Genomic DNA, 288358 nt, shown 5'->3' with positions numbered 1-288358 from the left:
TTCAATCCCAGCAACAACCACAGGAAGGGTCACCTGAACCATGTGACCAGGGAAGAAGCGCAGAATGCCCCAGACATCGTGCTCGGTATGTTCCCTGTCAACACAGTACCTGCCATGGTTTTGTTTGATTCTGGAGCTTCCCATTTGTTCGTTTCGAAGAGTTTTGTTTCGCAACACGGCTTTCCGATACTTCCCTTGGAAAAATCTATGATCATCAAGTCCCCCAGAAATAAGCAAATCGCTCTGGGTTACTGCCAAGGAGTGGTCATTGAGTTCGAAGGACTACAATTCCACGCGAATCTCATCCTGTTGGAAAGTAAAGGACTGGATGTCATTTTAGGGATGGACTGGTTGACCACCAACAAAGGATTCATCGACTGTTTCAATCGGACAGTGATTCTCACCCACCATCACGGCAAGACGATAAGAGTTTCCGCCCAAGAAAGGCCACGATCACAGCAACCAAAACTGAACAAAATGGACATTGCAGAACTGAGAAAAGTTCCAGTGGTATGCGAGTTTCCTGATGTGTTCCCTGAAGAACTACCAGGCATGCCACCAGACCGAGAGATCGAATTCAGCATCGAACTAGCACCTGGCACCGCTCCCATCTATAAGAAGCCGTATAGAATGGCACCCTCAGAATTGGTGGAGTTGAAGAAGCAGATAAAGGAGTTGTTGGACAAAGGATTTATTCGAGCCAGCTCCTCACCATGGGGTTCGCCAGTGTTGTTCGCCAAGAAGAAGGATGGGACATTGAGACTGTGTATAGACTATCGAGCCCTCAATATGGTCACCATCAAAAACAAATATCCGATGCCACGGATCAATGATTTGTTTGACCAGCTCGCACAAGCCAAGGTATTTTCAAAGATTGATTTGAGATCGGGATACCATCAACTGAAGGTACGGACAGAAGATATTCCAAGACAGCTTTCACTTCCAGATATGGGTTATACGAGTTCACAGTGATGCCTTTTGGACTAACGAACGCCCCCGCATATTTCGTCCACCTCATGAACAAAGTATTCATGAAATTCATGGACAAATTTGTGGTGGTATTCATTGACGACATTCTGGTTTACTCGAGGACACCAGAAGAGCATGCTGAACACCTCAGAATTGTTTTGGGAGAATTGAGGAAACATCAGTTGTACGCCAAGTTTAGCAAATGCGAATTTTGGCTAAGACAAGTTGGTTTCTTGGGCCATATACTGAACCAAGAAGGCGTGGCCGTAGACCCAGAAAAAGTCAAGGCCATACTAGACTGGAAACCACCCGCCAATGTTACAGATGTGCGGAGTTTCCTAGGAATGGCCGGATATTACAGGAGATTTATTGAAGGATTCTCCACTGTGGCAAAACCTATGACACAGTTACTCAAGAAGGACAAGAAATTCGTATGGACGGAAGCATGTGAGCAGAGCTTCCAAGAACTCAAGAAGAAGCTGACAACCGCACCAGTCTTAACTGTGCCAGACATACACAAGAGCTTTGAAGTGTATTGTGACGCGTCCCGAAAAGGTCTCGGATGCGTGCTAATGCAGGATGGCAAGGTTGTCGCATATGCCTCCAGGCAGCTGCGAAAACATGAGGAAAATTACCCAACACATGACTTGGAGCTAGCAGCAGTTATACATGCACTCAAGGAATGGAGGCACTTTCTGTTGGGAAATCACTGTGAAATATATACGGACCATAAGAGCCTCAAATATATTTTCACACAGCCAGAGCTGAATTTACGCCAACGACGCTGGTTGGAACTAGTCAAGGACTATGACGTCGGTATTCACTACCACCCAGGGAAAGCAAATGTAGTGTCCGATGCCCTTAGTCGAAACCCCAGCCCGGACAGTGACGGTCAGCAAAATTTGAGGCCTGAGTTTCAGCGAGAGTTCGCTAGGCTCAACATGATGTTAGTCTCTGAGGGCACCGTATCGAACCTGGAGATACAACCCACCCTGGTGGAACAAATTAAGAAGGCTCAACAGGGACATCCCAGCATCGAAGGCATAAAGAAGAAAATGGATCTCAGTAAGACTTCAGAGTTCGTCACAGACAGTGAAGGGACATTATGGTACCGAGACAGACTTTGCGTACCTAACATTGAGGAACTCAAGCAACAGATCTTGACGGAAAGCCACACCGCCCCATACTCGATCCATCCTGGAGGAACCAAAATGTACAAGGACATCCAGGAAAGATTTTGGTGGCACGGTATGAAAAGAGATATAGCCACATTCATTGCTTGTTGCGATTCATGTCAGCGCATCAAGGCCGAGCACCAAAAGCCAGCAGGGCTACTCCAGCCTAACAGGATACCGGAGTGGAAATGGGATGAAATAGGAATGGACTTCATTGTCGGATTACCCCGATCACAACGCGGAAATGACGCCATATGGGTCATCACAGACCGACTAACCAAGGTTGCTCATTTCATTCCCGTGAAGACTACCTACTCCACACAAAGACTGGCAAAACTTTATCTCTCCCGTATAGTTTGCTTGCACGGAGGCCCAAAGACTTTAATATCAGACCGAGGCACCCAATTCGTCTCCAAATTTTGGGATCACCTACAACAAGCTCTGGGCACGCAACTAGCTTTCAGTACGGCATACCACCCTCAGACTGATGGACAAACAGAACGTGTAAACCAAATCCTAGAGGATATGCTAAGAGCCTGTGTGCTCACCTATGGATCCGGTTGGGAAGAGAGTTTGTCGTATGCCGAATTTGCTTACAACAACAGTTACCAAGCCAGCTTGCAAATGGCACCCTTTCAAGCGTTGTACGGACGAAGGTGTCGTACCCCTCTGAATTGGCCAGAAACAGGTGACAGCCGTATCTTCGGCCCAGACATGCTTAAAGAGGCCGAGGAGAAAGTTAAACAAATCAGGGACAGACTCAAGACAGCACAGAGCCGACAAAAGAGCTACTATGATTAGAAGCATCGTGAGGTCAGCTTTGAACCTGGTGATTCCGTATACCTCCGGGTATCTCCTATGAGGGGTCTGCAACGGTTCAAAATTAAGGGGAAGCTAGCCCCAAGATTTATTGGACCATTTTGTGTAAAGGCACGAAGAGGCACGGTGGCCTACCAACTAGACCTCCCCAAGGAGCTGTCAGACGTCCATGACGTGTTCCACGTCTCACAGTTAAGAAAATGTGTGAGCAACCCAGAAAAACATGTACCTCATGAGGACATTGATGTGCAACCAGATCTCACCTACAGAGAGAGACCAGTAAAGATTTTAGAAGAGTCTGAACGGAGGACCTGTCAGAAAACGACAAAGTTTCTCAGGGTTCAGTGGAGCAACCACACTGAGGATGAAGCTACATGGGAAAGGGAGGAATTCCTTCGAGCAGAGTACCCATATCTATTTGAGGATCAGCAGAAATCTCGAGGACGAGATTTTTCCTAAGGGGGTAGGTGTTGTGACACCCAAGTTTTTTATTTGGATTTTTCAAAAGATTTTTATTTGACTTGAGGGGAGTGATTTAAAATTTTCCTTTAAAAAACTCTCCCTCTCATATATTTTTCTTTATGGCAAAAGTTTTGTTTGGATTCACCCAAGATCTGCCTTTGGTCTTGGAAGTTCTTGCTTTTCATTTGGACTCAAGACAAAATGTTTTTCATTTGGGAAAATAACTCTTGAAAATCTTTTTGAATTTGCACTATGGCTTTTGGAAAGTCCTTTGCCACTTTCAACAATTCCTTCTTGCCATGGCATTAGTGCAAATCCTCTCTCCTAACCCTTCCCTCACCTTTGGATCATGATCTGCATCAAATCCAGCAAGTTGGACCTCCCCATGTGATCATTTCCATTTGAATCTTATTCAAACAAATTTCTGTCTTCTATCCTACTACTTGGAGATTTACAAAGGAACTCCATTTTCTGTTTTGATCTTTGCCCCCAAACCAACTCTCCTCCCTAGTCCTTTGAACCCTCAACCAAGATCCAGGAAGATCCACTGGTCTTCAGTTCAAAATGTTCAAACTACACCTGCTGCAAGTTTGGACCAGATTTGACAAATTTGGTGAAATTCATTCAAAACCTTATCCAAAAATTCCAAGTAAAATCAGGCAGCCTCTGGGTGCAATGAGTGGTCATCTCACCAAGTTACAGCTCCAGAAAAATTCATCTCATTGCAAAATCTCTCTGTCGAACACCTGCAGTGCATGGTCATGTCAAGTTCAGAAAGTTCAGAGAACACTGCAGTGGCTGCTGTCGTTTTCTTCAGAGAAGGACGTCGATCTCGCCAGTGCCACCACGTCGCCTTGCTCCTCGTCCACGCCCTCTTGTTCCTGCACCGCACGAACGCCTGGTGCCTTGCGGGCGTCGGCGACGAGCAGAGAAGGTGCGCCGCCCCGTGACCGACGCCGGCGGTGGCTTTGCGGACGCCAGCGGGAGACACGGCGCCGACGACGCCACCCAGCGCCGCCCAAACCACCGGAGCCCGCCGCGTGGCCTTCCACTCCCCCGAATGCGCTGCCGCTCTCGTCGTGAACCGCAGGGCGCGGAGCGCGCTCTCTGCCGCCGTTGAGCCCGTGCGGTCACCTCACCGTGGACCGACGCCATTACGCCAAGACCATCTCCGTTTAGCTGTAAAACGACTCCAGTAACCTCCACTGATGCTGCCTGGCCGCTCAAACCCCCTGCCAATCCACTGCTCCGCCGTAATCACTCGCCGGAGATTCTCCTTTCACGGCCACCCCATTGATCTGCCTATAAATAGAGGCCCCGAGCTTCAACTCGAGCACCCACCAGCCCTGCACTCCCCCTAGAGCACGCCTAGCCACTGGAAGAGCCCCGAGGAGGTCTCCTTCCTCGACTCCGGCCGCCGCGACCCGCCACGGGATCCAGCCCGATTCGCCCCCGTGTGTGCTCCTCCGCCTCCGTTCTCTTACCAGTAGCTTCACCATGCATCCCTCTTTCTGACCCGCACTTCAATTTGAAGCTTGCCGCCCTCCACCGGAGTTCCCCATCCTCACCCGAGCCGCCGTCCGTCGGAGATAGTGTCGCCGTCGACGTGGTGCTCCCCATTGGACGAGTCCACCACCCACCGACGCGGAAGAAGATGCTGAAGCTCTTGGTAGCCTCCGTTTCTCCAAACTCGCCGTGGTTCGACGCCGGCGTCCACCGCAGCCTTCGGGCGCCGGCGAGCTTTTCAAACCTGACATGTGGACCCCGCGTGTCAGCCTCTGTTTTATTCCACCTCGAACCGTTTTCTGTTGACGCCTTCGGGCAAATACGCTTTCTCCTTTGCGCTTGCGCATTCCCAATCGAACTGTTTTCGGTTTTCTCAGTTAAAACCCTAGAACTTTTCTGTTTCATTACAGATAAGTCCCTGGACAGAAACCTTTATAACTTTTTAATAAAAAGGAATTTTTGAGTGATTCTTTTTCTGACAATCTTCAAATTTTGTCTAGTTTTTTATGGGATTTATTTGAAAAATATTTGGAAAAGTTTCTGTGCACCCATTGGTTTTCACGTTAGTACCCGTTTCGTGATTGTCGTAGGTTCCGAAAGAGGTGACGGAGCCGCGAACTTCGCCGAGCTAGACTCCGACTTCTCCGAACCAGGCAAGCATGTTTTGAACATTTGATATGACATGTGTTTTACATGTTCACGTGAGAGTTTGTGCGTGGCATATGAGTGTCGGTAAATACCTCGTTGCTTGTAAGGCAACGACCCGGTTGTTCCAAAGTCGCGATGATCTCTGATGAGAGATGGCCTAATCATGTGGTGACATGAAGGGAAGCAAGGTGGTACTGTTGTAGCATACCAGCCTTGCGTCATCCGACTTTCCCCGACGTTAACGTGGTTGGAGCCACGTTATCGTTCCTTTCCCGCATGTTCCAAAGTTGTGATGATCTCTGATGAGAGATGGCCTAATCATGTGGTGACATGAAGGGCAGCAAGGTGGTACTGTTGTAGCATAACAGCCTTGCGTCATCCGACTCCCCTCCGACGTTAACGTGGTTGGAGCCACGTTACCGTTCTTTCCCCTTTTCGTGCTACCACATGTCTCATTGCCAGGATGCGGTTTAGTAAGTTGGTAACCTCTTTCCGGGTACACACCAAACAGAGAGGCCGGGATGATGGTACCTTGGCCCAGGATTAAAGCCAGTCATCCGGTCAGGGGGCATCGGTGTTTCCGGTTGGGACCGAGAGGGGGGCACCCCCTTAGAGCGCGTGTATAGAAATTTGATCCCATGCTACGCGAGGTTGTAGCCTCCCCGTCTCAAGGTTTTTCTTGAACGTTGCCGAGGGTGATCCCTGGCTTCGGATGGTTGAATTGGGTGTGTACTGGTTAGACGTGTTTCTTCCAAAACACCGTAGATGGACTAGTCCCCGTGACTACTGAAATCCGTTGGCTGTGGTTAAGTACAAACTCTGCAGAGTCAATTCTTTCCAAATCATCGTATCCATGATCAATAGTGTAAACATTATATCCATATCTATCCGTGTGAAAAACTTGTCCCCGGTGAACAATCTCAAGTGGTAAATCCAGTTTTATTGTTACTCCTGTGGATGGACTAACTTTATATTCGTCGCATGCTTGTGATAATTTATGTTTCCGAACGATTGTATTATTGAGCTGTGATATAAGCCCTTTATGTGACGTCGCGCAGACGTCCGACTGTGGCGTGTACGTGTTTCTTACTTTATATATATAAGCCCTTTTTGTGATGTCGCTCAGACGTCCGACTGTGGCATGCACTGTATTTATTCTCTGTTATAAGCCCTTTATGTGGTGTCGCCCCGACGCCCGACTGTGGCATTATTATTCTGCATTTTCCTCTCGAGGAGTCTTTCAGACACTCGCTTGGCACCAGCATCATTATTCCGCATTTTCCGCTCGAGGAGTCTTTCAGACACTCGCTTGGCACCTGTATTATTATCCCGCCTTTTCCGCTCGAGGAGTCTTTCAGACACTCGTTTGGCACCAGTATTACTATTCTGCAGTTTCCGCTCGAGGCGTCATTCAGACCCTCGCTTGGCACCCCATATTTATTATCTCTATGTCTGATCGCACCGGTTAACTTGTTCATGTGCTTCATGTTTACATTTGTTATACCTTATGTCCGAACTGTCTTGCGAGTACTTTCATAGTACTCACCTGGCTTGTTGATTTGGCCAGATGTTGACGAAGGCGATCTCTTGGATGAAGAGTTTGATAGCGCGTCCGATGCCTAGAGGAGTCCCAGTCAGTCCTGCGCGATCCCGGATATTGGTCACTTGTATTGTATACGCTTCCGCCACCCGCAATAAGTCTTCTCGAGCCTCACTCCGACGCTCGATGAGTTGTAGTCTTCTGGAATCATATCACTCGCTTCGCGATGATATTTCCGCCACCGTTATTATCGTGATTTAGTAGTTTGCCACCCTATCCGCCGTCTTGTTTTAGCGGCATGCATGTAATAAATTGTTGGGCAGTCTCTGCTCAACCTTGTATTATATTTAGTACTCCTGGTATTTTTCTTCTGTGACCAAGATATTGTCTACCAGTGAGAAGGAATTCTTCCTCGCTGGTCCGTAAAAGGGATTGGTCTCTCAATAATTATTTTATTGAAAAACCGGTCGTGACAAGCTTGGTATCAGAGCCAGGCTGATTGTAGGAAGCCACTAGGTGCGAGCGCTAATCGGTTATTAGCGTTTTTGTGCTTTTTCAGCATTTTTGCAATTGTAGCTATTTTCTGTTGGTCATCATAAATTTATGACATGAGTACTCAGAATTTTGCCTACTTTTGTAGATGGCTGGCTGCAGCTGTGAGAATCGAGTGTTCACCAACGTGCCCGAGGGGTTTGTCAAGCTCCTCGTCTCCATCACCAAGCTCACGATCGGGCCAGCAGCTCGCCCGGAGTTCACACTCTACCAGCACAAGCTCAGTGACGACGTGTCTATGCACCAGGCTGTGGTGCAATTCAAGGGAGGACGATCTGCTGCTCGCCACTTCCGTTTTGTGGGAAGGGCCATGCCTACGGAGAGGCATGCCATGCAGATGGCTGCCCGTGAGGCGATAGCTCGCCTTCGGGACATCCTTCCTACGATGAAGACTCGTCGCTACCGCTACCTCCCATGCCATCCTCCGAGGACTTTGTGCGAAAATCATCAAGTGAGGAAAACCCAAACCCAAACACCTACAAACCCAAAGTGATTGAGCATCACTGAAGAGATTGATCCTGTGTGGATTCGACGATTGTTACCTTTGAAGAGTGTGCATCTTCTAGACGGTTAGGCGTCATGGTCTAGAGCATCCAAGAGGAAATTTTGTATCGCCGAGTGACCGAGTTTGTGAAGGTTTGGAAGTCACCTGAAGACTTACCATGAGTGATTGGGCGAGGTCTGTGTGACCTTAGATCAAGGAGAATATGGTGAGGACTGTGTGTCCTCAGGTTTAAATACCTAGCCGCTCCAACCAGACGTACAACTGTCACAGCAGTTGGAACTGGTCTACCAAATCATTTTCTTCACCGAGAAAACTGGTTCTATTTCCTCAACCCTTCCATTTCCTCATTACTGTGTTGTGTGCTTGTTCATATCTGTTTTGAAGACTTTGACTGAAAAATTTCTCAATTTCCTCAGTTCAATTTATTCAGTCTGTTTGTCTTCATCCTGTTTTATCATGTGCTTACGCTTTTTGTACTCTGTGTCTGTTTCCATTTCATCATGATGTCCATGTTTATGTTATGTCATGTATGCATGTGAGTACTTATTCGGCTGCAAGTAGTTCTTCGCTTAGGAATTTCCTCACCCTGAAATTCCTCAGTGAAGAATTCATAAAAATCGCCTATTCACCCCCCTCTAGTCGACTTAACGCACTTTCAATTGGTATCAGAGCAAGGTACTCCCTTGTTCTATGTGATTTTGGTTTAACCGCCTGGAGTTTTATTTATATTGACCGCAGGTATGATCAAGGTCTCTGCTGGGTGTCCTACCTTCGATGGGACGGACTACCCCTACTGGAAGAATAAGATGCGCATGCATCTTGAGGCAATTGATAACGATCTCTGGTATGTTGTGGAGAATGGTGTCCCCTCTGTCACCCCTACCATCAACGCTGCTGACGTGAAGAGATTCAAGCAACCCGACTCTCAAGCGAAGAACATCATATGTGGCCATCTGAGCAATGGGCAGTATGGTAGAGTGAGTGCTTTGGAGACAGCTAAGCTTATCTGGGATAGGCTGTTCAAGGTCAATGAAGGAGTCTCAACACAGCGTGACTCTCGAGTTGACATTCTTCGCAATCTCTTCAACCGCTTCAAAAGACTCGACAATGAAAATGTTTAGCAAACTTTCGATCGCCTCACTAACATCTCAAATGAGCTTCAAGCACTTGGTGCCACTGACATCACCGACGATGAGGTGGTGAATAAATTGTTGAGATCGCTTGGTTCCTCATTTGATACTCTGGCATTGTGATACAAGAATGTGGAGACTATAAGTCACTTGATCCCGCTGAATCCTCGAGAGGCTAAACACTCATGAGTTCCAGCTTGCTGAGAAGAGAGATCTCTATGGACCGAGCTATGGCAGATCACGTGCTCTGAAGGCCAAGGCAGTGTCTGAATCTGAAGGTGGAGATTCTGGTAGTAGTATTGGTGATCCTGAAGAACTGAGTCACGAGCTAGCAATTCTCATGAAGAAATTCCAAAAGTTCTCAAGACGTGGTCGCTTTGGAAAATCCTCAAGAAGTGATGATTCCTCATCCTGTGACTACAAGAGGAGACTGTGCACAAATGCAAGAAACATGGTCACTACATTCAAGACTGTGCTCAGTGGGAAAAGGAATCAAAGAAGAAGAAACACAAGGATTACAGTTCTGATGATTCAAAGAAGAAGAAGAAATCTTCAAAATCTTCATCATCAAAATCCTCGAAGTCTTCATCTCACAAGAAGAGCAGCTCCAAGAAGGCTCGGGCATTCATTGGCAAGGAAATGGACTCTCAGGTTGAGTCTGAGGAACATGAGGTAGAGGAGGCATCTGAGGAGTCAGAATCTGGTGTGGCGAGCCTAGCCCTCGCTACTGCGTTCGTCAGCAAGTCCATCTTCAACACTGAAGAAAATGACTTCCACAACAAGGCTGATGATGACAATGATGACTACGCTCCCACCTATTGCTTTATGGCAAAGGGTGCCAAGGTACTCAAATATCCCTCCTCTGAATCATGTGAGGATGAATCTGATGAATACCTCAAGCCTAGCTACTCTAAACTTGCTAAGATTGCTGTGAAACAACAAAAGACTTTTGAAAAGGTTCAAAATATGCTAGATAAAAGTGATGATATGTTGGGTTAAGAAATGGATCGCACTAAAACCTTGACTGAAAATCTTCAGAGACTTCAGTCTAAGTTTGACAACCTTCAAAGTCATCATAACACTCTCTTATCTAATCATGGGAAACTTTCTTATGAATTTCTTCAAATAAAGCAAGATCTTGAGAAGCTAAGGGTGAGTTATGAAGATCTTCCGAAGGAGCGTGATTCATTACTTGCTATACAAATCAGCGATGCTCAGGAAGAATTCATTCCTCCATGTTTGAAGTGCATTGAACGTGAATCTGCTAATTCTTCACCTGAAAGTTCAAATGCTTCTATTGCTGAAAATTCTTCACCTGTCTCTGCTATCACTCATTCCTCATGTGAGGATATTGCTAGTATCACTGACAATGCAGGGTTGAAGGAATTGTATATGACAGGCATGTACAAAAGCCTCAAAGGGCATCAGGCTTTTTGTGATGTGCTTAAAAAGCATATCCTCAACAGAAACCCTAGGAAAGAGGGTGTTGCCTTTGAGAGGAAACTCAATGCTGATGGAACATACTGGAAGCCTGAGCAGTATCCCAAAACCTCATGGGTTGCTGCAAAGGGACCTCCAGTAGATCCATCTACTTTATCTGGCTTTACATGTGAATCTTCTCATTCTTCTGATGAGTCATTTGACTCTAACTATAAACTGTTCAAAAATCAGAATGGTGAAGTATTTGCTAGATATGTTGGCACTAACTGCAGGAATAGTTCCCCTATGAAGAAAATCTGGGTTCCCAAAAGGTGCCTTGAAAGTCTTCAGGTGAATGTCATCATGACACCACCTGTGAAGAACAGGAACCCCAGATCCAATTCTTCATATGGACCAAATTCTTCATATGGATCAAATTCCTCAAAAGGATCAAAGTCCTCATATGAACATCATCGTGCTAACACTTCTGTTTTGCAGGAAAGAACTAGGGGTTATGAATATGTGCATTATTCTTCAAATCATTAAGTCCATAAGTCCTCGAAGAATTTCTCTGCTTATTCATATGCTTACCCTAACTCCTCTTATGTGAAACGAAGTGGACTGGCTTCTATGCCACCTTTCTCTTATGGAGCTCGCAGAATGATGAACTCTTTGCCACCCCTTCAGATGTGGGAGGTGAAGAAAAAGAACTAATCTCTTATGCAGGGTCAGGTCTCCAGACGAACTTAAACGTCTGAAGAATATACCGGAGACCTGAATATGCTTGAAAGGACGCAAGCTAATCATGAAGAAATGAATTTTCATTTCTCACGTCCTCATATTGCTATATCAGTTCTATTGCTTGATGAAATTGATCTGATGAATTTGATGTCATATTCTTCACTCATGAAGTATATGAGTTCGTAAGCTGCACTAATTGATCTGTAGGATGATCAACCCAAAGCCACTGAGTGGGTCCTTGATAGTGGATGTACAAATCACATGACTGATGACAAGAATCTACTGATGGATGCTCCCTTATCTCCATCTCATCTGAAGCATATCACCTACGCTGACAAAGGAAAAAGCAAGGTATTGGGTCTAGGTAAGGTTGCGATCTCAAAGGATCGACACATGGACAAAGTCATGCTTGTCGAGTCCTTAGGATTCAACCTCATGTCAGTCTCAATGCTTTGTGATCTTGATATGGTTTTTATCTTTGGCAAGTATCATTGTGTTGTGATCATGGAAGCTGGCCATTCCAAAGTCTTCGACGGCTTTAGGAGAGGAGACCTGTATATTGTTGATTTCTCTACAGGACCACAACCTGCTATATGCCTACTTGCAAAAGCTTCAGAAGGATGGCTATGGCATCGATGACTCGGTCATGCTGGCATGAGGAACTTGCACACGCTCGCGAAGAAGAAGCATGTCATTGGCATTGAGAATGTCAAATTCCTCAAGGATCACTTGTGCGGAGCCTGTGAAGCTGGAAAGATGACCAAGGCCAAGCATCCAGCGAAGACTATCATGACTACCACTCATCCATTTGAATTGCTTCACATGGATCTCTTTGGTCCTAACCATTATTCTGCATTCACCAATGAAGCATCTCTATATGGCTTTGTTATTGTTGATGATTACTCTCGTTACACATGGGTACATATTGTCACTTACAAACGTGAAGTGCAGGAAGTCTTCAAACAATTTTCCTTGAGGGATTCAACCAACTTTGGTGTGAAGATCAAACACATCAGAAGTGACAATGGAACTGAGTTCAAGAACACTGGTCTTGATGACTATCTTGATGAACTTGGTATTACTCATGAGTTATCTGCTCCTTATACTCCTTAGCAGAATGGCGTCTTGGAGCACAAGAGCAGGACTCTTGTTGAGATGGCTCGTACTATGCTTGATGAATACAAGACACCTCGTCATTTCTGGAATGAGGCAATTGATACTGTGTGCCACATCATCAACAGGGTATATCTTCACAAATTCTTCAAGAAGACTGCATATGAACTCCTCACTGATAAGAAACCCAATGTGAGTTATTTCAAAGTCTTCGGTGCTAAATATTGGATTATAGATCCTCATCACAATTCTAAATTTGCATCGAAAGGACATGAAGGTTTTATGCTTGGTTACGGAAAGGACTCGCACACCTACAGAGTCTTCAATTATGTTCATCACAAGGTTGTTGAAACTGTAGATGTGCGGTTCGATGAAACTAATGGCTTGCAAAGAGAGCACCTACCTCCTGTGCTAGATGAAAAGTCACCCGAGGAAACCATCAAGTTCAAGGCTACTGAGGATGTCATTCCTAATGAAGAATCTGCTGAAGAAGTCATTTCAGACCATGAAGAACATCATGATGGTGCACCTGAGGAAAATGGTTCTGAAGAAAATGCTGATCCAATTCCTCGTCACCAACCCGCTCACCCTCGCGTTGCAAATGAAGTGCAGATTGAGAAAATCATCAGCGACATCAACGCACCAGGTCCTCTCACACACTCAGAAGCTTCACATTTGTCTAACTTTTGTGGGCACTTTGCTTTCATCTCTATCACAGAGCCCACTAAGGTAGATGAAGCATTTATGGAGCGTGAGTGGATTCAAGCTATGCAAGAAGAATTACATCGGTTCGAGCTCAACAACGTCTGGGAGCTTGTCAAGCGACTAGATCCTCGCAAGCACAATATCATCAGCACAAAGTGGATCTACTGCCACAAGCAAGATGAAAATGGCCTTGTGGTGAGGAATAAGGAACGGCTTGTAGCTCAAGGCTACACACAGGTTGAAGGAATTGATTTCGATGAAACTTTTGCACCTGTTGCTAGACTTGAGGCTATACGCATGTTACTTGCTTATGCTAACCATCATAATATCATCTTATATCAAATGGATGTGAAAAGTGCATTCCTCAATGGTAAGCTTGAGGAAGAAGTATATGTTGCTCAACCCCCAGGTTTTGAAGATCCGAAGCATCCTGACAAAGTCTTCAGACTCAATAAGGCCCTCTATGGCCTCAAGCAGGCCCCTCGGGCATGGTATGATACTTTAAAGGAATTCCTCATGAAGAAAGGCTTCAAACCCAGTTCACTTGACCCAACTCTTTTCACCAAAACTTATGATGATGAGCTATTCGTGTGCCAAATATATGTTGATGATATTATCTTTGGTTGTACTGACCAACGTTACAGTGATGAATTTCCCTATATGATGAGTCAAGAATATCAAATGTCTATGATGGGAGAATTGAAATTCTTCTTAGGTCTTCAGATACGTCAACAGTGCAATGGCATATTCATATCTCAGGAGAAGTACCTCAAGGACGTATTGAGGAAATTCGGCATGCAAGATTGCAAAGGCGTCAAAATCCCTATGCCCACAAATGGCCGTCTTTGCACTGATGAAAATGGTATTGACTTCGATCAAAAGGTATACCGCAACATGATTGGCTCTTTATTGTATTTATGTGCATCTAGGCCAGATATTATGCTTAGTGTTTGCATGTGTGCCCGCTTTCAAGCTACATCGAAGGAATCACACCGTAAGGCTGTGAAGCATATTCTTCGATATCTAGCTCACACTCCAACACTTGGATTATGGTATCCCAAGGGCTCGGCTTTTGATCTCATTGGATATTCTGAATCTGACTATGCTGGTGATCGTGTGGACCGCAAGTCAACATCACACACAAGCCATTTCCTCGGACGATCCTTGGTCTGTTGGTCCTCGAAGAAACAGAACTGCGTATCACTTTCTACTGCTGAAGCTAAATACATTGCTGCTGGTTCGTGCTGTGCTCATTACTATGGATGAAGCAAACCCTCAAGGACTACGGCATCAATGTGAAGAATGTGCCACTCTATTGTGAAAATGAGAGTGCCATCAAGATTGCTCAGAACCCAGTTCAGCACTCAAAGACAAAGCACATTTAGATTCGTCATCATTTTCTTCGTGATCATGTGTTGAAGGGCGACATCTCCATCGAGCACGTGAAGACTGAAGGACAGCTAGCCGATATCTTCACAAATCCCTTGGATGAGAAGAGATATAGCAAGTTGCAGTGTGAGCTAAATATTTTAGAATCTTCGAATGTCCTTTGAAAAGGACACACATCCTAACACTTATGCAAAATTGATGACTTAGATGCGCAACACACGAAGTAACGTTTTTCTTCAACCAATGAAGACTAACACCCTAAGTGTGAAGAAATTAACGAAGAATTTGACTCTCAGAGCCCTACGACAATTGTACGCGGCGTCTGAAATCAGCATTCTTATACGGTGGGTTTCGCCACCAACAAAAGTTGAAAATCTTCAATTTGAGTTTTTCTTCAGTTTTGAAATTCCTTAGTTGTTCAATTTCTTCAACTTTACATTATCTTCATTGTTTCCATCGTTTTTCTTCATTGAATTATATATATATATATATATATATATATATATATATATATATATATATATATATATATATATATATATATTGCACTATTCTAATTCTAGAATTAGAATAACTATTTGGATCACCGGGCCCTATATAGGGCCCGAGAGAGAAAAACAAAAAAGTCCACGCCCACGCCTGCTCGTCCACCACTTCCTCGGTCCCCAACCTCCCCCCGGTCCAGCGTCGTCGAGGTCTCGACCCCCGCCACAACCGCCGCGCCGCCGGCCCAGCTTCCGACGCGCCGCCGTACCGGCTTCTCACCACCTCCCCTCGATGCGCCGCTCCGCCTCCACCAAGATCCTATCGTAGCCCCACCTCCAACAGCCCCGCCGACGACCGGATCCCTGCTTCCCGACGAGCTCCGGTGCCACCTCAACGAAGGTCACGGCCTTCAACCCGCTCCCAGCGCGCTACCGCCACCGAAACCTTCGGCCACCATGGGCACCGCCGTCGCGCCCTGCCTTCTTCCTGCCACCGCGCCTCCACATCGCCTCCACCCCGCCGCCGCCGGGGAACAGGGCGGTCGCCAACCGCACCTGGATCTGGGCGCGTGCCCCTAGCTTCTTGCCTCGCCCGTGCCATGCAGGCCTCCCCCGCCGTTGCCCGAAGTTCAAATGTCATAGCAGCGGACGGACGGATTCGACACGCCGTCGTTGGATATTCTCTGTTGTCGCTAGATCGGTCGCCGGTGCATCACCTCGGTCAAGCTCTTCTCTACCTCATGTGCGTCCATGGGGCTCGCTCCCAGAACTTGGCCATTTTTGGACGAGGAATCAAGCGCGCCCTTGCTGCTCTGTTTGGATCTACTCGGTTGCTGGTGTTTGCTTCGAGGCTACTCACACCCGAGCTCCCACTAGCCACCCAATCTCATTCCCCGCAGCGGATGTCGCCGACCTCGGCTAGTGGTTGCCGGATTTTGTGTTTCTTCTGTACAAAACTGATGCATTTCTTCTCTCGTTTCCGCAGGTTTGTTAACTGAACTTTACCATCTCGACTGATTGAACTGCACATAACTTAACTGTCTAGGCTGCAAGGGTGTCACGCGGAGGTGGCTCGAGCCGGCGGGAGATGCAGCAGTTCGACGCAGCCCCTCCACGCCGTTCAACTCCTGTAGCCAGCTGGCTCAAAGCCAACAGTGAGCTCCTACTTCGACTCACTACGCACGTAGCTTTTGGGCATGTGTCGATGTGTGGCTGAAGCTCTTTCTTTCTCTCCACAGTCTCATGTGCTGATGCTACCCTCTCAGTCTCTCTTATCTCAGTTTGGCACACCCATGTTTTTTGTCACTCTTAAAATTGGAAGTAGAGACGCTTAACCAGAAAGCCAATCTTTATGTATTCTGAATGTGAACCGGGTGCACTCTATGTGTTTGCTATTATGCGTGCTACAACTGAAGCATTTTTGTGCTTAGCTCTTTTTTTGTTCTGATGAAGCAAGTACTAGTTGCTCCTGCCATGCTACCTTTGGTCGAGAGCACATAGCTCAGTAGACAGAGCTTGACAAGATAGAAATGCAACATGTGGTGCAGAGAAGGCCACATCTCTCACGTGGCACACATTTTCTTTTTTCTTTTTGTGTGTAGAAAGGGTGTTTAGGCATACCACCACATTTAGGGATCCATTTTCAGTCTCCCCCACCATGCTCCTGCAGGTCAACTGCGCCGCCACACGAAGTTCACCGGCCATAGCTGCGGACGGACGAAATTCCAACTCTACCGCAACCCCTCAAGATCCACGGGTAAAATGATCCACAAGCTCATAATTTTCACACCGATGTATACCATGTGCTACAGTGAAGTGTCCATGCCTGATCTTTGTTGGGTTTTGTTTTTCAGTGGCCAAAGATGGCGCTCCACAGCTGTTCGGTGTAATGCCTAAGGATCAAACAATGTCTCTCTCACTTTTGTTTTTGGAAAGACCTGCCTATCATCTTGCCGCTGCTGCGTTGGAGTGGCTCCATCTGCAGATGGGGGAGGTCTCGACCTGCAGCTGGGAGAAATCTCGACCCGCACCTGGTCGCGCGCGCCACTGCCACTTAGGTCGACCACCTACAGCAGGCGCCGCAGCGCCTCAACCGTTAAACTATGGCACCTCAGCAGTTCAATGTATATTGGAGAAGAAGAAAAAACAACAGTAGGTTCAAATGTTGTGTTTTGTGATTGTTGTAGACTTGCAGCAAATTAGAGGTGGTTTCAAAGAAAAAATTGTTCCCTCTGATGGAGCACCTGGCCGTTCCCTTTGCTTTGTTTTGTTTTGCAAATTGCTAGTTGGCCGTATAGCTTCAGTAGTGGTATAATGCTTTAGGTTCCTGACTATTGGTCTTGATGTTTGTCCGTACTTGAGGTTCAGCTCGCTAATATATACGGGAGCAGTTTGGATTTGGTATTTTTCTGCAGTTTGGCACCGTGTTATATGTACTTTAAAAGTGCAGAAAAAATAGCACTTCATTCAAAAATGGTTGTGCAAAGTGCGCATGCTCCATGGGTGCTTGTTGTAATCCAAAAATTCATTGAAAACAAATAAAGATTTTTATGTTTAAAAAAGCCTTGGAAAGCAAAATGGAATTCAACAAAACAAAAAATGCTAGCGAGTTCTGTGCAAAAACCACATGAAGTTCAATAAGTATAATTTTAGAGGTTCAATTAATATGAGAATGCTGGAAGTTTGTAGAAGAAAAATGCCAGTGGTGCAGTTGTTGTCAGCTACATCGGTCGGAGCCCCTACTCCTCCACGAATCTGGCCAACCGCGCGCTGCCGACATGGATCCGCACTAAGAAGTTGAGATTAAAATAACAGAGATTATAATTTATAGTGTTTGTTTTTATTAGAAGAAAAGAAAAGAGAAGTTCAGTTTGTAACGATGACGCTGTTCAACGTGCACACCAATTGAAAAATTGTACAGGTTTGCCTACCAAAATATTCAACATTTCTTGTGGAAAAAATTTCACTCTATTTTTTGAACTCTGCATGAGAACTTTATGCTCTTTCAGATGTGTTCATTCATTTTTGTGTAAATGCATGTAGCACACGAAGTGTATGTGTATTCTTGTGTGTAAGTTTCTTAAAATTCAATAGCATGCGAAGTTCGTGTTTCAGAAATTCATAAGTTCACGTGTACCACGTACTGAAGAAAAAGATGGAGAAGTTCGATGATTATAGAAAACTCAGATTTTCCTCTTTATTAAAGAATGAAAACAAGAAGTTAAAAATTAGAAAACAAGAAGTTCAACTTTTTATAATAGGGCGCTTCAAAATTTCGTAAAAAAAGATTAGGAAATAAAACCAAGAAGTCCATATTAAAAAGATGGAGAAGTTCGATGATTATAGAAAACTCAGATTTTCATCATTATTAAAGAATGGAAACAAGAAGTTCAATAATAAAATAACAAGAAGTTCAACTATTAAAAATAGAGCGCTTCAAAATTCATAAAAAAGGATTAAGAAAAATCAGATTAAAAATTCATAGAAAAACTCAAATATTTCCACGTAACGGAGAGAGGTTCAGGTTGATAACTGCCAGAAGTTCATGTACTACACGGTGTGCATTTTGTACTAAAAAAATAAAAAAGCAAAGACTAAAAGTTTTGTTGTTATAAGTTCAAGTCCTTCGTCGGAGAAAGTTAAAAAATTATTGTGAGAGAGATTTGTACAAAAGGAGTATCATTTGTGTGACACTGACGATGGATGAGAAAATTAGAAAACGAAAATACGTCACAGAAGTTCAACTGAAAACAGCAGGAAGTTCAACTACTACAATGGATGAATTTCAGATGAAAAACTTTTAAAATCGTCGCAAGTATGAAAAAACGATCAACACGGGAAAGTTGCATGTTTACAGCAGTTTTCCACCGGTATATCACTTGCTCAATTTTGGTGAGTGTTTCGGTGACTGGATGGAGATCTACAGGCAAAAAAAGCACGTGAAAAACAGAGTGAAGTTCAGGTAGGCATGCCGAGAAGTTCAAGTTCTTCACGCGGTGCATTTTTGAAGAATCTGTTTCGCGATAAATGCAGAACAAATGATCCCGCCGTTTTCAAAATTACTTGAAAACGGCTAGGAATCAGAGAAAACCATCAACATGAAAAAGTTTCGCATTTTCCGTAGCTTTTCAGTGGTATATTATTCGCCCCATTCCGGTAAAGTTTGTAGAAATTACGGCAAAAATACATTTTTAGCCATTTTCAAAATTGACTTAAAAAATTAAGGAATTGGGAGAAACAATATATACCAAAAAGTTTCACATTGACTCAAGCTTTCCAATGCGATATCATTTGCTGCATTCGGACATACGGTTAAAAAATTAGCTCGAAAATACAAACTCGGTGAAACTTTGACCGTTTTCTAAATTACTTTTAAACTGTTCCGAATTAGAAAAAACTTTAAACATCAAAGAGTAGCGCATTTTCATAAGCTTTCCAACGCCATATTATTTGTCTCAATTGGATTAGCCGTTTATAAATGACATCGAAAATACAAACTCGGCTGTTCGGTTTGTAAAATTTTATGATTTTCCAGATTCCTCTTTAACCATAGGGAAATAGAGAAAACTTTCAACATGTGGAAGAAGCGGTTTTGCAGTAGCTTTCCAACGCCATATTATTTGCCTCATTCTGATAAATGTTTAGAAATACGATCGAAAATACGTTTCATGTTTTTTGTATGAAGAAAAAACAGTTTTCAAAACTGCTCTTAAACCGCTTACATTATGCCAAAAATTTAACTTGGGTCATGATACTGGTGTCCATTGCTTTCCAACGGTATATCGCAAGCCCCATTTGGGCAATGTTGGCTAAAGTTCAACCTAGCACAGAGGGAAGTTCAGGTCGAACAACTCAGGCAGTAAAATTGCAATAGAGGCTTGTTTCATCACGACCCGAGAGCAAATCCGCCAATGAGCGATATTCCTATTTAAAACGGGCATTTAGTTGCAAAAAACCGTGTCCACATTACACTTACATCACAAACAACATCAATGATCAGAAAAACTCGCGGTAGAAGCCACGGTTGAGAAGATAGCCTGAAGGTCGGGTTCCTACAAAGGGAAGTTCAGGCGTGTAACTCATGAAGTTCATGTTGTGATCAGAATAATATTCTGATCCCGTGATCAGAATAGTGTTTATGTATGTATGTATATATATATATATATGTGTGTGTGTGTGTGTGTCCTCTACATCATTCACTTATTGCTATTTACTCAAGTTGCTTTTTCTGCTAAGAGAATGTGAACGGACCCTTCCCCCTCTATGCTAAACTCAACCCAGTCTGTTCGCAAATTCTTCATGTGCGTTCTATTTGAAACCCGTTCAAAATCTTCACTGTGTCCTTGTCAGCAGAAGAATTTGCGAACGAAACTTTAAAATATTCTAATCTGAATTTTTGGCTTTTGCCGCTCAAACCGTTCCACATTCCACGATATGATTATATATTCACCCACGATCTCACACGATCTCCACCTCACAGTACGTGGGTGACACATGTCGCACGAATGAGAAGGGTCAGGGGCACGTTCGTCCATTTTCCTCGGGCGGGCGGTTTTTCACTTGGTATAAATATCTCTCACCCTCCTTAGACTGTTTTTACTCCGCTCGACCTCACTCCCCCGCTCGAGCTGTCAAAAAACCTAGTGCCGCCACTACTTCCATCGTCGCCGGTGAGGAAGAGCTTCGCTGCCTTGACCTCGTCGTCGTCGTACTCGCACCGGCCGTGGATTTCTTCGCACTGCCGCCGCCGTAGCTGTCTTCCTCAGCCAAGTTAGGGCGTGGAAGATCTGAACCGACGAGCTTCAAATCTACTATTCTCAGTTCGTCGTGTTCTTCGTCAAGGGTAATTAAAAGTCACTTTTACTGCCCTTGTTGATTCTTGTGATTTCTACAAAATCTGTTTATTCTTCAATCTTCGCACTCTGAACACCTCACACAAACATCTGTTCTTGATTTGTTTTCCTAAGCAACATTTTTCTTCAAGATTCCTCAATTGTGTGGATTTTCAATATATACAACTCTGGAACCTAAGACAAAGAACGCTTAGTGAAATTCCTCAAGACACATCTGGTCAAATTCCTCAAGCTTGTTCATTTTGCAAAACTTCTGAGAACGCATATGACCTCTCCAAATTCTTCGCACCTATACTCTGTTCACAGGTACACATGTTTGTGCTGAATCATTAGGTTCTCATCAACTTAACTCATTTGCAGCATTCCTCGAAGAAAAGTTGCATACCTCTTCAGAGAATTCTGTTTTCAGATTCCTCAGCTGAAGAAAATGGCTGACGGCAAGAAACCTCAGAAGGGAGGGAAGAAACCTGAAGTCAACACTGTGTTTGAGATTCCTGATGATATCTATGCAGGGTACTGCACTCCTCCTCATGAAACGAAGAATGGGCGCAAAGTGTGCATTCAGAAGATAGAGAGGAGATGGGCCACAGAATGGAGAGAATATAATTATGTCACTCCAAAGTACATGAAGAAATTCGATGTACACCCTGCATGCCCAAGACCTCCACTAGCACCTGGCCAAGAAGCTGATCCGTCAAGCATCAGACGTGGTGAGGAATTTCCCGCTGAATGGGCCAAGCGTCAAGCTAAATTGACCAAAATGGCAACAGAGGCAATGAAGAAATTCAATGAAGATTCTGCTGCTGGCACTACTGAGGCCTCTGCTAGCAATCCTAAGAAGGCTATTCCCAAGAAGCCTTCTCACAAGCCCAGTGCTTCTGCTTCAATGCCCTCACGGCCAAGCACCTCAGAAATGCCCTCATGGCCCAGTTCTGCAAAGCCCTCACAGAAAATTCCTCATGTTGCTCCTGCTCCTCCAAAGTCCTCAGCTCCTCCGGCAAAGTCCTCAGCACTTGTGCATCTTGCCTCATGTCAAAGGACCACAGGCAAATCAATTGCCTCGGAAGCCTCTGCAAGTTCTTCAGCTCCTCCGCATTCCTCAACAGGCGCCACCTTGCTGAAGACCAAGGCCACTGCTGGATGAGGCACTAGACCAAGTCCTCACAAGAAGCAGGTCGCCTTCCAAGTACCGTCCAGTGATGACAAAGCTGATGATGAGAAACTCGCCAAAATCATCAGAGACATACAACAAAGGGCCGCTAGAGCCAAAGGCAGTAATGTGCCATTGATGCTGGATCCAAAGTTGATCCTCGACTTCATCGACCTATGGCATAAGGACCCCAACACGCCTTTGCCCGAGAAGAACCTCACTCCTGGTCAAAGTCGTATGTTGACTGCCTTCATTGGTGAGGAAAAATGGAAATGAACAGGGGAGGAAGGTGAAGAAAGCACAGTACAAGAAAGAGCGCTTTCTGAAGCAAAATGTGTTGAAGCTTTCACCTGATGAACTCGTAGCTCTGCAATCTGAGATCAAGAATCTCAGTGATGAATTTGATCGCTACTATGCTGACTGGCTTGGAGCCAAAGTCAGATTTGTGAAGTTAACTAAAAAATTCACTTCAAAAGCTGAATCTCCTCAAGGTGAAGCATCTGCTCAGCCTACTGAAGAACATGCCAGTACCGCTGATGAAAATTAGGCTGCTGATGAAACTGATAGTACCAGGGCTGATGACACTATTCCAGCCGCTGATGAAATTGTCAGGGCAACCACTAGTGTTGCGCCTGAGGAACAATCCAGGCTAGCTGAGCCATCAACCGCTGAGCCTGAAGAAACTGAACCAACCAGGCCAACTGCATCAGTTGTGCCTGAGGTAAATATACCAATTTCCTCTGCTCTTCCTGCACCAACACCAAGTCCAGTTCTTCCTTCTGCATCAGAAGCGAAGAAAACCAAGGCTGCAGAGCGAGCAGCAGTGAAGAAAAGGAAAGCATCAGCTTCATCAGATTCTTCAGCCCCGAAGTAGATGAAGACATTGACCAGCTCCTTTGAGAATCCAATTGATGTTGTTCCTGTCTCCAGTATTCCATCAAAGGAACTCGTTCCTTTTGGTGAAGATTATGAGATCCCAAGCGGATCTGATGAAGACGTTCCTTCTGCTGCTTCTTCAGATCAGTTGGACGAAGAAATTGAAGCGGATAATATCCCTTCAACCCCAGTCGTCTCATCGCCTATGCCTCAGTTCACAGCTAAAGAGGCAGGCGTTGAAGAATTGAATGAAGAAGATGAAGACATGGACATTGCAAGCACCACTCTAGTGATGAATGATGACTTTTGGGAAAGTCAACACCCCAACTCTCCCATGTTCACGCCACTGCAACAAATTCCTTAGTCCCTAGTGCACACTGAAGTCCAAATGGGCTCTGAAGAACCTCAAGCCACTCCTTCCATTCCTGAAGAAATTCCAGCCACTAGTGCTGATGTTAATGTTGATGAAGAATTGAAGACCCAGGCTGCTACTGAAGCAGAAACTGAAATTCCTCAGCATGCGGTCCCTGAGAATGTGATTCCTGAGGCTGTGTTGACTTTGACTGACACTCCTCATCCCAAGCCGAAGAATCCCTTCTCCAAGAAGCAGAACTTCAAGGTTGATGATTTCTTCCATGAGCATGTATTCTTCACAGATTACAATCCTTATGAGTCTGCTCGTCTGCGAAGGAAGTGTTTCTGGACCGCAAGCCAAGCCAACTTCTATTCTTCACTGCTTTTTGATAAGGACAAAGTATTTGATCATGAGCATATTCCTCATGTGGACATGGAATCACTGCCTTGCTTCACACCAGTCCTCAATGTGCTTCATGAAGCTGGGCTCTTAAACTTCTGCACCGACATCGTAGACTAGAATGAAGAGATAATTCTTCAGTTCTACGTGACGCTGCACATCACAGGACATGCTGGAGATGTGAATTCTTGGGTGTTGGACTGGATGACAGAAAACACTCGCTTCAAAGCACCGGCCTCTGAATTGCTTCATGCCCTGCCTGTCAGCCCTCCCCTTGAAGGTGCATGTTGTATATATCATGAACCTGAGCTATCCGACCATTACATGCAAGTTCTGATGATACCGCTGAAGCCTGGTCAAGCCCCACGGACCAAATTCCTCGTGAAGGAATTGATGTATGTGCCACGTACTGTCTATCGCATTCTGACCAAGACGTTGAGTCCAATCAGAGGCCATGACTCGAATGAAGAAGAGGTCGTTGGCATCATGAAGAATTTGCTTTTCAACATCATCCATGGAGTTCCAATCAACTACCATGATTTCTTCATGAGAACTCTGGAAAATGTTGCATTGTCGCCTTTTGAGTTGAAGCCTTACGCTCCTTGGATTATGAGATTCCTCAGAACAAGGTCTTCAATCAATTTCAAGATTGACTTTCAAAATCATCTCAGCTACTTGCCCCCAATAGAAGTCCTCAAGCGGACATTTTCCTCAGCTGATGAGAAGGGCAAGGCACCTGCTGTTATTGATGAAGGCGTTCGTCCATTGGATGGTCAGTTCCGCAAAAGCTGCATCTTACTCCACCAATGATGACTCTGCCACTCATGACTCTGCCGCCAATGCCTCGAAGCTAAATCCTCAAGGCATAGCTCCAAGGGTGATGACTGATCGTGAGCTTCTCCTCAATCTTCACCAGAAGGTCGATCGCAACCATAAGTGGGTAAAAAGACAGTTTGGTTCAATTCTTCAGAACATCATCATCACTCAGAATTCAGTGAAGAAGAACCATTACTACCTCCATGAAGTATTTGATCACACCTGGGCTGTTCTATCTCATCTCTATGGTGAAGAAGATCTGAAACAGATGGGCTTCAAGAAGGACATTGACTGGTCTCAGCCACCTTCGAAGAAATTCAAGAAGGTCAAAGTTCCTCACTTGGTGGCCAGCTCATATTCTTCATCGCGCGAGACTGATGAGCATGAAGATTTGGACGACACTGCGGTAGGCCCTACTTCAACAACCAACCCCAACAACGCTGTCGCTCCTCCATCGACTTCATGATGATATTCTTCACGGGCGTTAGTCCTCACTTTTCGTCCCTTTTGGTCATTCTTTTCAAAACTTTCTTGGATCGAGTTGTAATCTTAAACCCGATGGTGGTCTGATACTTCTGTTATGTTCTTCTGCATGCTATTTCCTCATATATGTTAATGCACGCATGCTGAATTGCATCAGTCACCATATTTCATCATGCATTTCAAATTCTTCATATTATATGTTAAATGCGTGTATGAATTACAAGATATAGGGGGAGATCTCCATGATTCTACTCTTTTAGTGTGCATTGCTTCAAAAGCAAATTCCTCACTATGCACATCTTCAGGGGGAGTTTTCTATATCTTGTAATCAAATTCCTTAATATCTATATTAACAATTCATATATTTATCCCCGTTGAAAACTTAACCTATATTGTCATCAATCACCAAAAAGGGGGAGATTGTAAGTGCATCTAGTGCCCCTTAGTGATTTTGGTGTATTGAAGACTTATAGGTTAAGGGACTAATGTGTTTATGAGTGTACACAGGTCTATAAGTCTATGAGGAGTTTGATATTTATAGAGAAAGTCGACCCCTAAAAATGAATGTCTTCAACTGAACACTTTGGATTTCTGAAGACTTTGAAGATGAAGAAATTAGTGTGACCCTGAAGACTTGATATTCATGCGAGGAACATGAAGGGTGAAGACTTTTGTTTTCATAGTTTCATTTTCTCTTTCTTTAGTCATAGGAAACACCGTACTGTTAAAGGGGGTCGAGGAAAAACTAAGGAAAAGTTTCCAAGTGATGCTCATCTCAAAATCCTACACCTACCGATCCCTTCGAGTGAAGCCATTGGAAATCTCATACAGTTCAGTCAATTTCTTTAGTCACAGAGACGAAGTTCTTCTGGTCTCTGAGAATTTTTTTTTGACTGAGGAGTTAGGAATTCGCCAGTGCGGATTGCCTACAAGTGAGGAACATGATAGCCCTGAGGAATTTGAACCTCAAAATTCCAACAGTTGATGTGCTATGCGCCAGCTGTCCCAAAATATCTACCCACCTAACGGTCATATCATTGAAGGGCATTTATGTCTTATCATGTCGGGCTGCTCCCTAGGATATAAATAGCCGCCCCCCTACAACCACTAGCTGGTTGGCTGCTCCGAGAGAAACTGACACTTGTCATTGAGAGCATCCCATCCTCCGAGGACTTTGAGCGAAAATCATCAAGTGAGGAAAACCCAAACCCAAACACCTACAAACCCAAAGTGATTGAGCATCACTGAAGAGATTGATCCTGTGTGGATCCGACGATTGTTACCTTTGAAGAGTGTGCATCTTCTAGACGGTTAGGCGTCATGGTCTAGAGCATCCAAGAGGAAATTGTGTATCACCGAGTGACCGAGTTTGTGAAGGTTTGGAAGTCACCTGAAGACTTACCACGAGTGATTGGGCGAGGTCTATGTGACCTTAGATCAAGGAGAATACGGTGAGGACTGTGTGTCCGGGACTGTGTGTCTTCAGGTTTAAATACCTAGCCGCTCCAACCAGACGTACAACTGTCACAACAGTTGGAACTGGTCTACCAAATCATTGTCTTCACCGAGCAAAGTGGTTCTATTTCCTCAACCCTTCCATTTCCTCATTACTGTGTTGTGTGCCCGTTCATATCTGTTTTGAAGACTTTGACTGAAGACTTTCTCAATTACTCAGTTCAAGTTCTTCAATCTGTTTGTCTTCATCATGTTTTATCCTGTGCTTACGCTTTCTGTACTCTGTGTCTGTTTCCATTTCATCATGATGTCCATGTTTATGTTATGTCATGTATGCATCTGAGTACTTATTCCGCTGCAAGTAGTTCTTCGCTTAGGAATTTCCTCACCCTGAAATTCCTCAGTGAAGAATTCATCAAAATCGCCTATTCACCCCCCTCTAGTCGATTAACGCACTTTCAGTACGATGGAACCACAGTGAGATTGAAGAAGATAGCAATCATGGAAGCCCCGATAAGGTCGTCCGCCAAACTTACACTCTCATCGCTGTGTTCGACATCGCGATTGCTTTCGCGAACCTTGCACATGGCGGTCAAAGGTGGACCATGCTATCTGCGGCCGATTTGTTGCCGTACGAGTATGAAGATGCGGTGTTCCTTTCTAACCGCATCTTCGCGGTGACAAACCAGGGGACTTGTTTCGTGTGGGAAACATCCTACAGTATACTCCCTCTCTTCCAGTTTATTTGTTTTGAATTTTTTCATTTTATATGTTTCAAATTCAAATTTAGAGCTCCCCATCACATGTTGAGATTACAATGTCCATTAAATCGTTGCGTGCATGTACTAGTAAGAAACAAATCACGAGTTTGCCACGAGTTCGTGCAGCGGTAGTACCACAAGGCCTGGATCAGGAGTTACATTTCTCTCTCGGGGCCCTTGGGACTGAGCTTCTACGCCTTACTACACCTGCCAGTGAGTCAATAACAAGTTGGACGCGATAGGTGGCTGGTCTGCATGTAATGCTCCCGAAGGCAGAGGGGCAGTGGGGCCGAGAGAGGTGAGCCGCGGGTCAGGGGACGTGGGGTGTCATGGGTTCGAGCGGCGTCGTGGGAATCGCGTGTGGCTGTGGTAGAAACTTGATGCTCGCCGCATTTCAGGTGGCCCACATGTCATGCACACAAAGGCAGAGGGGCGGTGCGGCCGAGAGGGGTGAGGCGCACGTCGGGGGACGTGGTGCCGTGGATTGGAGCGGCGTTGTGGGAATCGTGAGTGGTAGTGGATGAAACATGATGGTCGCCATAGTTGAACTTCCATGGACAAGCTGTCATGTCTACGAACACATGCATTGCATACCGATCACTGGAAGGAGTAGTAGAGAAAGTTAGGCGGATAAATAGTTCCTTATAGTCAAGCGGACCCATGCTACTACTTGTTCCAAAGACATGCACACCATCGAAATAGTCCATCTATATCAATATACACATAGAGGAAATATTTTTTTACAAGAGAGGAAATAGTTCATCCATCCATAATGCCCTGCTGCTGGTGCAACTTCTTCTGCTTCTTCTTCTGCTTCTTCTTCTTCTTCTTCTTCTTCTTCTTCTTCTTCTTCTTCTTCTTCTTCTTCTTCTTCTTCTTCTCATTGTGTGGGAGACGGCTTCGCAACAAGCTCTCTGGACCTTGCAGCTGTTGGGGAACGTAGTAATTTCAAAAAAATTCCTATGCACACGCAGGATCATGGTGATGCATAGCAACGAGAGGGGAGAGTGTGCCCATGTACCCTCGTAGACTGAAAGCGGAAGCGTTAGCACAACGCGGTTGATGTAGTCGTACGTCTTCACGATCCGACCGATCCAAGTACCGAACGTACGGCACCTCCGAGTTCAGCACACGTTCAGCTCGATGACGTCCCGCGTACTCCGATCCAGTAGAGCTTCACGGGAGAGTTTCGTCAGCACGACGGCGTGATGACGGTGATGATGATGCTACCGACGCAGGGCTTCACCAACTAGGAAGAGGGAAGGGGGAAGGAAAGAGAGGGAGAGGGAGAGGGAAAGAGGAGCCGCGCCCCCTCCCCTAGTCCAATTCGGACTCCTCGTGGGAGGGGCGCGCCACCTCCTAGGCTGCTGCCCTCTCTCTCCCCTCAGGCCCACTAAGGCCCAATACTTCCCCGGGGGGTTCCGATAACCCCTCCGGTACTCCGGTTTTCTCCGAAATCACCCGGAACACTTCCGGTGTCCGAATATAGTCGTCCAATATATCGATCTCTACGTCTCGACCATTTCGAGACTCCTCGTCATGTCCGTGATCATATTCGGGACTCCGAACTACCTTCGGTACATCAAATCACAAAAACTCATAATACCGATCGTCACCGAACTTTAAGCGTGCGGACCCTACGGGTTCGAGAACTATGTAGACATGACCGAAACACGTCTCCGGTAAATAACCAATAGCGACACCTGGATGCTCATATTGGCTCCCATATATTCTACAAAGATCTTTATCGGTCAAACCGCATAACAACATACGTTGTTCCCTTTGTCATCGGTATGTTACTAGCCCGAGGTTCGATCATCGGTATCTCAATACCTAGTTCAATATCGTTACTGGAAAGTCTCTTTACTCGTTCCATAATACATCATCCCGCAACTAACTCATTAGTAACAATGGTTGCAAGGCTTATAGTGATGTGTATTACCGAGTGGGCCCAGAGATACCTCTCTGACAATCGGAGTGACAAATCCTAATCTCGAAATACGCCAACTCAACAAGTACCTTCGGAGACACCTGTAGAGCACCTTTATAATCACCCAGTTACATTGTGACGTTTGGTAGCACACAAAGTGTTCCTCCGGTAAACGGGAGTTGCATAATCTCATAGTCATGGGAACATGTATAAGTCATGAAGAAAGCAATAGCAACATACTAAACGATCAAGTGCTAAGCTAACGGAATGGGTCAAGTCAATCACATCATTATCCTAATGATGTGATCCCGTTAATCAAATGACAACTCATGTCTATGGCTAGGAAACATAACCATCTTTGATCAACGAGCTAGTCAAGTAGAGGCATAGTAGTGACACTCTGTTTGTCTATGTATTCACACATGTATCATGTTTCCGGTTAATACAATTCTAGCATGAATAATAAACATTTATCATGATATAAGGAAATAAATAATAACTTTATTATTGCCTCTAGGGCATATTTCCTTCAGTCTCCCACTTGCACTAGAGTCAATAATCTAGATTACACAGTAATGATTCTAACACCCATGGAGCCTTGGTGCTGATCATGTTTTGCTCGTGGAAGAGGCTTAGTCAACGGGTATGCAACATTCAGATCCGTATGTATCTTGCAAATCTCTATGTCTCCCACATGGACTTGATCCCGGATGGAGTTGAAGCATCTCTTGATGTGCTTGGTTCTCTTGTGAAATCTGGATTCCTTTGCCAAGGCAATTGCACCAGTATTGTCACAGAAGATTTTCATTGGACCCGATGCACTAGGTATGACACCTAGATCGGATATGAACTCCTTCATCCAGACTCCTTCATTCGCTGCTTCCGAAGCAGCAATGTACTCCGCTTCACACGTAGATCTCGCCACGACACTTTGTTTAGAACTGCTCCAACTGACAGCTCCACCGTTCAATATAAATACATATCCGGTTTGCGATTTAGAATTGTCCGGATCAGTGTTAAAGCTTGCATCAACGTAACCATTTACGGTGAGCTCTTTGTCACCTCCATAAACAAGAAACATATCCTTAGTCCTTTTCAGGTATTTCAAGATGTTCTTGACCGCTGTCAAGTGATCCACTCCTGGATTACTTTGGTACCTCCCTTCTAAACTAATAGCAAGGCACACATCAGGTCTGGTACACAGCATTGCATACATGATAGAGCCTATGGCTGAAGCATAGGGAACATCTTTCATTTTCTCTCTATCTTCTGCAGTGGTCGGGCATTGAGTCTTACTCAACTTCACACCTTGTAACACAGGCAAGAACCCTTTCTTTGCCTGATCCATTTTGAACTACTTCAAAACTTTGTCAAGGTATGTGCTTTGTGAAAGTCCAATTAAGCGTCTTGATCTATCTCTATAGATCTTGATGCCCAATATGTAAGCAGCTTCACCGAGGTCTTTCATTGAAAAACTCTTATTCAAGTATCCTTTTATGCTATCCAGAAATTCTATATCATTTCCAATCAACAATATGTCATCCACATATAAGATTAGAAATGCTACAGAGCTCCCACTCACTTTCTTGTAAATACGGGCTTCTCCAAAAGTCTATGTAAAACCATATGCTTTGATCACACTATCAAAACGTTTATTCCAACTCCGAGAGGCTTGCACCAGTCCATAAATGGATTGCTGGAGCTTGCACACTTTGTTAGCACCCTTTGGATCGATAAAACGTTCAGGTTGCATCATATACAACTCTTCCAGAAATCCATTCAGGAATGCAGTCTTTACATCCATTTGCCAAATTTCATAATCATAAAATGCGGCAATAGCTAACATGATTCGGACGGACTTAAGCATCGCTACGGGTGAGAAGGTCTCATCGTAGTCAACTCCTTGAACTTGTCGAAAACCTTTCGCAACAAGTCGAGCTTTGTAGACAGTAACATTACCGTCAGCGTCTGTCTTCCTCTTGAAGATCCATTTATTTTCGATGGCTTGCCGATCATCCGGCAAGTCAACCAAAGTCCGTACTTTGTTCTCATACATGGATCGCATCTCAGATTTCATGGCCTCAAGCCATTTTGCGGAATCTGGGCTCATCATCGCTTCCTCATAGTTCGTAGGTTCGTCATGGTCTAGTAACATGACCTCCAGAACAGGATTACCGTACCAGTCTGGTGCGGATCTTACTCTGATTGACCTACGAGGTTCGGTAGTAACTTGATCTGAAGTTTCATGATCATCATCATTAACTTCCTCACTAATTGGTGTAGGTGTCACAGGAACCGGTTTCTGTGATGAACTACTTTCCAATAAGGGAGCAGGTATAGTTACCTCATCAAGTTCTACTTTCCTCCCACTCACCTCTTTCGAGAGAAACTCCTTCTCTAGAAAGGATCCAAATTAAGCAACAAAAGTCTTGCCTTTGGATCTGTGATAGAAGGTGTACCCAACAGTCTCCTTTGGGTATCCTATGAAGACACATTTCTCCGATTTGGGTTCGAGCTTATCAGGTTGAAGTTTTTTCACATAAGCATCGCAGCCCCAAACTTTAAGAAACGACAGCTTTGGTTTCTTGCCAAACCATAGTTCATAAGGCGTGGTCTCAATGGATTTAGATGGTGCCCTATTTAACGTGAATGCAGCCGTCTCAAAAGCATAACCCCAAAATGATAGCGGTAAATCAGTAAGAGACATCATAGATCGCACCGTATCTAGTAAAGTACGATTACAACGTTCGGACACACCATTATGTTGTGGTGTTCCGGGTGGCGTGAGTTGCAAAACTATTCCGCATTGTTTCAAATGAAGACCAAACTCGTAACTCAAATATTCTCCTCCACGATCAGATCGTAGAAACTTTATTTTCTTGTTACGATGATTTTCTACTTCACTCTGAAATTATTTGAACTTTTTAAATGTTCCAGACTTATGTTTCATTAAGTAGATATACCCATATCTGCTCAAATCATCTATGAAGGTGAGAAAATAACGATACCCGCGGCAAGCCTCAACATTCATTGGACCACATACATTAGTATGTATGATTTCCAACAAATGTGTTGCTCGCTCCATAGTTCCGGAGAACGGCGTTTTAGTCATCTTGCCCATGAGGCATGGTTCGCAAGTACCAAGTGATTCATAATCAAGTGATTCCAAAAGTCCATCGGAATGGAGTTTCTTCATGCGCTTTACACCAATATGACCTAAAAGGCAGTGCCACAAATAAGTTGCACTATCATTATCAACTCTGCATCTTTTGGCTGCAATATTATGAATATGTGTATCACTACTATCGAGATTTAATATAAATAGACCACTCCTCAAGGGTGCATGACGATAAAAGATATTACTCATATAAATAGAACAACCATTATTCTCTGATTTAAATGAATAACCGTCTCGCATCAAACAAGATCCAGATATAATGTTCATGCTCAACGCTGGCACCAAATAACAATTATTTAGGTCTAAAACTAATCCCGAAGGTAGATGTAGAGGTAGCGTGCCGACCGCGATCACATTGAATTTGGAACCATTTCCCACACGCATCGTCACCTCGTCCTTAGCCAATCTTTGCTTAATCTGTAGCCCCTGTTTCGAGTTGCAAATATTAGCAACAGAACCAGTATCAAATACCCAGGTGCTACTGCGAGCATTAGTAAGGTACACATCAATAACATGTATATCACATATACCTTTGTTCACCTTGCCATCCTTCTTATCCGCCAAATACTTGGGGCAGTTCCGCTTCCAGTGACCAGTTTGCTTGAAGTAGAAGCACTCAGTCTCAGGCTTAGGTCCAGACTTGGGTTTCTTCTCCTGAACAACAACTTGTTTGCCGTTCTTCTTGAAGTTCCCCTTCTTCTTCCCTTTGCCCTTTTTCTTGAAACTGGTGGTCTTGTTGACCATCAACACTTGATGCTCGTTCTTGACTTCTACCTCCGTAGCCTTTAGCATCACGAAGAGCTCGGGAATTGTCTTATCCATCCCTTGCATATTATAGTTCATCACAAAGCTCTTGTAGCTTGGTGGCAGTGAATGAAGAATTCTGTCAATAACACTATCATCCGGAAGATTAACTCCCAGTTGAATCAAGTGATTATTATACCCAGACATTTTGAGTATATGTTCACTGACAGAACTATTCTCCTCCATCTTGCAGTTGTAGAACTTATTGGAGACTTCATATCTCTCAATCTGGGCATTTGCTTGAAATATTAACTTCAACTCCTGGAACATCTCATATGCTCCATGACGTTCAAAACGTTGTTGAAGTCCCGGTTCTAAGCCGTAAAGCATGACACACTGAACTATCGAGTAGTCATCAGCTTTGCTTTGCCAGACGTTCATAACATCTGGTTCAGCTCCTGCAGCAGGTTTGGCACCTAGCGGTGCTTCCATGACGTAATTCTTCTGTGCAGCAATGAGGATAATCCTCAAGTTACGGACCCAGTCCGTGTAATTGCTACCATCATCTTTCAACTTTGCTTTCTCAAGAACGCATTAAAATTCAACGGAACAACAACACGGGCCATCTATCTACAACAACATAGACATGCAAAATACTATCAGGTACTAAGTTCATGATAAATTAAAGTTCAGTTAATCAAATTATTAAAGAACTCCCACTTAGATAGACATCCCTCTAATCATCTAAGTGATCATGTGATCCATATCAACTAAACCATGTCCGATCATCACGTGAGATGGAGTAGTTTTCAATGGTGAACATCACTATGTTGACCATATCTTTTATATGATTCACGCTCGACCTTTCGGTCTCAGTGTTCCGAGGCCATATTTGCATATGCTAGGCTCGTCAAGTTTAACCTGAGTATTCCGCGTGTGCAAAACTGTCTTGCACCCGTTATATTTGAACGTAGAGCTTATCACACCCGATCATCACGTGGTGTCTCAACACGAAGAACTTTCGCAACGCTGCATACTCAGGGAGAACACTTATACCTTGAAATTTAGTGGGAGATCATCTTATAATGCTACCGTCAATCTAAGCAAAATAAGATGCATAAAAGATAAACATCACATGCAATCAATATAAGTGATATGATATGGCCATCATCATCTTGTGCTTGTGATCTCCATCTCCGAAGCACCGTCATGATCACCATCGTCATCGGTGCGACACCTTGATCTCCATCCTAGCATCGTTGTCGTCTCGCCAACTATTGCTTCTACGACTATTGCTACCGCTTAGTGATAAAGTAAAGAAATTACAGGGCGATTGCATTGCATACAATAAAGCGACAACCATATGGCTCCTGCCAGTTGCCGATAACTCGGTTGCAAAACATGATCATCTCATACAATAAAATATAGCATCATGTCTTGACCATATCACATCACAACATGCCCTGCAAAAACAAGTTAGACATCCTCTACTTTGTTGTTGCAAGTTTTACGTGGCTGCTACAGGCTGAGCAAGAACCGTTCTTACCTACGCATCAAAACCACAACAATAGTTTGTCAAGTTAGTTCTGTTTTAACCTTCTCAAGGACCGGGCGTAGCCATACTCGGTTCAACTAAAGTTGGAGAAACTGACACTCGCCAGCCACCTATGTGCAAAGCACGTCGGTAGAACCGGTCTCGCGTAAGCGTACGCGTAATGTCGGTCCGGGCCGCTTCATCCAACAATACCGCCGAACCAAAGTATGACATGCCGGTAAGAAGCATGACTTGTATCGCCCACAACTCACTTGTGTTCTACTCGTGCATATAACATCTACGCATAAAACCTGGCTCAGATGCCACTGTTGGGGAACGTAGTAATTTCAAAAAAATTCCTACGCACATGCAGGATCATGGTGATGCATAGCAACGAGAGGGGAGAGTGTGTCCACGTACCCTCTTAGATCGAAAGTGGAAGCGTTAGCACAACGCGGTTGATGTAGTCGTACGTCTTCACGATCCGACCGATCCAAGTACCGAACGTACGGCACCTCCGAGTTTAGCACACGTTCAGCTCGATGATGTCCCGCGAACTCCGATCCAGCAGAGATTCACGGGAGAGTTTCGCCAGCACGACGGCGTGATGACGGTGATGATGATGCTACCGACGCAGGGCTTCACCTAAGCACCGTTATGATATGATCGAGGTGGATTATGGTGGAGGGGGGCACCGCACACGGCTTGGAACAATCAACTTGTGTGTCTTTGGGTGCCCCCCCCCCCCCCCGCCCCCGTATATAAAGGAGCAAGGGGGGCCAGCCTTGGTGTGCCCCCAAGGAGAGGAGGAATCCTCTTCCTACTAGGAAGAGGATTCATCCTTTCCTAGTCTAGCTAGGAAGAGGGAAGGGGGAAGGAAAGAGAGAGAGAGAGGGAGAGGGAAAGAGGGGCCGCGCCCCCCTCCCCTAGTCCAATTCGGACTCCTCATGGGAGGGGGCGCGCCACCTCCTGGGCTGCTGCCCTCTCTCTCCCCTCAGGCCCACTAAGGCCCAATACTTCCCCGGGGGGTTCCGGTAACCCCTCCGGCACTCTGGTTTTCTCCGAAACCACCCGGATACTTCCGGTGTCCAAATATAGTCGTCCAATATATCGATCTTTACGTCTCGACCATTTCGAGACTCCTCGTCATGTCCATGATCATATTCGGGACTCCGAACTACCTTCGGTACATCAAAACACAAAAACTCATAATACCGATCGTCACCGAACTTTAAGCGTGCGGACCCTATGGGTTCGAGAACTATGTAGACATGACCGAGACACGTCTCCGGTCAATAACCAATAGCGGCACCTGGATGCTCATATTGGCTCCCACATATTCTATGAAGATCTTTATCAGTTAAACCGCATAACAACATACGTTGTTCCCTTTGTCATCGGTATGTTACTAGCCCGAGGTTCGATCTTCGGTATCTCAATACCTAGTTCAATCTCGTTACTGGCAAGTCTCTTTACTCATTCCGTAATACATCATCCCGCAACTAACTCATTAGTTACAATGCTTGCAAGGCTTATAGTGATGTGTATTACCGAGTGGGCCCAGAGATACCTCTCCGACAATCGGAGTGACAAATCCTAATCTCGAAATACGCCAACTCAACAAGTACCTTCGGAGACACCTGTAGAGCACCTTTATAATCACCCAGTTACGTTGTGACGTTTGGTAGCACATAAAGTGTTCCTCCGGTAAACGGGAGTTGCATAATCTCATAGTCATAGGAACATGTAGAAGTCATGAAGAAAGCAATAGCAACATACTAAACGATCAAGTGCTAAGCTAACGGAATGGGTCAAGTGATCCCGTTAATCAAATGACAACTCATGTCTATGGCTAGGAAACATAACCATCTTTGATCAACGAGCTAGTCAAGTAGAGGCATACTAGTGACACTCTGTTTGTCTATGTATTCACACATGTATCATGTTTCCGGTTAATACAATTCTAACATGAATAATAAACATTTATCATGATATAAGGAAATAAATAATAACTTTATTATTGCCTCTAGGGCATATTTCCTTCAGCAGCATATTTTATCCGCTCCTACGTCAAGGTATAATTCTCCCATCCAGACAACCTTAATGCCAGCGTTTCGTCACCCTTCTGAATATTTGTTCCGAGCACAAATTTTGCTACATTGAATAGGGAGGGTGTCAGTTTATCACAATCTTCTACAGGAATTTTTATTTTGGTTTGTACGTCAGTGATGCTTTTCAAATCAATGTTGTACGGCTCCAACTTCTGTTTGTCCCCTGCGATGGCTGCCCCACAGAAGTATATGTCCTCCCGAGACAACAAATCGTGGAGCACACCTGGTATGGAGGGCGCATGTATGATGTGGTACACCAAAACATCATCTTTGAGGCACAGTTGAAGAATGGCGGCGCGTTGGATCTTCCCAGTGGCACGCTCCGTGTACTCTGCGTCGAGACCGATGACCTTCATCTCCACCTTTTGGAGGGAGTTGGATACATTGTTGATCCACTTCCGAACAACCCTTGGGTGGTCGGTGACGGTGGCAACTATGCTCAACGAGCCTTTGACGAGGACATGTTGGACGCTAAAAACCTGCATCTCGATCTCTTTCACCATTTGGAACCGTTGGACCGGAGGGCTATGGTTTGGAGAATTAGGATTAGATGGCTAGTCTAACTGAAGAAGATGAGATGATTATTTAAAGGGGCTTCGGAATTACTCCAGGAGTATGTGAAGAGGTTAAAACAATGTGAATGCAATGTGGTTTGGATGCAAATGAAGATGAAGGAGAGGTGAAGAAGCCGAGGAAAATCGGTTCCTGATGGAGAAGTGGCCTGCAGGAAGTTGATTAGACGGCTACGTAGACTAAACGAAAAGGCTATGTGGGTAGACTGAAGAGTGGTGCATGTCTATGTACCTGCCCATCCTTCTAGCGCTACATGTGCCACTGGCTAGTTGAGGTCACTCTTTCGAATCACCGTGGCGAGACATTTTATGATTCCTTTTTATTTCTGCACCCCTCCTGACAGGTGGGACCTGTGCAAACGGATATAAAAAAATGTGTCGTGGCTGGTTCGAATGGATATTGGCGCGTGCATGGGAGACACAACATTCTCTGGTTAAGGAATATGCGGTTATCCTCAAAAAAGAAAAAAGCCTTCTTCGCGCTTCCGCATGCACGAGAATTTGGTTCTGCTCGCAATATGGATGATACCTGAAGGATGAAGTGAACTCAGAGGCATGCTAGCACGGGAGACCTACTTCCGCTATACAGTACTACTCATGTTCCTACTACTCCTACTAGTAGTAGTAGTAGTACGACTATGATACACTTGATGGTCAAAATATTATTCATCTGGTCCTCACAGTGAAGTGACAAGACCCTGCGCTCAAGGTGACACTAGTCCAAGCGGCATGTTCGGGTTACCAAAGTCAGCCTCACCTTGTGCACTGTGCAGTCACTGTCACCGCCGCTGTATAGCATGCCTCGCCTCGTCTACCTCTCCCCTAGCACCATTCCATCTCCATCTCCGTCTCGCCGGAGATCCTGAGGTCACACTTCATTAGCTCACTGTGCCCCCGCGTACCCTCGCCTCGCTCGCCTCCCCCAGTACCACTATTCCCTTGCTAGCCGCTCTAGCACCGAGAGCCTTCTCCCCCGTAAATCAAGCCCCCAAAAACTCCACTTTCCAAACTCCACCACGGCCGAACGCGAACCGCGCAACATCCATATGAGCCGTGATTGGAGCAATCTCCCCAGTGACATCCTCGACCTCTGTTGTTCATGTATGGATATGTTGAGAACCCTGCGGCTGGTTGCATGCTCGAGGGACATGCACACGGCCATCGTCGAAGCGAGGCCTAAGCTTTTCAAGACACCCTACTTGTTGTTATCTGGTCTTGCGAGATTTGCTCACCATGATACGGAGGCGTACATGATGCCCCTCGACTTCAGTCCGACCTCCATTAGCTGAAACTTCTTTGCAGGTATGTAGTGGGTCGCCATACATCATTTCCCTCGACTTTGATCCAATCACCATCGCCCGAAACTTCTTGGCAGGTATGTACTGGGTCGGCATGAGCTCCCACTGGATGGCTGCCATCAGACAAGACCGGAAAAAGTTGGTGCTCGTGAACTTCCACACCTCCCATGAGATTATCCTTCTTACGTTGGATTATATAGGGTTTTACCGTCGCGGTCCAAGTCATCCAGATTACGAAGTCAGTTGGACGCACCTTGTTTTGTAGAAGATTGTAATCTGCCAAGTGCCCACATGAGATGCAAATTACGCAGACTTCAAGCTAATTGCCTTGTTCGACCGCGGACTCGCCTATCTTTCCGCTGGTGCCTTCTTTAGCTGGAGACAGCTCACCTCGTAGTGGATCGTCAAAGCTGATACACACTTATGTGATGCTACTGAACACAATGGCATCATCTACGCGATCGACAAAGCAGATGGCACCACGTATTGCTGGGATGGCGCGCGTAACTTGTTTACATATGATGTTAATGATGACGCCATGACACTGTTTGAACTTTTTGTGATGATTGGCATATCCCTGTTTGAGTAGAATTTGAGTAGAACTATGGCAATGTATTAGAGACACCATAAATCAGCTATATTTGGAAGGAGCTAATTCATGCGATTGTGACCATGTCATTACAGCCAATTTGTACCCCTGAATAATCAAACGTACGGTTAGGAAGATATGGATATTCTCCTTATTTTATAGTAATCTACATACTACTAAATATGAGTGTGTATCAATGGCCATGTTAGTTTCCTCATATTCATGATGTAGAAACATGCATCACACTTGTGGTTTCATCTAACCATACATTAGTGATGTAAATGTGCATATGGAGAACTCTATATTTGGAAGTAGTGAAATCATGTAATGCTTACCATGTGTACATACCTATATTCGCCCTTCAGCAATCAATGGCTAGAATAATATCCTCACAAAAAATTTGCCCACGGAACATGAGTATAACAATGCATGGTCTGTTAGTTTCCTTGAAGAATTTGTTTGTGAGGACAGAACATGATTACATAACATGCATGACATGGTAGTTTCCTGTGAAGAATCGATTGCGAGATAACATGAGTATAACCATGCATGGCACTTCTATATTTTCGAACCCAGTATACATTTCCCTGTATTTTCCTCCCAGTTCCAACAGGGACATGTCAATGTTGTTTCTTGCATTATCCTACTCATACTCTGAACAATGCTGATCTTACATTAACAATGTTTGTCCTTTTTATATGATGCAGTGTCCCTACAATTACTTCCCTTTGTAATCACACCACCTTTGCCAAAAATAGGGAAGCACAACTGGTTCCTCGCTTGATCAGACGACGGCAAAAGACTGATGATCATTCGAACACATGAGCTGGAAAAGTTATATTGCAAAAAAACCCACTGTGTACAAGCACCGTGAAATACGTGAGTATCCAGACAGTGGCTGTTACGTCTATGAGCAGGATACCAGCTTGTTGGGGCCTTCAAGATTTTTGAGTTGGAGGCGGGTAAACAGCCTTGGTTCACACTCTCTATTTCTCGGACTCAATTATCCGATTAACCAGGAGATCACCGTTGGCAAGGACGTTGATGGCAGAGAGGCTGGAAAACTGTGTCTACACGGTGAGCCCTAGGACTTCGGGAGCAAACTCCCCTGATTAACTTTGATCCTTGGATGTCTCAAGTCCGACAGGAAGTGATGTGGTTCAAGCCTTCAAGTTGATAGGTAATCGGGCTGTTGCGTCGAAAGGGTGGAGTACTGTTGTCTCCGGATCACTGGTCGCTGAAGCGGGGCTGCAAATTATGATGGTGTTGGATCATCCCTCTTCGAATGACTTGTTGTCTTTGCTGCTTGTTCTGGATGGGTAGTTCTCTCTTTTGTTATGCATATTCCTTGTCATTTGGTCATCCTCGTCTATGTCACTCTTACTATGTAATAGTTGCCTCTATTTAGAATGCCATTCTCGTCTGGATCACAAGAGTCTGACCACTGCAGATGGGTGCATTTTGGTGGTGTAGCAAGACTTCTTATGAACTATCATGTCTTGCTGTTTATGTCAGTAGTAGTCACTAGTCAGTGTTTGAATGTTGTATATATCGTTGTTTCGAACTGTTTATTGTCTCGAACTGCTGGTGGGCTAAATGAGGGCATCACCATTCTCCAGTGTTCAGAGTATATCTCCCTTTTTCAAGTTATAATTTGAGCTCTGTGTCTTTTCGATGATGTACACTTGTTTGGGCCAGTGAGGTGTCGTTGAATATGGGTGCAATGCCAAACAGGTCAATTATGACTCTCAGGCTGGGCTCTCAAAAAAAGAAAGAATAAGGACTCTTAGGCCGACATGTGGGCGCCACCGGTGTTTTCGTGCGCTTGCGCGCGGGAGCATATTGGCGCGTGTTCGAAATTCATGCTACCTTTTCATCCCCAATCTCCCGCCCCTCCCCCACCTCTGGAATCTCGATTCCTACTCCAGTCCCCCCAAATCCCCCTCCTGTACTCCCTGTACTCAAGCGCACTATCATGTCGCCGGTCAACGCGGATCTCCTAGCCGGAGATCCTGAGGTCCGTCCTGCCTTCGGGCTACGTGCTGTCGCTCAACAGTGGCATGGCGGTGCTTGACGACCAGTTTGTCGGCAAAGTGCTGATGGTAACCATCAACGGCGACCGGCCTCCCGTCTCGCCAGACGACCTTGTCAAAGCTCTTACCATTGCGCACGGCATCCAAATAAGTGACTTGCTCGTCGAAGTTTGTCCACCACCAGCTGATTTCAGGTTCCGGACAACTTTCGACTACAGTCGTGTGTTCGAACCTTCTCGGCGTTTGTTCTGCGATGGCGCGCTGGTGAGCTTTGATCGGTGGCACCTAGGATGGGGCTCGGTGCCCTCTGAGCTTGAGGTTTTAACAAAGCTTACCTTCCACGGCATGCCTCGATGTGCTTGGAACAGCGAGTCCATGAATGAGCTTATCAACGACCTTGGAGGTGAGCTCGTAAGTATGTTTGTTCCTCCAGACAGCCGGGCTCTGACGGTTATGCCATGGATGAAGAAGCCGTCCACCATACCGAAGGTGATTGGTGTTGAGATACCGGTGCAGGAACCGCTGTTGTACTATTCATCTCCACCAAGGCCGCCGCGGACCATGTTAGGGATGTACCTGTATCGAGTGTTCGCGCATGTCAAAGAAGTGGTCAATCCATCAATCGAAGTCCTGCCGCCGCCGCTGGTGCCAGGGTCCGTCGACGACGTCCATTACAGGAGTCAACGTCAGACTTTCCCCGTGTTGCTCAGAACGATGGATGGCACAGGGCCTACTCCATCGTGCGGCGGAGGCCACTGCTTCTTTGGGAGAAGAGGCAGGGTTGGCTGCCTAGATGTGCTCTAATTTGAGGTAACAACTGAATCTTGTCAGATACTAGCTAAATCCGACCTATGGGTGTGAAGCACTGATGTGCCAGTACATTTGATTGTGACATGTTCTATTTTTGTACCTGAACTTTTTTTAGAAAGGGTTGTACGTCAACTTAATGTGATAGCAGAACTTATTGTGTTGTTTGTCTGTTTTCTTTGCACAGCATTCACGATATTTCCCGTCATTGATAAAGATGATGAACCGTTATGTACGAGTTCGTTGGTTTCAACATAGCCCTACCCGTAGCGATCCACTGCTTCCACCCTGATTGTGTCGCCTGCTGAAATTTTTGTATGCAAGTTCAGTGTGCTATGATGTTCTATATGATTGTGTCAACTATATAAGTTTTTACTGGGCATCAGCAATGCATATGGCTGAAAGATGTATTTACGAGCATCGACCGATGGGTCTCTCTCTCTCTCACGCACACACACACACACACACAAGTGGGACCCGTTGAATTATTTCATCGCTCGTGACAGCTTTTAATTAGGTTCCATTATACTCTAACTTTTTTCTTAAGTTATTAATTGAGCTCAGTGGCTTCAAAAAGTTGTACAGAAGTCTTGTTTGGGCATTTCTGGCGTCGCTGAATGTGGGCTGAGTAGCCATGTAAAGTTGTACTGTACTACACAGGCCTTTTTATTTGAACATCAGCAATGCAACTCAGCCGATAGTTGTACACAATATCCGGGTCAACTTGTTATTCTCCGTCCCGCTGGGCTGCAAATCTTTCCTAGAGGGATGCATTAGGCTTAACAAGAAAATGGGCTTTAAGAAATAATAAATGGGATATAATTATAAAAACTGGGCAGTAACTATAAATAAATGCACCAAACACATAATTAGTTTTTAAAAAATGTTATTTTTGGATTTTGAAAATTTTAATTTCATTACTTGTTGCTTGCGCAATATTTTGTTGGATTTTTACGTAATACAAAATTATTTTGAAATTATATTTAATGTGACTAGAAATTTCGGGATAAAAATATTTCGGATCCCATCAAAATGTGGGAAATTTTATTGGATTCTGTTTTGAGCGGTTGGTTAAAATTATTAATCGTTGTCCTAGCTAGAAAATGGGATGTACTTTTAACAAACTGTAAATGGGTTGTAGTAAATTCCTTTAGAATTTAAAAATTGGTTGTACATTCTTACAAATCGCAAATGGGCTATATGTTCTCTGCCACACACTTGTGGGCCTACTAAGTTGATGCGTCCCTAAAAAACTAAGTTGACACGTATGCAAGGCTTTGTCAACTTATAGTCAACACACGGTTCTAGCAGCAGTGGCCGTTGGATGTCCATCCAACGGATGTCGTGCTTCTTCTTCAATCTCGGATATTCTTGCTTCAACTGCCCAAAAAATGATCCCTCTCCCTGACATTTGGGACGCACCGTTTCGGAGGCTGACCTGTGGGCCTACTAAGTTGACGCGTATCAAGGGTTTTGTCAACTTAGTCAATATAAACGATTCTAACTGCAGTGACCGTATGATGTCCATCCAATGGCCGTCGTGCTTCTTCAACCTCTGGTCTTCTTGCTCCAGCCGCCCAAACCAGCGCCGGCCGTGCCGCCTGCTCCTGCCTCCCGTGTCCGGCTGTGCTGCCACCGCTGGCCATGCCATCCCTCTATACTCACCCACACCTCCTGTTATTCTCCGGCAACGGCAGCCTCACACCGCAGCCGAAGCAGTCAACCCACGTACTCCCCTCCGCGTGGGCATCCACTGTCGCGTCTTCCCCGGCTCCGCGTCATTCCCTTCCTAGGCCTCGTCGTCGTCCACCGCCTTGGTGCTCTCGGCGCGGCGTGGTCAACGTGGTCGACGAAGGACAGCCATCGGAAGAGGACTTTAGGCGGTGAGGCTGAGAGCTGGCCCCCCAGCTACATCTTCGAACACAAGGAAGTGCCTCCTTATTACTCACAAAATAAAAATGATTCCTCCCCCTGACAGCTGGGACCGACCAGCTATATCTTCCCTAACCACTGGGACCCACCCGGTCAAAGCGTACGTAGCGTTGTCTGTCTAGTTGCGAACGTGTACGTACATACTGGTCGATTGGTCTCTCTGCAAGTATGAACCGTGGCCGAGTAAGTAGCGGCACGTGTCGTTATAGAGCACCCGACATAGCAGTTCACACGGTCCCGTCTAAGTCATGTACACGTACGTACAGCCACAGGGCTAAAAATACGGCCATGTACGTACATACGGGTGGGGTCTCGAAAGCGTACTCGTGCATATATACGGACGGCCAGGGCTTGTGTATATGGAGAGGCAATGGACGGCAGCAACGGCGTCCTATTCATCACGCAGCAAACCGACTGGGTCGGAATGGGGAAACAGCGTCATGTTCATCGGGAGGCAACCGACTGGGTCGAAATGCGTCATGTTAACCGGGAGTCAACTGGCTTGGACGGAACAGCCGAAACGGAGTCTGTCGTACCGCAGAACGGAAGAAACGGCCTTCTGTTCGACCGGCCATGGTCGAAACGGGGTCCTGTTCATCGGGAGGGGTCTGGCGTACCGCAAAACGGAGGAAACAGACTTGTGTTCGAGTGCCTACGGTCGAAACGGGGTCCTGTTGATCGGGAGGGGTGTGGCGTACCGCAAAATGAAGGAAACGGACTTGTGTTGAAGCGCCTACGGTCGAAACGGGGTCCTGTTCATCCATCGTCTACGGCCTCGCTCCAGCCTCCATGGGCTATTGTTCATCCATCATCGACCTCCTCCACCCTCCACGGGCTACTATTCATCCACGGCTACTGTTCATCCAGCCTCCACCGGCTGCTGTTCATCCAGCCTCCACCGGCTGCTGTTCATGGAGCCTCCATGGGGTCATGTTCATCCACCCCCAACCGGCTGGGGTGCAGCGGCCTCCTCGGAGTCCTGTTCTTCCAGCGGCAACGAGCTACTACCACGGGGTCCTGTTCATCCAACCCCCACCGGGAACTGCTCATCCACAGCCAGCCAACTGGCTCGACTCACCACGTCTCGACTCGTTCTACGTACCGCGCGCATGGTAGCAACAGTCACTGTTCATCGAGAGACAACCCAACACCAGCTTGATCGGCTTCAGTAAGCAACAGCAGTGATCAATCGCTCGGGTTCAGTTAGCAGCAGCAGTGAAGGAATTGCTCGGGATCAGTCAGCACCGAATGAGTCGCTCGGGTTCAGTTAACAGCCAAGGGATCGATCGCTCGGGTTCAGTAATGTGCGGTCGCTCGAGGTTCAGTTAGCCAACGCCTCGCACACACGCGCTTACACAAGAGAAACGTGCAAACCATAGTGCATCGCTCGGCCCCGACCACCCACCGTAACCGGGAACTCCGTGATATTTTCCTCACCCTCGCTTCTACCATGATTTTTTCCGTCATGGACGGCGAAAGAATGTCATGCAGATGCTTCTCCGGCCCGCCCAGGACGAAAAACCCATTTTCTTTCATGATTTTTTATCATAGAAGTAGGAGCCCACCAAATCTATGATGATACCGGGTTTTGTCACAATTATCATCATAGAAGTGTCATAAGCATGACAGAAAAAAATCGTTCGGCCCAAAATGCCACGGATGTGTCTTTTTTTTGTAGTGAGGATGGAGAAGAACTCGAAAGTCATTATGTTCTAAATGTTGGGAAACATATTATAAAACAAAAAAAATTGCCCTACAAACACCCAGGAACAATTTGAAGATGCATATAGGGTTTGGATCAACGATAGTTACCGACTCCAGAGTGCAGCGGAATTAGACGAGTCGGTGTAGATTGTACTTGGAGTCCCACGAACCATTGATGACGTTCCCGCGAACCGCCCTCGAAGGGAAGACCAAAAGCATGGCCTCTATACTTGGTTGCAAGCGTATGCTCTTCACGATCCGCGAGCGCTTCATCGTCCAGAGCTAATCGTCGCCAGAGAATTAGAGGGAGGATATTAGAACCACACTATGCTTCTAATTATGAGGATTATAGGAACTAGGGCTAGCTCTGATTAGTCAACTAGGACCAACTAGAACTAGAACTAGATGAACTAGAGGAGGCTCCAAAACTTGCGTAGACAATAGGGCCAATACCTCAAGTATATATAGGTTAGCGGGGAGAGGAGGGGCATCACACAAGGAGGGAAGGACTCCCTCCTTGGTGCGCTGGCCATAAGGGAATCAGAAACCCTTCCCCGCTCCAATTCGGCCTTCCCCTATGGAAACGGGGGGCGCCACCTCCACTTGGGCCCTTGTGGCCCAAGTTGCCTTCCACCACTTGGCCTTTTAAGGCCCCTTGATATTAAATTAAATATAAAAGCCCTCTAAAAATTACTAAGGCATATTATATGTAATTTAACACCTCCTAAAACATTTTCCACATATATAGTATTTATCGTTAGTACCCGGTATTGCCCGATAAACTCTGAAACCCTTCCGATGACCCCGAAACGCTTTCGTTCTTCTCGAAACTATTCCGAATATTAATGAAACCATTCCACAAATAAATCCTTGATGCTTTTGTCCTACTAAAACTCAGCAGATCATGATTAACTTAAGCTTGTGACCCCATAGGTTTGGTAAATAATAGACATGAACGAAACACCTTCGCTCAATGACCGATAGCGGAACTGTGGACGTCCATATCGATCCCTATGATTATATGAATGACATCGAGCGAACCTTTGGTTATAATGGGATGTTCCCCTTGCTTAGCGATACTTTACAAAACCCAGGATGCGTCGGTATCCTTCGGAGTCATACACATGCTCACTATAACATTTATCTCGTTGCTGTTTTGCTCTTATTTCTCGTTGAAGTGTTACGGCATCCTCGTGATGAAGTCACCTGTGTCTGGTGAGACAATGATGGATGCCATCACATCGAGGGGCCCCTAAGAATATCTCATCATCGTCGAAGGAGCAAATCCCACTCTTGAGCTATCTAGTCCCTTATTAAACTTTGCGATGAACCTGTAAGTTGTCGTTATGATCACCGTGTTATAGATGATGTTTGAGCAACCCCAAGGTCCACGTATGGTAGGAAGTGACTATAATACTCTCATGGTTTAAGTAACTAAAACACATGCTGACACTCTGTGTTATATCAATTTATTTCTGACGAAATTATCTCAAAGTATAACAAACAAGTTTGGGTCGACTCAATATGATCGTTCTTCTAATGTCATACTCCCAATGTTGTTTTAGGACTGTCGTTGCACTTAACGATATCCTAAGATCCGAAAAACATGATCACCAACAGCACTTGAGTCAGTCTTAGAGGCGAGACTAGGAACCTATTCTTTATCGTTTATCATTCCACACGTGCATATGAGTTTTCCACTAAATCACATATTCCAGAATCATAGCAGTTATAACATGAAATATAAACTCTTAATTATGAATATGGAAATATAATAATACAATATTATTGCCTCTAGGGCATATTTCCAACACTGAATTGTTCTCTTCTTCCATGGTAGCAAAACCTCTACGTGCTAGAAATGGAGAATGATTGAATTCGAAGTAAATCTTCTGCCAGTCGAAGAATGGCTAGTCGTTGTTTCTACTTCGATCATAAGCAAAACATTGTGACTTCAACATGGATAGAGTACGATCATGACGACTCAAAATAATTAAAATTTGTCACATAACAATCTTCATATCAACATATTAGTTAAGTTCACAACCATCATAGAAGTAACAAAAGATCCAATGTGTGGACACATTAGGTCTCCGCGGACTCCATCTCCATCTCACACTTGTCAATTTCCAACTTACTCCTTTCCATGTATATGCTTGATTTCATCCATGTTTATCCCAATTTCCTATGAAACAAAATAAATAGAATATTTTGGAATCATTTGCACTCGTTAGTCATTAGTAGCAATATCAGAGCGGATATCTCGGATTTATGAAATAAACCGGTTTAAACTTCAGTGTGATGAGCGCAAAAATAACAATCATTAATATACCAGAGTGGTCAAATAGTTGATTGTTGCAACGAGACTGATAAAGAGCTTCAAAATAAATAACATAAAAGTAAACATTGGAAAGTAAACGGTTGTTATCTGCAATGAAGAGGTTAGGCTCGAAGAAACTTCAGATCATGGTGTGCATCAAGTTTGCCAGTGCGATGGTACACTAGTGCAGAAAAGCCTAGCTATAGCGTGGCAAAAAGGACCTTGCTGGCGTGAACACTCGACACCACCAATATGATGCCATTGTTAAATAGTAGTGCTGGCGTCTGAGCCTACATCCGCAATATTACACATGCTAATGGCGTGCCACGTGGCCAACGCGAGCAGTAAGTGTATGTTAGCATTGTCTTACATTGTTGGCCAACGCCAGCAAATTTATTTTTCACTAAAAAAATTATATGCATTTAAACCATCAACTAATTTAAGATGTAATGTTGCATCAACTTGTTCAACTACACAAAACTACATAGGTACTCATCAACTTAACTAGTTCAGCTCCACAAAACTACATAGGTACTCATCAACTTAACTAGTTCAACTTCACAAAAGTTACTAGTTAAAGAACTAAATAATTCAACTTCACAAACTACATCATACTTCCATAGCGAGCCTGCTGGGTGGTTGATCATATTTCTTGATCAAAAATTAATTTCAACTGATGGATCTTGTGTCTATTGTTCTCTCCATCTTTTTTGAAATGAGCTATCTCCATCTTGAGCTCATTCATGTGGGCCTTGAGGAGTTTTATCTCATTCTTCAGCTTATTCCACTCCTCGGTCAGCTGATCTCTCTCATCCCTCATCCTAAGAGTCTTGCTGGAGAGATCAGCCTTCTTGTTTAGCAGCTGGCCCATCTCTGCCTTTAGTGAGGCATTCGCCTCCTGCAGGGACTTGATGGTATATCAATGAGACCCTAAGAGCTCAGGGTTGAGCCTCTCCACATCATATACCTCCTCTTGGTTGCCTCCAGCATTGGCCATGACAAGTCAACGTCAACTAACAAGTCTCAGTGTCAACTACAAAATATATATGACAATTGAACTATTTGAAGTTTAGTACCTATTCATGTCATTATACCATCCATTTGACAATGAAACTATATATGACAACAATATGCATAGCTTTGGCAAACAAAAGAAACCATGTCAACTAGTGCAATGTTAGTCCATCATACTAAAACATACTGAACACTAAAAATATTCTACCCTAAGTACAAAATTGGTTTCTACAGAGAAACCATGTCAACAAGTATACGAGTATATTTACCATAGGTGTATATTCACTGCAGAGCAACTTGGCAAACTGAGCAACTATGCTAAGTTGCTAGCTTTAGTTTCTATTAACAGTTGTTCGTCCTGTTTCAGAAAAACTTAGTAAAAAGCAAGAAATTTGTCAGCATTACTTTCAAGTTAACAGATAAAGCTCGCAAGTCATCAGGATTTCAATCTTTCTTTGTTAATTGGCATGTCAAGTAGAAGCGACATGTCAAACTAATTGGACGATTTGTACTAAAAAAATCTACCCTAAGTAGAAAATTGGTTTCTACACTACACTATTAAATCAATTTCTATTAAGTATAATCGGATACTGCATTAGAAAATCTTATTCTACATGGCTAATTTTATACACAAATAAACCAAATCGACGGATTCCATGATTTCATGGCATATGTGGACGAGGGAGACGCTAGGGGGTGGGGGAGAAGATGCGCGGGGGAGGGGGTCTCACCTGCCGGTGGCGCTGGTCCGGCGTTGACGAGCGGCGTGGTTGGGAGGTGGTGGCGGCGTTGCTGGTCGAGAGGGGGACGAAGTGAAAAATATGGGGTGAATTAGACATAGGTTTTTTTACTGTATATGGGGTAGTTAGAAGATGGACTACTGCTGGTGTGAGCCTAATGGGCTACGCCATAACAAACTGTAGCAAAAAGAAGAAGAAAACTTAGGAAATACCTATGGCGTAACAAAAAACTACACCAGCACTAAGGTCATATCAATGTCGTACCAAATATGCCGACACCAGCACTATTTAAAAAATATAGTGCTGACGTCGATGGAAAATGGCGCGCCACCAACAAAAGTTGTGGCTAGCCATTTCTCCACTAGTGGTAATACCAGTCGCCATGTATTGTGATTCTAGCGCATAGATTGATTATTCTCTATGAGTGGTTCACCTTTGAGTTGTCGAACTCCTCCATGTCGGAATTGTTCGTCCCTATAGTATTGCTTCAACGCTGCCATAACATCATTCCGCAATTAAGGACATAAGACCAGAACAACACATTAGGTTTAATGGATCACCATTATGTTATATTGTCTTCGCTCTCATAGATATCAAAACCAATCACCTGGAGGTCATAAATTCACTAAAAAATATGTGTTACCTGTGTAGGTCTTCATATCATGTCGATTGGGTCCTTAAATTCGACAACACGCGTTACGTGCACCACAGATAAATAACTTACTAAACAATCATATAACTATTACCATAAATGACAGCATATAGAATAGGCACAAATGAATCTCACGAATCCCCTAGATCTCTCACACCTAAGGGGGATTACTTATGCATGAGAGGGGAATAACATAACAATTCGGAGATCAAATAAAGGGAAATCATCTCAATAGTATCACAAAGATCCGCAATAAGATGAATGATTAAAAAAGTCTTGATCTCGAATGACTAGAGTTACAAACCCTAACAACTTGGAATTCCTCTCCCTATGGTGGTGTTGCGATGAATGAAATGGAGATGAGTGAACAAGAAGGAATGGGTCTCTGATGGTTCTTCTTCTTCGGATCTCTTCTCCCTCTGTTCTAGATATGGTCGTGGCGGCTCTCTTTGTATTCTTGTGAAGTTTTCTTCAAAAAAATTGCTTGTGTAGACGAGGTGGTGCGGACGCCCGCATGGTATGACCACTCTTGCGCTCTGGATGCTTTGATGGACTTTCGCCCAAAATGAAAGTTGCTCCAAATGGCACTAAATACTGAGATTTTGATTGGTTTCCTTCCTAATATATTTATTCCTGCACATCAATAGTAAGAAAGTTGTCTTCTTTATCGACGGAGTAGCATTAGAAAGAGGTGAGAAATATTGAAAAACCTTTGAAAACTACATCAAAACCCTCTTATAAAAGTGACAAAATATCGAGCCATCAATGGGTCATTTTGCATACCTTGGAGCACAACATGACTCATGTTGGAAACACTCGTCAGCTAGCAGACGCATACTAGATTAGATGGTTGTCGCGTGGTGGACCTACTAGCTCTGAAGGCAGCCAATCTGATTCGTGCGTCAACCGATTGATGTGTAGTAGTCAATTTTTTTGTGAAAAGCACCCTAACCTATTATAAATGTTCATAAGATGTACAAGACACCCTAAACATAAAAAATCACATCGAGGACCCCAGCCAGAATGAGCCACTAACGCCCCGTTGTGGCTGCTCCTTTACCAGAGCCAGCTTCACGTTGTCGATGATAGACGGGAAATCTTCATGCATGTGCCCCAAGGATCAGCACCCTAGAGCTGCAGTCATCGCCATTAACCTTTGAATGATCTAAAGTGCTTGGAACAAAATCTTATCGTCGCGCACGCACGAGAAAAACTCTAACCTCATCACCTGAAGAAGACAACAAGAATCTACGTTGGAGCTCCACCGACTCCATCCTGATGGACGAACACAATGAGGATAGGAGCCCGAAAGACCATCAAGAAGATGAAGCGCTACCATCCGCCCAAACACCACCCCTGCGAGAGAAAAAACTAACCTGGACTACTAATCGGAGACGAGGCACTCAGATCCTCCCCAGCACCAGTCTCGTAGCTGGCAGGTAGGGAAGATGGATCCATGCACTTATAGATGAAATTTTGAGGGGATGACTGCCCTAGCCACCACATTCGTGAGAGGGAAAAAGAAACCCTTCAAGAGCCTGGGCTAAGGTCAATAGAATCTATGGGAGATGGGGGTCAGTCAACCTAGGGTGTGTTGGACAGACCTCCTTCCCATGACTAGAACTCAACAATAGTGTCTATAAAGAACATATATTTATGACACAGAGAAGTATCTTGCAAGGTTTATTAGGCCTGTTTTAATGCACAGGTACTTAGATGGGAGCTAAGTGCATGAAAGAGTTTAGCAACTAAAGTTATCGATGCGTAGGTGCTTAACTTGTTGTAGCTAAGCTTCCTTTATTTAAATATTTAGCAAGTAAACTCTTGCATGCATAGGATAAGCTTCCTTCATTTAAGTGTTTTACATAGGTCCATGCGCTTGACATTGTTTCTTCATGGGGTCAACAAAGTACTCTTTGTCCGTTTTAATTGCTTTGTCATGTCAATTTTTTCCCTATATGGCTGCTTAGCACATGTACACCGTGGAGCACTAGAAAGCGCCTTATGATTGAGGTCTTGGAGGAAAATTTGCATGAATGTAACAAAACAATCAAGCAATGAAGTAAAAGCTGGCCCGAGCGGGTGTACGGTGTGTGTATGTCGTCGGGGTAGGGGGAGGATGAAGGAAGCAATATACACGGAAAAAATGGTACAAATGAGAAGCCTCATCAACCCATAGTCACACTATTTCGGAGTCAGTTGAGTATCTTGCAATGGAAAAAACAAGGTTTATTATGATTGTGTTCTTGGAGGAAACTTTACATGTATATAACAAAATAAAACAATACACCCTACAGTTCTAGCCTATGTGAAGTGACCAAATTTTTTTACGAAACGTTCTGACACTTCTAGCCCCAGCCATTATAGCTCGACTCTGAAGCCTTGTTTTCTAGGAGCCAACAGGATGCATCATGCCCTTTCCAAATGAACCTGCAATTGCTCCCCACACAAAATACTTCCATAGTGCATTTTTCGGGATCTCCACCCCGCCACCGCCCGCTTGAGTAGAGGCGAGGTGGATACACAGGTTCACTGATGAAGTTTGGAGGGGTCCTACCCGCCGCATTCACGAGAGGGAAAGAGAAACCCTTCAGGAGCCTGGGCTAAGGTCACCCGACTGTTTGGATTCTGCATGGTCACGTAGGGCGTGCTAGGCAGACGTTCTATTCCATAACTATAACTCCAAAACGAGTAAAGGACATATATTTGGGAGAGAGATAAGTACCGTGTAAGGTTTATTATGGCTGAGTTCTTGGAGGAACTTTACACGGATGTAACAGAACAATCAATCAATGAAATGAAAGCCGGAGTGCGTGTTGTTTGGGGTGTGTGTATGTCGTGGGGGGGGAGGGGGGAGGATGAAGGAAGCAATCTACAAGCAAAAGTATGATCACAAATGAGAGGCCTCTTCAACCTTACACTTGCAATCTCTTTCCTCTTCCATAAGAAAAGCCCCTTCTCCTCTCGTCGGCGCCGCCGCCGGTCCGCCCCATCTCCGATGGCCTCTGGGCCATGAAGGTGCGGAGGATCTCGCCCCCCCCCCTTCCCCGGCCGGTGGGAGGGACCCCATTCTTGTTCTTGTTAGATTCAGCATCTTGGTTGAGGTTGTGTGGCGGCGGCGATGTCCCTTAGTAGGAATAATGTCTCCCACGCTCTATCCCCATCCTGATGGTGCGTCTAGCATCGTCGAAGGGCGTGTGGAAGGTGTGTCTCCGTCGGATCTCGCAGGATTCGGTCAGTGCTGGTCTTTGGTGGATCTGTTTGGATCCGGTCTTCGTTTGAGTGTTTACAGGTTTGATACTTCTGATCTACGACTTTGTTCATTGGCGATGGTTGCTGCTCTAGTGTGGTCCTATGGGGCCTTAGCACAACGACTTTCTGACTGTCTACTATAATGAGGTTTGCCCGGCTCCAGTGAGGAAGGGACGATGATGGCGGCGCGCCTTCGGCTCGCTCAAGTACTTATAGTTGTCGCTAGGTGGTCCACGAACATTTTTCGATAAAGGGTGGATTTTATTGGCTCAAAATGGAGCATCAAGAAGATACAAACACAAAGAGCACACACCCGACCTCTGCATAGTTAGGATGCACACAGCCAAACCCACACACACACACAAAATACGCTGACAAATAGCAAAGTCATGTATGACCAAAGCTATAAGTAGGCGAGAGAAAAAAAACAAAGCAATCAGATCTACGATTGGCAAAGTACAACAAAGACCATATCCGCACCAACCATGTTATGACACCACATGAACGACGAGGTTCTTCAACAACAACGCCTTCAGGAAGGGAGCAATGTACAATCGCCGCATCACCTGATTCAACCACACAAGCTGGAATCTAGGTTTTCACCCTGAAGAATCAGTCCGAGCATATCCGAGCAATGCCTTCAACAAGGTAACGATGTAGAAACATCGCCATTGCCAGGTATAACTAACATAGGCCAGACCAAGGCTTTCACCATCGAACTCGAGACCGGGTGCTCATGTAACACCCTCATACCATCGACGTCACGTATGTGTTGTCGCCGCCGCTTTTCCACGATCTCAGCAGTTGCATGCGATATGTGACTGCTGATGCTGCACCACCACTCCTCTGCGTCAAACCATCATCCATAGTTTGCATCTCCATACCGAAATCAACCACCGGATCTAGAGAGGGCAGTCCTCATGAGAACCTTTGAGTGACCATGACAAGGCACACCACTACCGCCACCAGATCAGCAGTCCAGCGCACGAGCGCCATGGGAGCTGTGTCATCAAGGAACGCGAAGCCAATCGGCCAAATCACGTACCCACCGACAGCACCACAAGCAGGCCTTCCATGATCTTCACTACGGCGCAGCCGAAGATCAGCTTGATGTGTCGCTGGATGATGATGTCCCACACTGGAGTTGAAGACGTCGTACCCACCTTGTTGTACGCCATTGGGAGACAAACGCTCCATGGCTGCTGGGACAACGGGGTAGGATGCAACTTCTTAGTGAGACACCGCGTCACGCCGCTGGAGATTAGCATGGTAATCTGACTACAATGCCCGCCTGGGAGTCATGCAATAGAAAGAAAAAAGGGCAGGGCCTGCCGCCGCCGTGGCGGCAGGGGGAGCGCTGAGGTGGTGTCGCTGTAGATTGGATGGGTAGCCGCCCGTGTCGCCCAGCCGAGGGGCGCGGGGGCGATCCGAAATTTTAGGGGGGGGGGGGGGGCGAGAGTCAATTTTAGGGCGGGGGCGTGAGAGTCAATTTTAGGTGGCCCACTTGCATGGTTGTAATTTTTATTATCCATGTTGTTCTATGTACTGCCATAATTGAAGATGAATAGAATGGAAGTTTTTCCGGAAAAAAACGTAGTCACGCTATTTGGGACCCACTGGAGCATCTCGCAATAGAAAAAACAAGGTTTATTGTGACTGAGTTCTTGGAGCAAACTTTACATGGATGTCACAAAACAAAACAATCAATCAATAAAGTGAAAACTGGGGTGCGTGTGGCGTGGGGTGTGTGAGGGATCAGAAGGGAGGAAGCAATCTAAAAGGAAAAAAGATGGTCACAAATGAGAAGCCTCATCAACCCGTTGTCATGCTAGCTGCGAACGGCGGCCCTTTCTGCCTCGGTCAGTTAATGATTGGGTACGTTGCACTTCTTCCTGATCTCGCCCTGGCTCCCAGTGAGCACGTCGGCGTTGCCCATCTTGATCATGGAGGCGGCGAAGTCGGCGAAGAACTCCTCCTTGTAGCTGCCGCCGGCATGGCGCTCGACGTAGGCGCGGGTGAAGGCGTTGGTGAGCAGCGCGCCGTCGGAGTGGAAGAGGCCCCTCCGCTTGACGACGTTCTTGAAGTAGGCGAGGTCGAAGGTCCTGAAGCTCCCGGGGTCCATCTCCACGAGGGTGGTGTTGTCGTTGAGGCTGGTGCACTTGTTCCTCAGCTTCGCCATGTACTGCGGTTCCAGTGTGGGGTCAATGTCGGTGGGGTTCACCCTGCCGGTGAAGTTGTAGAGACGGTCGGAGAAGGAGAAGCAGTGCGACGTCCCGATGGTGTGCCCGGCGGAGAGGACGACGAGGTCCTTGGAGTCGAGGTTCTTGGCGGCGAAGAGCTGGGTGAGCACGGTGAAGTTGGCGGTCGGGGGTGGCAGCTGGTTGGTCTCGTTGGAGATGGACACGCTGCCGTCACGCCGGCCCAAAGGAACTTCCCAGAATGGGCCCTTGCTCTGGAAAAAAAACCATGATCGAGCAGCATTGAGAATCCAGCTTCCACACGTACGGACGTACCTACCTCGTGGCATTTGCAAATTTGCTTAGTATTGTAGTGGTACTCACCAGCCAGACTGCATCCCTGGCCATGAGGGCGAGTATGTCGGCGCAGGAGACGGTGTCAGGGCAGGCCTTCTCCACGGCGGCCTTCACCTTCTCGACGAAGTCGAAGCCACGGAGCGTCTGGTTCGGCTTCGCGTCCTTCTCCGCCGTCTTGTTGGCCGAGTCCAGCAGAACCGAGCCGTCGCACCCCTGCATTCACGGACTCACCATGGTCAGGCCACTGCACTGCACTGCACACGACGGGGCAATGAGGGTATACTACATGCATGCAAGTGTAGCTTACCCTGACGAAGCAGTCGTGGAAGTGCATCCGGAGGAGCGGCCCGGCGAGGCTGGGCGCAAGTGACAGCGCCCTCACCATCTCCTTCCTCACGACGTCCTCCACGCTGGGGCACGTCTCGCCGTAGAACTTCTCATGCAGCTGCGCCCGCGCGCACGTCGCCGCCACCGCCGCGAGCAGCACCGCCACCATCATAGCCCTCGACGCCATCTCCACACGCCAGAAGCCAACTATCTCCGCTTCCTTCTCCGCTAGGCAATGCGAGGACGACGATCGATGGCCAGGCAACTGGAGTATTAATCAGGAAGAAGAAGCTTGCGGGCTATGCTGCTGCCTGTGCTGGTGGATGGAACCGCCGGCCAAGACTTTATAGCGGCGGGCCGTGCATGTGGTGGGCTGTCCTCCCCTGCTCCGGAAGCAGCTACCGAGCTACCCTACCCTGCCCTACCCTAGCTTAGCTTGCTTGCACCGTTGCTGCATGGCTCCATGCATGGGTGGTTCGTCGTCGTCGCTTGCACTTTTCTGGAATCTCTTTCCGTAGCAGGTACACGGGCCACCGTATACTGCAGGCAGCCAGGCAGCGGCGAGGCACACATGCACTACATCACATCAGCCTAGTTATTACTAGTCACGGAGTGAGATTTGTTATCGAGTTCCAATCAAGAGCCAAAGTCTGAGTCCGGCCTCAGGGCAAGAGTCAATGCCACCTACTGGTGGTTCGCGGAAATGGAGATGATACTCGTGCATCATCCGTAGGTTTGTGTACGTACCTACGCTTGTGCTCGCGATTTCAGGGTGGGCACGCATCTTTCAAGCTAGGTTCACATGATATGGCATTGCATTATTCGGATGATGGATCAATCGGTTCTGCATGTTCACGTGTTTACAGCATCAACCACACAGGAAAAGTCGGCATTTTCCAAAATTATAGGGGGTGCCTAAACATCAATCACACTCTTAATTATTAGAAGTGAAAAACAAGATAGTGGTGGATCGTGTGCGACTCGTGCGGCAATGACGATGGTGGCAGTAAGAGCAGGCCCGCGCCAAGCCTTCGTCGCGGACAGTGTGGCATGTCGTGTGAAGTTGGAGTTGTTATGTCGCGGTGCGACGCGACGGCAATGTTATCGTGTGACGGGTATGTCGGGCAATGTTGCTGCAAGGCGTGCTTCTTTCTCTTGTGAGGCTCATTACCGAAGTCGGAGCTGCCTAGCCCTCAATGTGTTTGGTCGATTGTTTGGCATAGCCCGGCAGGGTTATCATATTTCGATCGCTCGGAGTCGTTGGCTCGGGGAGAAGTGATGACAATGACACTTTTGTAGGCAATCTCGATAGTGTTTCCTTTTTTCGGCGGAGTGTGTGAGTCTTGTGGATAGTTAGGTCGGCCAAGGGGCATGTCTTGTGGGCATGTTGTACCAGTTTTCGTCTGATTTATCAAAAATTAACCCGACAACTAGCTTTTACCTTTTTTAATTAATCGAGACTCAAGTGGATGGTTTTTTTTTAAGGGTGAAAAATCAGTATATTTTGTAAGGAATTGCTGGTGATTTTGCATGGATAAAACAGCTTAATTAAGGACGCGGAGTTTCTCAGCCCGAGCTCAAATGAGCTTGGGTGAACAGTAAAATAAATAAATAAACTATTTTTTTACAAACATTAACAAAAAGTTCTAAGGGCTTGTAAAATTTTATCCTGAAATCGCATTTGTGGATGGCGTGGCAAAAAAAATGATACTTTGAAAATGCTACTTTCGAAAGCATTTTGGAGCACTGTCTTTTGTATTGCCACGACTTCCACAAATGTGATTTCATGATGAAATTTTACAAACTCTTAGAACTTTTGTCAATGTTTGTCACAAAAAAATTCAGATTTTTTTGAATTTTTTATAAAATAAAAATATTTTCCCAAGCTCTGAGAAGGTGACTTTCCCTTAATTAAATCTTTGAAGACGAATGGTCGCTGCCCTGCCCTCTGTGTAGCGTGAAGAAGCGTTCTTCAGAGTTATCCAGAGACGAGGTGCTGTGCAGCCACCAGCCTGCCTTCCTTTCGCTGTAGCCACCACTACTAACCAGTAGGACCTGCCATGTGGTTCCTTGAAGCAAATTCGAACAGAGAAAGGAAAAGGAAACCTTTTTTCTGCACACAAGTCAAGTATATACCCCTCTCTCTCTCAAATAAACGTGTACTCTCGTTCCGTTTGCTTGAAGCAGTATAGTATGGGTGGCGGTCTGCTCGTCGCCTGCCGTTCGTCCGTAGCCATCCCTCAGATTTTTCCGGGCAGTAGAGTCCAAGTACAGCCTCGATCGGCCCTGCTCATCACACCACCAGTTTTTCCCTGCAGTGCACCCCTCCATCGCACGCAAACTCTACGCCATCAAGGCCGCACAGCATATACGTACATACGGACGCTAGCCAGGGGGGCACGTCAGTACAGCACAGCTAGCCCCTGCATCACATTTCCTCCGATTAATTAATTATTACTCCTGTAAGAACTAGTGTTAGTCTACAGCTAGTCCTGCTTGCAATCATTGGAAGAACGTTCATTCCAGGTGAGGTTTTTCACCTGAAAGCTTGCCGAAACGAGCAAAACGTACCGGGCAGTTAACTAACTGAGCAGCAGCTAGAAACTGATTGATCGTATCATCGGCGCATGTGCGGCAGGAAGGATTCCGGCGGGGACAGGGAGCGCCCCCGCAATTATTCGGAACCGGCGTCGCCACTCGCCACGCTCGTACCAATCACCGGCCACGGCCAGGCAGGCGAGGCCAGCCGGCGCAGCTACCGACCCCCCGGACGCATGGCCCAGAACGGTGGCGATATGTGCATGTGCATGCATGCGTGCGTGGGGGGTAGCTAGAGCTAGGTAGGAGGGGGCACCAGCGCGGAAAGGCGTCGATCGAAGCGGCCACATGGGGGCAGGCAGCCTCGTGGGGATGATGAGCAACTGATCGGCCAGTGAGCTGTCGCGCGAACGGTGGCCACTGCAGATTCTGGATTCTTGCGTTCTAATCAACGTTGCGAGTTGCAGCTGATCGGCTGGCGGGCTGGGCATGTACATGTGGCCGGCCGGCCGCTCCGCCTGCTTCCCTGCCCTGCTCTGCTTGCCAGGACGCGGCAATTCCGGTGCACGATCGACAGGGAGATGCCACCTTCCGACTCCGAGTAGATATGATTAGGGGATCGTCGTGTCTGCGAACCTGCTAGTACTACTTCGCTGGTATAATCCGTTGAGCTGAGCTGCGACGACAAAGATTCGAGTGGGGGACTGCTGCTCCGCTCCAAGGGGCTGCCGGCCGGGAGGAATGGCGCTGCATGTTCCATCCGGCTGATTCGCGCAGTGCCCGTATGCTACGAGGCCACGACGCGAGTGATAATGCGAGCGTGATAGAAGTGAGTAGGAGAACTATAGATAACTACTACTCATCGGAAATGCTAAAAAACCGGTGGCCTCCACCAGCGATCGCCCAACGAACGGCCCCTCGCGCCGCGGCCGGGTTTTTCAGGGTTTTCTCAAATGAACATACTGTACAATTGAAGCGATTGTTGAGTTGTTAATCCATTGTTTTCACCATTATTCTCTTCATGCCGTGATCTTCAAAACTATGCCTTTTTCTTGATAGTTTGGCGAGATCTTCAAAAGTAATGGGTTGATTAGCTTTCTGCGCGGAATGTGTTATATGTGGTTGTATGGGGGTGCAGTGAGCCGGTAGCGGGCGTTCTACATCGAATCAAATGTTGCCTTCAGTATACATGCATTTCCACCTACGTTTATCTTTTGGTGTCTATATGAAAGCAGATGCGAGGTTGGGACTGGCACGGAGATTGCCCTCCAAGATCATCGGCGTGCTAAAAAAAATTTTACAGCGCCGGAATAGGCAGTTTTTGCGCGCCGCGGAGCACTGACTCCAGCGGCCGCTGTAAAAAGTTGCGCGTGCGCCGCTCCAGCAGACGCGCTATATTTTTTTACTACTCGTCGTCTTCTCCTTCTACTCCGACTCGATACACATTCGACTCCGACTCGATACTCATAGATAGGCATAGATAGATACATAAAAAGATACATACATAGATATAAATGATAGATAAAAATGATACATAGATGGTTCATAGCATAGATAGACTAAAAAAAAGATAGTTCAACTATTCCTCGTCGTCGTCCTCCTCCGACTCCGACTCCGCCTCGGTGATGTCCTCCTCCAATGTCTCAATGAAGGCGTCAAGATACCGATTGTCGGTTCAATATCCGGCGTATCTCGTAGTAGGGGTCCTAAGCTAGGTGTCTGGGAGCGATGGTAACATGGACACAGGGTTTTACCCAGCTTCGAGCTCTCTTGATGAGATAATACCCTACATGCTGATTTTGATTGTATTAATATGGGTGTAGTACAGAGTATATGTATCTACTACGAATTGTAGTAATGAATATGAGATTGTCTATTGACTAGCCTGGCCTCAGTTTATATATGCACCGTAGGCCTAGGGTTTAGAGGAGTCCTTGTCTTGGGCACCAAGTCTTGTAAAATCCTCCTTGTATGCGGCATGGGCTGTCCGAACTGGCCCAATAGTGAACCGCCATGGGGGTCCTCGGCACGATCCAGCTGGTCGGGAGACGATGTGGTGAGTACCCCCTAGTCCAGGACACCGTCAGTAGCCCCCTGAACCGGTCTTCAAGTTAGGGACGCTCCTCGATTCTTCCGAACTGTTCTTCATCTTCGGTCGTCGGTCTTGAAAACTGGTTCAACAAATCTTCTATCTTCGATCTTGAGGATCGCCGAAATGCATCCGAAGAGTTTACACGTCAGGTATCCGAGGAGTCCCTTTAAGTTTCCAGCCTTTATCAATGCCCTGTTATTTTTATGCCACACCACGGGTTTGAAGTTGTTCCCGGGCGGTAGTGTCCTCTTGCATCCGAGCTCCAACGCCGGACTGCATTCGAGGTATCTTTTGCAGCCGAGCACCAACGCCGTACCGCTTCCGAGCTCCAACGCCGGAATGTATCCGAGCTCCAACGCCGGACTGTATCCGAAGAGTATTGTTATAGTCGAGCTCCAACGCCGAACTGCATCCGAGCTCCAGCGCCGGACTGTATCCGAGCTCCAACGCCGGACTATGTCCGAGGTGTCATAGAGCACCTTGGTTCAAAAAAGTGTTAGCCGAGCTTAATGCCGGAAATGCCCTCTAAGGAGCCAGCCACTTGCATCCGAGCTATATGTCGAACTGCTTCCAAGGTGGCTCAGCACCTCGGTCATGGGCTGATTGTTTGCGGATTTTATTTCTGATGCGTATAAATTTATTTGCTGACGAGATGTATTGCCAGTAGCCCTCAAGGTGTCTATCGGCCTAAAATCCGAGATGCACCTGAAGGAAAACATAAAATTGCTGATCCTGGTAGCCCTTGAGACCCAGGTCGTGAAATCGGCCTGAGGATCAACTCCTAGCACAGCAGCATACATAGGAATAGAAACGCAGTGTAATATATTAGAGGTAATAGTGATCGGCGGACGGGCCCCTGAGAGAGGGTTGTGAGAAGTCGCCGTGATATATCAGCTTGATGCCGGATAAGTCCCATATGGTACTTATTGTCGTCCGAAGACGCGCTTGTCCATAGTTCGGTTATGCCGAACACTGAGCACTTTGAATTTTCTGCATTGAATAGGCAATGCAGTAGCCCCCGAGACACTGGTCGGGTGGCAACACCAGATTAGGGGATCGATGTGCCCCTTTAATATTTGTAAATAATGAGCGCAAAGCCCAGTAGCCCCCGAGCCTTAATATGGGCACGGGTGGCCGAATTAAGGATCGATATCCGTTTGACAGAAAATTTTGTTGTGTTTAACACAAACTTCTCGGAAAGAGAATAAAGATCTCTTGAAAGAGTTTAGAGCTGGTTGAAATCCGAGCTCGCCAAGGTAGGCCCTAAGGGGTTTAAAAGATGGATTGCAGTAAATGGATTTTACTCGTAATTTTTATGTGTAATGATTCTATGTATCCAAGTACTTTTCATTATTAATGCTCAAATCCGCATTGTACAAAACTTTGTTGACCGACCATCGGCTTCAACCTCCTCGGCCAGTAGTTGGGGAGTGTTTGTCCTACTTTATAAAGCCGCTATAAGGGCAAAGTTTTACGGCAAACAAGGCAATCCGGTCATACGGTTTTATAAACAAAGGTACACGGAGAGATATGTTATATTACGTTTTAACGTAAGAAACATCTTCCAAAGAAAATAGTCCCGCTATCGGTTCCTTTCTTTGGGTCGTCATGCTTATCATGATCATGAAAACTCACCTCGATCAATGTGGGAGGAAAATATTGAGGATTTAATTCGGCAAAAGTTCCCAAACTCTATGGTTTTAGTGAACCAAAAATTTTACTTCCGTCATTGCCGACCAATGTGATCCTTTAAGATTGCTAGCTTTGGGCTTCACCCAGTCTGAGGTACTAACTCGGATGACCCGGTAATAACAATCACAGAGGTGCTCCCTTTACCGCCTAGCTGAACAATTAGGAACGTAGGGGTAAGCACAGGAGTCAGGCAACCCAGCTTGGCCAAAATCTTAAGTCAAATTGATGCATATGTATGGCTTTATAACAATGATTACGGAAGGCAGCCTTTGTATATTAAATACAAACGCCGATGATATGTTTATTTTGACTCCGTTGTGACTATTTATCAGTTGAAAGTGGCCCATCGTCGGCTTCCGCCCCATTGTAGATGCTACGCAGGGTGTTTTCGCAATAACAAAACAACCCTTAGCCGACGTCTCGGTGCCCGAAGGCGGTTGTGTTAGCGGAAACGAGGCAATCAGATATGCGGGCTTTATAACTTTCACTTAGTCATAGGAGCTTTAAACTGGGGAAGCTAGCTACGAGCCCTCGGTTAGTGTTCGGCGACAGCCGAGGTCAAGCCGTAAACACTTCGGCCAATGTTATGAATAGCCCGTCATTTAACATAGTTATCGGATCGCTGACCAGTTTACGCTTATTGTGACAGTCAATTTTCGGCTTTCTCCACTGAGGTGCTTAACCATGCGAGCTGGAAGCACAATCGCAGTGGTTCTCCCTTTGCACACCTAGCCGGACAAAGCGGAACATAGGAGGCAAGCACAGGAGCCGGGCAACCCAACTATTGACCGAAGACACAATTCAAAACCGATGCATATATAGCAATATCCGAGAATGTTTTCGCCGAATCTCTAAAAGAGTCCGGCGTTGCACTGTGAGACTTATGCGGGAAACACGCAAATAGTTTAAAAGTGCCATAGGCTTGGAAAACCCAACAATTTAGTAAAAACTTGACGTCCGAATTAGATTAAGTGTTCGGTGCCAATCCGAAAATTGGTCAAAAAAGGGGTGCTTCTGTCGTGCATTAATATGACACATCCGATCTCAAGACCTCAAGCGGGTCAGCCCACGGCTGTAACCTCCTATCCCGAAGGCGGAGTACTGCTCGTTAGGCCAGTTTAGCGAACTAAACTCGAACGGCTTTGAGAGAGAGACTAGGCTCCCCGGCTATTGACTACACACTCGCGTCGAAAAAAGGAGTGATAGAAAAATATTTTGCAATGACCAAGAAGAAAACATTTATTATAAAACGGCTCATACTAATTTAAGAGCCCCCGAGTGACTTGGGCAAAAGAATTTTATGTATAATGATTGTATGTACCGAAGTACTTATATCATATATATCTGTGTTCACCCAAACTTTAAATGCATCTTAACCGACCGTCGGCTTCTCCCTCTTCGGTCAAGGACCGAAAAGTGTTATGTACTCCACCTGTCGAGAATATCGACGGTGTTTCCGGTAACCAGGCAATCAGGCCATAAGGCTGTAACAGACAAAGCGCGCTCAGGGAACTTATGTTATATTACTGACGAAGTGTAAGAAGCATCTTCAAAGAAAATAGTACCTCCACCGATACCTTTCTTCGGTTGCCATTATTACTATGAGACTTGTGCAATAGATTTTTTGTACTCATGAGTTCCGTTGTGTGCCGACCATAATTGAAAAGAATAAGAGCGCTAGCTTTCGGCTTCACCTAGTCTGAGGTCCGAGCTCGGATGACCCGATCGTGACAATCGCAGAGGTGCTCCCTTTACTCCCTAGCCGAACAATCGGGAACGTAGGGGTAGACACAGGAGCAAGGAAACCTAACTTGTGGAACACTTAAGTCAACATGGTGCATATTGTGGCGTAATACACGAACAAAGAACGAACCCATACAAGTATAATCATATGCAAGAGGAAAGGATTCATAAAGGAAGCCCCCAAGCAAACGGGGTATATGAATTTGTGTGTCACAAACAAAGTTTTGACAAGGAAGTTTTCACAAACAACTTTTTGCTAAAAAAAGTATAATGCTTGGTCGAACCGAACAAAATTTAAAATTGAAAATTCTGAGCATAAAAGCGACTTAGCTGGTTAATGTGCTCGGTGTCGATGCACGGCCCGAGCATACGGTGGGACAAGGTCCCAGCCCCAAGCCGGTCCCGAGGTGGCGGAGCGAAGAGCTCGGCACTCCGAAGTGGCGACATAGCACGGCCAATGCAGGCCCGCAGTGTGACGCCGAAGTCCCCGGCATGGGTTAATGAAGTGATGACGAAGCCCTCGGTCCAGCCGAGGTGACGTGGTACGTCGGTACGCAGAGGTGACAGCGCTGCCTAATCCGGATCCTTTATCTGTGCACAGAAAATAGTGCAAACCGGAGATAATAGGAATAATAATAAATTTAAAAAAATGTTGCATAATTAATAATTTATGCAAAGTGAGTAATAAAAGACATATGTCCTGTGTGCTGAACACTCGATGAGGTAGAGCTCTCTCAACGATGCCGAAGTCCCCGAGGCAACCGAACACGTCGGTATGGCAACACGACCAACAAGGTGATCACGCGAGCCGATTTACGCCGATTGGGATGACGTCGTCGGCTTGTCGAAGAGACCACGTGACGTAGTCGAAGTCCATTACCGAACCACCATGTGACCGTCGTTAATGCGTCCACCATTTGATAGACCTGCGTACAGATGATGGAACAAACCAGAGTAATAATTCCTTGGGAAAAATAAACCCAAACAAGCAAAAATTACTAGGATCAATAGCACCTGGTTTATTTGTTGTAGCAATCCGAAAAAAGGTGACTCCCAAAATTGGGACCCAATCCGCACACCCATTGCCTGATGGGCGATAAAGCGACGACATGGCGATGCTGGCAAAGGTTGGCTTGCCGAGGCAAAGCCCTCGGTCCAGCTAACGTGACGAAGCTGGTCGGCTGGTGACGCTGAAGTCACCAGAGTATGTTGATGAAGAAATAGCCAAGTCCCCGGTCCAGGCGAGGTGACGGAGCAGGTCGGTGAGGAGACGTTGCAGCTGCCATGCTAGCCGAGGTGTTGAAGCAGGTCGGCGTGATGGACATCGGCTTGAAGAAGCAACAGTGCGGCCATGCTGACGCAGGTCGTGACTTGTGACGCGGTCAATGCCGGCTTGATGAAGTGACCATGGGGCGATGCCAGTGTGCCCGCTCCGTGTAATCTGTGGGGCAGCAATGTTGGTGATGATTTATCCTTCGTGATGCCGAACTCTTGTTCGGCTTGCCGAGATGATGATCGAAGAAGTTGAGCTCGGCTCAACAAAGCGGCGACGTGTCTAGCGCAGGTCGGCAGCCATGGAGCAATATTGCCGGACTGGTTTGACACCAGCGTGATGGTGAAGATTACCTCGGAGGAGGCTTAAAATTTTATGGCTACGTGTTTAAAAACAACGCACAATACCCTAGAAAAAAATTCCTTCAAAAGGGTTGTCCAATATTCCGTTCATGAAGAAACATGAACTCGGGTCGGATTCGTATTCGCGCAGAAAACAGATCCCGAAATTGGTCCACTCATCGGAAGGTTCCCGGAGTTTGAACCGTCGGATCGAGCTGAAATTTGGAGGGGTGGTAGATATGGGAATTCCGCAGCAGATGAACGGTTGGATCTTCCAAAGGACTTCCGAGCTGGGCTCTAGAGACCACGCCCTAAACTCGTCCAGATTCCCGTCTAGATTTGACAGGGCTCCGGTATATCGTAGATTGCCAGAGATTCCTCCATCGGAACTCAACGAAATTTGGCATGATTGTTGTACAGTTAATTCCGCACAATTTCACCAAAGGAATCGTCAAAGTGATGATCGAGGAGGTGGTGGCAGCAGATACAAGTTTGTTGTTCAGAAAAAACAGCACGGTCGCCCGAGGACAATGTTGACGTTGAGCCTCCGAACTCCATGGATGATTCTTCCATGATCATGATAGAGATCGGAGTTGATGTTGACGAAGGCCCTCGTCCGAACATGATGATCGGAGGTAGGGCACAGTCCTTGGTTAAGCCAAGGTGGCCAGTCGAGCTGGCGACAAAAGATGCCGACATCGACCATAAAGCTCGGCTCCGATGCGTAGACCGCGCCGGAGACGATCCGAATTCCCATCGCCCCGTGGCGACTGCCAGCAGGCTCTCAATGAAAGCACCAATGTCGGTTCAATATCCGGCGTATCTCGTAGTAGGGGTCCTAAGCTAGGCGTCCAATAGCGATGGTAACATGGACACAGGGTTTTACCCAACTTCGGGCTCTCTTGATGAGATAATACCCGGCATGCTGCTTTTGATTGTATTCATATGGGTATAGTACAGAGTATATGTATCTACCACGAGATTGTAGTAATGAATATGAGATTGTCTATTGACTAGCCTGGCCTCGGTTTATATATGCACCGTGGGCCTAGGGTTTAGAGGAGTCCTTATCTTGGGCGCCGAGTCTTGTAGAATCCTCCTTGTATGCGGCATGGGCTGTCCGAACTGGCCCAATAGTGAACCGCCATGGGGGTCCTCGGCCCGATCGAGCTGGTCGGGAGACGACGCGATGAGTACCCCCTAGTCTAGGACACCGTCACCGATCGTCATCGGAGTCCCAAGACGACGTTGCTCCTAGGTCGATGTTGAATTGAGAGGCTGCCTTCCGCGTATGCCTGTCCTCGTGATAGGCAGCTCGCTCCGCCCTCCTCTCCTCCCTCTCCGCCCTCCTTTGCGCACGCTCCCGCCTCCGATTGTCGCGATGATCCTCGTCGGTGATAAGCCGCAAGGAGGCGTGAGCTCCTGCGCTAGCTCCCGCGTCGGCACGTAGGGGAAGTTCATTTCCCTACGATGCCGCCGGAGGTGCCACGCCGCCGCGTCGTACGTGCGGGCGGCCTCGTGTGTGGTGCTGAAAGTGCTGAGGCCAAGGCGCATCTCGCCGGACCGGATCTCGCTGGACAAGACCCAAATTGTTGACCCAGTCATCCTGCTTGTACCGATGGATAGCCTTGGCGATGGGTTGGGCTAGGATGACCTAGTCGTTGTAAACATTGAGCTTTCCTTGCTGACCTAGAAACCTTATTGTCCCCGGCTTCTAGTTTGACTTTCTATAATCAAATTCGAGCTTTTTTCAGTTGCTCAATTTCTCTTGAAAGTTGAAAGCGGGTTAGTTCTTTTACAAATATCTTTTTGTAGGCAGCTTGGGAAAATTGGATATTTGGTATTGAATCGGTCTTGTCGTGGTCTGACGATGCAATGCTCATGTGTGGACAATGACCTAATAGGGTTTGATAGACTACTCATATCAACAAGGCACCCCTCCTTTTCCGGAAGCTCACATAAAAAAATTCTTGGGTAATCACTAACTTAAACTAGGGGTAATTTGAGGATGGGTGACCAACCGGGAAGTTGTTTCTGGATGTGTACGTGTGACGAAAAGGTGCGCAGAAAGGCCAGTGTTGGTTTGCGGGGCTAGTCTGGGTCCCAAGAAATAGCCATGTGTAACGATTGGGAAACGATGGTTGTGGCCCGCGTGTTGCATCATGGCTGATGACTACAACCCCATCGCTGATGAAAAGGATGACAATAAAAACATCAACATTAGTAGAGGCATCATGGAAGCAGTCCATAGATTTATCTATGATCTGAGGCTTGCAGAGACGATTAAAGTTTAGATGGAGTAATGACCATGTGAACAATGTCAAAGTTGGGCTAGACAATGTCATTGTCAATGAAGGATGGAACACCTTGTTTCCAGCTCCTTCCTAGAAGTTGTTTCATTGGATGTCTCTGGCCATTGCTTAATTAAAGCTTCTTACGGGGAAAATAGAGTTCAAGCCAAGGAGAATTTGTAGTTTGACAAGTACCAAGACGAGTGCAACTACATAGACTGGATCTTAAGCTTCAAGCGACTGCCAAGGCCCTCGGCTCTTGGAGTGTTGAACGAGATTCAGATAGGAAGCTGAGATTCTTTACCATCACTAAGTTGATCATCCAACTTGATAAAGGCTAGTGGTTCGAGGGCCTCACCACAACTGAATTGACTCCAAAAGATTACTACAGGTGTAATCTATGGGTCTTACAGCGATGGAACGCACATTCTAGAGACATCAAGCTATGTTGCTCTGGCTTTTCGTGACGGTGACACAACCTCATGAAAACTCCATGTGCGAGCAACCGCCAGAAGAAGGAAATCCTTCATCGAAATTGTTGAAAGCAATGACCAAACATTCCATGGCGAAGAAGAGAAAATGTCGGTCTTCTGGAGTTACTTTCAATCTTTAATGGGCAATGCTCAAACCAGATAAATGACCATCACCCTATAGAGACTACACTTTCTTCAAACTGAAATTGTAACCATGGATGATTCTTTCACAGAGTATAGGAGGTTAAAGCTGCACTATTTCAGATACACGTGTATAAAACACCGGGCCTCGATGGATTCAGTGCTAAATTCTACCAATGTTGTCGAGGGGTTATTAAACAGGATGTTGTGGATGCACTACTACAGTTACAGCATCTTAACTCCCAAAGTCTCTTCAATTTCAATGCATCAACTCTGAATATCATCCCCAAGGTCGAAGATGTTACTCCCTTGGCAGTTATCAGTCAAGAAGATTTATCCATGGGTTTCCGAAACTAATATCCATGATTCTTACTGTAATGTTGCAACCAATAATGCACTGACCGATACTTGCAGAGTGCTTCTATTAGAGGGAGATGCATTGACGACAACTTTGTGTATGTTAAGAGCTTGGAAAAGGCACTACATCAGAAGAAAAGACCAGCTATGTTCCTCAAATTGGACATATTGAAAGCTTTTGACCCATTTACTTTGGAATTTCTCTTATAACTTCTTGCTGCTAGAGGGTTCAGTCAAAAGTGGAGAGCATGGTTATGTCTGTGACTGAGGGAGTCCTAGACTAAGGGGTCCTCGGGCGTCCGGCCTGTTGGACATGGGCCGGACTAATGTGCTGTGAAGATACAAGACTGAAGACTTTCTCCCGTGTCCGGATAGGACTCTCCTTGGCGTGGAAGGCAAGCTTGGCAACCAAATATGAAGATTCCTTTCTCTGTAACTGACTTTGTACAACCCTAGTCCCCTCCGGTGTCTATATAAACCGGAGGGCTTAGTCCGGAAACGGATACAGTCATACATGCTAGACTTTTAGGGTTTTAGCCATTACGATCTCGTGGTAGATCAACTCTTGTAATACTCATATTCATCAAGATCAATCAAGCAGGAAGTAGGGTATTACCTCCATAGCGAGGGCCCGAACCTGGGTAAACATTGTGTCCCCTGTCTCCTGTTACCATCGACCTTGGTGCTTTCATTGAGAGTTCCACTATGTCGTCCCCAAAAGGTTCGATGGCTTTCTCAAACATCAACAACGATGTTGTCCAAAGGGAAACTTTCCTCCCCGGACAGATCTTCGTGTTCGGCGGCTTCGCACTGCGGGCCAACTCGCTTGGCCATCTGGAGCAGATCGACAGCTACGTCCCTGGCCATCAGGTCAGATTTGGGAGCTTCAACTACGTCGCAGACATCCGCGGAGACTTGATCTTCGACGGATTCGAGACCACGGCAGCCACTCCCTATCCCTACGATGAACATGATTTAAATCTGTCATCGGACCATACTCAGGAAATTGCACCTGTAACCACTCCGGCCTTAGATCCAGAGCAGACCGTGCCATCCGAGGACGGGAAGCTCAACCCCTCCACGGAAGCCGCAGACTCCGCGGCGTTGGAGCCGCACGCGGACCCAACCTTGGGTGATATCTATGTCTCCGGAACCTCGGACTTGTTTTCGGTGATAAGTTCCGAAACATGTGCGTCCGCTTATGTCGAGCTGAATCGGTCATCGATCACCAAATTCAGTGCGGTGGACATCTTCTGGCACTCGCCTCTAGGCGACGTGCTGAACTCATTAAAAAATCTGTCCTTACCAGGAGACTCACAGCCGAACTATGTTCGGTTCGAACTGGAGGCTGATGATGGGGAATTTCGCTTCCCACCCGCCACCCACTACATAGCCATTGTCGAGGACTTAACCGACATGCTCGATTACGGCTCCGAAGGCATCGACGGTATGGACGATGATACAGACGAGGAGCATGGCCAAAACCCGCCGTTTACCGGACGCTGGACGGCCACTTCTTAATACGACGTATACATGGTGGATACACCCAAAGAGAATAGCGGCGAGGACAAGGAAAAGCCAGTCGAGCACGAGCCTCCCAAGACACAACCAAAGCACCGGCGTCAATGGCGCCACTCTAAATCCCGCCGCAGCAAGGACAGCAACACCGGCGCAGGAGACGATCACACTCCGGACGGTGCCGAAGACAACGAAGATCCCGGCGAGCAAACGACCGAACAGGATGAACGGGAAGATGGGCACGTTAGCCCTGACGAATAGGCCATACATGAAGACTCGGAGGACAGTAACTATCTTCCGCTCTCCAAGGATGAGGAGAGCCTCGGCAATGATGATTTCATTGTGCCTGAGGAACCCCTCGAACAGGAGCGCTTTAAACGCCGGCTAATAGCCACTGCAAGGAGCCTGAAAAAGAAGCAGTAACAGCTTCAAGCTGACCAAGATCTGCTCAATGATAGATGGACCGAAATCCTAGCCACCGAAGAATACGGCCTCAACGGCCCAGCTAAAAGTTACCCGAAGCGCAAATTGCTACCTCAGTTCAATGACGGGGCGCTGGAGCCCGTACCATCATCGCACAATGCGGCTGACCGACCACCACGTGCTCGGGATAAAGTGGTAACTCAAGCCGAACATCAGATCGCCCCACCTCGCCGTAAAGGCAGGGACAAAACAGCCCGGGGTTACACATACGACCCTCGGCAGGACATGGATAGTAGAGCAGGACACACAAGATCGATCTATGGATCACGAGGACGTGCCTTGACACGCGACGATGGCTACCTATTCGGACGTGACAAACCTAGTCACGCCGGTCTGAAAACCGCAGACGGACTCCATCGGAGCTACGTTGCAGTGTGGCCCAATATAGAGGTGCCGCACATCCTCTTTGCTTCACAGACGAAGTAATGGAGCACGAATTCCCAGACGGGTTTAAACCCATGAATATCGAATCATACGACGGAACAACTGATCCCGCGGTATGGATCGAGGATTTCCTCCTCCATATCCACATGGCCAGAGGGGATGACCTTCACGCCATCAAATACCTGCCGTGAAAACTCAAAGGACCAGCTCGGTACTGGTTAAACAGTCTGCCGGAAAACTCTATTAGCGGCTGGGAGGACTTGGAAGATGCCTTCCGCGATAACTTCTAAGGCACATATGTTCGGCCACCAGATGCCGATGACTTAAGTCACATTGTCCAGCAGCCCGGAGAGTCAGAGCTCTGGACTAGGATCTTAGTTAAAAAGAACCAAATCGTCGACTCTCCAGACGCGGAAGCCCTAGCGGCCTTCAAACACAGCGTCTGAGACGAGTGGCTTGCCCGCCACCTCGGTCAAGAAAATCCAAAATCCATGTCAGCCCTTACCGCTCTAATGACCCGCTTTTGCGCGGGAGAAGACAGCTGGCTCACTCGTAGAAGCAACAGCTCCAGCGATCCGGGCACTTCCGAAGTCCGAGACGGCAATGGCAAGCCACAGCGCAGCAAGCACAACGTCGCAATGATAACGAATGAACGCACGACACTGCGGTCAACGCCGGATTCAACGGTCCCAAACCCGGTCAACGGAAAAAACCCTTCAAGGCAAATAGAGACGGACCATCCAATTTAGACAGGATATTGGACCGGCCCTGCCAGATTCACGGCCACCCCGACAAACCAGCTAATCATACCAATAGAAGTTGTTGGGTCTTTAAGCAGGCCGGCAAGTTCAACGCTGAACACAAGGGGAGAAGGCCGCCCGGTGATAGCGACGACGAAGAGACTCACCAACCAAATACCGGTGGTCAGAAGCAATTTCCCCCCGAAGTAAAAACAGTGAATATGGTACACGCGACACACAACTCCACATGGGAGCAGGAGAAGCACTCCCTCTGGACTAAAGATTATACTGCGGCAACCTCAGCTGAAGTACAAAGCGGTCTCATTAAACCGCACACCTTGCCGGCCATTAAGCCATCGGTCTCCGTTCAACAGGATCGACCAATTCCGGAGCGGACCTAGCAGTTCGGCTTCCGCCGCCCGCCTCATATACCTGCGAAATCTATATTGCGCATACATAACTATGCACTTAAGATACCATGGGCATCGGCGGAAGCACAATACAGACGAGCCTGCAAGCACTCCCATAACCTTTTTTTTAATTACTCTTTCTCTTTCATTATCCTTTACCTCAGGTGACGCAAAGGCTAATCATCTCAATGGACTCCATCAGAGTTCTGATTCATATACTCACCTAAGGGCTAGTTCCGTCAAGGAATCCAATCACCGAGGACAGGCGACGTAGACGTGCGACAGGAGGCCCAAAATAACTTTTTGTAGACCGCACTCTTTATTTCGAGCCTGTAATGTGCCTTTTTCCCCCGCCTTCAACCCCGAGCATGTCAAATAGCCGGGGTTGCGGCTTTATTATCTATAGAATAAATATTGGCATATCACTCAGGTCCTAGTAAATATAACCCGCATACAGCTCCTCTGGTGGTTTCACACATATACCTCAGCATAACTTGCCAGGGGCTCGGTATGGGAACAAATGAGTTGCCGACAAGTCTGAACAGCTTTATAGCGTACTTCGGTGTCGCGAGTTTGGCCTTATATGCATCAGCTCCGAATCATGCCTTGGGTCAATAGTTGGGTTGCCCAGCTGATTGTTGGGGATCGTAGCAGAATTTTAAAATTTCCTACGCATCACCAAGATCCATCTATGGAGTATACTAGCAACGAGGGGAAAGGAGTGCATCTACATACCCTTGTAGATCGCGAGCGGAAGCGTTTTAATGAACGGGGTTGATGGAGTCGTACTCGCTGTGATCCAAATCACCGATGACCGAGTGCCGAACGGACGGCACCGCCGCGTTCAACACACGTACGGAGCAGCGACGTCTCCTCCTTCTTGATCCAGCAAGGGGGAAGGAGAGGTTGATGGAGATCCAGCAGCACGACGGCGTGGTGGTGGAAGTAGCGGGATCCCGGCAGGGCCCCGCCAAGCACAAGCGGGGCGGAGAGGTGTTGCAGGGGGAGAGGGAGGCGCCAGGGGCTGTGGTGCTGCTGCCCTCCCTCCCCCCCACTATATATAGGGACCCCTGGGGGGCGCCGGCCCTGGGAGATCATATCTCCAAGGGGGGACGGCGGCCAAGGGGGAAGGGGGGGTGGCTTCCCCCCAAGCCAAGTGGGGCGCCCCCCACCCCTAGGGTTTCCAACCCTAGGCGCAGGGGAGGCCCAAGGGGGGGCGCCCCAGCCCACTAAGGGCTGGTTCCCTTCCCACTTCAGCCCATGGGGCCCTCCGGGACAGGTGGCCCCACCCTGTGGACCCCCGGGACCCTTCCGGTGGTCCCGGTACAATACCGATAAACCCCGAAACTTTCCCGGTGGCCGAAACTGGACTTCCTATATATAATTCTTCACCTCCGGACCATTACGGAACTCCTCGTGATGTACGGGATCTCATCCGGGACTCCGAATAACTTTCGGGTTTCTGCATACTAATATCTCTACAACCCTAGCGTCACCGAACCTTAAGTGTGTAGACCCTACGGGTTCGGGAGACATGCAGACATGACCGAGACACCTCTCCGGTCAATAACCAACAGCGGGATCTGGATACCCATGTTGTCTCCCACATGTTCCACAATGATCTCATCGGATGAACCACGATGTCGAGGATTCAATCAATCCCGTATACAATTCCCTTTGTCAATCGGTACGTTACTTGCCCGAGATTCGATCGTCGGTATCCCAATACCTTGTTCAATCTCGTTACCGGCAAGTCACTTTACTCGTACCGTAATGCATGATCCCATGGCTAACTCCTTAGTCACATTGAGCTCATTATGATGATGCATTACCGAGTGGGCCCAGAGATACCTCTCCGTCATACGGAGTGACAAATCCCAGTCTCGATCCGTGTCAACCCAACAGACACTTTCAGAGATACCCGTAGTGTACCTTTATAGTCACCCAGTTACGTTGTGACGTTTGGTACACCCAAAGCACTCCTACGGCATCCGGGAGTTACACGATTTCATGGTCTAAGGAAAAGATACTTGACATTGGAAAAGCTCTAGCAAACGAACTACACGATCTTTTGTGCTATGCTTAGGATTGGGTCCTGTCCATCACATCATTCTCCTAATGATGTGATCCCGTTATCAATGACATCCAATGTCCATAGTCAGGAAACCATGACTATCTGTTGATCAACGAGCTGGTCAACTAGAGGCTTACTAGGGACACGTTGTGGTCTATGTATTCACACATGTATTACGATTTCCGGATAACACAATTATAGCATGAACAATAGACAATTATCATGAACAAAGAAATATAATAATAACCATTTATTATTGCCTCTAGGGCATATTTCCAACAGTCTCCCACTTGCACTAGAGTCAATAATCTAGTTACATTATGATGAATCGAACACCCATAGCGTTCTGGTGTTGATCATGTTTTGCTCTAGGGAGAGGTTTAGTCAACGGATCTGCTACATTCAGGTCCGTATGTACTTTACAAATATCTATGTCTCCATTTTGAACACTTTCACGAATGGAGTTGAAGCGACGCTTGATATGCTTGGTCTTCCTGTGAAACCTGGGCTCCTTGGCAAGGGCAATAGCTCCAGTGTTGTCACAGAAGAGAGTCATCGGGCCCGACGCATTGGGAATCACCCCTAGGTCGGTAATGAACTCCTTCATCCAGATTGCTTCTTGCGCTGCCTCTGAGGCTGCCATGTACTCCGCTTCACATGTAGATCCCGCCACGACGCTTTGCTTGCAACTGCACCAGCTTACTGCTCCTCCATTCAAAATATACACGTATCCGGTTTGTGACTTCGAGTCATCCAGATCTGTGTCGAAGCTAGCGTCGACGTAACCCTTTACGACGAGCTCTTCGTCACCTCCATAAACGAGAAACATATCCTTAGTCCTCTTCAGGTACTTCAGGATATTCTTGACCGTTGTCCAGTGTTCCATGCCGGGATTACTTTGGTACCTTCCTACCAAACTTACGGCAAGGTTTACATCAGGTCTGGTACACAGCATGGCATACATAATAGACCCTATGGCCGAGGCATAGGGGATGACACTCATCTTTTCTCTATCTTCTGCCGTGGTCGGGCATTGAGCCGTGCTCAATTGTACACCTTGCAATACAGGCAAGAACCCCTTCTTGGACTGATCCATATTGAACTTCTTCAATATCTTGTCAAGGTACGTACTCTGTGAAAGACCAATGAGGCGTCTTGATCTATCTCTATAGATCTTGATGCCTAATATATAAGCAGTTTCTCCAAGGTCCTTCATTGAAAAACACTTATTCAAATAGGCCTTTATACTTTCCAAGAATTCTATATCATTTCCCATCAATAGTATGTCATCCACATATAATAAGAGAAATGCTACAGAGCTCCCACTCACTTTCTTGTAAACACAGGCTTCTCCTTAAGTCTGTGTAAACCCAAACGCTTTGATCATCTCATCAAAACGAATGTTCCAACTCCGAGATGCTTGCACCAGTCCATAGATGGAGCGCTGGAGCTTGCATACCTTGTTAGCATTCTTAGGATCGACAAAACCTTCCGGCTGCATTATATACAATTCTTCCTTAAGAAAACCGTTAAGGAATGCCGTTTTGACGTCCATTTGCCATATCTCATAATCATAGAATGCGGCAATTAATTGCTAACATGATTCGGACGGACTTCAGCTTCGCTACGGGTGAGAAAGTCTCATCGTAGTCAACCCCTTGAACTTGTCGATAACCCTTAGCGACAAGTCGAGCCTTATAGATGGTCACATTACCATCCGCGTCTGTCTTCTTCTTAAAGATCCATTTATTTTCTATGGCTCGCCGATCATCGGGCAAGTCAGTCAAAGTCCATACTTCGTTTTCATACATGGATCCTATCTCGGATTTCATGGCTTCTAGCCATTTGTCGAAATCCGGGCCCGCCATCGCTTCTTCATAGTTCGAAGGTTCACCATTGTCTAACAACATGATTTCCAGGACAGGGTTGCCGTACCACTCTGGTGCGGAACGTGTCCTTGTGGACCTACGAAGTTCAGCAGTAACTTGATCCGAAGCTTCATGATCATCATCATTAACTTCCTCCCCAGTCGGTGTAGGCACCACAGGAACATCTTCCCGCGCTGCGCTACTTTCTGGTTCGGAAGGGGTGACTATCACCTCATCAAGTTCCACTTTCCTCCCACTTAATTCTTTCGAGAGAAACTCTTTCTCCAGAAAGGACCCATTCTTGGCAACAAATATCTTGCCTTCGGATCTGAGGTAGAAGGTATACCCAATAGTTTCCTTAGGGTATCCTATGAAGACGCATTTTTCCGACTTGGGTTCGAGCTTTTCAGGTTGGAGTTTCTTGACATAAGCATCGCATCCCCAAACTTTTAGAAATGACAGCTTAGGTTTCTTCCCAAACCATAATTCATACGGTGTCGTCTCAACGGATTTCGACGGAGCCCTATTTAAAGTGAATGCGGCAGTCTCTAAAGCATAGCCCCAAAATGAGAGCGGTAGATCGGTAAGAGACATCATAGATCGCACCATATCCAATAGAGTGCGATTACGACGTTCGGACACACCGTTTCGCTGAGGTGTTCCAGGCGGCGTGAGTTGTGAAACGATTCCACATTTCCTTAAGTGCGTACCAAATTCGTGACTTAAATATTCTCCACCACGATCTGATCGTAAGAACTTTATTTTCCTGTCACGTTGATTCTCAACCTCACTCTGAAATTCCTTGAACTTTTCAAAGGTTTCAGACTTGTGTTTCATTAGGTAGACATACCCATATCTACTTAAGTCATCAGTGAGAGTGAGAACATAACGATATCCTCCGCGAGCCTCAACACTCATTGGACCGCACACATCGGTATGTATGATTTCCAATAAGTTGGTTGCTCGCTCCATTATTTCGGAGAACGGAGTCTTGGTCATCTTACCCATGAGGCATGGTTCGCACGTGTCAAATGATTCGTAATCAAGAGACTCCAAAAGTCCATCTGCATGGAGCTTCTTCATGCGCTTGACACCAATGTGACCAAGGCGGCAGTGCCACAAGTATGTGGGACTATCATTATCAACTTTACATCTTTTGGTATTCACACTATGAATATGTGTAACATCACGTTCGAGATTCATCAAGAATAAACCATTGACCAGCGGGGCATGACCATAAAACATATCTCTCATATAAATAGAACAACCATTATTCTCGGATTTAAATGAGTAGCCATCTCGAATTAAACGAGATCCAGATACAATGTTCATGCTCAAAGCTGGCACTAAATAACAATTATTGAGGTTTAAAACTAATCCCGTAGGTAAATGTAGAGGCAGCGTGCCGACGGCGATCACATCGACCTTGGAACCATTCCCGATGCGCATCGTCACCTCATCCTTTGCCAGTCTCCGCTTATTCCGCAGTTCCTGTTTTGAGTTACAAATATGAGCAACCGCACCAGTATCAAATACCCAGGAGCTACTATGAGTACTGGTAAGGTACACATCAATTACATGTATATCATATATACCTTTGGTGTTGCGGCCTTCTTGTCCGCTAAGTATTTGGGGCAGTTCCGCTTCCAGTGACCACTTCCCTTGCAATAAAAGCACTCAGTCTCAGGCTTGGGTCCATTCTTCGACTTCTTCCCGGCAACTGGCTTACCGGGCGCGGCAACTCCCTTGCCGTCCTTCTTGAAGTTCTTCTTACCCTTGCCTTTCTTGAACTTAGTGGTTTTATTCACCATCAACACTTGATGTTCCTTTCTGATCTCCACCTCCGCTGATTTCAGCATTGAATATACCTCAGGAATGGTCTTTTCCATCCCCTGCATATTGAAGTTCATCACAAAGCTCTTGTAGCTCGGTGGAAGCGACTGAAGGATTCTGTCAATGACCGCGTCATCCGGGAGATTAACTCCCAGCTGAGACAAGCGGTTGTGTAACCCAGACATTCTGAGTATGTGCTCACTAACAGAACTATTTTCCTCCATTTTACAGCTGAAGAACTTGTCGGAGACTTCATATCTCTCGACCCGGGCATGAGCTTGGAAAACCATTTTCAGCTCTTCGAACATCTCATATGCTCCATGCTTCTCAAAACGCTTTTGGAGCCCTGGTTCTAAGCTGTAAAGCATGCCGCACTGAACGAGGGAGTAATCATCAGCACGTGATTGCCAAGCGTTCATAACGTCTTGGTTCTCTGGGATTGGTGCTTCACCTAGCGGTGCTTCTAGGACATAATCTTTCTTGGCAGCTATGAGGATGATCCTCAGGTTCCGGACCCAGTCCGTATAGTTACTGCCATCATCTTTCAGCTTGGTTTTCTCTAGGAACGCGTTGAAGTTGAGGACAACGTGGGCCATTTGATCTACAAGACACATTGTAAAGATTTTAGACTAAGTTCATGATAATTAAGTTCATCTAATCAAATTACTCAATGAACTCCCACTCAGATAGACATCCCTCCAGTCATCTAAGTGAAAAACATGATCCGAGTTAACTAGGCCGTGTCCGATCATCACGTGAGACGGACTAGTCAAGATCGGTGAACATCTCCATGTTGATCGTATCTTCTATACGACTCATGCTCGACCTTTCAGTCTTCCATGTTCCGAGGCCATGTCTATACATGCTAGGCTCGTCAAGTCAACCTAAGTGTATTGCGTGTGTTCCGAGGCCATGTCTGTACATGCTAGGCTCGTCAACACCCGTTGTATGCGAACGTTAGAATCTATCACACCCGATCATCACGTGGTGCTTCGAAACAACGAACCTTCGCAACGGTGCACAGTTAGGGGGAACACTTTCTTGAAATTATTATAAGGGATCATCTTACTTACTACCGTCGTTCTAAGCAAATAAGATGCAAAACATGATAAACATCACATGCAATCAAATAGTGACATGATATGGCCAATATCATTCTGCTCCTTTGATCTCCATCTTCGGGGCACCATGATCATCTTCGTCACCGGCATGACACCATGATCTCCATCATCATGATCTCCATCATTGTGTCTTCATGAAGTTGTCACGCCAACGATTACTTCTACTTCTATGGCTAACGCGTTTAGCAATAAAGTAAAGTAATTTATATGGCGTTATTCAATGACACGCAGGTCATACAAAAATATAAAGACAACTCCTATGGCTCCTGCCGGTTGTCATACTCATCGACATGCAAGTCATGATTCCTATTACAAGAATATGATCAATCTCATACATCACATATATCATTCATCACATCTTCTGGCCATATCACATCACAAGGCACATGCTGCAAAAACAAGTTAGACGTCCTCTAATTGTTGTTGCAAGTTTTTACGTGGCTTCTATAGGTTTCTAGCAAGAACGTTTCTTACCTACGTAAAACCACAACGTGATATGCCAATTTCTATTTACCCTTCATAAGGACCCTTTTCATCGAATCCGTTCCGACTAAAGTGGGAGAGACAGACACCCGCTAGCCACCTTATGCAACTAGTGCATGTCAGTCGGTGGAACCTGTCTCACGTAAGCGTACGTGTAAGGTCGGTCCGGGCCGCTTCATCCCACAATACCGCCGAAACAATATAAGACTAGTAGTGGCAAGAAAAATTGACAACATCTATGCCCACAACTGCTTTGTGTTCTACTCGTGCATAGTAACTACGCATAGGCCTGGCTCATGATGCCACTGTTGGGGATCGTAGCAGAATTTTAAAATTTCCTACGCATCACCAAGATCCATCTATGGAGTATACTAGCAACGAGGGGAAAGGAGTGCATCTACATACCCTTGTAGATCGCGAGCGGAAGCGTTCTAATGAACGGGGTTGATGGAGTCGTACTCGCTGTGATCCAAATCACCGATGACCGAGTGCCGAACGGACGGCACCGCCGCGTTCAACACACGTACGGAGCAGTGATGTCTCCTCCTTCTTGATCCAGCAAGGGGGAAGGAGAGGTTGATGGAGATCCAGCAGCACGACGGCGTGGTGGTGGAAGTAGCGGGATCCCGGCAGGGCTTCGCCAAGCACAAGCGGGGCGGAGAGGTGTTGCAGGGGGAGAGGGAGGCGCCAGGGGCTGTGGTGCTGCTGCCCTCCCTCCCCCCACTATATATAGGGACCCCTGGGGGGCGCCGGCCCTGTGAGATCAGATCTCCAAGGGGGGCGGCGGCCAAGGGGGAAGGGGGTGGCTTCCCCCCCAAGCCAAGTGGGGCGCCCCCCACCCCTAGGGTTTCCAACCCTAGGCGCAGGGGAGGCCCAAGGGGGGGCGCCCCAGCCCACTAAGGGCTGGTTCCCTTCCCACTTCAGCCCATGGGGCCCTCCGGGACAGGTGGCCCCACCCGGTGGACCACCGGGACCCTTCCGGTGGTCCCGGTACAATACCGATAAACCCCGAAACTTTCCCGGTGGCCGAAACTGGACTTCCTATATATAATTCTTCACCTCCGGACCATTCCGAAACTCCTCGTGACGTCCGGGATCTCATCTGGGACTCTGAACAACTTTCGGGTTTCCGCATACTAATATCTCTACAACCCTAGTGTCACCGAACCTTAAGTGTGTAGACCCTACGGGTTCGGGAGACATGCAGACATGACCGAGACGCCTCTCCGGTCAATAACCAACTGCGGGATCTGGATACCCATGTTGGCTCCCACATGTTCCACAATGATCTCATCAGATGAACCACGATGTCGAGGATTCAATCAATCCCGTATACAATTCCCTTTGTCAATCGGTACGTTACTTGCCCGAGATTTGATCGTCGGTATCCCAATACCTTGTTCAATCTCGTTACCGGCAAGTCACTTTACTCGTACCGTAATGCATGATCCCGTGACTAACTCCTTAGTCACATTGAGCTCATTATGATGATGCATTACCGAGTGGGCCCAGAGATACCTCTCCGTCATATGGAGTGACAAATCCCAGTCTTGATCCGTGTCAACCCAACAGACACTTTCAGAGATACCCGTAGTGTACCTTTATAGTCACCCAGTTACGTTGTGATGTTTGGTACACCCAAAGCACTCCTACGGCATCCGGGAGTTACACGATCTCATGGTCTAAGGAAAAGATACTTGACATTGGAAAAGCTCTAGCAAACGAACTACACGATCTTTTGTGCTATGCTTAGGATTGGGTCCTGTCCATCACATCATTCTCCTAATGATGTGATCCCGTTATCAATGACATCCAATGTCCATAGTCAGGAAACCATGACTATCTGTTGATCAACGAGCTAGTCAACTAGAGGCTTACTAGGGACACGTTGTGGTCTATGTATTCACACATGTATTACGATTTCCGGATAACACAATTATAGCATGAACAATAGACAATTATCATGAACAAAGAAATATAATAATAACCATTTATTATTGCCTCTAGGGCATATTTCCAACACTGATAACCCACAAGTATAGGGGATCAATTGTAGCCTCTTTCGATAAGTAAGAGTGTCGAACCCAACGAGGAGCTAAAGGTAGAACAAATATTCCCTCAAGTTCTATCGACCACCGATACAACTCTACGCACGCTTGATGTTTGCCTTACCTAGAACGAGTATGAAACTAGAAGTACTTTGTAGATGTTTTTGGATAGGTTTACAAGAAAATAAAGGGCGGGTAAATAAAAGCTAGGGGCTGTTTAAATGAAGACACAACTAAATTAGTTTTAGTAGAGAGCTTGTTCTCACGAGAAAGTTATTTGTCCCTCGACAATCGAGAACTAGACCGGTAATCATTATTGCATTTATTTGAGCGAGAGGCATAAGCTAACATACTTTCTCTACTTGGATCATATGCACTTATGATTGGACCTCTAGCAAGCATCCGCAACTACTAAAGATCATTAAGGTAAAACCCAACCATAGCATTAAAGCATCAAGTCCTCTTTATCCCATACGCAAACAACCTACTTACTCGGGTATGTGCTTCTGTCACTCACGCCACCCACCATAAGCAAATCATGAACATATTGCAAACCCTACAGCGGGGATCCCTCACGCTTGCGCGACACGGAGAGCACCATAGGACAGCACCAATAATAAAACATGCAACTCAAACCAATCTTGATCATCAAATAGCTCATAGGACAAAACGGATCAACTCAAACATCATAGGATAGCCATACATCATTGGGAAATAATATATAGCGTTGAGCACCATGTTTAAGTAGAGATTACAGCGGGTAAGAGAGAGGTTACACCGCTGCATAGAGGGGGGAAGAGTTGGAGATGATGGCGGTGAAGTTGTTGGTGAAGATTGCGGTGATGATGATGGCCCCCGGCAGCGTTCCGGCGCCACCGGAAGCAAGGGGGAGAGGGCCCCCCTTCTTCTTCTTCTTCTTCCTTGACCTCCTCCCTAGATGGGAGAAGGGTTTCCCCTCTGGTCCTTGGCCCCCATGGCATGGGAGGGGCGAGAGCCCCTCCGAGATTGGATCTGTCTCTCTGTCTCTCTCTGTTTCTGCGTTTTCGTCTGCTGCCCTTTCACCGTTTCTTTTATATCCGGAGATCCGTAACTCCGATTGGGTTGAATCTTTCGCCCAGATTTTTCTCGTAACATTAGCTTTCTTGCGGCAAAAGAAGAGCGTCAACTGCCTTACGGGGTGCCCACGAGGGTCCAGGGCGCGCCCCCTGCCTCGTGGCCCCCTCGGGCACCGTCTCGTGTTGATTTTACTTCCCAAAATCATAAATATTCCAAAATAATTCTCCGTCCGTTTTTATCCCGTTTGGACTCCGTTTGATATTAGGTTTCTGCGAAACATAAAACATGCAACAAACAGGAACTGGCACTGGGCACTGGATCAATATGTTAGTCCCAAAAAATAATATAAAAGGTTGCCAAAAGTATATGAAAGTTGAATAATATTGGCATGGAACAATCAAAAATTATAGATAAGACGGAGACGTATCAGCATCCCCAAGCTTAATTCCTGCTCGTCCTCGAGTAGGTAAATGATAAAAAGATAATTTTTGATGTGGAATGCTACCTAGCATAATCTTGATCATGTATCTAATCATGGCATGAATATTAAGATACGAGTGATTCAAAGCAATAGTCTATCATTTGACATAAAAGCAATAATACTTCAAGCCTACTAATAAAGCAATCATGTCTTTTCAAAATAACATGGCCAAAGAAAGTTATCCCTACAAAATCATATAGTCTGGCTATGCTCCATCTTCACCACACAATATATTCACATCATGCACAACCCCGATGACAAGCCAAGCAATTGTTTCATACTTTTGACGTTCTCAAACCTTTTCAACTTTCACGCAATACATGAGCATGAGCCATGGACATAGCACTATAGGTGGAATAGAATATGATGGTGGAGGTTGTATGGAGAAGACAAAAAGGAGAAGATAGTCTCACATCAACTAGGCATATCAACGGGCTATGGAGATGCCCATCAATAGATATCAATGTGAGTGAGTAGGGATTGCCATGCAACGGATGCACTAGAGCTATAAGTGTATGAAAGCTCAACTGAAACTAAGTGGGTGTGCATCCAACTTGCTTGCTCATGAAGACCTCGGGCATTTGAGGAAGCCCATCATCGGAATATACAAGCCAAGTTCTATAGTGAAAATTCCCACTAGTATATGAAAGTGATAACTCAAGAGACTCTCTATATGAAGAACATGGTGCTACTCTGAAGCACAAGTGTGGTAAAAGGATAGTAACATTGCCCCTTCTCTCTTTTTCTCTCATTTTTTTGGGGCCTTCTCTTTTTTTTGGCCTTTCTCTTTTTTCGTCCGGAGTCTCATCCCGACTTGTGGGGGGATCATAGTCTCCATCATCCTTTCCTCACTGGGGCAATGCTCTCATAATGATGATCATCACACTTTTATTTACTTACAACTCGATATTACAACTCGATACTAGAACAAAGATATGACTCTATATGAATGCCTCCGGCGGTGTACCGGGATGTGCAATGATCTAGCGTAGCAATGACATCAAAAAACGGACAAGCCATGAAAACATCATGCTAGCTATCTTAGGATCATGCAAAGCAATATGACAATAAATTCTCAAGTCATGTATATGATGATGATGGAAGTTGCATGGCAATATATCTCGGAATGGCTATGGAAATGCCATGATAGGTAGGTATGGTGGCTGTTTTGAGGAAGATATAAGGAGGCTTATGTGTGATAGAGCGTATCGTATCACGGGGTTTGGATGCACCGGCGAAGTTTGCACCAACTCTCGAGGTGAGAAAGGGCAATGCACGGTACCGAAGAGGCTAGCAATGATGGAAGGGTGAGAGTGCGTATAATCCATGGACTCAACATTAGTCATAAAGAACTCACATACTTATTGCTAAAATCTATTAGTCATCGAAACAAAGTACTACGCGCATGCTCCTAGGGGGATAGATTTGTAGGAAAAGACCATCGCTCGTCCCCGACCGCCACTCATAAGGAAGACAATCAATAAATACCTCATGCTCCAACTTCATTACATAACGGTTCACCATGCGTGCATGCTATGGGAATCACAAACCTCAACACAATTATTTATACTAATACACAACTACCCACTAGCATGACTCTAATATCACCATCTTTATATCGCAAAACTATTGCAAGGAATCAAACATATCATATTCAGTGATCTACAAGTTTTATGTAGGATTTTATAACTAACCATGTGAATGACCAGTTCCTGTCATCTCTCTAAATAGATATAAGTGAAGCAAGAGAGTTTAATTCTTTCTACAAAAGATATGCCCACGCTCTAACAAATATAAGTGAAGCAAAAGATCATTCTACAAATGGCGGTTTTCTATGTAAAGAGAAACACGCAATCCAAACTTCAAATGATATAAGTGAAGCACATGAAGCATTCTATAAAGCCATACTCAAAAGATATAAGTGAAGTGCAAAGCACATTCTATAAATCAACCAAGGACTATCTCATACCAGCATGGTGCATAAAAGAAAAATGAAAACTAAATGCAAAAGATGCTCCAAGATTTGCACATATCACATGAATGAAACGAATCCGAAAACATACCGATACTTGTTGAAGAAAGAGGGGATGCCTTCCAGGGCATCCCCAAGCTTAGACGCTTGAGTCTCCTTGAATATTTACTTGGGGTGCCTTGGGCATCCCCAAGCTTGAGCTCTTGCCTCTCTTCCTTCTTCTCACATCGAGACCTCCTCGATCATCGAACACTTCATCCACACAAAACTTCAACAGAAAATTCGGTAAGATCCGTTAGTATAATAAAGCAAATCACTACTCTAAGTACTGTTGAAAACCAATTCATATTTTGTTTTTGCATTGTGTCTACTGTAATATAGCTTTTCCATGGCTTAATCAACTGATATAAATTGATAGTTTCATCAAAACAAGCAAACTATGCATCAAAAATAGAATCTGTCTAAAACAGAACAGTCTGTAATAATCTAAACATTCACCATACTTCTTATACTTGAAAATTTCTGCCAAAATTAGAAAACATAAAAAACTTTTATAGAAAGACAGTGCAAAAAGAATCAGAACCATTTGATGTTCCAGTAAAAAATGAAAAATCGCGCACTACAGCCAAAGTTTCTGTCCTGCACTGTACAAACCAACAAGCATTGTAAACATCCTAAAGGCAAACCTTAGCACATTATTTTTATAATACAATGGAATTGTACAAGGGGATAATTATTTTTGTTGAAAAGTTTCTGTACTCAAGATTCACAAAGTTTCCGTGAGCATGAACAAAGTTCAAGGCTAGCTCCCACTTCAACAATGCTTGTCTCTCTCACTCTCACTTTCCTTTTTGAAAAAGTTTTGGGTTCCCCTCTTTATTTTTGTTGTTTTTAAACTATATGAAAGCACTCAACAGAAATAAATGACTCTCTAAAACTTCCGGGTTGTCTCCATGGCAGCGCTTTCTTTAAAGCCATTAACCTAGGCATATAGTGCTCAAGTAGTGAATCCACCCGGATCCCAAGGTATATCAAAGCCAATTTTAATTAGCAATGATTTGTAATTTAGTAGTGAGCAGAAAGCAACATATATCATGTAATGACGAAGTCTAACTCTCTTCCTATGCATCGGCATGTCATAAAAGAACAATTCATGCACACATAGTAAAGGCCAATGCATAGTATAAACAGTTTCTTGCAATTTTATCGTGTTGGAAACATAGAGAGGTGGAGATATAGTTCCTCTCTCATAATAATTGCAAGTAGGAGCAGCAAGCACATGCATATTATATCTATCAAAATCATCATGTGCAACGGTAAAAGGCAACCCATCAATATAATCCTTAATAAAGGCAAAATTCTCCGATATAGTCTAGTCGGGAGAATTCAAGAAGATAATAGGACTATTATGTGTGGGTGCAATAGCAACAATTTCATGTTTAACATAAGGAACTATAGCAAGTTCATCTCCATAAGCATAATTCATATTGGCATCTTGGCCACAAGCATAGCAAGCATCATCAAAAAGGGATATTTCAAGAGAATCAACGGGATCATAACAATCATCATAGCAATCATCCTTCGGTAAGCACGAAGGGAAATTAAACAATGTATGAGTTGAAGAGTTACTCTCATTAGAAGGTGGGCACGGGTAGCTAATCCGCTCTTCCTCCTTTTGTTCTTCGCTCTCCTCATCATCTTTTTCATCCAATGAGCTCACAGTTTCATCAATTTCTTCTTCCATAGACTCCTGCAAAATATTAGTCTCTTCTTGGACAGCGGAGACTTTCTCAATAAGTGCATTAATATCGTAATTGTATTCATAATTCTCATAACAATATTTGAGGATAGCTAAATTTTCAGGTCTATAAACAGCATCATCAAAATCTTCAAACTCTTTAAACATAGATTCAATTTCATAAGCACCCATAAAAGCAACAAATTCTTCTATTTGTTCCACATCATAGTAATCATATATACCATTAGCATAAGAAGCTAAGGTTTTATTATCATTAAATTTGCATAAAAAGGGAAGGTGTGGAGACTTCATCCTGGAACAACAAGTATAATCATATCTCAAGCATAGTTGCCTAGCATACCACTTCAACATATAAATTTGATCCCATAATAGTTTCCCTTTTTGAGTTAAGCGATAATCCCTAAAGTATTCATGTTGATCCAACGTTACTCCCATTACCAAATTGAATGAGGTTTTCTCAGGATTATCAAAGTGGTACATAATATTTTTCACATATTGAGCATCGAGGGTTTTAGGAGGTTCCCCATCTCCATGAGCAGCAAGTACACCTAATTTTTTTGGTATTTCGTGTTCCATATCCATAACTAAAGATAGAGAACAACTAATAACAGCAAATAAAAATTACTTAGTGATGAAGCAAACAAGCACACACGAGAATATTTACCCCACACTATTGCTCCCCGGCAACGGCGCCAGAAAAGGTCTTGATAACCCACAAGTATAGGGGATCAATTGTAGCCTCTTTCGGTAAGTAAGAGTGTCGAACCCAACGAGGAGCTAAAGGTAGAACAAATATTCCCTCAAGTTCTATCGACCACCGATACAACTCTACGCACGCTTGACGTTTGCCTTACCTAGAACGATTATGAAACTAGAAGTACTTTGTAGATGTTTTTGGATAGGTTTACAAGAAAATAAAGAGCGAGTAAATAAAAGCTAGGGGCTGTTTAAATGAAGACACAACTAAATTAGTTTTAGTAGAGAGCTTGTTGTCACGACAAAGTTATTTGTACCTAGGCAATCGATAACTAGACCGGTAATCATTATTGCAATTTTATTTGAGGGAGAGGCATAAGCTAACATACTTTCTCTACTTGGATCATATGCACTTATGATTGGACCTCTAGCAAGCATCCGCAACTACTAAAGATCATTAAGGTAAAACCCAACCATAGCATTAAAGCATCAAGTCCTCTTTATCCCATACGCAAACAACCTACTTACTCGGGTATGTGCTTCTGTCACTCACGCCACCCACCATAAGCAAATCATGAACATATTGCAAACCCTACAGCGGGGTTTCCTCACGCTTGCACGACATGGAGAGCACCATAGGATAGCACCAATAATAAAACATGCAACTCAAACCAATCTTGATCATCAAATAGCCCATAGGACAAAACGGATCTACTCAAACATCATAGGATAGCCATACATCATTGGGAAATAATATATAGCGTTGAGCACCATGTTTAAGTAGAGATTACAGCGGGTAAGAGAGAGGTTACACCGCTGCATAGAGGGGGGAAGAGTTGGTGATGATGGCGGTGAAGTTGTTGGTGAAGATTGTGGTGATGATGATGGCCCCTGGCAGCGTTCCGATGCCACCGGAAGCAAGGGGGAGAGGGGCCCCCTTCTTCTTCTTCTTCTTCCTTGACCTCCTCCCTAGATGGGAGAAGGGTTTCCCCTCTGGTCCTTGGCCCCCATGGCATGGGAGGGGCGAGAGCCCCTCCGAGATTGGATATGTCTCTCTCTGTTTCTGCGTTTTCATCTACTGCCCTTTCACCGTTTCTTTTATATCCGGAGATCCGTAACTCCGACTGGGTTGAATCTTTCGCCCAGATTTTTCTCGTAAAATTAGCTTTCTTGCGGCAAAAGAAGAGCGTCAACCGCCTTACTGGGTGCCCACGAGGGTCCAGGGCGCGCCTGCCCCCCTGCCTCGTGGCCCCCTCGGGCACCGTCTCGCGTTGATTTTACCTCCCAAAAATCATAAATATTCCAAAATAATTCTCCATCCGTTTTTATCCCGTTTGGACTCCATTTGATATTGGGTTTCTGCGAAACATAAAACATGCAACAAACAAGAACTGGCACTGGGCACTGGATCAATATGTTAGTCCCAAAAAATAATATAAAAGGTTGCCAAAAGTATATGAAAGTTGAATAATATTGGCATGGAACAATCAAAAATTATAGATACGACGGAGACGTATCACCGGCTCCTGTGCTTGCTACCTTATGTTCCGCTCTATCAACTAGGGTAGTAAAGGGAGAACTACTGCGATTGTGCTTCCGGTTCATCTGGTCAAGCACCTCAGTAGAGAAAGCCGAAAACTGACTGTCATGATGCGGCGAGAGCTGGTCAGCCACTCGATGACTTATCGGAATCTTTCGCGATTCCCTCTGTATTATACAAAGGACCTTTTTCTTCAGGTCATACATGTAACGCACCATATTGGAATAAGCCTATACATACCAAGGGCTATATCGTAGTCCCCCCATAAAACTCCTATGGCTAAGTGAAAGTGTTAACGCCCTATAGTCCGATTGCTGTTCACCGCATTGACACCTCCTTAAAGGACCAAGACGTTGGGTTAAGAGTGATCAAATGCTTTTCCGAACACCCCCGTACCTTATACGAGGGGGCTGAAGCCGACGACTGGAAAACTTTCAGATTAATACAAAAACGGCCGCACAGGAGGAACAAAAGTTTTGGACGAAACTAAAAAATGTATAGCCTTATCACAATATTGTCTTTTACAAATTCCCATACATTTCACTCGAATATCACGTTTTTTGAGCATTGACCCTCTATCAAGCGGGCACCCTCCAGGACGTCCTCGAAATAATGCTCTGGTGCGTGGTGGTCCTTGCCCTTGGGTGGACCCTTCGCTACAACATCGGTGGCCTTCATCTTCACCCAGTACGTCTTGACGCGGGCAAAAGCCATCCGTGCACCTTCAATGCACGCAGACCGCTTAATGACGTTGATACGCGGCACCGCATCAGCAAGTCACCACACCAAATGAAAATAACTATCCGGAATTGGCTCGTTTGGCCACAGTCCGACCACGGCGTCCTTCATGGCAGAACTGGATAGTCTATGGAGTTCGGCCTATTGGGTCATCTATTCGTTCAGAAATAGTGGGCGTTTTGACGCACCGACTGCGACCAGAAAAGCTTCTCCGTTGCATACCCTTCTTGCGCTTGGTAAAACCGCGCCGCATCGGAAGAACTCTTCGGCAAGTCCAACAACGCGTCTGGAGAACTCCACACTTTATTAAGTGGAGCATAATTCGGATCACCGAACTTAGTTTGCAATAAAAAGGGCTTCCCAGCCGCGATCTCCCTAGCTTGTCGGATCTCCTTCCGGGCCGCTCTAGACTCGGACCGTGCTTCTTTCGCCTCTCGCAAGGCCTTGTCAAGATCATCCGTTTTTGCTTTATTATCCTTCTCGAGGATCTCACAGCGGCTAGCAGCATCCTTTAGCTCACGCGCCATCGTGGATATTCTCTCCTCGCATTGGCGTCGAGCAGCCTGTTCGGCCTTTAGCTCGGCAGACGCCTTCTCGGCAGCCGCATTACTAACCCTGGCCTGCTCCTTGGCCCGGGCCAACTCAGCCCGAAGGATCTCGATCGCGGCGGCACCATCTGCAGTCATGCATATTTCAATATCAAATTATTAGCGTCATGATCAATTACAGGCACGTGCATGTAATGACAAACCTCGAGACATACCTTGCACCTCGTCAAGCCGCCTGTTGATAAGCGTAATGTCATCATCTGCCACATCAAGCTTCCGCCGCAGCTCTGCCACCTCCGTAGTCCGGGTAGTCGCCATAGGGGTAATAGCCTGTGTTCCAGTTCATCTGGTTATTTCCTGGGCATATCATTTTGATCCTCTGACCGCCCCCTTGGGAGGCCAATCAGAGTCTCAGGGGCTACTACCTATACACAGATGCAGTTCATGAATAAAACACACTCAATGGTTTTTTCAGTACAAACCTCGAAGCCTCTTAACAGGCTCGCGCAGGCTTCGCTTAATCCGCTTTTCGCGGACAGAACCCTTTCAACCACCATACCCATCAAGGTACGATGTTCTTCCGAGACGGACACCTGTCGCAGCATGCTCGTCAATATATCCGGCGCTTCTGGACCTCCGGAAGCTGCTGCAAAAGTACGGCCTCCCTTCGAAGGGATCCTCTCATCTGTTCCCAGAGTCGTCTCCGGCTGTAAACCGGATAGTCCGGGGGCTTTATTGTTGGCTCCTGGATCCTGGGCTACCAAAGTATCACCTTTGGGCGGTGTCTTCATAACCCCTCGCACCACTTGCTGATCAGGAGAGGTCCTTCGGGATGACACCTCAAAGTCGTCCGCCTTATTAGGCGAGGAGACCGGTGGAGGTGTCTCGCTTTCCATCATCTCTGGGAGAAGATCTCCCGAAGAAGAGGATTGGTGAAGAAGACTATTTGCCGAGCTGCGAAAACATATATTTTAGAAGTTACCCTGGTAACAGGAAAGGAATGAGATATGCTTAAAGAAAACATCCTGGTCCACTCACGATTTGGCTGGAGGCTTGCCCTCATCACGGGACTGTGCGAAGACGCCATCCTCCAAGCCCGAGCCGCACGACTGGGGCACCTTGCCTCGCTTAGGAGCCTCTTTCTCCCAATCTTCGGAGGCAGCCCTTTTCTTACCATGGGGCGAAGAGACATCAACTCCTCCTTCACTTTTGTCTTCGGACGAGGGAATTTTGATTCCCCGGGCACAATGTTCGGTATACCTTCGGGATGAAGACCGCCTTTGGTCCTCCCACTTTTCCCCTTGTCCTCCTCCACAGGCATCTGGTACGGTGTCGGGGCCAGCATCCTTGTTAGTACGGGATCTGCGGAGTCTTGGGGGAGGGGAGCCAGACACCAAATTCGCTCCGCTTTCTTTACCCAGCCCTGTAAGAAGATAGTTTGCTCAGTAACATATTACGACACGCTTAACTACAAAGTGTTCGGGGATTGAGCGCTTACCGAGGTATCCGGATGGTTGCAGTCGAGGCCGATGTCCTCGGAGGTGTCCGGCCACTGTTTCCGTTTCCCGAAAAACAACTTCCACATCCATTTGTGCATAGTGCGGAAGAAGTGTTGGAGGGTTCGTGGTCCTTCCGGATTAAACTCCCACATGCGAAGAGGCATACGCTGGCATGGCAGGACTCGGTGGACTAGCATTACTTGAATCACGTTGACAAGGTCGATGTCCTTCTCAAGGAGGGTTTGGATGCGGCTCTGTAGAATCTGCACTTTGTCAACTGATCCCCAGTCCAGCCCCTTATTGATCCATGATGCAAGCTGTAACGGAGGGCCAGAACGGAAGGCGGGTATAGCCACCCACTTGGTACCGCGGGGTTCGGTGACGTAGAACCACTCCCGCTGCCATTGGTTGGACGCTTCGGCGAAAGAGCCTTTTGGCCAGGGAATATTAGTAAGCTTGCTCACTGCAGCGTCGCCGCACTCCGCTTGTTTCCTGTCGACCACCTTTGGCCTCACGCTAAAGGTCTTGAGCCATAAGCCGAAGTGTGGGGGAATTCGGAGGAAAGGCTCACACGTGATGATGAACGCCGAGACATGGAGGAAAGAATGTGGGGCTAGATCATGGAAATCTAGTCTGTAATAAAACATGAGCCCCCCAACGAAGGGGTGCAGAGCGAACCCTAGCCCTCGGAGGAAGTGAGAGATGAATACAACCCTCTCGCCAGATCTGGGAGTCGGAACAACCTGTCCTTGAGCAGGAAGCCTGTGGGGGATCTCCGTGGTCAGATATCTGGCCGCCCGAAGCTTCACAATATCCTCCTCCATAACAAAGGAAGCCACCCATTGGCCCTGAGAACTGAGCCCAGACATGGCTGGGAAGCTTGAAGCAATGGAGTCGAACCTTGGATGCTAGAACTCGAGGGTGGGAAGGCTGAAGAGAGGTTTGGCGTAAATAAAGACGGCCCTTGGCTCCTTTATAAAGGCAACGGGTATCGAACGCCCCCTCCTAAGCCTGAAAACCTGCCTATTCCCAGGGAATCTTTCCAATGGAACGGTTCGGTTACCAACGCTCGTATTAATAAAAATCCTGCGATAAGGGAACACGATCTCTGCTTCGACAAGACGTGCCAATAAAAACCTCGCCTCGAAAAGTGGAACGACAAGACAGAAACGGTTCAAAATAATGACCGGGCGAGCGTGATGTCACGTTACGAAAAGACGTTGACAGATTGGACTCGTGAAGTATTATATTCTCTTGTGATGTTCGTGTTGCAGATCCGGACACATTTGTCCGAAGACTACCTTGGAGTATTCGGGAAGGGGAACCCGCCTTGCAATGCCGAAGACAATCTGCGCGCCAGATACCTCGTCATTGAAGCCTGGTTCAGGGGCTACTGAGGGAGTCCTAGACTAAGGGGTCCTCGGGCGTCCGCCCTGTTGGACATGGGCCGGACTAATGGGCTGTGAAAATACAAGACCGAAGACTTTCTCCCGTGTCCGGATAGGACTCTCCTTGGCGTGGAAGGCAAGCTTGGCAATCAAATATGAAGATTCCTTTCTCTGTAACCGACTTTGTACAACCCTAGTCCCCTCCGGTGTCTATAGAAACCGGACGGCTTAGTCCGGAAACGGATACAGTCATACAGGCTAGACTTTTAGGGTTTTAGCCATTACGATCTCGTGGTAGATCAACTCTTGTAATACTCATATTCATCAAGATCAATCAAGCAGGAAGTAGGGTATTACCTCCATAGAGAGGGCCCGAACCTGGGTAGACATTGTGCCACCCGTCTCCTGTTACCACCGACCTTAGACGCATAGTTCGGGACCCCCTACCCGAGATCCGCCGGTTTTGACACCGACAGTGACTATCAATGGAAAACACTAGTTCCAATCAATAGCGCATTATATGACCCCCTCAATCGTCGCCGAGGGTTGCCGTAGAGGGACCCCCTGTTTTCTGTGTTATTTGTCTGTGTCATCGATTGCATGGGTAGGCGGTTTGACCTGATATAGAGTGTTGGGATCCTTTCACCTCAATCACTAGATTATTAGGATGAAAAAATGTTGACCATGTATGAAAAAATGTTAAATTTGTATTGAAAAGATGTTAAACATGTATTGGAGAAATGTCTTGATATATACGAAAAGTGTAGAGTGAGAACTAAAAGAAACATAAGAAAAAACAAAATAAAAACAAAAAAACAGAGAAGAAATAAGAAAACCAAACATTTGAAAACCAATGAAAACAAAGAAAAAACCCCAGTGAAAATAGAGAAAGAAACGAAGAAAACTGGTGTAAAATTAAAAAAAAAAAAGGGAAGAAAACGGTGGAGAAAACTGCTCTTTTACCTCAAGTAGGTCGCGCCCTACAGTGCCATCATGAGCTCGACCCAGACCCAGTGGCTAGCATCGCTAGCAACTATCCAGGAGACCTGGTTTCGCTCCCTTTTCCTCTACTATTACTGTGCCAGCCTAGTTGCGACACGAGACAAAGAAGTCCTTCAATGAGAGATCTTTCCAACTCGCTTAATGCGAGATATAATCGCCGTGGACAAACCACACCCATTTATTATCTATGCTAAGAAGGTGGATCCTATTTGACGTGCGCAGACGATAAATATACAAGGATACACTCGCGGGTGGGCACACGTGGGTCGGCTCAGTTCTGGTTTTTGTCTGTGGGTCGTTGTTGTTTTCTGTTACTATTTTTATTTTATTTTCTTTTCTGTTTTTTCTTTGTTTGTTTTTTTTTCAGTTTTTTGGGTTTTTCATCAGGTTTGTCTTTTTTGGTTTTAAAGTTTTTGCACTATTTATTTATTTATTTATTCACTACTACGAAGATATTTGTAATATAGGTTGATCATCTTTCAAATCCAAACTAAACATTTTAAATTTCAGAGTGAACATTTTTGTAATATTTGTGAATAGTTTTCGAATACAACTGAAGATCTTTTTACCATACAATGAGCATTTTTTATAATGTTGAAACATTTTTGTAATATATGTTGAACAGTTTTGTTAATTTTCACTAAACACTTTTATAATGCACGGTTGAACTTTTTTAATACATACTAAACTTTTTTAATTAATGAAGGACCTTTTTAAGTGTTACCTTTTAATTTTAAATAGGTTCTTATATATTTAAAGTCCTAAAAAAGTTCAAATAGCCGGTTTTGTGCAAGCAAACTGAACAAAAAAAATCTAACAAAAAAATTGCTCAATACAGAGTGGCACGTATCGCCCAAGTGGCCTACCGGCCCATTACACATAAACCCTAGCTGAAGGCTCCGGGCATGGCTATGTGCCATCCGAGGGACCTCCTATATGACGCTCTTTGCGGCAAGAGTCGGCATTTCGCATAGGCAAGTCTCCGATTGGGCCGGCCCATGAAGGTACACATACTGTAGCTCAGAAAAAAAGCGGCCGTCGGGGGTTTCAAACACAGGATCTTGGGCTATTCACAGCATGGTACTACCGGTTGAGCTAGCGGTCACCACTGGTCATATTGCAACGCCAAACCTCAAGAACCAAACAACAACATATATTCGAATTATTTTGGAATTTCGAAAAGTAAATTGTTTTTGAAAAAAAATTGAGTGTTCTAGAAAGTGAAACACATTCCAAATTTATGAACAAATTTAAAAAAGAAACATTTTCAGAAAATGGACATTTGATGAACATCATGAACTATTTTTTTGAAGCGGGAACATTTTCTAAAATTCCAAACAAAATTTGGAAACGTGAACATATTTTGAAACTCCCAAACAATATTTGAAAACACGAACATTATTTGATATTCATGAACAATTTTTGAAACTGGAACATATTTTGAAACTCTCGAAAAATTGAAAAACAGAACACATTGAAATTTGTGAACAATTTCTAGAAATAGGAACATTTTTTGAAACCCGAAACATTGTATGAAAAGTTGTTAAAACTTCAACCAAAAACATTCCAAAGAATTTTTGAAAGACAAAGACATTTTTTCGAAATTCTCGAACAATTTTTTTAATGTGAACATTTTTTCAATTTATGAACATTTTATTCAAACAAAACAGTTTTAAAATTTGGGAAACAAATTAAATACACGAACAGTTTTGGAACTTTCCGGTAATTTTCGAAAATAGGAACTTTTTAAAAAGATATTAATCTTGAAAAAAATAAACAGAAAACAAAAAATAAAGAAAGAACAAAGAAAAAAAGACCAAAGAAAAAAAGAAAAAGAACAAAGAAAAAAAAGGAAAAAGACGAAAAAAACAGGAAAAAACCAGTTCAAGGAACCCCTCTAGAAGGTTCCCAAAACCAGGTGGCTAGCTGTGGTAAAATGGGCCAGCCCATTTCTAGCGCTGCGGGCGGTTCGTCTGTGCGTTGCGTCGACAGTTTGACGCAGCGAGCGGCGAACATGATTTTTCCGAAATACTAATGAAGGACTACTACTTTCAAAGATCAATCCCACCTCCTCAGGTTGCGATAGGTGGTGCACTGCGTGCGCGTCACTTGTCGCAACTTGAGAGTTTTTTCTTTTCTCATACATCTGTTTATTCAAAATGTTTTATCTCTTGACCCGTCGTCCAAATCTCGAACCGTTTTTACCATTGGATTCTTCGCACCGAGATTTTCAAAATTAGATCTCATGTTGGTAGTTTTTGACGAACTTTTTTTCCACAGAAAACCTGACAAAATAACCGGATGAAAAAACCGAACCGGGAGCACATTTTTCCTTTCCGAAAGAGGCACTGTCGTGCCTCTCACGAAAGGACAGCCGTGCCTCTCGCAGAAGCAAAACCGTCCCTCTCGCGGAAGGAAAAAAACAAAAACAAGGTTTTTTTAGTTTTCAAGAGGCACGGCACAACCGTCCCTCTTGTGGAAGGAAAAAATTAGAAAACACTTTTTTTCCGTTTCTGATCGCGAAATCACAACCGTGCCTCCCGTGGAAGGAAAAAAAACAGAAAACACGTTATTTTTTCACTTTCAAGAGGCATGGCCGTGCCTCTCGTGAAGAAAAAAAACGTGTTTTTTGCGCAAATAAAGTTATCATAATTTTTTTCTCCAAAAGCTAAGGAAGACCAATGGAACCAAAAAGTCAAAAAACCCAAAAATAAAACCATTTAAAAAGTCGAAAACACGTGCAGAAAAAATAAATAAAAAAATCCGAAGGGAGCGCCCAGTGCGCGCTCGGTCCACCCCCAAGTGATCATTGGAAGGCTCTCAAAGGAGCGCTCGCTAACTAGTTGCTCCCGGATTTTCCACCATCCGAAGCGACTCGTATGCGAGGGTCGCTTGCAGGGGGGCGTACTAGGCCGGCCCAGTAACTAGATGGTTTCGTCATGTCAACATCATGCTGATATGACACATTTATTTGTTTTTTATTTTACCAGAAAATTCAAAAAACATATATTATGAAAAAATGATTCAGTTAGTTGTTCTAAAAAATGTTTATCTCACATTAATAAATGTAAATGCCATTTTAAAAAAATGTTCGTTGAACCTTTAACTTTTTTTGTAACATTAAAGTACATGACATTACAAAAATATTCACGTGCTTAAAAAATGTACGTGACATTTTTTTTAAATGGCATACAATGTACAATGTTCGTGTAATTCAAGAAATGTTTTGTCCTATTCAAAAAAAAGTATGTTGCATTTAAAAAAATTATTCACGTGAGTCAATGAAAATGTTTGTCACATTTTGAAAAGTTGTTTATAAAATATTTAAAATTGTTCACATAGTTTAAAAAATAATTTTTTTCTTATCAAACTGAAAAAATGTCTCAACGTCTATTTGAGAAAAAAAGGGTTCAAAACAAGTATTTGGAAATAATTATTAATCATGTATTAGAAAATGTTAAACCTATATAAAAATGTTTAATATGTATATGAAAAATGAAAATCTTAGATGTGCTTCCAGAAAAGCAAAAAACAAAGCCATGCTTCCCAAAATGTTGGAAAACACAACTGTGCTTCCATGTTTCGGTTTCATTTTTTCGGTTTCTGTTTTTTTTTCTCTTTCCTTTTTTTCCGGTTTCTTGGGGAAAAAAGTTCATCCAAACCTCTTAACATGGGTTCTAGCTTTGAAGAAATCGACAGGGAAACCAACGGTGAAAACGGTTCGTGATTTGGACGCATGCTTCAACAGATTATACATTCTGAAGAAACGAAACTACAAAAGAAAGCCAATATTCCCAGGTTGTGACAGGTGTTATATATGCAGTGTGTCATTTTTTATTACTAGAAAAGATGAGAATGACCTTTGCGAAGGGTACCCCTTAACTCATGATTTTGGCGACACATGACACTGGCAAAGTTGGAGCTCTCGGTAAATGGTAGAGCTTCTTCACCGGGGCAAACCTGGTCCGTGGGCCACAACCTGAAAGGAAATTCTTTTTTTTAGAGCTGAGGAAATTCGTTCGAGCGACGCTACGCGTCAGCCGATGGTTAATGGAGAAAGATCCGTCGCCTCGCTAACCATTGGATCGACATGCAAATAACCATTCGATCTATCCACGTAAGCAACCATCCTTTGCAACAAGAATGATGTTGCAGAAGGCTTTCTGCAACAAGATACTTGTTGCAATCACCTCAAAGCATTTCTTTTTCTTCTAAAAAATCTTTACAACAAAGGTAATGTTGCTGAAAAATTTACAACAGATGATGTGTTGCAAAAAATTGCTGGTCGTTTTCAACCGTAAGTTTTGCAACAGAGCTCGTGTTACAGAAAACATTTTGCAACATCGCACATGTTAGAAAGAGCATTCTAGTGATAATTGCGTGCAACTCGTTGGAAAAGCTCGCCGGAGAAACTCGTCGGTGTGCTTGCCGGCAACAGGCGCCGGTGGTGGCGGTCGAACCAGCACGGAAAGGCGACAGCTCGACGGGGGAGCTCGATCTCTCGTACAACTCGCCGGAGCAGCTCGTCAGCGGCGAGCGCCGATGGCGGTAGTCGGAACAGCGCGGGGAGGCGGCGACTCGACGGGAGCTCAAAGCAGTCGGAGCAGCGTGGGGGAGACGGCTATTCGACGGGAGCGCAAGAGGCGACTTTTCTCAAGGATCCAGATCCTGCAGCAGAACTGTTGTTGTGATTAGAGAGATTGCAACAACGGGCTAGTTGCAAAAACTGATGGTTGTGGTCATGGAGCACGTGGGGTGCACATAGCGACGGACGCGAGTCTACGATCCGCCAGGTGATTTATATCATTTCCCAGTTCTTTTAGTATTTTTTTTAGCAGAAATTCTTTTAGTACCCGGTATTAACAAGACTTCCACTACAGCCCATAAGGCCCATTTATCATCTTCTTCTCTGCTCCGTGCCTCTGTCTGCCCGACACACAAAGACCCAACTGTTCTCAAATCAAAAAGAAAAAAGAACCCAACTCAGATTCGCGTCTTCCGCCGTCTTCCACTATTTTCAGTCTGGCGTGACCGGCGGAGCGCGGACTGGTCACTGGGGCTCGCCGGCGTGGGGGCTGCCGAGGGGCCGGAAATAGCTGAGAGGCCAGAGGCTGGTCATGGCTCCTGGGTTCGTCTCGTCACGGCTGGGCAAGCGACGCCGGCGCCGCGCGCGGAGATCCGGTGAGCTGAAGTCCAACTCTTTTGATTTTTCTTTTTAGTGTAGATTCTTTCATCTTAATTAGTTGGGGAAAGTTCTAATTACGCCATAGAATTTTTGTATTAAATTAGATTTGTTGCTTACAAAAGGAGGAATTGATGGTTAAGGGGGAAACCATTGATGCATCTTACAAAAGAAAGGGAGGTGAGTGTGAAGCCAACAAACCAACAGTAATGGAAGCAGAACAAAGCCTACTGTGTTGTTGCTCGAATTTGAGATCATTAAGACAAGGCTACATATACGATATAAGATAATTTTCTAGCCAATAGCTTGATAGTTAACATAAAGAGTAAAATCATGGAGAAGTACATCTATGAAGATGTTCTTATGCAATTTAGGAGCGCAAGGATAGGAGCCGATCATAGTTTAGATCTTTCTCTGATCATAGTTGATTCCCCTGAACCAACAGAAGCTCACGCCCAATAATCTTTCTCTGATCATAATTGACAGGCACAGTCGTGTATGATACAAACAGTGTGGTCGGCTATGGTAAAATACATAATAAACTATACCATTTTAATCTTACTATAACAGAAATAGAACAAGCCGTCCTTCCAATCAATATTACTGCACCCAAGACGCATAGTTCTCGCTGGCCATGATTTGCCGTTTTATGGCACCCAATTCTCTTACCACATCGCTCATCTTTATGCGCTGTCTTGCAGAGCCTCTGCAGCAAGCTAAACCAAGTCTTGAAACTGGAGCAGCGAACAATTCTAAAGTCGCTTGAGGCTCTTGGTTGCATCTTATATTGACGTCCATTGTTTCCAAGAGATTACCCGGACAGGCCATCTCAACATACTTTGGTAGATTTATAGTGTCATTGAAACATGGGTCAGTTGGCCTTCTCCCAGTAAGCATCTCCAACAATAGCACACCATAGCTGTACACGTCCCCTCCCACAGATATTTCAGTCCCCATGCCATACTCTAGTAAAGGAAGGAAAAGGTTTGTGTTAGCTTTCTTATAAACTACATTTTATAGATATAATCCATTCCACACAAATCCCTTAGTTGTTTACATCTAGTAGTTGACTGTATTCTCGGCACAACAAATTACTGTGAACGGACACATTCTTTTTTCAGATTCTCATTTGATACGGTGAGTCGGTGACCACATGAGGATGGCATGGAAGATACACAAGAAATCAGTTTTTTGTTTACTTATGGAACCATAAGAATTGGAGGCTTAAAGCTTCTTATAATTAGTAAAAAGAATCATGAACAATTATTGAGGGAAACTTACTGATTTTTTTAGACAATTTTACTGATTGTTAAGTCGACAATAACAATGTACGCTGGAGCCAAGTGGCTGCCGGGAGAGGAACAAACATGAGGTGATCAGTCCATTAATTGTGTTGATGCGTACCTTAATTAGTGAACAAATGTAAACTACTATATTTCGTAATTCATGTTTGGTCATGATGCAGGTTACCATTTCTTTTATGTACATATGTTTCAAGCCATTACTGAAAATGCGGTGGAGTAAGAAGGAAACAGCATACCTGGTGCAAGGTACCCAATTGTGCCTTTGATTCCAGCTGAGCAACTTTGATTGGCGAGTGATTGCCTGCTTTCTTCTACCGTAATTATCTTTGCTAGTCCGAAGTCACCAAGATGTGCAACCATGTTATCATCAAGAAGAATATTACTCGGTTTAACATCACAGTGAACAATTGGAGGGTCAATATAGTGATGAAGATATTCCAGTGCCTCCGCCACATCAAGAGCAATGTTTAGCCTCTGCATCAGGTTTGGTGTCAGGAACTCGCCTTCTGTGCTCGGGTGTAACCATTTATCCAAGCTTCCATTGGGAATGAACTCTAGCACAAGTGCTTTGAATTGACTGCCACTGTGATCCAAGCTATCACACACTGTGATAACCTTTACTAGTTTGCGATGTCGAATCCTTTTGAGAGCATTGCACTCAGAGATGAAGCTCCTTGTGGCTCCTTGTCGTTGGACATCAAGTACCTTCACTGCTGCAGTAATCAAATTTGCACCAGAACCAAAAGTCCCTTTATATACACTGCCGAAGCTTCCACGGCCAACCAAATTTTCCAGAGAAGCAACTCAGCGTATGACATCCTCTGAAACAACTCAGGGATGTTTGTCTGACCTTGGCGGGCACCACCTCTTGACTTCTTAATGTAACAGCGTGTAGCAATGCTGACACAGAGAAGGATGAATGCTCCGACCACAGTAAACACCAAGATGTGAAGCAGTTTGTGACGTGCAAGCTTATCATGGGCTGGGTATGGGCATGCAGGGAAATGAAAGAACACAGGGCCACCACATAGCATGCCATTACTTGTGAGAGACACAGCGCTTGGATTTGAAAAGATCCCCTTATATGGCACCGGACCTGATAGGTGGTTGAATGAAAGGTTTAGATTCTTCAGAAGCTGGAAGCTCTCAAGAAATTCAGGGACAGGTCCTGATAAGTTATTATTAGAGAGGTCCAGCTCTTCTAGCCCTCTTAATGCCATGAGTTCTTTTGGAATTTTTCCATGCAAGATATTCCCTTGTAAGTGTAGGAATTGCAATTCTGCACAAGTACCAAGGGTATTTGGGATTGCACCTGATAACTTGTTACATGAGAAATCAATTATTGCAAGATTGGCTAGCTGCCCAACATGTGGAGAAATAGGCCCATCTAATAAATTGTTTGAGAGATTGAGAAATACAGCCAGGGAAGAAATGCTTATAACTTCTTCTGGGATTTTCCCACTCAAGAGGTTAAAGGAAAGGTCCAGCGAGATTAACTCAGTAAGGTTGCCAAAAGTAGCTGGAATGCTACCCTCCAAATTATTGTCTGAAAGAATCAGCTTATTTAGTTGTGACATGTTGCCTAGTGACAATGGAATCTCCCCATGGTATCTATTCCGAAATAGAAACAGTTTTCTTAGGTTGGATAGCTTTCCAATATCTGAAGGTATGGTTCCTGTGAAGAGATTATCTGCAAACTCAAGCTTCGTGAGTTTGTAATATCTTCCTATTCCTGTAGGTATATGCCCAGAAATTTGGTTTCCTCCTACTTGAAGGGTTTCAAGTTTTTGCGAGAGATTACCGATGCTATTTGGCAAAATCCCTGAAAGGTTATTCAGTTGAAGATCTACAACAAATAGGTTGCTGCAGTTAGCTAAGGAGCTCAGAAAATCCCAATCCCTTGACTCTGTAGCCTGCAGCTCATTATTCCCTACTTCAAATGCAGTCAAACATCCATTTTGGCCAATATTCGATGGAATTCGGCCCCAAAATTTATTCCCATGGAGGTTGATAAATTCAAGGGAAGATGTGTTTGACAAGGAGGCAGGAATCTGGCCTTCCATTTTGTTGTAGAATAAATTGAGACGTTTCAGGTTAGGAAGTATAGAGCCAATATCTTGTGGTAGAGAGCCTGACAGTTGGTTTGATCCGAAATTGAGGAGTTCAAGTGACGACATATTAAATAATATAGGAGGGATCAAACCTTGCAGATTATTGAGTGCTAGACTCAGAAATTGCAGTTTGATAAGCTTAGACAAAGCTGGTGGAACATCGCCGCTCATCATATTCCCACCCATGTTTAAATCTTTCAGCGCTGTCAAATTGCCGAGCCATGGTGGTATTTGCCCATGCACAGAGTTTCTTCTTATATTGAACACGGTGACTGTTGCAAGATCTGCAAAAGAAGGAGGAATGGTACCCGAGATATTGTTGTTGCGAATATTCAGAACAACAAGCTTTGACAGGTTTCCCATGGCGGGAGGGATGGCACCGGACAGCGAGTTCACGCTCAGGTTGAGCCTGCGGAGTGCAACACAGTTACCAAGGCTAGTTGGGATCTGACCTTCAAGCTTGTTGTCGGACAAATCGAGTGCATGGAGACGCGTGAGGTTCCCAAGAAATGGTGAAATGGTCCCGGAGAGGCCAAGACCTTGTAAGCGCAGCGCCTTGACATGGCCCCGGTGAGCACTGCTGCATTTCACGCCGGTCCAGCTGCAGAAGCCATGAGTACTGCCATTGGAGCTGCTGTTGATGGTCCATGAGGAGAGTGCACCCGAGGGATCCTTCGTGATGAGGGATTTGAACGATAGGAGGGCGGGGAGGTCGTCGACGGTGCTGATGGAGCTGGAAGTGGAAGTGGATGTGTTCAAAAGAAGGGCAGTGGTGGTGGTGACAAGGGTAAGAAGCCGGAGGAGCCATGGTCTGGTCTCGATGGTTTCTGCAATGTCCTCGGTTGGATTATCGAATCCCCAAAAGAAAGAGGCTTGCTTTTAAGGCAGCTCACATTGGTACAGTTTTTTTGGAGGGGGAAGAGTACAAGATTGGAGAAGTACCAGCTGATATCCACTACTCCCTCTGTTTACATCATCTAAAAATAAAGAGCTGATATCCACTACATCTGTACATGAGAAATGGAACATATACTCGCTGTTCCTAAATATAAGTCTTTGCAGAGATTCCATTATGGAGTACATATGGATGTATATAGATGCATTTTAGAGTGTAGATTCACTCATTTTACTCCGTATGTGGTTTATAGTGGAATATCTACAAAGACTTATATTTAGGAACGGAGGGAGTATATTTTATAGAAAGAGAAATGGAATATATGGTACGGGTTTAGTACATGACAGTGCACGTCATTGTCTTAGCCATGCTCATGCTACGTCGCTGGTGGTGGGGCTTCCGGTGGTTCCACGGCGCTCCGCGAGTTGAGGCTGCGGCTGCACATGGCCTGATGTGCCAACGGAGGCGCGAGCCAATGCGGCGGCTTGGGCATGTTGCATCGACGACGGCGACATGCAACCATCTCCGATGCATCTTTGACTTGGCAGCAACGTTCTTCAGACGTGACTGTGGCAGTATAGGCCGACCACTCGAACTGTAGATTGTGGCGGCTACCAATGGGTCTTCATGAGAATTCCTCTCTTCAGGTCTCGTACTGGAGTGGTTGCGGCAGCCGGGGATGCAGCCGGAAGGTTCCTTTGTGGGTTCTGATGTTCTTTCATTTCGGCCAGTTTGACTTTGGCGATGAGATGGATGATGGCTTGACGCACCCGCGGCGGTGGGATTCTAGCCCAACACATGTAGTTGTTGGGATCGTGGTAATTGGTGGTGATCATAGGTCTGATCCGAGATGGTTATGCCTGGAATGGCTATGTTTTTGCATCGTTACTTTGTTGAAGCCATTGCTCGGATATGCCTGGATTTGTTCTTTGGGGTGAAAATCTAGAATCTGCCATTTGGTGGTTGGATCCCGTGACGGCGATGCTTCAACGTTGTTTTCTTTTTGAAGGTGTTGCTGTTGAAGAACCTTTCTCGTTATCTTTGTGGTGTCAAGAGATGGTGCAGATGTGTTCATTGTTTTAGTTTGTTGATCGTTGTTTTGATTGTTTCAGTTTTTTTTTTCATTCTCCTTGCTTAGACAGAGCTTTGGTCTTGTATAAATTTTCTCTTTGTGGATGTGTTTACTTGTGTGTGCGTTAGTGTGGTTTGTGTATCCTAGTTATGCAGTGCGTCATGGTGTTTATATTTCCTAGATGCTTCAGTTTCAAAGATAGAGCAAAGATTGCATGGTTTGCCGTTTCATCATTGTTAACTAAGCCAAAAATTCAGGAAACTTTGTCACCTCTTTTCTGAATCAGAACATATGTCTGAGCTATCCAATACTACTAGCATATCACAAAAAGCATGAATGAATGATGATCTGAACCTGTACTTCGTTACTGATGTACATAACACAAAAAATCCAAGGATACTTAGTCTAGCAAAATTTGGCACAATACAAGGCTGAGGCCGGTATTAACTTCAAAAGTTACATGGCAATCAAAAGTATTATGTAAGTCTATGAAGAACATCACTAAATTATTATTTTTAATTAATTTTGAAACATACCTTGCTCTTCCAGCACTCTTGCTCCTTCGGCACTTCGACATCAGTTATCCAATTAGTTCATCGGCCAGCGGTGGCAGCATCAAGCAGTCGGGGCGCGGCGACCCGGAAGGCCACTCACTGCAGAGGGCAGCGATGGTTCGCAAGGCCGGCGGCCTATGGTTGACAACAGTGAGCAGCAAGTCCTAGAAAGCACGATTTGGGACAAGTAGGGAACAAAGAAGGTCAAATGCGCGGAGATATAAGCGTGCGTAAGGATGACAATTTTATACACGAACATGGATATTCGTGGATACCTGACCCGAATGGGTAGGGTTTGGATGCTTTTTTACGTCCATGGGCAGCACCTGTGCCCAACCCGATTATTCATGAATAAAGCATGGATATAATTATGTATCCATGGATATATCCGAACCTGACCCGACAGTATGACATGTGGGACAAAATCAGTGATCCACACTATCCCACCATCCAATGTATTTTTTCTTTATAGAAAATAAATTGTGCAATCCCTCCCGCACCATAACTTGCTCCATTGCCGCTTCACATTCTTCCTTTTTTCTGAACATACTCACTCTTTTATCTCCTTGCTAATGACTCCTCAATATGCATGCAGTGACTCCGTCTCCTGACTCCTCGCACTACTGGTAATTACTACTTTACCGAGTGCTGGGAATACTCGGCGATGACTTTGCCGAGCATAGTTCTCGGCCCAGGGTACTCGGTCCTGCCGGCAAAGCTAGGTTTGCCGAGAACCAGAACATGGGGACTCGGCAAAAAAAAGCACTTGACGGGTAGGACGGAGACGACGGAGTGCCACGTGGCAGAAACTTTGTGAGTACTTACCGTAAGCACTCGGCAAAGATGAAAGCCCATGAGTGAGACACGTCGACTTTATTATTTGCTGAGTTTCCAGGCCGCAATCTCGGCAAACGACGTAATTGCCGAGGGGTCCACTCGGCGATCCGTTGCCCAGGAAAGCCCGGGTGCCTCTGTTTGCCAAGATTTTTTCTTTGCACTCGGCAAATACATGAACCACGCTTTCAGAGATGGACATGTGGCTTTTCTGCCGAGTTGTATTCTCGACAAAGTCCTTTACCGAGTTGCGTACTCGGCAAAGATGATGTCAGATTTTCAGTTTTATTTGTTTATGCATCTGCCCTGAAACAAAATACATATAAACAACAACGTTTTTTCCATAGATGGTACCACATCATAGGCAATGCACAAGAATCATAACAAGTTCAATATTCTTCATCAAATTAACTAAAGCACCATAACAAGTCTGAAGTTGTTCATCAAACTAACTAAAGCATCATTACAAGTCTCAAATAGTCAATAATACTTTAGTGTGACCCATTTGTCTTACATGGACCACACAAGCATCAAACTAATAAAGATCACAAGTAGGAGATACTTCATCCACTTCCACCCGGTCTGATTTCTCCCTACTTGGAGCAAATACATGGAGTAATGTAACATCCCAAATTTTCAATTTGGAATGTTATACATTATATCATCATTGCATAGCATATTTTATTGCATTTTGGCAAATCCTCGAAATCCTAAGCAACTCAAGGACCCTCGGAGAGAGTTGGGGATTTTCCCGGTTTTCATATTTGATTTTTATCAAATAATGAAACGAGGATTTTTGGTTTTAATTATTTTTCACTCCGAAAAATATTTCATATTAAAATATTTGAGAGGAGAAAATATAACTTCTCCAAAATAATTGAAATATTGGAGGAAAAATATTAAAATCAAATATTTGATTTTATCGGATTTTTATTTGCAATTTTATTTGCATTAGAAAAATTGCACGTTTTCAAAACTGCATTTTTAGGGCCAAGAAAATGTTCATCTCGTTCTAACTATTTTAATTGGACGGTGAAAATTTATTCTGGCAATTTTAGATTTTTATTTATTTTTCTAGGATTTTTTTAGTTTCGGCGGAATTATTAAAAAAAAGAGATCCCGCGCCTGACTGGGCCGAGGCCCAGCCGAGCCAGGCCGGCCCATGCCCGCGTCGCCGTCTCCCACCTGGAGTCCGCGAGGACGCCGCCGCCGCCGGATGCGAGTCCGACCGGGACTCCTCCCCGAGGTCGCCCCTCCCCCAAGCCACCTCCCCCCACCTATATATACCGCCGCCGCCGCCCCGTTCCCCGCCACCCCGACCGGAGCCGCCGCCGCCCGAAGCCCCGATCGAGCCGCCGGAGAAGCTCGACGCCGCCGCCGCGGGAAGCCGCCGCCCCGACGCCGAACCCCGCCGCGGGAAGCCGCCGCCCCGACGCCGAACCCCGCCGCCCGACGCCCCGTCGACCCCCCGCCGCCTCACCCGCCCCTCGCCGCCCTCTCCCGAAGCCCGCAGGAGCCCCGCCGGAATCCCGCCGGACCGAGGTAGCCACCGCGCCGGTTTTCACCGGAAAACCGATTCGGTTTATTTTGAAACCCTAGGCTTATTTTTTTTATAGATCGGTTTATTTTTTTTCGGTTTAGTTAGTTAGTGAACGTTCGCCGGTCCGTTCGTTTTAACGAACGTGTTCACCGTTTAGTTGCTGTTAACGAACGTCCGTTCGATTAACTGTTCGTCAGTTTTCTTTTTCGTCGGATTTTCCGCGATTTTTCCCGATCGCGATTTCCGATCTGTTTTTCGTTTTAGTTTAACTTTTCGCTCGTTTATCGGAATCAGGCGATTCAAGCGCCTAGAGTTTCGTCTCAAAATTCTCTTTCCGTTTAACCAACTCAAACAAGTTTTTGCTACTGTAAAATTTGACCTAGATCCAGATTAGTAAACGAAGCTTGTTTCTTTCGCCGTTTGACTTTCGTTGCTTCGTTTGATTTGATTCTTTTTGCAACCCGGAGTTCTTAAGTTGAACTTTATGGTTAGATCTTTTATATGAGTTTTACTTGTGCATTAGTTGAGTGCTTACTGTATGCTTGTTTGTTTGCGATAGAGTACCCGGAGTGCGCCGCTTGCTACTTCGAATCTCTAGGTTTCACGGATCATCAACAAGGCAAGTAACACTTTGATCATACTTCTTTTACTACCCAGTTTTATTGCATTAGATCAACCCTCAAACATTGCATGATTAGGATCTAATTAAATTGTGGGTTCTGGGAAGTAGATGAGGTAGTACCTATTGCCCTGTTTATTATCAAACCCTTGGGAGTTACTTCTACGTTTTCTTATATCGTTATGCTATGCTAGTAGACGTGGATTGGGTTTGAGTGTTACCATGACAGATGTGAGATTGTTAATTAATGATTAAACTTAAGGTGGCAACTAAATCACACATCTGGGTGGATTGAGGTACCTGGGTATTCCAGGATTGCTTGTTTTTCTTTGGACCGCCACCCAGGCTCAAAGGGATCATGAGATTATTCATGCTAGAAACTTCCGTGTGCAGCCACAAGCTATTATGGGCTCTAGCATAGTTGAGTAGGTCGTGTGAACTCTTACAGTTGTAGACTAGCAGATGTAGGGGATGTAGGTGGTACTGTCTACCCATTCGTAAGGTGCAAACATTTCTGAAAGACTGTGTCTCGGTCATCCGTTTCTCAAACACCATGTAGTGTGAGAAATCTAACGGAGGAGATCGAGTCTTGTGGGGAAAAGTGCACAAACCTTTGCAGAGTGTATAAACTAATCATGGTTAGCCGTGTCCCCGGTTATGGACACCTTGAGTATCTAGTATCTAGATTATCATGTGAATCTCATCATGTTACTTTAATTTGTTGGGTTTTGATGATGATACTTAATTGGGATTGAGAATGCTGTCAACCATTCTCAATGTTTAACAACCACCATGATAGTTAAATAAAATTTATTCCTTTGTAGTAGGGAAAAATTGGCTTTTCGCAAAACTGTAACCATAGAGCCTTCTACCAGCCATATATGCATGTAGTATAGCATTATTCTGTTCATTACTCTCTATGTGTTACATTGCCAGCATATTCCATGTGCCGACCCGTTTTCGGGCTGCAACGTTTCATGTTGCAGACTTTTCAGACGACGAGTAAGGTGCCTTAGGTCGTGGTCTTATACTCAGTGATGCCGTTGGAGTTTATGGACTCACTTATCTTCCAAGTCTTCCGCTGTTATCGTTTTAGATGGCCTTAAGCCATATTTGTCATACTTATTTCTCTCTTGAGTTACTCGATGTAATAAGTGTGTGATTGCTACTCTGTTATAAATCCTCCAAGTACTATGCGTGTCAGCATTACTGATCCAGGGATGACACTGGTGCACGGTAGATCAGACTGTTTGAGGCCTGGTCGCTACAAGGTGGTATCAGAGCACACGCTGACTGTAGGACAGGACCACTAAGCTTAAACCCTAGAACACTACTCTCTTCTCATTTCTGACTCCTCTCCATTTTCTACTCTTTTAGGAATGGCGGATGCAAGGAATAAGTTCATGCAACCGGATGAAGATACACCTTTTGGACGACACTTGAAGGAAGTCACTAAGTACCTGAACATCGGAATACCAAGCTTCACCGGGACCTACAATGCCACACTACCAAAAGAGGAGCGCTGGAAGATTCAAGTTCAAGTTCCAGGAAGGACGTTTACGCCAGTCACTGAGCCTATAGAGTTTTCCTTTGATGCACCAACCTGGAGTTTAGGGAAGAGCATGGCAGCCCACATCACTATGGGACACATTGGAGAAGTCTACCACAGGGAGCTTAAGGATACTATTTATCAGATTTGTGGACGCCGAGATGAGCAATGGGAGATGATCAGCACCAAGAAGGATGGATCAATTGCAGCTTTCATCCAGGAGCAAAACCAACACATTCGTCGCCAGGAGAACCAGATGTGCGCAGACATGATAGATCTGAAGAAGGCATTGACCAAGATCACGGAGTTGGAGGAAGAAGTCAAGGCTACACGCGAGGATTATATGGAGGAAATCGTCGCACTGGTGGAGAAGAATGACGACCTGATAAAGAAGATCGGAGTATTCATGGGAGACCCAGCACCAGGAGGAGAAGATGATGATTGCGCTTGCCCGGATAACTACATCATCATCGACGACACCAACTCGGACCCCAGTGAAGATGATTTTGTTGATGAAGCTGGAGCAGATATCATGGAGTCTTCGACCAAACAAAATTTCTAGTAGACCACCATAATCAGTAGTAGTATTCCCCCATGTATATAGTATAGTCCGAGCACTTTGTAACGATAGTTAGATCGATTATATGCCTTGTTTGAATTGATTGAGTGATATTGATTGTGTTTGTCTCATGAGCATATGGGTAGTGTTTTCTCTCTAGACCTCATTCTATTCTAAATTCTCATCTTTTCTAAACCTATCAGATGCCTCTGAGACGCGACACCGGATCTGTTTTCCCACCGGAGATCACTCAGTTGATTCAGCAGCAGAATGCTCTGATGCAAGTGTTAGTACAGAACCAAGGCAACAACAACAACAACAACCCACCACCACCCCCTGTTGATCACTTAACCCGTTTCTTGAGACTGAATCCGCCGGTGTTTTCCAGCAGCACCGAGCTGATTGTTGCGGATGATTGGCTCCGCAAAGTTGGAAGGGAGCTGACCACTGCAGGATGCACAAATGCGGAGAGAGTGCGTTTTGCCGCACATCAGCTTGATGGACCCGCAGCATCATGGTGGGAGAATTACACAGCCACACACCCTATTGACACTATCACATGGGACCAGTTTCAGCAAGCTTTTCGTACTGCCCATGTTTCAGCAGGAGCTATGGCTATGACGAAGCGTGAGTTTCGCAACCTACGCCAAGGAGGACGCACCGTAGGCCAGTATGTGGAGGACTTTAGTAAGTTAGCACGTTATGCTCCAGATGACGTTGCTACAGATGCAGCCAAGCAGGAGAAGTTTCTGGAAGGACTGAATGATGAGCTGAGTATGCAGTTGATGGTAGCAACCTTCAACAACTACCAGGAGTTGGTAGATAGAGCTCTCATGATTGAAGGGAAGCAGCAGCAGATTGAAAGCCGCAAGATGAAGTATGGACAAGAGAAGTACAATTCTGGAGCTCATCAGAGTCACGTTTTACCCCAAATTCGGGAGGATCTTTTCAGCATACCCATGGAGCAGGAGGTTCGCACAACCATAGTGGACCCAAGAATGGTAATGGGAATGGAGGAAGCAACGGACAGAACCGTAATAACCCATCTACCCCAGTTAAGAGAGATCTGAGCCAAGTCACTTGCTACAAGTGCCAGAAGACTGGGCATTATGCTAATGAATGTCCCGAAGCTAAAAATGGAAATGGCAATGGAAGCTCTGGGAAGAAGCCGAACCCTTTCAACAAAGGACATGTGAACCATGTTAGCGTGGAGGAGGTTGAAGCTCAGCCAGATGCAGTAATAGGTAAGTTTTTGGTTAAGTCATTTACTGCACTCGTTCTTTTTGATACTGGTGCATCGCATTCATACATATCAAGGGGATTTGTGGATAAGTATAAACTGCCAACCCAAGCCCTTAGGTCACCCATGTTAGTAACCTCGCCAGGAGCAGAGTATATGGCTAGTTTATGGTGTGATCGGTTACCATTAAGGATTGGTAACTACGTGTTTCCCTCGGACCTAATAGTACTGGAATCGCAAGGATTGGATGTGATATTAGGCATGGATTGGTTATCGAAGTATGGAGGGAACATTGAGTGCGCCAGTAAGTCGATTTTGCTTACCACCCCAGAAGGAAGAAGGATTAAGTATGTATCCCGGCATGTGCCGAAGAGGACTCAAGTAAATTCCTTATCAGGAGTTGTACAGGAGGAAGTACCAGTGGTGAAGGATTACCCGGATGTATTTCCAGAAGAGTTGCCAGGCATGCCACCGGATAGAGACATTGAGTTTTTGATTGAGCTTTTGCCAGGCACAGGGCCAATATCTAAGAGACCGTACAGAATGCCCGCAAAAGATTTGGAGGAGATTAAGAAGCAGATTAAGGAGTTACTGGATAAAGGCTACATTCGCCCAAGTTCTTCACCTTGGGGATCGTCAATGCTTCTAGTGGAGAAGAAGGATGGATCGTTAAGGATGGTTGTTGATTATCGAGGACTGAATGAAGTGACCATCAAGAACAAGTACCCACTGCCGATGATCAATGATTTGTTTGACCGATTGCAAGGAGCTAAGGTATTTTCCAAGATCGATCTGCGATCGGGATACCATCAGTTGAAGATTCGAGAGCAGGATATACCTAAGACGGCTTTTACCACCAGGTATGGGCTATATGAGTATACCGTTATGTCATTTGGTCTGACTAACGCCCCTGCCTATTTCATGAACCTGATGAACAAAGTGTTTATGGAGTTTTTGGATAAGTTCGTCATAGTGTTCATTGATGACATTTTGGTCTACTCAAAGAACGAACAGGAGCATAAGGAGCATTTGCGTTTGGTACTTGAGAAGCTCAGAGAACATCAGTTATACGCCAAGATCAGCAAATGTGAGTTTTGGCTGAAGGAAGTTGGATTCCTTGGACACGTTATATCCGGAGAAGGAATAGCAGTAGACCCCACCAAAGTTGACACAGTAACAAGCTGGGAATCACCCATGTCAGTTGGAGAAATCCGGAGTTTTCTTGGACTCGCAGGATACTACCGGAGATTCATTGAGAATTTCTCAAAGATTGCAAAACCCATGACGGAGCTGTTGAAGAAAGACACCAAGTTCAATTGGACGGAGGAATGTGAAGCTAGTTTTCAGGAATTGAAGAAACGTTTGGTTACATCACCAGTGTTGATTTTGCCAGATCAGCGCAAGGATTATGAAGTTTACTGCGACGCTTCACGTCGAGGACTTGGAGCAGTGCTGATGCAGGAAGGAAGAGTTGTTTCATATGCCTCACGACAGCTTAAGCCCCATGAGCTGAATTACGCTACGCATGATTTGGAGTTAGCAGCCGTAGTACATGCGCTAAATACATGGAGACATTTTCTCATCGGAAACCACTGTGAGGTGTACACGGATCACAAGAGTCTGAAATACATCTTCACGCAGAAGGAGTTGAATCTCAGGCAAAGGAGATGGTTGGAGCTCATAAAGGATTATGATATGAGATTGCATTATCACCCCGGAAAGGCTAACGTAGTAGCAGACGCGTTGAGCCGCAAGAGCCATGTCAACACACTCATGATCGGAGAGTTACCGAAAGAATTAGCCGAGGATCTTCGTGAGCTATGTTTGGAGATAGTTCCGAGAGGCTATGTAGCAGCATTAGAAATTCAGTCTACTCTGATGGATAAGATCAGGGAAGCTCAGAAGACTGACAAGGAGATTGCCAAGATCAAGGAGAACATGAGCAAAGGAAAGGCCAAGGGATTTCGTGAGGACGAGCATGATACCTTATGGTTTGAGGACCGCGTTTATGTGCCTAACGACCCCGAGATTAGGAAGTTGATTCTGCAAGAGGCCCATGATTCACCGTATTCGATTCACCCAGGAAATACCAAGATGTATTTGGATTTGAAGGATACTTTCTGGTGGACCGGAATGAAGAAAGATATTGCGGAGTATGTAGCAGTTTGTGATGTATGTCAGAGAGTGAAGGCAGAGCATCAGAAGCCAGCAGGACTGTTACAGCCATTGCCGATACCCGAATGGAAGTGGGACAAGCTAGGAATGGATTTTATCACTGGATTGCCAAGGACTCGTTCAGGCTATGACTCAATATGGGTTGTAGTCGATCGTTTAACGAAAGTAGCTCATTTCATCCCAGTGAAGACCACTTACAGCAGTGCTAAGTTGGCAAAGATATACATGACCAGGATCGTATGTCTGCATGGAGTTCCGAGGACCATTGTATCAGATAGAGGAACCCAGTTTACTTCAAAGTTTTGGAATTAGTTACATGAAACTTTGGGTACCAGGCTAGAGTTCAGTACAGCCTTTCACCCACAGACAGACGGACAGACCGAGAGAGTCAATCAGATTTTGGAAGATATGCTGAGAGCTTGTGCGCTAGATTATGGATCTAGTTGGGACGACAATTTGTCGTATGCAGAGTTTTCTTACAACAACAGTTATCAATCCAGTTTGAAGATGGCCCCTTTCGAAGCTTTGTACGGAAGGAGGTGTAGAACACCATTGTTATGGGACGAAGTTGGAGACCGCCAGTTGTTTGGACTAGATTTGATTAAAGAGTCTGAACGGAAGGTGAAGTTGATTCGCGATAGACTCAAGGTAGCCCAATCCAGGCAGAAGAGCTATGCGGATTCTAAACACAAGGAGACAGTTTACGAAGTCGGAGACAGAGTTTACCTACGAGTATCACCACTTCGAGGAGTTAAGCGCTTTGGAGTTAAGGGAAAGTTAGCGCCACGTTTTGTAGGACCATACAAAGTTTTGGAGCGTATGGGAGAAGTTGCTTACAAGCTGGAATTGCCAGAAGGATTGTCAGGAGTTCATGATGTATTTCATGTTTCCCAGTTGAAGAAGTGCCATGCAGAGATGGCTGAGATACCACTGAGAGATACGGTGCCATTGGAAGCGATTCAGCTGGATAGTGACTTGACCTATGAGGAGAAACCAGTTAAGATTCTTGAGTATGCCAGCCGAGTCATACGCAGCAAGGTTATCAAGTTTTGCAAAGTTCAGTGGAGTCACCATACCGAGGACGAAGCCACCTGGGAGCGAGAGGAAGATCTACGGAAGGACCACTCTCACCTATTTTCTAGCCAACCCGAATCTCGAGGGCGAGATTCCTCTTAAGGGGGTAGGTTTGTAACATCCCCAATTTTCAATTTGGAATGTTATACATTAGATCATCATTGCATAGCATATTTTATTGCATTTTGGCAAATCCTCGAAATCCTAAGCAACTCAAGGATCCTCGGAGAGAGTTGGGGATTTTCCCGGTTTTCATATTTGATTTTTATCAAATAATGAAACGAGGATTTTTGGTTTTAATTATTTTTCACTCGAAAAAATATTTCATATTAAAATATATGAGAGGAGAAAATATGACTTCTCCAAAATAATTGAAATATTGGAGGAAAAATATTAAAATCAAATATTTGATTTTATCGGATTTTTATATGCAATTTTATTTGCATTAGAAAATTGCACGTTTTCAAAACTGCATTTTTAGGGCCAAGAAAATGTTCATCTCGTTCTAATTATTTTAATTAGACGGTGAAAATTTATTCTGGCAATTTTAGATTTTTATTTATTTTTCTAGGATTTTTTTTAGTTTCGGCGGAATTATTAAAAAAAAGAGATCCCGCGCCCGACTGGGCCGAGGCCCAGCCGAGCCAGGCCGGCCCATGCCCGCGTCGTCGTCTCCCACCTGGAGTCCGCGAGGACGCCGCCGCCGCTGGATGCGAGTCCGACCGGGACTCCTCCCCGAGGTCGCCCCCTCCCCCAAGGCACCTCCCCCAAGCCACCTCCCCCTACCTATATAGACCGCCGCCGCCGCCCCGTTCCCCGCAACCCCGACCGGAGCCGCCGCCGCCCGAAGCCCCGATCGAGCCGCCGGAGAAGCTCGACGCCGCCGCCGCGGGAAGCCGCCGCCCCGACGCCGAACCCCGCCGCCCGACGCCCCGTCGACCCCGCCGCCTCACCCGCCCCTCGCCGCCCTCTCCCGAAGCCCGCCGGAGCCCCGCCCGACCCCGCCGGAATCCGGCCGGACCGAGGTAGCCGCCGCGCCGGTTTTCGTCGGAAAACCGATTCGGTTTATTTTGAAACCCTAGGTTTATTTTTTTATAGATCGGTTTTTTTTTTCGGTTTAGTTAGTTAGTGAACGTTCGCCGGTCCGTTCATTTTAACGAACGTGTTCGCCGTTTAGTTGCTGTTAACGAACGTCCGTTCAATTAACTGTTCGTCAGTTTTCTTTTTCGTCAGATTTTCCGCGATTTTTCCCGATCGCGATTTCCGATCTGTTTTTCGTTTTAGTTTAACTTTTCGCTCATTTATCGGAATCAGGCGATTCAAGCGCCTAGAGTTTCTTCTCGAAATTCTCTTTCTATTTAACCAACTCAAACAAGTTTTTGCTACTGTAAAATTTGACCTAGATCCAGATTAGTAAATGAAGCTTTTTTCTTTCGCCGTTTGACTTTCGTTGCTTCGTTTGATTTGATTCTTTTTGCAAACCGGAGTTCTTAAGTTGAACTTCCTGGTTAGATCTTTTATATGAGTTTTACTTGTGCATTAGTTGAGTGCTTACTGTATGCTTGTTTGTTTGCGATAGAGTACCCGGAGTGCGCCGCTTGCTACTTCAAATCTCTAGGTTTCACGGATCATCAGCAAGGCAAGTAACACTTTGATCATACTTCTTTTACTACCCAGTTTTATTGCATTAGATCAACCCTCAAACATTGCATGATTAGGATCTAATTAAATTGTGGGTTCTGGGAAGTAGATGAGGTAGTACCTATTGCCCTGTTTATTGTCAAACCCTTGGGAGTTACTTCTACGTTTGCTTATATCGTTATGCTATGCTAGTAGACGTGGATTGGGTTTGAGTGTTACCATGACAGATGTGAGATTGTTAATTAATGGTTAAACTTAAGGTGGCAACTAAATCACACATCTGGGTGGATTGAGGTACCTGGGTATTCCAGGATTGCCTGTTTTTCTTTGGACCGCCACCCAGGCTCAAAGGGATCATGAGATTATTCATGCTAGAAACTTCCGTGTGCAGCCACAAGCTATTATGGGCTCTAGCATAGTTGAGTAGGTCGTGTGAACTCTTACAGTGGTAGACTAGCAGATGTAGGGGATGTAGGTGGTAGTGTCTACCCATTCGTAAGGTGCAAACATTTCTGAAAGACTGTGTCTCGGTCATCCGTTTCTCAAACACGATGTAGTGCGAGAAATCTAACGGAGGAGATCGAGTCTTGTGGGGAAAAGTGCACAAACCTCTGCAGAGTGTATAAACTAATCATGGTTAGCCGTGTCCCCGGTTATGGACACCTTGAGTATCTAGTATCTGGATTATCATGTGAATCTCATCATGTTAGTTTAATTAATTTTGTTGGGTTTTGATGATGATACTTAATTGGGATTGAGAATGCTGTCAACCATTCTCAATGTTTAACAACCAGCATGATAGTTAAATAAAATTTATTCCTTTGCAGTAGGGAAAAATTGGCTTTTCGCAAAACTATAACCATAGAGCCTTCTACCAGCCATATATGCATGTAGTATAGCATTATTCTGTTCATTACTCTCTATGTGTTACATTGCCAGCATATTCCATGTGCTGACCCGTTTTCGGGCTGCAACGTTTCATGTTGCAGACTTTTCAGACGACGAGTAAGGTGCCTTAGGTCGTGGTCTTATACTCAGTGATGCCGTTGGAGTTGATGGACTCACTTATCTTCCAAGTCTTCCGCTGTTACCGTTTTAGATGGCCTTAAGCCATATTTGTCATACTTATTTCTCTCTTGAGATACTCGATGTAATAAGTGTGTGATTGCTACTCTGTTATAAATCCTCCAAGTACTGTGCGTGTCAGCATTACTGATCCAGGGATGACACTGGTGCACGGTAGATCAGACTGTTTGAGGTTTGGTTGCTACAAGTAAGCATGCTCTGCCTCCTCTCTAGTATCATACCCTTTGTAGCAATTTTCTTTGTAACGGTTGACTTGTTCATGGCATGCTTCCCATGAATCAAAGACTCCTGGATGTCTACTTGAGTACACCACATACCACCTCATCTATAGAAGGAAGAATAACAAAATTTCAACACATAACAAAGCGTTAGAAAAAACACATGCATGAAGACATATATAAGCAATCTAAGGCTTCATGAATCATATCCCAAAAGCATCAGAAGTTGTCATCCGAGTCCACATCATCATCTACATGAGTACACCATCCCAAAATCATCATCAAACTATCAGACACACTACTACAAGAATGGAGCTTTACTTCGAGGCATAGTCAGTGAAGCCAGTGATCGTGGAGTTGGAGGAGGTGGGTATACCTCCCACATTGGAGGAGCAAGTGTCGTCTGGAATGATGCTGAGTGCTAGGGGAAGGCTCTCCTTACGTGGCGGCCCAACGCTCTCCTTACATGGCGGGCCCCCGCTCTCCTTAGTAGGTGGATTCTTCTTCGACAGATCATGAAAATGCTTTAGTATAGGATGAGCTCGGGATGCGTCTTACGGAGCTCATCAAAGACTCCTCACTGACGTGCTCCTCCTTGACCGCGAAGTCGACCCTACCAGAAGTTGAGTCATGGTAGGAAGCCATAACCGCGAGATCGATCGGTGCTATCACCTTTTCAAGACATGATGAAAAAATAATATAAGAATCAAACATCAAAGAGTACTCCTATTCTATTCATCGTGCGTTACCAAGCTATCATGGGATGAACTCATCCAGATCGACCATCAATGTCAAAAGTCGATCTCACAACTCTCATTCCTTGGGTGAATGTATATATGGTGGACACTCTCTCACTACAATTTTGACTTTTGGTGATGGTCGAGCTGGGTGAACTCATCATGTGTTACCAAGGCGGAACAAGAAGAGCTCACCCAGATCGACCGTCAACGTCAAAAGTCAATCACAACTCTCATCTCTTACGTGGTTCTATATATAGTGGACACTCTCACTACTATTCAACTTTCGGTGATGGTCAAGTTGGGCGAGCTCATCGTGTGTTACCAAGGTATCACAGGACGAACTTGCCCAAATTGACCGTCAACGACAAAAGTCGATCTTTTTTTTCTTCGGGAACATCTCTTACAACTTTCACTGTTATTTCAACTTTCGGTGATGGTCGAGCTGGGCGAGCTCATCGTGCGTTAGAATGTATCATAAAAGAATAGAGTCATCAAGTTAGGAATTGTTATCTTCTTCCATCTCTGACATGCGAAGATTTGCACTTGCAATTCTTGTTCTTCCGAGATAGCTTGAGTGTGATACTTCTATCTTCACATGGAAAATGATTGAGAGCATAATCCTTGGGCATTTCTGATAGCTGAAGGATTATGCTCTCAAACACGTCCCATGTGAAAATACAAGTATTACACTCAAGCTGCATGGGAAGAACAAGAATTGGTAGTGTAAATTGCATATCAGGCCATCTTTGAAGTAAAACATTCTGCATATCAGGCACTTGCAATTCTTGTTCTTCCGAGATAGCTTGATTGTGATACTTATATCTTCACATGGAAAATGATTGAGAGCATAATCTGAAAGTGCGTTATATCGACTAGAGGGGGGTGAATAGGCGATTTTTACAAATTCGTCACTGAGAAAATTCAAGGTGAGGAATTTCCTAAGTCACGAACAACAGGCAGCGGAATAAGTACTCAGATGCAAGCGTAACAGAGTAGAAACAGGATCATCATGATGAAATGAAAACAAACATAGAGTACAAGTGGTGTGTAAACAGGATAAGCGGGCTGAAGACAAACTGACTGAAGAAATAAGATTGAGGAAATTGAGAAAGTCTTCAGTCAAAGTCTTCAAATAGAAATGATCAAGTTCATCAACACATGAATGAGGAAATGAAAGGGTTGAGGAAATAGAACCAGTGGCTTGGTGAAGACGATGATTTGGTAGACCAGTTCCAACTGCTGTGACAGTCGTACGTCTGGTTGGAGCGGCTAGGTATTTAAACCTGAGGACACACAGTCCCGGACACACAATCCTCACCGTATTCTCCTTGATCTAAGATCACACAAACCTCGCCCAATCACTCGTGGTAAGCCTTCAGGTGACTTCTAAACCTTCACAGACTTGGCACTCGGCGATCCACAATTTCCTCTTGGATGCTCTAGACCATGACGCCTAACCGTCTGGAGGATGCATAGTCCTCAAAGGTAACAAGCGTCGGTTCCATATAGGAACAATCTCTTCAGTGATGCTCAATCACTTTGGGTTTGTAGGTGTTTGGGTTTGGGTTTTCGTCACTTGATGATTTTCGCTCAAAGTCCTCGGAGGATGGGATGCTCTCAATGACAAGTGTCAATTTCTCTCGGAGCAGCCAACCAACTAGTGGTTGTAGGCGGCGGCTATTTATAGCCTAGGGAGAAGCCCGACATGATAAGACATAAATGCCCTTCAATGATATGACTGTTAGGTGGGTAGATATTTTGGGACAGTTGGCGCATAGCACATCAACGGTCGGAAATTTGAGTATCAAATTCCTCAGGGCTATCATGTTCCTCACTTGTAGACAATCCGCACTGACGATTTCCTAACTCCCCAGTCAGAACAAGTTCCTCAGAGACCAGAAGAACTTCGTCTCTATCACTGAAGAAATTGACTGAACTGTATGAGATTTCCAATGGCTTCACTCGAAAGGATTGGGTAGGTGTAGGATTTTGAGATGAGCATCACTTGGAAACTTCTCCTTAGTTTTACCTCGACCCCCTTTAACAGTACGGTGTTTCCTATGACTCAAGAAAGAGAAAATGAAACTACAAAAACAAAAGTCTTCACGCTTCATAATCCTCGCATGAATATCAAGTCTTCACGGTAACACCAATATCTTCACTTTCAAAGTCTTCAAGAAAACCAAAGTCTTCAGCTGAAGACATTCATTTTTAGGGGTCGACTTTCATCGTACATATCAAACTCCTCGTAGACTTTGCTACCTCTTGAGCATGCGTTGGTTTTCCCTTGAAGAGGAAAGGGTGATGCAGCAAAGTAGTGTAAGTATTTCCCTCAGTTTTTGAGAACCAAGGTATCAATCCAGTAGGAGATAACACGCAAGTCACCTAGTACCTGCACAAACAATCAAGAACCTTGCAACCAACGGAATAAAGGGGTTGTCAATCCCTTCATGATCACTCGCAAAAGTGAGATCTAATAAAGATAGTAAGATAAATATTTTTGGTATTTTTGTTGTATAGATTGGAAAGTAAAGATTGCAAAATAGTAAAACAAGATGTGATGTAAATAAAAGAGATGCAATATAATAAGAAAGAGACCCGGGGGCCATAGGTTTCACTAGTGTCTTCTCTCAAGATATCATGTATTACGGTGGGTGAACAAATTACTGCGAGCAATTGATAGAAAAGCGCATAGTTATGAGAATATCTAGGCAATGATCATGAATATAGGCATCACGTCCGTGTCAAGTAGACCAAAACGATTCTGCACCTACTACTATTACTCCACACATCGACCGCTATCCAGCATGCATCTAGAGTATTAAGTTCATAAGAACAGAGTAACGCATTAAGCAAGATGACATGATGTAGAGGGATAAACTCAAGCAATATGATATAAACCCCATCTTTTTATCCTCGATGGCAACAATACAATACGTGCCTTGCTGCCCCTACTGTCACTAGGAAAGGACACCGCAAGATTGAACCCAAAGCTAAGCACTTCTCCCATTGCAAGAAAGATCAATCTAGTAGGCCAAACTAAACCGATAATTCGAAGAGACTTGCAAAGATATCAAATCATGCATATAAGAATTCAGAGAAGAACCAAATATTATTCATAGATAAACTTGATCATAAATCCACAATTCATCGGATCTCAGCAAACACACCGCAAAAGAGTATTACATCGAATAGATCTCGAAGAACATCGAGGAGAACTTTGTATTGAGAACCAAAGAGAGAGAAGAAGCCATCTAGCTAATAACTATGGACCCGAAGGTCTGTGGTAAACTACTCACACATCATTGGAGAGGCTATGGTGTTGATGTAGAAGCCCTCCGTGATCGATTCCCCCTCCGGCAGATCGCCGAAAAAGGCCCCAAGATGGGATCTCAGGGTACAGAAGGTTGCGGCGGTGGAAAAGTGGTTTCGTGGCTCCTCCTGATGTTTTTAGGGTATAAGAGTATATATAGGCGAAAGAAGTATGTCGGTGGAGCTCCATGGGGCCCACGAGGGTGGGGGCGCGCCTACGCCCCTAGGCACGCCCTCCTGCCTCGTGGCCGCCTCGCGGAGTTCCAGACTTCAACTCCAAGTCTTCTGGATTGTGTTTGTTCCAAGAAAGATCATCGCGAAGGTTTCATTCCGTTTGGCTTCCGTTTGGTATTATTTTTCTGCAAAACACTGAAATAGGCAAAAAAACAGAAACGGGCACTAGGCCTTCGGTTAATAGGTTAGTCCCAAAAATAATATAAAAGAGCATATGAAAGCCCATTAAACATCCAAAACAGATAATATAATAGCATGGAACAATCAAAAATTATAGATAGGTTGGAGACGTATCAGACTTATAGACCTGTGTACACTCACAAACTCATTAGTCTCTTAACCTATAAGTCTTCAAGGCACCAAAATCATTAAGGGGCACTATATGCACTTACAATCTCCCATTTTTGGTGATTGAGTTGAGGAATTTGATTGCAAGATATAGAAGAACTCCCCCTGAAGATGTGCATATTTGAGGAATTTGCTTTGAATAGCAAATGCACATTGTAGAGTAGAATCATGGAGATCTCCCCCTATATCTTTTAATTCATACATGCATTTAACATATGATATGAAGAATTTGAAATGCATGATGAAATATGGTGTTTGATGAAGGAAATATGCCCTAGAGGCAATAATAAAGTTGTTATTTATATTTCCTTATATCATGATAAATGTTTATTATTCATGCTAGGGTTGTATTAACCGGAAACTTAGTACATGTGTAAATACATAGACAAATAGAGTGTCACTAGTATGCCTCTACTTGACTAGCTCGTTGAATCAAAGATGGTTATGTTTCCTAGCCATAGACATGAGTTGTCATTTTATTAACAGGATCACATCATTAGAGAATGATGTGATTGACTTGACCCATTCCGTTAGCTTAGCACTTGATCGTTTAGTATGTTGCTATTGCTTTCTTCATGACTTATACATGTTCCTATGACTATGAGATTATGCAACTCTCGAATACCGGAGGAACACTTTGTGTGCTACCAAACGTCACAACATAACTGGGTGATTATAAAGGTGCTCTACAGGTGTCTCCGATGGTGTTTGTTGAGTTGGCATAGATCGAGATTAGGATTTGTCACTCCGTGTTTCAGAGAGGTATCTCTGGGTCCTCTCAGTAATGCACATCACTATAAGCCTTGCAAGCAATGTGACTAATGAGTTAGTTGCGGGATAATGCATTACCAAATGAGTAAAGAGTCTTGCCGGTAACGAGATTGAACTAGGTATTGAGATACCGACGATCGAATCTCGGGCAAGTAACATACCGATGACAAAGGGAACAACATATGTTGTTGTGCGGTTTGACCGATAAATATCTTCGTAGAATATCTGGGAACCAATATGAGCATCCAGGTTCCGCTATTGGTTATTGACCGGAGACGTGTCTCGGTCATGTCTACATAGTTCTCAAACCCGTAGGGTCCCCACGCTTAAAGTTCTGTGATGATAAGTATTATGAGTTTATGTGTTTTGATGTACCGAAGGATGTTCAGAGTCCCGGATGTGATCACGGACATGACGAGGAGTCTCGAAATGGTCGAGACATAAAGATCGATATATTGGATGGCTATGTTTGTACATCGGAATAGTTCCGAGTGAGTTCGGGCATTTACCGGAGTACTTGGAGGTTACCGGAACCCCCCGGGGAGTCAATGGGCCTTAATGGGCCATAGTGGAAAGGAGGAGGAGGCGGCCAAGGCGGGGGCGCCCCCCCAAGCCCAATCCGAATTGGGAGGGGGGCGGCCCCCCTTTCCTTCTCTCATTCTCCCCCTTCCTTCCCTCTCCTACTCCAACTAGGGAAGGGGGACTCCTACTCCCATCGGGAGTAGGACTCCCCCTTGGGCGCGGCTAGGAGGCCGGCCCTCTCCCCCTCCTCCACTCCTTTATATACGGGGGAGGGGGGCACCCCATAGACACACAAGTTGATCATTGATCTCTTAGCCGTGTGTGGTGCCCCCCTCCACCATAATCCACCTCGGTCATATCGGTGTAGTGCTTAGGCGAAGCCCTGCGTCGGTAACTTCATCAACACCGTCATCACGCCGTCGTGCTGACGAAGCTCTCCCTCGACACTCAGCTGGATCAAGAGTTCGTGGGACGTCACCGAGCTGAACATGTGCTGGTCGTGGAGGTGCCGTGCTTTCGGTACTAGGATCGGTTGAATCGCGATGACGTTCGACTACATCAACCGCGTCACTTGACGCTTCCGCTTACGATCTACGAGGGTATGTAGACAACACTCTCCCCTCTCGTTGCTATGGATCACCATGATCTGGCGTGTGCGTAGGAAATTTTTGAAATTACTACGTTCCCCAACAGTGGCATCCGAGCCAGGTTTATGCGTTGATGTTATATGCACGAGTAGAACACAAGTGAGTTGTGGGTGATAATAGTTATACTGCTTAACAGCATGTCATACTTAGATTCGGCGGTATTATTGGATGAAGCGGCCCGGACCGACATTACGCGTACGCTTACGCGAGACTGGTTCTACCGACGTGCTTCGCACATAGGTGGCTGGCGGGTGTCAGTTTCTCCAACTTTAGTTGATTCGAGTGTGGCTATGCCCGGTCCTTGTTGAAGGTTAAAAAAGAACATACTTGACGAAAAATCGTTGTGGTTTTGATGCGTAGGTAAGAACGGTTCTTGCTCAGCCTGTAGCAGCCACGTAAAACTTGGAACACAAAGTAGAGGACGTCTAACTTGTTTTTGCAGGGCATGTTGTGATGTGATATGGTCAAGACATGATGCTAAATTTTATTGTATGAGATGATCATGTTTTGTAACAGAGTTATCGGCAACTGGCAGGAGCCATATGGTTGTTGCTTTATTGTATGAAATGCAATCGCCATGTAATTGCTTTACTTTATCACTAAGCGGTAGCGATAGTCGTAGAAGCAAAAGTTGGCGGGACGACAACGACGCTACGATGGAGATCAAGGTGTCGCACCGGTGACGATGGTGATCATGATGGTGCTTTGGAGATGGAGATCAAAGGCACAAGATGATGATCAAATCTTGACTTGACTTGGCGCAAATCTCCCCGACACCGGCGCCAGAAATCCTTCTTGCTACCTCTTGAGCATGCGTTGGTTTTCCCTTGAAGAGGAAAGGGTGATGCAAGAAAGTAGCGTAAGTATTTCCCTCAGTTTTTGAGAACCAAGGTATCAATCCAGTAGGAGATAACACGCAAGTCAACTAGTACCTGCACAAACAATCAAGAACCTTGCAACCAACGCGATAAAGGGGTCGTCAATCCCTTCACGGTCACTTGCAAAAGTGAGATCTAATAAAGATAGTAAGATAAATATTTTTGGTATTTTTGTTGTATAGATTGGAAAGTAAAGATTGCAAAATAGTAAAATGAGATGTGATGTAAATAAAAGAGATGCAATATAATAAGAAAGAGACCCGGGGGCCATAGGTTTCACTAGTGGCTTCTCTCAAGATAGCATGTATTACAGTGGGTGAACAAATTACTGCCGAGTAATTGATAGAAAAGTGCATAGTTATGAGAATACTAGGCAATGATCATGAATATAGGCATCATGTCCGTGTCAAGTAGACCGAAACGATTCTGCATCTACTACTATTACTTCACACATCGACCGCTATCCAGCATGCATCTAGAGTATTAAGTTCATAAGAACAGAGTAACACATTAAGCAAGATGACATGATGTAGAGGGATAAACTCAAGAAATATGATATAAACCCCATCTTTTTATCCTCGATGGCAACAATACAATACGTGCCTTGCTGCCCCTACTGTCACTGGGAAAGGACACCGCAAGATTGAACCCAAAGCTAAGCACTTCTCCCATTGCAAGAAAGATCAATCTAGTAGGCCAAACTAAACCGATAATTCGAAGAGACTTGCAAAGATATCAAATCATGCATATAAGAATTCAGAGAAGAACCAAATATTATTCATAGATAAACTTGATCATAAATCCACAATTCATCGGATCTCGGCAAACACACCGCAAAAGAGTATTACATCGAATAGATCTCCAAGAACATCAAGGAGAACTTTGTATTGAGAACCAAAGAGAGAGAGAAGAAGCCATCTAGCTAATAAGTATGGACCTGAAGGTCTGTGGTAAACTACTCACACGTCATCGGAGAGGCTATGGTGTTGATGTAGAAGCCCTCCGTGATCGATTCCCCCTCTGGCAGATTGCCGGAAAAGGCCCCAAGATGGGATCTCACGGGTACAGAAGGTTGCGGTGGTGGAAAAGTGGTTTCTTGGCTCCCCCTGATGTTTTTAGGGTATAAGAGTATATATAGGTGAAAGACGTACGTTGGTGGAGCTCCGTGGGGCCCACGAGGGTGGGGGCGCACCCTCCTGCCTCGTGGCCGCCTCGCGGAGTTCCAGACTTCAACTCCAAGTCTTCTGGATTGCGTTTGTTCCAAGAAAGATCATCGCGAAGGTTTCATTCCGTTTGGATTCCGTTTGGTATTCTTTTTCTGCAAAACACTGAAATAGGCAAAAAAACAGAAACTGGCACTGGGCCTTCGGTTAATAGGTTAGTCCCAAAAATAATATAAAGAGCATATTAAAGCCCATTAAACATCCAAAACAGATAATATAATATCATGGAACTATCAAAAGTTATAGATACGTTGGAGACGTATCAAGCATCCCCAAGCTTAATTCCTGCTCGTCCTCGAGTAGGTGAATGATAAAAACAGAATTTTTGATGTGGTCTACCTAACATATTTTCAATGTAATTTTCTTTATTATGGCATGAATGTTCAAATCCGAAAGATTCAAGACAAAAGTTTAATATTGACGTAAAAATAATAATACTTCAAGCATACTAACCAAGCAATCATGTCTTCTCAAAATAACATAGCCAAAGAATGCTCATCCCTACAAAATCATATAGTTTGGCCATGCTCCATCTTCGTCACACAAGAATGCTCTAATCATGCACAACCCCGATGACAAGCCAAACAATTGTTTCATACTTTAGTATTCTCAAACTTTTTCAACTTTCACGCAATACATGAGCGCGAGCCATGGACATAGCACTATAGGTGGAATAGAATGGTGGTTGTGGAGAAGACAAAAAAAGAGGAAGATGGTCTGACATCAACTAGGCGTATTAATGGGCTATGAAGATGCCCATCCATAGATATCAATGTGAGTGAGTAGGGATTGCCATGCAACGGATGCACTAGAGCTATAAATGTATGAAAGCTCAACAAAAGAAACTAAGTGGGTGTGCATCCAACTTGCTTGCTCACGAAGACCTAGGGCATTTGAGGAAACCCATTGTTGGAATATACAAGCCAAGTTCTATAACAAAAATTCCCACTAGTATATGAAAGTGACAAAATAAGAGACTCTCTATCATGAAGATCATGGTGCTACTTTGAAGCACAAGTGTGAAAAAAAGGATAGTAACATTGCCCCTTCTCTCTTTTTCTCTCAATTTTTTTGGGCCTTCTCTTTTTTTATTTGGCCTTTCTTTCTCTTTTTTTGGGCCTTCTCTTTTTTATTTGGCCTTTCTGCCCTTTTTTTATTTCCTCACACGGGACAATGCTCTAATAATGATGATCATCACACTTCTATTTATTTACAACTCAAGGATTACAACTCGATACTAGAACAAAATATGACTCTATATGAGTGCCTCCGGCGGTGTACCGGGATGGGCAATGAATCAAGAGTGACATGTATGAGAAATTATGAATGGCGGACTTGCCACAAATACGACATCAACTACATGATCATGCAAAGCAATATGACTATGATGAAGCGTGTCATAATAAACGGAACGGTGGAAAGTTGCATGGCTATATATCTCGGAATGGATATGGAAATTCCATAATAGGTAGGTATGGTGGTTGTTTTGAGGAAGGTATATGGTGGGTTTATGGTACTGGCGAAAGTTGCGCGGTACTAGAGAGGCTAGCAATGGTGGAAGGATGAGAGTGCGTACAATCCATGGACTCAACATTAGTCATAAAGAACTCACATACTTATTGCAAAAATCTACAAGTTATCAAAACCAAGCAATACGCGCATGCTCCTAGGGGGATAGATTGGTAGGAAAAGACCATCGCTCGTCCCCGACCGCCACTCATAAGGAGGACAATCAAAGAAACACCCCATGCTTCAAATTTGTTACACAACGGTTACCATACGTGCATGCTACGGGACCTGCAAACCTCAACACAAGTATTTCTCAGATTCACAATTACTCACGACTCTAATATCACCATCTTCATATCTCAAACCAATCATCAAGTATCAAACTTCTCATAGTATTCAATGCACTCTATATGAAAGTTTTTATTATACCCATCTTGAATGCCCATCATATTAGGACTAATTTTATAACCAAAGCAAATTACCCTACTGTTCTAAAAGACTCTCAAAATAATATAAGTGAAGCATGAGAGATCAATAATTTCTATAAAATAAAACCACCACTGTGCTCTAAAAAAGATATAAGTGAAGCACTAGAGCAAAATTATCTAGCTCAAAAGATATAAGTGAAGCACATAGAGTATTCTAATAAATTCCGATTCATGTGTGTCTCTCCCAAAAGGTGTGTACAGCAAGGATGATTGTGGTAAACTAAAAAGCAAAGACTCAAATCATACAAGACGCTCCAAGCAAAACACATATCATGTGGTGAATAAAAATATAGCCCCAAGTAAAGTTACCGATAGACGAAGACGAAAGAGGGGATGCCTTCCAGGGCATCCCCAAGCTTAGGCTTTTGGTTGTCCTTGAATTTTACCTTAGGGTGCCTTGGGCATCCACTAGTAGAAAAAGAGGCTTCCATACGCCCCCATTAGTCCCTAAAATAATCGAACCGCGACAAAAGGGGTCTTTAGTCGCGGTTCGGGAGGAGACCCGCGACCAACTATCTGGGCCCAGCGCGCTCGGTCGACAGCTGGCGGATGGGAGGGGCTTTAGCCCCGGTTGGCCTGGCCAACCAGGACTAAAGGTCCTCAGGCTGGCCCGAAGGCCTTTAGTCGCGGTTGGCCAGGCCAACCGGGACTAAAGGCCCATCCCTATATATAGGACTCGCCACCGGTGTTATTTTTCTCTCCAAAAGTGTTTGTTTTATTTCGGCAAAATAGGATGCCCTAATATTAATCTAAAACCTTGACTAAATTAGCGTCTAATATGCTGGTGTGGGAAAAGAAAACCTCAGCGAGATTCACGTACAAAACAATGTCTTTTTTTAACACGCTATGACCACAATGCTCACATACACACATATGAATTCACCCTTATAAATGCATGCGCACACACCTTACCATAGACGTCATCTCCTCCCAGTGAACGGACATCACTGAGAAGTCTGAAATAAATCCAAAAAATGCGAGCACTAGTGACAACTTGAACGGACATCACGGCACGAACCGGTACTAAAGGGCCCATCAAACTCTACCCCCCCCCCCCCCCCGTGGACCGCCTTTTCAGTTTTAGAAAAACCAAAAGAAAATGATGGAAATGTCAAAAAAATAAAATAAAATAAGTTTCTCATGTGATATGTGGTCTAGTTGTTGGGAAAATTAACAAATATGAATTTCGACTTTATTTGCAAAATCTCTGGAATTTCTTAAAATGGGCATAACTTTTGCATACGAACTCGGATGAAAAAGTTTTTTATATGAAAAATCATCTACTCGAAAAGTTACATCCGAATTTAACCGGGGGAACCCCGTTAAACATTTTCAAAATCCTCAAAAACCTAACAGAAAAAAGATACGGGGCTTTTAAGATTTGGAGAGGCAAAAAAATTCAAAAAATTTCAAATTGTGGTCAAACTGTGGTCAAACAATGGTCAAACTAATTATTCTAGAATATTAGTGTTACTAAATAATTATTTCAGTTTTTTTAAATTTTGGTCAAATCTGGTCAAACTGTGGTCAAACAGTGGTCAAACAATGGTCAAACTAATTATTCCAGAAATATTAGTGTTACTAAATAATTATTGTTTTTTAAAACAATAGTTTCAAACTCAAACAGTGAAATGTGTCACTTCATGCTCAAGCTAAATTCCTGAGGGTTAATAGAATTGACATCCTACTATTGTTAGGAAAACAACAAGTGCAGACTTGGAAACGAGGGAGAATAGAACCCGGAAGTTAAGCGTGCTCAGGCTGGAGTAGTGAGAGGATGGGTGACCGTCCGGGAAGTTAGATGATTTGGAATGATGAGGGGTGATTAGAGATTAGAGGATAAATTGAGCAGTGATGAGGGGTGGTGATTAGAGATTAGAGGTTAAAATAATTCAGAAATTTGAAAATAAAAAAAAATTAAAAAAATTCGCAAAAAAACCAGGTTTAGGGGGGCTAAAACCCTAAACCTGCGTAGGAGGCCTTTAGTCCCGGTTAGCCACGATAACCGGGACTAAAGGTCCTCCGCCCCGACGGACTCCTGGCGCCCACGTGGACGGGCCTTTAGTCGCGGTTCGTAAGAGGCGCGACTAAAGGGGGGGCCTTTAGTCGCGCATATTTAGTCCCGGTTGCACAGCCGGGATTAATGGCCTTTGCGAACCGGGACTAAAGGCCTATTCTCTACCAGTGTCCCCAAGCTTAGGCTCTTGCCACTCCTTATTCCAAAATCCATCAAATCTTTACCCAAAAACTTGAAAACTTCACAACACAAAACTTAACAGAAAATCTCATGAGCTCCGTTAGTATAAGAAAACAAACCACCATTTTAAGGTACTGTAATGAACTCATTATTTATTTATATTGGTGTTAAACCTACTGTATTCCAACTTCTCTATGGTTCATACCCCCCGATAGTACCCATAGATTCATTAAAATAAGCAAACAACACACGAAAAATAGAATCTGTCAAAACAGAACAGTCTGTAGCAATCTGACTAAATCGAATACTTCTGGAACTCCAAAAATTCTAAAATAAATTGGTGGACGTGAGTAATTTGTCTATTAATCATTTTCAAAAAGAATGAACCTCAAAGAACTCTCCAGTAAAAAATGGCAGCTAATATCGTGAGCGCAAAAGTTTCTGTTTTTTACAGCAAGATCGCAAAGACTTCACCCAAGTCTTCCGAAAGGTTCTACTTGGCACAAACACTAATTAAAACATAAAACCACATCTAAACAGAGGCTAGATGATTTATTTATTACTAAACAGGAACAAAAAGCAAATAACAAAAATAAAATTGGGTTGCCCCCCAACAAGCGCTATCGTTTAACGCCCCTAGCTAGGCATTGATAATTTTAATGATGCTCACATGAAAGACAAGTATTGAAGTGCAAAGAGAGCATCATAAAACACGTGACAAACACATCTATGTCTAACATACTTCCTATGCATAGGCATTTTATAGGCAAACACGTTATCATAGCAAGCAAAAACTAGCATATGCAAGGAAGCGGAAAGAAACAATAGCAATCTCAACATAACGAGAGGTAATTTATTATCATGAACATTTCTACAACCATATTTTCCTCTCTCATAATAACTACATGTGGGATCATAAGCAAATTCAAAAAAATAGCTATCACATAAAATATTTTCAACACGATCCACATGCATGCAAAGTTTACACTCTTCCAAAATAGTGGGATTAACATTAACTAAAGTCATGACCTCTCCAAACCCACTTTTTATCAAAAATTTCATAAGATTGAACATTCTCCGAATATGTGGGATCTAAAGTTGAAACTCTTCCAAACCCACTTTCAATATTATTGCAAACACTATTATCAATCTCATATTCATCATGGGGCTTAAATAAATTTTCAAGATCATAAGAAGAATCACCCCAATCACGATCATTGCAACAAGTAGTAGACATAGAAAAATTGGCATCCCCAAGCTTAGGGTTTTGCATATTATTACCACAATTGACATTAAGGGAATTTATAGAAAAATCATTGCAATCATGCTTTTTATTCAAGGAGCTATCATGAATCTCTTCATAAATTTCTTCATCACAATTTTCAGATTCACGAATTTCAAGCAAAACCTCATAAAGATAATCTAGTGCACTCAAATCACTAGAAATTGGTTCATCATAATTGGTTCTCTTAAAAAGATTAGCAAGGGGATGAGGATCCATAAACTTTTAGCAAGCGAAGATGCAAGCAAAAAGAAGGCACATGGTAACACAAGATCGAACATAAGGAGGGCGAAGAAAAGGCAAAGGTTTTCAAAAATCATTTTAGAAGTGGGGGAGAGGAAAACGAGAGGCGAATGGCAAATAATGTAATGCGAGGGAGAAGAGTTTATGATGGGTACTTGGTATGTCTTGTCTTGGTGTAGGTCTCCCCGGCAACGGCGCCAGAAATGGCTGGCAACGGCGCCAGAAATCCTTCTTGCTACCTCTTGAGCATGCGTTGGTTTTCCCTTGAAGAGGAAAGGGTGATGCAGCAAAGTAGCGTAAGTATTTCCCTCAGTTTTTGAGAACCAAGGTATCAATCCAGTAGGAGGTAACACGCAAGTCACCTAGTACCTGCACAAACAATCAAGAACCTTGCAACCAACGCAATAAAGGGGTTGTCAATCCCTTCACGGTCACTCGCAAAAGTGAGATTTAATAAAGATAGTAAGATAAATATTTTTGGTATTTTTGTTGTATAGATTGGAAAGTAAAGATTGCAAAATAGTAAAACGAGATGTGATGTAAATAAAAGAGATGCAATATAATAAGAAAGAGACCCGGGGGCCATAGGTTTCACTAGTGTCTTCTCTCAAGATATCATGTATTACGGTGGGTGAACAATTTACCGCGAGCAATTGATAGAAAAGCGCATAGTTATGAGAATATCTAGGCAATGATCATGAATATAGGCATCACGTCCGTGTCAAGTAGACCAAAACGATTCTGCACCTACTACTATTACTCCACACATCGACCGCTATCCAGCATGCATCTAGAGTATTAAGTTCATAAGAACAGAGTAACGCATTAAGCAAGATGACATGATGTAGAGGGATAAACTCAAGAAATATGATATAAACCCCATCTTTTTATCCTCGATGGCAACAATACAATACGTGCCTTGCTGCCCCTACTGTCACTAGGAAAGGACACGACAAGATTGAACCCAAATCTAAGCACTTCTCCCATTGCAAGAAAGATCAATCTAGTAGGCCAAACTAAACCGATAATTCGAAGAGACTTGCAAAGATATCAAATCATGCATATAAGAATTCAGAGAAGAACCAAATATTATTCATAGATAAACTTGATCATAAATCCACAATTCATCGGATCTCAGCAAACACACCGCAAAAGAGTATTACATCGAATAGATCTCCAAGAACATCGAGGAGAACTTTGTATTGAGAACCAAAGAGAGAGAAGAAGCCATCTAGCTAATAACTATGGACCCGAAGGTCTGTGGTAAACTACTCACACATCATCGGAGAGGCTATGGTGTTGATGTAGAAGCCCTCCGGAATCGATTCCCCCTCCGGCAGATCGCCGAAAAAGGCCCCAAGATGGGATCTCAGGGTATAGAAGGTTGCGGCGGTGGAAAAGTGGTTTCGTGGCTCCCCTGATGTTTTTAGGGTATAAGAGTATATATAGGCGAAAGAAGTACGTCGGTGGAGCTCCGTGGGGCCCACGAGGGTGGGGGCGCGCCTACGCCCCTAGGCACGCCCTCCTGCCTCGTGGCCGCCTCGCGGAGTTCCAGACTTCAACTCCAAGTCTTCTAGATTGTGTTTGTTCCAAGAAAGATCATCGCGAAGGTTTCATTCCGTTTGGATTCCGTTTGGTATTCTTTTTCTGCAAAACACTGAAATAGGCAAAAAAAACAGAAACTGGCACTAGGCCTTCGGTTAATAGGTTAGTCCCAAAAATAATATAAAAGAGCATATGAAAGCCCATTAAACATCCAAAACAGATAATATAATAGCATGGAACAATCAAAAATTATAGATAGGTTGGAGACGTATCAGACTTATAGACCTGTGTACACTCAGAAACTCATTAGTCCCTTAACCTATAAGTCTTCAAGGCACCAAAATCATTAAGGGGCACTAGATGCACTTACAATCTCCCCTTTTTGGTGATTGAGTTGAGGAATTTGATTGCAAGATATAGAAGAACTCCCCCTGAAGATGTGCATATTTGAGGAATTTGCTTTGAATAGCAAATGCACATTGTAGAGTAGAATCATGGAGATCTCCCCCTATATCTTTTAATTCATACATGCATTTAACATATGATATGAAGAATTTGAAATGCATGATGAAATATGGTGTCTAATGAAGGAAATATGCCCTAGAGGCAATAATAAAGTTGTTATTTATATTTCCTTATATCATGATAAATGTTTATTATTCATGCTAGAGTTGTATTAACCGGAAACTTAGTACATGTGTGAATACATAGACAAATAGATTGTCACTAGTATGCCTCTACTTGACTAGCTCGTTGAATCAAAGATGGTTATGTTTCCTAGACATAGACATGAGTTGTCATTTGATTAACGGGATCACATCATTAGAGAATGATGTGATTGACTTGACCCATTCCGTTAGCTTAGCACTTGATCGTTTAGTATGTTGCTATTGCTTTCTTCATGACTTATACATGTTCCTATGACTATGAGATTATGCAATTCCCGAATACCGGAGGAACACTTTGTGTGCTACCAAACGTCACAACATAACTGGGTGATTATAAAGGTGCTCTACAGGTGTCTCCGATGGTGTTTGTTGAGTTGGCATAGATCGAGATTAGGATTTGTCACTCCGTGTTTCAGAGAGGTATCTCTGGGCCCTCTCAGTAATGCACATCACTATAAGCCTTGCAAGCAATGTGACTAATGAGTTAGTTGCGGGATAATGCATTACGGAACGAGTAAAGAGTCTTGCCAGTAACGAGATTGAACTAGGTATTGAGATATCCATGATCGAATCTCGGGCAAGTAACATACCGATGACAAAGGGAACAACGTATGTTGTTGTGCGGTTTGACCGATAAATATCTTCGTAGAATATCTGGGAACCAATATGAGCATCCAGGTTCCACTATTGGTTATTGACCGGAGACGTGTCTCGGTCATGTCTACATAGTTCTCAAACCCGTAGGGTCCGCACGCTTAAAGTTCTGTGATGATAAGTATTATGAGTTTATGTGTTTTGATGTACCGAAGGATATTCAGAGTCCCGGATGTGATCACGGACATGACGAGGAGTCTCGAAATGGTCGAGACATAAAGATCGATATATTGGATGGCTATGTTTGGACATCGGAATAGTTCCGAGTGAGTTCGGGCATTTACCGGAGTACTTGGAGGTTACCGGAACCCCCGGGGAGTCAATGGGCCTTAATGGGCCATACTGGAAAGGAGGAGGAGGCGGCCAAGGCGGGGGCGCCCCCCCAAGCCCAATCCGAATTGGGAGGGGGGCGGCCCCCCTTTCCTTCTCTCCTTCTCCCCCTTCCTTCCCTCTCCTACTCCAACTAGGGAAGGGGGAATCCTACTCCCACCGGGAGTAGGACTCCCCCCTTGGGCGCGGCTAGGAGGCCGGCCCTCTCCCCCTCCTCCACTCCTTTATATACGGGGGAGGGGGGCACCCCATAGACACACAAGTTGATCATTGATCTCTTAGCCGTGTGCGGTGCCCCCCTCCACCATAATCCACCTCGGTCATACCAGTGTAGTGCTTAGGCGAAGCCCTGCGTCGGTAACTTCATCAACACTGTCATCACGCCGTCGTGCTGACGAAGCTCTCCCTCGACACTCAGCTGGATCTAGAGTTCGTGGGACATCACCGAGCTGAACGTGTGCTGATCGTGGAGGTGCCGTGCTTTCGGTACTAGGATCGGTTGAATCGCGATAACGGTTGACTACATCAACCGCGTCACTTGACGCTTCCGCTTACGATCTACGAGGGTATGTAGACAACACTCTCCCCTCTCGTTGCTATGCATCACCATGATCTTGCGTGTGCGTAGGAAATTTTTGAAATTACTACGTTCCCCAACAGTGGCATCCGAGCTAGGTTTATGCGTTGATGTTATATGCACAAGTAGAACACAAGTGAGTTGTGGGTGATAATAGTTATACTGCTTACCAGCATGTCATACTTAGATTCGGCGGTATTGTTGGATGAAGCGGCCCGGACCGACATTACGTGTACGCTTACGCGAGACTGGTTCTACCGACGTGCTTCGCACACAGGTGGCTGGCGGGTGTCAGTTTCTCCAACTTTAGTTGATTCGAGTGTGGCTACGCCCGGTCCTTGTTGAAGGTTAAAAAAGAACATACTTGATGAAAAATCGTTGTGGTTTTGATGCGTAGGTAAGAACGGTTCTTGCTCAGCCTGTAGCAGCCACGTAAAACTTGGAACACAAAGTAGAGGACGTCTAACTTGTTTTTGCAGGGCATGTTGTGATGTGATATGGTCAAGACATGATGCTAAATTTTATTGTATGAGATGATCATGTTTTGTAACAGAGTTATCGGCAACTGGCAGGAGCCATATGGTTGTTGCTTTATTGTATGAAATGCAATCGCCATGTAATTGCTTTACTTTATCACTAAGCGGTAGCGATAGTCGTAGAAGCAAAAGTTGGCGGGACGACAACGACGCTACGATGGAGATCAAGGTGTCGCGCCGGTGACGATGGTGATCATGATGGTGCTTTGGAGATGGAGATCAAAGGCACAAGATGATGATGGCCATATCATATCACTTATATTGATTGCATGTGATGTTTATCCTTTATGCATCTTATTTTGCTTAGTTCGGCGGTAGCATTATAAGATGATCTCTCACTAAATTTCAAGGTACAAGTGTTCTCCCTGAGTATGCACCGTTGCGAAAGTTCGTCGTGCCGAGACACCACGTGATGATCGGGTGTGATAAGGTCTACGTTCACATACAATGGGTGCAACCCAGTTTTGCACACGCAGAATACTCGGGTTAAACTTGACGAGCCTAGCATATGCAGATATGGCCTCGGAACACTGAGACCGAAAGGTCGAGCGTGAATCATATAGTAGATATGATCAACATAGTGATGTTCACCATTGAAAACTACTCCATCTCACGTGATGATCGGACATGGTTTAGTTGATATGGATCTCGTGATCACTTAGATGATTAGAGGGATGTCTATCTAAGTGGGAGTTCTTTAGTAATATGATCAATTGAACTTTAATTTAGCATGAACTTAGTACCTGATAGTATTTTGCATGTCTATGTTGTTGTAGATAGATGGCCCGTGCTGTCGTTCCATTGAATTTTAATGCGTTCCTAGAGAAAGCTAAGTTGAAAGATGATGGTAGCAACTACACGAACTGGGTCCGTAACTTGAGGATTATCCTCATTGCTGCACAGAAGAATTACGTGCTGGAAGCACCGCTAGGTGCCAAACCCGCTGCAGGAGCAACGCCAGATGTTATGAACGTCTGGCAGAGCAAAGTTGATGACTACTCGATAGTTCAGTGTGCCATGCTTTACGGCTTAGAACCGGGACTTCAACGACGTTTTGAACGTCATGGAGCATATGAGATGTTCCAGGGGTTGAAGTTAATATTTCAAGCAAATGCCCGGATGGAGAGATATGAAGTCTCCAATAAGTTCTACAGCTGCAAAATGGAGGAGAATAGTTCTGTCAGTGAACATATACTCAAAATGTCTGGGTATAACAATCACTTGGTTCAACTGGGAGTTAATCTTCCTGATGATAGTGTCATTGATAGAATTCTTCAATCACTGCCACCAAGCTACATGAGCTTCATGATGAACGATAATATGCAAGGGATGGATAAGACAATTCCCGAGCTCTTCACAATGCTAAAGACTGCGGAGGTAGAAATCAATAAAGAGCATCAAGTGTTGATGGTCAACAGGACCACCAGTTTCAAGAAAAAGGGTAAAGGGAAGAAGGGGAACTTCAACAAGAACGGCAAGCGAGCTACTGCTCAAGTGAAGAAGCCCAAGTCTGGACCTAAGCCTGAGACTGAGTGCTTCTACTGCAAAGGGACTGGTCACTGGAAGCGGAACTGCCACAAGTATTTGGCGGATAAGATGGATGGCAAGTTGAACACAGGTATATGTGATATACATGTTATTGATGTGTAGCTTATTAATGCTCGCAGTAGTACCTGGGTATTTGATATTGGTTATGTTGCTAATATTTGCAACTTGAAATAGGGACTACGGATTAAGCGAAGATTGGCTAAGGACGAGGTGACGATGCGCGTGGGAAATGGTATGAAAGTCGATGTGATCACCGTCGGCACGCTACCTCTACATCTACCTTCGGGATTAGTTTTAGACCTGAATAATTGTTATTTGGTGCTAGCGTTAAGCATGAACATTATATCTGGATCTTGTTTGATGCAAGACGGTTATTCATTCAAATCTGAGAATAATGGTTGTTCTATTTATATGAGTAATATCTTTTATGGTCATGCACCCTTGAAGAGTGGTCTATTTTTCTTGAATCTTGATAGTAGTGACACACATATTCATAATATTGAAGCCAAAAGATGCAGAGTTGATAATGATAGTGCAACTTATTTGTGGCACTGCCGTTTGGGTCATATTGGTGTAAAGCGCATGAAGAAACTCCATTCTAATGGACTTTTGGAATCACTTGGTACTTGCGCGCCATGCCTCATGGGCAAGATGACTAAAACTCCATTCTCCGGAACTATGGAGCGAGCAACAGATTTGTTGGAAATCATACATACTGATGTATGTGGTCCGATGAATGTTGAGGCTTGCGGCGGGTATCGTTATTTTCTCACCTTCACAGATGATTAAAGATATGGGTATATCTACTTGATGAAGCATAAGTCTGAAACATTTGAAAAGTTCAAAGAATTTCAGAGTGAAGTGGAAAATCATCGTAACAAGAAAATAAAGTTTCTACGATCTGATTATGGAGGAGAATATTTGAGTTACGAGTTTGGTCTTCATTTGAAACAATGCGGAATAGTTTCGCAACTCACGCCACCCGGAACACCACAGCGTAATGGTGTGTCTGAACGTCGTAATCGTACTTTACTAGATATGGTGCGATCTATGATGTCTCTTACTGATTTACCGCTATCGTTTTGGGGTTATGCTTTAGAGACGGCTGCATTCACGTTAAATAGGGCACCATCTAAATCCGTTGAGACGACACCTTATGAACTGTGGTTTGGCAAGAAACCCAAGTTGTCGTTTCTTAAAGTTTGGGGCTGCGATGATTATGTGAAAAAGCTTCAACCTGATAAGCTTGAACCCAAATCGGAGAAATGTGTCTTCATAGGATACCCAAAGGAGACTGTTGGGTACACCTTCTATCACAGATCCGAAGGCAAGACATTTGTTGCTAAGAATGGATCCTTTCTAGAGAAGGAGTTTCTCTCGAAAGAAGTGAGTGGGAGGAAAGTAGAACTTGATGAGGTAACTGTACCTGTTCCCTTATTGGAAAGTAGTTCATCACAGAAATCTGTTCCTGTGACTCCTACACCAATTAGTGAGGAAGCTAATGATGATGATCATGTAACTTCAGATCAAGTTACTACCAAACCTCATAGGTCAACCAGAGTAAGATCCGCACCAGAGTGGTACGGTAATCCAGTTCTGGAGGTCATGTTACTTGACCATGATGAACCTACGAACTATGAGGAAGTGATGATGAGCCCAGATTCCGCAAAATGGCTTGAGGCCATGAAATCTGAGATGGGATCCATGTATGAGAACAAAGTGTGGACTTTGGTTGACTTGCCCGTTGATCGGCAAGCCATTGAGAATAAATGGATCTTCAAGAAGAATACTGACGCTGACGATAATGTTACTGTCTACAAAGCTCGACTTGTTGCAAAAGGTTTTCGACAAGTTCAAGGAGTTGACTACGATGAGACCTTCTCACCCATAGCGATGCTTAAGTCCGTCCAAATCATGTTAGCAATTGCTGCATTTTATGATTATGAAATTTGGCAAATGGATGTAAAGACTGCATTCCTGAATGGATTTCTGGAAGAAGAGTTGTATATGATGCAACCCGAAGGTTTTATCGATCCAAAGGATGCTAACAAAGTGTGCAAGCTCCAGTGATCCATTTATGGACTGGTGCAAGCATCTCGGAGTTGGAATAAGCATATGGTTTTATACAGACTTTTGGAGAAGCCTGTATTTACAAGAAAGTGAGTGGGAGCTCTGTAGCATTTCTAATATTATATGTGGATGACATATTGTTGATTGGAAATGATATAGAATTTCCGGATAGCATAAAGGGATACTTGAACAAGATTTTTTCAATGAAAGACCTCGGTGAAGCTGCTTATATATTGGGCATCAAGACCTATAGAGATAGATCGAGACGCTTAATTAGACTTTCACAAAGCACATACCTTGATAAAGTTTTGAAGAAATTCAAAATGGATCAAGCAAAGAAAGGGTTCTTGCCTGTGTTACAAGGTGTGAAGTAGAGTCAGACTCAATGCCCGACCACTGCAGAAGATGGAGAGAAAATGAAAGTTGTTCCCTATGCTTCAGCCATAGGCTCTATCATGTATGCAATGCTGTGTACCAGACCTAATGTGTGCCTTGCTATCTGTTTAGCAGGGAGGTACCAAAGTAATCCAGTAGTGGATCACTAGACAGCGGTCAAGAACATCCTGAAATACCTGAAAAGGACTAAGGATATGTTTCTCGTTTATGGAGGTGACAAAGAGCTCGTCGGAAATGGTTACGTTGATGCAAGCTTTGACACTGATCCGGTTGGCTCTAAGTCACAAACTGGATACGTATTTATATTGAACGGTGGAGCTGTCAGTTGGTGCAGTTCTAAACAAAGCGTCGTGGCGGGATCTACGTGTGAACCGGAGTACATAGCTGCTTCGGAAGCAGCAAATGAAGGAGTCTGGATGAAGGAGTTCATATCCGATCTAGGTGTCATACCTAGTGCATCGGGTCCAATGAAAATATTTTGTGACAATACTGGTGCAATTGCCTTGGCAAAGGAATCCAGATTTCTCAAGAGAACCAAGCACATAAAGAGATGCTTCAATTCCATCCGCGATCAAGTCAAGGAGGGAGACATAGAGATTTGCAAGATACATACAGATCTGAATATTGCAGACCCGTTGACTAAGCCTCTCTCACGAGCAAAACATGATCAGCACCAAGACTCCATGGGTGTTAGAATCATTACTATGTAATCTAGATTATTGACTCTAGTGCAAGTGGGAGACTGAAGGAAATATGCCCTAGAGGCAATAATAAATTTGTTATTTATATTTCCTTATATCATGATAAATGTTTATTATTCATGCTAGAATTGTATTAACCGGAAACTTAGTACATGTGTGAATACATAGACAAATAGAGTGTCACTAGTATGCCTCTACTTGACTAGCTCGTTGAATCGAAGATCGTTATGTTTCCTAGCCATAGACATGAGTTGGCATTTGATTAACGGGATCACATCATTAGAGAATGATGTGATTGACTTGACCCATTCCGTTAGCTTAGCACTTGATCGTTTAGTATGTTTCTATTGCTTTCTTCATGACTTATACATGTTCCTATGACTATGAGATTATGCAACCCCCGAATACCGGAGGAACACTTTGTGTGCTACCAAACGTCACAATGTAACTGGGTGATTATAAAGGTGCTCTACAGGTGTCTCCGATGGTGTTTGTTGAGTTGGCATAGATCGAGATTAGGATTTGTCACTCCGTTTGTCGGAGAGGTATCTCTGGGCCCTCTCAGTATTGCACATCACTATAAGCCTTGCAAGCAATGTGACTAATGAGTTAGTTGCGGGATGATGCATTATGGAACGAGTAAAGAGACTTGCCGGAAACGAGATTGAACTAGGTATTGAGATACCGACGATCGAATCTCGGGCAAGTAACATACCGATGACAAAGGGAACAACGTATGTTGTTGTGCAGTTTGACCGATAAAGATCTTCGTAGAATATGTGGGAACCAATATGAGCATCCAGGTTCCGCTATTGGTTATTGACCGGAGACGTGTCTCGGTCATGTCTACATAGTTCTCGAACCAGTAGGGTCCGCACGCTTAAAGTTCTGTGACGATCAGTATTATGAGTTTATGTGTTTTTATGTACCGAAGGATGTTCGGAGTCCCGGATATGATCACGGACATGATGAGGAGTCTCGAAATGGTCGAGGCATAAAGATCGATATTGGATGGCTATGTTTGGACATCGGAATAGTTCCGGGTGAGTTCGGGCATTTACCGGAGTACCGGGAGGTTACCGGAACCCCCCGGGGAGTCAAATGGCCTTAATGGGCCATAGTGGAAAGGAGGAGGAGGCGGCCAAGGTGGGAGCGCCCCCCCAAGCCGAATCCAAATTGGGAGGGGGCCTCCCTTTCCTTCTCTCCTTCTCCCCCTTCCTTCCCTCTCCTACTCCAACTAGGGAAGGGGGAATCCTACTCTTGGGAGTAGGACTCCTCCCTTGGGCGCGCCTAGGAGGCCGGCCCTCTCTCCCTCCTCCACTCCTTTATATACGGGGGATGGGGGCACCCCATAGACACACAAGTTGATCATTGATCTCTTAGCCGTGTGCGGTGCCCCCTCCACCATAATCCACCTCGGTCATATCGGTGTAGTGCTTAGGTGAAGCCCTGCGTCGGTAACTTCATCAACACCGTCATCACACCGCTGTGCTGACGAAGCTCTCTCGACGCTCAGCTGGATCAAGAGTTCGTGGGACATCACCGAGCTGAACGTGTGCTGATCACGGAGGTGCCGTGCTTTCGGTACTAGGATCGATTGAATCGTGAAGACGTTCGACTACATCAACCGCGTCACTTGACGCTTCCGCTTACGATCTACGAGGGTACGTAGACAGCACTCTCCCCTCTTGTTGCTATGCATCACCATGATCTTGTGTGTGCGTAGGAAAATTTTGAAATTACTACGTTCCCCAACATCTGATGCAATTCAGCTTGCGTGCATTAACGTACTTGAGGAAATAGCATGCAGAAAACAGAGCAAAAGTATTAGACCACCATAGGACTTAAGTTTACAACTCGATCAAGAAACACTTCACAAGAGCGAGAGTTGTAACTTAACAAAAAAACGCCCATATATAGAGACCCGCTTGAAGACTAACTCAAATTTCTCCCCCTTTGTCATCGAATAACCAAAAGGGATGAAAAATGAGGACTAACGCCCCTGAAGAATATCATCAAGATGTCGATGGAGAGCGCCAGCGTTGTTGGGGTCGTTCGTTGGAGTAGGGCCGGCCGCGGCGTCGGTCAAGTCTTCGACTTCATCTGTCTCGCACAATGAGGAATATGAGCTGGCGACGAGCTGAGGAACTTTGACCTTCTTGAATTTCTTCGAAGGAGGCCGAGACCAGTCAAAGTCCTGTTTGTAGCCCATCTCCTTGAGATCTTCAGCACTGTAGAGGTTAGACATAATAGCCCAAGTGCGGTCAAAGACTTCATGCAAGTAGTAGTGATTCTTCTTCACAGAGTTTTGAGTGACTGTCATGTTCTGAAGAATTGCACCGAACTGTCTCTTGACCCACTTGTGATTTCTGCCAACTTTCTGATGTAGGCCGAGGAGAAGCTCTCGGTCATTCATCACACGCGGAGCAGTGGCTTGAGGAAATTGCTTTGAAGCATTTGCGGCAGTGTCATGTGTGGCAGAGTCATCATTGGTGGAATAAGAAACAGCTTTGCGAAACTGTCCATCCAATGGACGAGTGCCTTCATCTATAACAGCAGCCTTGCCCTTCTCATCAGCTGAGGAAATGGTCCTTTTGAGGACTTCAATCGGGGGCAAGTAGCTGAGATGATTTTGAAAGTCAGCCTTATAATGAATTGAAGACCTTGATCTGATGAATCTCATAATCCAAGGAGCATAAGGCTTCAACTCAAAAGGTGACAAAGCAGCATTGGCCAAAGTCCTCATGGAGAAATCGTGATAGTTGATAGGAATACCATGGATGATATTGAACTGCAGATTCTTCATTATGCCGACAACCTCTTCTTCATCAGAGTTGTGGCCCTTGATTGGACTGAGGGTTTTGGTCAATATGTGATAAATGGTTCTTGGCACATAGAGCAAATCCTTGACGAGGAATGTAGTTCTTGGAGCTTGGCCAGGCTTCATAAGCACTTGCATCATATGATTTGAGAGCTCAGGTTCAGCATCGATGAGCCTTGCACCTTCAGTGGGAGGACTGACTGGGACGGTGTGAAGTAATTCAGAGGCCGGAGCTTTGTAGTGAGTGCTTTCGGCCATCCAATCAAGCACCCATGAATTCACATCTTCAACACTTCCAGTGATGTGCAGCGTGGCGAAGAATTGAAGAATGAGTTCTTCATTCCAATCGCAGATGTCGGTGCAGAAGTTGAGCAGCCCAGTGTCATGAAGAACACTGAGGACTGTGGTGAAGCACGGTAGAGACTCCATATCCACATGAGGAAGTTGCTCATGGTCAAAAACCTTGTCCTTATCAAATAGCAGCGAGGAATAGAAATTCATCTGGCTGGCAGTCCAAAACCGCTTGTGATGAAGTCGAGCAGAGTCATATGGATTGTAGTTAGAGAAGAAGTGATGCTCAGCAAAGAAATCATCAGCTTTGAACTTCTGCTTCTTGGTGTGAGGATTTTGTGGCTTGGGCTAAAGATTTGCAGTGGAAGTCTTCACAACCTCTTGACGCACAACCTCTGGAGCCACAGGCTGAGGAATTTTAGTGGCAATTTCATCATCAGCAGCCTTGGTCTCCATTTCTTCAGCACTAGTGGCTGGAACTTCTTCTGGAATAGAAAAAAGTGAAGCATGATGTTCTTTAGAGCCCGTGTGAATTTCTTCAGTTTGGACCGGGGACTGAGGAAGTTGATGCAGAGGAGTAGTCAGTGGTGAATTGGGGTGATGACTTTCCCAATAGTCATCATTCTGGATAGGAGTTGTTGACCCAATATCCACATCCTCATCTTCTTCATCAATTTCTTAAACGCCTACCTCTTCAGCTGTGAACTGAGGCATGGGCGATGATACCAGAGGGGTTGAAGGGATTTCATCCACTTCAATTTCTTCATCCAACTGCTCTGACGAAGCAGCAGAAGGATTTTCCTCATCCGATTCACTGGGAATGACATATTCCTCACCAAAGGGAACAATCTCCTTTGATGGCATGCTTGATATCGGAATAGCATTAATTGGGTGTGCATAAGAGCTCGTCAAAGTCTTCACTTTCTTGGGAGCTGAAGACTCTGAGGTTGATGATGCTTTCCTTTTCTTCACTGCTGCTCGCTCCACAGCTTTGGTCTTCTTCGCTTCTGATGCAGAAGGAAGGTTGATACTTGTCATCTATGTAGGAGGAGCAGAGGAAATTGGTTCAATTTCTTCAGGCACAACTGATGCAGTTGCCCTGGCATGTTCAGATTCCTCAGACTCAGTAGCAGATGCTTCAACTGGTCTGGCTTGTTCTTCAGGCGCAACATTGAAGGTTGTCCTGGCAGTTTCTTTAGTGGCTGGAATTTCTTCAACAGCCTTGGTGCTCTCATTTTCTTCAACAACCTGATTTTCATCAGCTGTGCTCGCATTTTCTTTAGTAGGCTAAGCAGATGACTCAGCCTGAGGAAATTCTTGTTGCAATGAAGTTGCAACATTTGGAGTGAGCCCCTTGGTCAGCTTGACAAATCTGACTTTGGCTCCCAGCCAATCAGCATAGTATCTGTCAAATTCATCACCGAGTCCCTTGATTTCTGTTTGCAGAGTTACAAGTTTATTAGGAGATAGCTTCAGAACATTGTTCTTCAGAAAGTGCTCTTTCTTGTACTGAGCTTTCTTCACTTTCCTCCCCTGTTCAAATTTCCATTTTTCTTCATTTATGAAGGCCGCCAGCATATGACTTTGGCCAGGAGTGAGGTTTAGATCAGGCAGAGGAGTGTTTGGGTCCTTGTGCCATATGTCGATAAAGTCAAGGATCAACTTTGGATCCAACATGGGTGGCGCTGCACTGCCTTTGGCTCTGGCGGCCTTGGCTTGCCTATCTCTGATGATTTCAGCCAATTCTTCATCATCAGCTTCGTCTTTGCTTGACGGTACTTGAAAGGCGACCTGCTTCTTGTGAGGACTTGGACTTGTGCCTCATCCAGCATTGGCCTTTTTCTTTAGCAAGGTCGGACCAGTTGAGGACTGAGGAGGAGCTGAAGAACTTGCAGAAGCTCCTGAAGTAATAGATATTCCTGTGGTCCTTTGGCAAGAGGCAAGATGCACAGGTGCCGAGGACTTTGCAGCAGTCGCTGAGGATTTTGTAGAGGGGCTGGAGCTACTTTTGAGGAAGTAGCTTGAGGAACAGGCTATGAGGGCTTAGAAGAGCTTGGCCGTGAGGGCATAGAAGAGCTTGGTCGTGAGGGCATTGTAGCTGAGGAACTTGGCTTGACAGCTGCTTTCTTCAGCATTGTCTTCTTAGGCTTGCTAGCAGAGGCCTCAGCAGCAGTATCTTCATTGAATTTCTTCACTGCTTCTTTGGCCATTTTGGCCAACTTAGCTTGCCGCTTGGCTCATTCTTTGGTAAAATCCTCACCACGCTTGATGCTAGTGGGATCAGCAACTTGGCCAGGTGCCAATGGAGGTCTTGGGCATGGAGGGTGTACGGTGAATTTCTTCATGTACTTGGGAGTCACATATCTGTACTCCCTCCATTCTCTGGCCCATCTTCGTTCAATCCGCTGAATGCGCACCTTGCACTGATTTTTGTTCTCCTTGCCATGCTTGGCTTCGTTAGGAGTGCAATATTCATCATATATGTCATCAGGGATTTCAAAACTAGTATTCGATTCTGGTATCTTTCCTCCCTTCTGAGGTCTTTTGCCATCAGCCATATTCTTCACTTGAGGATTTTGAACAATTGAAGTTTCAGAAGAGGTATGCAGTTTGTCTTCAAGGAACACTACAAATGAGTTAAGTTGATGAGAACCTAGAGATTCAGCAGTGGACATGTGTACCTGTGAATAGAATATAGGTGCGAAGAATTTGGAGAGGTCATATGTGTTCTCAGAAGTTTTTCAATAGAATCAAGTTTGAGGAATTTGACCGGGGGTGTCTTGAGGAATTTCACTAAGCATTCTTTAACTTAGGTTCCAGAGTTGTATAGATTGAAAATCCACACAATTGAGGAATCTTGAAGAAAAAAGTTGCTTAGAGAAACAAATCAAGAACCGATGCAAGTGTGGTGTTTATGAGTGTGGAAGTTGAAGAATAAACACCTTTTGAAGATTTTGTGGAAATCATCAGAATCAACAAGGGCAGTAAAAATAGATTTTATTTACCCTTGACGAAGAACACGGCGAACTAAGAGTAGAAGTTGAGAAGCTCGTCCGTTCAGATCTTCCACACCCTAACTTGGCGGCGGAAGACAGCTACGACGGCAGCGGAGTGAAGATTTCCGCGGCCGGCGCGAGTACGACAGTGACGAGGTCAAGGCAGTGAAGCTCTTCCTCACCGGCGACGATGGAGAGTAGCAGCGACGCTAGGTCAGAGAGCTCAAGTGAGGGGAGTGAGATCGAGCGGAGTAAATGAGGTCTGAGGAGGGTGAGGGGTATTTATAGCCAAGGTGAAAAACAGCTCGTCCGAGGAAAATGGACGAACGTGCCCCTGACCCTTCTCATCCTAGCGACATGTGTCACCCACGTACTGTGAAGTGGAGATCGTGGGTGAATAGAATAATCTCATCGTGGGATGCGGAACGGTTTGAGCGGCAAAAGCCGAAAATTCAGATAAGAATATTTTAAAGTTTCGTTCGCAAATTCTTCAGCTGAAAAGGACACAGTGAAGATTTTGAACAGGTTTCAAATAGAACGCACATGAAGAATTTTGTGAACAGACTGGGTTGAGATTAGCATAGAGGGGGCGGGTCCGATCACATTCACTTAGAAGAAAAGTCAACTTTAAGAATTAGCAATAAGTGAATGATGTAGAGGACTGAAAAACTCAAATATATATAGCCAATGAAGAGCACAGTCGGAAAGACTGAAGACTTGCAAAGTTGAAGAATTTGAACAACTGAGGAATTTTAAAAACTGAGGAAAACTCAAATTGAAGATTTTCAACTTTTGTTGGAGGCGTGACCCACTGTATAAGAATGATGATTTTAGACGCCGCGTACAATTGTCGTAGGGCTCTGAGAATTAAATTCTTCACACTTAGAGGGTTAGTCTTCATTGATTGAAGAAAAGCGTTACTTCGTGTGTTGCACATCTAAGTCATCAATTTTGCATAAGTGTTAGGATGTATGTCCTTTTCAAAGAACATTCGAAGAATATGCTTCACAGCCTTATGGTGTGATTCCTTTGGTGTAGCTTGAAAACGGGCACACATGCAAACACTAAGCATAATATCTGGCCTGGATGCACATAGATACAATAAAGAGCGAATCATGGAGCGGTATACCTTTTGATCAAAGTCTATACAATTTTCATCAGTGCATAGGGATTTTGACACATTTGCAATCTTGCATGCCGAATTTCCTCAACGCATCCTTGAGGTATTTCTCTTGAGATATGAAGATGTCGTTGCGCTGTTGACGAATTTGAAGACCTAAGAAGAATTTCAATTCTCCCATCATAGACATTTGATATTCCTCACTCATCATATAGGCAAATTCGTTACTGTAACATTGGTTAGTACAGCCCAAGATAATATAATCAACGTATATTTGGCATACGAATAATTCATCATCATAGGTTTTGGTGAAAAGAGTTGGGTCAAGTGAACCGGGTTTGAAGCCTTTCTTCATGAGGAATTCCTTCAAAGTATCATACCACGCCCGAGGGGCCTGCTTGAGGCCATAGAGGGCCTTATTGAGTCTGAAGACTTTGTCAGGATGCTTAGGATCTTCAAAACCTGGGGGTTGAGCAACATATACTTCTTCCTCAAGCTTACCATTGAGCAATGCACTTTTCACATCCATTTGATATAAGATGATATTATGATGGTTAGCATAAGCAAGCAATATGCAAATAGCCTCAAGTCTAGCAACAGGTGCAAAAGTTTCTTCGAAATCAATTCCTTCAACCTATGTGTAGCCTTGAGCTACAAGACGAGCCTTATTCCTCACCACAAGGCCATTTTCATCTTGCTTGTTGCGGTAGATCCATTTGGTACCGATGATATTGTGCTTGCGTGGGTCTGGTCGCTTGACAAGTTCCCAGACATTGTTGAGCTCGAATTGATGTAATTCCTCTTTCATCGCTTGAATCCACTCAGGCTCCAGAAATGCCTCATCAACTTTGGTGGGCTTTGTGATAGAGACAAAAGCAAAGTGCCCACAAAAGTTATACAAATGAGAAGCCCTTGAGCATGTGAGAGGACCTGGTGCATTGATGTCATCGATGATTTTCTCAATTTGCACTTCATTTGCGACGCGAGGATGAGCGGGTTGACGATGTTGAGTAGGCTTAGCATTTTCTTCAAAGCCACTTTCTTCAGGTTCACCAGCATGAGGTTCTTCACGTTCTGGAATGACTTCTTCAGCAGATTCTTCGGTAGGAAAGACATCCTCAGTAGCCTTGAACTTGATGGATTCCTCAGGTGACATTTCATCTAGCACATGAGGTAGGTGCTCTCTTTGCGAGCCATTAGTTTCATCGAACCGCACATCTACAATTTCAACAACCTTTGTGGTGAACGGTGTTGAAGACTCTATAGGTATGCGAGTCCTTTCCGTAACCAAGCATAAAAACTTCATGTGCTTTCAGTGCAAATTTAGAATTGTGATGAGGATCTCTAATCCAACATTTAGCACCGAAGACTTTGAAATAACTCACATTGGGTTTCTTGTCAATGAGGAGTTCATATGAGGTCTTTTTGAAGAATTTGTGAAGATATACCCTGTTGATGATGTGGCACACAGTATCAATTGCCTCAGGCCAGAAGTGACGAGGCGTCTTGTATTCATCAAGCATAGAGCGAGCCATCTCAACGAGAGTCCTATTTTTGCGCTCCACGACACCATTCTGCTGAGGAGTATAAGGAGCAGATAACTCATGAGTAATGCCAAGTTCATCAAGATAGTCATCAAGACTAGTATTATTGAAATCGGTCCCATTGTCACTCCTAATGTGCTTGATCTTCACACCAAAGTTGCTTGAAGCCCTCGAGGAAAATCGTTTGAAGACTTCCTACACTTCAGTTTTGTAAGTGATGATATGCACCCATGTGTAACGAGAATAGTCATCAACAATAACAAAGCCATATAAAGATGCTGCATTTGTGAATGTGGCATAGTGAGTAGGGCCAAAGAGATCCATGTGAAGCAATTAAAGTGGACGAGTGGTAGTCATGATAGTCTTTGAGGGATGCTTGGAATTGGTCATCTTTCCAGCTTCACAAGCTCCACACAGATGGTCCTTGAGGAAATTGACACCCTCGATGCCAATGACGTGTCTCTTCTTTGCGAGTGTGTGCAAGTTCCTCATGCCAGCATGACCTAGTCGTCGATGCCATAACCAGCCTTCTGAAGCTTTTGCAAGTAGACATGTGGCAGGTCGTGGTCCTGTAGAGAAATCAACAATATACAAGTCTCCTCTCCTAAAGCCTTCGAAGACTTTGGAATTTTCAGCTTCCATGATCACAACACAATGATACTTGCTAAAGACAACAACCATATCAACATCACAAAGTATTGAGACAGACATGAGGTTGTATCCTAAGGATTCGACAAGCATGACTTTGTCCATGTGTCGATCCTTTGAGATCACAACCCTACATAGACACAATACCTTGCTTTTGCCTTTGTCAGCGTAGGTGATATGCTTCAGATGTGATGGAGATAAAGCAGTGTCCATCAATAAGTTCCTGTCACAGGTCATGTGATTTGTACATCCACTGTCGAGGACCCACTCAGTAGCTTTGGGTTGATCATCCTGCAGATGAATTAGTGCAACTTACGAACTCATATACTTCATTAGTGAAGAATATGACATCAAATTCATCAGATTGAATTTCATCAAGCAATACAACAGATATAGCAAAGGACGTGAGAAATGAATATTCATTTCTTCATGATTAGCTTGCGTCCTTTCAAGCCTATTAAGGTCTCCAGCAAATTCTTCAGACGTTTAAGTTCGTCTGGAGACCTGACCATGCATAAGAGATTAGTTATTTTTCTTCACCACCCACATCTAGAGGGGTGGCAAAGAGTTCATCATTCTGCGAGCTCCATAAGAGAAAGGTGGCATAGAAGCCAGTCCACTTCGTTTCACAGAAGAGGGGTTAGAGTAAGCATATGAATAAGCAGAGAAATTCTTCGAGGACTTATGAACATGATGATTTGAAGAATAATGCACATATTCATAGTCCTTATGATTTCCCTGCAAAACAGAAGTGTTAGCACGATGATGTCCATATGAGGATTTGGATCCATATTAAGAATTTGGTCCATATGAATAATTTGATCTGGGGTTCCTATTCTTCATAGGTGGTGTCATGATGACATTCACCTGAAGACTTTCAAGGCACCTTTAGGGAACCCAGATTTTCTTCATAGGGGGACCGTTCCTGCAGTTAGTGCCAACATATCTCTAGCAAATACTTCACCATTCTGATTTTTGAACAGTTTATAGTTGGAGTCAAATGACTCATCAGAAGAATATGAAGATTCACATGTAAAGCCAGATAGAGTGGATGGATCCACGGGAGGTCCCTTTGCAGCAACCCATGAGGTTTTGGGATACTGCTCAGGTTTCCAGTAGGTCCCATCAGCATTGAGTTTCCTCTCAAAGGCAATATCCTCTTTCCTAGGGTTCCTGTTGAGGATCTGCTTTTAAAGCACATCACAAGGAGCCTGATGCCCTTTGAGGCTTTTGTACATGCCTATCACATACAATTCCTTCAACCCTGCATTGTCAGTCACTACAAAAAAATACACTTCTGTGATGATACGTGTTTGTCACAGTAGGTCGCGTTTTCTGTCATGCATGTACATCCATGATGATTTTATGACAGAATCAAGATAGTCATACCTGTGCTGTTGTAGAAGTGTTCAATGAAATTACCAAAATTATCATCACGGAAGTGTCCACTTCCATGACGATAAATCGCGCGTCACAGAAGTGCTTTCATCAAGGGTGACCGACACGTGGTATCCACTGTAACGGAACGTCGTTAAGCTATCGGGTCGGGTTTTGGATCCGATAACCCGTTAACAGCCCCGACCAATGGGGATTTTCCACGTGTAAAATCATCATTGGCTGGAGGAAACACGTGTCGGCTCATCGCTAGGACAGATGTCATCCACTCATTGGACAGAAGGCGCCTATGATACGTCGACACATGGCACGGCCCAACAGAGGCCCATTCCTGTGAAAAGGCCGGCCCGTTTGACTTGGTCAAAAGGTGGCGGGCCGGCCCATGGAAAGCCTGTTAACGGCCTGTTCGCATATAGCCCATTTACAGCCCGCTAACCCAAGGCCCATTAAGCCCTATTTGAATTAGGCCCAGTAGCGTCATTTGGGCCATCCAATATGATTCCAGCCCATTTTCACTTCTGGCCCATGTATGGCCCATGACGTCTTTCGGCCCATATGTAACTCTTGGCCTATTAACGGCCCGTGGTGAAACTGGCCCGTAATGAACAGTGTATCACTTTACACCCATTAACGGCATATGGGGAAACTGGCCCGTAAAGAACAGTGTATCACTTTATACCCATTAACGGCCCGTTATTCCGTTGGGCCGTTTCCAGCCCATGTTATCTTTCGGCCTTCTCAGAGCCCATTTATTCTTGGGCTATTTTCTAGCATTCATTTACTTACGGCCCGTTACTGCCATTTTCTTCTTGTGGGCCAAATTCAGCCCGTGGTTACAGTCGGCCCGTTTGTGGTCCGTTAATACGTTGGGCTGTTTTCATAGCGTCATCAAATACGGCCTATTAACGATGGCCCGTTATGGTCGGCCCATGAACGGACGATTCCAACTCTAGCCCGTTTACGGCCAGAATGCGGTCTGTTTGGCCCATGTTTGGCCAATCGATCATACAACCCGTATAAGGCCCATTGATGATACGACCCATAGAAGGCCCATTGTTTCTACGGCCCGTAGAAGGCCCACTGTTTCTACGGCCCATAGAAGGCCCACTGTTTATACGGCCCGTAGAAGGCCCACTGTTTCTATGGCCCGTAGGAGGCCCAGTGTCACTATAGTAAATAATAGCCCATGGTTATTGTGGCCTAGTTTTAAAAAATAGGTTATTGTAGCCACTAGCAAACCGCAGAAAAAGAACTGCACTGACTACAAGCAAACAAATAAACAAGACAACAAGGAAATAAATAAGCAAGCAACTTACACTAGGCTATCATGGCTATTACACATATTACATCCACTGGGCATCAAAGTTCGCCACCAGTGAAAATATAGGGAACACAGCAGCATATAAACGCCGCAGCAAAACAAGTCCAGAACTGAAACCACTTCAGAAGAGCTCAAGAAACAATATCCTGGGTACCCATAATGCTGGCAAGATGCTTAGCAAGCTTATTAACTTTCTCTTGTTTGGCGCTTAAGTCCTCCAACGCTTGCTGTTGCACCAGAAAGTATGCATCTGAATTCTGCAGGGACTTCCTCAGTCCTTCGGCTTCCTGTCGCATAACATCTGATCGATGTCTTCAACTTGAAGTTGAGACTCAAGAAGCCGAATTGATTCAGGCAACGAGTTCGAAGAGCTGGTGCCAGCAGTGGTAGCCAGTAACTCGAACACTACATCAAGACAGGACTTTGGGGTTGTCTCAGTGTCTTCAATATAGTTTTTATCAGCTTTCTTGGAGGCCAACAGGGATGTCTCACTATCTTGAACCTTATCTGCATTACTTCCTTTACCATTGCATAACAGGGTACTCTTCTCCAATATTTTATCCGCGTTCTAAAAGAGAAACAAACAAACACATCTCATGTTTACAATGTAGTATATGAAACTCATTTTGGTAAACCAGTTCAGTAGTAAGGTGGACAGGATAACAGCATGAAACAAACATATATCTATGTAGTATGGTCACTGTATGGTCTATATCATTCTAGTTTATGTTGCCAAATCAAGATAGATACAGTTCGAATCATATCTATTTAAGACAAAGCAGCATAGACAGAATATAAGTGTGAGAAACTACACAGCAATAACAACACTTGTAATGTGCATGGAATGAGAAGATAACTGTTTATTCAATTGAAACTGAAATCAACATAGAGCAAGTTACAACAGCAAACAGCCAAACACGTTGAAGAAACAGGTTTAAAACATACCTGTTGCGCCATTGGAGTTTCAATTGCATCCTTCAAATTTGAAATTAGTTGGTATCAGTAAATACAGTGATGCAAGAGCAAAGTAGTATGAACCATAGCTACGGAACCTGACCTGAGAACAATTCTTCTTCTGCTTTAAGCATTGAATTTGGGTTCGGAGTGGTGGTCCTCATGATTTGGGCACTGCAGTTGCCTTACTAACTGCTCGTGTTTGGGTGCTCTGTGGTGGAGACGGTGCTGTGTCAACGGGAACTGGGTGTCTATCTGCTGGGGTTGGGGTTAGAAGGGGTGTAGCTGGTTCTCTGTCCAACTAGGTAGGGGTACAATCTGCATGAGTGTGGGTTATGTGTGGTGGGGCTGGTTCTTGGGCAAGTACAACCGTGGTTGTATCTGCATCGACAGGTAGCACGATCTTTTCTGAAGACCGTGTTTTTACTCCCACAGATACTGCCATCACTCCCTCCAATTGAAATGGCTGACAAACAAGAAAAGTAATTGAATGTACAGACATTATAAGATAGACAGGTGCAATGGATAGTAGGGAAGAAAACAGGGCATGAAATAATTCACATTTATGTTGTCTAAGCAAACAGAATAGCAGGACATAATTTCACATATATGATGGCTAATTAAATAGGATAGCATGACACAATTTCACATGTATGATGGCTAACTAAACAGGATAGAATGACATACTTCAAAATATGATGACTATGTAAACAGGATGACATGATATAACTATACGATGTGTCTATTAAAGTGGTTGGCATGCCATAAATCACAAACATGCCGTCGATGGAAACATGATGGCATGATATAATTCACGGATAGAATGACATAATTTAAAATATGATGACTATGTAAACAGGATGAGATGATATAACTATATTATGTCTTTAGAAAATGGGTTGGCATGCCATAATTCAGATACATGCTGTCTATGTAAACATCATGGCATGACATAATTCAAATATATGATTTATATACTAAGGAAGTGAGCAGAGGGCAATCGCATATATGATGTGTCAACTAAGGAGATGGCATTCAATATTGTGTATATGATGTAAAAACTAAGCATTGCAATACAACATATGCATTATATGAGTAATATAACCCTGCCAAGTTTGAGCATACACCTCAGGGGATAATAGGACTGGTCATCTGCCTCTGAATCCTCCTCTGAAGAGCTATCTGTAACCAGCAAGATATCTGCTTCAGCAGGTAGCATTGTCTGCTCTGAAGACCTTGTTTTCACTCCAGATTTCTCCATCACCAATTCAAATGGCTGATGCACAGGAAGAGCAGTTGAATATACAAACATTGTCGACAAAAGCAATGAGAAAAACAAAAAAAGGACGGCATGATATAATTCACATATATGACGCTTGCCTAAACAGCATGGCATTGCATACTTCACATACATAATGCCTTGCAACAAGATAACATTGCATAATTCACATATATAATGTCTTGCAACAAGATGGCATTGCATAATTCACATATATGGTAATTAGACACTAAACAGGTGGCATTCACACAAAGCATGTCTAAACTAAGCAAATGACATAGCAATGCAAGATACCATACGCACGATATGAGCAACATAACCCTACCAAGTTAGGGCATGCACCTCGGGGGGGGGGGGGAATATGACTGGTCATCTGTCTCTGAATCCTCCTCTGAGGAGCTATCGGTAACCAGCAAGACATGCGCTTCGTCAGATAGCATTGTCTGCTCTGCAGACCTTGTTTCCACTCCAGATTTTTCCATGACCATGCCGAATGGCTGATGCACAGGAAGAGTAATTGAATGTACTAAAATTGTTGACAAATTTAACACGTAATAAAAAATGATGGCATGATATAATTCACATATAAGATGACTGGCTAACCAGGGTGGCATTGCAAAATTCACATATATGATGCCTGGCTAGACAAGATGGCATTGCATGATTCACATATACGATAAAGAAACTAAACAAATGGCATTGACACAAAGCATGTCTAAACTAAGCAGATGACATCTTTAATGTATACAGTAAGCAATGCAAGGCACCATATGCATGCTATTACCAACATCAGCATGCCAAGTTAGAGCGAAGACCTCATGGGGTAAATAGGAGTGGTCTTCTCCTTCTGAATCCCCCTCAGAACAGTTATCTTCCTCTTGATTACGATCCGAAATGGGTGGAGGGGGGGCTGCCTTTGTGCCCACCATGGAAGGACGTCTGCATGAAATTTTATTGCCACGCAAGGCTCGTCTCTTTTGCTCTACATGATCAGTTCCATTGTGTACAATAACTGGCATGCATAGGAATAAACATAGTGAGATTATGTAAGGAGTGCATGCACAAATCCAGAGTGATGGTAGCAAACTGTGGATAGACCCAAAACCAATGATAGCAGGCAGATAATAGCTTTAGTTAAAAAATACAGATAATGGCTCCTTTAATGTTTGTTTGCACCCAACATGAAACTCATAGTAGACACCGGAGATTAACCAGATAGTAGACAGATAGTACTGATTGCTGCCCTAATATGTACCCCACAACCATTTAAAAACTCAAGTTTCAGCATTAGTTTGGACCTGACTCGGAGTCTAATAGGTGAACACGACAATAATGTAACATGTCATCATATTAAGCGACGCATAACGTAAGCAGACACGGAAGAGTGCGACCTCTCTTGCGGACCCGTGTAGTCCTCAAGGTCATCTGCTCAGTTGATGATGGTAATGCAGTTGCCGTGGCTGCCGGCGGCGGGGAAGAAGATCTGAGGCGGCGAAAGACAGTCTGGAGAGCGAATCCCTGCTGTGGTGAACCCTTCCATCGTTGGAGCAGCTGAGCTGGGTTGGAACACAGCGCCGCAGGAGCAGGACAAACCAAACAAGGTTTTCTTTGACACATATCTGTAACATAAGTAATTGAGTACGGGCTTGTTTGAATTTGAGGATTCTAACAATGCAGGGATAGGAAATAGACAGGAATAGGATAGGAATGCACGTGCAAAACAGAGAATTTAAAAACACAGGATTTCTGCCAATCTAGGTGTTTGATTCACAACAATTGGAAGATCACAGCATGCAAAAAAGCATGGTGAGATTAAGTCAAACCACAAGAAAATGTACGGTTATAATGCTATTATGCTACTATCTCTTAGTCTTGTGCTTGATGAATAGGAATATGAAAAGGAGGAGAAGTGTGACACCCCAAAATTTTGACCTTTGTTTTATTTATCAAAATGTTGTCAGGAAATAAAACTTTTCCGTTTGTCAAGATTTACCCTTTTGTTATCATGGATTTTTACTCCAAGTGGAAAACCTTGAAAGAGTATTGTTGGACTTGAATACTCTCTATGATAAAACAATTCTTTATCAGTGGATTTTAAATTGCAAGATTTGTTTTCTCAGAGCTTTAGTCTTTTAAAATGATTTCCTTGAATTTGGAGCCTGTTTTGCACTCCAACCATTTGATAAATGCCTTTAAAATTTCCACCAAAAATTGGGGATGTCATGTGATGTTTCCACATCACTTTTATGCAAAAATACCTTTTGGCCATTGGAGATTTTGAGCTCTACACCAACATTTCCAATCTGGTCCAGTAGGCACTTTTGCACTACAACCCATTTAAATATTGTTCTAAAAATTCTTCCAAGTGTTTGGAGATGTCAGTGGATGCATACAATTCAACTCTATGCAAAAACCCAGTGATGTTCTTTGAAAAATTTGAGTGAATCATCTTCATTTCTATTCTGGTCCAGTTTGGTATTTTGTACTGCAACCCCATTTTATTTCGCTCTAGTACCATTGAGCTTTTTCCTGCTTATAGTCCTCCCTACCAAACCCTTAAGTCCAGGAGATTGGACCCATTGGCATATTTTTGGTGCATGCAATGATAGCCTTTAGTTTCTGCCCAAAACTGGTTTTCTCAAAATCTTGCACTATCAACTTTCTGTTTTTGCCAAACCAACCTTACCACCTTCTTTAGCTCCTAAAGAGACCCTGATCTGGAGATTTTGGCCACTCCAAGAGTTGCCTAACTGCACTTGGCGTTCTGTCGAACACTTAGTGTGCACAGTCAGTTTTGGGCATGTTTCCTAGTTTGCACTGTGATCTTGTTCCAATGACCCAGCAACCCTGTCCACTGAGCTCCTAGCCACCCCTAACCCTGTCCTGTTCTCTGCCAGCTCCAACCTCGCGCTCTAGACCGCCCTGGCTTTTCGTCGAGCATGTCCCGTGCGTGCTCTGGGCGTGCCCAGAGCGCACATTTTGCACGCGCGCGCACTGAGTCGCCGCGCCGCACTGCCGCACTCGACGCGACCCGTCCCTGGCCCCTGCTCCACCGCTGAACCGCGCACTAGCTCGCCCCCTCTTCACGCCATCTCTGGCGCCCTGCAGCGCCGCTGGCAGAGCCCTTGGTGGCACGCCGGCATCGGCAGCGGCCTCTGCCATGTTCGGCACCGCCCAATCCACACCAGCGCGCCAGCTGCCCCTGAGAACAGCCCGTTCTTATCCTCATGCTCGTCGGCACGCGCTCGTCGCTGCCACGATGCCCTGCAGCTACAGCAACGGCGACCCGTCGTCGATCTTATCCACCGCCGCGGAGCCAGCCCCGTCGTGCTATAAAAGGAGGCCCCGTGCTCCTCCGAGCACTCAGGCAACCCCAGTCCACCCCCGTAGTGCTCCCGCAGCCAGCAATCGTCAGGGAAAGTCCTTTCTTCCTCGTCTCCGGCCAGCTCGGTCGCCGCCGCAATCCAGTGCCATTCGTCGCAACCGGAGCTTCCCCCGCCAATCCAACGCCACCAGTAGCTTCCCCTCGTCCTTGCGGAGCTGCCCAGCTACCCAACCCCGATCGGAGACCACCGGAGCTCAAAAACCACTTCACCACCGTAGCTCCCTCCGCCGCGGAGCTCGCCGCCGGTGACCTCCTCCGTCCCCACCTGCCTAGCACCCACCGAAAGGACCGCCTCGGTCTGGCCGACCCATCCCTGCCCTCAGATGCCCTCGAGGAGCCGCCGTTCGCCGACGACGATCGCCGGAGCCCCGCGCCGTTCGGGCAAAGAGAAGGGAGGGAGAGGGAGAACGGTCAAACCTGACCAGTGGGCCCCTTGGACCCACTATCAGTGACCCGCGCGGCCGTTCTCTCTGTTTAAGTGAAAGCGCAAAGATCCGGAGTATGTCCCCTCTGCTTTGAAAGCGTATTTTCCCCGAAGCGTTTTCTTTTTTCTGATTTTATTAAAACAGAGATTTGACCAGACTTTGACCAGCTATAACTTTTAAAATACAACTCCAAATGAGTTGATTCCTTTTTCTACCTCTCTCAAATTTCACCTAGTTTATTTTAAGATTTATTTCAAAAAATATTTGAGACAACTTTTTGTACTGTGTTTGAAATATTTGTTATTTGGATATTTTGCAAAATAGGGTTTTGGAGAAAGGGAAAGCTTCCAAAAAAATGCATCCCTTGCATACTCTTGAAGGCAAGCATTTCTGAACCCTGGCATAATATTTTTGTGTGATGTTTTGATACGGTTTCGACACCACTTTGACGTGGAGTGTATGCTATTTTATGTGACGATAAGATCATACGCATGAGTGCTTTTTTTTGGAGATATCTTGTGGTCAGCAATGGATACGCTAGTGTTTTGGATCATCCTCGTGAGCTCCTCATGCATAACGGAAGGTAGCCGGGAAGGTCGTGGTCTTGGGTAGACATGAGCTTGTCCCTAGCCCCTTGTCGAGACGAGTATGTCCGGTATGGCATGGTGAAGCTTGATGAGTGGTGATTTGCTCCACTAAGGGTAATATTGTTGGAGGATGCTTGGACCACCTGAGTCGGTCGTAGGTCGAGTCTTGACCAGTAGCTTCCTTATTTGTTGGTACCACCACTTGTCCTCGTCGTAGACGGGGTATGGTTCAGTAGGTTGTCAACCCCTTACCAAAGCACACACCGTACAGAGAGGCCATGGTGGAAGATACCGGGTGCATCCGGTAGGCAGGCCACCTGGTCCGGGGGCATGGGTGTTTCCGGTTGGGACCGAGAGGGGGGCACCCCCTTAGAGCGCGCGAATAGAAATTTGATCCCATGCTACGTCGAGGTTGTAGCCTCCCCACTTAGAGTTTTGCTTGGCAGGTGTCGTGGGTGATTCCAGACACCGGTGAGTTAAGCTGGTGTGTGCAGGTCGGGCGTGTTTTCAATTAAAAGGCCGTAGCCGGAATTAGTCCCGATGGACTAAATAAATCCGTTACTCGTGGGAAAAGAGTAAACCCTCTGCAGAGGCCATATCTGTTTGGATAGCCATGTTCTTGAGTAAGGACCACAGTCTGAGTAAATCATAGTAACGGTATTCGGATGGAGAACGATTTAACTAGAACTCAGTGACGGTTTTCGGATGGAGACACGGCTAACTGGATCATAGTAACGGTATTCGGATGGAGAACGAATTAGCTAGAACTCAGCGACGGTCTTTGGATGGAGAAACAGCTAGATTAGATTTTTGTTTATGACCTATGACATCTGAGGATCATGTTTTAATTTTTATTATTATCATGGACTAACCTTTTACATTATGTATTTTATTGAGTATCCCCTGGGATGGTTCTACCTCCTGGGTATTCACGGTTATTATTCTTTTATAAGCCCTTTATGTGGTGTCGCTCAGACACCCGACTGCGGCATGCTTGTTGTTTATTTATTCTTACATAAGCCCTTTATGTGATGTCGCTCAGACGTCCGACTGTGGCACGCACTGTCTTTCTTTTTCTGTTATAAGCCCTTTATGTGGTGTCGCTCAGACGCCCGACTGCGGCGTTATTATTCTTGCAGTTTCCTCTCGAGGAGTCATTCAGACCCTCGTTTGGCACCAGTATTATTACTACGGCATCGTTAATTTATTTGCAACCTTTCGAGGAGTCATTTTAGACACTCGCCCAGTGCATTTCTTTTGCTTCCGTATTGCACGTCCATATTGTCTCTGCACGCGTGCATCCCATGTTTCTGTTTACTTCATGGCAGACTTATCATCATAAATGCTTCAGAGTATGATTATCTCCCGTTATATTATACCCGTGTTCTCAATGTTTGCGAGTACATTCAAACGTACTCACTGGCTTGTCCCTGGCTATTGTCTTGGCCAGATTTTCGCGCATGGAGATAAGAATCGCGGTGACAGCCTCGGAACCTACGTATTGACGATAGCAGCCTCGCGAAGGTAGGAGTTATCCTGGTCAGCTGTTCTTGTGGGAAATGGAGTCCCATAGACGCAGATGTATCCAACCGCTTCCGCCCTCAACCATTAGAAACCAAATGTTGTACTCCTAGGCCACGATGGTCTTGTACTACATGTTTTTGTACCTTGCTTGGAATTCTTGTATCAAGTTGGTGCCTCATCAGCTAACAGTAATCCTGGGGCTGGTGAGCACAAAGGCCGTTTTTCTGGGGAATTAATATCCCAAAAATCCGGTCGTGACAGACTTGGTATCAGAGCTAGGCTGACCATTGGCTAATCCTATCTTAGCCAAATCAATAAACCTAGGTTAACCAGACCACCAGACCTTAACCTAACCCCGGTCAAGCTTCCCGCGTAAGATAGCCCCACAGTGACCCGACGCCTTTCGGCGGACGGTGCCCAACCTATCAGCCTAGCCCGTCGATCACGCGCCAGTGACCGACACCCAACCCGTCTCTATCGCAAGCGTGCGGAGGAAGACTCCGTCCCCTTTTCCTATAAAAAGGGCACGCTAGCCACAGCACAGCACAACCTCTTCCCCCAAAACCAAGCCACGATGCCTGGCCCCATTGTTCACAATGAGACCACAGCAACCAACCTTGGAGGTTTTGTGACCGTGCTCGCAAACCTCACCCGCCGTGCCTATGCGTTAGAAGAGCCTCCTGAGTATGTTGTGTACCAGGGACCCATGTACGGTGAGAGCCGTCAGTACTGGGCCACTGTGCACATCTACGGTAGGGGTCTGTCGCCAGAACACCCCTACAGGTTCACTGGAAGGACAACTTCCTTTGAGCCACAAGCCATCCAACTGGCAGCCTGAGAAGCTATAGTTCAACTCCGGCACTTGTCGCCCAGAGTTAACTGTCGCTCGTTCTACTACTACCCCAGTCGTGACGGGTATGGTAGACCGCCTCAGGTTGCCAACGGAGACCACGAGACAGATCCTGCGCTGTTACATCTGGTGCGCTATGTAAGCGCACTAGAGCAACTGTTCGATCAGGTCACCCTTGATCTAATCGCAGCTCGTGGGGAACTGGTTCGCCGAGCCCCGGCGAGAAGAGAAGCGGAGCCCGACGCCGACAACCCAGTCATGCTGTTCGGACACCCGATCGATCCCTTGAGGACTGCGCCAGCCATCAACCAGAGTGCTTTGGTGACCCCAGAAGCGCTTCGTCGCCTTTTGGGAACCCATTCAAACGGGATTGTGGCCAACAACCCCCGCGATGGTCATCACCATTTCCCCGACCCTGCAGCCCCTCAACCTCAGCCGGCAAATCTTGACGGTGAAAACCGTGGAGAAACCTCAGCACCCGCCAGGCCAACTCACTTAGACATTAACGAAGTAGACTAAGTCGCTCGAATTGTATCGAGCCTTAGTTTTCCCACGCTTGTAATGGTGTGATCTTGTATCGCTTTTAATGCCTGCTGTCTGCTTGAGCGCCCTTATTTTGGAGTAGCAGCTATGCATGTGTACGTCAGCGTACAGTTGCATTTTCTTTAAAATTCGGGCGCAGCTACCAAGACCAACCCCGACGGCACCCACAGTAATGCGTCCCATTTATGTGATATGTATACCTGTGGCTTTAACCCAAGTACAGGATCGACAACCAGTCACCTTTTTCCCCAGTGATTAATCCCAGCCCCGATGCTATATAAAAGCCACCTCGTGACCTTGCCGAGTACCCCTCACCTTGCGCACTACGCTCACAGCCATTCCTTTGCCATGCCGACCCCCAGTATTTATCTGAGAACCCCAGACGCAACCCCGGGCAGTTTTGTCAAATTATTGTGGGACTTTACCTGCAGTACCATGAGTGCCACCCATCCACCCCAGTACGAGTTGCTCAAATCGAGGATCACCCCTTCCACCTCGAAATATTGGGCAGTGGTGCACATCCCTCCCGCCTACCCAAACCAAGACCCAACGGAAGTTTCCTTCGTGGGGAAATCCATGCCGACTCCGCATATGGCCATAGAAGCTGCTGCGTACGAGGCGCTCACTCGCCTTCGTTTCGCGGTACCCTATGCCAGCGAGCGAGGATATTATTATTTTCCGAGTCGTGCAGCACCCGGAGAAGTTGCATCTTTTCCCGGTGGACGAATTGAGAGAGATCCAGTACTGGCCAACCTTGCCCAGTACGTTATCACCCAGGAGCGTTTGACTCAGCGGGTAATGGGTTATCTCCAGAGCCTCGCTGATTTAAATCCTCGGATCGCCATTGGCAGACCACTGAGGCCTGACCAGGAGAGGCGCATTCATTGGCTGGTCAACCCGCTTCCCCCGATAGAAGAGGAGTGTGCCCCAGTACCAGAGGCGTTTTCTCAGGACCCTGTCTTTTTACCGTTTTCCTTGTAAACGCCTCCACTTTATTTATTATCCCAGTATTTTTATTTATGTGTTGTAGCGTGTTCGTGGTTCCCAAATTTTGTGCGACGGATCCGATTTTCTTTAGTTCCTGTTATGTGAGCAGTTTTACTGCTGTTAGTTTTGTTTTAATTATTTTTTCTCTCGCAACATGTTTTTGAGGAGATTTCTTTCCCCGAGTCACTGCTGCGTATGTATTTTTTCACGACATAGATTTTTATTCGCGCAGCATCGTAACAGCAGACTCATGGCTGCAACCACTCGACCTCGAGCACACAAATCCTTGAGCACATTGTTGCGCCTAACTAACCACACTTGAGGACACCACAGTCTCAGTAAGAGAGTCCTGGGAGTGATCTTTCAGGCACGAGTTGCCCCAGCACACCGACAGCAGTCAGCCTCGAGGCCGCGCCTAATCCACGTGATCGCCACGGCCGCGAAGAGCTAGCACTCGAGCGGTAGCATCACGACGATCATCCAGGATCATCGCGCACAAGAGCACGGAGAACCCCAGCAGCACCGCCAAACCTCCACACACCAGGACCACATACCAGTCCGGCATCGCCTCCGCCATTAGAGCCTCGTCTCGAGCTCCTACTAACAGCAGCGGAGGAGAAGGAAAGAGAAGTGGAAGCGAGGCCAGGTGTGAGGAAGAAGAGAGGAGCACCGCGATCATTTTATAGCTCGAGATCGGTGTACGGTGGGCGAGGTCCACCAGCGCCACTCGTCGCTCGACCGCCGGTGTTCGGAGGCGAGTCCGTGAGCAGTGCCGACAACGCACTGGCCCGCGAGGTGAGTGCACGCTGCACCGGCAGCTAGCATGCCGCGCACTAGCACGGTACGGCCTTGATGCCCTACGAGCTAGGCATCGCCGGTGGAGGAAGCGCAGGAGAGCGCGCGAGAGAGAAGAGAGAACCAGAGGTAGAAGAAGTGGCCGACAGTGGGCCCTGGGTCCACCAGTCAGCCAGAGAGAGCACTATGCTCTCGGGTACGACCAGCGTATTTTAGTAATTTAGAATTTATTCTAAATTACTGTATCTGCGTAGAAATATCTCGTTTTCCCCGACCCTGGATTTCGCCACGCTACGCCAGTGTTCCACACTGTGGTTTTTCACCACTTATTGCACTCTCACTGTAGCCACTTTGTTTTTGCACAGTTGAATGGTTTCTTTTGATAAAAACAATATTTGTTCAAAACAGCTTTTAACAAATCTCGAGGACGAGATTTTTCCTTAAGGGGGGTAGTGTTGTGACACCCCAAAATTTTGACCTTTGTTTTATTTATCAAAATGTTGTCAGGAAATAAAACTTTTCCGTTTGTCAAGATTTACCCTTTTGTTATCATGGATTTTTACTCCAAGTGGAAAACCTTCAAAGAGTATTGTTGGACTTGAATACTCTCTATGATAAAACAATTCTTTATCAGTGGATTTTAAATTGCAAGATTTGTTTTCTCAGAGCTTTAGTCTTTTAAAATGATTTCCTTGAATTTGGAGCCTGTTTTGCACTCCAACCATTTGATAAATGCCTTTAAAATTTCCACCAAAAATTGGGGATGTCATGTGATGTTTCCACATCACTTTTATGCAAAAATACCTTTTGGCCATTGGAGATTTTGAGCTCTACACCAACATTTCCAATCTCGTCCAGTAGGCACTTTTGCACTACAACCCATTTAAATATTGTTCTAAAAATTCTTCCAAGTGTTTGGAGATGTCAGTGGATGCATACAATTCAACTCTATGCAAAAACCCAGTGATGTTCTTTGAAAAATTTGAGTGAATCATCTTCATTTCTATTCTGGTCCAGTTTGGTATTTTGTACTGCAACCCCATTTTATTTCGCTCTAGTACCATTGAGCTTTTTCCTGCTTATAGTCCTCCCTACCAAACCCTTAAGTCCAGGAGATTGGACCCATTGGCATATTTTTGGTGCATGCAATGATAGCCTTTAGTTTCTGCCCAAAACTGGTTTTCTCAAAATCTTGCACTATCAACTTTCTGTTTTTGCCAAACCAACCTTACCACCTTCTTTAGCTCCTAAAGAGACCCTGATCTGGAGATTTTGGCCACTCCAAGAGTTGCCTAAGTGCACTTGGCATTCTGTCGAACACTTAGTGTGCACAGTCAGTTTTGGGCATGTTTCCTAGTTTGCACTGTGATCTTGTTCCAATGACCCAACAACCCTGTCCACTGAGCTCCTAGCCACCCCTAACCCTGTCCTGTTCTCTGCCAGCTCCACCCTCGCGCTCTAGACCGCCCTGGCTTTTCGTCGAGCATGTCCCGTGCGTGCTCTGGGCGCGCCCAGAGCGCACATTTTGCACGCGCGCGCACTGAGTCGCCGCGCCGCACTGCCGCACTCGACGCGACCCGTCCCTGGCCCCGGCTCCACCGCTGAACCGCGCACTAGCTCGCCCCCCCTTCACGCCATCTCTTGCGCCCTGCAGCGCCGCTGGCAGAGCCCTTGGCGGCACGCCGGCGTCGGCAGCGGCCTCTGCCATGTTCGGCACCGCCCAATCCACACCAGCGCGCCAGCTGCCCCTGAGAACAGCCCGTGCTTATCCTCATGCTCGTCGGCACGCGCTCGTCGCCGCCACGATGCCCTGCAGCTACAGCCACGGCGACCCGTCGTCGATCTTATCCACCGCCGCGGAGCCAGCCCCGTCGTGCTATAAAAGGAGGCCCCGTGCTCCTCCGAGCACTCAGGCAACCCCAGTCCACCCCCGTAGTGCTCCCGCAGCCAGCAATCGTCAGGGAAAGTCCTTTCTTCCTCGTCTCCGGCCAGCTCGGTCGCCGCCGCAATCCAGTGCCATTCGTCGCAACCGGAGCTTCCCCCGCCAACCCAACGCCACCAGTAGCTTCCCCTCGTCCTTGCGGAGCTGCCCAGCTACCCAACCCCGATCGGAGACCACCGGAGCCCAAAAACCACTTCACCACCGTAGCTCCCTCCGCCGCGGAGCTCACCGCCGGTGACCTCCTCCGTCCCCACCTGCCTAGCACCCACCGAAAGGACCGCCTCGGTCTGGCCGACCCATCCCTGCCCTCAGATGCCCCGAGGAGCCGCCGTTCGCCGACGGCGATCGCCGGAGCCCCGCGCCGTTCGGGCAGAGAGAAGGGAGGGAGAACGGTCAAACCTGACCAGTGGGCCCATTGGACCCACTGTCAGTGACCCGCGCGGCCGTTCTCTCTGTTTAAGTGAAAGCGCAAAGATCCGGAGTACGTCACCTCTGCTTTGAAAGCGTATTTTCCCCGAAGCGTTTTCTTTTTTCTGATTTTATTAAAACAGAGATTTGACCAGTCTTTGACCAGCTATAACTTTTAAAATACAACTCCAAATGAGTTGATTCCTTTTTCTACCTCTCTCAAATTTCACCTAGTTTATTTTAAGATTTATTTCAAAAAATATTTGAGACAACTTTTTGTACTGTGTTTGAAATATTTGTTATTTGGATATTTTGCAAAATAGGGTTTTGGAGAAAGGGAAAGCTTCCAAAAAAATGCATCCCTTGCATACTCTTGAAGGCAAGCATTTCTGAACTCTGGCATAATATTTTTGTGTGATGTTTGGATACGGTTTCGACACCACTTTGACGTGGAGTGTATGCTATTTTATGTGACGGTAAGATCATACGCATGAGTGCTTTTTTTTGGAGATATCTTGTGGTCAGCAATGGATACGCTAGTGTTTTGGATCATCCTCGTGAGCTCCTCATGCATACCGGAAGGTAGCCGGGAAGGTCGTGGTCTTGGGTAGACACGAGCTTGTCCCTAGCCCCTTGTCGAGACGAGTATGTCCGGTATGGCATGGTGAGGCTTGATGAGTGGTGATTTGCTCCACTAAGGGTAATATTGTTGGAGGATGCTTGGACCACCTGAGTCGGTCGTAGGTCGAGTCTTGACCAGTAGCTTCCTTATTTGTTGGTACCACCACTTGTCCTCGTCGTAGACGGGGTATGGTTCAGTAGGTTGTCAACCCCTTACCAAAGCACACACCGTACAGAGAGGCCATGGTGGAAGATACCGGGTGCATCCGGTAGGCAGGCCACCTGGTCCGGGGGCATGGGTGTTTCCGGTTGGGACCGAGAGGGGGGGCACCCCCTTAGAGCGCGCGAATAGGAATTTGATTCCATGCTACGTCGAGGTTGTAGCCTCCCCACTTAGAGTTTTGCTTGGCAGGTGTCGTGGGTGATTCCAGACACCGGTGAGTTAAGCTGGTGTGTGCAGGTCGGGCGTGTTTTCAATTAAAAGGCCGTAGGCGGAATTAGTCCCGATGGACTAAATAAATCCGTTACTCGTGGGAAAAGAGTACACCCTCTGCAGAGGCCATATCTGTTTGGATAGCCATGTTCTTGAGTAAGGACCACAGTCTGAGTAAATCATAGTAACGGTATTCGGATGGAGAACGATTTAACTAGAACTCAGTGACGGTTTTAGGATGGAGACACGGCTAACTAGATCATAGTAACGGTATTTGGATGGAGAATGAATTAGCTAGAACTCAGCGACGGTCTTCGGATGGAGAAACGGCTAGATTAGATTTTTGTTTATGACCTGTGACATCTGAGGATCATGTTTTAATTTTTATTATTATCATGGACTAACCTTTTACATTATGCATTTTATTGAGTATCCCCTGGGATGGTTCTACCTCCTGGGTATTCACGGTTATTATTCTTTTATAAGCCCTTTATGTGGTGTCGCTCAGACACCCGACTGCGGCATGCTTATTGTTTATTTATTCTTACATAAGCCATTTATGTGATGTCGCTCAGACGTCCGACTATGGCACGCACTGTCTTTCTTTTTCTGTTATAAGCCCTTTATGTGGTGTCGCTCAGACGCCCGACTGCGTCGTTATTATTCTTGCAGTTTCCTCTCGAGGAGTCATTCAGACCCTCGTTTGGCACCAGTATTATTACTACGGCATCGTTAATTTATTTGCAACCTTTCGAGGAGTCATTTTAGACACTCGCCCAGTGCATTTCTTTTGCTTCCGTATTGCATGTCCATATTGTCTCTGCACGCGTGCATCCCATGTTTCTGTTTACTTCATGGCAGACTTATCATCATAAATGCTTCAGAGTATGATTATCTCCCGTTATATTATACCCGTGTTCTCAATGTTTGCGAGTACATTCAAACGTACTCACTGGCTTGTCCCTGGCTATTGTCTTGGCCAGATTTTCGCGCATGGAGATAAGCATCGCGGTGACAGCCTCGGAACCTACGTATTGACGATAGCAGCCTCGCGAAGGTAGGAGTTATCCTGGTCAGCTGTTCTTGTGGGAAATGGAGTCCCATAGACGCAGATGTATCCAACCGCTTCCGCCCTCAACCATTAGAAACCAAATGTTGTACTCCTAGGCCACGATGGTCTTGTACTACATGTTTTTGTACCTTGCTTGGAATTCTTGCATCAAGTTGGTGCCTCATCAGCTAATAGTAATCCTGGGGCTGGTGAGCACAAAGGCCGTTTTTCTGGGGAATTAATATCCCAAAAATCCGGTCGTGACAAGAAGTGGAAATTAGAATTCCTACGGTTTTTCTTTCAAGGAGACACTAAAGGAACAAATCCTACAGTTTTCCTTTGCTCCATTCCTTTGCACCAAATTCATGAAAAGTAGTACCATAGGAAACTTTCCAATTCCGATGTTTTTCATTCACTTTTCCTTTCAAGCACTGGCGATTCTAGTAGGCAGGCTTGAGCAAGGAAAATCCTACACTAAAAAAATGTTTTTGTGCTACTTCTATTATACTTTGGACCCAGGCCACTGCCATACTAGCTCAACTCCCAGGCCCATCGACAAATGCACAGCTCAAACGCGCAGAGATAAATAATGATGGCGTTCAAGAGAGTCCATCACGGATAGCTAAGTTGCCTGGTACCTCACTGCTTGTCATATAGTAGGATAAAATAATCGTATTTCCCGTTACTACGAGTGCTCAGTGGACAATATATATAACATGTAGAGTAAAAAAGAGATGCAACAAGTGTACAATCTCTTTGGCGAAGCCATGTCGATCTCAGCATGATTGGGTTGGCCGGTGAGGATGCTTCGGCTGACTTGGCTGTCGGGGCAGGGGAGGAAGATCTTAGGCGTCTGGAGATGGAGCCCGAGGTACTGCTCCGCTATGATGGAGGGTTTCGTCGTTGGAGCAGCTCCGGTGAGTTGTACGACGCCGAGGCTGAAGCAGGACAAGAGAGACAACGAACAACGTTAACCTGAGTGGAATTCTAATACCATCTCCAATACATGACATAAAATACATAACCACAAAGTGCTAGATGTAAAATACATCAGCCGCTCATCTATGAACTTAACTGTTGAAACTGAATTTAACTGTCGAAACTGAACTTAACTGTCGAAACTGAACTTAACTGTCGAAACTGAACTTAACTGTCGAAACTGAATTTTGCTGTCAAAACTGAATTTTGCTGTCGAAACTGAACGCACTAGCAAGGTGAGGCTACACGTCGGTCGACTGAATTTTGCATCTCTGGTCAGTCAATTTTGCAGCCGTTGGATACGAAATCAGTCGATTTTGCAGCCGTTCGATACGAAATCAAGGGCATGCGGTTCATCTTCAACCTCCACCCCCTGAGCCGCCAGCCACCACCGGCCAAACAACAGCCCCCCAACGCCCGCGGCCGGCGGTGCGCCGCCCCGCCCGCCCCGAAAACACTCCCCACCGCCGGTCCGCCGCCGCCCCGACCATCCCTCTAGGCCCCCCATGCCGAGCTTTTTCTCCGGCGATCCCCACGCCACCGCCCCGCCACCGCCGGCGACCACCGCCCCCATCCTGAACCCTAAGATAGATAGTGGGGTACCTCTTCGGCGAGCCCCCCTCCCCGCTGCGGCTGGTTCTTCCTTCACCCCGGCGAGCCCCCCCCCCCCCCCACCCGCTGAAAATTGACTGACCCAAAAGTCGATTCAGTCGACTGAAGTGTAGCTAAATCGGAGCAGCATCACAAGCAAGAGCAAGAGCGAGAGCAGCAGCGCGAGCAAGAGCAATAGCAAGAGCAGACCAGGCAGGGGACCGAGAGCAAGAGCAGAGCAGCAGCGCGAGCGAGAGCTAAAGCAGCAGCAGCTCCTACTGATGTGGACGTCGCCGTCGATGGAGCGACGCCATGGAGGAAGTGGCCGGCGACGCCGCCGTGGATGGAGCCGCGCCGTGTCGGCTCGGGACCGAGCGCCGGCAGCACCGTGAGATCGAATCAAGAAGAAAATGCGGCGATTAGTGTACAACCTCTTTGGTGGCGCCGATTAGGCCGCAGCTTCATCCGAGGAAATGGTGATGATGATGCTCTTTCGGTGGTGCAGGTGAAGACGGCGGTGTGGGAATGGAGGTGGCGCGAAAGACGAGGGGAACGTCGGGGCAGCTCCTTGGAGCTAGAGGATGGGGTGGCTGAACCGGCGAGACGATGAGATCAACGACGGATCCTCATCCGGTACAGTGGATGAGGGACGTCGAGGTGTTGCTATGGACGACGTCGTCGGGGAAGAGGCTCCGGCTGGGTGGCGGACGGAGCAGGGTGTGGGGTTTCGTCGCGGGTTTTCGCGGCCTCGGTGTACGAATGGGTGGGCGGATGGGATGGCAGTGGGGAACCATGGCTTAGAGACGCGCTTGTCCGAAATGTGGGGTAAGTTACGAAAGTACCCCTACCGATTTGAGGCGGTTCTTTCGGTTCAGGGGTACCATGGGCATTTCGCATGTCGGGATTTCACAGGAGGTGGGAGTTTTCGCGCGCGTTGTAATTTCGGAATAGCAAGGCGCGGGTTGAGATGGAGGGAGTTGTCGGAGCACAACGAGACAAAGATATATCTTAAATATTTCGGGCTAACAAGGTGCGGGTTGAAGAGGCGGGAGTTTCGCAGCACGATAGACAGAGACGCTAGCTTGAATTTTCGGCATAACAAGGCGCGGCTTGAAATTTCGTAAGAACAAGCTTAACGTGTACCCAAAAAAAAGACAATTTGCACCTCAACACGCACACCACACACACAAACACCATTTAGACTAGAGTAAGGTACACGTGCATTGCATGCATGAGATTTGGCAACCAAATTATGAATAAATACCACATTATAGCATGCAAGCTTTGAGTCATATATGCATGATGTAGATGTTCGTTTAATTCTTATAGTTCATTTCATTCAAAATCATCTAGTTTTTATAAGAAAGCTAATCTATTTTAAGATTCATGGAATTGTGCGTCGTAAGACATAAAGTAAAAACAAATAATGGCAAATCATGTAGAAAAACATTTGGGCAATTCTGATATGGAAGATTCTAGAACAAATAAGAAGTGCTTGTGTTTTGATGTTTGTGCATTAAGCTTAAGTTCAACCATGGAGTCTTCTAGATTATACATGTGGCAAAATCTGGTGGAATCTAGATGATATCCAACGGCCGGTAGTGCTCAAATTTGCCATCTTTGGACCATCGGATTCGCCTCATCCAACGACCATCTTTCAAAGTTAAAGTTACCCGCACACAATATAAAAAAATATAAAATATAATATATATATAGGGGTATAGATATAGATATGTGATGCGAAAGCCGCCCATCATCTCCAATTAGAATAGTGTGTCCATGCACGGATGCGACGTGGCCAAATGATGTCTGCCATCGGTATCTCAAATTCAAATCAGTCTGACCTTGTTCAATGTGTATACATTACAACATGCTCGTTTCCAAACCACACCGCGCAGATCTCCGTTATATTCATGCATGCATGGGTTTCAAACATCAGGATCTCTTATTCAAATATTTGAATTCAACTTTTCATTGATTATGACCTCACCTATTCTTTTACACCCACACAGTAGTCTTCTCTTTATAATTGTACCACTAACTTTCTCTCGTGCATGCATGCACACACACTACCAGTCGACATTATCCATCGCACGCATGCAATCTTTTTCTTCAGGTCGGTCTCCCATGAAGGCACACACCCACACACATCCCCCTCTCCATCATATCGGGCATTCTTTATCTCTCACGCATGCATGCGCAACGATCGATGTTCCTCTATGTATGTGTGTATATAGCTAGGTCTTTCATAGTTTTCCACACAAACCGATCAATCGATATATCCAGTGAGGTCTCACCCTCTTTCCCACGTCCACATCGATCAATCTATACCTCTCTATATAGGATTATCATATATAGCTACTACACCCACATTAATTATATATCCAACGTCCCCCTCTCATCATCCATGCCTTCCGCTTCATCTCCCAGACGCGTGCACAATGGCGAAGACAGGGGGCAGTAAGGGCCTGCCCCCTCCCCCCCTAAAATCACTATATATCGAGGCTAATATGAATGTGATCATTAGACAATTGCTGCTAAAAATGGTTTAATTTCATGAATTGACCCTCCTCATAAAGGATTAGCAATGCTTGGCCCCCTAGCTCATTTATTTTTCATGGCTCCGCCACTGCGCGCAACAGCGCACGTGTTCGCCCCCCTCTCTAAATATCGATCTTGCACTTGTGCATTCCTTCATAGTCTCCCTCCACTCGGCCCCTCGCACCATCTTCTAGCCCCCCACCGGATTTTGCCACATGTACAATCTAGCAGACTCCATGGTTGAACTTAAGCATAATGCACAAACCTCAAAACAACAGTGGTTCTCTTTTGTTCTAGAATCTTCCGTATCATAACTGCCCAAAAAAAATTCTAGTTGAATTGCCATTATTTGTTTTTACTTTATGCTTTACAACGCACAATTCCATGAATCATAAAATAGATTAAGGGCTTCTTTGATTCAAAGGATTCTCAAAGGAATTTTGGAGGATTCTAATCATTAGGAATTTTTCCTATCTTGGTTGTTTGATTCGTAGGATTGTAAACCATAGGAATTTTTCCATATGATTCATTTGCACTAGATTTCATAGGAAACATCCCATCCACTCAAACCTCTTTGAAAGAATTCTGCATTTTTCTATGCACAATCAAACACTCGTACAATCCTGTAGGATTCAAGACGACATTCCACTATAATCCCATGTTTTTCCTATTCCCGCGTTCTTAGCTTTTTTATGAAAACTAATTGATTTTGAATGAGATGAACTATAAGAATTAAACGAAGGGCTACATCAGGCATATATGACTCAGAGCTTACATGCTATAGTGTGGTATTTATTCATAATTTGGTTGCAAAATCTGATGCGTGCAATGCACGTGTACCTTACTAGTACTTCGAGTATTTGCAAAACACGTAAATTAGAATACCAATGGCACGCTACACAGTGTCTCTCTTACAGTTCATGAAGCCACGTGGCACATGTGGAGGCGTTGTCGCGACCTCCTTGCGTGGATTGATCACAGTGACGTGCTGCTGGTTCCAGAAGAATGTACTCGTCCTCCCTGAGCCATACTGGCGGTACATGCACGAAGCGAAGATGTGCACGCATGCCACGCACGCACTCATTCCCTCGCACGCACACGCGGGTACACGGGCGGACGCAATTTTGTACCAAGATCCACCCCATGTGATAATTTGACACGTGTAAAGTCGTTCACTTCATTGATGGTCAATTAATACAGCGCATGCAAATTGAGTGGACGTGAGGGCGGAAGAAAGACATTATTACTCCACTGCGCGCATGCGAGTAGTTAAATCGTGGGTTGCTAGTAGTACTTCCATTGGTCTCCTTCGTATTTTGTGCCAATTTTTGACAGTAACATAATATTTACGCATTTGAGCAGTGTAGTACTTGAAATTTATGTTCCGCTAAACTCATCGGGAGCCGTTTCGGGCCTCGAAACCAAAACCATCAATTAATCTTTACCTTGTTCCCATCACATTCGAAAGCCTGCTCACACTTACTAGTACGTACCAAACCTGAACGTGTTCCCACTATGCAGGTATTAGTACTAGTGCTAGTACTTAGGTTATAAAAAGGGGAACTACCTAACCGAATTACTCTACCTTTCCTCCTCATAAGTGCTTCTTCTTTGTCTGTCGTTGCCATGGCCGGTGAGCAGAGCTCTAGGTCAAGAACTACTCGTAACAAGGGAGCGGCAACTAAGGCTGCGGAAAAAAAGAGAGGGCTCGCCGCCACGCAGAGACCTCGAAAGATCTCTCACGGGCAGGCGATGGCTCCCAGGAGCGCCCTAGCCGCGGAGGCGAACATGCCGAGCCGGCGGAACTGGAGTCATTATCCCTAGACGGCATGCCCGATCAGCTCAATAAGCAGAAGGAGTTCATCCAAGGCTTGATGGGGTTGCTGAATGAGAGCCTCGACGACATGCCCGCTGAGCTCAATCAGCAGGGGGAGTTGACCGCCGGCTTGGTGATGCTGCTGAAGAAGAGCATTGCCTCGGAGAAGAAGGCGACCGGCGAAATCCTGCGACTTCAGGAGGACAAGGCGAAGCTCTGCCACGAGATCGACCTGTTGAAGGAGAAGAATGCCGGCTGGAAGAAGCTGCATGAGAATAGTAGTTCCTCGATGAAGATGCTGCAGGCCCTCGTCATGGAACAGAAGGAGGAGTTGGCGAAGCTCCGCATCGAGCACCCGGCTGCTGTCAAGGTACGTAATGCGGCCATGGAACAGATGATGAAGGCTCGCGTCGAGAAATCCCGCGCCCAGGACGAAAAGCCCATTTTCTGTCATGATTTTTTGTCATAGAAGTAGGAGCCCACCACATCTATGATGATACCGGGTTTTGTCACAATTATCGTCATAGAAGTGTCATATGTATGACAAAAAAAAATTCGTTCGGCCCAAAATGTCACGGATGTGTCTTTTTTTGTAGTGAGTGATACTTTTGGTATCCTCAGATGGGGAACTTTTGACCACAGAGACAGTTGAAGAATTTGCAGCAATAGAGGCATTTGAACTTTCGGGTGAAGAATTAGCAGATTCACATTCAATGCATTTCATACATGGTGGAATGAATTCATCCTGAGCGGAACTGATCTGTTGAGGAAGCAATGAATCACGCTCCTTCTGAAGATCTTCATAACTCACCCTTAGCTTCTCAAGATCTTGCTTTCTCTGAAGAAATTCATATGAAAGCTTCTCATGATCAGCTAAGAGAGTGTTATGATGACTCTTAAGGTTATCAAACTGAGACTAAAGTCTCTAAAGATTATCAGTCAGAGTGTGAGTTCGATCCATTTCTTCACCCAACATATCATCGCTTTTGTCTAGCATATTTTGAACCTTTTCAAAAGCCTTTTGTTGTTTCACAGCAATCTTAGCAAGTTTAGAATAACTAGGCTTGAGGTTTTCATCAGATTCATCCTTACTTAATTCAGAGGAGGGATATTTGAGTACCTTGGCACCTTTTTCCATGAAGCAATAGGTGGGAGCGTAGTCATCATCGCAGTCGTCAGCAGTGTTGGGGAAGTCATTTTCCTCGGAGTTGAAGATGGACTTGCTGACACAAGCAGTAGCAAGAGCTAGGATCGCCACACCAGAGTCTGACTCCTCAGATGCCTCGTCTTCCTCATTTTCCTCAGACTCAGCTTCAGAGTCCATTTCCTTGCCAATGAATGCCCGAGCCTTTTTGGAGTTGCTCTTCTTGTGATATGAAGACTTTGAAGATTTTGACGATGAGGACTTTGAAGATTTCTTCTTCTTCTTCTTTGAGTCATCAGAACTGTCATCCTTGCATTTCTTCTTCTTTGATTCCTTTTCCCACTGAGGACAGTTAGTAATGTAGTGTCCAGGTTTCTTGCATTTGTGGCAAGTTCTCTTCTTGTAGTCACGTGATGAAGAATCTGATCTCATCTCATCACCTCTTGAGGATTTACCAAAGCGACCACGTCTTGAGAACTTCTGGAATTTCCTCATGAGAATTGCTAGCTCCTGGCTCAGTTCTTCAGGATCACCAAGGCTGCTACCGGAATCTTCACTTTCAGATTCAGAGACTGCCTTGGCCTTCAGTGCGCGAGATCGACCATAGCTTGGTCCGTAGAGATCTCTCTTCTCAGCAAGCTGGAACTCATGAGTATTTAGCCTCTCAAGGATATTAGCAGGATCAAGTGACTTGTAGTCTCCATGCTCTTGAATCATCAGTGCAAGAGTGTCAAATGAGGAATCAAGTGATCTCAGCAATTTCTTCACCACCTCATGGTCGGTGATGTCAGTGGCACCAAGTGCTTGAAGCTCATTTGAGATGTCAGTGAGGCGATCAAAGGTTTGCTGAACATTTTCATTGTCGAGTCTTTTGAAGCGGTTGAAGAGACTGCGAACAACGTCAATTCGAGAGTTGCGTTGAGTTGAGACTCCTTCGTTGACCTTGGACAGCCTATCCCAGATAAGCTTTGCAGTCTCCAAAGCACTCACTCTGCCGTACTGTCCTTTGCTCAGATGGACACATATGATATTCTTCGCTTCAGAGTCGAGTTGCTTGAATCTCTTCACATCAGCAGCGTTCACGGATGGAGTGATGGTGGGAACACCATTTTCCACAACGTACCAGAGATCGTTGTCAATTGCCTCAAGATGCATGCGCATCTTGTTCTTCTAGTAGGGGTAGTACGTCCCATCGAAGGTAGGACACCCAGCCGAGACCTTGATCATGCCTGCAGTCGACATAACTAAAACTCCGGGCGGTTAAACCAAAATCACACAGAACAAGGGAGTACCTTGCTCTGAAACCAATTGAAAGTGCATTATATCGACTAGAGGGGGGTGAATAGGCAATTTTTACAAATTCGTCACTAAGGAAATTCAAGGTGAGGAATTTCCGAAGTCACGAACAACAAGCAGTGGAATAGGTACTCAGATGCAAGCGTAACAGAGTAGAAACAGGATCATCATGATGAAATGAAAACAAACATAGAGTACAAGTGGCATGTAAACAGGATAAGCACGCTGAAGACAAACTGACTGAAGAAATAGGATTGAGGAAATTGAGGAAGTCTTCAGTCAAAGTCTTCAAACAGTAACGATCAAGTTCATCAACACATGAATGAGGAAATGAAAGGGTTGAGAAAATAGAACCAGTGGCTTGGTGAAGACGATGATTTGGTAGACCAGTTCCAACTGCTGTGACAGTCGTACGTCTGGTTGGAGCGGCTAGGTATTTAAACCTGAGGACACACACAGTCATCACCGTATTCTCCTTGAGCTAAGATCACACAGACCTCGCCCAATCACTCGTGGCAAGTCTTCAGGTGACTTCCAAACCTTCACAGACTTGGTCCCTCGGCGATCCACAATTTCCTCTTGGATGCTCTAGACCATGACGCCTAACCGTCTGGAGGATGCACAGTCCTCAAAGGTAACAAGCATCGGTTCCACACAGGAACAATCTCTTCAGTGATGGTCAACCACTTTGGGTTTGTAGGTTTTTGGGTTTGGGTTTTCCTCACTTGATGATTTTCACTCAAGTCCTTAGAGGATGGGATGCTCTCAATGACAAGTGTCAGTTTCTCTCGGAGCAGCCAACAAACTAGTGGTTGTAGGGGGCGGCTATTTACAGCCTAGGGAGCAACCCGACATGATAAGACATAAATGCCCTTCAATGATATGACTGTTAGGTGGGTAGATATTTTGGGACAGCTGGCACATAGCACAGCAACGGTCAGAAATTTGAGTATCAAATTCCTCAGGGCTATCATGTTCCTCACTTGTAGGCAATCTGCACTGGCGAATTCCTAACTCCTCAGTCAGAACAAATTCCTCAGAGACCAGAAGAACTTCATCTCTCTCACTGAAGAAATTGACTGAACTGTATGAGATTTCCAATGGCTTCACTCGAAAGGATTGGGTAGGTGTAGGATTTTGAGATGAGCATCACTTGGAAACTTATCCTTAGTTTTACCTCGACCCCCTTTAACAGTATGGTGTTTCCTATGACTCAAGAAAGAGAAAATGAAACTACGAAAACAAAAGTCTTCACGCTTTATAATCCTCGCATGAATATCAAGTCTTCACGGTAACACCAATTTCTTCACTTTCAAAGTCTTCAAGAAAACAAAAGTCTTCAGCTGAAGACATTCATTTTTAGGGGTTGACTTTCATCGTAAATATCAAACTCCTCATAGACTTATAGACCTGTGTACACTCACAAATTCCTTAGTCCCTTAACCTATAGGTCTTCAATACACCAAAATCACTAAGGGGCACTAGATGCACTTACATAATTCTTGGGTATTCCCTAATTGGAAAAGTAGACAATGTGATGTTGATACTCTTAAGCTAATTATATCTTATGGTGATACTCTTAAGCTAATTATATCTGATAGCAGAAGCAGTAAGGAGTACTCCTTACGGCTTCAGCTATCAAATATAACTGCTTAATAGTATCACCAACACATTTTTCACTTTTCCTAATTAGGGAATACCCAAGGATTGTTCTCTCAAAAATATCCCATATGAAGATACAAATATCACACTCAAGCTGCCTAGTAAGAATAAGAATTGGAAGTGCAAATTGTAGATCAGGCCATCCTTGAAGTCAAACATAATATTAATTAGGTTCACGTTGGCTCTCCTCCGACTCCATGAAGGGGTCATCGCAGTCCCGACCACGACAAGGGTGGCCATCAAGGCATCTACGGCTACACGAGCTCTCTCAGCTGATGCAGCCGCCCTATCGGCCGTTGCACAAGCACTCTCCTCGCAGGCGGCGGCCCTCTCGGCCGCTGCATGAGCAATCTTCTCACAAGCGGGCACCCTAGGCCGCTGCCTCCGCTCTCTCGGCAGTTGCATGAGCCACCTCCTCGGAGGCTGCCGCCCTCTCTGCTACTGCTGTCGCACTGTCGGTGGTCTCGGTGTCCCTGGCAAGGCATCCCCAAGTCCCCATAATTCCGGTCCGCTACTAAACACGCAGACCTAACATAACATGAAGAAAAAATATTCAATTTGGAATCACGAAGGAGAACAAGAAAGACCGGCCGCCTATAACAACAGACCTAACATAACTAGTTTATTTGGCATGTGGGTTGACTTTCAGTCTGTCAAGGCTCCCTTCGACAACTTTAAACTCTCAAATGGTTGTATATATATGGTGGACACACTCTCTCTATCTGGTATTTCCATTGTCAGTGATGGTCGTTCCGCCCCATCTCTCCTCGTGCATTGCCAAGGTTTACCAAAGTCGTAGAGGAGCAGATGGAGCGGAATGACCCCCTACAACAATAGTTGGTATCATTCCTCACATAACATCTCTCAAGTGTTTGTATATATGGGGGCACCCCTTCACTGGTAGTTCGACTATCGGTGACGGCCGTTTCACAACATCTCCTTCTGCGTTAGCAAGGACTCGAGAAGGAGATGTTGTAAAATGACCTCCGATGACAATAGTCGGGATCCTTCCTTCAAGAAAATCTCTCATTTCTCAAGTGAAAGCCAAGTTGGACTGAATGTCAACACACAAAGCAAATAGCTTAGTCTTTAAGTACACCGACAAACATCCCAAGTCTACCACTACAACAGTCATCACATCAACACTACTACTTCATATATAGATCAACATTAAACGGCCAAATAGTCCATCACTACTACATACATCATCACTTGAACACTATACATAGATCATCACTACTACATAGTTCAACACCACAAATACATATAACAACAGGACTAATCTGAAGGAAATATGCCATAGAGGCAATAATAAAGTTGTTATTTATATTTCCTTATATCATGATAAATGTTTATTATACATGCTAGAATTGTATTAACCGAAAACTTAGTACATGTGTGAATACATAGACAAACAGAGTGTCCCTAGTATGCCTCTACTTGACTAGCTCGTTAATCAAAGATGGTTAAGTTTCCTAGCCATAGACATGTGTTGTCATTTGATGAACGGGATCACATCATTAGAGAATGATGTGATGAACAAGACCCATCCGTTAGCTTAGCATTAATGATCATTTAGTTTTATTGCAACTCCCGAATACCGGAGGAACACCTTGTGTGCTATCAAACGTCACAACATAACTGGGTGATTATAAAGATGCTCTACAGGTGTCTCCGATGGTGTTTGTTGAGTTGGCATATATCGAGATTAGGATTTGTCACTCCGTGTATCGGAGAGGTATCTCTGGGCCCTCTCGGTAATGCACATCACTATAAGCCTTGCAAGCAATGTGACTAATGAGTTAGTTGCGGGATGATGCATTATGGAACGAGTAAAGAGACTTGCCGGTAACGAGATTTAACAAGGTATGATGATACCGACGATCGAATCTCGGGCAAGTAACATACCGATGACAAAGGGAACAACGCATGTTGTTGTGCGGTTTGTCTGATAAAGATCTTCGTAGAATATGTAGGAGCCAATATGAGCATCCAGGTTCCGCTATTGGTTATTGACCGGAGATGTGTCTCGGTCATGTCTACATAGTTCTCGAACCCGTAGGGTTCGCACGCTTAACGTTCGATGACAATTTGTATTATGAGTTATGTGATTTGATGACCGAAGTTTGTTCGGAGTCCCGGATGAGATCACGGACATGACGAGGAGTCTCGAAATGGTCAAGAGGTAAATATTCATATATTGGAAGGTTACATTCAGACACTGGAATGGTTCGGGTTGTTTCGGATGAGTTTCAATTCGGAGTACCGGGGGTTACCGGAACCCCCCACCCCTTGGGAAGTTCATGGGCCTTAGTGGAAAGGAGAGGAGGGCCACAAGGGAGGCCGTGCGCACCCCCCATGGCCAGTCTGAATTGGACTAGGGAGGGGAGCGGCGCCCCCTCTTTCCTTCTCCCCTCTTCCTCCTTCCCTCTCTCCCCCTCTCTTGGAAAGGAAGGGGACTCCAACTAGGATTGGGAATCCTAGTTGGACTCCCCTATGGCGCGCGCCCCCTATGGCCGGCCTCCTCTCCTCGCCACTTTATATACGTGGGAGGGGGCACCCCAAAGACACACCAAGTCTTCTCTTAGCCGTGTGCGGTGCCCCCCTCCACAGTTACACACCTCGATCATATCATCATAGTGCTTAGGCGAAGCCCTGCGCCGGTAACATCATCATCATCGTCGCCACGCCGTCGTGCTGACGAAACTCTCCCTCGTCCTCAACTAGATCAAGACCTCGAGGGACATCATCGTGCTGAACGTGTGCTAAACACGGAGGTGCCGTACATTCGGTACTTGGATTGGTTGGATCGCGAAGACGTTCGACTACATCAACCGCGTTACTAAACGCTTCCGCTTTCGGTCTACGAGGGTACGTGGACACACTCTCCCCACTCGTTGCTATGCTTCTCCTAGATAGATCTTGCGTGATCGTAGGAAATTTTTTGAAATACTACGTTCCCCAATAGTGGCATCCGAGCCAGGTCTATGCGTAGATGTTATATGCATGAGTAGAACACAAAGAGTTGTGGGCGATAATAGTCATACTGCTTACCACCAACGTCTTACTTTGATTCGGCGGTATTGCTGGATGAAGCGGCCCGGACTGACATTACATGACCGCATTCATGAGACTGGTTCTACCGACGTGCTTCGCACACAGGTGGCTAGCGGGTGTCGGTTTCTCCAACTTTAGTTGAATCGAGTTTGACTATGACCGGTCCTTGATACGTCTCCAACGTATCTATAATTTTTGATTGTTCCATGCTATTATATTATCTGTTTTGGATGTTTATGGGCTTTATTTTACACTTTTCTATTGTTTTTGGGACTAACCTATTAACCCAGAGCCCAGTGCCAGTTCCTGTTTTTTCCCTTGTTTCAGTGTTTCGAAGAAAAGGAATATCAAACGGAGTCCAAACGGAATGAAACCTTCGGGAGAGTTATTTTTGGAACGGAAGCAATCCAGGAGACTTGGAGTGTATGTCAGGGAAGCAACGAGGAGGCCACGAGGCAGGGAGGCGCGCCTGCCCCCCGGGCGCGCCCCCAACCCAAGTGAGCCCCTCGTGGCTCCCTTGACTGACTTCTTTCGCCTATATATGTCCTTATACAGTAAAAACATCGAGAGACAGAATAGATCGGGAGTTCCGCCACCGCAAGCCTCTGTAGCCACAAAAACCAATCGGGACCCTGTTCCGGCACCCTGCCGGAGGGGGAATCCTTCACCGGTGGCCATCTTCATCATCCCGACGATCTCCATGACGAGGAGGGAGTAGTTCACCCTCAGGGCTGAGGGTATGTACCAGTGGCTATGTGTTTGATCTCTCACTCTCTTGTGTTCTTGAGGTGGTACGATCTTGATGTATCGCGAGCTTTGCTATTATAGTTGGATCTTATGATGTTTCTCCCCCTCTACTCTCTTGTAATGGATTGAGTTTTCCCTTTGAAGTGATCTTATCGGATTGAGTCTTTAAGGATTTGAGAACACTTTATGTATGTCTTGCATGTGCTTATCTATGGTGACAATGGGATATCACGTGATCTACTTGATGTATGTTTTGGTGATCAACTTGCGGGTTCCGTGACCTCGTGAACTTATGCATAGGGGTTGGCACACGTTTTCGTCTTGACTCTCCGGTAGAAACTTTGGGGCACTCTTTGAAGTACTTTGTGTTGGTTTGAATAAATGAATCTGAGATTGTGTGATGCATATCGTATAATCATACCCATGGATACTTGAGGTGACATTGGAGTATCTAGGTGACATTAGGGTTTTGGTTGATTTGTGTCTTAAGGTGTTATTCTAGTACGAACTCTTGAATAGATCGATCAGAAAGAATAACTTTTAGGTGGTTTCGTACCCTATACCATAATCTCTTCGTTTGTTCTCCGCTATGAGTGACTTTGGAGTGACTCTTTGTTGCATGTTGAGGGATAGTTATATGATCCAATTATGTTATTATTGTTGAGAGAACTTGCACTAGTGAAAGTATGAACCCTAGGCCTTGTTTCCTAGCATTGCAATACCGTTTGTGCTCACTTTTATCATTAGTTACCTTGCTGTTTTTATATTTTCAGATTACAAAAACCTATATCTACCATCCATATTGCACTTGTATCACCATCTCTTCGCCGAACTAGTGCACCTATACAATTTACCATTGTATTGGGTGTGTTGGGGACACAAGAGACTCTTTGTTATTTGGTTGCAGGGTTGTTTGAGAGAGACCATCTTCATCCTACGCCTCCCACGGATTGATAAACCTTAGGTCATCCACTTGAGGGAAATTTGCTACTGTCCTACAAACCTCTGCACTTGGAGGCCCAACAACGTCTACAAGAAGAAGGTTGTGTAGTAGACGTCAAGCTCTTTTCTGGCGCCGTTGCCGGGTAGGTGAGTGCTTGAAGGTATATCTTTAGATCTTGCAATCGAATCTTTTAGTTTCTTGTTTTATCACTAGTTTATATTATAAAAGAAAACTACAAAAAATGGAATTGAGTTTGTCTCATATGCTTCATCTTTTTAATATCTTTCGTGAGAATGATGGGAAGGAAAAATGTGCTCAAGTGCTAGAAGAAGAAGTCTATAAAATGTTTGGCACTAAATCTTTGAATGATGAGCATGATTGCAATGTTTTTAGTATGAAGTCTTTGAATATCCATAGTATTAATGATGATTGCACTAGTCATGATGAAAATATCTCTTATAAGCATGTCGATTTTTGTGGAGTGCATAGAGTTTGCAAGTACATACCAAATAGAGAAGATAGATTTTGCAAGAGGCATAAGTATTTAGAAACTAAATGGTTGCAAGAAAGGCTAAATGTGAGTGCTGAAAATTTAAAATATCTTTACCGTACTTGTGAACTTTGCAATGAACATGGTCATTTAAATATCAAATGCAAATTGTTTCATGATCGAATCGTGTCCAAAAGTTGTGATGACTTGATTTCCCTTGCACATCATAATGAACTTAGTTTGCTTTTGGGTTATGAAGAAATGAAACATCAAACTAAGCATATTCCAGAATATAACCTTGAGAAATTCCTCGATATTGATCTAGAAGAAATTTATATGTATTGTGCGCTGAATTGCATTGAAAATCCTTATATTGCCAATTACATAAAGAAGAGGAAACAAATAGAAGATGAAGAGAATACTAACGAAAGGGAAGAGACTTCCCAATATTCTCCTATTATTTCTTATGATGAATCAGGTAACGAGGAGGAGCCTTCTATTCAACCAATCTCATTAATAAGGAGCTCCAAAAAGAGGATTGAACCCACACATGATGTGAAGAAGAAAAAGAAAAGACGGAGAAGCAAAGGTAGAAAGGTATCTCTCCCAAATGATGTTGCTCCTATTACTCATTGTGATGATGATAAGTGCTATACTATTGGTGCTATCCATACTATTAATGATGAGAGTGATTATGCTTATGATATGAAAAGGCCCAAGCTTGGGGATGCTATGTTTGATGAAGATGATGTTTTTGATAATATATTTGCTGCAATTAATGTTTGCCCCAAGCTTGGGGATGCTACGTTTAAAGGAGATGATATTTTTAGTCCCCCAAGTTTTGATGAGCAAATTTATTATGATGATAGCATGCCTCCTATTTATGATGATTATTGTGATGAAACTTATGCTATAAAAAGTAGTGATGATTATATTTATAAAACTTGTCATGATTATGATTACCATTTTTATGAACATTACTCTTTTAATGTGGAAACAATTTATAGTATTCGAGTCTCTTATGATACTCCCACTATTCCGAAAGAGAAGAATTTTGCTTATGTGGAGAGTAGTAAAATTTCTACGCAAGTAGATCATGAAAAGAATGCTTTAAGTGCTAGTTATATTGTTGAATTCATTCATGATGCTACTGAAAATTATTATGAGGGAGGAATATATTCTTGTAGGAATTGCAATAATATCAAGTTTCCTCTCTATGTGCTTAAAGTTTTAAAGTTATGCTTGTTTTGCCTTCCTATGCTAGTTGATTATTGTTCCCATAAATTGCTTGCTCACAAAATACCTATGCATAGGAAGTGGGTTAGACTTAAATGTGCTAGTCATATTCTTCATGATGCTCTCTTTATGTTTCAATTCTTATCTTTTATGTGAGCATCATTGAAATCATCATGCCTAGCTAGGGGCGTTAAACGTTAGCGCTTGTTGGGAGGCAAACCAATTTTATTTTTGTTCTTTGCTTTTTGCTCCTGTTTATTAATAAATATTTGATCTAGCCTCTGGTCAGATGTGGTTTTATGTTTTAATTAGTGTTTGTGCCAAGTAAGACCTATAGGATCTTCTTGGATGATAATTATTTGATCTTGCTGAAAAAGACAGAAACTTTTTGCTCACTAAAACAATTGTTAAAAATCACCAGAACGTGATAAAATACTGATTCCAATTGAAGCAGATCAATAATCAAATTATCTAGGTCTTCCTATTTTGGTAGAATTTTTTGAGTTCCAGAAGTTTGCGTTAGTTACAGATTATTACAGACTGTTCTGTTTTTGACAGATTCTGTTTTTCGTGTGTTGTTTGCTTATTTTGATGAATCTATGGCTAGTAAAATAGTTTATAAACCATAGAGAAGTTGGAATACAGTAAATGTAAAACCAATAAAAATAAAGAATGAGTTCATTACAGTACCTTGAAGTGGTGTTTTGTTTTCTATCGCTAACGGAGCTCACGAGATCTTCTGTTAAGTTTTGTGTTGTGAAGTTTTCAAGTTTTGGGTAAAGATTCGATGGATTATGGAATAAGGAGTGGCAAGAGCCTAAACTTGGGGATGCCCAAGGCACCCCAAGGTAATATTCAAGGATAACCAAAAGCCTAAGCTTGGGGATGCCCCGGATGGCATCCCCTCTTTCATCTTCGTTCATCGGTAACTTTACTTGGAGCTATATTTTTATTCACCACATGATATGTGTTTTGCTTGGAGTGTCATTTTATTTTCTTTTGTTTTGCTTACCGTTTGAATAATATACCAAGACCTGAAATTCTTAAATGTTAGAGAGTCTTCACATAGTTGCATAATTATTCGGCTACTCATTGATCTTCACTTATATCTTTCGGAGTAGTTTGTCGGTTGCTCTAGTGCTTCACTTATATCTTTTAGAGCACGACGGTGGTTTTATTTTGAAGAAATAGATGAACTCTCATGCTTCACTTATATTATTTTGAGAGTCCTAAACAGCATGGTAATTTGCTTTGGCTATAAAATTAGTCCTAATGTGATGAGCATCCAAGATAGGTATAATAAAAACTTTCATATAAAGTGCATTGAATACTAAGAGAAGTTTGATACTTGATAATTGTTTTGAGATATGAAGATGGTGATATTAGAGTCATGCTAGTTGAGTAGTTGTGAATTTGAGAAATACTTGTTCTAAAGTTTGTGATTCCCATAGCATGCACGTATGGTGAACCGTTATGTGATGAAGTCGGAGCATGATTTATTTATTGATTGTCTTCCTTATGAGTGGCGGTCGGGGACGAGCGATGGTCTTTTCCTACCAATCTATACCCCTAGGAGCATGCGCGTAGTACTTCGTTTCGATAACTAATAGATTTTTGCAATAAGTATGTGAGTTCTTTATGAATAAGGTTGAGTCCATGGATTATACGCACTCTCACCCTTCCACCATTGCTAGACTCCCTAATACCGCGCACCTTTCGCCGGTATCATACACCCACCATATACCTTCCTCAAAACAGCCACCATGCATTCCTACCTATCATGGCATTTCCATAGCCATTCCAAGATATATTGCCATGCAACTTTCCACCGTTCCGTTTATTATGACACGCTCCATCATTGTCATATTGCTTTGCATGATCATGTAGTTGGCATTGTATTTGTGGCAAAGCCACCGTTCATAATTCTTTCATACATGTCACTCATGAGTCATTGCACATCCCGGTACACCGCCGGAGGCATTCATATAGAGTCATATTTTGTTCTAAGTATCGAGTTGTAATTCTTGAGTTGTAAGTAAATAAAAGTGTGATGATCATATTTATTAGAGCATTGTCTCAGTGAGGAAAGGATGATGGAGACTATGATTCCCCCACAAGTCGGGATGAGACTCCGGACTAAAAAAAAGAGGCCATAAGAAAAGAGAAAAGGCCCAAATAAAAAAACAAAAAATGAGAGAAAAAGAGAGAAGGGGCAATGCTACTATCCTTTTACCACACTTGTGCTTCAAAGTAGCACCATGATCTTTATGATAGAGAGTCTCCTATGTTGTCACTTTCATATACTAGTGGGAATCTTTCATTATAGAACTTGGCTTGTATATTCCAATGATGGGCTTCCTCAAAATGTCCTAGGTCTTTGTGAGCAAGCAAGTTGGATGCACATCCACTTAGTTTCTTTTGTTGAGCTTTACTACACTTATAGCTCTAGTGCATCCGTTGCATGGCAATCCCTACTCACTCACATTGATATCTATTGATGGGCATCTCCATAGCCCGTTGATACACCTAGTTGATGTGAGACTATCTTCTCCTTTTTGTCTTCTCCACAACAACCATTCTATTCCACCTATAGTGCTATTTCCATGGCTCGCGCTCATGTATTGCGTGAAGATTGAAAAAGTTTGAGAACATCAAAAGTATGAAACAATTGCTTGGCTTGTCATCGGGGTTGTGCATGATTTAAATATTTTTTGTGATGAAGATAGAGCATAGCCAGACTATATGATTTTGTAGGGATAACTTTCTTTGGCCATGTTATTTTGAGAAGACATGATTGCTTTGTTAGTATGCTTGAAGTATTATTGTTTTCATGTCAATATTAAACTTTTGTTTTGAATCTTTCGGAACTGAACATTCATGCCACAATAAAGAAAATTACATTGAGAAATATGTTGGGTAGCATTCCACATCAAAAAATCTGTTTTTATCAATTACCTACTCGAGGACGAGCAGGAATTAAGCTTGGGGATGCTGATACATCTCCAACGTATCTATAATTTTTGATTGTTCCATGCTATTATATTATCTGTTTTGGATGTTTATGGGCTTTATTTTACACTTTTATATTATTTTTGGGACTAACCTATTAACCCAGAGCCCAGTGCCAGTTCCTGTTTTTTCCCTTGTTTCAGTGTTTCGAAGAAAAGGAATATCAAACGGAGTCCAAACGGAATGAAACCTTCGGGAGAGTTATTTTTGGAACGGAAGCAATCCAAGAGACTTGGAGTGTACGTCAGGGAAGCAACGAGGAGGCCACGAGGCAGGGAGGCGCGCCTGCCCCCTGGGCGCGCCCCACCCTCGTGGGCCCCTCGTGGCTCCCCTGACCGACTTCTTTCGCCTATATATGTCCTTATACCCTAAAAACATCGAGAGACAGAATAGATCAGGAGTTCCGCAGCCGCAAGCCTCTGTAGCCACAAAAAACCAATCGGGACCCTGTTTCGGCACCGTGCCGGAGGGGGAATCCTTCACCGGTGGTCATCTTCATCATCCCGGCGATCTCCATGACGAGGAGGGAGTAGTTCACCCTCGGGGCTGAGGGTATGTACTAGTGGCTATGTGTTTGATCTCTCTCTCTCTCATGTTCTTGAGGTGGTACAATCTTGATGTATCGCGAGCTTTGCTATTATAGTTGGATCTTATGATGTTTCTCCCCCTCTACTCTCTTGTAATGGATTGAGTTTTCCCTTTGAAGTGATCTTATCGGATTGAGTCTTTAAGGATTTGAGAACACTTTATGTATGTCTTGCATGTGCTTATCTGTGGTGACAATGGGATATCACGTGATCTACTTGATGTATGTTTTGGTGATCAACTTGCGGGTTCTGTGACCTTGTGAACTTATGCGTAGGGGTTGGCACACGTTTTCGTCTTGACTCTCTGGTAGAAACTTTGGGGCACTCTTTGAAGTACTTTGTGTTGGTTTGAATAGATGAATCTGAGATTGTGTGATGCATATCGTATAATCATACCCATGGATACTTGAGGTGACATTGGAGTATCTAGGTGACATTAGGGTTTTGGTTGATTTGTGTCTTAAGGTGTTATTCTAGTACCAACTCTTGAATAGATCGATCAGAAAGAATAACTTTTAGGTGGTTTCGTAACCTACCATAATCTCTTCGTTTGTTCTCCGCTATGAGTGACTTTGGAGTGACTCTTTGTTGCATGTTGAGGGATAGTTATATGATCCAATTATGTTATTATTGTTGAGAGAACTTGCACTAGTGAAAGTATGAACCCTAGGCCTTGTTTCCTAGCATTGCAATACCGTTTGTGCTCACTTTTATCATTAGTTACCTTGCTGTTTTTATATTTTCAGATTACAAAAACCTATATCTACCATCCATATTGCACTTGTATCACCATCTCTTCGCCGAACTAGTGCACCTATACAATTTACCATTGTATTGGGTGTGTTGGGGACACAAGAGACTCTTTGTTATTTGGTTGCAGGGTTGTTTGAGAGAGACCATCTTCATCCTACGCCTCCCACGGATTGATAAACCTCAGGTCATCCACTTGAGGGAAATTTTCTACTGTCCTACAAACCTCTGCACTTGGAGGCCCAACAACGTCTACAAGAAGAAGGTTGTGTAGTAGACATCAATCCTTGTTGAAGGTTAAAACAGCACACTTGACGAAAAATCGATGTGGTTTTGATGCGTAGGTAAGAACAGTTCTTGCTAGAAGCCCGTAGCAACCACGTAAAAATTGCAACAACAAAGTAGAGGACGTCTAACTTGTTTTTGCAGGGCATGTTGTGATGTGATATGGTCAAGACGTGATGAGATATAAATTGTTTTATGAGATGATCATGTTTTGTTGCCGTTATCGGCAACTGGCAGGATCCTTATGGTTGTCTCTTTATTGTATGAAATTGAATCGCCATGTAATTGCTTTACTTTATCACTAAGCGGAAGCGATAGTCGTAGAAGCAATAGTTGGCGAGACGACAACGATGCTACGATGGAAATCAAGGTGTCAAGCCGGTGACGGTGAAGATCATGACGGTGCTTTGGAGATGGAGATCAAAGGCACAAGATGATGATGGCCATATCATGTCACATATTTTGATTGCATGTGATGTTTATCTATTATGCATCTTATTTTGCTTAGTACGGCGGTAGCATTATAAGATGATCCCTCACTAAATTTCAAGGTATAAGTGTTCTCCCTGAGTATGCACCCTTGCTACAGTTCGTCGTGCCGAGACACCACGTGATGATCGGGTGTGATAAGGTCTACGTTCACATACAATGGGTGCAAGCCAGTTTTGCACACACAGAATACTCGGGTTAAACTTGACGAGCCTAGCATATGCAGATATGGCCTCGGAACACTGAGACCAAAAGGTCGAACGTGAATCATATAGTAGATATGATCAACATAGTGATGTTCACCATTGAAAACTACTCCATCCCACGTGATGATCGGACATGGTTTAGTTGATTTGGATCACGTGATCATTTAGATGCCTAGAGGGATGTCTATCTAAGTGGGAGTTCTTAAGTAATATGATTAATTGAACTTTAATTTATCATGAACTTAGTACCTGATAGTTTTTGCATGTCTATGTTGTAGATCAATGGCCCGTGCTACCGTTCCTTTGAATTTTATTGTGTTCCTAGAGAAAGCTAAGTTGAAAGATGATGGTAGAAACTACACGGACTGGGTCTGTAACTTGAGGATTATCCTCATTGCTGCACAGAAGAATTACGTCCTGGAAGCACCGCTAGGTGCAAGACCCGCTGCAGGAGCAACTCCGGACGTTATGAACGTCTAGCAGAGCAAAGCTGATGACTACTTGATAGTTCAGTGTGCCATGCTTTATGGCTTAGAATCGGGACTTCAACAATGTTTTGAATGTCATGGATCATATGAGATGTTCCAGGAGTTGGAGTTAATATTTCAAGCAAATGCCCGAATTGAGAGATATGCAGTCTCCAATAAGTTATATAGCTGCAAGATGGAGGAGAATAGTTCTGTTAGTGAACATATACTCAGAATGTCTGGGTACCACAACCACTTGACTCAACTGGGAATTAATCTTCCTGATGATAGTGTCATTGACAGAGTTCTTCAATCACTGCCACCAAGCAACAAAAGCTTCACGATGAACTATAATATGCAAGGGATGGATAAGACAATTCCCGAGCTCTTCACGATGCTAAAGGATGCAGAGGTAGAAATCAAGAAGGAGCATCAAGTGTTGATGGTTAACAAGACCACTAGTTTCAAGAAAAAGGGCAAAGCGAAGAAGGAGAACTTCAAGAAGAACGGCAAGCAAGTTGCTGCTCAAGTGAAGAAGCCCAAGTCTGCACCTAAGCCTGATACTGAGTGCTTCTACTGCAAAGGGAGTGGTCACTAGAAGCGGAACTGCCGCAAGTATTTGGCGGATAAGAAGGATGGCAAAGTGAAAGGTATATTTGATATACATGTTATTGATGTGTACCTTACTAATGCCCGTAGTAGCGCCTGGGTATTTGATACTGGTTACGTTGCTCATATTTGCAACTTGAAACAGGGGCTACAGATTAAACAAAGATTGGCCAAGGACGAGGTGACGATGCACGTGGGAAATGGTTCCAAAGTCGATGTGATCGCCCTCGGCACGCTACCTCTATATCTACCGTCGGGATTAGTTTTAGACCTGAATAATTGTTATTTGGTGCCAGTGTTAAGAATGAACATTATATCTGGATCTTGTTTGATGCGAGACGGTTATTCATTTAAATCAGAGAATAATGGTTGTTCTATTTATATGAGTAATATCTGTTATGGTCATGCACCCTTGATGAGTGGTCTATTTTTGTTGAATCTCGATTGTAGTGATACACATATTCATAATATTGAAGCAAAAAGATGCAAGGTTAATAATGATAGTGCAACTTATTTGTGGCACTGCCGTTTAGGTCATATTGGTGTAAAGCGCATGAAGAAACTCCATGCTGATGGACTTTTGGAATCACTTGATTATGAATCACTTGATGCTTGTGAACCATGCCTCATGGGAAAGATGACTAAGACTCCGTTCTCCGGAACAATGGAGCGAGCAACACACTTGTTGGAAATAATACATACTCATGTATGCGGTCCGATGAGTGTTAAGGCTCGCGGCGGGTATCGTTATTTTCTGACCTTCACAGATGATTTGAGAAGATATGGGTATATCTACTTGATGAAACATAAGTCTGAAACATTTGAAAAGTTCAAAGAATTTCAGAGTGAAGTGGAAAATCATTATAACAAGAAAATAAAGTTTCTACAATCTGATCATGGAGGTGAACATTTGAGTTATGAGTTTGGTCTTCATTTGAAACAATGGGGAATAGTTTCGCAACTCACACCACAGCGTAATGGTGTGTCCGAACGTCGTAACCGTACTTTCTTAGATATGGTGTGATCTATGATGTCTCTTACCGATTTACCACTATCGTTTTGGGGTTATGCTTTAGACACGGCTGCATTCACGTTAAAGAGGGCACCATCTAAATCCGTTGAGACGACACCATATGAACTGTGGTTTGGCAAGAAACCCAAGTTGTCGTTTCTTAAAGTTTGGGGCCGCGATGCTTATGTTAAAAATCTTCAACCTAATAAGCTCGAACCCAAATCGGAGAAATGTGTCTTCATAAGATACCCAAAAGAGACTGTTGGGTACACCTTCTATCACAGATCCGAAGGCAAGATATTCGTTGCTAAGAATGGATCCTTTCTAGAGAAGGAGTTTCTCTCGAAAGAAGTGAGTGGGAGGAAAGTAGAACTTGATGAGGTAATTGTACCTGCTCCCGAATTGGAAAGTAGTTCTTCACATAAATCAGTTCCTGTGATTCCTACACGAATTAGTGAGGAAGCTAATGATGATGATCATGAAACTTCAGATCAAGTTACTACCGAACCTCGTAGGTCAACCAGAGTAAGGTCCACACCAGAGTGGTATGGTAATCCTGTTCTGGAGGTCATGTTACTTGACCATGACGAACCTACAAACTATGAGGAAGCGATGATGAGCCCAGATTCCGCGAAGTGGCTTGAGGCCATGAAATCTGAGATGGGATCCATGTATGAGAACAAAGTATGGAGTTTGGTTAACTTGCCCGATGATCGGAAAGCCATAGAAAATAAATGGATCTTCAAGAAGAAGACTGATGTTGATGGTAATTTTACCATCTACAAATCTCGACTTGTTGCGAAAGGTTTTCGACAAGTTCAAGGAGTTGACTATGATGAGACATTCTCACCCGTGGCGATGCTTAAGTCTGTCCGAATCATGTTAGCAATTGCCACATTTTATGATTATGAAATTTGGCAAATGGATGTCAAAAGTGCATCTTAATGGATATCTTAAAGAAGAGTTGTATATGATGCAACCAGAAGGTTTCGTCGATCCTAAAGGCACTAACAAAGTCTGCAAGCTCCAGCGATCCATTTATGGACTGGTGCAAGCCTCTCGGAGTTGGAATATACGCTTTGAGAGTGTGATCAAAGCATATGGTTTTATACAGACTTTTGGAGAAGCCTGTATTTACAAGTGAGTTATACGTCTCCAACGTATCCATAAGTTTTGATTGCTCCATGCTATATTATCTTCTGTTTTGGACATTACTGGGCTTTATTATTCACTTTTATATTATTTCTGGGACTAACCTATTAACCGGAGGCCCAGCCCAGAATTGCTGTTTTTTGCCTATTTCAGAGTTTCGCAGAAAAAGAATATCAAACGGAATCCAAATGGAATGAAACCTTCGGGGACGTGATTTTCGGAACGAACATGATCCAGGAGACTTGGACCCTACGTCAAGCAACCAACATGGAAGCCACGAGGTAGGGGGCGCGCCTACCCCCCCCCCCCCAGGGCGTGCCCTCCACCCTCGTGGGCCCCCTGTTGCTCCACCGACGTACTTCTTCCTCCTATATATACCTACGTACCCCCAAACGATCAGATACGGAGCCAAAAACCTAATTCCACCGCCGCAACCTTCTGTACCCACGAGATCCCATCTTGGGGCCTGTTCCGGAGCTCCGCCGGATGGGGCATCCATCACGGAGGGCTTCTACATCAACACCATAGCCTCTCCGATGAAGTGTGAGTAGTTTACCTCAGACCTTCAGGTCCATAGTTAGTAGCTAGATGGCTTTCTCTCTCTTTTTGGATCTCAATACAATGTTCTCCCCCTCTCTCGTGGAGATCTATTCGATGTAATCTTCTTTTGCGGTGTGTTTGTTGAGACCGATGAATTGTGGGTTTATGATCAAGTTTATCAATGAACAATATTTGAATCTTCTGAATTCTTTTATGTATGATTGATTATCTTTGCAAGTCTCTTCGATTTATCAGTTTGGTTTGGCCTACTAGATTGATCTTTCTTGCAATGGGAGAAGTGCTTAGCTTTGGGTTCAATCTTGCGGTGTCCTTTCCTAGTGACAGTAGGGGCAGCAAGGCACGTATTGTATTGTTGCCATCGAGGATAACAAGATGGGGTTTTTATCATATTGCATGAATTTATCCCTCTACATCATGTCATCTTGCTTAAGGCGTTACCCTGTTCTTATGAACTTAATACTCTAGATGCATGCTGGATAGCGGTCGATGTGTGGAGTAATAGTAGTAGATGCAGGCAGGAGTCGGTCTACTTGTCTCGGACGTGATGCCTATATACATGATCATACCTAGATATTCTCATAACTATGCTCAATTCTGTCAATTGCTCAACAGTAATTTGTTCACCCACCGTAAAATACTTATGCTCTTGAGAGAAGCCACTAGTGAAATCTATGGCCCCCGGGTCTATCTTCATCATATTAATCTTCCAACACTTAGTTATTTCCATTGCTTTTTTACTTTGCTTTTATTTTACTTTGCATCTTTATCATAAAAATACCAAAAATATTATCCTATCATATCTATCAGATCTCACTCTCGTAAGTGACCGTGTAGGGATTGACAACCCCTTATCGCGTTGGTTGTGAGGATTTATTTGTTTAGTGTAGGTACGAGGAACTCGCGCGTAGCCTCCTACTGGATTGATACCTTGGTTCTCAAAAACTGAGGGAAATACTTACGCTACTTTGCTGCATCACCCTTTCCTCTTCAAGGGAAAACCAACGCAGTGCTCAAGAGGTAGCAAGAAGGATTTCTGGCGCCGTTGCCAGGTAGGTCTACGCAAAAGTCAACATACCAAGTACCCATCACAAACCCTTATCTCTCGCATTACATTATTTGCCATTTGCCTCTCATTTTCCTCTCCCCACTTCACCCTTGCCGTTTTATTCGCCCTCTCTTTTTCGTTTGCCTCTTTTCCGTTTGCTTGTCGTTATGGCTAGTCCCTTATCTACTCCTTTGTTCCCTAAGTTTGAAGTCTTTCACTTCAAACAAAGACAAGGAGAAAACTTAAAAGATGCCTGGGTGAGAATAATGGAGTCTTACCGTAATTGTAACTTTGAAGTGAACCTGAGAATTTTGCTTCGCAATTTTTATGTTGGATTAAATATGTCTCATAGACAACTCTTGGATTGCGTTGCCAAAGGCAATTTTATTGAAATTGATCCCATATTGCACATGAAGTTATAGAAGGTATAGTGAGAACACTACCTCAACAAAAGGGGCCTCATCATACCCAGGAAGAGACTCAAGTTTTTGAAAAAAAATTGCGAAGTAACTAAGATTTTACAGAAGTCTCTTGATCTCTTAAGAACATTAGCGGAAATATTCACCGCATGAATATGTTGATTACTCTTTGCAATAACCGGTTGGATTCTTTAGATCTAAAAACTTCAGAATATGAAGGGAAACGTAAAGAACCTCCCGGATTCGATCTTGATTCCGCTAAAAAGTTGAAAACTAAAGATGGCAATACCTAGATCTATCCTTGCTTTTATGCCTAGCTAGGGGCGTTAAACGATAGCGCTTGTTGGGAGGCAACCCAATTTTATTTTTTAGTTTTTTGCTTTTTGCTTCTGTTTAGGAATAAATGTTTGATCTAGCCTCTGGTTAGATGTGTTTTTATGTTTTAATTAGTGTTTGTGCCAAGTTAAACCTATAGGATCTTCTTGGATGATAGTTATTTGATCTTGCTGTAATTTCCAGAAACTTTCTGTTCATGAAAATAATTGTTAAAAATCACCAGAACGTGATAAAATATTGATTCCAATTGCTGCTGATCAATAAACAAATTTCCTAGGTCTTCCTATTTTGGCTGATTTTTTTGAGTTCCAGAAGTTTGCGTTAGTTACAGATTACTACAGACTGTTCTGTTTTTGACAGATTCTGTTTTTCGTGTGTTGTTTGCTTATTTTGATGAACCTATGGCTAGTAAAATAGTTTATAAACCATAGAGAAGTTGGAATACAGTAGGTTTAACACCAATATAAATAAATAATGAGTTCATTACAGTACCTTGAAGTGGTCTTTTGTTTTCTTTCGCTAACGGAGCTCACGAGATTTTCTGCTGAGTTTTGTGTTGTGAAGTTTTCAAGTTTTGGGTGAAAGATTTGATGGATTATGGAACAAGGAGTGGAAAGATCCTAAGCTTGGGGATGCCCATGGCACCCCCAAGATAATCTAAGGACACCAAAAAGGCAAAGCTTGGGGATTCCCCGGAAGGCATCCCCTCTTTCGTCTACTTCTATCGGTAACTTTACTTGGAGCTATATTTTTATTCACCCCATGATATATGTTTTGCTTGGAGCGTCTTGTATGATTTGAGTCTTTGCTTTTTAGTTTACCATAATCATCCTTGCTGTACACACCTTTTGAGAGAGACACACATGATTCGGAAATTATTAGAATACTCCATGTGCTTCACTTATATCTTTTGAGTTATATAGTTTTTGCTCTAGTACTTCACTTATATCTTTTAGAGCACGGTGGTGGATTTGTTTTATAGAAACTATTGATCTCTCATGATTCACTTAGATTATTTTGAGAGTCTTAAATAGCATGGTAATTTGCTTAATTAATCCTAATATGCTAGGTATTCAAGATTAGTAAAAACTTTCTTATGAGTGTTTTGAATACTAAGAGAAGTTTGATGCTTGATGATTGTTTTGAGACATGGAGGTAGTGATATTAAAGTCATGCTAGTTGAGTAGTTGTGAATTTGAGAAATAATTGTGTTGAAGTTTGCAAGTCCCGTAGCATGCACATATGGTAAACGTTATGTAACAAATTTGAAACATGAGGTGTTCTTTGATTGTCTTCCTTATGAGTGGCGGTCAGGGACGAGCGATGGTCTTTTCCTACCAATCTATCCCCCTAGGAGCATGCGCGTAGTGCTTGGTTTTTGATGACTTGTAGATTTTTGCAATAAGTATGTGAGTTCTTTATGACTAATGTTGAGTCCATGGATTATATGCACTCTCACCTTTCCAGCATTGCTAGCCTCTTTGGTACCGTGCATTGCCCTTTCTCACATTGAGAGTTGGTGCAAACTTCGTCGGTGCATCCAAACCCCCTGATATGATACGCTCTTTCACACATAAACCTCCTTATATCTTCCTCAAAACAGCCACCATACCTACCTATTATGGCATTTCCATAGCCATTCCAAGATATATAGCCATGCAACTTTCCACCATCCAGTTTATCATGACACGTTCATCATTGTCATATTGCTTTGCATGATCATGTAGTTGACATAGTATTCGTGGCAAAGCCACCGTTCATAATTCTTTCATACATGTCACTCTTTGTTCATTGCATATCCCGGTACACCGCCGGAGGCATTCATATAGAGTCATACTTTGTTCTAGTATCGAGTTGTAATCATTGAGTTGTAAATAAATAGAAGTGTGATGATCATCATTTTCTAGAGCATTGTCCCAAGTGAGGAATAAAAAAAAGAGAAAGCCATAAAAAAAGAGAAGGCCCAAAAAAGAGAGAAAAAGAGAGAAGGGACAATGTTACTATCCTTTTACCACACTTGTGCTTCAAAGTAGCACCATAATCTTCATGATAGAGAGTCTCATGTTTGTCACTTTCATATACTAGTGGGAATTTTTCATTATAGAACTTGGCTTGTATATTCCAACAATGGGCCTCCTCAAGTGCCCTAGGTCTTCGTGAGCAAGCAAGTTGGATGCACACCCACTTAGTTTCTTTTGTTGAGCTTTCATATATTTATAGCTCTAGTGCATCCGTTGCATGGCAATCCCTACTCCTTGCATTAACATCAATCGATGGGCATCTCCATAGCTCATTGAGTAGCCTCGTTGATGTGAGACTTTCTCCTTTTTTGTCTTCTCCACATAACCCCCATCATCATATTCTATTCCACCCATAGTGCTATGTCAATGGCTCGCGCTCATGTATTACGTGAAGGTTGAAAAAGTTTGAGATTACTAAAGTATGAAACAATTGCTTGGCTTGTCATCGGGGTTGTGCATGATGAGAGCATTCTTGTGTGACGAAGATGGAGCATGACTAAACTATATGATTTTGTAGGGATGAAGTTTCTTTGGCCATGTTATTTTGAGAGACATAATTGCTTAGTTAGTATGCTTGAAGTATTATTATTTTTATGTCAATATGAACTTTTATCTTGAATCTTTCGGATCTGAATATTCATACCACAATTAAGAAGAATTACATTCAAATTATGCCAAGTAGCACTCCGCATCAAAAATTCTGTTTTTATCATTTACCTACTCGAGGACGAGCAGGAATTAAGCTTGGGGATGCTTGATATGTCTCCAACGTATCAATAATTTTTGATTGCTCCATGCTATATTATCTTCTGTTTTGGACATTATTGGGCTTTATTATTCACTTTTATATTATTTTTGGGACTAACCTATTAACCGGAGGCCCAGCCCAGAATTGTTGTTTTTTGCCTATTTCAGAGTTTCGCAGAAAAAGAATATCAAACAGAGTCCAAACGGAATGAAACCTTCGGGAACGTGATTTTCGAAACGAACATGATCCAGGAGACTTGGACCCTACGTCAAGCAACCAACAGGGAAGCCACGAGGTAGGGGGTGCACCTACCCCCCCCCCCCCAGGGCACGCCCTCCACCCTCGTGGGCCCCCTGTTGCTCCACCGACGTACTTCTTCCTCCTATATATACCTACGTACCCCCAAACGATCAGATACGGAGCCAAAAACCTAATTCCACCGCCGCAACCTTCTGTACCCACGAGATCCCATCTTGGGGCCTGTTCCGGAGCTCCGCCGGAGGGGGCATCCATCACGGAGGGCTTCTACATCAACACCATAGCCTCTCCGATGAAGTGTGAGTAGTTTACCTCAGACCTTCGGGTCCATAGTTAGTAGCTAGATGGCTATCTCTCTCTTTTTGGATCTCAATACAATGTTCTCCCCCTCTCTCGTGGAGATCTATTCGATGTAATCTTCTTTTGCGGTGTGTTTGTTGAGACCGATGAATTGTGGGTTTATGATCAAGTTTATCTATGAACAATATTTGAATCTTCTGAATTCTTTTATGTATGATTGGTTATCTTTGCAAGTCTCTTCGAATTATCAGTTTGGTTTGGCCTACTAGATTGATCTTTCTTGCAATGGGAGAAGTGCTTAGCTTTGGGTTCAATCTTGCGATGTCCTTTCCTAGTGACAGTAGGGGCAGCAAGGCACGTGTTGTATTGTTGCCATCGAGGATAACAAGATGGGTTTTTTTTTATCATATTGCATGAATTTATCCCTCTACATCATGTCATCTTGCTTAAGGCATTACCATGTTCTTATGAACTTAATACTCTAGATGCATGCTGGATAGCGGTCGATGTGTGGAGTAATAGTAGTAGATGCACGCAGGAGTCGGTCTACTTGTCTCGGACGTGATGCCTATATACATGATCATACTTAGATATTCTCATAACTATGCTCAATTCTGTCAATTGCTCAACAGTAATTTGTTCACCCACCGTAAAATACTTATGCTCTTGAGAGAAGCCACTAGTGAAACCTATGGCCCCTGGGTCTATCTTCATCATATTAATCTTCCAACACTTAGTTATTTCCATTGCTTTTTACTTTGCTTTTATTTTACTTTGCATCTTTATAATAAAAATACCAAAAATATTATCCTATCATATCTATCAGATCTCACTCTCGTAAGTGACCGTGTAGGGATTGACAAACCCTTGTCGCGTTGGTTGCGAGGATTTATTTGTTTTGTGTAGGTACGAGGGACTCGCGCGTAGCCTCCTACTAGATTGATACCTGGGTTGTCAAAAACTGAGGGAAATACTTACGCTACTTTGCTGCATCACCCTTTCCTCTTCAAGGGAAAACCAACGCAGTGCTCAAGAGGTAGCAGTGAGTGAGAGCTCTGTAGCATTTCTGATATTATATGTGGATGGCACATTGTTGATTGGAAATGATATAGAATTTCTGGATAGCATAAAAGGATACTTGAATAAGAATTTTTCAATGAAAGACCTCGGTGAAGCTGCTTATATATTGGGCATCAAGATCTATAGAGATAGATCAAGACGCTTAATTGGACTTTCACAAAACACATACCTTGATAAAGTTTTGAAGAAGTTCAAAATGGATCAGTCAAAGAAAGGGTTCTTGACTGTGTTACAAGGTGTGAAGTTGAGTTAGACTCAATGCCCGACCACTCCAGAAGATAGATTGAAAATGAAAGTCATTCCCTATGCCTCAGCCATAGGTTCTATCATGTATGCAATGCTGTGTACCAGACCTGATGTGTGATTTGCTATTAGTTTAGCAGGGAGGTACCAAAGTAATCCAGGAGTGGATCACTGGACAGCGGTCAAGAACATCCTGAAATACCTGAAAAGGACTAAGGATATGTTTCTCGTTTATGGAGGTGACAAAGAGCTCGTCGTAAATGGTTACGTCGATGCAAGCTTTGACACTGATCCAGATGACTCTAAGTCACAAACTGGATACGTATTTATATTGAATGGTGGAGCTGTCAGTTGGTGCATTTCCAAGCAGAGCGTCGCGGCGGGATCTACGTGTGAAGCGGAGTACATAGCTGCTTCGGAAGCAGCAAATGAAGGAGTCTGGATGAAGGAGTTCATATCCGATCTAGGTTGTAACATCCCCAGCATCACACTACTGTAATCCCTTATGATCAGTGCCAAGTAATCTTGTTTTATAAAGCTTAATCATGTTGGGATAATATCTCCACTCAAATCCCTTCTCTGAATTCTATTCAAATTCAAAGTGAAATTTGAAGTTGCACAAAAGTTGTTGGAAAAATGTTTATCATTTAGCAAATATTCCAAAACAATTTGTTGTTAAGGAAAACAACATCACTTTTATGCAAAGATGAACAGTAGCAACCAAAACAGTGCAATCCCAGCATAATTAAATGCTATTTCATTTATGAAAAATACAAATGAATTTCAATGGTCCCCACAACATTGGTGGCAGTGTCTAGAATCATCAGGGAAATTAAGAGACACTTCCCATATTTTCCCTAAGTGGAATGGATGCCCAAGTACTTCTATTTTCACTTTGTTTAATAAATAAAAGAAATAACAGAAAACAGAGAAATAGAAAAGGCTAGACCGCCAGAGGCCTACGATGCCATTGGGCTGTAGGTCCATAGTGGAGGCCCAGCCCACCACTGTGTCTCCTTCAACCCCTCGCCGTGGACGCTGCTCGTCCGTCCGAGCGCGGAGCTAGCACGCGTCGATGATCCCACGGCTCCCTGTCGCGGTTATGTACTCCCCCGAGCCCCTCTCGTCCTTCCCCGCAACCCTAGCCCCCTCACTCGCTCGCACGCGCCTCGCCTCTCTCTTTTCCCAATCTCGCCCGAGAGCTCGTCGCCGTCCTTCGTCGATCCCGCGCACTCCGTCACCGCCTTGCCTCGCTCAGATGTCGTGAGACTCCGCCATCGTCTCCTTCGTCGACTGCGCCCAGCCATTCAAGCCGGGAGCCATCGAGTCGAGCCCGGCGACCTCTTCTTCCCCTACGACCATCTTCGACTCCGGCGATCGTTCCGGCGACAACAAGCCTCCCCGAGCCCATTGAGCACACCTACGGGGCCCCGTGAGCAATCGCCGTCCTTTCCCCTCTCTCCCCGCCTCGGACTGCCGCTGTAGTCGCCGCCCCTTCCTCCAAGGAGCACGTCGGAGCTCACCCGAGCTTGGTCGTGCCTGCGAGCCGCCGCTGCTGCTACTGATGCGGCTTGCTGCTGCTGCTGCCCACGCACGCCCAAAGCAACCCGCACGCACGCCCCGTGCGCCCCCTACGTAAGCTCCGCGTCCATCCCCTCTATTTTCGGCATCGATTTCGACCTCTAGATGCGGCCACCACCGTTGCTGAACCCACTGCCGCTCGGACTCGTCGCGGGCGAGGTTCCGATGAACCTCTGGTCGCGTGCGTACACCCATTGGCCTCCCGCACGCCTGTAGCTCCCTCCTAGCTTGCCAGCTCGCTCGATCTCGAGCTCCTGCGCCGTAGCCGCACCCTACCGAGCTTGGGCCATCGCCGAGGTCGCTGTCGTGCATGCGCGCCCCTAGTCGCGTCCGTCCACGGGCACCGCTTCCTGGCCGCGCCCAGGCATGCGTCCGCCTGCGTGTGGTCGTGCCTCTGCTGCTAGCCATTGCCGTCCCCGCGTGTTGCCGCTGCTACTGCATCCTACCACTGCTACTGCATCCTGCCACTGCTACTCTGCTACAGTAACTGAATGTTACTGTAGCAATAGCTAGCTTTGCTTCTATTACACTGACTACCCCTCTGTACTGCAGCAAAACAACAACAAAACGACTTCTAATGTGGGTAAAGATAATACGCGTAGAAAGTACACTTGACAAACTCCATTTTATCCCTTTGGTCCAAATTCAAAATATGTAAGTTTTAAATCCTATGAAAATCACAAAATCCCATGTTCGTATATTTTAACAGTTTCTGGAATTAACTTCAAGTGGCACTTTTCAAATATGATTTCGATCAAGCAACTGAACTCTAACATGGATGCCAATGATACTGACATGTAGATCACAGAAAGATGATAAAAATTGGTAAAGGGCACTAAGCCATAGGATGGACAGAACGAGCGATTCTCAGACTTAGCCAATTTCAGGAAATTCCATAATATTTGTTTAAACTTCGAAAAATCATAGAACATAAACCGTAGCTCGGTTGGAAAAACTATCTACATGAAAGATGCTCAGAACGACGAGACGAATCCGAATACGCAGTCCGTTCGTCTGCCACATACCCCTAGCATAGTGAACATGCAACCTTCCCCCTTCGGTTCGTCTGTCCGAAAATGCCAAACTTCGGGAAAGCTTTCCCGGATGTTCTCCCCCTTCGCCGGTATCGTGTAGTGCCGCGTTAGAACACTCCTAGCACTGCGTATTGCCATATTATGCCTTGTGATGCTCTGTGTGCTTTGTATTTACTATTTGTTCCCCCTCTTCTTCTCCGGTAGACCTCGAGACCGCTGTTGACGCCGTTGTGATCGACTATGTCGACGATGACACTTCTTCCTTTTCAGCAGAGCTTCCAGGCAAGCCCCCCCTTTTGATCATCCCGATATCACCCATTTCCATTCTCTCATGCTTGCATTAGATTTTGCTACTGTTATTGTTTGCTCCTATTATGATGCATAGCTTGTTTATTGTAACCTGCTGTTGTTACCTACCTGCTTATCCTAAACTATTTAGTATAGGCTGGGTAGAGACCCATCATAGATCCCCCCACTCTGTCCCGACCGCCCCGCTGGATTATCAGAAGACCCGATCAACGGGATCGAAGACCAGGCCCCGGCACCGCACATCACTTTTCCCTTAGTTGCTCGACACTACTGGGTTACTATCGAGTGCCGAGGGTGAGACCTCATCAGCACTTCTGATGTTAACCCTGTAGTGTAGCTATTTGTTCATGGTCATCGAGGGTGATTCCGCCTTAACCACTTTTGATATGACTCTGTCGTGCAACCCCTCAAGTGTGAATCTCGAGGGTGGATCCTCTTACATTCACCTTGATGATTACATCGAGTGGAATCCGTCAAGGGTGATTCCTCAGGTTTTCCCCTTGGTGTTAGACACACGGTTACTATGGTTACTATGACTTTACATTGAACCATGTTACTAAGGATGGGTCGGCCCTGAGGGGTACCCGCGCGAGCATTTTTGTGAGTGATGAGGAGTCGGGTTGACCTGGAGGGTGCCCGCGAGATAATTACGAGGCGTGGCCGGGCATTCTAAGCCCTTGCCGCAAGTTCTCGAGACGGGGCAACGGGGTCACATCTTTCATGAGTCTCTGCTTGTTACCGAGCGTTCCTAATCCACTACGATTTGGATATTTGATCAGAGGGGCCTCTGGCCTGATAGCACTAACCATCACGTGGGCATAGTATGGGCGTTCTGCATCGTATGCATCAGCCGAAGCTTAATAGATGTCAGCGACTGAGCGGCGCGCGCCGGGTTGGACTGGTAAGCACCTGCCTTGTTAAAGGAGGTAGCTAGGTCTGCTCACCGGCCGCGTACGCAACATGCAGGAGTTCCCGGGGAGATGGCCCATGACCCCTGGGGGCATAGGTTTAGTCCGGTGTGCTGACCTCTCTATTAAGCCTAGGTCGGGTTGCGGTGTATTGTTTGGCCGAGGCCGGGCATGACCCAGGAAAGTGTGTCCGGCCGGAGTTAATTGAGCGTGGTGGGTAAGTTGGTGCACCCCTGCAGGGAAGAAAACATCTATTGATAGCCTGTCCTATGGTAACGGACACTCGGAGTTGTATCCCGATCGATACAACTAGAACTGGATGCTGAGGCATGTTTTGGATATGTTGCTTCGGGAGTCGAGAAAGGATCCCGGAGCGTTGATACAACAACATAAATATGACTTATGTTATACTACTCTACTCCCTCCTGTTGCTGCAAGATGGTGGTTTCCAGAAGATGCTAGTCTTCGATAGGACTAGCTTCTCCCCCTCTTATTCTGGCATTTCTATAGCCCAGTCCACATATACAGCCTTGATAATGTTGCATATGTAGTGTAGGTCCTTGCTTGCTGAGTACTTTGGATGAGTACTCACGGTTGCTTTGCTCCCTCTTTTCCCCCCTTTTTCCTTTCTTTCCGGGTGTCACAACCAGATGGTGGAGCCAGGATCCAGACGCCACCGCCGACGACTATTACTACCCCGAGGGTGCCTAATACTACGTGACGGACGCCGACGACAAGGAGTAGTTAGGAGGCTCCCAGGCAGGAGGCCTTGCCTTTTCGATCGTTGCTACTTTTTGTGCTAGCCTTCTTAAGGCAGACTTGTCTAACTTATGTCTGTACTCAGATATTGTTGCTTCCGCTGACTCTTGTGTTTTCGAGGTTATGTATTCGAGCCCTCTGGCTTGTAATATAAAGCTCGTATTATTTTAATTTGTGTCTAGAGTTGTGTTGTGATATCTTCCTGTGAGTCCTTGATCTTTATCGTACACATTTGCGTGTATGATTAGTGTACGATTGAATCGAGGGCGTCACATCGGTGTAATACCTAGTGCATCGGGTCCAATGAAAATATTATGTGACAATACTAGAGCAATAGCCTTGGCGAAGGAATCCAGATTTCACAAGAGAACCAAACACATCAAGAGACGCTTCAATTCCATCCGCGATCAAGTCAAGGAGGGAGACATAGAGATTTGCAAAATACATACGGATCTAAATGTTGCAGACCCGTTGACTAAGCCTCTCTCACGAGCAAAACATGATCAACACCAAGACTCCATGGGTGTTAGAATCATTACTATGTAATCTAGATTATTGACTCTAGTGCAAGTGGGAGACTGAAGGAAATATGCCCTAGAGGAAATAATAAAGTTGTTATTTATATTTCCTTATATCATGATAAATGTTTATTATTCATGATAGAATTGTATTAACCGAAAACTTAGTACATGTGTGAATACATAGACAAACAGAGTGTCCCTAGTATGCCTCTACTTGACTAGCTCGTTAATCAAAGATGGTTAAGTTTCCTAACCATAGACATGTGTTCTCATTTGATGAACGGGATCACATCATTAGAGAATGATGTGATGGACAAGACCCATCCGTTAGCTTAGCATTAATGATCGTTTAGTTTTATTGCTATTGCTTTCTTCATGACTTATACATGTTCCTCTGACTGTGAGATTATGCAACTCCCGAATATCGGAGGAACACCTTGTGTGCTATCAAACGTCACAACGTAACTGGGTGATTATAAAGATGCTCTACAGGTGTCTCCGATGGTGTTTGTTGAGTTGGCATAGATCGAGATTAGGATTTGTCACTCAGTGTATCGGAGAGGTATCTCTAGGCCCTCTTGGTAATGCACATCACTATAAGCCTTGCAAGCTGTCGGTGGGAAACGACACCTATGGGATCACTGGAATCCTCTCTACGGTCGGCGGAGGCGGGGTTGTGAGAAGAGCAGGTCTAACAGGAAGCACACGGATCATTTACCCAGGTTCGGGCCGCGAGGATGCGTAATACCCTAGTCCTGCTTTGGTGGATGTATTGAGTGTTCTTGTGTTCTTGAGCTAGCTACGGGGTGTAACTTGCCCAAAAGAGCCGAATCCCTCTCCAGTATGCCCCGGGCCTCCTTTTATAGTCGAAAGGGGCTTCCACAGTGGCACACGGGAGGTGGAAAGGTCTACAGTGCGCGAGCTTATCGCCCGGCGTTAGGGGACAAAACACATTGAATATGCTACTTAGGTGTCCATTAGCTTTATCGGGGATGGGAACGAGGCCCGTCCCGTCCGTCGCCGCTCCGTCTCGCTTCGACACGCGCCCAGGCCAGTGATGCGTGTGGTGCCATGTAGGCAGGTAGGCTGCTGAGGTGGCGTGCTGGTGGAGCCTTCACGAAGATCTGCATGCCACCACGCAGGTGCTTGCTGAGTTGGTGTAGAGGCCGCCCGTCGCCACGCAGGTGCCTGCCTAGCTGGTTGAGCTAGCAGCTGCTTGGGAACGGTGGTGGAGTCTTGGTAGATGCGGGCCTAGCTCTGGCGCCGCTCCCGCGCTCGGCAAGGGTCTTGCCGGGGCCCCGGCAAGGGTCTTGCCGCGGTGTCGTGGTCATCCCCGTCAAGGATCTTGCCGGGGGTCTTGTGGATTTCCTCCGCTAGGATCCCGCCGAGGGTCGTCGTCTTCTGGTCCTCATCTGATCTTGTGTGTTTATGATCTTGACGAAGATCTGCATGCCACCACAGAGGCGCCTCCCGAGCCATAGTTCCAATGTAGTTGGTTGGCTGGTGTTGGAACCCACGGGCTCAAGGGTGGCCTGCTCTGCTCGCATCGGGCAAGTTGCCCCGGCAAGGCTCTTGCCGGGGCCGCGGAGGCCGCCCCGGCAAGGGTCTTGCCGGGGGAGTCCACCTCGCCCCTTTGCTCTCCTGTGTTTCTGGTCTTGGCGTTGCCTTGACCGTCTTGTGCTCCGGCTTCTTTCCGGCCTCCCTCCTCTACCCTGCTAAGTGTGGTCGCGGCGCGCGGCTCTGACTGCCCGTGCACAAGTAAAGGGGTCAAAAGAAGAGCCCCTACTTTTGTACACCGACAAGAGCCCCCGGGCCTGGGCCACACATAAGCGCGACACGTTGTTGGGCCAGGCCCAGAACGGTGCGCGGGCAGGTGTGGCAGATTTTACCGCAGTAACTGTTTCGTCCGCTGCGCTTCCCCACGACCCGCGTTGAACGCGCGATGTGGAGGGTCGTGCGTGATGTGGGGTTCATGCATGGGGCGGTTCCTGCACGCATGCGTCACATTGCAGTAAAGAGGCGGCTCGCGCCTTCCCCATAAAAAGAAGGAGGCGTGGAGGCGCGGCTCATTTACTGAGTGGACTCGGGTCTCGGTCTTCAAGGCGCCCACACCCCACGATCACGGGGTGGGGAACGGTTGCCTCACCCGTCCCTTCGACTCTGCTTGCTCGCCACGTGCCTCTCATGCAGGTCGGGGCGGTGGAGGCGGGAAACCGGGCCGTCGCCGATTGGGGCAGCGGGTCGGTCCTGATTCCCTGCGCCCCCGATGACTGGATTGGCTGAGCAGGGCGGCCGAGCCTCGACCCCGCCCCTTTATAAGAAGGGGGGAGGGGGGATGGCACTCCCACATTCTCCCAGCATCCATCTTCTTCCACTTCCGCTCCTCCCTTCCACCCATCATGGCAAGAGGGGGCGCAGGCTCCTCAACGGTGGGGGCGAGGGTCGCTGCTCGACAGCGCGTTCCTCCTTCCCATGAGCTCGCGGCGGCGGAGCCGGCCACGAGAGGAAGGGGGAGGGGGCGAGGTCGAGGTCGCCACGGCAGTCGGGGGAGGGGGGACGAGGCGGCGCCATGGCCGTTGTCGGTGTCAAAACCGGCGGATCTCGGGTAGGGGGTCCCGAACTGTGCGTCTAAGGCGGATGGTAACAGGAGGCGGGGGACACGATGTTTACCCAGGTTCGGGCCCTCTCGATGGAGGTAATACCCTACTTCCTGCTTGATTGATCTTGATGATATGAGTATTACAAGAGTTGATCTACCACGGGATCGTAGAGGCTAAACCCTAGAAGCTAGCCTATGGTATGATTGTTGTTGTCCTACGGACTAAAACCCTCCGGTTTATATAGACACCGGAGGGGGCTAGGGTTACACAGAGTCGGTTACAAGGGAGGAGATCTACATATCCGTATTGCCAAGCTTGCCTTCCACGCCAAGGAGAGTCCCATCCGGACACGGGACCAAGTCTTCAATCTTGCATCTTCATAGTCCAACAGTCCAGCCAAAGGATATAGTCCGGCTGTCCAAGGACCCCCTAATCCAGGACTCCCTCAGTAGCCCCTGAACCAGGCTTCAATGACGATGAGTCCGGCGCGCATATTGTCTTCGGCATTGCAAGGCGGGTTCCTCCTCCGAATACTCCATAGAAGATTTTGAACACCAGGATAGTGTCCGGCTCTGCAAAACAAATTCCACATACCACCGTGGAGAGAATAATATTTCCACACATCTAATCTGCTGACAGCTTTTCATAGCGTGACATACTGCCGTGGTCTGGTCATGACGAACCATTTTTTCGAGCCTGCCACGGCATGTGTCGCGAGGCGGTTTTATTGGCACGTCCTATCGAAGCAGAGATCGTGTCCCTTTTTCACGGGATTCTCATCAATACGGGCGTGGGTAACCCCATCGTGCCTGCTGGTATGACTCCTCGATTTTAGGCAAGTTCCAACCGGCCACGCGGAGGACGCTCGATATTCACCCTCTTTATAAAGGGGCCAAGGCCTGTCCTTTTCTTCTCGCACTCAATCGAATCCTTCCCCCACCTCGAGTTCCAACACCCAAGGCTCAGGCTAGGCGCTTCGGTCCTTCAATCATGTCCGGATCCAACCATCAAGGTCGGTGGATTCCCTCCTTTGTCATGGAGGAGGACATCAAGAAGCTGAGAGAAGCCAGGTATCTGACCGCCGAAATTTCACACAGGTTGCCTGCTCGAGGGCAGGTCATCCCCACTCCCGAACCCAACGAGAGTGTCGTATTTATTTCCCACTTCCTCCGGGGGCTAGGTTTTAGTCTTGATCCCTTCGTCAGAGGGCTTATGTTCTACTACGGGCTTGATTTCCATGATCTGGCTCCGGATTCCATCATTCACATCTCATCATTCATCGTCGTGTGTGAAGCCTTCCTCCGCATCACCCCACACTTCGGCTTATGGCTCAATACCTTCAATGTGAAGCCGAAGATGATTGAGGGGCGACAAGCAGAGTGCGAAGGCGCCATGATAAACAAAGGCGCCGATGCTCCATGGCCAAAGGGTTCCTTCCCGGAGACATCCAAGTTATGGCAACGGGAGTGGTTTTACATCACAGCTCCCCGGGGTACTAAGTGGGTAGCCGCCCCTGCCTTCCGCTCGGGCCCCCCACCACAACTGGCGCCGTGGATCAACAAGGGGCTGGATTGGGGGCCAGTAAATGATGTGCCAATATTGCAGAGTCGCATCCGAGATCTCCTCGAGAGAGATGTCAGCCTTGTCAAGGTAATGCAAGTCGTGCTAATTCTTCGAGTCCTGCCTTGCAAACGTCGACCTCTCCGTATGTGGGAGTTCAACCCAGAAGGACCGCGAACTATTCAGCACTTCTTCGGCGTGACGCTCGAAGAGATGTACAAATTGTTCTTCGGATCACAAATAAAGTGTCCGGACACCTCCGAGGATGCGGGTCTGAACTGCAATCGTCCAGACACCCAAGTAAGTAATTCCGCGGCCGAACACGTGGTCTTTTAATTTACCACAACATCATTCTGAAAAGTCGCTTTTTGACCAGGACTGGATAAAAAAGGCGAAGATGATCAGGTTTTCGGCCCCCTTCCCGAAGGCCCGACAGATCCAGTACTGGCCAGAATGCTTGAGCTCGCGCCTTATCAAGCGCCATCAGGGGAAGATAAAGGGGGAATAAAGAAGCCGAAAGCGAGCCTCACTCATTATTCATCCAAACCGGGGGAATTAGTGCCTCCGCGAAGGACGATAACCGGGGGGAAGAATCTAAAATTCCCTCTCCCCAGGGAAGGAAGAGGACCGCCTCTGAAGACTTGGAAGTAATGGTCTCCAAGCGAGGGAAGAAACCTTTGTCAAAGGGTCCTACCCCGGAGGGCATCCTTACCGTACAGTACCCGCAAGGGGACCAGCCCTCCACCGAGCTGTGAGTAAACAAAAGTACTTTTGATAAATATATCCTGCTTCATTTCTTAGAATGATAACCGAGACATATGTCTTGCAGTCTGGATCGTAGCCCTTCTCGACATAGTTCGTCTTTGGGGGATCTTCTTCCGGAGATGATGGAGAGCGAAATGCCTCCCCATGCCTCCCCGCCTCATGTAGCAGACGACCCTGAGGTGTCGTCACGGAGGGTTTCTCCTGATCCGCCAAGGCCAGAAGGTAACCCTTCGGCCACCCGAAGTCCGGAGTATTCGGCTCCTAAGGAGAGCAACAGAAAGAGTCCGGGACTACCCAGTGCGCTACCAGACGCACTGATGAATCTTCTGGAGCAAGCGGCTATCTCAGAAGCGCATCATACGCTAATGGGTATGGTGGTTGAGAGGATTTCATCCGCCGAAAGCGGGTTGCATGAAGCTTTTATGAGCCTGCTGAGAGGCTTTGAGGTACACAAAGTAATATGTATTTTTTGACGGTACCGCACACGCTAGGTGTGCCCTATGCAGATAGTAGCACCTGAGACTCTGGTTGCTGTCAAAAAGGACGGCAAATAGAGGATCGTAGTCCCAGGTAATAACCGTGCTGCTTTCATGTGCAGGAGGCTGATGGTCCGGTGGCTAGCCGGACTGGTGAGTTTGCCGAACTGAAGCGGCAACTTGATGCGGCAGATGCCGACATCATGCTTGTAAACAAGCAGCTTGATGAGGCACAGGGTACATATTCTCCTATGATCAACACATATTAAGAGGAGCATGATGCTAGTATCTGTAATATGTTGTGACTGCAGATGGGGCTGCCGCCGTGGAGACCCTTCGGGCGGAACTTGCCCGAGCCAAGGAACAAGCCAGGAGGAGTGATGCGGCCGCCCTAAAGGCGGTCGAAGAGCTAAGAGCCGAACAGGCTGCCCATTGCCAGAGCAAAGAGAAAATAGCCAAGATGGCTGTTGAGCTGAAAGATGCCGCCGACCGTTACGAGCTTCTTGAAAAGGGAAACTGAACGAAGACGGCGGACCTGGAGAAAGCCACGGTAGCAGCCAAGGAAGCCCGCTCCACAATCAGAGCGGCGAGGGAGGAGCTACGTCAAGCCGGAAATATCACGGCTGGGAAGCCCTTTTTGTTGCGGACAAAGTTCGGAGATCCTAAGTATGCCCTTCTAGATCAATTATGGAGTTCTGCGGACACGTACCTGGATTTGGCGGCAAGTGCTGCTGATGCGACCAAGTTTTTCGAAGATCAAAAAGATCATGAAGTGGAAAAGTTGTTCTGGTCGCAGTACAATTTTCCGGCGCGTCCGTTGCTGTTAAATGAGCAAATGGCCGAGTGGGCCGAGCTCCATAGGTTGTTCGGGCTTGCCATGAGGTCTGTTGTGGATCATCTTTGGCCAGAAGGACCAAAGCCGAATAGTTATTTTGGCTTAGTGCAACAATTCCTTAGTGTTGTGCCGCATATCGACGCTGTGAAGAGGTCGGCGTGCATAGAGGGTGCGCGGATGGCTCTTGCCCGTGTCAAGACATACTAGGCAGAGATGGAGGCCACCGCTGTTGCAACCCAGAGTTCGGCCGTGGGCCAGATATCGGCCGAGCACTATTTTGAGGAAGTCTTAGAAGGCGCTCGTTTAATAGAGGCTCAGTGCCCGAAGAGTATCATGTTCAAGTGACATGTATTCCGATTGTAAAAACAATGCTATTAAATTATAAAGGCTGTGTTTATACTTTTGCCTGAAAGTATTATGATGCCTCTTGTGCGGCCGTTTATGTATATGTGTATATAACCTGAAAGTTTGCAGTCGTCGGCTTCAGCCCCCACACATATAATGCGGGGGTGTTCGCAAAAATGAGTATTCACACTTGATCCAACGTCTTGGTCCATTAAGGAGGTGGTAGCGTAGCGAACGAGGCAATCGGACTATATTGCTTTAACACTTTCACTTAGCCATAGGAGTTTGACGGTGGGACTACTATATAGCCCCTGGTACTTCCGCGCTCATCCGAATACGGGGCGCGTACATACATGACCGGGAAACGACCCTTCGTTAATGCGGAGGAATCCCGAAGATTCCGCTAAGTCATCGAGTGGTTGACCAGTCTCGCGCTTTATCATGAGAGTCAGTTTTCGGCTTTCTCTACTGAGGTGCTCGTCCGGATGAAAACCAGGGCACAATCGCAGTAGTTCTCCCGGTGCCACCTTAGCCGATAGAGCGGAACGTAAGGTAGCAAAACGCGGGAGCCGGGCAAACCCAACATTTGACCAAAGACATGATTCGGAGCTGAGGCATATAAGGCCAAACTCGCGACGCCGAACAATCCCTAAGGTATTCGGTCTTTACAACATATACCGGTCTGAGTAACGCCCTTGATAATGAACCCCGAGTGTCCAGGTACGTGCATTGTTCTGACGTGGCGAAATGCCAATAACGTCAGCATCCCTCTCGGTTATAGTGAGTATCCGGAGGATGTGAAGCAACAAGAGACAGTAAAAAAGGTTTACGCAGGGTCTTAATCTAAAAAGAAACCTTTGAGCGGGGCCCTGCTGCACGTTTGCGCCTGTGTCTCCGTTGTGCCGTATCCTGGAAGGGTGTAGCACGATTACCATCTGTAAAAGAGAAGAACTTAGGTGAAAGTTATCGTGCGAAAAATTGGTTATTCTCAATAAACCATTAAAAATCAAGATAAGTAAGGTCGAGCCGAACTATAGTCCTTTTACATGCGGGAAGCCCCTGGTACCGCCTATGAGGGTAAATCCATCGAACCAATCTTAGGTATATCTAAGCTGTTACAGCTAGTGATGCGCCGGACTCGTCTAGCCGTGTCCGCGGTCTTGACGACCGATCATTTATTCTGGTTGGAGAGGGCTGTTTAGTGTTCGGCTGCTAAAGCCACCACACATTCCTCCGCGCGTAAGGAGCGCTCAACATTTCCGCTAACTGTGATGATGCCACGTGGACCTGGCATCTTAAGCTTAAGAGAAGCGTAATGCGGTACTGCATTAAAACGAGTGAAAGCTGTTCTTCCGAGTAGTGCTTGATAGCCGCTTCGGAATGGAGCGATGTCGAAGGTTAACTTTTCACTACGGAAGTTGTCGGGAGAACCGAATACAACCTCTAGTACTATAGAGCCCGTACAGTGGGCCTCTGGGCCTGGTATTACTCCTTTAAAGGTAGTATTACTGTGGCTGATTCTTGTTGGGTCTATCCCCATTTTGCGGACTGTGTCCTGATATATCAGATTAAGACTACTGCCGCCGTCCATGAGGACTTGGGTGAGATGGTATCCGTCGATAATTGGGTCTAGCAGCAAGGCAGCCAATCCTCCGTGCTGGATACTTGTCTGGTGATCCCTGTGATCAAATGTGATCGGGCAGGCCGACCAAGGGTTGAATTTAGGGGTGACGGGCTCTATGGCACGTATGTCTCGGAGTGCATGTTTGCTTCTCCTCTTTGTCACGTGAATCATGTTCACTGTTTTGACCTCTGGTGGGAATTTTTTCTGTCCCCCAGTGCTTTGCTGGCGAGGCTCATTCTCGTCTTCACTTGGTGTATCCCTCCCCTTGTGTTCGGCATTTAGCTTACCGGCCTGCCTGAAGACCCAGCATTCTCTGTGGGTGTGATTTGCAGGTTTATCGGAGGTGCCATGAGTCTGACATAATTTGTCTAGAATCTTGTTTAGGCTGGACGGTCCATCTCTGCTGCCTTTGAAAAGCTTTTTCCGCTGACCGGGTCGAGAGCCCCTAAATCCGGCGTTTACCGCCGTGTTGTCTGGGCTGTCTTCGTTGTTCCGACGCTTGCTTTTACTGCGTCGTGGTTTTCCATTGCCATCCCTGACTTCGGATGTCCCTGGGTCGCTGGTGCTACTACGGGCTAGCCAGCTATCTTCGCCCGTGCAAAAGCGGGTCATGAGGCTTGTTAGGGCTGCCATTGTTCTCGGTTTTTCTTGGCCGAGGTGTCTGGCGAGCCATTCGTCTCGGACGCTGTGTTTGAAAGCTGCTAAGGCTTCGGCGTCCGGGCAGTCGACGATTTGGTTCTTCTTAGTGAGAAATCTGTTCCAAAGCTTTCGGGCTGACTCTCCGGGCTGTTGAATTATATGACTTAAATCGTCTGCATCCGGAGGTCGGACATAGGTCCCTTGAAAGTTAGCCCTAAAAGCATCCTCAAGCTCCTCCCAACTTCCAATTGAATTTTCGGGGAGGCTCTTCAGCCAGTGCCGAGCTGGTCCTTTCAACTTGAGGGGCAAGTATTTGATAGCGTGGAGATCGTCTCTGCGAGCCATATGAATATGGAGGATAAAGTCCTCAATCCAGACCCCAGGGTCTGTCGTTCCTTCGTACGCCTCTATGTTCACGGGTTTGAATCCTTCTGGAAATTCGTGATCCAGCACCTCATCAGTGAAACATAGGGGGTGTGCGGCACCCCTGTATTTGGATGTGTCATGGCGTTCTGACGGTTGTAGTGTGCGGTTTTGGTTGTGCGTTGGAGCGTGCTTCCTAGATCCGTAGATGGATCTGGTCACGCCGGCCTTCTGATGCAAGTCCTCACGTGAATCGTGTGCTGACTTATGTGTGGCCTTATTAGCCGCTCTATCGGGCCACGAGGTGGTCGATCCGACCGGTCGGCCGTTTTGTTTTTGGCTGTGTGGGCTCTAAGGCCTCATCATCGAATTCAGGAAACAGCTTGCGCTTTGGATAGCTCTTTGTGTGGTAACTTCCACCATACTTTTCTTCAGTGTCGAGCACTTTGTTCCATCTACTGTTCAGCGTATTCTGCGCGGCCTTAAGCCTTTGCTTCTGCTTCTTCAGACTCCTCGCGGTGGCAATAAGCCTTCTGCGGAGGTTCTCTTGTTCCAAGTGCCCTTCCGGGATGATGTGTGCATCGTCGTCCGGACTGTTTTCCTCTCCGGAGAGAGGTGGAATAGCTTTATCCTCGGCGTCGCCCTGTTCGGACAGCGGATCCATACTATGTTCGTCGTTCGCTGGTTCATCCTGCTCTATCGCTGGGTCAATGTGGTTGTCGTTTCCTCTGGAGTCGACTGGGGTGGTATTTTTTCTTCCGCTGTTATCGTTGTTTTTGCCGAGGCGGGATTTGGAGCGGCGCCTACGTCGTCGCTTTGGTTGCTTCTCAAGGGAGCTATCCTTCGCTGCATCCTTCCGTTCCTCGTCATTGTTATCTTTGGGGGTGTCCACCATGTATATGTCATATGATGAGGTGGCAGTCCAGCGCCCTGTGGGCGGTGGTTCTTGTTCGTCTCCTGCATCGTCATCCATACTGTTGATGTCTTCGGAGCCGAAGTCGAGCATGTCGGTTAAATCGTCGACAGTGGCTACTAAGTGGGTGGTGGGAGGGGAGCGAATTTCTTTGTCGTCCGCATCCCATTCTAGTTGGACATAGTTGGGCCAAGGGTCTCCTGACAGGGAGAGAGACCTCAACGAGTTTAGCACGTCGCCAAAGGGCGAGTGCTGAAAGATATCCGCGGAGGTAAACTCCATGATCGGTGCCCAATCGGATTTGATGGGCACGGACACAGGCAGCTCGGAGTCCGTGGCCGGGGACGAATCCAATGGTTCGGCAACACGGGTCTCGTAGGAGGTGAAGTCAGTATTCGGCTCTATCGCCACTGAGTGTGCGGCCTCCGTGGCGGGGTCCATCCACCCGTCCTCAGATGGTGCAATTTGTTCCGGATTGAGGCCGGAGAGGTTGCAGGTGTGATCTCCTGAACACTGTCCGACAGCAGAGCTAAATCATGCTCGTCGTGATTGTGCGGCGCACCTGACATGGGCACGAATCCATCGAAGATCAAGTCTCCGTGGATGTCGGCAGTGTAGTTTAAGTTTCCAAACCTGACCTGATGGCCAGGGGCGTAGCTCTCGATCTGCTCCAGATGGCCGAGCGAGTTGGCCCGCAGTACGAAGCCGCCGAATACGAAGATTGTCCGGGGAGGAAAACCTCACCCTGGATCGCATCGTTGTCGATGATCGAAGGAGCCATCAAGCCTTATGGTGACGGCACAGTGGAACTCTCAACGAAATTACCAATGTCGGTGTCAAAACTGGCGCATCTCGGGTAGGGGTCCCGAACTGTGAGTCTAAGGCGGATGGTAACAGGAGGCGGGGGACACGATGTTTACCCAAGTTCAGGCCCTCTCGATGGAGGTAATACCCTACTTCCTGCTTGATTGATCTTGATGATATGAGTATTACAAGAGTTGATCTACCACGAGATCGTAGAGGCTAAACCCTAGAAGCTAGCCTATGGTATGATTGTTGTTGTCCTACGGACTAAAACCCTCCGGTTTATATAGACACCGGAGGGGGCTAGGGTTACACAGAGTCGGTTACAAGGGAGGAGATCTACATATCCGTATTGCCAAGCTTGCCTTCCACGCCAAGGAGAGTCCCATCCGGACACGGGACGAAGTCTTCAATCTTGTATCTTCATAGTCCAACAGTCCGGCCAAAGGATATAGTCCGGCTGTCCGAGGACCCCCTAATCCAGGACTCCCTTAGCTGTGCCTCCGCCGGCGATGCCGCCCGTGATGGAGGGCCATGTCGGGGACCAGCCTCGGGAGTTCTTCATCAGGCTGCGCCGGCCACCGCATCGTCGTCTCCGTCTCCCTACCCCATTTGCTCGGGAAATGGAGCTCGACCCGCCCCAGACCCTCAGATTGCACATGAGGGGCTGCGGGAATGGCGGCACGCAGGTCGACGTCGACTTCCCCGCTCCTCATGTTATGTACCTCCGTCACGGGTGGAAGACATTTGCTCGCATCCATAGCCTGATGGCGGGGCTCGTCCTCTACTTCAAGTTAATGGAGGGCGGCCTGCTCTCCGTCAAGGTCTTCGGAGATCTTGCAACTCGCCTAAAGTGCTGCATGGAGAGCTCCTCCGAAGATGAAGATTCCTCCTCGAGCGGGAGTCACGAGGAGGACAGTGACAGCGACGACGAGGGAGTCGAGCGGTAGGATGCCGACCCCGACTTCGACTGACCGCGCCGCCCCTCCTTCGGCCACGTGCCCTGCCGAGGGCCTTCCTCGTCAAGCTCTCCATCGGGGCGCTCCCCGTCTTCTCCTTGGGCGGCTGGCGTAGGAGGGCCGGAGAAGGCAAAGAAGGCGGGTGGCGGCCGTCAAGTCGGAGTACGCGGGCACCGACGCCTTCGTCGCGTATTGCCGGCCCGCTGCCTCGTCTTCCAGCTCCTTTCCCGGCACCAAGATGTTCTCTTGGTGCCTTCTGCTCCTCGCACCTCGCCTAGGCTCCCCTTTTGACCTCCTGCTGTCTTGTTCCACCTTCTGAGGAGAGGGACAAGAAAGGGATTACGGGCACCTTATCTCTTTTTAGTTTATAAGCCCGCGGGCACCTGCTAATTTTAAGACTTGTAATCCTCTTGCTCATGTTTTTAATTCCGTATGAACTGTACCTGTACGGGATGTTTTTAATGAAAAAGGGTGTTTGCCGGGTTTCTTTGCGCGTGGGCGAGGCCCATGCCAAGGGATGAATCCTTGTTACTTTTAAGATAAACATTGTCGCCCGGCAACAGGCCTTGCCGTCCCCCCTTCAATCGACCATTCTCACGCTTTCGGCGGAGGCAGGGGTGAAGTGGCGTTAGGCCCCTCGTTTACTTTCTTGCCACCGCGACTACGACCAAGTTCCGACCCAGGGGGATAGCTCTCGGGTACAGGAAAAGGGGAGCACGGTGGTTTAAGAATATAAACGCGGTTTTACACGTCCCAGTTCTATGCGGAAAGGCATAACAGGGGATGAAAGTCTTATCTGAATCCGCTGCCCCCGGCAACCTTGGCTTGCCGGGGTTGGATCCTTGTGTCTTCAGCCCCCGGCAGTCTTGGCTTGCCGGGGCCGGGTGCTACCTCTTGAGCACTGCGTTGGTTTTCCCTTGAAGAGGAAAGGGTGATGCAGCAAAGTAGCGTAAGTATTTCCCTCAGTTTTTGAGAACCAAGGTATCAATCCAGTAGGAGGCCACACATGAGTCCCTCACACCTACACAAACAAATAAATCCTCGCAGCCAACCGCGATAAGGGGTTGTCAATCCCTACACGGTCACTTACGAGAGTGAGATCTGGTAGATATGATAAGATAATATTTTTGGTATTTTTTTATGATAAAGATGCAAAGTAAAATAAAAGGCAATAAAAATAACTAAGTGTTGGAAGATTAATATGATGGAAAATAGACCCGGGGGCCATAGGTTTCACTAGTGTCTTCTCTCAAGAGCATAAGTATTTACGGTGGGTGAACAAATTACTGTTGAGCAATTGACAAAATTGAGCATAGTTATCAGAATATCTAGGTATGATCATGTATATAGGCATCACGTCCAAGACAAGTAGACCGACTCCTGCCTGCATCTACTACTATTACTCCAAACATCGACCGCTATCCAGCATGCATCTAGAGTATTAAGTTCATAAGAACAGGCTAACGCCTTAAGCAAGATGACATGATGTAGAGGGATAAATTCATGCAATATGATAAAAAAAACCATCTTGTTATCCTCGATGGCAACAATACAATACGTGCCTTGCTGCACCTACTGTCACTGGGAAAGGACACCGCAAGATTGAACCCAAAGCTAAGCACTTCTCCCATTGCAAGAAAGATCAATCTAGTAGGCCAAACCAAACTGATAATTCGAAGAGACTTGCAAAGATAATCAATCATACATAAAAGAATTCAGAAGATTCAAATATTGTTCATAGATAAACTTGATCATAAACCCACAATTCATCGGTCTCAACAAACACACCGCAAAAGAAGATTACATCGAATAGATCTCCACGAGAGAGGGGGAGAACATTGTATTGAGATCCAAAAAGAGAGAGAAAGCCATCTAGCTACTAACCATGGACCCGAAGGTCTGAGGTAAACTACTCACACATCATCGGAGAGGCTATGGTGTTGATGTAGAAGCCCTCCATCACTACTGGAATCAGCTAATTTGCCATCTGCCAGCTCTTTGCCGTCTGCTAGCTGACGGCAAAGAAGCTCTTTGCCATCAGCTACCCAAAAGCAGACGGCAAAGAAAGGGCAGACGGCAAAGAAGCTCTTTGCCATCAGCTACCCAAAAGCAGACGGCAAAGAAAGGGCAGACGGCAAAGAAGCTCTTTGCCATCTGCCAGCTCTTTGCCGTCCGCCAGCAGACGGCAAAGAATCGTTGCCGTCCGCTGGCGGATGGCAAAGAGTGAGGTGGCCCCCACCCCCCGCCCGTTTGGGAAAAACTTAACGGGCCACCTCTTTGCCGTCCGCTAGCAGACGGCAAAGAGGCAAAAAAGCGGACGGCAAAGAGGGGTGGACGGCAAAGAGCTCACTACCTAACGGCCCGTACCCCCCGCCCGTTACTCACTTTGTCTCTCCCTCGCTGTTTCTCTCCTCCCACCCCGCCGCCGCCGCCGCCGCCCGCCGCGCGCCGCCGCCGCCCCGTCGCCCCCGCCGCCCCGGGGCCCCGTCGCCCCCCCCCCCCCCCCCGCCCCGGCCCCCCGCCGCCCCGCGCCCCACCGCCCGGGCCCGGCCCCCCGCCGCCCCGGCTCGCCGCCGCCCCGGGGCCCCGTCGCCCCCACCGCCCCGTCGCCCCCCCCGCCCCGGCCCCCCGCCGCCCCGCGCCCCACCGCCAGGGCCCGGCCAACCGCCGCCCCCGGCCCGGCCCCCCGCCGCCCCCGGCCCAGCCCCCCGCCGCCCCAGGCCGCCTCCTCCACCGCCCCGCCCCCCTCCTTCACCGGCCTCCTCCACCCCCCAGGTGAGCCCCCCTTTTTTCTGTTTTTCTGTTTTTTTCTGTTTTTTCTTTTTTTTTCCTTTTTAGTTTTAGTTTTAGTTTAGATTTAGTTTTAGTTGTAGTTTTAGGTTTAGTTTTAGTTTTAGGTTTAGTTTAGTTTGAGGAAAGAAGAAGAAGAAGAAAAAAGAGGAGAGGAGGAGAAGAAGAAGAGGAAAAAGGAAAGGAAGAAGAAGAAGAGGAGGAGGAGAAGAAAAAAGAAGAAGAGGAAGAAGAAGAAGAAAAAAGAGGAGAGGAGGAGAAGAAGAAGAGGAAAAAGGAAAGGAAGAAGAAGAAGAGGAGGAGGAGAAGAAAAAAGAAGAAGAGGAAGAAAAGGAAGAATAGGAAGAAGAAAAAGAAAAAAGAGGAAAAAACCCCGACCCGACACGGCACCCCGACCCCGACCCGGCACCCCGACACGACACCCCGACCCCTAGACCCCGACCCCGACACCCCGACCCCGACACCCCGACCCGACACCCCGACCCCGAGACGGCACCCCGACCCGAAACCCCGACCCAACACCCCGACCCCGAGACCCCGACCCCGAGCCTGACCCGACACCCCGACCCCGACACCGACCCGGCACCCCGACCCGACACCCCGACCCCGAGACCCCGACCCCGAGCCTGACCCGACACCCCGACCCCGACACCGACACGGCACCCCGACCCCGACCCGGCACCCTGACCCGACACCCCGACCCCGAGACGGCACCCCGACCTGAAACCCCGACCCGGCACCCCGACCCGACACCCCGACCCCGCCACCCCGACCCCGAGCCTGACCCGACACCCCGACCCCGACACCGACACGGCACCCCGACCCCGACCCGGCACCCCGACCCGACACCCCGACCCCGAGACCCCGACCCCGAGCCTGACCCGACACCCCGACACCGACACGGCACCCCGACCCCGACCCGGCACCCCGACCCCGAGACCCCGACCCCGACCCCGACCCCGAGCCTGACCCGACACCCCGACCCCGACACCGACCCGACACCCCGACCCCGACACCGACACGGCACCCCGACCCCGACCCGGCTACCCAACTGAGAGGATGCAGAAGACGCTTCGACAAAAATGTAAAAATAAACGTAGAATTGAAGCATCGATGGCTGAGGCATTCATCACTGAGGAGGCGGCAAACTTCGTGACAGCACACTACAAAGCCAAAAATCGTCATTTGCATAATCCGAAGCCTCGGTACAATGCTGACGACCCTAAAAAGGGTGGATCCAACCTCAGCCTATTCAAAGGGAATCTCGCACCAGCCAGTGTTTCAAATCCAGTATCTTTGGATAACGAACAGAGGAGGAACAAGAAGAGCCGGAACAAGAAGAGGTTACTACTGCGGATGACCTATCATTGCTTGACCGATTACGTCAAGGTGGCCTTGCACATGTTGATGCCACTGAACCCTATGAGCCCGTCATTGATTATAGTGATGATGATGATTATGCATTTATTGATGATACTGATCGAGATTATTAGTAGTGTCAGGTATTAAATTTTTTAATGTTGTACTTGATGATGATACACTTAAGTGATACACATATTATTATTCATGTCGGTCTTTTTTTATGTTGTACTAATTTTTTTTACTGTTTGTCATGGCAGGTGTTGAAAGATGGTGGGCGCTAGTCGGGAGCGCGCCAAGGCCCCTTCTTCGTCGGCGCGTGGTCTGAGGTCTTCGATTCCAGACGTACTGTGACACCCAAGTTTTTATTTGGATTTTTCAAAAGATTTTATTTGACTTGAGGGGAGTGATTTAAATTTTTCTTCAAGAGAACTCTCACTCTCAAATATTTTTCTTTATGGCAAAAGTTTTATTTGGATTCAACCAAGATCTGTCTTTGGTCTTGGAGGTTCTTGCTTTTCACTTGGACTCAAGACAAAATATTTTCACTTGGGAAATGACTTTTGAAAATCTCCTTGAAATTTGCACTATGGCTTTTGGAAAATCCTTTGCCACTTTCAACAATTCCTTCTTGCCATGGCCTTAGTGCAAATCCCCTCTCCTAACCCTTTCCTCACCTTTGGATCATGATTTGCATCAAATCCAGCAAGTTGAACCTCCCCATGTGATTATTTCCATTTATATTCTATTCAAATAAATTTCTGCCTTCTCTTCTAGCACTTGGAGATTTACAAAGGAACTCCACTTTCTGTCTTGATTTTTGCCCCCAAACCTTTTTCCCCTCCTAGTCCTTTGAACCCTCAACCAAGAACCATGAAGATCCACTGGTCTTCAGTTCAAAATTTTCAAACTACACCTGCTGCAAGTTTGGACCAGATTTGTCAAATTTGGTGAAATTCATTCAAAACCTTCTCCAAAAATTCCAAGTAAAATCAGGCAGCCTCTGGGTGCATTGAGTGGTCACCTCACCAAGTTACAGCTCCAGAAAAATTTATCTCATTGCAAAATCCTTCTGTCGAACACCTGCAGTGCACTGTCTGTATCAAGTTCAGAAAAATTCAGAGATTCAGTCAGTGGCTTGCTGTCGTTTTCTTCAGAGAAGGACATCGATCTCGCCAGTACCACCGCGTCGCCTTGCTCCTCGTCCCCGCCCTCTTGTTCCTGCACCGCACGAACGCCTGGCGCCTTGCGAGCGTCGGCGACGAGCAGCAGAAGGTGCGCCGCCCCGTGACCGACGCCGGCGGCGGCTTTGCGGGCGCCAGCGGGAGACACGGCGCCGACGACGCCACCCAGCGCCGCCCAAACCACCAGAGCTCGCCGCGTAGCCTTCCACTCCCCCGAACGCGCTGCCGCTCTCGTCGTGAACCGCAGGGCGCGGAGCGCGCTCTCTGCCGCCGTTGAGCCCGTGCGGTCACCTCACCGTGGACCGACGCTATTACGCCAAGACCGACCCCGTTTAGCTGTGAAACGACTCCAGTAACCTCCACTGATGCTGCCTGGCCACTCAAACCTCCTGCCAATCCACTGCTCCGCCGTAATCGCTCGCCGGAGATTCCCCGTTCACGGCCACCCCGTCGATCTGCCTATAAATAGAGGCCCCGAGCTTCAACTCGAGCACCCACCATCCCTGCACTCCCCCTAGAGCAAGCCTAGCCACTGGTAGAGCCCCGAGGAGGTCTCCTTCCTCGACTCCGGCCACCGCGACCCGCCACGGGATCCAGCCCGATTCGCCCCCGTGTGCGCTCCTCCGCCTCCATTCTCTTGCCAGTAGCTTCACCTTGCATCCCTCGTTCTGACCCGCGCCTCAATTCGTAGTTTGCAGCCCTCCACCGGAGTTCCCCATCCTCACCCTGTTGGAAATATGCCCTAGAGGCAATAATAAATGGTTATTATTATATTTCTTTGTTTATGATAATTGTCTATTATTCATGCTATAATTGTATTGTCCGAAAATCGTATATCATGTGTGAATACATAGACCACAAAGTGTCCCTAGTAAGCCTCTAGTTGACTAGCTCGTTGATCAACAGATAGTCATGGTTTCCTGACTATGGACATTGGATGTCATTGATAACGGGATCACATCATTAGGAGAATGATGTGATGGACAAGACCCAATCCTAAGCATAGCATAAAAGATCGTGTAGTTTCGTTTGCTAGAGCTTTTCCAATGTCAAGTATCTTTTCCTTAGACCATGAGATCGTGCAACTCCCGGATACCGTAGGAGTGCTTTGGATGTGCCAAACGTCACAACGTAACTGGGTGACTATAAAGGTGCACTACGGGTATCTCCGAAAGTGTCTGTTGGGTTGGCACGGATCGAGACTGGGATTTGTCACTCCGTGTGACGGAGAGGTATCTCTGGGCCCACTCGGTAATGCATCATCATAATGAGCTCAATGTGACTAAGGCGTTAGTCACGGGATCATGCATTGCGGTACGAGTAAAGAGACTTGCCGGTAACGAGATTGAACAAGGTATTGGGATACCGACGATCGAATCTCGGGCAAGTAACATACCGTTTGACAAAGGGAATTGCATACGGATTGATTGAATCCTCGACACCGTGGTTCATCCGATGAGATCATCGTGGAACATGTGGGAGCCAACATGGGTATCCAGATCCCGCTGTTGGTTATTGACCGGAGAGGCATCTCGGTCATGTCTGCATGTCTCCCGAACCCGTAGGGTCTACACACTTAAGGTCCGGTGACGCTAGGGTTGTAGAGATATATGTATGCGGAAACCCGAAAGTTGTTCGGAGTCCCGGATGAGATCCCGGACGTCACGAGAGGTTCCGGAATGGTCCGGAGGTGAAGAATTATATATAGGAAGTCCAGTTTCGGCCACTGGGAAAGTTTCGGGGGTTACCGGTATTGTACCGGGACCACCGGAAGGGTCCCGGGGGTCCACCGGGTGGGGCCACCTATCCCGGAGGGCCCCGTGGGCTGAAAGTGGAAGGGAACCAGCCCTTAGTGGGCTGGGGCGCCCCACTTGGGCCTCCCCCCATGCGCCTAGGGTTGGGAACCCTAGGGGGAGTTCCCCCTTGCCTTGGGGGGCAAGGCACCCCTTCCCCCCCACTTGGCCGCCGCACCCCCCTTTGGATCTGATCTCCAGGGCCGGCGCCCCCCCAGGGGGCCTATATAAAGGGGGGAGGGAGGGCAGCACAGAACAGCCTTGGGCGCCTCCCTCCTCCCCTGCAACACCTCTCTCTCTCTCGCAGAAGCTTAGAGAAGCCCTGCCGAGACCCGCTACATCCACCACCACGCCGTCGTGCTGCTGGATCTCCATCAACCTCTCCTTCCCCTTGCTGGATCAAGAAGGAGGAGACGTCGCTGCACCGTACGTGTGTTGAACGCGGAGGTGCCGTCCGTTCGGCACTCGGTCATCGGTGATTTGGATCACGGCAAGTACGACTCCGTCATCCACGTTCATTGGAACGCTTCCGCTCGCGATCTACAAGGGTATGTAGATGCACTCCTTTCCCCTCGTTGCTAGTATACTCCATAGATGCATCTTGGTGAGCGTAGGAAAATTTTAAAATTATGCTACGATTCCCAACAGTGGCATCATGAGCCAGGCCTATGCGTAGTTACTATGCACGAGTAGAACTCAAAGCAGTTGTGGGCGTTGAGTTTGCCAATTCTTCTTGCCGCTACTAGTCGTTTCTTGTTTTGGCGGCATTGTAGGATGAAGCGGCCTGGACCGACCTTACACGTACGCTTACGTGAGACAGGTTCCACCGACTGACATGCACTAGTTGCATAAGGTGGCTAGCGGGTGTCTGTCTCTCCTACTTTAGTCGGAACGGATTCGATGAAAAGGGTCCTTATGAAGGGTAAATAGAAATTGGCAAATCACGTTGTGGTCATACGTAGGTAAGAAACGTTCTTGCTAGAAACCTACAAACCACGTAAAAACTTGCAACAACAATTAGAGGACGTCTAACTTGTTTTTGCAGCAAGTGCTATGTGATGTGATATGGCCAGAAGATGTGATGAATGATATATGTGATGTATGAGATTGATCATATTCTTGTAATAGGAATCACGACTTGCATGTCGATGAGTATGACAACCGGCAGGAGCCATAGGAGTTGTCTTTATTATTTTGCATGACCTGCGTGTCATTGAATAACGCCATGTAAATTACTTTACTTTGTTGCTAAACGCGTTAGCCATACAAGTAGAAGTAATCGTTGGCGTGACGACTTCATGAAGACACAATGATGGAGATCATGGTGTCATGCCGGTGACGAAGATGATCATGGTGCCCCGAAGATGGAGATCAAAGGAGCATAATGATATTGGCCATATCATGTCACTATTTGATTGCATGTGATGTTTATCATGTTTTTGCATCTTATTTGCTTAGAACGACGGTAGCAAGTAGGATGATCCCTTATAATAATTTCAAGAAAGTGTTCACCCTAATTGTGCACCGTTGCGAAGGTTCGTTGTTTCGAAGCACCACGTGATGATCGGGTGTGATAGATTCTAACGTTCGAATACAACGGGTGTTGACGAGCCTAGCATGTACAGACATGGCCTCGGAACACACGCAATACACTTAGGTTGACTTGACGAGCCTAGCATGTACAGACATGGCCTCGGAACACGGAGGACCGAAAGGTCGAGCATGAGTCGTATAGAAGATACGATCAACATGGAGATGTTCACCGATCTTGACTAGTCCGTCTCACGTGATGATCGGACACGGCCTAGTTGAATTCGGATCATGTTTCACTTAGATGACTAGAGGGATGTCTATCTGAGTGGGAGTTCATTAAATAATTTGATTATATGAACTTAATTATCATGAACTTAGTCTAAAATCTTTACACTATGTATTGTAGATCAAATGGCCAACGTTGTCCTCAATTTCAACGCGTTCTAGAGAAAACCAAGCTGAAAGATGATGGCAGCAACTATACAGACTGGGTCCGGAACCTGAGGCTCATCCTCATAGTAGCCAAGAAAGATTATGTCTTAGAAGCACCGCTAGGTGAAGAACCAATCCCAGAGAACCAAGATGTTATGAACGCTTGGCAGCAGCGTGCTGATGATTACTCCCTCGTTTAGTGCGGCATGCTTTACAGCTTAGAACCGGGTCTCCAAAAGCGTTTTGAGAAACATGGAGCATATGAGATGTTCGAGGAGCTGAAACTGGTTTTTCAAGCTCATGCCCGGGTCGAGAGATATGAAGTCTCCGACAAGTTCTTCAGCTGCAAAATGGAGGAGAACAATTCTGTTAGTGAGCACATACTCAGAATGTCTGGGTTGCACAACCGCTTGTCTCAGCTGGGAGTTAATCTCCCGGATGACGCGGTCATTGACAGAATCCTCCAGTCGCTTCCACCAAGCTACAAGAGCTTTGTGATGAACTACAATATGCAGGGGATGGAAAAGACCATTCCCGAGGTATATTCAATGCTGAAATCAGCGGGAGGGGAGATCAGAAAAGAACATCAAGTGTTGATGGTGAATAAAACCACTAAGTTCAAGAAGGGCAAGGGTAAGAAGAACTTCAAGAAGGACGGCAAGGGAGTTGCCGCGCCCGGTAAACCAGTTACTGGGAAGAAGTCAAAGAATGGACCGAAGCCCGAGACTGAGTGCTTTTATTGCAAGGGAAGTGGTCACTGGAAGCGGAACTGCCCCAAATACTTAGCGGACAAGAAGAAGGCCGGCAACACCAAAGGTATATGTGATATACATGTAATTGATGTGTACCTTACCAGTACTCGTAGTAGCTCCTGGGTATTTGATACCGGTGCGGTTGCTCATATTTGTAACTCAAAGCAGGAACTACGGAATAAACGGAGACTGGCAAAGGACGAGGTGACGATGCGTGTCGGGAATGGTTCCAAGGTCGATGTGATCGCCGTCGGCACGCTACCTCTGCATCTACCCACGGGATTAGTTTTAAACCTCAATAATTGTTATTTAGTGCCAGCTTTGAGCATGAACATTGTATCTGGATCTCGTTTAATTCGAGATGGCTACTCATTTAAATCTGAGAATAATGGTTGTTCTATTTATTTTGAGAGATATGTTTTATGGTCATGCCCCGTTGGTCAATGGTTTATTTTTGATGAATCTCAAACGTGATGTTACACATGTTCATAGTGTGAATACCAAAACATGCAAAGTTGATAACGATAGTCCCACATACTTGTGGCACTGCCGCCTTGGTCACATTGGTGTCAAGCGCATGAAGAAGCTCCATGCAGATGGACTTTTGGAGTCTCTTGATTACGAATCATTTGACACGTGCGAACCATGCCTCATGGGTAATATGACCAAGACCCCGTTCTCCGGAACAATGGAGCGAGCAACCAACTTATTGGAAATCATACATACCGATGTGTGCGGTCCAATGAGTGTTGAAGCTCGCGGAGGATATCGTTATGTTCTCACTCTCACTGATGATTTAAGTAGATATGGGTATGTCTACCTAATGAAACACAAGTCTGAAACCTTTGAAAAGTTCAAGGAATTTCAGAGTGAAGTCGAGAATCAACGTGACAGGAAAATAAAATTCTTACGATCAGATCGTGGTGGAGAATATTTAAGTCACGAGTTTGGTGCACACTTAAGGAAATGCGGAATAGTTTCACAACTCACGCCGCCTGGAACACCTCAGAGAAACGGTGTGTCCGAACGTCGTAATCGCACTCTATTGGATATGGTGCGATCTATGATGTCTCTTACCGATTTACCGCTCTCATTTTGGGGCTATGCTTTAGAGACTGCCGCATTCACTTTAAATAGGGCACCGTCTAAATCCGTTGAGACGACACCGTATGAATTATGGTTTGGGAAGAAACCTAAGCTGTCGTTTCTAAAAGTTTGGGGATGCGATGCTTGTGTCAAGAAACTTCAACCTGAAAAGCTCGAACCCAAATCGGAAAAATGCGTCTTCATAGGATACCCTAAGGAAACTATTGGGTATACCTTCTACCTCAGATCCGAAGGCAAGATCTTCGTTGCCAAGAACAGGTCCTTTCTAGAGAAGGATTTCCTCTCGAAAGAATTGAGTGGGAGGAAAGTGGAACTTGATGAGGTGATAGTCACCCCTTCCGAACCGGAAAGTAGCGCAGCGCGGGAAAATGTTCCTGTGGTGCCTACACCGACTGGGGAGGAAGTTAATGATGATGATCATGAAACTTCAGATCAAGTTACTGAACTTCGTAGGTCCACAAGGACACGTTCCGCACCAGAGTGGTACGGCAACCCTGTCCTGGAAATCATGTTGTTAGACAACGGTGAACCTTCGAACTATGAAGAAGCGATGGCGGGCCCGGATTCCGACAAATGGCTAGAAGCCATGAAATCCGAGATAGAATCCATGTATGAAAACAAAGTATGGACTTTGACTGACTTGCCCGACGAGCGGCGAGCCATAGAAAACAAATGGATCTTTAAGAAGAAGACGGACGCAGATGGTAATGTGACCATCTACAAATCTCGACTTGTCGCTAAGGGTTATCGACAAGTTCAAGGGGTTGACTACGATGAGACTTTCTCACCCGTAGCGAAGCTGAAGTCCGTCCGAATCATGTTAGCAATTGCCGCATACTATGGTTATGAGATATGGCAGATGGACGTCAAAACGGCATTCCTTAACGGCTTCCTTAAGGAAGAGTTGTATATGATGCAGCCAGAAGGTTTTGTCGATCCTAAGAATGCTAACAAAGTATGCAAGCTCCAACGCTCAATCTATGGGCTGGTGCAAGCATCTCGGAGTTGGAACATTCGCTTTGATGAGATGATCAAAGCGTTTGGGTTCACACAGACTTATGGAGAAGCCTGTGTTTACAAGAAAGTGAGTGGGAGCTCTGTAGCATTTCTCATATTATATGTGGATGACATACTGTTGATGGGAAATGATTAGAATTCTTGGAAAGTATAAAGGCCTATTTGAATAAGTGTTTTTCAATGAAGGACCTTGGAGAAGCTGCTTATATATTAGGCATCAAGATCTATAGAGATAGATCAAGACGCCTCATTGGTCTTTCACAGAGTACATACCTTGACAAGATATTGAAGAAGTTCAATATGGATCAGTCCAAGAAGGGGTTCTTGCCTGTATTGCAAGGTGTGCAATTGAGCACGGCTCAATGCCCGACCACGGCAGAAGATATAGAAGAGATGAGTGTCATCCCCTATGCCTCGGCCATAGGGTCTATTATGTATGCCATGCTGTGTACCAGACCTGATGTAAACCTTGCCGTAAGTTTGGTAGGAAGGTACCAAAGTAATCCCGGCAAGGAACACTGGACAGCGGTCAAGAATATCCTGAAGTACCTAAAGAGGACTAAGGATATGTTTCTCGTTTATGGAGGTGACGAAGAACTCGTCGTAAAGGGTTACGTCGACGCTAGCTTCGACACAGATCTGGATGACTCGAAGTCACAGACCGGATACGTGTATATTTTTAATGGAGGAGCAGTAAGCAGGTGCAGTTGCAAGCAAAGCGTCGTGGCGGGATCTACATGTGAAGAGGAGTACATGGCAGCCTCGGAGGCAGCACAGGAAGCAGTCTGGATGAAGGAGTTCATTACCGACCTAGGGGTGATTCCCAATGCGTCAGGCCCAATGACTCTCTTCTGTGACAACACTGGAGCTATTGCCCTTGCGAAGGAGCCCAGGTTTCACAGGAAGACCAGGCATATCAAGCGTCGCTTCAACTCCATTCATGAAATTGTTCAAAATGGAGACATAGATATTTGTAAAGTACACACGGACCTGAATGTAGCAGATCCGTTGACTAAACCTCTCCCTAGGGCAAAACATGATCAACACCAGGACGCAATGGGTGTTCGATTCATCACAATGTAACTAGATTATTGACTCTAGTGCAAGTGGGAGACTGTTGGAAATATGGCCTAGAGGCAATAATAAATGGTTATTATTATATTTCTTTGTTTATGATAATTGTCTATTATTCATGCTATAATTGTATTGTCCGGAAATCGTAATACATGTGTGAATACATAGACCACAACGTGTCCCTAGTAAGCCTCTAGTTGACTAGCTCGTTGATCAACAGATAGTCATGGTTTCCTCACTATGGACATTGGATGTCATTGATAACGGGATCACATCATTAGGAGAATGATGTGATGGACAAGACCCAATCCTAAGCATAGCATAAAAGATCGTGTAGTTTCGTTTGCTAGAGCTTTTCCAATGTCAAGTATCTTTTCCTTAGACCATGAGATCGTGCAACTCCCGGATACCGTAGGAGTGCTTTGGGTGTGCCAAACGTCACAACGTAACTGGGTGACTATAAAGGTGCACTACGGGTATCTCCGAAAGTGTCTGTTGGGTTGGCACGGATCGAGACTGAGATTTGTCACTCCGTGTGACGGAGAGGTATCTCTGGGCCCACTCGGTAATGCATCATCATAATGAGCTCAATGTGACTAAGGCGTTAGTCACGGGATCATGCATTGCGGTACGAGTAAAGAGACTTGCCGGTAACGAGATTGAACAAGGTATTGGGATACCGACGATCGAATCTCGGGCAAGTAACATACCGTTTGACAAAGGGAATTGCATACGGATTGATTGAATCCTCAACACCGTGGTTCATCCGATGAGATCATCGTGGAACATGTGGGAGCCAACATGGGTATCCAGATCCCGCTGTTGGTTATTGACCGGAGAGGCGTCTCGGTCATGTCTGCATGTCTCCCGAACCCGTAGGGTCTACACACTTAAGGTCCGGTGACGCTAGGGTTGTAGAGATATATGTATGCGGAAACCCGAAAGTTGTTCGGAGTCCCGGATGAGATCCCGGACGTCACGAGAGGTTCCGGAATGGTCCGGAGGTGAAGAATTATATATAGGAAGTCCAGTTTCGGCCACTGGGAAAGTTTCGGGGGTTACCGGTATTGTACCGGGACCACCGGAAGGGTCCCGGGGGTCCACCGGGTGGGGCCACCTATCCCGGAGGGCCCCGTGGGCTGAAAGTGGAAGGGAACCAGCCCTTAGTGGGCTGGGGCGCCCCCCTTGGGCCTCCCCCCATGCGCCTAGGGTTGGGAAACCTAGGGGGAGTTCCCCCTTGCCTTGGGGGGCAAGGCACCCCTTCCCCCCCCACTTGGCCGCCGCCCCCCCCCCTTTGGATCAGATCTCCAGGGCCGGCGCCCCCCCCCCCCCCCACAGGGGGCCTATATAAAGGGGGGGAGGGAGGGCAGCACAGAACATCCTTGGGCGCCTCCCTCCTCCCCTGCAACACCTCTCTCTCTCGCAGAAGATTAGAGAAGCCCTGTCGAGACCCGCTACATCCACCACCACGCCGTCGTGCTGCTGGATCTCCATCAACCTCTCCTTCCCCTTGCTGGATCAAGAAGGAGGAGACGTCGCTGCACCGTACGTGTGTTGAACGCGGAGGTGCCGTCCGTTCGGCACTCGGTCATCGGAGATTTGGATCACGACGAGTACGACTCCGTCATCCACGTTCATTGGAACGCTTCCGCTCGCGATCTACAAGGGTATGTAGATGCACTCCTTTCCCCTCATTGCTAGTATACTCCATAGATGCATCTTGGTGAGCGTAGGAAAATTTTAAAATTATGCTACGATTCCCAACACACCCGAGCCGCCGTCCGCCGGAGATAGTGTCGCCGTCGACGTGGTGCTCCCCGTTGGACGAGTCCACCACCCACCGACGCGGAAGAAGACGCTGAAGCTCTTGGTACCCTCTGTTTCTCCTAACTCGCCGTGGTTCGACGCCGGCGTCCACCGCAGTCTTCGGGCGCCGGCGAGCTTTTTAAACCTGACAGGTGGACCCCGCCTGTCAGCCTCTATTCTATTCTCCTTCGAACCGTTTTCTGTTGGCGCCTTCGGGCAAATACGTTTTCTCCTTTGCGCTTGCGCATTCCCAACCGAAGCATTTTCTGTTTTCTCAGTTAAAACCCTGGAACTTTTCTGTTTCATTACAGATAAGTCCCTGGACAGAAACCTTTATAACTTTTTAATAAAAAGGAATTTTTGAGTGATTCTTTTTCTGACAATCTTCAAATTTTGTCTAGTTTTTGATGGGATTTATTTGAAAAATATTTGGAGAAGTTTCTGTGCAAGTGTTGGTTTTCACGTTAGTACCCGTTTCGTGATTGCCGTAGGTTCCGGGAGAGGTGAAGGAGCCGCGAACTTCGCCAAGCTAGACTCCGACTTCTCCGAACCAGGCAAGCATGTTTTGAACATTTGATATGACAGGTGTTTTACATGTTCACGTGAGAGTTTGTGCGTGGCATATGAGTGTCGGTAAATACCTCGTTGCTTGTAAGGCAACGACCCGGTTGTTCCAAAGTCACGATGATCTCTGATGAGAGATGGCCTAATCATGTGGTGACATGAAGGGCAGCAAGGTGGTACTGTTGTAGCATACCAGCCTTGCGTCATCCGACTTTCTCCGACGTTAACGTGGTTGGAGTCACATTATCGTTCCTTTCCCGCATGTTCCAAAGTTGCGATGATCTCTGATGAGAGATGGCCTACTCATGTGGTGACATGAAGGGCAGCAAGGTGGTACTGTTGTAGCATACCAGCCTTGCGTCATCCGAATTTCTCCGACGTTAACATGGTTGGAGCCACGTTATCGTTCTTTCCCCCTTCCGTGCTACCACATGTCTCATTGCCAGGATGCGGTTTAGTAAGTTGGTAACCTCTTTCCGTGTACACACCAAACAGAGAGGCCGGGATGATGGTACCTTGGCCCAGGATTAAAGCCAGTCATCCGGTCAGGGGGCATGGGTGTTTCCGGTTGGGACCAAGAGGGGGCCACCCCCTTAGAGCGCGCGTATAGAAATTTGATCCCATGCTACGCGAGGTTGTAGCCTCCCCGTCTCAAGGTTTTTCTTGAACGTCGCCGAGGGTGATCCCTGGCTTCGGATGGTTGAATTGGGTGTGTACTGGTTAGACGTGTTTCTTCCAAAACACCGTAGGCGGAACTAGTCCCCGTGACTACTGAAATCTGTTGGCTGTGGTTAAGTACAAACTCTGCAGAGTCAATTCCTTCCAAATCATCGTATCCATGATCAAGTAATGGAAACATTATGTCCATATCTATCCGCGTGGAAAACTTGTCCCCGGTGAACAAGCTCAAGTGGTAAATCCAGTTTTATTGTTATTCCTGTGGATGGACTAACTTTATATTTGTCGCATGCTTGTGATAATTTATGTTCCCGAACGATTATATTATTGAGCTGTGATATAAGCCCTTTATGTGACGTCGCGCAGACGTCCGACTGTGGCGTGTACTTGTTTCTTACTTTAAATATAAGCCCTTTATGAGATGTCGCACAGACGTCCGACTGTGGCATACACTGTCTTTATTTTCTGTTATAAGCCCTTTATGTGGTGTCGCCCCGACGCCCGACTGTGGCATTATTATTCTGCATTTTCCTCTCGAGGAGTCTTTCAGACACTCGTTTGGCACCCGCATTATTATTCCGCAATTTCCGCTCGAGGAGTCTTTCAGACACTCGTTTGGCACCCGCATTATTATTCCGCATTTTCCGCTCGAGGAGTCTTTCAGACACTCATTTGGCACCCGCATTATTATTCCGCATTTTCCGCTCGAGGAGTCTTTCAGACACTCGTTTGGCACCTGTATTATCATTCCGCATTTTCCGCTCGAGAAGTCTTTCAGACACTCGTTTGGTACCAGTATTACTATTCTGCAGTTTCCGCTCGAGGCGTCATTCAGACCCTCGCTTGGCACCCCGTATTTATTATCTCTATGTCTGATCGCACGGGTTAACTTGTTCATATGCTTCATGTTTGCATTTGTTATACCTTATGTCCGAACTGTCTTGCGAGTACTTTCATAGTACTCACCTGGCTTGTTGATTTGGCCAGATGTTGACGAAGGCGATCTCTTGGATGAAGAGTTTGATAGCGCGTCCGATGCCTAGAGGAGTCCCAGTCAGTCCTGCGCGATCCCGGATATTGGTCACTTGTATTGTATATGCTTCCGCCACCCGCGATAAGTCTTCTCGAGCCTCATTCCGATGCTCGATGAGCTGTAGTCTTCTGGAATCATATCACTCGCTTCGCGGTGATATTTCCACCACCGTTATTATCGTGAGTTAGTAGTTTGCCACCCTATCCGCCGTCTTGTTTTAGCGGCGTGCATGTAATAAATTGTTGGTCCGTCTCTGCTCAACCTTGTATTATATTTAGTACTCCTGGTATTTTTCTTCTATGACCAAGATATTGTCTACCAGTGAGAAGGAATTCTTCCTCGCTGGTCCGTAAAAGGGATTGGTCTCTCAATAATTATTTTATTGAAAAACCGGTCATGACAAGCTTGGTATCAGAGCCAGGCTGACTGTAGGAAGCCACTAGGTGCGATCGCTAATCGGTTATTAGCGTATTTTGTGCTTTTTCAGCATTTTGCAATTGTAGCTATTTTCTGTTGGTCATCATAAATTTATGACATGACTACTCAGAATTTTTGCCTACTTTTGTAGATGGCTGGCAGCAGCTGTGAGAATCGAGTGTTCACCAACGTGCCCGAGGGGTTTGTCAAGCTCCTCGTCTCCATCACCAAGCTCGCGATCGGGCCAGCAGCTCGCCCGGAGTTCACACTCTATCAGCACAAGCTCAGTGACGACGTGTCTATGCACCAAGCTGTGGTGCAGTTCAAGGGAGGACGTTCTGCTGCTCGCCACTTCCGTTTTGTGGGAAGGGCCATGCCTACGGAGAGGCATGCCATGCAGATGGCTGCCCGTGAGGCGATAGCTCGCCTTCGGGACATCCTTCCTACGATGAAGACTCGTCGCTACCGCTACCCCCCATGCCATGTGCCTTACACCAGCCACTATGCGTTTGCCTGCCATCGGGGAGAACGAGATGAAGCCATCGAGATGGTTGTGGAGTATCTCAAGGCTCTGGAGGAGTCTTTCGACAACCTCGTAGATGATCTTGTGGCTGCCCGCATGGACTTAGTCCGGGGCGGTCCTGCCAGCAGGAAGGAACTTCTCAACACGGCGCCGCCCCTGGCATTCGTCTAGTCTTCAGCCTCTTATGCACCGGCCATTTTGGCCACTGCTCGCCGTCTGCCTACCACTGAGGAGTTCGACCGAGTCATCGCTCCTACTCCAGTCAGAGCCGCACCGCCTGCCGCACACGCTCTACCACCAGTCGCCCCCGCACCATCACCGCAGCGCAGCGTCACGCGCCAGGAGCCAGCTAGAGAGGAGGTGGAGGTTGATTCTCCTGGACCGTTGAGCCTTGCCATCGGCAAGGGGAAGGAGATCTTCACCATCTCCGACTGAGAGCACCGAGTAGTCGCGTGTTATGCCTGCCTGTATGGTGTGTTGTTTTATCTGTACGCTAGTTTGTATTGGTGTGTTTGCTGCCTTCCAGAGTAGTACGCTAGTTTTAATAACATGCCAGGATGTGTACGCGCATCCTGAGTGCTGTATCATGTGTTTGCTTTTCGCATGTAAGTTTTATGTTGAGCACTTCTTCTCCATGAAAAATCATTTATGTTTCTTTGAAAACCTTGAAGCCTTTTGATTATTGCCTTTGCGAGATTTTTCTTGTGCTACACAGTTTTTCTCATGGGTTTTGCAAATAATACCCCAGACTGGAAAAAAATGTCTCGCCCGTGGACTCGCTCCATGCCCAATCAGCCAGAAGAGGTTTACGGAACACAGACCAGCAACAATTTCACTCAGGGTCAGTCCAGCCAACAGGACAGCGAAGCAGCACTGTCTCAAGTATGCCGTCTCTTCGAGCAAAGCCAGCAACAGCACCAAGAGATGATGAACCATGTCATCAACATGGGAAACCACCGTGAACCCTATCAACCCCATTCCAAGTTATCTGAGTTACAGAAGACTCGCCCCTCAACTTTTGCTCACACCGACAGACCACTGGAAGCCGACGATTGGCTTCGTGAGATTGAAAGGAAACTGATTATTGCTCAGTGCTCAGATCATGAGAAGGTGCTTTATGCACCACACTACCTTACTGGAGCAGCCGCAGCATGGTGGGAAAACTTCCTACACATGCATCCCAGGGAACACAACATCACCTGGGAAGAGTTCAAGGAAGGCTTCCGTGGGGCACACATCCCCAGAAGCATCCTAAAGATCAAGAAGAGAGAGTTTGATGACCTGAAGCAGAGAGGCATGTCAGTCACAGAATACAACGGTCAGTTCACCCAGCTGTCTCGTTATGCCTAAGACGAGCACATGACAGAAAGCAAGAAGATGGAAAAATTCCTGGACGGCCTGGCACCAGCACTGAGATGCCAACTGATTGTGCACACCTTTCCGGATTTTAAGACGCTGGTGGAGAAGGCCATCACCTTGGAGAATGAGCGCCGTAGTCTGGAAGATATCCGTAAGCGGAAGAGGGACAAGACGACTCTTGCCCGCAGCAACCGAGGCAAGACTGAGGTCCCAAGGACAGGCGCAAGGAGATCCACGACTACTGAGCCAAGGCCCGTCAGAAAATTTCATGCCAGGGACAAGGAGTTCACATACCGTCCAGGGGTCACCTGCTATGCCTGTGGTCAACAAGGGCATTATGCTAAACAGTGCCCGAAGCCAAGAGACTCGGCACCCAAGCCGAACAATGGTGGAAATAATCCCGCCCCCAAGCGCAACAATTTCAACCCCAGCAACAACCACAGGAAGGGTCACCTGAACCATGTGACCAGGGAAGAAGCGCAGAATGCCCTAGACATCGTGCTCGGTACGTTCCCTGTCAACACAGTACCTGCCACGGTTTTGTTTGATTCTGGAGCTTCCCATTCGTTCGTTTCGAAGAGTTTTGTTTCGCAACACGGTTTTCCGATACTTCCCTTGGAAAAATCTATGATCATCAAGTCCCCCGGAAATAAGCAAATCGCTCAAGGTTACTGCCAAGGAGTGGTCATTGAGTTCGAAGGACTACAATTCCACGCGAATCTCATCGTGTTGGAAAGTAAAGGACTGGATGTCATTTTAGGGATGGACTGGTTGACCACCAACAAAGGATTCATCGACTGTTTCAATCGGACAGTGATTCTCACTCACCATCACGGCAAGACTATAAGAGTTTCCGCTCAAGAAAGGCCACGATCACAGCAGCCAAAACTGAACAAAATGGACATTGCGGAACTGAGAAAAGTTCCAGTGGTATGCGAGTTTCCTGATGTGTTCCCGGAAGAACTACCAGGCATGCCACCAGACCGAGAGATCGAATTCAGCATCGAACTAGCACCTGGCACCACTCCCATCTATAAGAAGCCGTATAGAATGGCACCCTCAGAATTGGTGGAGTTGAAGAAGCAGATAAAGGAATTGTTGGACAAAGGATTTATTCGAGCCAGCTCCTCACCTTGGGGTTCGCCTGTGTTGTTCGCCAAAAAGAAAGATGGGACACTGAGGCTGTGCATAGACTATCGAGCCCTCAATATGGTCACCATCAAAAACAAATATCCGATGCCACGGATCAATGATTTGTTTGACCAGCTCGCACAAGCCAAGGTATTCTCAAAAATTGATTTGAGATCGGGATATCACCAATTGAAGGTACGGACGGAAGATATCCCCAAGACAGCTTTCACTTCCAGATATGGGTTATACGAGTTCACAGTGATGCCTTTTGGACTAACGAACGCCCCCGCATATTTCGTCCACCTCATGAACAAAGTGTTCATGAAATTCATGGACAAATTTGTGGTGGTATTCATTGACGACATTCTGGTTTACTCAAGGACACCAGAAGAGCATGCTGAGCACCTCAGAATTGTTTTGGGAGAATTGAGGAAACATCAGTTGTACGCCAAATTTAGCATGTGCGAATTTTGGCTAAGACAAGTTGGCTTCTTGGGCCATATACTGAACCAAGAAGGCGTGGCCGTAGACCCAAAAAAAGTCAAGGCCATACTGGACTGGAAGCCACCCGCCAATGTTACTGATGTGCGGAGTTTCCTGGGAATGGCCGGATATTACAGAAGATTTATTGAAGGGTTCTCCACTGTGGCGAAACCTATAACACAATTACTCAAGAAGGACAAGAAATTTGTATGGACGGAAGCATGCGAGCAGAGCTTCCAAGAACTCAAGAAGAAGCTGACAACCGCACCGGTCTTAACTGTGCCAGACATACACAAGAGCTTTGAAGTGTATTGTGACGCGTCCCGAAAAGGTCTCGGATGCGTGCTAATGCAGGATGGCAAAGTTGTCGCATATGCCTCCAGGCAGCTACAAAAACATGAGGAAAATTACCCAACACATGACTTGGAGCTAGCAGTAGTCATACATGCACTCAAGGAGTGGAGGCACTTTCTGTTGGGAAATCGCTGTGAAATATATACGGACCATAAGAGCCTCAAATATATTTTCACACAGCCAGAGCTGAATTTACGCCAACGACGCTGGTTGGAACTGGTCAAAGACTATGACGTCGGCATTCACTACCACCCAGGGAAAGCAAATGTAGTGGCCGATGCCCTTAGTCGAAACCCCAGCACGGACAATGACGGTCCGCAAAACTTGAGGCCTGAGTTTCAGCGAGAGTTCGCTAGGCTCAACATGATGTTAGTCTCTGAGGGCACCGTATCGAACCTGGAGATACAACCCACCCTGGTGGAACAAATTAAGAAGGCTCAACAGGGACATCCCAGCATCGAAGGCATAAAGAAGAAAATGAATCTTCGTAAGACTTCCGAGTTCGTCACCGACAGTGAAGGAACATTATGGTACCGAGACAGACTTTGCGTGCCTAACATTGAGGAACTCAAGCAACAGATCTTGACGGAAAGCCACACCGCTCCATACTCGATTCATCCTGGAGGAACCAAAATGTACAAGGACATTCAGGAAAGGTTTTGGTGGCACGGTATAAAAAGAGATATAGCCACATTCATTGCTTGTTGCGATTCATGTCAGCGCATCAAGGCCGAGCATCAAAAGCCAGCAGGGCTACTCCAGCCAAACAGGATACCGGAGTGGAAATGGGATGAAATAGGAATGGATTTCATCGTCGGACTACCCCGATCACAGCGTGGGAATGACGCCATATGGGTCATCACAGACCGACTAACCAAAGTTTCTCATTTCATTCCCGTGAAGACTACCTACTCCACACAAAGACTGGCAAAACTTTATCTCTCCCGTATAGTTTGTTTGCACGGAGTCCCAAAGATTATAATATCAGACCGAGGCACCCAATTCGTCTCCAAATTTTGGGATCACCTACAACAAGCTCTGGGCACGCAACTAGCCTTCAGTACAGCATACCACCCTCAGACTGATGGACAAACGGAACGTGTGAACCAAATCCTAGAGGATATGCTAAGAGCCTGTGTGCTCACCTATGGATCCAGTTGGGAAGAGAGTTTGCCGTATGCCGAATTTGCTTACAACAACAGTTACCAAGCCAGCTTGCAAATGGCACCCTTTGAAGCGTTGTACGGACGAAGGTGTCGTACCCCACTGAATTGGTCAGAAACAGGTGACAGCCGTATCTTCGGCCCAGACATGCTTAAAGAGGCCGAGGAGAAAGTTAAACAAATCCGGGACAGACTCAAGATAGCACAGAGCCGCCAAAAGAGCTACTATGATCAGAAGCACCGTGAGGTCAGCTTTGAACCCGGTGATTCCGTATACCTCCGAGTATCTCCTATGAGGGGTCTGCAACGGTTCAAAATAAAGGGGAAGCTAGCCCCAAGATTTATTGGACCATTTTGTGTAAAGGCACAAAGAGGCACGGTAGCCTACCAACTAGACCTACCCAAGGAGCTGTCAGATGTCCATGACGTGTTCCACGTCTCACAGTTAAGAAAATGTGTGAGCAACCCAGAAAAACATGTACCTCATGAGGACATTGATATGCAACCAGATCTCACCTACAGAGAAAGGCCAGTAAAGATTTTAGAAGAGTCTGAACGGAGGACCCGTCAGAAAACGACAAAGTTTTTCAGGGTTCAGTGGAGCAACCACACTGAGGATGAAGCTACATGGGAAAGGGAAGATTTCCTTCGAGCAGAGTATCCACATCTATTTGAGGATCAGCAGAAATCTCGAGGACGAGATTTTTCCTAAGGGGGTAGGTGTTGTGACACCCAAGTTTTTATTTGGATTTTTCAAAAGATTTTATTTGACTTGAGGGGAGTGATTTAAATTTTTCTTCAAGAGAACTCTCACTCTCAAATATTTTTCTTTATGGCAAAAGTTTTATTTGGATTCAACCAAGATCTGTCTTTGGTCTTGGAGATTCTTGCTTTTCACTTGGACTCAAGACAAAATATTTTCACTTGGGAAATGACTTTTGAAAATCTCCTTGAAATTTGCACTATGGCTTTTGGAAAATCCTTTGCCACTTTCAACAATTCCTTCTTGCCATGGCCTTAGTGCAAATCCCCTCTCCTAACCCTTTCCTCACCTTTGGATCATGATTTGCATCAAATCCAGCAAGTTGAACCTCCCCATGTGATTATTTCCATTTATATTCTATTCAAATAAATTTCTGCCTTCTCTTCTAGCACTTGGAGATTTACAAAGGAACTCCACTTTCTGTCTTGATTTTTGCCCCCAAACCTTTTTCCCCTCCTAGTCCTTTGAACCCTCAACCAAGAACCATGAAGATCCACTGGTCTTCAGTTCAAAATTTTCAAACTACACCTGCTGCAAGTTTGGACCAGATTTGTCAAATTTGGTGAAATTCATTCAAAACCTTCTCCAAAAATTCCAAGTAAAATCAGGCAGCCTCTGGGTGCATTGAGTGGTCACCTCACCAAGTTACAGCTCCAGAAAAATTTATCTCATTGCAAAATCCTTCTGTCGAACACCTGCAGTGCATTGTCTGTATCAAGTTCAGAAAAATTCAGAGATTCAGTCAGTGGCTTGCTGTCGTTTTCTTCAGAGAAGGACATCGATCTCGCCAGTACCACCGCGTCGCCTTGCTCCTCGTCCCCGCCCTCTTGTTCTTGCACCGCACGAACGCCTGGCGCCTTGCGAGCATCGGCGACGAGCAGCAGAAAGTGCGCCGCCCCGTGACCGACGCCGGCGGCGGCTTTGCGGGCGCCAGCGGGAGACACGGCGCCGACGACGCCACCCAGCGCCGCCCAAACCACCGGAGCTCGCCGCGTGGCCTTCCACTCCCCCGAACGCGCTGCCGCTCTCGTCGTGAACCGCAGGGCGCGGAGCGCGCTCTCTGCCGCCGTTGAGCCAGTGCGGTCACCTCACCATGGACCGACGCTATTACGCCAAGACCGACCCCGTTTAGCTGTGAAACGACTCCAGTAACCTCCACTGATGCTGCCTGGCCACTCAAACCTCCTGCCAATCCACTGCTCCGCCGTAATCGCTCGCCGGAGATTCTCCGTTCACGGCCACCCCGTTGATCTGCCTATAAATAGAGGCCCCGAGCTTCAACTCGAGCACCCACCATCCCTGCACTCCCCCTAGAGCAAGCCTAGCCACTGGTAGAGCCCCGAGGAGGTCTCCTTCCTCGACTCCGGCCGCCGCGACCCGCCACGGGTTCCAGCCCGATTCGCCCCCGTGTGCGCTCCTCTGCCTCCATTCTCTTGCCAGTAGCTTCACCTTGCATCCCTCGTTCTGACCCGCGCCTCAATTCGTAGTTTGCAGCCCTCCACCGGAGTTCCCCATCCTCACCCGAGCCGCCGTCCGCCGGAGATAGTGTCGCCGTCGACGTGGTGCTCCCCGTTGGACGAGTCCACCACCCACCGACGCGGAAGAAGACGCTGAAGCTCTTGGTACCCTCCGTTTCTCCTAACTCGCCGTGGTTCGACGCCGGCGTCCACCGCAGTCTTCGGGCGCCGGCGAGCTTTTTAAACCTGACAGGTGGACCCCGCCTGTCAGCCTCTATTCTATTCTCCTTCGAACCGTTTTCTGTTGGCGCCTTCAGGCAAATACGTTTTCTCCTTTGCGCTTGCGCATTCCCAACCGAAGCGTTTTCTGTTTTCTCAGTTAAAACCCTGGAACTTTTTCTGTTTCATTACAGATAAGTCCCTGGACAGAAACCTTTATAACTTTTTAATAAAAAGGAATTTTTGAGTGATTCTTTTTCTGACAATCTTCAAATTTTGTCTAGTTTTTGATGGGATTTATTTCAAAAATATTTGGAGAAGTTTCTGTGCAAGTGTTGGTTTTCACGTTAGTACCCGTTTCGTGATTGCCGTAGGTTCCGGGAGAGGTGAAGGAGCCGCGAACTTCGCCGAGCTAGACTCCGACTTCTCCGAACCAGGCAAGCATGTTTTGAACATTTGATATGACAGGTGTTTTACATGTTCACGTGAGAGTTTGTGCGTGGCATATGAGTGTCGGTATACCTCGTTGCTTGTAAGGCAATGACCCGGTTGTTCCAAAGTCGCGATGATCTCTGATGAGAGATGGCCTAATCATGTGGTGACATGAAGGGCAGCAAGGTGGTACTGTTGTAGCATACCAGCCTTGCGTCATCCGACTTTCTCTGACGTTAACGTGGTTGGAGTCACGTTATCGTTCCTTTCCCGCATGTTCCAAAGTTGCGATGATCTCTGATGAGAGATAGCCTACTCATGTGGTGACATGAAGGGCAGCAAGGTGGTACTGTTGTAGCATACCAGCCTTGCGTCATCCAACTTTCTCCGACGTTAACATGGTTGGAGCCACGTTATCGTTCTTTCCCCCTTCCGTGCTACCACATGTCTCATTGCCAGGATGCGGTTTAGTAAGTTGGTAACCTCTTTCCGTGTACACACCAAACAGAGAGGCCGGGATGATGGTACCTTGGCACAGGATTAAAGCCAGTCATCCGGTCAGGGGGCATGGGTGTTTCCGGTTGGGACCGAGAGGGGGGCACCCCCTTAGAGCGCGCGTATAGAAATTTGATCCCATGCTACGCGAGGTTGTAGCCTCCCCGTCTCAAGGTTTTTCTTGAACGTCGCCGAGGGTGATCCCTGGCTTCGGATGGTTGAATTGGGTGTGTACTGGTTAGACGTGTTTCTTCCAAAACACCGTAGACGGAACTAGTCCCCGTGACTACTGAAATCCGTTGGTTGTGGTTAAGTACAAACTCTGCAGAGTCAATTCCTTCCAAATCATCGTATCCATGATCAAGTAATGGAAACATTATGTCCATATCTATCCGCGTGGAAAACTTGTCCTCGGTGAACAAGCTCAAGTGGTAAATCCAGTTTTATTGTTATTCCTGTGGATGGACTAACTTTATATTTGTCGCATGCTTGTGATAATTTATGTTCTCGAACGATTGTATTATTGAGCTGTGATATAAGCCCTTTATGTGACGTCGCGCAGACGTCCGACTGTGGCGTGTACTTGTTTCTTACTTTAAATATAAGCCCTTTATGAGATGTCGCACAGACGTCCGACTGTGGCATACACTGTCTTTATTTTCTGTTATAAGCCCTTTATGTGGTGTCGCCCCGACGCCCGACTGTGGCATTATTATTCTGCATTTTCCTCTCGAGGAGTCTTTCAGACACTCGTTTGGCACCCGCATTATTATTCCGCAATTTCCGCTCGAGGAGTCTTTCAGACACTCGTTTGGCACCCGCATTATTATTCCGCATTTTCCGCTCGAGGAGTCTTTCAGACACTCGTTTGGCACCCGCATTATTATTCCGCATTTTCCGCTCGAGGAGTCTTTCAGACACTCGTTTGGCACCCGCATTATTATTCCGCATTTTCCGCTCGAGGAGTCTTTCAGACACTCGTTTGGCACCTGTATTATCATTCCGCATTTTCCGCTCGAGGAGTCTTTCAGACACTCATTTGGTACCAGTATTACTATTCTGCAGTTTCCGCTCGAGGCGTCATTCAGACCCTCGCTTGGCACCCCGTATTTATTATCTCTATGTCTGATCGCACGGGTTAACTTGTTCATATGCTTCATGTTTGCATTTGTTATACCTTATGTCCGAACTGTCTTGCGAGTACTTTCATAGTACTCACCTGGCTTGTTGATTTGGCCAGATGTTGACGAAGGCGATCTCTTGGATGAAGAGTTTGATAGCGCGTCCGATGCCTAGAGGAGTCCCAGTCAGTCCTGCGCGATCCCGGATATTGGTCACTTGTATTGTATACGCTTCCGCCACCCGCGATAAGTCTTCTCGAGCCTCACTCCGACGCTCGATGAGCTGTAGTCTTCTGGAATCATATCACTCACTTCGCGGTGATATTTCCACCACCGTTATTATCGTGAGTTAGTAGTTTGCCACCCTATCCGCCGTCTTGTTTTAGCGGCGTGCATGTAATAAATTGTTGGGTAGTCTCTGCTCAACCTTGTATTATATTTAGTACTCCTGGTATTTTTCTTCTATGACCAAGATATTGTCTACCAGTGAGAAGGAATTCTTCCTCGCTGGTCCGTAAAAGGGATTGGTCTCTCAATAATTATTTTATTGAAAAACCGGTCGTGACATGTACCTCTCCGCCGAGCGTTGCTGGACAGTATGTCCACACCGCCGGGCCCTTCTTCGTCGACCGCGGTGCCCAATAGGGGACGAGGTAGGAAGAGAGGAGGTGGGGCACGTGGTCGCGGGAGAGGAGGTAGGGTGACTGCTACGGCGCCTTCCTCGCCGCCACCCCCAGCTGTTTCACCCGAGCACGTGACTGCTAGGGTGGACTCGTCCGAGGAGGAGGCTACACGGACTCCGGTCCACGAGCCTCCAGTCCACGGGTCTTGGGCCCATGAGCCTCGGGTCGACTGGCCTTCGGCCCACGAGAGTTCGGCCCACGAGACCCCGGAGGAGCACATGTCCGGATGGGGTACCTGGCCGGATCAGCCCGAGGAGCCGAGTGGCCATGCTGATGATGGCGGGGAGCCGACTGATCTTGAGGAGGGTGGCACCGTCTACCAGCGTGGTGCTACACGGCTCCCGTCCGTGCCGGCGACCCGCGAGCAGAGGTGGTTGATTTTCCCTGATGGGGAGAGGTACGTAAGTGCATTTAATATTTTTGTACCTTCTGCATTCACGTTTCTTCAAATAACTAATGCGTTGGCCTTGTCATGCTGCAGGGTTTGGGACCACCATCATAGTGTCCGCCGGCCCAACTCCGTCCTTGGAGTTCTTTGCCGGCAAAACTTCCCGGGGTTTGTCACGTTGCCTGGTGAGGGTCGGCTTCGAGAGCTTGGGTTGAGCTGGGAGCACTACGTGGCTGCCCCGGCCCCGCCGGATGTCATTATCGACGGTGTCGTGTGCGACACGAGGGCAGACATGGTGATCAGGACGTTCTGGGTAATTTCTCCTTTACACATTTCAAAATCTTCAACTAGCTAGTTATTAATTGTACTAATCAATATTGTCTCATTTGATTGCAGACATTCTACAGGTGTGAGGAGGGATACGAGGAGGACGCGGCAAATGTTATCCAGAACGTCTGCAAGCGCCTACTCCAGAACTTACGGCACGAGGCTCGGGTGCAGGCTGTTCGAGACTACTACGCCTTGCGTGGTATCAAGAAGACCAAGCCGGCGTGCCGCGATAAGTTCCTGAGTAAGGAGCAGTACATGAAGGTAATTCTTAAGGCCTTCTACTTAAGTTCCTTCATTTAGTAATTCTTAGCCGTAGCGCTCAAGTTTCTATTTGGTAACTTAGGCGCCTCCGAGATGGTGTGCGGATCGGATGGATTGTTGGGAGGTGTTGGTCGATGAGTGGTGCTCAAAAGAATGGCTAGCCCTCCACAATGAGGCCAAGGACAAACGTGCCCAAATGGAAGGTGTGCCACACCATCAAGGCAGCTCCAACTTATATCAGTTCGGGTGCAACTGGGTATGTGGTTTGCTTCATGATTCATGCAATTCATTCATCATGCTAGCTTGAGCCCTTTAATTACTAATTTTCATTGTTTCTCTCTTTCAGGCACGCTACAATAAGGCGGATAAGGTGCCAGAGGTGTACGACCTGTATGCCATGGCCCACACTGGCTCTTTCAAGAAAGTCAAGGCTTTCTCTCAGTCTGACCTCGATGATGCAAACAACTTCACCAACATCTCCTCCCACAACAAGCTCATGAGATATAGAGATGAGGGGAAGGCGAGGAAAGGGGGGGACTTTAACCTGAGCCAGGGTCCCATTGATCCAGAGCTGGTGATGATATCTGGTGGCGGGAGGTCCCATGGCTCCATAGCCATTGGAGATGGACTTATCCGTTGTCCTAGCACTCTCCCGGAGATCAAGGCGCGCCAGTCGAGCTCCGCTCCTGAGATAAGGCCTCGTGAACGGCCAGTGCAACTCGCCATCAAGGTTAGTGATACGTACTCAGTTATCTTTCTCCATTACATTGTGTGCGCTTCCATCAATGATTACAAATGGTCATGTGAGTGGTGTTGCAGGCTGCTATACAGACTGGGAGAGATAGAACGGAGAAACTTCTGGCGCAGGCGGCGGAGAGGCAGCGGGAGATGGAGGAGAGGACGAGAAAGATGATGGAGGAGGAGAGGGCACGGAATGACATGCAGGCAAGGTCCATGTACGAGCTCCTTGTGGTAAGTTTCTTCTGCAGATTACTTGCTAGTCTTAACATTTGAGTCTCATTACTAACTAGTATGACTCTGTTGTGAAAACCAAATGTGCAGTCTGTGTGCGAGAAGTCCGGTCAGCCCGCTCCGCCGATGCCAGTGATTGCTCCTGGGAGCACGGTGAGTTTAATTTGAATGGACATTACTTGCTAGTCTTAACATTTGAGTGTCATAATGCTAACGAGACATTGGAAATGATCTTTGGTGCAGCTTAACTCCAGAAACGCATCGCACGATCCTTCTCCAGGTAGCGGCACTAGCCACCCCGCTCCTACACCTCCCTGATCACGGTAAGTTTCTCTAGTGTTTTGCTTAACAAATGCATAAAGACCTAGACTTAGCTTTATTTCCTCCAATATGCTTACCATAATGACGTAGAGTTAGCTTCTTTTCCTCCAAAATGACTTAATAAGCTTACTGACCTCATAAACCATCCATTTTACCTAAGTTAGCTCTAAAACGATATGTACTTAGCTAACTTATGTCAAAAATTGCATAATTAGCTCATAAACGACCCATTTCACCTAGGTTAACTCATAAACGACCCATTTCACCTAGGTTAACTCATAAACGACCCATTTCACCTAGGTTAGCTCATAAACGACCCATTTCACCTAGGTTAGCTCATAAACGACCCATTTCACCTAGGTTAGCTCATAAACGACCCATTTCACCTAGGTTAGCTCATAAACGACCCATTTCACCTAGGTTAGCTCATAAACGACCTATTTCACCTAGGTTAGCTCATAAACGACCCATTTCACCTAGGTTAGCTCATAAACGATCCATTTCACCTAGGTTAGCTCATAAACGATCCATTTCACCTAACTTAGCTCATAAACGATCCATTTCACCTAAGATAGCTCATAAACGATCCATTTCACCTAGGTTAGCTAATAAATGGCATATACTTCTTCTTCTAGTCTTCTTCTTCTTCTTCTATTCTTTTTCTTCTAGTCTTCTTTTTCTAACTTTCTTATTTGTCATTTTGCAGGTTTCGTTCACTTCACGGAAGCCAGCTTTCTATGATGGATTGCTTGTTTTTCCTTTGATGCACTTCTTGTATTCTGCTCGCTTGCTATGATGAAACTAGATTGCTATGATGAAACTTTGCATATTGTAATATGTATGGATCGATGGAACTATGTGCAACCTACTATGTATGTATGGATGGATATATATGTGCTGGATATTTATTATGTTGGATATATATGTGCTGGCTCCTGTGATATATTTGCTGTGATATATTTCCTGTGATAATTGTTGGATATAAGAAAAACAGAATAAAAAGAGGCAGTGCAGGCTCTTTGCCGTCCGCCGCGGACGGCAAAGACACCTTTGCCATCGGTGGCAGACGGCAAAGGGGCACGTGGCGCCCACCTGTGCTTCCTGAGAGATGGGCCATTTGGCAAATTTGCCTACCGTGGCGGACGGCAAAGCTAAGCTGATGGCAAAGACTTTGCCTTTGCCGTCCGCCGTGGCAGACGGCAAAAAACAGTGGGCGCTGACGCATTGCTGACGTCAACTGGCGGACGGCAAAGAGGCGCTCAAATTTGCCGTCCGCTGGCGGACGGCAAAGGCCGCCGTTAGCCGCCTAACGGACTAACGCTGGCGGACGTCCAGTATTTTTGCCGTCCCTCCTCTTTGCCGTCCGCCGCTTTAGGCAAAGGACTCTTTGCCGTCCGCCATAAAAAGCAGACGGCAAAGGACCTGTTTACCGTAGCCTACTTTGCCGGAGCCTTTTGCCGTCCGCCGTTCGAGCCTTTGCCGTCCGCCGTGGCAGACGGCAAAATAGTTGTTTCCTGTAGTGCATGATCGATGCCCCCCCGGCGGAGCTCCGGAACAGGCCCTAAGATGGGATCTCACGGATACAGAAGGTTGCGGCGGTGGAATTAGGTTTTTGGCTCCGTATCTGGTAGTTTGGGGGTACGTGGGTATATATAGGAGGAAGGAGTACGTTGGTGGAGCAACATGGGGCCCACGAGGGTGGAGGGCGCGCCCTGGGGGGTAGGCGCGCCCCCTACCTCGTGCCCTCCTGGTTGATGTCTTGACGTAGGGTCCAAGTCCTCTGGGTCACGTTCGTTCCGAAAATCACGTTCCCGAAGGTTTCATTCCGTTTGGACTGCGTTTGATATTCTTTTTCTGCGGAACTCTGAAATAGGCAAAAAAACATCAATTCTGGGCTGGGCCTCCGGTTAATAGGTTAGTCCCAAAAAAATATAAAAGTGTATAATAAAGCCCAATAATGTCCAAAACAGAATATAATATAGCATGGAACAATCAAAAATTATAGATACGTTGGAGACGTATCAAGCATCCCCAAGCTTAATTCCTGCTCGTCCTCGAGTAGGTAAATGATAAAAACAGAATTTTTGATGTGGAATGCTACTTGGCATAATTTCAATGTAATTCTTCTTAATTGTGGTATGAATATTCAGATCCAAAAGATTCAAGATAAAAGTTCAATATTGACATAAAAATAATAATACTTCAAGCATACTAACTAAGCAATTATGTCCTCTGAAAATAATATGGCCAAAGAAAGTTCAACCCTACAAAATCATATACTTTAGTCATGCTCCATTTTCGTCACACAAGAATGCTCTCATCATGCACAACCCCGATGACAAGCCAAGCAATTGTTTCATACTTTAGTAATCTCAAACTTTTCAACCTTCACGCAATACATGAGCGTGAGCCATGGATATAGCACTATGGGTGGAATAGAATATAATGATGGGGGTTATGTGGAGATGACAAAAAAGGGAGAAAGTCTCACATCAACGAGGCTAATCAATGAGCTATGGAGATGCCCATCGATTGATGTTAATGCAAGGAGTAGGGATTGCCATGCAACGGATGCACTAGAGCTATAAATATATGAAAGCTCAACAAAAGAAACTAAGTGGGTGTGCATCCAACTTGCTTGCTCACGAAGACCTAGGGCATTTGAGGAAGCCCATTGTTGGAATATACAAGCCAAGTTCTATAATGAAAAGTTCTCACTAGTATATGAAAGTGACAAAACAAAAGACTCTCTATCATGAAGATTATGGTGCTACTTTGAAGCACAAGTGTGGTAAAAGGATAGTAACATTGTCCCTTCTCTCTTTTTCTCTCATTTTTTTGGGCCTTCTCTTTTTTTTATGGCCTTTCTCTTTTTTTCCTCACTTGGGACAATGCTCTAGAAAATGATGATCATCACACTTCTATTTATTTACAACTCAATGATTACAACTCGATACTTGAACAAAGTATGACTCTATATGAATGCCTCCGGCGGTGTACCGGGACATGCAATGAACCAAGAGTGACATGTATGAAAGGATTATGAATGGTGGCTTTGCCACAAATACTATGTCAACCGCATGATCATGCAAATCAATATGACAATGATGAATGTGTCATGATAAACGGAACGGTGGAAAGTTGCATGGCAATATATCTCGGAATGGCTATGGGAATGCCATAATAGGTAGGTATGGTGGCTGTTTTGAGGAAGATATAAGGAGGTTTATGTGTGAAAGAGCGTATCATATCACGGGGTTTGGATGCACCGGCGAAGTTTGCACCAACTCTCAATGTGAGAAAGGGCAATGCACGGTACCGAAGAGGCTAGCAATGATGGAAAGGTGAGAGTGCGTATAATCCATGGACTCAACATTAGTCATAAAGAACTCACATACTTATTGCAAAAATCTACAAGTCATCAAAAACCAAGCACTACGCGCATGCTCCTAGGGGGATAGATTGGTAGGAAAAGACCATCGCTCGTCCCCGACCGCCACTCATAAGGAGGATAATCAAAGAACACCTCATGTTTCAAATTTGTTACGTAACGTTTACCATACGTGCATGCTACGAGACTTGCAAACTTCAACACAAGTATTTTTCAAATTCACAACTACTCAACTAGCACAACTTTGATATCACTACCTCCATGTCTCAAAACAATCATCAAGCATCAAACTTCTCTTAGTATTCAACACACTCATAAGAAAGTTTTTACTAGTATTGAATACTTAGCACATTAGGATTATTTAAGTAAATTACCATGCTATTTAAGACTCTCAAAATAATCTAAGTGAAGCATGAGAGATCAATAGTTTCTATAAAACAAATCCACCACCGTGCTCTAAAAGATATAAGTGAAGTACTAGAGCAAAAACTATATAACTCAAAAAGATATAAGTGAAGCACATAGAGTATTCTAATAATTTCCGAATCATGTGTGTCTCTCTCAAAAGGTGTGTACAGCAAGGATGATTGTGGTAAACTAAAAAGGAAAGACTCAAATCATACAAGACGCTCCAAGCAAAACACATATCATGTGGTGAATAAAAATATAGCTCCAAGTAAAGTTACCGATAGAAGTAGACGAAAGAGGGGATGCCTTCCGGGGCATCCCCAAGCTTTGGATTTTAGGTGTCCTTAGATTATCTTGGGGTGCCATGGGCATCCCCAAGCTTAGGCTCTTGCCACTCCTTGTTCCATAATCCATCAAATCATTCACCCAAAACTTGAAAACTTCACAACACAAAACTTAACAGAAAATCTCGTGAGCTACGTTAGCAAAAGAAAAGAAAACACCACTTCAAGGTGCTGTAATGAACTCATTTTTATTTATTTTGGTGTTAAACCTACTTTATTCCAACTTCTCTATGGTTTATAAACTATTTTACTAGCCATAGATTCATCAAAATAAGCAAACAACACACGAAAAACAGAATCTGTCAAAAACAGAACAGTCTGTAGTAATCTGTAACTAACACAAACTTCTGGAACTCAGAACAATCTACCAAAATAGGAAGACCTAGAAAATTTGTTTATTGATCTACTGCAATTGGAATCAGTATTTTATCACGTTCTGGTGATTTTAAACAATTATTTTCGTGAACAGAAAGTTTCTGGAATTTTCAGCAAGATCAAATAACTATCATCCAAGAAGATCCTATAGGTTTAACTTGGCACAAACACTAATTAAAACATAAAAACAAATCTAACCAGAGGCTAGATCAAATATTTATTCCTAAACAGGATCAAAAGGCAAAGAACTAAAATAAAATTGGGTTGCCTCCCAACAAGCGCTAACGTTTAACGCCACTAGCTAGGCATGATGATTTCAATGATGCTCACATAAGACATAAGAATTGAAACATAAAGAGAGCATCATGAAGAATATGACTAGCACATTTAAGTCTAACACACTTCCTATGCATAGGGATTTTGTGAGCAAACAACTTATGGGAACAATAATCAACTAGCATAGGCAGGCAAAACAAGCATAACTTCAAGATTTTAAGCACATAGAGAGGAAACTTGATATTATTGCAATTCCTACATGAATATATTCCTCCCTCATAATAATTTTCAGTAGCATCATGAATGAATTCAACAATATAACCATCACATAAAGCATTCTTTTCATGATCTACAAGCATAGAAATTTTATTACTCTCCACAAAAGCAAATTTGTTCTCATGAATAGTAGTGGGAGCAAACTCAACAAAATAACTATCATGTGAAGCATAATCCAATTCAATTGAAAGTTAAAATCATGATGACAATTTTCATGGTTATCTTTATTCTTTATAGCATACGTGTCATCACAATAATCATCATAAATAGGAGGCATGCTTTCATCATAATAAATTTGCTCATCAAAACTTGGGGGACTAAACATATCATCTTTATCAAACATAGCATCCCCAAGCTTGTGGCTTTGCATATCATTAGCATCATGGGTATTCAAAGAATTCATACTAACAACATTGCAATCATGCTCATCATTCAAATATTTAGTGCCAAACATTTTAATGCATTCTTCTTCTAACACTTTGGCACAATTTTCCTTTCCATCATACTCACGAAAGATGTTAAAAAGATGAAGCATATGAGGCACCCTTAATTCCATTTTTTGGTAGTTTTCTTTTATAGACTAAACTAGTGATAAAACAAGAAACTAAAAGATTCAATTGCAAGATCTAAAGATATACCTTCAAGCACTCACCTCCCCGGCAATGGCGCCAGAAAACAGCTTGATTGACGGGGTGTGAGTGCCGCTTACCTAGCCTCCCCGGCAATGGCGCCATAAATCCTTCTTGCTACCTCTTGAGCACTGTGTTGGTTTTCCCTTGAAGAGGAAAGGGTGATGCAGCAAAGTAGCGTAAGTATTTCCCTCAGTTTTTGAGAACCAAGGTATCAATCCAGTAGGAGGCCACGCACGAGTCCCTCGCACCTACACAAACAAATAAATCCTCGCAACCAACACGATAAGGGGTTGTCAATCCCTACACGGTCACTTACGAGAATGAGATCTCATAGATATGATAAGATAATATTTTTGGTATTTTTATGATAAAGATGCAAAGTAAAATAAAAGGCAATAAAAATAACTAAGTGTTGGAAGATTAATATGATGGAAAATAGACCCGGGGGCCATAGGTTTCACTAGTGGCTTCTCTCAAGAGCATAAGTATTTACGGTGGGTGAACAAATTACTGTTGAGCAATTGACAGAATTGAGCATAGTTATGAGAATATCTAGGTATGATCATGTATATAGGCATCGTCCGAGACAAGTAGACCGACTCCTGCCTGCATCTACTACTATTACTCCACACATCGACCGCTATCCAGCATGCATCTAGAGTATTAAGTTCATAAGAACAGAGTAACGCTTTAAGCAAGATGACATGATGTAGAGGGATAAACTCATGCAATATGATATAAACCCCATCTTGTTATCCTCGATGGCAACAATACATACGTGCCTTGCTGCCCCTACTGTCACTGGGAAAGGACACCGCAAGATTGAACCCAAAGCTAAGCACTTCTCCCATTGCAAGAAAGATCAATCTAGTAGGCCAAACCAAACTGATAATTCGAAGAGACTTGCAAAGATAACCAATCATACATAAAAGAATTCAGAGAAGATTCAAATATTGTTCATAGATAAACTTGATCATAAACCCACAATTCATCGGTCTCAACAAACACACCGCAAAAGAAGATTACATCGAATAGATCTCCACAAGAGAGGGGGAGAACATTGTATTGAGATCCAAAAAGAGAGAAGAAGCCATCTAGCTAATAACTATGGACCCGAAGGTCTGAGGTAAACTACTCACACATCATCGGAGAGGCTATGGTGTTGATGTAGAAGCCCTCCGTGATCGATGCCCCCTCCGGCGGAGCTCCGGAACAGGCCCCAAGATGGGATCTCACGGGTACAGAAGGTTGCGGCGGTGGAATTAGGTTTTTGGCTCCGTATCTGGTAGTTTGGGGTACGTAGGTATATATAGGAGGAAGGAGTACGTCGGTGGAGCAACAGGGGGCCCACGAGGGTGGAGGGCGCGCCCCCCTACCTCATGCCCTCCTGCTTGATGTCTTGACGTAGGGTCCAAGTCCTATGAATCACGTTCGTTCCGAAAATCATGTTTCCGAAGGATTCATTCTGTTTGGACTCCGTTTGATATTCTTTTTCTGCGAAACTCTGAAATAGGCAAAAATAGCAATTCTGGGCTGGGCCTCCAGTTAATAGGTTAGTCCCAAAAATAATATAAAAGTGTATAATAAAGCCCAATAATGTCCAAAACAGAATACATGGAAAAATAAAAAATTATAGATACGTTGGAGACGTATCACCGGGGCGCCGGTTCGTCGTCTTTCTCCCAAGCGGCTCAGCAGAAGTGTCTGTGTGCCCAGCGAACCAAAGAAGACAGAAAGACGCGAAATCGACCTCTAGGCTAGGGGTTAGTCGCCGCCAAGCACTACCAACCCTCACCGAGGGAGAGACTTAAACCTAGCATGCATGCTATAACTTAGGGCGCCAGTGCTCCATTTATTTATGCTCAGGGTCTGCGCCTGGCTTTGTACAGAGGGTTACATGCCTTGTCGGCAAAGCTTGTACAAAAGGTGGCTTGCCGGGAGGCCCAGCAAGCCGCGCCTTATGGGTAAAATTTGCGAAGATGCTCGATGTTCAAGGAGTTGCTCACTGGGATAGCATCTTCGGTCTCCAGGAGGATTGCGCCGGGCCTGGTGACTCGTATTACCTGATAAGGGCCTTCCCACTTCGGCGTCAACTTGTTGGAATTCTTGGCCGACTGAACGCGCCGAAGAACAAGGTCGCCTTCCTCAAAGCTTCGGGCATGAACCTTGCGGCTATGGTAGCGGCGCAAGGCTTGCTGGTAGCGTGCTGCTCTCACAGCCGCCCGAAGACGATCTTCCTCAAGGAGCGTTGCGTCATCTTGCCGCAATCGCTCTTGCTCAAGCTCGTCATAAGCGAGCACTCGAGGTGACCCGTATGTGAGTTCTGTGGGGAGAACTGCTTCTGCCCCGTAAACCAGGGCAAAGGGTGTCTGGCCGGTGGCTCGATATGGCGTCGTTCTGATCAACCAAAGAACCACTGGCAACTCATCAATCCAGCGCCTTCCACTCTTGTGCAGCCTGTCAAAAGTCTTTGTCCTCAGGCCTCGTAACACTTTAGCATTTGCCGTCTCCGCCTGGCCATTGCTCCGTGGATGTGCCACGGAAGCGACGCAGACCTTGCTGCCGAGGTCTTGGATGTATTGCATGAAGGTGCGGCTTGTGAACTGTGTGTCGTTGTCAGTGATGACTCTGTTTGGCACACCAAAGCGGCACACTAATCCCTTGAAGAACTTGACGGCTGACTGTGCAGTCACCTTCCTCACTGCCTCCACCTCTGGCCATTTTGCGAACTTGTCGATTGCAACGTACAAGTACTCAAAGCCCCTGATAGCGCGGGGAAAAGGGCCCAGGATGTCGAGCCCCCAGACCGAGAATGGCCAGGAGAGAGGAATTGTTTGAAGGGCTTGAGCTGGTTGATGAAGCTTCTTCGAATGGAACTGGCGCGCTTCACACCTGTTTACTAGTGTCGTCCCATCCTGGAGGGCGGTGGGCCAGAAGAAACCTTGCCAGAATGCCTTGCCGGCAAGGGCCCTCGACCCTATGTGGGAGCCACATATGCCTCCATGTATTTCTGCCAACAGTCCCAGTCCTTCCTCCCGGGGGATGCACTTCAATTTCACACCGTTCGGTCTTTTTCTATACAGGACGTCGTCGACAAACTGGTACAGAGCAGACCAACAGGCTACTTTTTCCGCTTCTTCCTGCTCCTCAGGAAGCTCCCCTGTTTGGAGGAATCGGACGGTATGATGTGCCCATGCCGGAGCCTGGGGCTCGACGGCAAGGACCAAAGGCATTTCTTCTGCCATGGGAGCGGATGCCTCTACTGTTGGGGAACGTAGTAATTTCAAAAAAATTCCTACGCACACGCAAGATCATGGTGATGCATAGCAACGAGAGGGAAGAGTGTTGTCCACGTACCCTCGTAGACCGAAAGCGGAAGCGTTTAACACAACGCGGTTGATGTAGTCGTACGTCTTCACGATCCGACCGATCAAGTACCGAACGCACGGCACCTCCGAGTTCAGCACACGTTCAGCTCGATGACGTCCCTCGAACTCCGATCCAACCGAGTGTTGAGGGAGAGTTTCGTCAGCACGACGGCATGGTGACAATGATGATGTTCTACCGACACAGGGCTTCGCCTAAGCACCACTACGATATTATCGAGGTGTAATATGGTGGAGGGGGGCACCGCACACGGCTAAGAGATCAATGATCAATTGTGTGTCTAGAGGTGCCCCCCTGCCCCCGTATATAAAGGAGCAAGGGGGTTCGGCCGGCCAAGGGGAGAGGCGCGCCAGGAGGAGTCCTACTCCTACCGGGAGTAGGACTCCCCCCCTTTTCCATGTTGGACTAGGAGAGAGAGGGGGAAGAGGTGGAGGGGAGGAAGGAAAGGGGGGCGCCGCCCCCCTCTCCTTGTCCTATTCGGACTGGGGGGAGGGGCGTGCGGCCCTGCCCTGGCCTCCTCTCCTCTCTTCCACCTAGGCCCACTAAGGCCCATTAAGTTACCGGGGGGGTTCCGGTAACCTCCCGGTACTCCGGAAAAATCCCGATTTCACCCGGAACACTTCCGATATCCAAACATAGGCTTCCAATATATCAATCTTTATGTCTCGACCATTTCGAGACTCCTCGTCATGTCCGTGATCACATCCGGGACTCCGAACAACCTTCGGTACATCAAAACATATAAACTCATAATATAACTGTCATCGTAACGTTAAGCGTGCGGACCCTACGGGTTCGAGAACTATGTAGACATGACTGAGACACCTCTCCGGTCAATAACAAATAGCGGAACCTGGATGCTCATATTGGCTCCCACATATTCTACGAAGATCTTTATCGGTCAGACCGCATAACAACATACATTGTTCCCTTTGTCATCGGTATGTTACTTGCCCGAGATTCGATCGTCGGTATCTCGATACCTAGTTCAATCTCGTTACCGGCAAGTCTCTTTACTCGTTCTGTAATACATCATCCCGCAACTAACTCATTAGTTACAATGCTTGCAAGGCTTATAGTGGTGTGTATTACTGAGTGGGCCCAGAGATACCTCTCCGACAATCAGAGTGACAAATCCTAATCTCGAAATACGCCAACCCAACAAGTACCTTTGGAGACACCTGTAGAGCACCTTTATAATCACCCAGTTACGTTGTGACGTTTGGTAGCACACAAAGTGTTCCTACGGTAAACGGGAGTTGCATAATCTCATAGTCATAGGAACATGTATAAGTCATGAAGAAAGCAATAGCAACATACTAAACGGTCGAGTGCTAAGCTAACGGAATGGGTCAAGTCAATCACATCATTCTCCTAATGATGTGATCTCGTTAATCAAATGACAACTCATGTCTATGGCTTAGGAAACATAACCATCTTTGATCAACGAGCTAGTCAAGTAGAGGAATACTAGTGACACTCTGTTTGTCTATGTATTCACACATGTATCATGTTTCCGGTTAATACAATTCTAGCATGAATAATAAAACATTTATCATGATATAAGGAAATAAATAATAACTTTATTATTGCCTCTAGGGCATATTTCCTTCAGTCTCCCACTTGCACTAGAGTCAATAATCTAGATTACACAGTAATGATCCTTACACCCATGGAGTCTTGGTGATGATCATGTTTTGCTCGTGGAAGAGGCTCAGTCAACGGGTTTGCAACATTCAGATCCGTATGTATCTTGCAAATTTCTATGTCTCCCACCTGGACTAAATCCCGGATGGAATTGAAGCGTCTTTTGATGTGCTTGGTTCTTTTGTGAAATCTGGATTCCTTTGCTAAGGCAATTGCACCAGTATTGTCACAAAAGATTTTCATTGGACCCGATGCACTAGGTATGACACCTAGATCGGATATGAACTCCTTCATCCAGACTCCTTCATTTGCTGCTTCCGAAGCAGCTATGTACTCCGCTTCACACGTAGATCCCGCCACGACACTTTGCTTAGAACTGCACCAACTGACAGCTCCACCGTTCAATGTAAACACGTATCCGGTTTGCGATTTAGAATCGTCCGGATCAGTGTCAAAGCTTGCATCAACGTAACCATTTACGATGAGCTCTTTGTCACCTCCATAAACAAGAAACATATCCTTAGTCCTTTTCAGGTATTTCAGGATGTTCTTGACCGCTGTCCAGTGATCCACTCCTGGATTACTTTGGTACCTCCCTGCTAAACTTATAGCAAGGCACACATCAGGTCTGGTACACAGCATTGCATACATGATAGAGCCTATGGCTGAAGCATAGGGAACATCTTTCATCTTCTCTCTATCTTCTGCAGTGGTCGGGCATTGAGTCTTACTCAATCTCACACCTTGTAATACAGGCAAGAACCCTTTCTTTGCTTGATCCATTTTGAACTTCTTCAAAACTTTGTCAAGGTATGTGCTTTGTGAAAGTCCAATTAAGCGTCTTGATCTATCTCTATAGATCTTGATGCCCAATATATATGCAGCTTCACCGAGGTCTTTCATTGAAAAACTCTTATTCAAGTATCCCTTTATGCTATCCAGAAATTCTATATCATTTCCAATTAGCAATATGTCATCCACATATAATATCAGAAATGCTACTGAGCTCCCACTCACTTTCTTGTAAATACAGGCTTCTCCAAAAGTCTGTATAAAACCAAATGCTTTGATCACACTATCAAAGCGTTTATTCCAACTCCGAGAGGCTTGCACCAGTCCATAAATGGATCGCTGGAGCTTGCACACTTTGTTAGCTCCCTTTGGATCGACCAAACCTTCCGGTTGCATCATATACAACTCTTCTTCCAGAAATCCATTCAGGAATGCAGTTTTGACATCCATTTGCCAAATTTCATAATCATAAAATGCGGCAATTGCTAACATGATTCGGACAGACTTGAGCATCGCTACGGGTGAGAAGGTCTCATCGTAGTCAATCCCTTGAACTTGTCGAAAACCTTTCGCAACAAGTCGAGCTTTATAGACAGTAACATTACCGTCAGCGTCAGTCTTCTTCTTGAAGATCCATTTATTTTCAATGGCTTGCCGATCATCGGGCAAGTCAACCAAAGTCCATACTTTGTTCTCATACATGGATCCCATCTCGGATTTCATGGCCTCAAGCCATTTTGCGGAATCTGGGCTCACCATCGCTTCTTCATAGTTCGTAGGTTCGTCATGGTCTAGTAACATAACCTCCAGAACAGGATTACCGTACCACTCTGGTGCAGATCTTAATCTGGTTGACCTACGAGGTTCAGTAATAACTTGATCTGAACTTTCATGATCATTATCATTAACTTCCTCACTAATTGGTGTAGGTGTCGCAGAAACTGGTTTCTGTGATGATCTACTTTCCAATAAGGGAGCAGGTACAGTTACCTCATCAAGTTCTACTTTCCTCCCACTCACTTCTTTCGAGAGAAACTACTTCTCTAGAAAGGATCCATTCTTAGCAACGAATGTCTTGCCTTCGGATCTGTGATAGAAGGTGTACCCAACAGTCTCCTTTGGGTATCCTATGAAGAAACATTTCTCCGATTTAGGTTCGAGCTTATCAGGTTGAAGTTTCTTCACATAAGCATCGCAACCCCAATCTTTAAGAAACGACAACTTTGGTTTCTTGCCAAACCATAGTTCATAAGGCGTCGTCTCAACGGATTTCGATGGTGCCCTATTTAGAGTGAATGCAGCCGTGTCTAAAGCATAACCCCAAAACGATAGCGGTAAATCAGTAAGAGACATCATAGATCGCACCATATCTAGTAAAGTACGATTACGACGTTCGGACACACCATTACGTTGTGGTGTTCCGGGTGGCGTGAGTTGCAAAACTATTCCGCATTGTTTCAAATGTAGGCCAAACTCGTAACTCAAATATTCTCCTCCACGATCTGATCGTAGAAACTTTATTTTCTTGTTACGATGATTTTCAACTTCGTTCTGAAATTCGTTGAACTTTTCAAATGTTTCAGACTTATGTTTCATTAAGTAGATATACCCATATCTTCTCAAATCATCTGTGAAGGTGAGAAAATAACGATATCCGCCACGAGCCTCAATATTCATCGGACCACATACATCTGTACGTATGATTTCCAACAAATTAGTTGCTCTCTCCATAGTTCCGGAGAACGGTGTTTTAGTCATCTTGCCCATGAGACACGGTTCGCAAGTACCAAGTGATTCATAATCAAGTGATTCCAAAAGTCCATCATTATGGAGTTTCTTCATGCGCTTTACACCGATATGACCTAAACGGCAGTGCCACAAATAAGTTGCACTATCATTATCAACTCTACATCTTTTGGCTTCGACATTATGAATATGTGTGTCACTACTACCGAGATTCATTAAAAATAGACCACTCTTCAAGGGTGCATGACCATAAAAGATATTACTCATATAAATAGAACAACCATTATTCTCTGATTTAAATGAATAACCGTCTCGCATTAAACAAGATCCAGATATAATGTTCATGCTCAACACTGGCACCAAATAACAATTATTTAGGTCTAATACTAATCCCGTAGGTAGATGTAGAGGTAGCGTGCCGACGGCGATCACATCGACTTTGGAACCGTTTCCCACGCGCATCATCACCTCGTCCTTGGCCAGTGTTCGCTTAATCCGTAGTCCCTGTTTCGAGTTGCAAATATTAGCAACAGAACCAGTATCAAATACCTAGGTGCTACTGCGAGCTCTGGTAAGGTACACATCAATAACATGTATATCACATATACCTTTGTTCACCTTGCCATCCTTCTTATCCGCCAAATACTTGGGGCAGTTCCGCTTCCAGTGACCAGTCTGCTTGCAGTAGAAGCACTCAGTCTCAGGCTTAGGTCCAGATTTGGGTTTCTTCTCCTGAACAGCAACTTGCTTGCTGTTCTTCTTGAAGTTCCCCTTCTTCTTCCCTTTGCCCTTTTTCTTGAAACTAGTGGTCTTATTGACCATCAACACTTGATGCTCCTTTTTGATTTCTACCTCCGCTGCCTTTAGCATTGCGAAGAGCTCGGGAATTGTCTTATTCATCCCTTGCATGTTATAGTTCATCACGAAGCTCTTGTAGCTTGGTGGCAGTGATTGAAGAATTCTGTCAATGACGCTATCATCCGGAAGATTAACTCCCAGTTGAATCAAGTGATTGTTATACCCAGACATTTTGAGTATATGCTCACTGACAGAACTATTCTCTTCCATCTTGCAGCTGTAGAACTTATTGGAGACTTCATATCTCTCATTCCGGGCATTTGCTTGAAATATTAACTTCAACTCCTGGAACATCTCATATGCTCCATGACGTTCAAAACGTCGTTGAAGACCCGGTTCTAAGCCGTAAAGCATGGCACACTGAACTATCGAGTAGTCATCAGCTTTGCTCTGCCAGACGTTCATAACTTCTGGTGTTGCTCTTGCAGCAGGCCTGGCACCCAGCGGTGCTTCCAGGACGTAATTCTTCTGTGCAGCAATGAGGATAATCCTCAAGTTACGGACCCAGTCCGTGTAATTTCTACCAACATCTTTCAACTTTGCTTTCTCAAGGAACGCATTAAAATTCAACGGAACAACAGCACGGGCCATCTATCTACAATTAACATAGACAAGCAAGATACTATCAGGTACTAAGTTCATGATAAATTTAAGTTCTATTAATCATATTACTTAAGAACTCCCACTTAGATAGACATCCCTCTAATCATCTAAGTGATTATGTGATCCAAATCAACTAAACCATAACCGATCATCACGTGAAATGGAGTAGTTTTCAATGGTGAACATCACTATGCTGATCATATCTACTATATGATTCACGCTCGACCTTTCGGTCTCAGTGTTCCGAGGCCATATCTGGATATGCTAGGCTCGTCAAGTTTAACCTGAGTATTCTGCGTGTGCAAAACTGGCTTGCACCCATTGTAGATGGACGTAGAGCATATCACACCCGATCATCACGTGGTGTCTGGGCACAACGAACTTTGGCAACGGTGCATACTCAGGGAGAACACTTTTATCTTGAAATTTTAGTGAGAGATCATCTTATAATGCTACCGTCAATCAAAGCAAGATAAGATGCATAAAAGATAAACATCACATGCAATCAATATAAGTGATATGATATGGCCATCATCATCTTGTGCTTGTGATCTCCATCTCCGAAGCACCGTCATGATCACCATCGTCACCGGCGCGACACCTTGATCACCATCGTAGCATCGTTGTCGTCTCGCCAACTATTGCTTTTACGACTATCGCTACCGCTTAGTGATAAAGTAAAACAATTACATGGCGACTGCATTTCATACAATAAAGCGACAACCATATGGCTCCTGCCAGTTGCCGATAACTCGGTTACAAAACATGATCATCTCATACAATAAAATATAGCATCATGTCTTGACCATATCACATCACAACATGCCCTGCAAAAACAAGTTAGACGTCCTCTACTTTGTTGTTGCAAGTTTTACGTGGCTGCTACGGGCTTAGGAAGAACCGTTCTTACCTACGCATCAAAACCACAACGATAGTTTGTCAACTTGGTGCTGTTTCAACCTTCACAAGGACCGGGCGTAGCCACACTCGGTTCAACTAAAGTGAGAGAGACAGACACCCGCCAGTCACCTTTAAGCAACGAGTGCTCGCAACGGTGAAACCAGTCTCGCGTAAGCGTACGCGTAATGTCGGTCCGGGCCGCTTCATCTCACAATACCGCTGAACCAAAATATGACATGCTGGTAAGCAGTATGACTTATATCGCCCACAACTCACTTGTGTTCTACTCGTGCCAATAACATCAACGCATAAAACCAAGCTCGGATGCCACTGTTGGGGCGTAGTAATTTCAAAAAAATTCCTACGCACACGCAAGATCATGGTGATGCATAGCAACGAGAGGGAAGAGTGTTGTCCACGTACCCTCGTAGACCGAAAGCGGAAGCATTTAACACAACGCGGTTGATGTAGACGTACATCTTCACGATCCGACCGATCAAGTACCGAACGCACGGCACCTCCGAGTTCAGCACACGTTCAGCTCGATGACGTCCCTCGAACTCCGATCCAGCCGAGTGTTGAGGGAGAGTTTCATCAGCACGACGGCGTGGTGACAATGATGATGTTCTACTGACACAGGGCTTCGCCTAAGCACCGCTACGATATTATCGAGGTGTAATATGGTGGAGGGGGCACCGCACACGGCTAAGAGATCAATGATCAATTGTGTGTCTAGAGGTGCCCCCCTGCCCCCGTATATAAAGGAGCAAGGGGGGGTTCGGCCGGCCAAGGGGAGAGGCGCGCCAGGAGGAGTCCTACTCCTACTGGGAGTAGGACTCCCCCCCTTTTCCATGTTGGACTAGGAGAGAGAGGGGGGGAAGAGGGGGAGGGGAGGAAGGAAAGGGGGCGCCGCTCCCCTCTCCTTGTCCTATTCGGACTAGGGGGAGGGGTGTGCGGCCCTGCCCTGGCCTCCTCTCTTCCACCTAGGCCCACTAAGGCCCATTAAGTTACCGGGGGGTTTCCGGTAACCTCCCGGTACTCCGGAAAAATCCCGATTTCACCCGGAACACTTCCGATATCCAAACATAGGCTTCCAATATATCAATCTTTATGTCTCGACCATTTCGAGACTCCTCGTCATGTCCGTGATCACATCCGGGACTCCGAACAACCTTCGGTACATCAAAACATATATACTCATAATATAACTGTCATCGTAACGTTAAGCGTGCGGACCCTACGGGTTCGAGAACTATGTAGACATGACCGAGACACCTCTCCGGTCAATAACAAATAGCGGAACCTGGATGCTCATATTGGCTCCCACATATTATACGAAGATCTTTATCGGTCAGACCGCATAACAACATACGTTGTTCCCTTTGTCATCGGTATGTTACTTGCCCGAGATTCGATCGTCGGTATCTCGATACCTAGTTCAATCTCGTTACCGGCAAGTCTCTTTACTCGTTCCGTAATACATCATCCCGCAACTAACTCATTAGTTACAATGCTTGCAAGGCTTATAGTGATGTGTATTACTGAGTGGGCCCAGAGATACCTCTCCGACAATCGGAGTGACAAATCCTAATCTCGAAATACGCCAACCCAACAAGTACCTTTGGAGACACCTGTAGAGCACCTTTATAATCACCCTGTTACGTTGTGACGTTTGGTAGCACACAAAGTGTTCCTCCGGTAAACGGGAGTTGCGTAATCTCATAGTCATAGGAACATGTATAAGTCATGAAGAAAGCAATAGCAACATACTAAACGATCGAGTGCTAAGCTAACGGAATGGGTCAAGTCAATCACATCATTCTCCTAATGATGTGATCTCGTTAATCAAATGACAACTCATGTCTATGGCTTAGGAAACATAACCATCTTTGATCAACGAGCTAGTCGAGTAGAGGCATACTAGTGACACTCTGTTTGTCTATGTATTCACACATGTATCATGTTTCCGGTTAATACAATTCTAGCATGAATAATAAAACATTTATCATGATATAAGGAAATAAATAATAACTTTATTATTGCCTCTAGGGCATATTTCCTTCATCTACGGCCAGGGCTTGACGGCCTGCCGGAGTCGGTCGCTCCTCGGCAGGCTCAGAGTCCACGGCAACACCCTTGCCGGCAGCCCCTGGGGGCTCAGCGGGAAAGTACTTGCCGGGGCCTGATTTCCTCCGCTTGTTCTGCTCCGTTGATGGTTCGATGGATGGTTGAGTTAACCGAAGCAAAAAGGTACCTGGTTCCACAGGTAGCTTGAATGCAGCGCGCTTTGACAGGTAATCGGCGATGTTGTTCTTCGCTCGGGGAACGTGCTCCGCTTGTATACCGTCGAAGCGCTCCTCCAGCTTCCTCACCTCATCTATGTAGGCCTCCATCAACGGGCTCTGATAATCTTTGTTGACTTGTCTGATGACAAGCTGTGAATCACCCCTGACGATGAGCTTCTTAACTCTAAGGTCTACCGCGATCCTGAGACCGGCGAGCAACCCCTCGTACTCAGCAGTGTTGTTGGTGGACATCTCCCTGGGAAAGTGCATATGGATTACATACTTGAGGTGCTCTCTGGTGGGTGCGACGAGCAGCACACCAGCACCGGCGCCTTGCAGCGAGAAAGCCCCATCAAAGTACATGATCCAGTCGTGACTTGCCTCCTTACCGGGGAGAGCGGTTTCCTGGATTTCCTCGTCAGGCGTTGAGGTCCATTCTGCAATGAACTCCGCCAAGACTCTGCTCTGGATTGTCGAAGTACTTTCAAACTTCAAACCAAAGCTGGATAACTGCAAGGCCCACTCCACAATCCTTCCGGTCGCGTCTGGGTTGTGCAGTATCCGTTGCAACGGGAGGCGGGTGACGACAGTGATCTCGTGGGCTTGGAAGTAATGACGCAGCTTCCTCGAGGCCATAAGGAGGCCGAAGAGCAATTTCTGCACAACGGAGTACCTTGACCTAACCCCCTGCAAGAGGGAGCTGACAAAGTAAACCGGGTGCTGCATCATCTTCTTCTTCTGCACCACTTCATTTGGCTGCGCGGGCCCTGTCCCGATGGCGTTAGACTCTGCCGGGGGCCTTGCCTTGCCGGCACCAGGCCCTGCCGGGCGAATCCCTGACGTGCCATCCGTCGGTCCTGCCGTTGCCACTGCCTCCTCGTCAACCTCCCTCTGCGCCGCCAGCGCGGCGCTGACCACTTGATTCGTCACCGCCAGATACAGCAGCAACGGCTCTTGCGGTTTAGGCGCCACCAGTACTAGTGTAGAAGAGAGGTATTTCTTCAGATCCTGCAGTGCTACTTCGGCCTCCGGGGTCCACTCCATGGGGCCCACCTTTTTCAAAATCTTAAAAAAGGGAAGGGCGCGCTTGGCAGACTTGGAGATGAATCGGCTCATGGCGGCAACGCAGCCAGTGAGCCAACGCACATCCTTGATCCGCTTGGGCGCTTCAATCTGCTCGATAGCCTTGATCTTGTCTGGGTTTGCCTCGATCCCGCGCTGTGACACAAAGAACCCGAGAAGTTTGCCGGACGGAACGCCGAAGACACACTTCTCAGGGTTCAGCTTGAGGTTGATCTTGCGCAGGTTGGCAAACGTCTCTTCTAAGTCTTCTACAAGAGTTGCCTTGTCCTTGGTTTTGACCACTATGTCATCCATGTATGCTTCCATATTTCTATGTAGCTGGGGTTCAAAACCAATTTGGACCGCTCTTGCAAACGTTGAGCTAGCACTCTTCAACCCGAAAGGCATCCGTAAAAAGCAATACGTACCACATGGGGTGATGAATGTTGTCTTCTCTTCGTCTTCTCTTGTCATGAAGATCTGGTGGTAGCCCGAGTAGGCGTCAAGGAATGATAACAGATCACACCGGCTGTGGAGTCAACAATCTAGTCGATGCGCGGCAACGGGAAGGGGTCCTTAGGACAAGCCTTATTAATATCTGTGTAGTCAATAGACAGCCTCCACTTCCCGTTTTCCTTGCGCACCACCACCGGATTGGCAAACCACATCGGATGGAGCAATCCCCTCACCAAGCCTGCTGCTTCCAACTTCCTGATCTCCTCTATGATGAACTCCTGCCGTTCCAAAGCTTGCTTCCTGACCTTCTGCTTGACGGGTCGCGCGTGGGGGCAGACAACAAGATGGTGCTCAATCACTTCCCTGGGAACGCCGGGGATGTCAGATGCTTGCCATGCAAACACATCGACATTCGTCCACAGGAAAGTGATGAGCGCGCTTTCCTATTTGCTGTCGAGGGTGGAGCTTATGGTGAAAGCCCCTCCCGTGCCATCCTCCCTGACGAACACCTTCTTGGTCTCTAGTGGCGCAGCTCTGGATTTCTTGCTCTTGCCGGTGGAGCTCTCCGGCACGTCCTCGACGGTAGCACAACACTCCGAAGAGGTGCGCTTGCCGGAGTGGGTGCGAGAGGTCCTGCCGATCTTCTTCTTCCCTCCCGGGGCTTCAGCGGCAGGAGCAAGTGCCTTGGCGGCAGTTGCTACAACTGCTTCCCGGTAGAGTAGGTCGGCGCAGATCAGCGCATCCTTCTTGTCACAAGGAACGGTGATGATGGTCATCGGCCTAGGCATCTTCAGTGTGTTGTAGGCGTAATGTGACACCGCCATGAACTTGGCTAGTGCCGGGCGGCCGAGAATCCCGTTGTAGGGCAAGGGGATCTTGGCTACGTCGAAGATGATCCTCTCCATCCTGCAGTTCAACTCGCCCCCAAACGTCATGGGCAGCGTGACCTTCCCCTTCGGTTGACTTCTTCCCGGATTGACCCCTTGAAACGTGCCCGTTTCCTCGAGGTCTCCATCAGGAATTTGCAGCCTCTTGATCACAACAGGCGAGATCAAGTTCAGACCGGCCCCTCCATCGACTAACATCTTGTTCACCTTGAGGTTGCGTATCGTTGGTGAAACCAACAACGGCAAGCACCCGACCGCAGTTGTGCGATCAGGGTGGTCCTCGGCATCAAAGATGATAGGCGAGCTGGACCACTTCAGTGGCTTCTGAGCGTCGAATGGTGGCTCCGCTGCTGTGATCTCACGCGCCCACTGCTTGAGCTGGCGGTGAGAGGTATGCAGCGAGGCCCCACCATCGACGCACATGGCCTCTGTAGCCTTCTGGAACTCATGTTCGCCGGACTCGTCGTCTTCGTCATGATCATCGTCTTCCTGCTTCTTGTTGCGGCCCCGAGCGGGCCTCTCTTGCTGGTTATCCTTGCCGCGGCGACCTCCTTAGCCGCCACCCTTCTTGCCGGATCCCTCGGCACCATCCTGGCCCTTCTCCTTGTCCCGCCTCTCATACTCAGCTTTTTGCTTCTCAGCAAGCAGCTCGACTTGCTGGCAGTTTTGGATGTCGTGTCCCTTAGTGCGGTGGATCTTGCAATACTGCTTGTCGGAGCCCCCTGGCTTGTCGGCAGCCGCCAAGGCCCGGCAGGCGGCGCACCCGGCAATTTCCTTGCCGGGGTCGTCTGCCTTGGCCTTCTTGGCGGCGGCGGTGTCGTCGGATCCCTCGACGGCAAGCACAGTCATGCCCTTGCGTTTCCTGTTGCGACGCCGGCCCTTCTTCGTCGGGGCGGCGGTGTCTTCATCAGTAGAGTCGGTTTCCACGCCAGCGTCCTCGCCAGGGTACTTCCTTCCCTCTTCAGCCCGGGCGCACCTATCGGCCAGAACATAAAGTTCGGCCACATCCTTAACCTTGTTCATCGCCAGCTCTTCGCGCATCTTGCGGTTGCGCACGTTCTGATGGAACGCGCTAATCAAAGTGGTGGGATGAACATCGGGGATGTTGTACTGCACCCAGCTGAACCTCTGGATGTACTTGCGCAGGGTTTCCCCTTCCTTCTGGGGAATGATATGCAAATCACTGGCCTGGCCATGAGCTTGGTGGCCTCCTGGGAAGGCACCAACGAACTCGTGGCACAGATCCGACCAAGAAGAAATGGAATCCGCTGGCAAGTGCATCAACCAAGACATGACGTTGGGCTTCAGTGCCAACGGGAAGTAATTGGCAAGCACCTTGTCGTCGCGAGCTCCGGCAACTTGCATCGCGATGGTGTAGATGCTGAGGAACTCTGACGGGTGGGTCTTTCCGTTGTACTTCTCGCCGACGTCGGGCTTGAACGTGCGGTGGGACGGCCACTGGAACTGCCGCAGCTCACGGGTAAAGGCTGGGCAACCCACCTCGTAAGGTAGGCCGCCTGAGCCCCCCGGTGCTGGGTGGTCCATAGCGGGTCCTGCCCGCTTATCCAACTGGTGGCGTGTATCGCGCCGGCGCTCGATAGTGGTTCGAGCGTGTTCATGGGCTCGTTCTCGAAGAACTTGGCGCTGGTCGCGGTGGGTCCGTGGGTTGGACGACGCTATGGAAATGTTATCACATGCGTCGTCACGACGGACCGGCACCAGCGGCAACTAGCGCGAGGGAGGAGAGTGTATTGTGTCTACAGCTCCCCCGGTTCTCCCACCGCTGGCATGTGGTGGCTCGACTGAGCGCCGGCCCGAGGGCCCCGCCGGTCGCGGATCATCTTTATTGGCGACGGCGACGAGGCTCCGGATGGTGGCTCTCCACTCGTCGAGCTTCTCCGCAGCAGGAGGGAAGTCGAGGAGCAGCTGCGCGCGCGCGCCAAAGCTTCTGCTGGCGTAGGTGGTGGCGACAGCTGCGTGGACCGTGGCGCGCTTCGACTTCTAACCACGTTAGAAGGAGCTCTATCATGGCCCAGTGGCTGCGTGCCATTTCCGCCAATACTTCGGCGGGCATGCTGGCCTCCTTCGTCCCGTGGATGATGCACGGGGCTCTTCCCATGGCGGTGTCCAGGGTCACCGGCGTGGTGACGCTGCTCGTCGCGCACACCATGGGAAGAGCACGCTGTGGGCGCCGGGGTGGGCATCTTGGAGGTCGCTGCGCTGCCCGTAGGGGGCACAGTGACGCCCCTGGAGGGCGCCGCACCGCCGCCGGGGGCCCCGGCCCCGTCCTTGGATTTGGTGGCGTGTGGCTCGTCGTCTAGCGCGCAAACAACGCCGCTCGCCAGGCTCTGACTTCCAGGGCGATGCTGGTGCTCGCGGGCCGCGGCTCGGGTTCTGTCCGTGACCGGCCCGCTGCTCGTCCGCACTGGCACGGGCCGTTCGGCTCCCGTCGAGCCGATCGCCGTGATCGTTTTCTTCTTGGGAGCCATGGCGATGAAGAACTGCTAGGCTAACTGCTAGATCAGATTCTCACAACTGCGCCCCCTACCTGGTGCGCCAAAGATGTCGGTGGGAAACGACACCTATGGGATCACTGGAATCCCTTCTATGGTCAGCGAGCGCGGGGTTGTGAGAAGAGCAGGTCTAACAGGAAGCACATGGATCGTTTACCCAGGTTCGGGCCGCGAGGATGCGTAATACCCTAGTCCTGCTTTGGTGGATGTATTGAGTGTTCTTGTGTTCCTGAGCTAGCTACGGGGTGTAACTTGCCCAAAAGAGCCGAATCCCTCTCCGGTATGCCCCGGGCCTCCTTTTATAGTCGAAAGGGGCTGCCACACTGGCACACGGGAGGTGGAAAGGTCTACAATGCGTGAGCTTATCGCCCGGCGTTAGGGGACAAAACGCATTGAATGCGCTACTTAGGTGTCCATTAGCTTTATCAGGGACGGGAACGAGGCCCGTCTCGTCCGTCGCCGCTCCGTCTCACTTCGACACGCGCCCAGGCCAGCGATGCGTGCGGTGCCATGTAGGCAGGCAGGCTGCCGAGGTGGCGCGGGGTGGAGCCTTCACGAAGATCTGCATGCCACCACGCAGGTGCTTGCTGAGTCGGTGTAGGGGCCGCCCGTCGCCACGCAGGTGCCTGCCCAGCTGGTTGAGCTAGCAGCTACTTGGGAACGGCGGTGGAGTCTTGGTAGATGCGGGTCTGGCTGTGGCCCCACTGACGCGCTCGGCAAGGGTCTTGTCGGGGCCCCGGCAAGGGTCTTTCCGGGGCCCCGGCAAGGGTCTTGCCGCGGCGCCGTGGTCGTCCCCGGCAAGGATCTTGCCAGGGGTCTTGTGGATTTCCTCGGTTAGGATCCCGCCGAGGGTCGTCGTCTTCTGGTCCTTATCTGATCTTGTGTGTTTATGATCTTGACGAAGATCTGCATGCCACGACAGAGGCGCCTCCCGAGCCCTGGTTCCAATGTAGTTGGTTGGCTGGTGTTGGAACCCACGGGCTCAAGGGTGGCCTGCTCTGCTGGCATCAGGCAAGTTGCCCCGGCAAGGCTCTTGCCGGGGCCGCGGAGGCCGCCCCGGCAAGGGTCTTGCCGGGGGAGTCCACCTCTCCCCTTTGCTCTCCTGTGTTTCTAGTCTTGGCATTGCCTTGACCGTCTTGTGCTCCGGCTTCTTTCCGGCCTCCCTCCTCTGCCCTGCTAAGTGTGGCCGCGGCGCGCGGCTCTGACTCCCCGTGCACAAGTAAATGGGTCAAAAGAAGAGCCCCTACTTTTGTACACCGACACAAGCAATGTGACTAATGAGTTAGTTGCGAGATGATGCATTACGGAACGAGTAAAGATACTTGCCGGTAACGAGATTGAACTAGGTATGATGATACCGACGATCGAATCTCGGGCAAGTAACGTACCGATGACAAAGGGAACAACGTATGTTGTTGTGCGGTTTGACCGATAAAGATCTTCATAGAATATGTAGGAGCCAATATGAGCATACAGGTTCCGCTATTGGTTATTGACTGGAGATGTGTCTCGGTCATGTCTACATAGTTCTCGAACCCGTAGGGTCCGCAAGCTTAACATTCGATGATGATTTGTATTATGAGTTATGTAATTTGATGACTGAAGTTTGTTCGGAGTCCCGGATGAGATCACGGACATGACAAGGAGTCTCGAAATGTTCGAGAGGTAAAGATTCATATATTGGAAGGTTACATTCGGACACCGGAATGGTTCGGGTTGTTTCAGATGAGTTTCGGAGTACCGGGGGTTAACGGAACCCCCCCCCCCCCGGGAAGTTCATGGGCCTTCATGGGCCTTAGTGGAAAGGAGAGGAGGGCCACAAGGGAGGCCGCCCCTCCCCCCCATGGCCAGTCCGAATTGGACTAGGGAGGGGGCGGCGCCCCCTCTTTCCTTCTCCCCTCTTCCTCCTTCCCTCTATCTCCCTCTCTTGGAAAGGAAGGGGACTCCAACTAGGATTGGGAATCCTAGTTGGACTCCCCTATGGCGCGCCCCCCTATGGCCGGCCTCCTCTCCTCCCCCCTTTATATACGTGGGAGGGGGGCACCCCAAAGGCACACCAAGTCTTCTCTTAGCCGTGTGCGGTGCCCCCTCCATAGTTACACACCTCGGTCATATCGTCGTAGTGCTTAGGCGAAGCCCTGCGCCGGTAACATCATCATCACCGTCGCCACACCGTCGTGCTGACGGAACTCTCCCTCGTCCTCAACTGGATCAACAGCTCGAGGGATGTCATCATGTTGAACGTGTGCTGAACACGGAGGTGCCGTACGTTCGGTACTTGGATCGGTTTGATCGCGAAGACGTTCAACTACATCAACCGCGTTACTAAACGCTTCTGCTTCGGTCTACGAGGGTACGTGGACACACTCTCCCCACTCGTTGCTATGCTTCTTCTAGATAGATCTTGCGTGATCGTAGGAATTTTTTTGAAATACTACATTCCCCAACATAATCGTCATCTGAGTCAATGAGCAGCGCATTCCTGCTGGAAGAGACTGCCTCCTCCTCATCATCGGAGGTGTCGACCACACCATCCCTTTCCATCTCCTCGAAATCCCTATCGACTTGCTCGGAAATAATCTGATCTATCTCCTCGTCCTCCTTCTTCCTCTGCTCCTTCTCTTTGTTAGCGTAGAACTGAATCTCCTCCGCCACTAGATGGGGACTGGCCACGGTGTAAGCCGCCATGGCCTCCTCATCCATGGCTCGTATCCGACGAGCCTTCTCCTCCGCATGGGAATAAATCCGATAACGGGGGGCGACGAAGGATGCCGTCTTTGCATCTGGAATCTCAGGGAAGTTGAGATCAGACCTGCTACGGCCGTCATCCAAGCAACCGCGTCGTATGCGCGCGCGGCAAGCTCGGCGGTCTTGAAAGTGCCGAGCCACAACCGATCACCCTTACAGGTGATCTCGGCGGTGTAGCGTCCCGATCGGAATCGAACGCCATGATACCGCCGAGGCGGCGACGGCGGACATTGTGGCGGCATCGACAAAAAACTATGTAATATACAAATAATTAAGCCACTAATTAAACTATACTATATAACTACTAATTAAAACAACAAGTATACGACTAGCATATACATACAAAAAAGTATTTAACACTAATAACTAAACTACTCCCTCTGTTCCTAAATATAAGTCTTTTTAGAGGTTTCAAATGAACTACAACATACGGATGTATATAGACATATTTTAGAGTGTAGATTCACTCATTTTGCTCCGTTTAAGTCCCTTGTTGGAATCTCTAAAAAGACTTACATTTGGGAACAGAGGGAGTATAAACTAAAATTTTCTAACACAACTAATGAAACTACTATCATAAACTACAAACTTCTAATACAACTAATGAAAATAAAACAAAAATGAAACGTTAAAAAATCTCACCGAAGCGACGGTGAGGCGAGGGCGGCGACGGCGGCGAAGTGGGGCGGGGCGGCGACGACGACGGCGGAAGGGGCAGACGTACGGTGGCCCTAGTGGGCTTGCATGTATCTGGTGACTTGGTGATGCTGCTCCCATCGCAACACCCAACCCAAACTACTGACCCAGTCATCCCGCATGTATCGACGGATAGCCGTGGCGATGGGTTGGGCCAGGATGATCTAGTCGCTGTAAACATTGAACTTTCCTTGCTGACCTAAAAACCTTATTCTCCCCCGGCTTCTAGTTCGACTTTTTGTAATCATATTCAAGCTTTTTCGAGTTGGTCAATTTCTCTTGAAAGTTGAAAGCGGGTTACTTCTTTTGCAAAAACAATTTTTAGGCGGGTTGGAAAATTGGATATTTGGTATTGAATTGGTCTTAGTTGTCGTGGTCTGACGATGCAGTGCTCATGTGTGGACATTTACTTAATATGGTTTGATAGACTACTCATATCTACAAGGCGCCCCTCCTTTTCTAGAAGCTCATCTAAAAAACTCTAGTTTAAGCACTGACTTAAACTAGCTAGGGTTAATATGAGGATGGGTGACCAACCGGGTAGTTGTTCCATGGTGCGTGCATGTGACAAAAATGTGTGCAGAAAGGCCCGCGTTGGTTTGTGGGGCCAGCCTAGGTCCCAACCGATAACCCTGCGTAACGGTTGGGAATCGGTGGTTGTGGCCCGTGTGTTGCATCATGGCTGGTGGCGGTGTCCTAGATTAAGGGGTACCAACCTAGTTGGCCCATAGTCCATGGGCCGAGCTTATGGCCCACCGATCTCATAGGAAGGACTCCGGAGGCCTCAAGCCCCATCGTGATTAAGATGGACTCTGCCGAAGACTTTTGACGTGTACCCTAAGGATTGCTCTAGTTGTCGGCGTGTGTTTCCTTAGTCGGCAACTGACCATGTGTAACCCTAGATACCCCTAGTACCTATATAAGCCGAGGGGTTTAGTCCGTAGAGGCACGATCACAATTACTCGCCTTAGGGTTAGAAAACAACATACGATCTCAAGGTACATCAAGCCTGTACTCGATACACCATCATCAATACAATCATAGCAGGATGTAGGGTTTTACCTCCTTGAGAGGGCCCAAACCTGGGTAAACATCGTCTCCTGTTACCCATTGATCCGAAGATCCACATCTCAGGGCCCTCTACCTGATATTTGCCGGTTTTAGTACCGACAGCCGGTGACAACAACCTCATCGCTAATGAAAAGGCTGACAATAAAAACATCAACATTAGTAGAGTCCTCATGGAAGCAGTCCATAGATTTATCTATTATCTGAGGCTTGCAGACATGACGTAAAGTTTACATGGAGCAATGACCATGTGAACAATGTCAAAGTTAAGCTAGACAATGTCCTTGTCAATGAAGCATGGAACACCTTGTTTCTAGCTCCTTCCTGGGAGTTGTTTCATTGGATGTCTCTAGCCATTGCTTAAAGCTTCTTAGAGGGAAAATAGAGTTCAAGCCAAGGAGAATTTGTAGTTTGAGAAGTACCAAGACGAGTGCAAGGGCTTTACTAAGGGCACTACACATACTGGATCTTAAGCTTCAAGCAACGGCCAAGGCCCTCGGCTCTTGGAGTGCTGAACGAGATTCAGATAGGAAGCTGGGATTCGTTACCATCACTGAGTTGATCATCCAACTTGATAAGGCTAGTGGTTCAAGGGCCCTCACCACATCTGAACTTGAATTCAGAAGCTTACTTCAGGTGTAATCTTTGGGTCTTACATCAATGGAACACACATTCTAGAGACAAGGAGCTATGTTGCTTTGTCTTTTCGCGATAGTGACACAAACTCACGACAACTCCATGTGCGCGCAACCTCAAGAAGAAGGAAATCCTTCACCGAATTTTTTAAAAGTAATGACCAAACATTCCATGGCGAAGAAGAGATAATGTCGGCCTTCTGGAGTCACTTTCAATCTTTAATGGGCAATGCTCAAACCAGATAAATGACCATCAACCTATAGATATTACACTTTCTTCAATTTGACACTGTAACCATTGATGATTCTTTCGCAGAGTATAGGAGGTTAAAGCTGCACTATTTCAGATACACATGTAAAAAACACCAGGCCTCGATTTATTCTCTGCTAAATTCTACCAATGTTGTCGAGGGATTAGTAAACATGATGTCGTGGATGTTACTCCCTTGGTAGTCATCAGTCAACAAGACTTATCCATGGGTTTCAAAACTAATATCTAGGACTCTTGTTGCCATGTTGCAACCAATGATGCACTGACTGATTCTTGCAAAGTGCTTCTATTTAGAGGGAGATGCATTGACGACAACTTTATGTATGTTAAGAGCTTGGGAAAGGCACTACATAAGAAGAAAAGATGAGCTTTGTTCCTCAAATTGGACATATTGAAAGCTTTTGACCCATTTACTTTGGAATTTCTCTTATAATATCTTGTTGCTAGAGGGTTCAGTCAAAAGTGGTGAGCATGGTTATGTTTGTGACTATCAATGGAAAACACTATAGTTCTAATCAATGGTGCATTATATGACCACATCCATCATTGTCGAGGGTTGCCGTAGAGGGACCCCTGTTTTCTGTGCTATTTTCCTGTGTCACTGATTGCATGGGTAGGCGATTTGACATGGCTTGGAGTGTTCGGATCCTTTCACCACTCAATCACTAGATTATCATGTAGAAAAATGTTGACCGTGTATTAAAAAACGTTAAATTTGTATTGAAAAAATGTTAAACATGTATTAGAAAAGTGTTCTTGACATACACAAAAAGTGTAGAGTGAAAACCAAAAGAAACATAAAAAAAGTAAACACGAAAAACAGAGAAGAAATAAAAACCAAACCAAGAAAAAAACCGAGTGAAAATAGAGAAAAAACAAAGAAAACCGATGTAAAATAAAAAAACTGAAAAAAATGATGAAGAAAACTGGCTCTTTTATGTCAAGTAGGTCGCGCCTAGTGTCATCATGAACTCGGCCCAGACATAGTGGCTAGCATCGCTAGCCACTATTTCTTTCCCTTTGTGTCCACTATTTCTGGGCCGGCCCAGTTGCTACGCGAGACAAAGAAGCCCTTCAGCGAGAGATCCTTCCAAGTCACTTAATGCCAGATATAATTACCGCGCCCATCTATTATGTTTTTTTACGCGCCCATCTATTATCTATGCTAAGAATGGTGGATCCTATTTGACGTGCGCAGACGACAAATATACAAGGATGCACTCGAGGGTTGGACGAGGTGTGTCAGCTCAGTTCTGGTTTTGTTTGTGGGTCGCTGCTGTTTTCTGTTGCTGTTTTTTTCTATTTACTGTTTTTTCCATGCTTTCTATTTTTTTCAGTTTTTTTATTTCCATCAGGTTTGTTATTTTTCATTTTAAATTTTTTCACTTTTTATTTGTTTATATTTTTCTTTCTACTATGAAGATTTTTTGTAATATAGGTTGAACATTTTTCAAATACAAACTAAACATTTAAAGTTTAGAGTAAACATTTTTGTAATATTTATGAATAGTTTTCAAATACAACCTGAAGAACTTTTAAGATATGATGAGTGTTTTTTGTAATATACACTGATTTTTTTTAATACATATTGAAACATTTTTGGAATATACATTAAATATTTTCCTTAATTTTCACTAAACACTTTTATAATACACGGTTGAACTTTTTGAATACAGACTAAACTTTTTTATAAATGAAGAAATATTTAAAGTCCTAAAAAAGGTGCAAATAACCGATTTGTGCAACAAAACTGACCGAAAAACCAAACAAATAAAAAGCTAACAAAAGAAAATTGCTCAATACGAGTGCCGCGTATCGCCCAAGTGGCCTAGCGGCCCATTACACATAAACCCTGCTTGAAGGCTTATGTACTTTTTTTTACGAATATGAAGGCTCCTCTACTTGACGCCCGCTAGCATCAAGTAGGAGGAGGGGCCGCGACTATTCCTCGAGTTCAGTGAGACAGGAGCGAGACCCCGAAATCACTAGTTGAGGAGTACTCGTTACAAAGATCACTCCCACCTCCCAGATTGTGACAAGTGGCGCGTTGTATGTGCACCACTTGTCGCAACCTGTGAGTTTTCCCTTTTTTCGTAGATCCGTTTATTCAAAACGTTTTATCTCTTAAAAGGTGCGTCTAAATCTTGAGTTTTCACTGTTGGATTCCTCGCGTCGAGATCTTCAAAACTAGATCCCATGTTGATAGGTTTTGACAAACATTTTTTCACGAAAAAAACAGGACGAAAAAAACCGGACAAAAAACCGACCCGGGAGCACGGGTTTTTTCCCTTTCCGAAAGAGGCACGCCCGTGCCTCTCGCGAAAGCACGCCCATGCCTCTCGCGAAAGCACAACCATGCCTCTCGCGGAAGGAAAAGAAATAGAAAACGCGTTTTTTTTCGTTTCGGAGAGGCACGACCGTGACTCTCCCGAAAGCACAACCGTGCCTCTCGCGGAAGCAAAACCGTGGCTCTCGCGGAAGGAAAAAAACAAAAAACGCGTTTTTTTCGTTCCCGAGAGGCACGGCCGTGACTCTCGCGAAAGCACAACCGTGCTTCTCGTGGAAGCAAAACCGTGCCTCTCGCGGAAGAAAAAAAACAGAAAACGCGTTGTTTTCCTTTTTCGAAAGGCACGGCCGTGACTCTCGCGAAAGCACAACCGTGCCTCTCGCAGAAGTAAAAAAAAAATGTTTTTTTCGTTTCCAAAAGGCACGGTCGTGACTCTTGTGAAAGCACAACCGTGCCTCTCGCGGAAGCAAAACCGTGCCTCTCACGGAAGCAAAACCATGCCTCTCACGGGTAAAAAGCCAAAAAATATGGTTTTTTTCATTTCCGAAAGGCACGGCCGTGACTCTCGCAAAAGCATAACCGTGCCTTTCGCGGAAGCAAAACTGTGACTCTCGTGAAAGAGAAAAAAAGAAAACGCGTTTTTTCACGATTTTTTTTTTGGAAATTCGTTTTGACCCAAAAGCTAAGGAAGACCGGTAAAAAACCGAAATGTCGAAAAAAGCCAGAGAAAAAACCGTTTGAAAAGCCGAAAACGCGTGCGAAAAAATAAAAATAAAATCCGGAGGGAGCGCCTAGAGCGCGACACGTGGTAAATGGCTGAGAGCGTGCCAAGTGACACTGATCGTTGTGAGGCTCCCGAATGAGCACTCGTTAATTAGTTGCTCACGCGACACCCCTCGCTGAAGGCAAAGGCCACTTGGGCCGGCCCACGCGCAGGGGATACACCAGCGGGTTTCCTGTTTTGTTATTTTTGACAATTTTGTTTTCGTTTTTTGCTTTTTTACATTTCTATATAATTTAAAATATTCTACTTATATATACTACTCCCTCCATTCCTTATTATAGTGCGCATAGGTTTTTGCCTTAGATTCTGAATTGTAGTGCGTATAGACTGTTTTGGACGAAAGTATCCCTTGGCTAGTCACGGGAGTGCAGCAGCAGGCACCCATGTGCTTGACAGACCTAGCACATATATAGGGGCAATTCTCGTCCCAAAATAAAATGCCGCACATGTCTTGGTATAAGAGCCACTCCACAAGGCGCACTACAAATAGGAACAGAGGGAGTACAAAAAACACTATTCAAAAAACATATTTGAAAAACATTAAACGAGTATTTGAAAAATGTTGAATAAGTATTAAAAAATGTGGAATGAGTATTTGAAAAAGTTGAACAAATATTTGAAAATATTGAATGAGTAATAAAAATGTTGATCAAGTATTTGAAAAAAAATTCAACAAGTATCTGAAAAATGTTGAACAAGTATTTGAAAAATGTCGAATAAGTATTAAAAAATGTTGAACGAGTATTTGAAAAAAATATATAACAACTATTTGAAAAATGTTGAACAATTATAGGAAAAAAATATTAAACAAGTATTTAAAAAATTTGAATGAGTATTTGAAAAATGTTGACCGGGTATTTGAAGAAATGTTGATAATGCATATAAAATTGTTGAACTAGTATTTGTAAAATAATGAACAAGTTGTTGAAAAATGTTGAACTAGTATTTGAAAAAAAGTGTTGATCTTGTATATGAGAATGTAGAATGAAAAACAGAAAACAAAATAAAAAACCAACAAAAAAATGAAGAAATCGGAGAAGAAAAAGAAATAACGGAGAAAAACTAACTGGAAGACGACGTAGTGGTTGGAAGCCCCGTTGGTACCCTGCACGACCAGGGTTTGATTCCTGGGGGCGCTCCTTTTCTTTCTCATTTTTCCAATCTCTGCGCGCCGGCCCGACATTGTTTACTCGACGTGAGAGGTCGCTGTTGGCTCACGTAAGGCGAGAAATAGTCACCGCGGGAGGAGACTGGCTATGTGCCATCCGAAGTGACTCCTATGCGAGGGGTCGCTTGTAGGGAGGCTGTACTACGCCGGCCTAGTAACCAAATGGTTTCGCCATGTCAATATCACGCTGATGGGACACATTTTTTGTTTTTTATTTTATCAAAAAAAAGAAAATACATATATTATGAAAAATTAAATCAGTTAACTGTTCTAAAAAATGTTTATCTCACATTAATAAAATACATGTAATTTTAAAGAATTGTTCCCTGAACCTCTAAAAAATGTTTGTAACATTAATGTACATAACATTAAAAAAATATTCACACATTTCAAAAAATATACGTGCTATTTTTTAAAAAATGGCATACAATGTAGACATTGTCTGTGTAATTCTAGAAATGTTTTACACTATTTTAAAAAAATAGAAAAAAGTCCATTTTACTACCTGAATAAAGTGGGTGGTTTACTTTACCCCCTGATCTATTTTTTCGCTTCTTTTACCCCCAAACAAACCCAAACTGGACAAAACACCCCCTTGGCTGGTTTTTCTCCACCCGTTGCTGATGTGGCACTAGTCAACGGCGGTTTTGACCTGGGTGGGGCCCCCTTATCAGGTTTCTCTCTCTTTTTCTCTCCAACCGAAGGGACGGGCAGAGTGCTTGAAGCGAGCGGAGGTTGTAGGCGTCGCCGACGCTGGAGGTGAGCATGACGAGATGGCCCTCCAGCTTCAAGATCTGCACGGCCTCGCCGGCGAGGTCGGACGGGCGCTTGGACGAGTCGAGGGCGTGGCCAGCAAAGACGAAGTGCACGGAGGAGGACTCGAACGGCAGGCGACGGTCGTCGCCGGCGACGGTCGTCGCCGGCGACGGCGAGCGGTGGGGAGCGCCTCCTCGCGACGGCGACAGCCCCGGCCACACCAAGCTCCCGCAGCGCGAGCGCCTGCTGGGCCCAACCGAGGCAGACGACGCGGGAGGATGCTACCTCTTGAGCACTGCGTTGGTTTTCCCTTGAAGAAGAAAGAGTGATGCAGTAAAGTAGCGTAAGTATTACCCTTAGTTTTTGAGAACCAAGGTATCAATCCAGTAGGAGATCACGCACAAGTCCCACGCACCTACACAAACAAATAAGAACCTCGCAACCAACGCGATAAAAGGGGTTGTCAATCCCTTCACGGTCACTTACGAGAGTGAGATCTGATAGATAATTTTTTTGGTATTTTTATGATAAAGATGCAAAGTAAAATAAACGACAATAAAAATAACTAAGTGTTGGAAGATTAATATGATGAAAAATAGATCCGGCGACCATAGGTTTCACTAGTGGCTTCTCTCAAGAGCATAACTATTACGGTGGGTAAACGAATTACTGTCGAGCAATTGATAGAATTGAGCATAGTTATGAGAATATCTAGGTATGATCATGTATATAGGCATCACGTCCGCGACAAGTAGACCGAAACGATTCTGCATCTACTACTATTACTCCACACATCGACCGCTATCCAGCATGCATCTAGAGTATTAAGTTCATAAGAATAGAGTAATGCTTTAAGTAAGATGACATGATGTAGAGGGATAAACTCATGCAATATGGTATAAACCCCATCTTTTTATCCTCGATGGAAACAATACAATACGTGCCTTGCTGCCCCTGCTGTCACTGGGAAAGGACACCGCAAGATTGAACCCAAACCTAAGCACTTCTCCTATTGCAAGAAAGATCAATCTAGTAGGCCAAACAAACTGATAATTCGAAGAGACTTGCAAAGATAACCAATCATACATAAAAGAATTCAGAGGAGATTCAAATATTGTTCATAGATAATCTTGATCATAAACCCACAATTCATCGAATCTCGATAAACACACCGCAAAAGAAGATTATATCGAATAGATCTCCAAGGGAATCGAGGAGAACTTTGTATTGAGATCCAAAGAGAGAGAAGAAGCCATCTAGATAATAACTATGGACCTGAAGGTCTGAGGTAAACTAATCACACATCATCGGAGAGGCTATGGTGTTGATGTAGAAGCCCTCCATGATCAATGCCCCCTCCGACGGAGCGCCGGAAAAGGCCCCAAGATGGGATCTCACGGGTACAGAAGGTTGCGGCGGTGGAAATAGGGTTTTTGCTCCATATCTGATGTTTTCAGGGTGTATGGGTATATATAGGAGGAAGAAGTACGTCGGTGGAGCAACATGGGCCCCACAAGGGTGGAGGGCGCGCCTGGGGGAGGTGGGTGCGCCCCCCTGCCTCGTGCCTTCCTGTTGGAAATATGCCCTAGAGGCAATAATAAATGGTTATTATTATATTTCTTTGTTCATGGTAATTGTCTATTGTTCATGCTATAATTGTGTTATCCGGAAATCGTAATACATGTGTGAATACATAGACCACAACGTGTCCCTAGTAAGCCTCTAGTTGACTAGCTCGTTGATCAACAGATAGTCATGGTTTCCTGACTATGGACATTGGATGTCATTGATAACGGGATCACATCATTAGGAGAATGATGTGATGGACAAGACCCAATCCTAAGCATAGCATAAAAGATCGTGTAAGTTTCGTTTGCTAGAGCTTTTCCAATGTCAAGTATCTTTTCCTTAGACCATGAGATCGTGCAACTCCCGGATACCGTAGGAGTGCTTTGGGTGTGCCAAACGTCACAACGTAACTGGGTGACTATAAAGGTACACCACGGGTATCTCCGAAAGTGTCTGTTGGGTTGGCACGGATCGAGACTGGGATTTGTCACTCCGTATGACGGAGAGGTATCTCTGGGCCCACTCGGTAATGCATCATCATAATGAGCTCAATGTGACTAAGGCGTTAGTCACGGGATCATGTATTATGGTACGAGTAAAGAGACTTGCCGGTAACGAGATTGAACACGGTATTGGGATACCGACGATCGAATCTCGGGCAAGTAACATACCGATTGACAAAGGGAATTGTATACGGGATTGATTGAATCCTCGACATCATGGTTCATCCGATGAGATCATCGTGGAACATGTGGGAGCCAACATGGGTATCCAGATCCCGCTGTTGGTTATTGACCGGAGAGGCGTCTCGGTCATGTCTACATGTCTCCCGAACCCGTAGGGTCTACACACTTAAGGTTCGGTGACGCTAGGGTTGTAGAGATATGAGTATGCGGAAACCCGAAAGTTGTTCGGAGTGCCGGATGAGATCCCGGACGTCACGAGGAGTTCCGGAATGGTCCGGAGGTGAAGAATTATATATGGGAAGTCCAGTTTCGGCCACCGGGAAAGTTTCGGGGGTTATCGGTATTGTACCGGGACCACCGGAAGGGTCCCGGGGGTCCACCGGGTGGGGCCACCTGTCCCGGAGGGCCCCATGGGCTAAAGTGGGAAGGGAACCAGCCCATAGTGGGCTGGGGCGCCCCCCATGGGCCTCCCCCCTGCGCCTAGGGTTGGAAACCCTAGGGTGGGGGGGCGCCCCACTTGACATGGGGGGTAAGTTACCCCCCTGGCCGCCGCCCCCCCCTCCCAGGGGACCTATATAAAGGGGGGGAGGGAGGGCAGTAGTATTACAGCCTTGGGCGCCTCCCTCCTCCCCTGCTACACCTCTCCCTCTCGTAGAAGCTCGGCGAAGCCCTGCCGAGACCCGCTACATCCACCACCACGCCGTCGTGCTGCTGGATCTCCATCAACCTCTCCTTCCCCTTGCTGGATCAAGAAGGAGGAGATGTCGCTGCACCGTACGTGTGTTGAACGCGGAGGTGCCGTCCGTTCGGCACTCGGTCATCGGTGATTTGAATCACGGCGAGTACGACTCCGTCATCCACGTTCATTGGAACGCTTCCGCTCGCGATCTACAAGGGTATGTAGATGCACTCCTTTCCCCTCGTTGCTAGTATACTCCATAGATGGATCTTGGTGAGCGTAAGAAAATTTTAAAATTATGCTACGATCCCCTACAGTGGCATCATGAGCCAGGCCTATGCGTAGTTACTATGCACGAGTAGAACACAAAGCAGTTGTGGGCGTTGATGTTGCCAATTCTTCTTGCCGCTACTAGTCGTATCTTGTTTCGGCGGTATTGTGGGATGAAGCGGCCCGGACCGACCTTACACGTACGCTTACGTGAGACAGGTTCCACCGACTGACATGCACTAGTTGCATAAGGTGGCTAGCGGGTGTCTGTCTCTCCTACTTTAGTCGGAACGGATTCGATGAAAAGGGTCCTTATGAAGGGTAAATAGAAATTGGCAAATCACGTTGTGGTTTTACGTAGGTAAGAAAAATTCGAAAAATTCTTGCTAGAAACCTATACAAGCCACGTAAAAACTTGCAACAACAATTAGAGGACATCTAACTTGTTTTTGCAGCAAGTGCTATGTGATGTGATATGGCCAGAAGATGTGATGAATGATATATGTGATGTATGAGATTGATCATATTCTTGTAATAGGAATCACGACTTGCATGTCGATGAGTATGACAACCGGCAGGAGCCATAGGAGTTGTCTTTGTTATTTTGTATGACCTGCGTGTCATTGAATAACGCCATGTAAATTACTTTACTTTGTTGCTAAACGCGTTAGCCATAGAAGTAGAAGTAATCGTTGGCGTGACGACTTCATGAAGACACAATGATGGAGATCATGGTGTCATGCCGGTGACGAAGATGATCATGGTGCCCCGAAGATGGAGATCAAAAGGAGCATAATGATATTGGCCATATCATGTCACTATTTGATTGCATGTGATGTTTATCATGTTTTGCATCTTATTTGCTTAGAACGACGGTAGTAAGTAAGATGATCCCTTATGATAATTTCAAGAAAAGTGTTCCCCCTAACTGTGCACCGTTGCGAAGGTTCGTTGTTTCGAAGCACCACGTGATGATCGGGTGTGATAGATTCTAACGTTCGAATACAACGGGTGTTGACGAGCCTAGCATGTACAGACATGGCCTCGGAACATACGCAATACACTTAGGTTGACTTGACGAGCCTAGCATGTACAGACATGGCCTTGGAACACGGAGGACCGAAAGTCGAGCATGAGTCGTATAGAAGATACGATCAACATGGAGATGTTCACCGATCTTGACTAGTCCGTCTCACGTGATGATCGGACACGGCCTAGTTAACTCGGATCATATTTCACTTAGATGACTAGAGGGATGTCTATCTGAGTGGGAGTTCATTGAGTAATTTGATTAGATGAACTTAATTATCATGAACTTAGTCTAAAATCTTTACACTATGTCTTGTAGATCAAATGGCCCACGTTGTCCTCAATTTCAACGCGTTCCTAGAGAAAACCAAGCTGAAAGATGATGGCAGCAACTATACGGACTGGGTCCGGAACCTGAGGATCATCCTCATAGCAGCCAAGAAAGATTATGTCCTAGAAGCACCGCTAGGTGAAGCACCAATCCCAGAGAACCAAGACGTTACGAACGCTTGGCAGCAGCGTGCTGATGATTACTCCATCGTTCAGTGCGGCATGCTTTACAGCTTAGAACCGGGTCTCCAAAAGTGTTTTGAGAAACATGGAGCATATGAGATGTTCGAGGAGCTGAAAATGGTTTTCCAAGCTCATGCCCGGGTCGAGAGATATGAAGTCTCCGACAAGTTCTTCAGCTGTAAAATGGAGGAGAATAGTTCTGTTAGTGAGCACATACCCAGAATGTCTGGGTTGCACAACCGCTTGTCTCAGCTGGGAGTTAATCTCCCGAATGATGCGGTCATTGACAGAATCCTTCAGTCGCTTCCACCAAGCTACAAGAGCTTTGTGATGAACTTCAATATGCAGGGGATGGAAAAGACCATTCCCGAGGTATATTCAATGCTGAAATCAGCGGAGGTGGAGATCAGAAAAGAACATCAAGTGTTGATGGTGAATAAAACCACTAAGTTCAAGAAGGGCAAGGGTAAGAAGAACTTCAAGAAGGACGGCAAGGGAGTTGCCACGCCCGGTAAGCCAGTTACTGGGAAGAAGCCAAAGAATGGACCCAAGCCTGAAACTGAGTGCTTTTATTGCAAGGGAAGTGGTCACTGGAAGCGGAACTGCCCCAAATACTTAGCAGACAAGAAGGCCGGCAACGCCAAAGGTATATGTGATATACATGTAATTGATGTGTACCTTACCAGTACTCGTAGTAGCTCCTGGGTATTTGATACCCGTGCGGTTGCTCATATTTGTAACTCAAAACAGGAACTACGGAATAAACGGAGACTGGCGAAGGACGAGGTGACGATGCGTGTCGGAGTAAATGGCCACGGGTAGCCTAACCGACTGCCCCTGGTTCTTCTGAAAAAATTATCAGGCCTTCGGGCCTCCAAGCACTCCGAGCATTGGGCCGCCTTTCCTGGCCGGCTACCACTAAAGCCGACTCCCGGAAGGCGACCCAGCTTCACCAACTCCTCCCCAGGACGACTACGGGGTGGCCGACTCCAAGAAGCCGGCCAAGAAGGACGCCGACTCCTAGGAGCCAGCCAAGACCACAACCACTCCAAACCACTCCCACATAACGGCGACGTGACGGGGTGTGGCCACAGTGCGGCCCACTACCCCCGAAGCCCGAGGCGGGCGTGGCTACAGGAGGGCG

The 288358-nt window shown here is 46.0% G+C and overlaps 1 protein-coding gene, 1 long non-coding RNA gene and 1 pseudogene across 3 annotated transcripts; 1 reads left to right on the top strand and 2 right to left on the bottom strand.

The window, feature by feature from the left end:
- The first annotated feature begins 15302 nt into the window (after positions 1–15302).
- On the top strand, positions 15303–17561 carry LOC109766167 (uncharacterized). 2 transcript variants are annotated; one of them, XR_002233534.4, is made up of 3 exons: positions 15303–16312; positions 16760–16914; positions 17012–17561. It is a non-coding gene; the product is annotated as an uncharacterized lncRNA (long non-coding RNA). The 2 variants fall into 2 exon arrangements; XR_006663751.2 differs by having other exon boundaries at positions 15672–16312; positions 16828–16914; positions 17012–17393.
- A 37786-nt stretch (positions 17562–55347) lies between these two features.
- LOC109766166 (peroxidase 1) lies at positions 55348–56900 on the bottom strand. Its single transcript, XM_020324933.4, has 3 exons — positions 56557–56900; positions 56277–56462; positions 55348–56167 (listed from the first exon to the last, which is right to left on the bottom strand). The coding sequence occupies exons 1-3, from the start codon at positions 56761–56763 to the stop codon at positions 55580–55582; spliced, it is 981 nt and encodes a 326-aa protein (XP_020180522.1). The 5' UTR covers positions 56764–56900; the 3' UTR covers positions 55348–55579.
- Positions 56901–100358: 43458 nt separating this feature from the next.
- Positions 100359–274758, bottom strand: LOC109766171 (uncharacterized; annotated as a pseudogene).
- Between the last annotated feature and the right edge of the window lie 13600 nt (positions 274759–288358).

This window comes from Aegilops tauschii, chromosome 1 (assembly GCF_002575655.3).
Source record: "Aegilops tauschii subsp. strangulata cultivar AL8/78 chromosome 1, Aet v6.0, whole genome shotgun sequence".
Lineage (NCBI taxonomy): Eukaryota > Viridiplantae > Streptophyta > Magnoliopsida > Poales > Poaceae > Aegilops > Aegilops tauschii.
This window is presented reverse-complemented; position numbering and strand designations above follow the sequence as displayed.

Coding starts and splice junctions, on each gene's coding strand:
- LOC109766166 (XM_020324933.4), bottom strand. CDS start 56,763: ATGGCGTCGAGGGCTATGATGGTGGCGGTGCTGCTCGCGGCGGTGGCG. Junction 56,463..56,556: donor TCCACGACTGCTTCGTCAGG/GTAAGCTACACT, acceptor CCGTGAATGCAG/GGGTGCGACGGCTCGGTTCT. Junction 56,168..56,276: donor CCAGGGATGCAGTCTGGCTG/GTGAGTACCACT, acceptor TTTTTTTTCCAG/AGCAAGGGCCCATTCTGGGA.